Source organism: Rhineura floridana, chromosome 2, assembly GCF_030035675.1.
Source record: "Rhineura floridana isolate rRhiFlo1 chromosome 2, rRhiFlo1.hap2, whole genome shotgun sequence".
NCBI classification, from domain to species: Eukaryota; Metazoa; Chordata; class Lepidosauria; order Squamata; family Rhineuridae; genus Rhineura; species Rhineura floridana.
The window spans coordinates 119,066,852-119,307,859 of NC_084481.1; the positions used below are offsets into that span (position 1 = coordinate 119,066,852).

General features: G+C 41.9%; 3 protein-coding genes across 9 annotated transcripts; 2 read left to right on the forward strand and 1 right to left on the reverse strand.

The window, feature by feature from the left end:
- Positions 1 to 531: 531 nt before the first annotated feature.
- Positions 532 to 134,574, reverse strand: PDE3B (phosphodiesterase 3B). 6 transcript variants are annotated; one of them, XR_009760606.1, is made up of 17 exons: positions 133,338 to 134,571; positions 71,142 to 71,192; positions 59,401 to 59,649; positions 56,536 to 56,675; positions 46,025 to 46,131; positions 43,046 to 43,250; positions 42,392 to 42,468; positions 40,932 to 41,047; positions 37,726 to 37,863; positions 29,948 to 30,059; positions 28,860 to 28,973; positions 27,367 to 27,560; positions 26,286 to 26,489; positions 22,814 to 22,975; positions 7,587 to 7,833; positions 5,094 to 5,374; positions 532 to 1,078 (listed from the first exon to the last, which is right to left on the reverse strand). XR_009760606.1 is itself a non-coding variant. In XM_061610305.1 (17 exons), exons 1-17 carry the CDS (start codon positions 115,729 to 115,731, stop codon positions 5,145 to 5,147), a joined length of 2,475 nt encoding a protein of 824 aa, XP_061466289.1. In that variant the 5' UTR covers positions 115,732 to 115,746; the 3' UTR covers positions 4,309 to 5,144. The 6 variants fall into 6 exon arrangements, 5 of the variants coding, with proteins under 5 accessions (XP_061466289.1, XP_061466286.1, XP_061466285.1 ...); XM_061610305.1 differs by lacking the exons at positions 532 to 1,078; positions 133,338 to 134,571 and adding exons at positions 111,925 to 112,040; positions 115,719 to 115,746 and having other exon boundaries at positions 4,309 to 5,374; XM_061610302.1 differs by lacking the exon at positions 532 to 1,078 and having other exon boundaries at positions 4,309 to 5,374; positions 59,488 to 59,649; positions 133,338 to 134,572.
- Positions 134,575 to 158,800: 24,226 nt separating this feature from the next.
- Positions 158,801 to 172,655, forward strand: PSMA1 (proteasome 20S subunit alpha 1). 2 transcript variants are annotated; one of them, XM_061610306.1, is made up of 10 exons: positions 158,801 to 159,169; positions 161,248 to 161,292; positions 162,241 to 162,342; positions 164,910 to 165,013; positions 166,627 to 166,715; positions 167,635 to 167,705; positions 168,390 to 168,519; positions 169,406 to 169,485; positions 171,416 to 171,520; positions 172,304 to 172,655. In XM_061610306.1, exons 1-10 carry the CDS (start codon positions 158,816 to 158,818, stop codon positions 172,358 to 172,360), a joined length of 1,137 nt encoding a protein of 378 aa, XP_061466290.1. In that variant the 5' UTR covers positions 158,801 to 158,815; the 3' UTR covers positions 172,361 to 172,655. The 2 variants fall into 2 exon arrangements, with proteins under 2 accessions (XP_061466290.1, XP_061466291.1); XM_061610307.1 differs by lacking the exon at positions 158,801 to 159,169 and adding an exon at positions 159,225 to 159,410.
- Positions 172,656 to 185,312: 12,657 nt separating this feature from the next.
- Positions 185,313 to 210,665, forward strand: COPB1 (COPI coat complex subunit beta 1). The gene is made up of 22 exons (XM_061610308.1): positions 185,313 to 185,754; positions 188,367 to 188,516; positions 189,464 to 189,693; positions 192,798 to 192,967; positions 194,551 to 194,665; positions 195,339 to 195,431; positions 195,755 to 195,892; positions 197,173 to 197,292; positions 197,944 to 198,051; positions 198,236 to 198,382; positions 199,073 to 199,218; positions 200,372 to 200,468; positions 200,887 to 201,047; positions 204,182 to 204,302; positions 204,626 to 204,853; positions 204,997 to 205,176; positions 205,959 to 206,103; positions 206,195 to 206,314; positions 206,575 to 206,720; positions 207,275 to 207,364; positions 207,965 to 208,120; positions 210,327 to 210,665. Exons 2-22 carry the CDS (start codon positions 188,426 to 188,428, stop codon positions 210,384 to 210,386), a joined length of 2,862 nt encoding a protein of 953 aa, XP_061466292.1. The 5' UTR covers positions 185,313 to 185,754; positions 188,367 to 188,425; the 3' UTR covers positions 210,387 to 210,665.
- Positions 210,666 to 241,008: the final 30,343 nt, after the last annotated feature.

Below are 241,008 nucleotides of genomic sequence, written 5' to 3' on the forward strand. Positions count from 1 at the left end.
CAGGCCAATTTAGTTAAAGGAACTCTGTCATGCCTTCAGTCAGGACACAGGGTTTAAAACCTCCCCAATCTCCCAATGAGCCTCTAAAAAACTCCTGCCCTCTTCTTCCACCATTCACTTGCAACACCCTCTCACCAGGTCTTCAATCCTCAACCTGCCATCCATCTTGCTGCTCCTATTCCAGTGATGGTAGGAGGGGAAAGCCTCTTTTTGCCTCTGTCCCCAGCAGCTGTCAGTGTTACAGCAGGAGATCAGGTGTTAATGAAGAGAAAACTCCCTCCTAGTACTGGAGCAATGGTAGCAAGGTTAAGCATGCTGGGAGGAGGGGAGTTGTTATTTTTCACTACGCTTCTATCCCTCCCTTCCTCCCAGGAGGAATCCGGGGCAGCAAACAAAGAAAAAAAACCTCAAAAAAACCCTCAAAAACAAAACATTTAAAAAACATTTTAAAGATAAAACTTCTTAAAAATGTATTTTAAAAAATCATTAAAAACAATTCCAAAACATGTAAACTGGGATAAGGTCTCTACTTAAAAGGCTTGTTGAAAGAGGAAGGTCTTTAGTAGGCACCAAAAAGATAACAGAGATGGTGCCTGTCTAATATTTAAGGGGAGGGAGTTCCAAAGGGAAGGTGCCATAGCACTAAAGGTCCATTTCCTATGTTGTGCGGAGCAGACCTTTTGGTAAGATGTTATCTGCAGGAGGCCCTCGCCTTTAGAGCGCAGTAATCAACTGGGTATACAAGGGGTAAGAGATATCCTGGTCCCAAGCTGCATAGGGCTTTGTACGCCAGAATCAGCACCTTGAGTTGGAAACAAATGACGAGGTGGAAGGAAGGGAGGAGTTAAAGGCTTTTTCAGCTCAAATTAAATTCAAGACAGAGAAGAACATGGGGAACTGTGATGATTGCCTTGTATTTAGGGCAAGTATTGTGAGCTGCTGCAGTTCAGAATCCAAACCTTGTTATTATAAGTACTTATATTTTAAAAAGTGAAAGAGTCCCTTTGGCATTTCAAAGTCTTTGGATTTCATAAGTATGGGCTGTTTCAGTCGAATACTCTTTCTTTGCTGGAGATGCCTGGCAAAGAACAAGAAATATAAAAAATAACTGATAATATCCAGAAACATCCAAATAATAATTTGCACAGATTGTGCCCTTGTTTTGTATATCATTTCAGGTTCCTCTTTTCAATTTTTTAAATAACACATAATGATTAAAAAACAAACTTGTATATATATTTTTAGAAACCTCTCTGCTTCCAGATTGAGGGCACTTTTTAGTCAAAACTTTTTAATTGATTAATTTAAAATATAAATTGGCAGAATGATGCAGCCCTAATTTCTTGGATCCCAGGTTCTAGGTGTGTGAAGGTAACAGCTGAAAGGGCTTTGGAATGATAAGTAGATGGTCTAATCCCTACTCCCTATTTCTGTTACCACCTGCTCATGCTAAATCTCTAGCCATGCCTGTGCTCTGTTGCAAGTTTACATAACACTGCAGTATCATATCAATTATGGCTGTTCATACCATAATACTATCAACACATGCTGTTCAACCCATGCTAGCACACTAGGTAAGCTGACATCAATGCAACACCACAATTTATGACAAAGCTATGGACTACTGCACTCTACCCTTCACAGCTATTTGCTTGCAAAGTTACGTTCTATACTATATGAAAACCTATCTTTCATTTATTTTTTCTTTTTCAATTTTGTTTAACAGTCGTTTTGTTTTTACAACAGTGAGACTATGTAACCCTCCAGTCAAGCCAGGAAGATTGTTAACACATTATGCAGGTATTATATTGCTATTTTGGAAAGTGAAATGTAATGTTTAAGGAAAGGATAAATATACCACCCAGATATTAGTAACTTTAAGCTAGCTTTTATTATTTAACCATTTGATGGCAATATTACTGTAGGCTTATGAACATCATAGTGGCAGCAGTGATAGAATTTCGGCACTGATTGCATACTGTGTACTTTAAGTAAGCAAACTTAAAGGCACAATCCACTGATACATTTTCCCATATAATCAGCAACACTGATATAAAATCAGATTCAATTTATTACATGTCTATCATGGGTATATGCAGCAGTAGCACTTGAGTCAAGACATAGCTGCACTTTAGTTTCTTTTATAGTGCACTGTTTATATCATACTGACTACTAAGCTACCACCTATATGATCAAAACATTAATGCCCAGTTAGTATAGATGCAGTGATCACATGTACATCACTTCATTATGCAACACTTGATGACTCACAGCTGAATGTGTGAAATGACCACTTTGAAAAGCATTTTGTTTGTGTCAATGTGAAATGATATGAGGAAGTTTTTCCTATATCGTTTGATCTGTGATGGCTCATTCAGGCAGGTATGTGAGCTTGCCCCATAACAGTTATAAAATAAATGTACTATAAAATAACTGATGCACAGTTGAAACACAAGGTAGAAAAGGAAAGGGCTAAACCTTTATATTTAAGTAAGCTGCTTCCAAATCTCTTCCAGCGGTATAAAGACAGCTAGCTAACCTACATGTGTTTCTGAATTAGAAGTGGGAAAACAATGTTGGAAGTAATTATTCCAAGGGATTTAAGAATGTATCTCTGGTTTAAAAGCTATGGGCTTAAAAAGGGTTAACAATTTAGTTATGCACAGGTAAAATACCATTAGTGGCACCAAGGGGTCATTTGGAATTTAACATGAATCTCAACAGAAAGTATTTTGTTTATTTAAAAGGCATTTATAAATCACTTAACATTTCAACTCTCTCTAAATGCAAATAACAATTACAGCAAAATGCTTGTGGTTACGACAAGTGGGGAGCATAAGGTGGCTGCTTATGGCAAAAACCCAGTGAGTGTGTGTTTTGTGTCTCTGTGAAACACATGGATACACACTCTGACACACATTGTATCCCATAGAAGTTGTCATTAGTGGCTGAAATATTCAGTGTTCAAAGACATGGGTTAGTTTGATCATCACAAAGGCATATCTAGGTGCCGTACTTTATAGAGCTGAACAGATGAAATTTGCTATTCTAAGACGTGGTGACAGCCACCAACTTGGATGGCTTTAACAAGAGGATTAGATAAATTCATGGAGAGTAAGGCTACTAGCCATGATGGCTATATTTCTATCTCCAGTACCAGAGACATTATGCTTCTGAATACCATGCTGGGGAACACTAGTGGGAGAGTGCTATTGTGCTCATCTCTGGTGTGGGTTTCCCATAGGCATCTGGCTGCCTCTTTGGGAACAGAATGCTACACTAGATGGATCTTTGGTCTGATACAGGAGAATTCTTTTTATGTTCTTTTAAAAAAAAATTAGAAAAGTGAAAAAGACTACAGTATAAAGAGATCAACTCTTCTTGTGTTCTTATTTTTTCATAGCAGCCATTTATTTATGTGAAATATAGTAAAGGGGGTGCATCGAGGGAGTCTAATGAGATTGAGTTAAATCACCTTTTGCTCTAGTGACAATAGTGTCCAGACAGGAGTGGAGTCAAGGCAAATTTTGTCACTCTCCAACTGCCTTGTCAATAGACTTTATCTCATAAGACTTAATGAAATGACTGAGAGCAAAATAGATATGGCACCATTTATGTAATTAGCAACTGTATGAACACTTTTTTTTTTAGAATGTTCACAGCAGGCATGGGGGACCCTGGTTGGGCATAGGAGGCTTTTACTCTCATAGCAATCTCAATCTGGATCAAGAGTCCTGTGCCTGCATTTGCTTTGGAAGGCTCTCATTCATGTCAATGGAAGCTTTCTTTCCCATAAAAATAGCAGATAACAGGCTCCCTGATCCAGATTGGGACCATAGTGAGGAGTAAATTGTTAACGCTCCCCAAACCCCACCCAGTCACTAGACCTGATTGGGCCCTCTATCTGCTATTTTTAAAAAACATTAATTGTGTAGATGCCATCATGTTTGTTTTGGGCTTCAGTAAATAAACTAAGTGGGCTGCAATTATGCACACAATTCAGGGAAAAATAACCTTCCTGCTACTGCCCAATGTAGTGTACTTTATGTAAAGTGAAACTGAAAGGGGCATAACACAATATTGGACATGTGATTGGACTTTTATTATTACTGTGCTTTCATTAGTTTTTCAATCTAAAATATATCTGATTACTTCAATCAAGAATATTCATCTTGTATTGGGTGTTGTGTATAAAGTGAGGAAAAAATGGAGTTTGGAACAATTCTTTATAGAAAACACTCTTTTAATACTTCAGAAGTTTACATACAAAGAAAAAGTAGATTTTCTTTAAAATGAACATTTAGCATTAGCACAAATTGCAAATATAAAATCTGTTCTGTCATGTTTCTAAACATGAATCCTGAGTAAAAGTGGAACATATTTAAAACATTATTGACTAAGAGAATAAAACCCCTTCATTATTAAAACTGTGAAATAGCTTTGTGTTCTATTACAGAACAATGAGAAAAAGGCAACAGGTGTATATTTAGCAAACTAGCCTGGATACTCATTGCAAACCTGAACATTTTTTTAAAAATAAAATGGCAGGTTATGCACCACAGTAAAAAGCATCAAATTGATGCACATGGGATTCGCTTTTAACCACAAAACCCAGAACTTAGCTATTCTGGTCATCAAATGGTTAAATCAATCCATTGCAAATCAAACAGATGTGAACTGCAACATTTATACTGATAGATAAGACACAGTGATTTTTAAATTCACATGAAAAATAAAATACAGATTCCAAAACATTTATAAGTATTCAGCCAAATAGCTCCTATAAACAAAATGTTTCTGGTGACTTTGGTAACTAAGGCTGCTGATTTCTTTCTCAAAAATGGAAAATACCACTTTAATATTAAGAAGCTGTTTTCAGCAAGGTAGCAAAACAAGGTATTTGAACACCAAGTTGGGCATAAAAGTTTTGCACCACAAAATACAATATTCAATATATCTTTGAGTAAAGTTTACAAATTCCATGTGGTAAAAGTGCATAGGAGTGGGATACTGTTAGGAGATGTAAAAGTCATTTCACAGGATTCAGATCTTTTGCGGTTCTGTCAACTGTGTCAATCTAAACTCAGCATTACCTGAAAATATACTCTTTCTGGAGCAGTATTTTACATCATTCTGAAGTCTTCTTACTTAAAATGTTTTTTTTCTTCTCCTTGATGTCGTTCCTCTTCTTCATCTGCTTCCTCAATAACCTGAATTTCATCTGTTTGACATAAGGATGTGTTCTCTGATTGTTTATTCTCTTCTGATTTATTTAGTTCTTCTTCAGTTATTTTCTTCCATACTTTATGATTTTCATTCAAATGGTATATTAGTTGACAAAATATTCGTTGCCTGGTTTTTCTTCTCTGTAGTTCTGCAAGGGGCGGGGGGGGGGGAGGGGGACATCATTGATCAAAAACAGACCTAAACTAGTATGAAGCAATTTCTCTTTGTTAGCCAAGTAGTAACATGTGAATTGTGTGTGCTGTTGTATGCAACAGGTGTTATTATATTCTCTGACATGCTACTAGTGAACCAATCTGAATGACTGTGAATACATCTTCATTAGCCATTTTGTCTGATTAGGCAGGGAATAGGGTGTGCTAAGGAAAGGGAGAATGGCCAGTGAGCTCAGAATGGTGATTCAAGACAAGCCTTGTGGGACAGAACCTTGGAGGTAGAAGAAACATGTAGTAGCTACAGGGAACTGAACATGAAAATAAGGGAAAATTGGGTGCAATAAGCAAGGTTTGGGCAATAAATCAATGCTGTTCATGCATGAGGAAAATGGACATGAGAGGACTTTTGTGAGTGCAATGGGGCTTCCCCTTCCTCTTCTCCCACCCGCAGCCCCTATGCACCGCTAAAATGTGGTGTGGAGGGTCAGGGGACCCTCTGAAGCAGACTGGTGGGATGCAAGGTGAAGAGAAGATTGGGAAGCCCCATTGCACTAGCAGAAGTCCACTCACGCAACAATGGATTTTATGAATGAATGAAACTTTATTTTTACCCCGCCCTTTTTCCAAACTGGAACTCAGGGTGGCTTACAAATAAAACTACATGTAGTTAAAAACATACAAAAATAAACAATTAAGATACAATTAAACTATATGCAACCTTAAAACCATGAAACAGGCACTTAAAATACTAAAAAAACAATTTAATATTATACAAATAACAGCATAAAACAATAAACCAACCTTGTAAAGCCCAATCCTAAACACCTTCTATCTCAAAAGCCTGTTGGAATAAAAAAGTCTTTACTTGCCGATGGAAGGATGGCAAGGAGGGGACCATTCGTGCCTCCCTAGGAAGGGAGTTTCAGAACCTAGGAGCAGCCACCAAGAAGGCCCTATCTCACGTCCCCACCAATCTTGCTTGTGAAGGTGTTGGGACTGAGAGAAGGGCCCCTCCTGAAGATCTCAGGGCCCAGGCAGGCTCATATAGGGAGATACGGTCTGACAAATAGCCTGGTCCTAGGCCATATAGGGCTTTATAGGTCAAAACCAGCACTTTGAATTGTGACCAGAAACAGACTGGCAGCCAGTGGAGTTGTTGTAACAAGGGAGTTGTATGGTCCCTGTAACCAGCCCGTTAATACTCTGGGCTGCAGCTCTTTGTACCAGTTTAAGTTTCTGAACAGTCTTCAAAGGCAGCCCCACGTGGAGCGCGTTACAGTAATCTAAACGGGATGTAACTAAGGCATGCATCACCATAGTCAAATCAGGCATTTCCAGGAACGGGCGCAGCTGGCACACCAGTCTTAACTGGGCAAAAGCACTCCTGGCCACTGCCAAGACCTGGGCCTCCAAGTTCAGAGCTGTGTCCAGGAGCACACCCAAACTGTGAACCTGTGTCTTCAGGGGGAGTGTAACCCCATCCAGCACAGGCTGAATCCCTATTCCCTGATCTGCCCTTCGACTGAGCAGGAGCACCTCTGTCTTGTCTGGATTTAGTTTCAATTTGCTTGCCCTCATCCAGTCCATCACTGATGCCAGGCACTGGTTCAGGACCAGGACAGCTTCCTTGGCTTTAGGTGGAAAGGAGAAATAGAGTTGGGTGTCATCCGCATACTGATAGCACTGAACCCCAAACCCCCGGACAACCTCTCCCAGAGGTTTCATGTAGATGTTAAATAACATGGGGGACAAAACTGAACCCTGAGGGACCTCATAGGTCAACGGCCAAGGAGTTGAACAGGAATCCCCCAGCACCACCTTCTGGGTTCGTCCCTCCAGAATGGAATGGAGCCATTGTAACACAGTGCCCCCAAGTCATCCCAGCAAGGCGGTCCAGAAGGATACCATGGTCGATGGTATTGAAAGCCGCTGAGAGGTCCAGTAGAACCAACAGGGACACACTCCCCCTGTCCAGCTCTCTGCGTAGGTCATCCACCAAGGCGACCAAAGCTGTCTCTGTACCATAGCCAGGCCTGAAACCAGACTGAAATGGATTCAGATTTTATCCTTTATAGATACTCATAATGGCGATAGTCCACCATGATATCTCTTATCATACAAGTCAAACAGCTAAATCCAAATCCATTTAAAATTCTGTATGAAAGTTCAAGCAGTATTTAGTCTTACTTGTGCCAAAATCTTCCATCTCCTCCTCTTCACTATCCAACTCTTCTGCATCGTAATCTTCACAGTTTTCCATTTCATCTTCTTTTTCATCAATCCACTGGCCAGGAAGCAAGCCAGCTGCATCATAAGAGTTACAGAGAGGACCAACAATGTGAGTAATAAAAGATTCTTGTAAGTTTGCAAGTTGAGGAGAATGTCTGTCCATAAAAGGGCTTATAGGTAACCCCAGACTTGCTTCTTCATCTCCCTGAAAGTTCATAAATAAAAACACTTAGCAAAGATTGGATATCAGTGTAATATTTGCTAAACAGCCAATATTTCAGTAAGTAGATATATAACAGAAATAAAATTATCATTAGTTCCAAGCTTATTTAGCCTCACAAAGAGTACATATTAACATGCACACTTTCCAAGCAATAGAAAGCTGATTTCTCTCATGCTTAGCATATGGAATAAGTTTTCAAATGAGCAACATGCTACAGTATATGTGCTGACAGCCAGTAATCATTGAATAATCATGAAAACAGACTCTAAGCTATATAACCTTGTGGTATCTTGTTCTTAATAATTCAGTAATTCAATGATTCAAGGGAAACAGCTGCAGCACTGTGGGACTGGCGAAGACCTGCCCTGGGAATGAGTTCTTGAGCATCTGGGTGCTTCCTTGCTTGCTTGCTCCTCTGAATTGCTGTCTGTCAAGACTGTTGAGGTCCCTGGCAAGTGCTGCAAGGACTGGGACCCCCTGCCTGACCCTGAATCCAGAGAGAGGCTGTAGTCAATCTTGCAGCCTCTTGCATCAGCTCCTGGCTGGGTCAGGTGGCATAAAAGCCCAGCTGCCCTTGGGCGATGGGTCTGCCACCGGTGGGGTTGCACACCGAAGGGGGTTGTCCCTTGGAGATCCCCTTAGGGAGGGCAAGGGTGCTGCCCCCTTCTATTTTATAAACACCAATCTAGAGGAGATTGGTAGTGGGGAGGGCATAAGGCGATTGTGTTCTTCCTGTGCAGGGTGAGAGTGTGTGCAGTGAACTGAATAATAGAAGAAAGTCACCAGATGCCTTCAGAGTGAGAGTCTGTAACTGGTAAAAGGTTGGCCCTCCCTGGGTATGAGACGGGAAGGGGAGTAAATGTGCCCTGTATGGAAGATATTGAGTGGGTCTGACTGATCTCAATTCTCGCAGAGGCCTACTGGGACAATTGGTTCAGGTACGTTTTGTTGGTGGGCTCTTGTTGGGTCCATATGAGGTGTTTAGGAGGAGTCTTAGTAAGGAAGGATATGGGTGATGCCACCCCAATTTCAGTGATCCCAGGTAGAGGGAGGTATAGCCATGGGGAGGTGGTGAGCTACTATAGAAGTCAAAGGCAAGCCTATCTACACCTTGTTCCTTGCTCCCACTCCTCCCATGCATGGGTTCCTCATTGCTCATCAGCTGTGCCCACTGGCCTCTATGTGCCAGATTGGTACACAATAAGATCACACTCATCCATGATTTGATCATGGATGAGGGTGCCTATTTGGTGTGCGTTACCAAAATGTTGGTGGGTGAGCTCAGAGGAGTTGATCTGACCCAGCTTTGCCCACTTAGATACTCAGTGCAACACCTGCACAGGCTGCAGGGATGGGGGAGGGATTGCTGGAGTCTACAGAATTTCTCTCTCTGTGACCAGAAAACTACTCTGTGTTTGAGCTGGCACTTGGTGTTGGGCCGAGGAGACAGTAAACTAGGGTTGCTGCTGGTGTACTGTCCACCTGCTGCCCAGCAGTATCTCTGACCAAGCTGGTGGAGGCTGTCTGGGCTGTGGTATTGGAGGAGCCCAGAACAATAGTCCTGGGTGATTTCAGTGTCCATGCTGAGGCTGCCTCTAGTGTTCCAGCTTGGGAATTCATGGCCTCCATGACAACCATGGGGCTGTCTCAAGTTGTCACCAGCCCCTCGACTTGGTTTTTGCTCTAGATGGAGGAAGGGGTGGTCTGGAGATGGGGTAGATGGATGTCACCCCATTGTCATGGTCAGACCACTTCCTGGTGAAGTTTAGATTTATGGCTCTGATCCTACCTTGCAGGGATGGTAGACAGATTAAGATGGTCTGCCCCCAGAGACTAATGGAATCCACCAGATTTCTGAATGTTCTGGGGGAGTTCCCAGTAGATAGAGCAGGTGACCCTGCAGAAGCCCTTGTCATGCTGTGGAACAAAGAGGTGTGTTAGGCTCTTGACATGGTTGCCCCTGAGCACCCTCTCAGGCATTGAGGAGCCCGGTTTGCACCTTGGTACAGCAGTGAAGTAAGGACAATGAACAGGCTAGACGACAGCTACGGCACAAGTGGCAAAAGATGTGCTGTAAAGCTGATCGGACATCATAACCATGCCTACTGTGTGTCAGTGAGGAAAGTGAAGAAGGTCCACTTCTTTGCCACCATCGCATCCCTCAAGTAGCTGTCCAGTGGAGTTTTTCCATATTGTCAGGCGTCTGTTGACATCAACTCCAGGAAATGGAGTTTTAGACCCTTCGGAGGCCCACTGTGAATTGTTTGCAAGGCACTTTGAGGGTAAAGTTGCTTACCTCCATAGCAATCTTGATGTCCAGTTCACATCTACCATAGTCCCTAGTGAGGTGTCCAGTGTAATGTCTGCTGCAATTTCTTGGGATCAGTTTCAGTTGATGCGGCCTGCTGATGTGGACAAGGTGCTTGCAATGATGTGGCCAGCAATGTATCCTCTCAACCCTTGCCCTTCTTGGCTTATTAAAGCTTGCTGAGGGGGTTAGACCGAGTGCATCCACGGTGTGGTCAACACATTGTTGCGGGAGGAAGTGGTTCCAGCTGCCCTGAAAGAGGCTGTGATCCGACAACTCCTGAAAAAGCCTACCCTGGACCCATTGATTTGTGACAACTACCACCCAGTTGCAAATACTCCCTTTTTAGGGAAGGTGATCAAGAGGGTTGTGGCACAGCAATTGCAAGTACTCTTGGGTGAAAGATTATCTTGACCCATTTCAATTGGGGTTCAGGCCTGGTTATGGGACTGAATCAGCCTTGGTCACCCTGATGGATGACGTTTATTGGGAGGACAGGAGGAGTATGACCCGTTATTCTTACTTGATCTCTCAGCAGCTTTTCATACTATTGACCATGGTATCCTTCTGGGCTGACTTGGTGAGATGGATGTTGGAGGCACTGTTTTATAGTGGTTCTGATCCTACCTCCAGGATCATTTTCAAAGCATAGCACTGGGTGATTGTCTTTTGGCCCCATGGCAGGAGCTTTGAAGTGAGGTGTCAGCAGTATGCTGGAGATAACCAGCTCTATTTCTCTGTAACATCTGGTTCCACTTGACTCTGCTGTCACTGCTGGGACCTTGCTACGGTTATCAACCAAGTGTGAAAAAAATGTACCTGCAACAGGCATGTTGATTCACAAGTATTCAAAGAAGGATATTGTTGGCATGAGGCCTAGTAGTTTTCCATCAAGTCTGCAAAACTGTAACTAGGGGGAGTTTTGTCTTAGCCCAGTCTGGGAACGGACTGCCAAGGCCGTTGCTATGGTAACCATCTGATAGACTGGGAAAGTTCTAACAGAGTCTGTAAGTTGTGTCTTCTGATTTATGCCTCTGATCTGTGAGGCTGGTCTTCTGAGTATTGCCTCTGCACTGAGAGGTTGTCTTTTTGTGTTTACCTTTGGAGAGAGATGTACCAGAGGGGGGTGACTGAAGAAACTCTACATGTATTTACTCTTAAGCCTTAAGCCATAATGTCTTAATAAAAGACTTAACATGCTCTAATGCTCTGAAGAAGTTTCTTGCTCAACTTAACTCCAACGTAATGTATGCTGTTTCACGCAACAACGCACACACGCCAACAGGGGTTATGGGCCCAGATCCACAGCGCGTTACACAGGAGTAAGTTGCTGGTCTGAACGGCAGACGGAGTTCCAGAGAGGGCAGCTTGATTGATTGTACCAGACGGAGGTGAGCAACATGGCTGTAAACCTGTCTGGGGGAGGCTTGCCGATGGAACGACTTAAAGAAAAGAATTATGGCAGTTGGAAGCCAAGGATGCGTGCTTTCCTAGTAAAACAAGATTTATGGGAAGCTATTGAAGGTACACCCCCTGCACCCCTTTCAGCGGCTTGGACTAGGAATGATGAGCAAGCTCAAGCTTTTATACTTCTGGCTCTATCAGACTCTCAACTGCTACACGTGAGGGATGTTACAAACGCCAAACAGATGTGGGACCGGTTGGAAGGCATTAATGTGCAACAGACTGCGAGATCTAGATTGTGTTTGGCACGGAAGCTTTATCAAATGCGCTTCACGGGTGAGTGCGACATGTGTGAGCATCTCACGGAATTCAGACGCCTGTTTGCTGAGCTGACAGACCGAGGCGTCGAACACTCTGAACTTCAGAAGACCTATCTGATCCTGGCTTCACTCAATGGGACTTGGAATAATATGGTCATGGCTTTCGAAGCCATGCCTGACGGAGGTTTGAACGTTGCGTTTATTGAGGAAAAGCTGACCCAAGAATGGCAGCGGAGACAGGAGGCGAAAAGAGCCGAGTCGATGGAAGCTGTCAGGAGGCAAGAGGTGAAAAATGCCGTGCCGAAGGATAATAAACAGGAGCAGCAACAGAGGCTGAAGGCTTGTTTTATTTGCGGAGATTGACGGCATCTACAGCGGGAATGTCCAGTCAAGCGCAACTCCAGGGACGGAGGCTTGAAGCAGGGAAGTGTGAACTTTGTTTGTAAACAGAAGTCTCAAGATTTACGACCTATTGACTGGCTCCTTGACAGCGGGGCAAGCCATATATTAATCAAAGACAGAAGTTTGTTTTACGTTTCAGAAGAAGTGCAGGACTTTGTGCACCTGGCAGATGGATCACGGAAATCTGTGGAAGCTAAAGGTCTGGTGAAGTTTGACAAGCTTGGAATAATGTCAGAATGTTTGTTTGTTCCGGAATTGGCTCATAATATTTTATCAGTTAGAAAACTGGTGAGTTGTAATTATTCAATTTTGTTTCACAAAGATCAATGTTTTGTAATGAGGGGAGATCAAGTGTGCATGCAGGGAAGCCTGAATGATTCACAGTTTGTAATAAAGAGCAGTCAAGCAGGGTGTGCTGTGTTAAATGCTGAGGCACAGGTACATCAGGGCTGCGTCCATGAATGGCATCAAAGGCTGGGGCAGGCAAACCTTGACACGATAAAGAAAACCCCTTTGCACAGTGAAAACATGCGTTTAAAGGATTGTGGACAGTTAATGGATTGTGATGCATGTAATAAAGCTAAAATGACTATTGCACCAATAAACCGGGAGGCTGAGAGAACCACAACAGCTCCCTACCAGCTAGTTCATGTTGATTTATCAGGGCCAATAAATGCTTCACGAGGAGGTGCGAAATTCTTCATGGTACTGGTAGATGATTTTTCAAGATTTTGTCATGTTTTTCTGTTAAACCATAAAAGTGAAGCTGAGCAGAAGCTGAAACTGTTCATTACGAGAATCGAAACAACACGGCGTCACGGTGGGGCTATACGCTCGGACCAAGGTGGGGAATTCACGAATAAGGCATTGAGTGACTTTCTGGAGAGTAAGGGAATAAACCAGAATTTCACTGCTCCATTTAGCCCGTTTTCCAATGGAACTGCTGAGAGAAAAAATAGGGTGCTGCAGGAAGCAATGAGAGCCATGCTGATGGATTGCAGTTTAGGGAATTCTTTCTGGGCAGAAGCAATTCTTTATGCGAATTACAATCACAATAGGGTATTACACAGTGCTATTGGAATGTCTCCTTATGAGAAACTTACTGGCAGAAAGCCTAAAATAGAACACATTCAAAAATTCGGGGCAAGGTGCTGGATCCACATTCCACAGGGAAAAAGGAGGGGCAAGCTTGCGCCCAGAGCACAGCGAGGTTTTGTTTTGGGATTTCAGAATGCATATTTCAGAGTTTGGTGTCCAGAAACACAGCAGTTAATTCTGAGCAGAAGCATTAAAGTCTCAGAAAAGCCTTGGGATCAAAGGCAGACAGTTATTCTTACAGGAACAGATGACACACAAACACGAACACAATCACAGACATTTAAGCCAAACCTTGACATTAAAGTGGAAGGCACACAAATTCCTCTCAGGGATGCTTTAACTGAGCTCATTTGTGGGAAACGCAGATCAAAGAAACGAAAAGCTGAGGAAATGGAAGATCCTGGGCACGCGGTGCCAAGCACAAGCACAAGTACAAGCACAAATGGGGGGGCAGAGAGAGCCGAAGCTCTGGTTCCTTTAAGACGCTCTACAAGAGCAAATTTAGGCAAACCTCCTGAAAGATTTACCGTGGGATTAATAACAAGTCCTGGAATGAATAAAGTTGTAGAAATGGATCCTGAGGCACTTTATTTGACATGTGTTCAACCAAAGTTTGAGTGAATAAAGTTTTGAACTGTACTGAGATGTAATTTTGAACTGTACTGAACTGAAAATGTATGATGCAATGTACTGAAATGTATTGCAAGAGGTATTGTAGAAATGTATTACTGTATGACTATGTATTGTGGAGATGTATTGTTGAGATTTTTTTGTAATTGACAGACATGATGGGAAAAAGGGGGGCTTGTTGGCATGAGGCCTAGTAGTTTTCCATCAAGTCTGCAAAACTGTAACTAGGGGGAGTTTTGTCTTAGCCCAGTCTGGGAACGGACTGCCAAGGCCGTTGCTATGGTAACCATCTGATAGACTGGGAAAGTTCTAACAGTCTGTAAGTTGTGTCTTCTGATTTATGCCTCTGATCTGTGAGGCTGGTCTTCTGAGTATTGCCTCTGAACTGAGAGGTTCTCTTCTGTGTTTACCCCCGGGGGGGGGTGACTGAAGAAACTCTACATGTATTTACTCTTAAGCCTTAAGCCATAATGTCTTAATAAAAGACTCTTAACATGCTCTAATGTTCTGAAGAAGTTTCTTGCTCAACTTAACTCCAACGTAATGTATGCTGTTTCACGCAACAACGCACACACGCCAACAGATATCCCATAAGCTTAGTCTTTCAAGGAAACCCCTCCCTTGGTAGGAAGTATTCAGCATTGGTCCTGCACCTTGTCATCCCAGGCAGAATGACTTCTCATCAGTTCAGGTTACTATCCTCCCAGAGTTGATGGAGATTTACAGTCTTTCAGAACAGCTAATAGCTGGCACTGAATGTTGTATACAGCAACACTGGATGGGTCCCTGAATGCTGAATATGCTGTCATTGCCAGCTGAAGATGCTGTTGTCTGCCATGACTTTTGGAAAGACCACAAGCAGTACCTGGAGTCAATGTCGCCGCTGCTGCGGCCTGCGCTCCCTGCTGTGGTTGATGTCTTTCGTTGCCGCCGTTGCTTTTTCGCCGCGGCTGTGCCTCTTCGCCGTTGCTTGGCGTCTCCGGGGGTGGCGTTCTTTTGTGGAGAGAGGGGAGAAGACGTGACACTAATGATCTGGTCTGTGGCTGCGATGGAGGGGCAGGATTCAAGAAGGAGAAGTAAACAAGGCTCTTTGGCTGTCCCCTGTGTGGCGACGACGGTGTCTGCTCCGTAGAGATTACCGGACACATCTCTAACATCTTTAATATCATCAGACGACGAGGCTTTTTCGTTGGTCAAAAAGAGGTTTTGCCGTGGGTGCCTGCCTGTATAGAGCGCGGTATTGTGTGGTGCGTTTGGTTTTGAATGAATGCTGGTGTGTATATGTGATTGTGTTTGATGTGAATGAGTATACGTGTGTTTGTATATGTTTTATTATGTGCTTGGGAAAGAGGCTTTTTCACCAATCAGGGGGACTTGAGGGGGCCCCAATTAGTGTAGTGACGGGCAGAGGGAGGTATGGCGTTGTGAGAAGGACGTGCCAGGTAAGGGGAACGCGGCCCAGACATGTTGTGGCTGTGCCTTGTTCCGGTCTTTCTCACACCTGCAGGGTTGTTGGTTGTCCTCTCAGCCAACTCTCGGATCTCCAGCTGCTGCTTTTAAATGCCAGATCGGTACATAACAAAACCTCCCTCGTCCATGATTTGATTGTGGATGAGGCAGCCAATCTGGCATGTATAACCGAGACCTGGGTGGGTGAGCAGGGAGGAGTTAGTCTTTCCCAGCTTTGCTCACCGGGGTACTTGGTTCAGCATCATGGTAGATCCGAGGGTCGGGGAGGGGGGGTCGCTGTGATCTATAAGAGTTCCATCTCACTCATCAAGTACCATGTCCATGTAGTTACTGGTCTGGAGTGTTTGCACCTTGTGTTGGGTCAGAGGGACAGACTGGGAATCCTGTTGGTGTACCGCCCACCATGCTGCCCAACGGCCTCCCTAACTGAGCTGACGGAGGTGGTCTCGGAGGTCTTGCTGAGATCCCCCAGACTACTGGTACTGGGGGATGTCAACATCCATGCCGAGGCTACTTTATCCGGGGCAGCTCAGGACTTCATGGCTTCCATGACAACCATGGGGCTGTCCCAATATGTTAGTGGCCCAATGCATGTGTCGGGGCATACTCTAGATCTTATTTTTGCTACTGGACATGGAGATGGTGATCTGGATGTGGGGAGTTTTACATCTCTCCCTTTGTCATGGACAGATCACAGCTTGCTGAAGTTTAGACTTACAGTGGCTTTTCCCTCTGCAAGGGTGGGGGACCTACTAAATTGGTCCGCCCCCGGAGACTACTGAATCCTGAAGGTTTTCAAAGGGCTCTGGGGGATTTTCCGGCTGATAAGACTGGCGCTCCTATCGAAGCCCTGGTCAAACTGTGGAATGCGGAGATGACCCGGGCTGTTGACACGATTGCTCCTGCGTACCCTCTCCTGTGTAGAGCTCATGCAGCTCCGTGGTATACTCCAGAGCTGAGAGCGATGAAACAAGATAGGAGGTGGAGGCGAACACCCGACGGATGTAATTATGCGCTGGTAAGTGCTTCTACTAAGCTGTACTTAGGAGCGGTGAGGGCGGCGAAAAAACAACATTTTGCTGCCACTATTAAGTCATCTCTTTCCCGCCCAGCGGAGCTTTTTAGAGTTGTCCGAGGGCTACTTCACTCTGACCCTCAGGACATGGTAGGGTCATCGGTGGCCCACTGTAATGAGTTTGCTGGACACTTCCAGAATAAGATCTTATGCATCCGCCCAAACTTAGACTCCCAGTTTACAGCAGTTGATCCTATTGAGGTGTCCGGAGCACAATCTTGTCATGTTTTATTGGATGAGTTTCAGCTGGTTCAGCTAGAGGATGTGGACAAGGTGCTTGGACAGGTACATGCAACCACTTCGGTACTCGATCCTTGCCCCTCTTGGCTAATAAAAACTAGCAGGGATGGAACAGCTAGTTGGGCCAGGGAAGTGATAAATGCCTCTTTACGGGAGGGAGTGGTCCCTGGCTGTCTGAAAGAGGCGGCAGTGAGACCACTTCTGAAAAAACCTTCCTTGGACCCAGAAAATCTCAACAGCTACAGACCAGTAGCGAATGTTCCATTCCTGGGCAAGATCTTGGAATGAGTGGTTGCTGGCCAGCTCCAGGCGCTATTGGATGAAACCGATTATCTAGATCCATTTCAATCGGGTTTTAGGACCGGTTTCGGCACTGAGACAGCCTTGGTCGCCCTGTATGATGACCTATGTCGGGAGAGGAACGGAGGGAGTGTAACTCTGTTGATTCTCCTTGATCTCTCAGTGGCTTTTGATACCATCGACCATGGTATCCTTCTGGAGAGGCTCGTGGAGTTGGGAGATGGAGGTACTGCTTGGCAGTGGTACCGCTCCTACTTGGCGGGTCGTCTCCAGAAGATAGTGCTTGGGGAACATTGCTCGACACCGTGGGTTCTTCAATGTGGAGTCCCACAGAGGTCAGTTCTGTCCCCCATGCTTTTCAACATCTACATGAAGCCATTGGGTGAGGTCATCAGGAGTTTTGAAGTGCGTTGTCATCAGTACGCTGATGACACGCAGCTCTACTTCTCCTTTTCATCTTCTTCAGGTGAGGCTGTCAATGTGCTGAACCGTTGCCTAGCTGCGATAATGGACTGGATGAGAGCCAACAAGCTGAGGCTCAATCCAGACAAGACCGAGATGCTGTTGGTGGGTGGTTTCTCTGATCAGATGGTGGATATACACCCTGTCCTGGACAGGGTTACACTCCCCCTAAAGGAGCGGGTTCGTAGTCTGGGAGTTTTTTTAGATCCTTCCCTGTCACTTGAGGCTCAAGTAGCCTCGGTGGCACGGAATGCGTTCTACCAACTTCAGCCCAGCTACGCCCCTATCTGAGCAGGGAGGACCTCACATCAGTTGTACATGCTCTGGTAACCTCGCGTTTGGATTACTGCAATGCGCTCTACGTAGGGCTGCCTTTGAAGACAGTTCGGAAGCTACAGCTAGTGCAAAACACGGCGGCCAGATTGATAATGAGGACCAAGCGGTCTGAACACATAACACCTGTTCTGGCTCGCTTGCACTGACTACCAATACGCTTCCAGGCCACATTCAAAGTGTTGGTTTTAACCTATAAAGCCTTATACGGCGCGGGACCACAATACCTGCTGGATTGCCTCTCCCGATACGAATCTGCCCGTACACTGCATTCTACATCAAAGGCCCTCCTCCGAGTTCCGACTCACAGAGAGGCTTGGAGGGTGGTAACAAGAACTAGGGCCTTCTCAGTGGTGGCCCCCGAACTGTGGAATAGTCTTCCCGATGAGGTGCGCTTGGCGCTGACATTGCTATCTTTTTGGCGCCAAGTTAAAACCTTCCTCTTTTCTATGGCATTTTAATCTAACTTTAAATTTGTTTTAAGTCTGCTGTAACTGATTTTAGATTTCTTATTCTTTTATATGTTTCTGTTGTATCATATTATGGAATTTTATTGTATATATTTGCACTCTTTGTTGTACACCGCCCAGAGAGCTATGCTAGTGAGGCGGTATAAAAATCTAACAAATAAATAAAAATAATAAATAAAAAAATAAATCAGGAGAGGCCATGCAAGCCCTGGACCCATGCCTGAACTTGGTTGTGGGCTGGATGAGGACCAATAAACTGGCTCTGACTCCTAGCAAGAAAGAGGTGCTGTGGGTTGGTTGTTCCCGAGTTTGGATAATTGGTCAGTTGCCTGCTTTGGGATCGTAATTCACTCTAAAAGAGCAGGTCCGTAGTCTCAGGGTGCTCCTGGATGGCTAGAGGCCCAGGTGACCTCAGTGGCTAGTACTACCTTTTATTAGCTTCAGCTGGTAAAACAGCTGTGGCCATTTCTGGACTGGGATAGCCTGACCACTGTTGTCCATGCACTGGTAACCTCCAACTTGGATTACTGTAATGTGCTTCATGTGTGTCTGCCCTTGAGGTTAGTCCGGAAGCTGTAGCAGGTGCAAAATGTGGTTATGAGACTGCTCACTGGGGCAGGGTATTATCATGTCCCTTTACTGCTGAAAGAATTGTACTGGCTGCCCATTAGCTACTGGGCTAAGCTCAAGGTTCTAGCTTTGGTGTACAAAGCCCTATACAGCTTGGGATCAGGATACCTGAAAGATCATCTTACCCTTTATATACCCAGTTGATCATTATGCTCTGCAGGTGAGGGCCTCCTGTGGATACCATTGTACCAGGAGGTCTCTTCCGCATAACATAGGAAGCGGACCTTTAGTGTAGTGGCACCTACCCTTTGGAATTCCCTCCCCTTAAATATTAGACAGGTGCCATCTCTATTTTTTTGGTACCTTCTGAAGACCACCCTCTTTCAACAAGCCTTTTTAGTGACCTTATCCCAGTCTATGTTGGTGTTGGCACTCTTTTTAAGATGTTTTTAAAGCTCTTTTTTAAAAGATGTTTTCTTTTAATATATTTTAATGTCTGTTTTTATAGTGTTTTTGTTTGCCATCGTGGGCTCCTACTGGGAGGAAGAGTGAGATATAAATTTTATTTTTATTAATGTGTTAATAATAATAATAATACTGTGCATAACTATTTTAGAGCTATTAGACTGTGACAGAGCTCAGATGACATGAGATGGCACCTTGCATTCAGCAGATTACTAAAGTATCCAAAGAGGGCCAGAGGAAAGCCATTTTTTACCCAGTGAGAAGTGCCTCTGTCTAGTCTTGTTGACATACTTGAGATATAGTAACCAAATAACCCCAATGTCTTTGTGTAGAGTGTGAGAGAACGAAAAGAGTTTAAAGATATATGACCAGAGGATGAGACAAGCACATACGCGTCAAGTGCTATGAAGACAGGCATCTTGATAGGCTGGAGCATTGAGCTGAAAACAACAGAATGAAATTCAACAGGGATAAATGCAAAGTTCTACACCTAGGAAAAAGAAACCAAATGCACAGTTATAAGGTGGGGGATACTTGGCTCAGCAACACAACTTGTGAGAAGGATCTTGGAACTGTCATTGATCACAAGCTGAATATGAGCCAACAATGTGGTCGTCCCAGAGTGCAGGACACGGAATAATAGGCTCAAGTTGCAGGAAGCCAGATTTCAACTGGACATCAGGAAAAACTTCCTAACTGTTAGAGCCGTACGACAATGGAATCAATTACCTAGAGAGGTAGTGGGCTCTCCGACACTGGAGACATTCAAAAGGCAGCTGGACAGCCATCTGTCGGGAATGCTTTGATTTGGATTCCTGCATTGCACAGTGGGTTGGACTTGATAGCCTTATAGGCCCCTTCCAACTCTGCTATTCTATGTTTCTATGATTCTTCAGATATTGTGAAGCCCAGGAAATCTACACAGCTTCTTGTTACCTGAGATTTCTTCACTGAAATGATGTATCCAGACTTCCCTGTTTATAAAATATTGCATTTGCTTCTCTGGGGGTAAAATTGAGCAAGATATTTCAGCTCCAGAATCCTTGAAAGGTCCTGCCCTGATACATAACCACCAAATACAAATACTCAGTCTTGAGTGGCATCCTCTCCATCCTCCTCTACTGATACAATGTGTACATGTAACACCTCCTTTGGCTCTGTAACCGGCGTGCCAGGTTCTCCTGTTGCTGGTAATGTAGCTGAAACTCCTCTTCCTCCTCCTCCTTCTTCGAGGGAGGAGACCTGCTGCTTGCCCTCTGGCTTCCCAGGTAGTATGTCACTCTCTGGATTCAGGATTCTCTTCACCACCATACCGTGGAGGTGGTTTTACCATTGGTCTGAACTGGTACCTATCTCGTGGTGGCTCTTCATATCTTCGATTCTTCTGGTGGGGCTAGCTCCTGCTGCCGCTGTGGCTCTTCATATCTCCTCTGCAGGATTCCTTGAGATCTCTGAGCTGATTGATCCCTTGTCTCTGTCCCTGCACGCCATGTCACTATTTTCTTCTACCTCCAAATCTCTGTCCTTGTCTTCCAACATCAGCTTCTTCAGCAGTCTCCTTCTCTCGAGCTCCGTGAGTTCTTCCCAGCATACCTAAGGTGTTCTGGGTTCAAGCTAACACTGCCTCAAACTGTTCTGCTCTTGTATAGTCATCTGGTAAAGCTTCTAAAGCTATATTCACTGCCAACTTTAATGCTTGTCCTCTCAGCAAACTCTTCACTATGCCATATACAGTGGAATAGGCTCCAGCAGCCAGGCACATTCCCAACCGAAAGGCCACTGCCACTCCCTTTTTTTTTTGCTGTATTGGCCAGAACAGGTTGTAAGTTAGATCCTGGAATATGTCCATGCGTCTTTAAACAGAATGGTGCCACAGCATCACTCCAACTGCCACATTCATTCTCAGCCAAAGCCAAAGATGCTTGCACTAAGGGATTGAGCAATCTATTGTGTATATTTGCTGATGGAATTCAAACTACCCCTCTATAGCAGCCATATTCTTGGAAATCCACATTGCCACATCCTTCCTATCAGGTGTTGGTCCTACAACCCGTCGAACCACCTGTATGGGTAATGCTTGGGGTACCTCCCTATACTCTCCAGGAACAGGTGCTGGTGCTCCTAAACAACTGTTATCTGATAAGTAAATATTGTCTTTTCAGAACTTCATCCTCTTGAACCATGTCATCTCTGTTGACTACAGCTGGCATTTCTTCAGGAGTTATGTGCCTTCAAGTCAATTATGATGTATGGCGGCCCTATGAATCAGCAACCTCCAATAGCATCTGTCATGAACCACCCTGTTCAGATCTTGTAAGTTCAGGTCTGTGGCTTCCCTTATGGAATCAATCCATCTCGTTTGGCCTTCCTCTTTTTCTACTCCCTTCTGTTTTTCCCAGCATTATTGTCTTTTCTAGTGAATCATGTCTTCTCATGATGTATCCAAAGTATGATAACCTCAGTTTCATCATTTTAGCTTCTAGTGATAGTTCTGGTTTAATTTGTTCTAATATCCAATTATTTGTCTTTTAGCTGCCCTCCCCAGTCCTATCCTTCTTCTGATTTCTTGACGACTGTCTCCATTTTGGTTATGACTCTGCCAAGGTATTGATAGTCCTTGACAGGTTCAATGTACTTGTTGTCAACTTTAAAGTTACATAAATCTTCTGTTGTCTTCCTAGAGGGAAGGGAGAAATGTGTTTTGTCTTAAAACCACAAGCTTCCCACCAAACACACTGTAGCCTGGTTCACACATGCTACATCATGTTTAGCCAAAATGTAGTTTATTTGAATATCTGAATCCAGCTCAGCAGACCAACTATGCTATGCTTTCTGGCAACAAACCATGATATGAAGCTACGAAGTTGTATTCAGTGCTGCACAAGTAGCATTCCACTCATGCAGTCACACTTTCCTTTCTCTCCTCTTCCCATGTACCCCAAAAATTTGCTTCAGAGGGTCCCCAACCCTTTAGAACACATTGTGAGGGTGCTGGTGTGCTGCAGAGGAGGGGGGAGTTTTGTTGTACAAGTGGAACAGCTGTGCTGGATACAAACAAATGTTTGCTTTTTGCTTATGAACCCAGCAGACAAACCATGGTTTGTTGGCCACCTAACGCAGACACTCACTAAGCTACAGAGACACAATACAAGAACAGCTGGAAAACAAACAAAAACTTTGGAGAAACAAGCCATGGCTTCTATGAGATTACTTGTGGTTTGTTGAACAACCCATGACTTAGTATTAACATAGTCACTATTTTTGACTCCTCAGCCTGTCTGTGGAATTCCCTGAAAGCATACAGGATTATTAGCACATTTCTGCACACATACATGTATATAGATAGAGACAGATGGAAATAATCAACTAGACTGTACAAACTTTTTTTAAAAAAAAATCGATTTCTCAGGTCTACCTGCTCATAAAATTCATTAACAATGCCCTCTGTCCATTTCAAGTGAAGATCTCTAACTTTTGCTGGACCATTGATATCTGCAAGCTTGATGCATATCTGACACACTAAGAGGCGATCACTCTCATTACTCCATTCTATACCATGACCATTTACATCGTTAACCTGTTTGGAAGAAAAAACATAGTTTTAGTATTTTGGCTTACGAGTTGCCTCAGTCTATTCATTCATTTCATTTAGTTAGGTTCTGTGGACTTAGTTAGGTTCATTGTATAAGAGCATTATTTATTTTATAAATTATGCAGCACAATCCTATTTATAACTGCTCGGAAGTACATTCCATTTCGATGGGGCTTCCTTGCAAGTAAATGTATAAAGTGTATATGCAAGTAAGTGTACACAGAATAGCAGCCTTAGACTGCTGTCCTACACACATTTACCTGGGAATAAGTCTCAATGGCTTGAATCCTGCTCCTTTGTTCACCCAATTTCTGCCAATGTGTCCCTTCTACATTCTCCCCTCCACCACATTCCACCCTATTCCCAAGAGCAGATTTTGGCTGAGGGATGTATAGCAGGTAATAGAGGGAAGGAGAAGGAGGGAAAGCTTCATTTTGAGAATGAAAACTCTGTCCTATTCATTGAAGGAAAGTTAGGATACAAGCCAATGGGGATTTTTTTTGAATAGGCACGCATAGGATTGCACAGTGAGTCCCCAAAGATGTTACCTAATCCCTTACATCAACAAGCAACTTATTAAATATTTTTATCTTTTTCAGCAATAGAGCATTCTAGAAGTACATAGAGCTGGCTAGTTCCTTTCCTGCATGTACCTGCGCTTTTGGAGAGGGAGGGCTATCACCATTCCCATTCAATACCTTCAATTAACATAACATGGTTGTCATATGACAACCATGGATGTAGCAGAACTTTATGTGAGAGTATATGATTTTGCACCTTGGAAATTTCAGCATAACTTTCTTTCTGACTTGCTATTTTTCTAATGAAGCGTGTTGCCATTGTCCATAGGAATTCCATCTCCTTTATCAGAAAAGGCAGACGTAGAGGGTTTACACCTGGTGTTGAGCCAGACAGACTGATTGGGGATGCTGCTAGTATATCAACCACTTTGCTGATCTCTAGCATGGTGTTGGAGGCCCCCAGGACAATAGTCTTCGAGGGTGACTTTAATATGCATGTCAAGGCAGCTACTGGGCCAGCTCAGGACTTCCAGGCCTCTATGACAATCATGGGGCGATCTCAACCACTCGGTCCAACACAGCAGCAAGGGTGCGGTCTGCTCCAAGAGATTTGAGGGATGGTGTGTGTGCGTGCATGCATGCAGAGAACCCCACTGTCATGGTCCGACCAGTTTCAGATAAAGTTTGGATTGGTGGTGGCAGTTATTCCTTGCAGGGGTGGGGGCTGATTTGAGTAATCTGCTGCTGGTGATTGATGAATTCTGATAGATTCTGGAACATTCTGGGCAATTTTCTAGGGGAGAAAGCTAATGATCCTGTCAAAGCCCTAGTCTTACTTTGGACACAGCAGTTGACATGATAGCTCCTGACCAACCTCCCTGATGCTGCAGAGCCCAAAAGGCTTCCTGGTATTCTGGAGCAGTTATAGGCTATAGCAGTTATGGGCTCCTGCTGGAAGGGCGGGATATAAGTCAAATAATAAATAAATATATATATAAATAAGTCAGTTGAAGACTAGAGTGCAAGTCACAAAACTGTTGCTCTCAGATCTACTGCACACTGGTTAGCATACATAACTCTGCCACCCATGTAGCAGTGCGGGTACAAAAAACTACACTTTGTAGTTTGCATTGCACCCCCAAACAACTGGCCATCAGAGCTCTTTTTGGTAGTCTGGTGGTTGCTGACTGGGAAGGACCCCTGGAGGGAAGGACCCTTGAAGCCCTCAAGGATCCGCTGTAACCAACCAGCTGAACATGTTGAGGACAAAGTTACTTAACTGCACAGAGACCTTGACTCCACAGTTGCTGCAACTTTGACTAAGTGACCAGTGCTTGTCACGTGTACGTGATGTGGGATCACTTTTAGTTTGTACAGCCTGATTATGTGAACAAGATGCTAACAGCTGTGTGTGCAACCACATGCTTTCAATACCTGTCCCTCTTGTCTTAATAAATCTAGCAGAGGATTGACTGGTTGGGTCACTTTATTGTTGGAGGGAGTGCTTGCTGCCATCTGGAAAGAGGCAGTGGTATGGCCACTCCTAAAAAGAAGCAGTTTCTGGACCTGTTGGTTTGGACCAACTGTCAGCCAGTCACTAATATCCTCTTTTTAGAGAAGGTGGTGAAGAGGGTTGTGGTGGGGCAACTGCAGGCATTCTTGGATGATACTGATTATCTAGACCCATTCTAATCAGGGTTCAGGCTTGGCCACAGGACAGAATCTGCCCATATAGTTGACCTTTATCAAGAATGGGACAAGGGGCAACCTTGCTCCTCCTCCTCCATCTCTCTGCTTTTAATACAATTGACCTGGTTTCTTCCTGGACTGCCTCCTTCGGATGGGTATCAGGGTCACAATGGTCCAGTAGTTCTGGTCCTACCTACAGGGCCAAGTCCAGACAGTAGCACTGGGAGAGTGCGCTTTGGCAAGTTGAAGGCATTGTGGGTGAGTAGTTCCTACATTCGCCAGTTTCCTGCCCTGGATGGGATTGCAGTCCCACTGAAGAAGGTTCACAGTATGGGGTTACTCCTGGATTCACCTTTTGTCATTGGAGGCCCAGGTGACCTCTGTGGCTAGGAATGTTTTCCACCAGCACCATTGGCCATTCCTGGATCGGGATAGCTTGAGCACAGTAGCCTAGGCATTGGTAACCTCACAACTGAATTACTGCAATGAATTCTATGAGTGGCTTCCCTTGTGATTGGTCCAGAAAGTGCAGTTAGTGCAGAATGCTGCAGCACAATTGCAGACAGGAGTGAGTTCCTCCTAGTATGTTATACTTCTGCTTAAAGATCTCCATTGGCCAGCAATTTGCAACTGGACCAAGTTTAAGGTTATATGGTTAGTATATAAAGTCCTTAATTGCCTGGGAGCAGTTTGTTTGAAGAATCACCTCCATACTGTTGCACTGCTTTGATCTGCAGTTTTACAACTGCCATATAATGTTTGTTCTGTTATCTGTGAGAAATCAATGTTTCATTGGGGCATCTATACTTTGGAATTCCCTGCCTACTAACATTAGGTAGGCACCTTCTCTATACTGTTTCAGATGCCTGCTAAAACACTTCTGTATTTCAGCAAGTGTATCAGGACACATAATTCGGTTATGTATCTTGTTGATTTTTTCTGTATATCATTGATAATTATTTTACTCTACACCACTTAAGAGATTTTTTGATTCAGTGGTTTATAAAATTTCTTAAATAAATAAATCTAACATTACAATGTTATGGTTTATGGTCTATGTGCTGGCATGAATTTGTGTTACAAACCTTGGTATTAAATTCAGCAAGAAAATCAAAATGTTTCTTAAGATCTGTAGCAAGGATTGCTTCAATCACTAAGAACCGAAATCGTTTGAACTGTACATGATCAAGATTAGGAAGAAAGTTATAATCTGGCAGAGATAGGAAGAGACTCCATGCAGAGGCAGCATGATGATTTTCCAGAACTGATCTGTCGTTGTACAGCACAGCCTGCAAAATAATTGAATACACCTCTTTAAAGATTGACATTTTACAAACATTTATGGACCACAATAAGAGTACTTCGGTTTTAACTGAATAATTTGAATATTAATTTTTTAGTTCCTGAACAGAAATACCATTGTAACTGAATCCAGTAAACATTCACTGGGATGAATTTCCTAGGACGTGGGGAAAACCCATGTTCAAATAGCTATGGAAGTTTCCCATTTGGTCATTCACTCCTACCCATGTTGAAAGCACCATCAAAAAGGTAAGGCAGAGAGACATGAACTCACGGCCTGATTCCAGTCTCATCTCAGAGATAACTCAGAGCAAAAATAATGTACAAACAGCCCCACAGAGTGAAAAGAGGATTATTGCTTATAATTAAAAACAGGACAACTAGCCACAATTGCACCTCATGCAGTGGATGGGAGAATGTAATACTTGGCTAACGCTGCTAAGACATAATGAAAGAACGGAGGGACCTCAGGCATCACTGGTACACAACTGACTAAGATGAAATTACTTTATGACATGATAAAGTTACTTTTTGAAATTTGATTTTTTTGTTTCTGTTCCAAATCAGATTGGGACAGGGAGAAAAAAAATGCTGCCAAAACATATGAAGTCTTATTCTGTGGCCATGAAGAAGTGATGCCTTACCAACTGTATATCTATATAAGAATTAACAGTGAAATGCTATACATGTCCACTCTGATGTAAGTTCCACTATGTTCAATGGGACTTACCCTCAAGTGACTATAAGACTGCACAGTCAATGTATCAAACATGCTTAATTGTTGGCAAACATGAATATACTTGACTGCTAAATTTTAAGAATTGAACTGAATACCAGAAACTTTCCAGAAAAAAAAAATCCTACCTGAGAAGCATTTGTAGCTACCAGGAAAGCATTTGTACGACCAGGGTGATCATAGTCATGCATAGCTGCTGCTACATAAAGAGCCATTAATTCTAAGGCTGGAATGTTTAAGGCTAAGCATCCATAGTTTTCATCAACAATAGTACAACTCCTGGAGGAAATAAAGACAACTCGGCCAGCTGAAATGCCACCATCTGTATATAGGAAAAAATTAAATACAAAAGTAATGTTTTAAGAATACAGTAGGGCCCCGCTTTTCAACGGCCCGCTTTTCGGCTTTCTATTAATACGGCGGCTTCCAGTTAGAGTAAGGCCCCACTCATACAGCACTTGTTCTGCTTTTATGGCGTTTTTTGGACGTTGGGCGCAATTCTATTGAATGAGTTCTGCTTTTTGGTGGGTTTTGCTTTTAGGTGGGGGCCTGGAACGTAACCCGCCATATGAGTGGGGCCCTACTGTATTCAGCGATAGCATCTTCAAAAGCATTTACATTATACCCACCAATGAACAGCTTTCATTGTGTTAAGTTTAAGATTTAAAACAATTCTTTGAAAAGTAAAAAAATAAGTTTCTAACAATTATTCCCCAGGAGAAAGAAACCATATATTAAACATTTCTGGATTTTGGACCCTCTGAAAGTGAAGCCTACTAACACTAAACTGCCAGACGAATCATATTGGCGTTATTATTTACAACTTAAAGAGGATAAATTGTAATGAATATTTCTATTTGTCAACTAAAATCAGATAATGATATCCTGAGGATGAAATTATAAGTAGTTTTAAAGTCAGTGTGTCCAAATTCATACAAACAAAATCACTATTAACCATCTTAACACGTGCACTTCAGGAGTTCAAAAATAAGATAGAATTTCTGTGCTTTTATTATATAAAGAACAAATTGTGAGAATTTTTTAAAAACCTGCCTTATTATCTCAATATCTTTTGTGCAAAGTTAAAGCTAAGCAATTTCATTTAAGTTATATTGGCTTAAACGTACAGGAACGTTTTAAGATGTGTATATATTAATTAAAATAGGATCCTGAATGTTCAGGACTATTTCTTTTTTACACTAAAATAATTGAGAAAAGCTCTAATTAAGTTAAATAGTTTAACCTTAGGTACTTTTAGTTTGAGATGTTTCATTTCCTAATTAAATAAAGAAATATTAGCCTAATGTATTTTAGTTGCTAGAAAACATGCTGACTGCTCCAGGAAGATATAGATCTCATTCTGGATAAGAGTTCTAAGTGAAACCATTTTCTTGGCTAGGAAGCAAAGCATATCAGCAATTATTAAATCAATTCTCCTAAAACCAGACACACATTGCTTTTAAATGACATCAGCTGTTAGTTTTATCTTTCAACAATGAAATTTCAAGTAAGAAAAGAAATTTTAGGAGACATTTTTTCCAGTTACCTCAAATATATTAATTTTATTTCATTGGGGTGGGCGGGGGGAACTGTCTGTGGAAGAACAAACAAAATCACATACCAATGTCAGTTCCTGTCACAGAATCAATATGTATTTGCCGAAATCCAGGAACTGGTCTTGTTGTAAGATACCAAACAGCATGAAGAACATCTGTTGCATGTATTCGATTGTGATCTAAAATCAGATTTTTAAAATTGTTCAAATATTATCATAATATGTACGAATAATATCACCTGTCACTTGTTTGCAAGCTGCCCTCTGTAAGCCATTGACGGACCTGCTATTATAGTAAGGTCATGAACTTTCTTACTGTTGTGGCAGAAAGCTTGGGCAGAGAAAGGTGACAAAAAATTGGCTTTTCTGAGAGAAGATAATTCTGTCTGAGAACATTCTACAGGTCCAAGGAAAGCTGTTGTATTGTTGACAGGAAGGGTAGGCAGAGGAAGAAAGACTTGAGGCTGGGAAACTGAATGGACAGAGAGCTCATGAGACTGGAGAATTACAATAAGGAAAAGGGAACCAAGGAGAAAGGGTGTGTGATCAAAGTGGGGATTCAAATCAAGAAATGGGTTGAGAAGGAAAGAGAAGCCCAAAAGACAGAGGGGGGAGAATCCCACACACCATCTTTCACTGAATCTAGACACAGGAGTGGATGTATGCAAGGAGCAGGGAGGCATTCTTTGCAAGGAAGGTGTTCCAATCCTTTGAACAAATGGGTTGCCTTTTCTGTAACTTTACTTCTCTATATAATCCTTTCTGAGATGGGGTGACCAAAACTGTACACAGTTTTCCCCCAGAAGAAGGAAGAATCAAAATTAAAAGATAATCCAAATTATTAAAAATTGAATATTCAACATTCAACCTCCTATTAACTCTACTAATCTCATTAGCATCCCCTTGTATTTGCCAAGCTAGCAAATGCTTTAAACAAACTTCATTTTATCCATTTTTGTTATTATTAGCATTTTAAATATATTTATTATTATTCTATAATGCATGAGAGAAACATTAATAAAAGAAATGCTAGTCATCAATACCATAATATTACATTGTAGCAACAGTTGTTTGAAAACATATGGCTAACTTGATAAACCACACAGTATGGCTTAGAAGAACAAATAAGCTTGGTGTTGTAAGCTATTACTTACAGGGAATGTCTCGATAACCATTTTCTAGAGCCTCAAAGTAGTTCATGAATTGTCGAGTTGGAATTTTGAAAATTTCAAATAAACCAGTGTCTTGAAACAACGTAAATGCAACCTAAACACATGATATAATATTTTAATTCTAAAGAATGTTAATGTACAGTAATGTACACTTCTTTTTTAGATTTTACGTTTTGTCTTTTTTAAAAAAGAAAAATATTTATTTCATAAGCATATTACAATGAATTACAATACATGCAATAATTAAATAATGGATTCAAAATATATTTACTAAGGGTGCAAGCCTCTTGGTAGTTGTTAGAAGTGTGACAAGACCAACTCCCATTTGGTCCTCTTTGCATGGGAAGAGAGATAGAAAGATAGTCCTCCTAGCTGGCTACTCTGCCACTGACGTGTGCTCATCTTTTCTGTCTGTTTTCCTTCCTCTAAACTGATATCTCTCAGGGAGTTATTCTCACCTTTGACTCGCCTTCCTGTTTTTTCTTCTCTGCAGACCATGTTCTCTTCCTCTCCTCTCCTCTCCTCTCGCATGATGGGCAATGTCCAAGCATGCTCATTGCAGCCTCCAACTTAGCTACACTGAAGTAGGGCCTTTCCTATCAAGTATGTATTTCTATTAATAAAGTAGTTATTTCTTATTTTGAAACCACATCTGAGTGATTTAAAGCAAGATAAAAGCTTGCTTTCTCTCAGGTAAAATCACACCCACACAGCAGAAAGCGCTGAGCAAGATACACTACGCTAAACTCTGCTAATTTACTAAAACTCTAGTTGGTCTACTAGCCATTAGCTATGCTGGGGGATTTCAGGATCCAGTGTAGCTGCAGCAGAGGAGGAATGATGTCAGCACCGCCGGGCTCCACTTTCAGAAGTCCCCCCCCGGGCACAGCTGGGGAATTCTTATGCCACCTGGGTGCCGCTGGGGCCCAGCAGACTCAGCCAAGATAGGTACAAGAAGAGTTGGTGGAAGGCCTCAAAAAGGGGCATTCTGGGGATGTGTTGAGGCAAAACTGAGGGGAGGGGAATTTGCACTGTATCCTGAGCCTGTCTGGCTCGGTCCTGCGGCCCTCAGTCCTGGCAGCTGATATGCTGGGAAAAGGGGTGGCAGAAGGAAAAATGCATTTCGTTTCCTTCCGTCAAGCCCTGCTGGCACAGCTACTGTCCTCTCCTCCCAGTTCAGAACAGCGCTTAGATAGATGGCCCCTTCCACTGGCTCTGCTTCCACTGGCCTCTGACGAGTTGGATTGTGCCCTAAAAAGCTTAGGATTTATTATATAAATATATAATGAGGCAAGAATGGCCCCCTCCCTACAGTGCTTTCGTTGGCAGGTAAAGACTTTTTTATTCCGACAGGCCTTTGGAATAGAAGATGTTTAAGGATAGCGTTTAAGAGGGGTGCGGTATTGTTTTACTGCCTTAATTGCACTATTTTTAAACTGTTTTTTGAATCATTTTAAGTGTATGTTTAAATGTTTTAATGTTGTATATAGTTTAATTCAATTTTAAATGCAGGTTTTTGTATGTTTTTATTATATGTATTCGTTTTTATTTGTAAGCTGCCCTGAGTTCCAGCTTTGGAAAAAGGGCGGGGTAAAAATAAAGATAATAATAATAATAATAAAATGGAAAAAGCTGTCGCGTTTTACATTTTGAAGTAAGTAGGTTTGCATCCAAAGAAGCATGCACTAGCACAACAGGCTTTCTCACTTCCTCCTCACAGCATCTCCCTCTGTCTTTCAAAAACTGCTCCTGAGGATAAGGAGAACTCCTGGAACAATATGAGATGTGGTGTAGGGGGCTGAAGCGGCAGGGTGGACTCAGGGGAGATCAGAGGGCCACCTAGTGTAAGCAGACATCTCTGTAATTTCTCCAGTTTAAAACTAATGTGAGCTTATTACAAACTGATTGCTGAGGTTTCCTAACAAAAGAGTTAATTCAAAAATATATTAATTTTGTTAATTTATTTAATTAATTTATAATTACTATATTAATTTAATTTGGTTAATTATTAATTTGAAAACCACATATTTCCTGTTCTTTAAGATAATTTGCATATTTTATTTATTAGGCCTACATACAACTATTTACATTTTAAACATTGTCTAAGTAGAATTCTATTTTTATTCAAATATAATCCAAATAAATGTATTAATAACTTTCATATTTTCAAATAACTTTTAAGTTTTTTACTAGAACCAGAGCTGGTGCCAGGCATGACTGAGCCCTTGGGCACCAGTCTGCCCCGGGCCCATGGTGTCATAGCCCAACAAACCTCCTGATACAGGCGGCACAGGGCTAATAAGCCCGCCCGCACACCCCACCTACTTCTTTTGTTTTGTGAAAGATGTATGCGGAGTGTACACATGCCTACAGTCAACCAAGATCATAGCGGGGGTGTCAGCCCCTTAAGGAAGCCTCCATCACTATCTTGGGTGTTGGCAGGCATGTGAACACAGGATGCACAGCATTCACATTGACAGGAGAGGTATATGAGGCATGTGGGCAGGCTTATTGAGGCCCATGCTGTCTGTATTGGGGGGTGCTTGGGGGCTCCTTCTCTGCGATAGGGTTGGGTTGCTGGACCCGACACTGCTACAGATCATAGAATGGGATTGCCACCCTCCCAACTGAAAGAGGAGCCCTTCTGAGCTGCAGAAGCCTTTGGCCAGGGCCCAACGTGGCCACCTTCTGGTGCTGTCCCTGACTAGAACATGGCACTTAAAAATAGATGGGGAGTTCCATAAGAACATAATTAATCTTTCGTCACTCTTCCTTCTACTATCTCTCTCTCTGTTACAGGTAATCAAGAAAATGTGCTAACAGTGATATGAAAATGTTGGCTCAAGCTTCTTTGATTAAAGACTTCAATTCAAGCACCTCATTGAATCACAGTTATGACCACGGTGATCTCTGGCAAATGTGCCCTAAAAAGTCCCAAACAAGACGTGGCACTACAATAAAACACACTAATGTACAAATGTAGCCTTCTCTCCATGGCATGGTTTTGTCTCTAGTTTCCTGACCTGAGGAGCAGGCAGCAATGCAAGTATGTGGGAAAGGCAGGCTATGTCACAGCCAGGATGGGCCCTCCTGCTACTGTTCTGGAATGGTAACATCTCTTATAACTTCTGCTGCAGTTTGGCCACCTATGAATTCTGATATCTCAGAGATATGTTGGTCTCTGTAAGATAGCCAGTAATAGGATACCTCTTGGATGTATGGATGCAGAGGACTTGTTAGCTAACCACAAGAAGCAACCAGAGCTTTCATTTAATATTTTCTCAGTCTTCATTTAGAAAAAGGGCAAACAAAGGGTTAATATATACTAAAAAGCATAATTGCACCACATATGTAAAGCTACCTACCTCCTTTCATAGACAGGATGTCGGAAAACACATTTGCCAGCGCTTTGCAATATACTGAGTCAGAGCAAACATGCTGCTAGTTACCTTACAAACCATGGTTTGCAAACTGGGAAACAGCCCCGAGTGTGCTCTGTTTGCTCTCCTCTAGTGGTTCCCCACTCCATTCTCTGACCTTAATTATAGTATGGTACTGCATCTACACCAACACTAGCAAAGATCAATGCTAACTAGAGCTCTCTTTATGAATTTTGGAACTGTGTATAATACGTATGCAGTGTTGTGTGTATGTGTGGGGAGAACAGCAGGAATGAGTGTGCTAGGTCTGCCACCCCCTTGTTATTCTTGTCACACTTCACAAGAACAGGAAGCTGAATGTTTACTATACATAGTTCCAGAATGTCTGAAAGGGGCTCTACTTTAACTCCTACTTTCCATTCCTTATTACTTCCTCAAAATACTTAAAAGTGCCAATAATCATACATATGGGGTGAGAAAGCTGCCCTCTAATTCCTTTTGATTAGCCATAGTAATGCCTGTTCCATTAGTTTCCATGCAGACCTGTGATGATTTGCAAGGCTAATTCTTTAAACCATGTGTTAGTTTTGAGCAACTCAATGCTATTATACAGAAATTAGATGGAAGATTACTGGAAGATTACTGCTTCAACTCTAGTTGTCCAACTTATATTGTGGACAGAGTGCATCAGGGCCTCTGAGAGGAATTTTATCAGGGGGTACAAAGTTTCTTTTGGGCCCCTTCCCTTCTCCATTAGTCATTCTGTTTTTATCCACTACGGTTTTATGCCATGAGCTGTAGCCTGTAAGGTCAAAAAGGGTGTGGAAGATGAGAGAGGGGTGGAGTGGAACGCTCTATTAATTTTCTGCATTTAACCCTTATGCTCTTATACTCCCTCCACGATAAATATAAATAAATATAAATAAAATAAAAGAGGATCAGAGATAAGAAAGCACATTTGATTTGAACATCTTTGTTTAAGCTACAATACAGATAAGGAGAAAGAATTCACATTGAAACAAGGTAGATAAACTTAATATTTACTTTAAAAAAAGAGCTTTCCTGGCCTTTTTTTGTGAAATATTTCAAATCACAGCATGAAAATTAATTGTTCTGGCAATGTTTGATTCAATACTTTGCCTGGCCAAATCCACAAGACGTTCCTGAGACATTGTAGACCTTAAATAATTCTTAATTAGCTTAAGTTTGCTAAATGACCTCTCTCCAGAAGCTACTGTTGCTGGAATCGTTAATAGTATTCTTAAGCTAACACAAACATTTGGAAACAGGTCACCAAGTCTGTACTCTGTTAACAAGTTCCACAGATCTAATGGCTTTAACTGCATTTACAAAATTTGCTTTATGTACTGAGGGTAAATGTTGCATTTCTTTTCCAAAATCATCACCATTAAGGTCAGCAGGATATTGCTCTGATAAAGATAAAGCTTTTGTCTCCACATCACTTTCGGACATGGTGAGATATTTCCACAAGAAATTGATTTTTCTGCCAACTGATTAATAGCATTGAAGCGGACAGTTAATTCTGCTATAATATTGTCTACCAAAACGTAGAACACACACTTTCTGAAGTAGGCCCCTTCTGGAGTATCATCTGTGTCATTCATTTCTTCCAAGTTAGCATCAGGTGTGCTGTTGTCATGCGGCCTTGCCCTCTTGCGCCTAACTCCATCACATCTACGGGACAGTTTTATTTCTATATTTAGGTTTGACGCAACCAATTTGGCTTCATTCCACATGCATTTCCAGTTCTTTTGAAGTTTTGTCAGCTCTGTGAGGAGAGTTTCTATGTTTGCTACTTCAACATCCAGTGTGGCATCTCTAGCTGGGATGACCTTGTTGCAAATATCTATGCCAGCTAATATTTTGTACCACACAGCTGACATTAACACATAGGCAAAAGATGTCACATATAATAAAACTTCATGGACTTCACTGCTTGTTTTGGCCGTCAAATTTAGTTCTAGGAGGTCTTCCAGTGCTAATTTAATGCCAGGCAAGTGAGCTACAAAAGGCTTTACACATTCAACATGATCTGACCATCTTGTTTCAGACATACCATGAAGAGAACAACCAATACGGTTTTGTAGTAATTCCCACCGCTTAGCACTGGAACTGAACAGGTGGTACACAGTTTGAATTGTTCCGAAAAAGGTTATTGCTTCAGGTTTGCATTCAGCATTATTTCCACATAAGTTGAGTGTGTGACAACTGCAAGGTGAAAAAATTGCTGTTGAGCATTGTTCTTGTATTTTTGCTTGTGCGCCATTGTATTTTCCGGCCATATTTGCCCCATTATCGTAGCTTTGAGCTCTACAGTCACTGAGAGGAATAGCATGTTCTTTCAATGTATCAGTTATCAACTGAGCAATTTCTTCCCCTCTTTTGTTGCTACAATCTGCAAAGTTGAGAAATCTTTCTTGAATCTCATACTGCGTTTCTTTTAAAAGTACGTATCTCAAAAGAAATGTTGTTTGTTCAATATGGCAAGAATCTGGTGTGGAATCTACTATTATTGCAAAGTATTTTGCAGATTGCCTCTCAAGCAAAATGTGTTGTTTCACAAGATTCGAGCGTTCTGCAATAAATTCATTTTGTGAGTCAGGGGACAGATAATGAACTTGAAGCCGCTCACTCCTTTTCTGTGACTCCTCTACACTTAGCACATGTTCCTGAAGGATGGGGTCCCACCTGGAGAGCAGTTCAATGAGTCCTAAAAAGTTTCCACTGTTTGAATCACCAATTCGATGGGATGAACCAGTAAATGCTAGACCACATTCTCCCAAGAAGTGTACAACATCGATGATGCGCTTTAAAAGGTTGTACCATTTCACAGCTTCAGTTTTGATTGACGCTTCTAAGATGATGTCAACTCTTGACTCAGACAGCAGGCGCCTTTCTAGTTCTCGCCAAGCTAGGTAACATTCTCTGTGACTATTGCCTTTTTCATGTTTTGGGATCCTGTAGGAAAGTTTCCGCCACTTCCCATTAGAATCCCAGCCTTCAGCAGATACCAGTGCAGACTTTGACGCAGAAGTGCTAGTCTTGACTGTCTTGTGCCAAAATAATCGATATGGAAAGCAATATAAAGCTGGTTTCTGTTGACTCCAGACAAGCCAGTCTCTTACATGTAGTTCTCCATTAGTGCTTTGAAATTTCAGTATGCTTTCTGGGAACACTTGATTGCAGGTGTCTTTGGGGAATGTTTTAGGCAGAGGGATGTAACCGTTCGTAACATACTTTTCTATTTCCTTTTGAGATGGAAACTCGGTTGTGATACATCCAATGTCAAGGCCTACATTATGATTACTCCTCTCATCTTCCAAATTCACTTCCACATGCGTCCGTTTCTTTCTGTTTTCCATTTTCATTTTCTGCATCTGCCCCTTCATCAAAATACTGTGCATGATTACCCAAATCAACTGCACCTTGTTTGGGGATGAGGTTTCCAACAGTTTCTTCTTGCTCAAATTCTGTAGGTGAGTTCAACGAAAAATGTTTTGAAGCCGCACTTAATCCAAATTGAAAGAGTGTTTGTTGACCCCTTCTTTCATTTTCCTCTCGTTCTTTCTTGTCTTTGCTTTTCTGGGCTCCTGATTTGTGAGAATACATTTTGGAGAGATGATTTTCTCATCATGATAGGGTTTAAAGGTTCACACTGCTTACCTTATATGAGCCCTCAAACCGCATTTTTCCTTTCATACTAAAGGGGAAGGGTTAATCTAGCGTCCTAATGACCATGCCCTCTTAAGGTCAAAGTATCTCTTCCTCTTGTTACCTTGGCCACCGAGCATGCTCAGTTTCTTCCAGAGTAAGTTTAATAAAAAATGAAAAAAATCCTCAAGTTTGATTATTTGTATTTTCAGAATCCAACAGAAATACAAATATTTGTTTCAACATGTTATGCTTTTTTGCACAAGTTAGGGGGGAAAGAAAAAAAAGCACTATTTGTAGCAGGCTTGCAGAATGGGAGCCAGCAGGAAATGACATAACAAAGGGAGGAAAAGAGAGCTCCCCTCCTTTGGCTCCTGGGCCCCCTTTTTGACCCTGGGCTCAGGTACGATGTACCCCCTGCACTCTCATGGGCCCTGGAGTGCATGAATTATTGTAGAAAATTATAGCAGAAACATCAGCAGTAAAGGAAGTTACCCACTTCTTTCTTAAAGTATTCCAAGCTTCTCTAACCACAAGACATGGCATTTCCCACATAAAATCTATTCAACATTTATATACATGCAAGCTTAGAAAAATAGCATTGTGCAGCTTATCAAACTGTCTGTATACACATACACACAGAGCTTGAAAGGTGTTCATATATAACAAAATGACATAATAACAGAATGCTCCATAGGAGCAACAAACCTGACTGAGGATTCTTCCAGATTTGTCTCCCATTTTTTCAACAAGATCAAATATTTGGAAATTCCAGTTGTTCATCTTCTCCATTAATGAATCATGGTCTTCTGTTACCATTAGTTCTAATGAAGGATCTTCACCTATCTGTGTAAGAAAAGCATTACAATAAATACTAACAAAGGCTTGTGCACAGTAAGAGGAACTGAGGGAACAGCTCTAATAGGCCCAGTAATAGTCTTCATAAAAATGTAGGAAGGAAACCAGGCTGTGAGTCACAAGCCTCTTCTCCCAGGCATTTTAGCATGTGTTTTTAAATTGTTTTCAAATTTTTAAAATTGTGTTTTTAAATTGTTTTTTGTGTTTTAAAATTTGTATATTTGTTTTTAATGTTTTTAATTGCTGTAAATTGCCCAGAGGGCTTCAGCTATGGGGCAGTATATAAATGTAATAAATAAATAAATAAACAAAACAGAGGTTTTTATTATATTAACAAAACATTTCAGCTTCCGCCTTCATCAGCTGCTAACATACAAATGCTGTTACTAAGGTGGCAGTTATAGAGCTTTGAGGATGGAATGCTCAGAGGGGCTTCATTTCCAGAAGCTAAGTAGTGCTGGTACTGTCTTCCAGGTTCAGGCCATGTGGTGCCAATTTTAGGTGATTAACGGAATCCTTATAGGGATCCAGAGCAAGCTTGAGTGAAGTTCTGTTTGTTGCTTTCAAAACTGTCATATTATATTATAGACTGTTGGTGAGAGCTGTGCTTAAGCCTCCTATCACCAATCCAGGGTCTCATCCTTGTCACTCCAAACGCTGTATCACCTGTGTGTACCTCAGGAAGACAGGCACTTTTACAAGCACTAGGACAGGCAGGATATATTACATCAAACAGAACATCACCTGCAGGTCCTGCAATATAGTTTACATCATCGAGTGCAAAAGACCAGGATGTCATATCCAATACGTAGGAAAGACCACAACTGACCTACGCACACGCTTGAGGAACCACAAGTCGGCAATTTTGACAAAAAAAGTGGATCAACCAGTTGCAAAGCATTTTAACATCGAGGGTCACAGCCTGTTGGACTTTTCCATTACAGCGATAGAGATGCCAGCAGATCCAGCAGCATTGACCAAAAGGGAGAACTTTTGGATTTACTCTCTGGACACATTGGCACCACATGGCCTGAACCTGGAGGACAACACCACTACTTAGCTTCTGCAAATGAAGCCCCTCTGAGCATTCCATCCTCAAAGCTCTATAACTGCCACCTTGAGCTCTATAACTGCCACCTTGGTAACAGCATTTGTATGTTGGCAGCTGATGAAGGCAGAAGCTGAAATGTTTTGTTAATATAATAAAAACCTCTGTTTGGTTAATCCCAATTACACACTCTCTCTCTCTCTCTCTCTCTCTCTCTCTCACATACACACACACACACACACACACAATTCCAAGGACTGTGTTCAACTAAGTTCTACTCAGCAGAGATCCACTGAAATTACTGCACCTATGTTAGTCATGTCTATTAAATAAATGCTTTTTTGAACCAGAGATTTTGGACAGTTGCATCAACACAGCAAGTAATCATGTTGTGAGTGTTAAGCGTCAAGTGCTTTCAGATTACATATATTGGGGTGGTATGCAATGCTAGTCCTACTCAGAGCAGACCCACTGAAATTAATGCAGCTGTTAGTCATTAGTAACTTCAATGGGTCTCCTTTGAGTAGGACCAGAATTGCATACCACCCCAATTAATATAATCTCAAAGCACTTAATTCTTAACACCCACAACATGATTACTTGCTGTATTGGAGCAACTGCTCAAGATCTCTGGCTCAAACAAGTATTTAATCTCATATTAGGATACTGACTGTGATCATTTCAGAAACTGTTCCATTACATGATACATAAAACTCCATTAGCTTTGCTTTCCCAGCAGAAGCCCTAAAATATTTCCTACTCTGCCTCATATATTTAAGAAGTTGTTCTAACTGCCAAACTGGGCTCCAGAGTCTGAAGTGCAGCACAAAAATATAGCAACTCTTTGCACAATTTGGCAGCTAACATCTGTTCTTGGCGGTTCAAGAAACCTGTGGATCCAGTATTTTATATTTTCACTTGGTTTCTCTCACACTTCTTTTTCTATACCCTCATGCTCATGTAGAAGAAGTAGACATCAGTGTTAAATGAGGGATAAGTGTCCAACGGTGAACTTTGCATCTGTTAGGAATCCTAGTGAAATGACTAATGTTACAAGACCTAGCACTTCTTTGAAGATATTACTATTTGTGTAAAACAACACAATTAAATATTTTATGGAAAGATAGCTATAGCAAAAGGAACTTTCATTTCTTGACCATACTAACTTCTGGAATGTGTGTACTTCCATTTCCACTTGCCTCTGCTTGAACTGGAAGGTGGTAGGTAGTCTTCCTTTTTCTCTGCCTACACACAATACTCCCTAATGGGCACAAGTTAGAAAAGGAGTGGAAGGCTGTACCACATCAGGCTCAACAGGAACCTCAGAAGCACAGATTTCTTGCCATCCCCATTCTGAGTTTCTGCTGGAGCAGATTATTTGGGGGGGGGATGGGGAAGGGACAAAAAGGAAGTTTTTGCTCCACCAACACAATATCAACAGATTATATAGTACTGCTATGGAAACTGAACATGGATCACTTTGTATTTGGAAAAGAACTAGAGAGGGAACAGGTGACTTCCAGACTATATGGAGCATCAGTGGTATATGTGTGATATCTGGAGGAGCAAAGATCTAGCAATCATTGCTCGTGTAGATTTCTCAATAGGCCTCAACCTTGATTTCATCTGTGCATGTGATTACTTGAGAGAATAAGTCATACCTCCACATGTTGGATATTGGAATTTAGAAAAGTAAGAAGCCAGAATTGATTCTTGTCTTGAGTCTTATAATCTGAGGCAAAGTTGGTTGTACCTGTTACCATTCCATCAAGAAAAAAGTTACACTATGTTTTGAATGGAATATTTGTCATACATTTGTCCCATTTTTTAAATTGATTTTCACATTTTAAAAACTTACTTCTAGACCTATTCAGAATAAAGTCAAACATTACGCCATTGATAATGTTATGAAACAATACAGAACCAAGGCATTCTTTACAATAAAATATTAAACCGCTTATTAAAAGCATGGATCACATCACTATGGTATCACTGCAGTTATGCTTACATCAGGTTGATTATTCTCAATTTGATCCATTTGACGATTGTGTCTTTTTGTGTCATCCTGCTGTTTCTCTATGAGGTGGGTGGAATCTTTTGAAATATCACTATTTCCATCTTCACCTTAAATAATAAAAACAATACTAAGAGTTTAATCAATGTAAATCCAACAACAGAAATTTAACAACAGAAACTACATGATGCTTTGGCACCTACATTACATTACATGACACTATAATGCTGGGCAAAAAACCTTCTAGTCCAGCATTCTGTTTACACAGTGGCCAAGCAGATGCCCATAGAAAGCCCACAAGCTGGACATGAGCACAAAAGGACTCTCCCGTTATGGAAATAAGTCACTGTGAGCCCTGGGCTCATGTGCTCCCTGTCCCCTCTTCTCCTCCAACATGGACAGGAGGAAGAGCTTGGAAACTTTTGAGTTTAGAGTTATGCCAGAACCAGACCATTAGGTGCAAAGTTGGTGTAGAAAGCTGAACATAATGGAGCAGGAACAATAAATTAAGCAGACTTTGGAGGTTTTCATAACACATGGGTAGCAGGTACTGGGGCTACTTGGATTGTGCACTGTTGGGATGAGACGCAGGCCCACTCCCTGCTCATTCGTTGATACAGCTGGCTAGAATGGGAACAGCTTCTAGGAATAAGGATGCATTGCTGGAGCAGAGCACTGGTTTGCAATAGCATCTGGATAGTTTATATTATGCTGCTAAACTTGAACACAATCTTACACCCTATATTTACTTAAATATGGAATTGTTTTAATTGCTTAAGTTTTTACTGTGACATTGCTTTGAGACAGTTCATGAGAAGCAATTCATAGATGGAATCTTGTTAAGTCTCATCTACTCAGCTGAAAGACCAACTTCATCAGGTTGCTCCTTCAACTCTGAGGTACAGCAGTCATTCCATTAGGTTACAGGAGAGGGACAGAATTTCTCCATGTGCTCTGCTGAAAGACCAGCAACTTTATGCTTCTTCACAACTTCAAAACTTTCAATTTCAGCTGCTTGTTACAAAAATTCTGGAAATAAGAAAGACTGCCCAAGTTTATTTTTCTTTTCATCCCTCCCAATCCCTTAGCTTTTTGTTTTGTGCTTTTTAGATTGAAACCTGATGCAGGGACCGTCTTATCAATGGCATTTGCAGACTATTCTGGGAACCTTTTTGTTAAAGAGCAGGATAAAAGTGCTTTAAATAAATATATAAAATAATTATCTTGTCCTAAAGAGGTATAGATCACAAGAGAGAACAAAAATCTAGCAGGAGTTTGACTAGAAGCTGTGGAGAGTTTTTGCATACCATTTTCACATCTGATTTAAGTCGAGAACAAAATTCACTGATTTCAGTAGATTTGGAATATTTCTCTTGAATTGCCTGAGTTAATCTTTGAAAAAGAATTAAAAATGGAAACAAAACATAAATTACACATGTAGTTCATAATCCCACCTGATTTTTGACTTTGATATTCTGCAACAGATTCAGATAATGAGGCTGCAACAGACTTGAATATCTGTCGTCCGCAACTTATGAAAAACAAAACAACAGTCATTTCTAATTTCTATTAACAATTTTTTGAATATTGTTTTTTCTTAAGTCTCATACACACAAACAACAGATAAACCACTGACAGATCACTGGTGTAGCTTCCATTCAGAGTGTCCACAATCATAGAATTTTAGTTGCACCCAAGCAGAAGGCATCAAAAGAAGACAGAGGTCCAAGACTCTTTATATCATGATTTTTTCAAGTGCTAGTGCCCTACAGTATTCACAGATAGTATACAGGTGCAGATGTCTATAAAGGAGGAAAAGTTCCTGCAAGGGCAGTCATGGAATCTCTTATTACAGCCTGCTGCCAATACACAGGACCATCAGTGTGGAAAGATTAAGTATGAGAAAAAGCAGTCAAGAAATGCAAAATATGTCATAAAAAGCACAACTCAAGGATTAAGATAAAAGAGTACTTTAGAAGCAAGTAGGAAATAATGGCCACTCTCAGTCTCCTACTGCAAATATCCAAGAGAGTATATGATGGAATTTTGATTCAAATTTTGGTATTTACATACATTAATATATTGATTAAATAAAAAGAGAACATTACCTACTACAGGTATAATGTGAAGATGTTCTAAGTTGTTGTTGAAAATCTGAAAAACTAAATGGGCATCCCACAGGTTTATGCATATTAACACTTGGCTTAGTAAGGAAATCAGCAGTATCAGGAAACTCTACTGGCGATCTGTGGTACATACTGGACAGAAACCCATTACCAGATGAAGGCAGAGGACTTAGATTTGAGGAAGTTCCTAAAGGGGAATGGGAAAAATAAAATGTTGAAGAATGGCATGTGAAAAACACCCAGTGTAATAAGAGAAGTCATAAACTTTTAAAATATAACTTATGCATACTTAAGAACACAGCCTGAAAATTTTCAGAAAGTCAAAGATGGTTGAAAAAACTGAAAATTTATCATACGTAATAGCCGTTACAAAAAAACAGAATCACATATACACTGGAAATAACTGCTTACAGAATCCAGGTTTCTCCCTCTGTTGGCTACTGCATTACCTAAAAGCTTAGAAAGATGAAAGGCCAATCTAGTCTATCAGTCTGTTCTCACAGGGGTGAACCAGATATCCATGGGAAGCCCACAAGCAGAATATAAGCCCAGTACTCGCCTGCATGTGATTACAGAATCATAGAATAGTAGAGTTGGAAGGGGCCTATAAGGCCATCGAGACCAACCCCCTGCTCAATGCAGGAATCCGAATTAAAGCATACCCAATAGGTGGCTTTCCAGCTGTCTCTTGAACGCCTCCAGTGTTGGAGAGCCCACCATCTCCCTAGGTCATTGGTTATTGTCGTACAGCTCTAACAGTTAGGAAATTTTGTGTGACATTCAGCCAAAATCTGGCTTCCTGTAACTTGTCCATTATTCTGTGTCCTGCACTCTGGGATGATTGAGAAGAGATCCTGGCCCTTCTCTGTATGGCAACCTTTCAAGTACCTGAACAGTGCTATAATATCTCCCCTCAGTCTTCTCTTCTCAAGGCTAAATATGCCCACTTCTTTCAGTCTCTCCTCACAATACTTTGTTTCTAGTCCCCTGATCATCCTCATTGCCCTCCTCTGAACTTGTTCCAGTTTGTCTGCATCCTTCTTAAAATGTGGTATTCAGAACTGTACGCAGTATTCAAGATGACGCCTAACCAGTGCCAGAGGGGAACCAATACTTCACACGGTTTCAAAGCTATACTACTGTGAATGCAGCCTAAAATAGCATTTGCCTTTTCTGCAGCCACATCACATTGTTGGCTCATATTCATCTTGTGATCAACAATAATCCCAAGATCCTTCTCGCGTGTAGTATTGCTGAGCAACTGGTATTCAAAAGCACACTGCCTCTGATGCTGGAGGTAGTACACAGCCATCATAATTAGTAGCCATTGATAGTCTCATCCTCCATAAATTGGGTCCAGTTCCCTCTTAAAGCTATCCAAGTTTGTTATCGTAACTAGATCCTGTGGTAGCAGATTCTGTAGTTTAATTGTGCGCTGTGTGAAGAACTATGAATTTTGTCTGTGACAAATCTTCCAACATTCAACTTCATTAGATAATCCCTGGTTCTAATATTATGATAGAGGGAGAAAAACCTCTCTCTGTCCACATCATGCATAATTTTATACACCTGTATCATGTCCCCCCTTACTTGCCTTTTTTTGCTAAATCTTTCCTCCTAGGGCAGGTGCGAGGAATCTTTGGCTCTCCAGATGTTGCTGAACTACAACTCTCATCATCCTTAGCCACTGGCGATGTTTTCTGGGGTTGATAGAACATCTGGAGGGTCAAACGTTCCCCCCACCTGTCCTAGAGGAATTGCTCCAATCCCTTGATCCCTGTGCTTGACCTTGACTTGTTTGGATTGTGTGGCACCAGCAACCCAGCCTACATTAGTGAGTACTTTGTATGGAATAACTCTTCAGCAATAAGCCCCCCTTTAAAAAAGAAGAGAGAGGTAAATTTGCTTTCCATTCCTGGCTGTGAAGGACAGAGGAAAATCCCATCCTCCTATCCCAAAACAGAGAGCTACCTTGGATTCATCTCTCTATCATAACAATTATGCCTAAGAGGAAATCTTTCACATGCACGATAATGCACCTAAACATTCCAAATGACTGCTGCTTATGGGCAGCATTGCACTCTATTGATCTGTTGAAAGGCAAGCCAATTTCACCTTGTTGTCCCTGGTGGCTTCTTATGATGTGATCAATACTTCTCTGCTAAATCTTAATACCTGTTGTAGTTGTTTTACTGTTCTGTACACCGCTTAGAGATCTTTTTATATATTAAGTGGTATAGAAATAGTCTAAATAAATAAATTTTGATTGCACTTTTGTGCACCTTTTCCAGCTCTATAAAATCCTTTTTAAGGTGAGGTGACCAGAACTATAAACAGTGTTTCAATTTTGGTTGCACCATAGATTTGTAATAGTTTGCTATGCAATTTGAGTCAACCCTACTCCTAGATGGTATGCAATTAGTCACAAGGTTTTCTGTATAACTGCCATTATCTGCCTTATGCATGACAGATATTATACAAGTGGGACCTTCTCGCTCAGAGTTTCAACCAGCCATGCTTGCTATCTTATTACTCCATTCCACTCCTCCTCTCATCCCATGTCCTGTCTCCCTCCCCACTGCTCTACATTCAACATTCTGCTAATTCTTCATTTGTTTATTGGGTGTGTGTGACCCATTAGGAGTTTTTTGCTCTTTTTTTGTACTTCTGCAAACATTGAGTTTTCCCCAAGCATACTGATACCTCCCTCTTATGCATGTGTAGTGGCATTTGGCTACACAAGGATAGGCACTTGGATAATGAATTTGCTATTAGTGTATTTGTAAAAGGTGCAATGTCATATTTGAGCAAGCACCAAAATACATGCTTAACTCTGACATACTTATGAAAATTCTTATCAAAACAATTTTATGTGGTATATGTAGTGGTTATTTTTTTAAAAATATCATATTGCTCCGGAGACACTTCCACAGTCAAATTATAAACACACACTTATCCTACCAGCTCGTCTGGATCCTATATTATGAGCCAAGGTCACTGAAGATGATCTTTGTTTTGGTATTGTCAACAGGTTTGTGTTGAAAGGCCTATTTGCATAGGATCCGTGGCTAATTGAAAACAGAAAAGAAAAAAGTTTGTGTTATTCTACTCAATTAAAAACCACATACGCATACTTTAATCTTTTTAGGAAAATTATAGTTGCAATAATTATTAAAAATGCACCCTATGCACAAAGCTTGGGAGTTGGCACAATGAAGGGGCATTTTTCTTTCTCTCTCTCTCAAGGAGATGTTAGCAACAGGACAATGGATGCAGTGTGGGTTACGGCACTCCATCAAGCCCCACCAGAGCCAGCTAGGATTATAGTCTAAATAGTTCTGTCAGGAGACAAATCTTGTGATTAGGTCATCCCACTGCATATTGAACAAGATCTTGATCAAAGCTATTGGTGCTTTATTCAAATTTAATGCTAAACATTATTCAAGGAAATGAATGCTTTTGTAAGTTCTATATTCAGTGTTTTTCATTTTTGATAGCTGACTATAAACAGGCACTATGTTGCTAAAGTATGCCATCTGCTGTTTGAAAGTTTTAAGATATCATACTATTTAACAGACATGTTATAAAGTCCATGAAGTATTTAGAGCCTGGTATTTTATTTTCTGGGTGAGAAAACACGTCTTTAATACACTTTGTATAAACCCCAAACAACAATTTTTACTTCCTTAATTTTTTTTAGTTATAAAAATATTTATATACTATTCATCATATAATTTATCAGGATGGAATACAACACCATTTACAAGTGCAAAAAGCATAAAGTACTATAAAAACAATACAGAATTATCATAAAAACAATTGGTTCATCTTTAAAAAATACAGACAACTGAACAGGCCTGTCAACATATGTTTATGTATGATCTTAACTAGGTCCATTGGTTAGCCACTTTACTCAGATGTCTACATGTAAAATAACAAATTTGCATACTGAAAAATAAATTAACACATTGTGGAAAACCTCAACACTAAGTGTGATGTTCTAAGCTTACTTAAGATAAAAGATTTATGCTTCCAGTTACTTTTATATAATAATTCATACGTTGTCTGTAACTGACAAATTAAAACAGGTTTGTTTGATATTGCCACTAAACAACACACAGATTGTGACAGTTTTAGTAGTAGAGACTACTACTGCAGGGACATACTCCCTAAAATGAATAAATGGGCCTGGGAGACCACATAATCTTATGTTCAGAAAACAACATAGTTCCAGTAATGGAGAAGAAAAGTCAGAAATAAAAAACAGCATTAATTCCCCCCTAAAATTTGTCAATAATATGCCTTAACCAGTAGGACCAACATGACAATCCCTCAGCATTTCAGCATCTCCCACGGGAAAAAATGTGGGTACAGAGTGGTTTTCTGCCAGAGTTCCTGCAGACAACTGTTTTTCCAACTGAGAGCAGAGTAATGGAGCTGGAGTGCATGCAGCCAAGTGGGTCACTGAACAAACAAAGAAGGGAGTGTTGGTGGTTAAGAACTTGGAAAAACTTACAGGAAATTCAGAAATATAGTACAACAATCCAGGCTGGCAGCTTTGCAACACTGTATTGTGCTACTTGCATGTTCTGGACATGGTATCCAACACAGTGCTTTCTTTCCCTCTCCTCTCACTGTGTGCTCCCTAAATCAGTTCTAGGGGCTCCCCCAACCCTCCAGAGCAGATTTGGGGAGGGTATGCTTTGTTGCACAAGTAAAAATCCTTGCACCAGCAGAAACTAGCTGAATACCCTCCTGGGTCTCTATCAGGATTGTAAAAGTTTTGCAAGAGCTGGTTTCACTGGACATGGAGTATCTGAGTCAATGAGCAGCCAAATATTTAACAGAGAAGATTCAGTCAAGCCAATCTAAATCATTAAAACAAATGGACATAATCAGTGTACCAACACCATGGTTTAACATTATGAAAATAAGCCACAGAAAACCTAGGGCTCACATGTTCCTTCCTCTGTTCTACCTCCACTGCCAGAGGCAGTATGCCTTCAAATACCAGCTGCTGGCAATCACAGATGGGGGAGAGTGCTGTTGCACTCAGGTTCTGCTTGTGAACTTCCAGTGGGCATCCAGGTGGCCACTGTGAGAGCAGGGTGCTAGACTAGATGGGCCAGCAGGATAACATGCACAGAGTGCACCTGCTTCACCAATGACGAACCTCTCTTTGTATTTTAATAAGGTGATTCCACAACACGAATCCTTTATAAGATGTAAACAGTACATCTTATAATCACAGGAAGAGACTGCTGGATCAGGCAAAAGGCCCCTCTAAGTCCAGTATCCTGTTCTCAGAGTAGCCAACCAAACCACACACACATACACACAGACAGCATTTTTTAAACCTAAAAAAACCAGGACTGCAAAACCTTCATACTTCTTTCGTATCTAAAAGATGCACCCACGTATTTATATCTGCCGTTCCAGACTTAAATACAACACGGAGACACACAGCTTTTTTTGAACCTTTTAAATTCTGCTATCCACTTGTTAAGCAATTCTTCATAACAGTGTTTCACAATAACACAAAAATGTTATCAAACGTATCTAGTGGGTTAGGGTCAGATTTTGGTGGATTTGGGGCATGGGTCTGGTTGGATTTTTTTTTTCTTGTTGGCAACACTGGCCCTGACCTTTGTGGCCTTGAGGAGAGAGTCATCTCTCTAAAATGTGTTCAAATGAGTTTTAATTCTTTTTCATATTATATTTTAGATTTTGTAACCTGCCCTGGGACATATTGGTGAAGGGAGGGTAATAAATTAGAATGGTCCGCCCCAGGTGCCTGATGGATCCGAATGGATTCCTAACTGCGCTTGGGGAATTGGAACCTGCTGAAGGTCACCCGGTCGAAACCCTGGTGAAGGAGTGGAATGATGAGATCACCAGGGCATTAGACCGGGTGGCTCCGAAACGTCCTCTCCCCCTGAATAGAACTCAGTTAGCACCGTGGTATACACCACGGTTGCGTACTCTGAGACAGGAGGTGAGACGACTAGAGCGCCGGTGGCGGAAATCCCGCTCCGAAGATGTCCGGACACAGGTTAGAGCAGCAGTAGCTGCCTACCAAGTGGCAATAAAGGCAGGAAAGAAGGCTTTCTTTGCTGCCTCTATTGCGTCTGCGGAGTGCTGTCCCAGGAGGCTGTTCCAGGTGGTCCGAAGCCTGGTCGGTCCAGTTGCTCAGGAACCCTTGGAACAGTCAAGGGCCTCCTGTGACCTACTGGCAAAACACTTTGCCGATAAAATCGAACACTTACGGAGCTCGATCCCATGCGCCGTGGACACAGTAAGTGAACCAGAGTTGGCCAGTTGCATACCGGTAAGTTGGGATCGGTTTCGGCTTCTCCCTTCTGAGGATGTGGACAAGGTGCTTTCGACTGTGAAGCCTACCACTTGCCTAACTGACCCTTGCCCATCTTGGCTCCTTGTGAGCTGCAGAGAGAAACTGGGCATGGGGATTAAAGCGGTGGTAAACGCATCCTTGCAAGAGGGTGTGATGCCATTAGCTTTCAAGGAGGCAATTGTAAAGCCCATCTTAAAGAAGCCCTCCTTGGATCCCCAAGTTTTTAATAACTTTCACCCAATTTCGAACCTACCATTCTTGGGCAAGGTCATTGAGCGAGTGGTGGCCAACCAGTTGACAGCACACTTGGATGAAACGGATTACTTGGATCCATACCAATCGGGTTTCAGAACTGGTCAGGGAACTGAAACAGCCTTGGTCGCTCTGGTAGATGATATGAGGAGGGCATTAGATAGGGGAGAATTCACCTTTCTTGTCCTCCTCGATCTCTCAGTGGCTTTTGATACTGTCGACCACAGTATCCTTTTACATCGCCTGGAGGGATTGGGAATTGGAGGCACTGTATTACAGTGGTTCCGTTCCTTTCTCTCCGATAGGTACCAACAGGTAGCATTGGGGGAGGAGGTTTCAGACCCTTGGCCTCTCAATTGTGGTGTGCTCTATTCTCTCTCCCATGCTATTTAATATTTACATGAAGCCACTGGGGACAATCATTAGGAGATTTGGGCTGCAGTGTCACCAATATGCGGATGACACTCAGCTCTATCTCTCGTTTAAATCTTCACCAGAGTTGGCTGTGGAGACCTTGTCCAAGTGCCTGGAATCCGTGAGTGGATGGATGGGAAGGAACAAGCTGAAGTTGAACCCCGATAAGACCGAGGTGCTACTCGTGGGGGACAAGAGAAGTTTGGGAGATGTTGACCTGAAATTCAATGGGGTGAGTTTACCCCTGAAGGATCAGGTCCGCAGCCTTGGGGTTGTACTTGATTCCAGGCTGTCCATGGAGGCTCAGATTTCGGCAGTGAGCCGGGCAGCCTGGTATCAACTACACCTCATACAAAGACTGCAACCCTACCTTCCCGTTCATCAGCTCCCTCTAGTAGTACACGCCCTGGTCACCTCTCGATTGGATTACTGTAATGCGCTCTACGTGGGGTTACCCTTGAAAACGGCCCGGAAATTACAACTTATACAAAACGCGGCGGCTCGACTACTTACGAATAGTCGCCGCCAGGATCACATCACACCAGTGTTGTTTGATCTACACTGGCTTCCAGTTGCTTTCCGGGCCCAATTCAAGGTGTTGGTATTAACCTTTAAATCCCTATACGGTCTCGGCCCAGTTTATCTAAAGGAGCGCCTTCAACGCCACCAATTATGCCGCCCAACACAATCAGCCACACAGGGCCTTCTCTCAATCCCGCCGACAAAAACAGCTAGATTGGCGGGAACTAGAGAGAGGGCATTCTCAGTGGCGGCCCCCACTTTGTGGAACTCCCTCCCACAAGATCTACAGCACGCCTCTTCCCTAAATGTATTCCATAAAGCCATAAAGACCTGGCTCTTTCAACAGGCCTTTGGGATATCCGGGGAGGGTTAACCATTATGATTGAAATGCCTCTAACCCTGTATTAATATTGTTCTCGCTGCTGTATTGTTTTTACATTGCATTATTGTATTTATTGTATTCTGTTTTAATTGTTACATGTATGTCGCCTAGAGTGGTCAATGGCCAGATAGGCGACACATAAATTAAATTTTATTATTTTACTTATTATTATTATAAATATAAATAAATAACAATGGGAAGCAATTTCATACTGATATTCTAGCACCTCCAGAGGAAAAGGGTGGGGAAACTCCTCAGCTAGGGCCTACTCTCCTGTCTCTACCCAGATTATTCACATCCCTGCCTGTCCTAGGAAGAAAAACTCTATTCCACAGAAACAAACCTGAAATACATTAAGATTCCTCCCCAGATATCTCACCCCTTATGTATCTGAGGGAGGAGGGAACAGACACAGTTAACCAGAAGGTTGACAAGGTTTGAGGGAATCCCTTTGTGTAACTCCTCCAAACAGAGAGAACACACTGGGCCTTCAGATAACCACAATCTGACATATGATCCTTCTCTAGTGTGTATACTACATGTATCCACAGCCCCACGCCCCTGGCATATCAGGGCTGGAGAGGGGTTACATTGCCACCTATAGTGGGTTCTAACTTTAGACATTACAAACTTGAGTGATTAGCAATCTCCCAAAATCTTGATTGGCACCCTTTGCTCCAGCTGACAAAACTCTGGGTAATGGGACCTTACATTAGCCATCAGGGTAGAAACAATGGAAAACTAAACCAATTCAAAAATGTCAGAGAGAGAACCCACAGCATTCCAGACAGTATTGAAGGGGTGTAGGAAAAACAAACAGGTACTGTGGGCTGTTAAAGGGAACATTTTTATTTTACTTGATTTAAGCACCCATAACCAGGAATTGGAATGAGGGCTCAGGCACCATAGGCTGTTCCTTAATTTACAGCAGCTGTTACCACCTGGCCGTAGCCAAGGAGGCATGAGAAAACTTTCAGGTGCATATTCCAGGTCCTCCACTGAAAACTCAAAGCAGAAGCAGCCTCAGGTGTCTTACTGGCTGGTTCCACTTAAACTGGAGAAAAACAGCTGGAGGAGCTCAAAGGAGGAGACCCCACAGAATGGCCACTTGAAGGAGATCTGTGAGGTCTAGCCTGCATTCCCCTGACGAAGGCCTGAAAATCAACAGGCTGAAACGCATTGGGTTTTTACAAATAATAAATTTCTACTTTTCTAGCATCTTGGTTTCTGCCCTGCTTTTTCCCCCCTGGTTTGGATGCTAGCCACTTTCTGTTGTCACATGCACACTGTCTACACACTGCTGAACCCCCTAGCAATTCTCAAGCCTGAAGATGTGGAAAGGTCAAGAGAATGCTGAAATTCAAAGCCTCGCTGATCAATGATGCAGGGAGGTGGGAGCAATCAAGCGATCTCCCAGGGATCTGGTTTACTCAAACACTTGAGTAATGGAGCAGTTGGGGCAACATGATGATCAAATAGAAATAGCGCTCTTGTTTAGCTAGGTTCTTTGCAGGACCTGCCAAGCTCCATGCCTTTCAGGAACTGAATTCAAACGAACTTGCAGGGATTTGGTATGCTCAAACACTTGATTAGCGGAGCAGCTGGGGCAGGCAAGGTCAGCTCAAATGAAATGGCAGTCCCACTCAATATTTACTGTGGGATTCACCAAGCTCTGTGCCTTTCAGGAACTGAGAGAACAGCTCCCTCCAGGGAACTCTGATGAAGGCAAAATTCCCTTTGCAATGACCTGACACTTCCTCCCTGACCACAAGGTGATAACAGGGGGAAGAGAACAAAAAAGACAATAGTCCCGCATACAAACATACACAGGGCAAATGAAGGAGTAATGTACTGATGCAAAAAAATTACACCCAGTATAACAAAAACTTTAGTAACACCAAAGGGGGAGAGGAGGAAGCATAGTAAAAAACACAGACTCAGAAAATAGTTGACAGGAAAGGCACAAGACCAAGAAAAGGCAAATACTTGAGAGAGAACAAGAGGTCCCAACCATCACCAACCGCAGGCAGGGTTGGTCTGGTGAGAGGGATGACTCCTCCACTGGAGAGGAGGCAAAAGGCATTAGTGGACCCTGCCTATTCTTTCTGGTCGGAGACATCATCCCTATCTGCAATGTTCCACCCTCTGTTCTATCTCCACTGCCAGAGGAAGCATTCCTTCAGATACCAGTTGCTGGCAACCTGTTGTGCTCAGGTTCTGCTTGCGAGCTTTCCATGGGTATCCAGCTGGCCGAGAGCAGAGTGCTAAACTAGATGGGCCTTTGGCTTGACCCAGCAAGGCTATTCTTATGTTCCCCCTTCATTCTGCATGAGGGGAGGAAACTGAAACCTTTCACTTTTCATTTTGAATCAATCATTTTCTCATTAAATCCAAAGTCAGAAAACAGTGGTTTATTCTAACTGTAGTTCGTTAAGGAACTAGAATTGGAAACCACTGTTTGAAGTAATCAACAGCATGATCCTGTCCATTATGTTGCATGCACAATTGGCGAAGCTCTCCCTTAACCATATGTACCTTGTAGTGATAAGTTGTGAAAACTGCTTCTCTCTTATTATTTATTACATTTATACCCTGTCTTTCTTTCATCAACAGACCCAAGGCAGCATACATGTGGTTCCCACGCAGTCTCCCCTCCAGGCACTAACTAGACTCAGACCTGCTTAGCTTCAGGAAGGTGCTGGCCTCGTGTGCCTGGAGACCACAGCCTGGGTCTTATCACTGCACTACAGCTTCCTAATCTTATAACTCTTTTCTGAGCAACTGATTAACTCTGCACTCATAGCTCTAAATTTTCATCCCTGTGATCTCCCTCTGCTGTCTTAGAATCATAGAATAGTAGAGTTGGAAGGGGCCTATAAGGCCATCAAGTCCAACCCCCTGCGCAATGCCGGAATCCAAATCAAAGCATTCCCGACAGATGACTGTCCAGCTGCCTCTTGAATGCCTCCAGTGTCGGAGAGCCCACTACCACTAGGTAATTGGTTCCATTGTTGTATGGCTCTAACAGTTAGGAAGTTTTTCCTGATGTCCAGTCAATGTCCAGTGTTCTGGCCAAGCTGATTACTTCTAGTACTTGCTGAGGTCGTTGCCTCACCCAAGAGCAACCCTCAATCTGTTATCACTTCCAGGACTAACATCTCCAAAACAACAGTTGCTCCACCTTATGGCTATTGTAAATAGCTTCATTTTGCACAAACCCACCAACATTATAGGGGGAAACAACTACACCTGGCCATAGCTAGCATGATAGCCAAGTCTAGTTTTTGAATGCTACTTTGTCTTAAACTGGGATGAGATGTAAAACAAGGCCAGCTGAATACTCTATCAGTACATTAACCTTATGATATCTCAGAGAGTGGTTATATTTTCAGCTTCTTAGGAGGTGAGAAGACTGCTATCAAGCACTGCAGCCCTCAAAAACTACTGTTCTTAAATGTCACAAAACAGACCAGGGCAAAGAAAAGAACTTTTGTACAGAACATTTGGTTATCAAGGTTAGAGACAAATTATTTGCTGTCATGTTTGCCAACAGCATAAAAACTTACTGCAGTGTTTTAAAAATTGAACTAGTTACAGTGCTACAATTCACTTACTCCTAGTAAAAAAATATCTTTTTAAAAAAATCTTTAAAAACGCCTTTAAGAACAATTCCTACACAGATGAGGATTGGGATAAGGTTCCTGCTTAAAACGTGTTGAAAGAGAAAGGTCTTCGGCAGGTGCTAAAAACACAACAGAGGTGACTGTCTAATATTTAAGGGGAGTTAATTCCAAAGGGTAGGTGCCAAAACACTTAAAGGTCTGCTTCCTATGTTGTGTGGAACGGACCTCCTGATGAGATGGTATCTGCAGGAGACCCTCACTTGCACACGGCAGTAACTGACTGGGTATATAAGGGGTAGATGATCTTTCAGGTATTCTGGTCCCAAGCTGTATAAGGCATTGTACACCTTGAACCAGCCTTGAACTTAGCCTGATAGCTAATGGGCAGCCAGTGCAATTCTTTCAGCAGCAGGCTGACATGTTGGTGATTTCATGCTCCAGTGAGCAGTTGTGCCACTGCGTTTTGCAACAGGTGTAGCCTCTGGACCAACCTCAAGGGTAACCCCCCATAGAGCACATTATAGTAATCCAGCCTGGAAGTTACAATTGCATGGACAACAGTGGTCAGGCTATCCCGGTTCAGAAATGGCTGCAGGTTTCTTACTAGCTGAAGTTGGTAAAAGACACTCCTAGCCACTGACGTCATCCGGGCCTCAGCAACAAAGATGGATCCAGGAGCACCCCAAGGCTACAAATCTGCTCTTTCAGGGAGAGTATGACCCCATCCAAAGCAGACAATTGACCAATTATCCGGATTCAAGAACCACCTATCCACAGAGCCTCTGTCTTGCTAGGATTCCAGGTCAGTTTACTGGTCCTCATCCAGACTACCACTGAGTCCAAGCACTGGTCCAGGGCTTGCACAGCTTCTCCTGATTCAGATGTTATCAAGAAATAGAGCAGGTATCACCAGCATACTGCTGACACCTCACCCCAAATCTCTTAATGACTGTTCCTTACAGCAACATAAACAGCATTGGGGACAAGATGGTATCCTGCAGCACTCCACAGCACAAATGCCAGGGGGATGAAAGACTATCATCCAATGCTAGTCTCTGAAACTGACCCTGGAAATAGGATCGGAATTACTGTAAAACAGTGCCATTTCACGAAGTCGGTTCAAAAGGGTACCATGGTCAATAGTATCAAAAGGGGCTGAGAGATTAAGTAAGAAGAACAGGATGACATTCCTCCTGTCCTCCTACTGGTAAAGGTCATCCATCAGGGTAACCAAGGTAGAGTCAATCCCATAACCAGGCTTGAACCCAGATTGCAATGGATCAAGATAATCTGTTCTATCCAAAAGTACTTGCAATTACTGTGCAACAACCCACTTGATCACCTTCTCTTCATGTTTATTCTTCAGGCCCAATATGCTAAAACTACAATCCCAGACAAAGAGAAAACCAATAAATCCATGAAGATTGATGAACATAGTCCGTATTTTGTACCTTAACACTTTCAAGAGCAAAACAAAAGAACTTTAGCATGTTCTTGTCAGCCACCTTCACTATATAACGTTCCTGTGTTTCAACCTGAAGGAGGAGGGGAGTGCTTCACTGATCACAGACTCCAAGATCTTCTCTTACTATCACAAAAGTGGTGACTATATAGAGAATGTTACGATTTATCTTTCATCATAATTTTCTTTAAAACTTGAAGTTCAGAATTAGTGGTTGCTATCAAATATTAATTGCATATCAAAGTGCTACACTTTAAATATCCTGGATGAATGAAGTTATACAAGCATACTTCATTAATTTTATACATTTGATTGCCACACCTATACAAAATTAATTCAATTCAAAATATTTTATCTGAAACATCTTCCCTGTCCTTCTCCAGAACTCAATTTTTAATTTCAGCATTTAAGATATACCGTGTAATATAGAAAATACTATGAATTCTATATTGATAATATATTTACCTAGAAGAATTATACTCCTGATGTAATCTTTTGCCATTATTGCGTTCCCATCTAGAAGATAGTTCAATGGGCAGCAAGCCTGAGGCTCCTGAATTCCTCCTTAACTGCGGCGTTGGTAAGCTATTTCGGCTGTTTAGACCCTGTTGAACAAGTTAATAAAAGTTACATTTTTCTTGCAGAAAACAACAACTCTCTTTATTTCTATAGCAATACACATATTTACTCAAAATCTATATTATTAAATTTAAATGATTTTTTTTAAGCTGAATTATATCACTGGCTGAGCTGATTTAACTTTAAACAGCTATATGGAAAAATAATGGTTGAATACTAGGTAAGTGTCAGACTCTTTTCTCCCATTTGTATTGCTACCCTAAGCTCCCTAAAGGAATGGTTTGTTATGATAATAATTCTATAGTGTATTGAATTTGTAGCAGTGAAGCCTCTCACAGTGATTGGCTGAGCTGGTGGGTTACACAAAATTGTTCAGTTTCTCAAGGAAATAAACATTTCCTAACCCAGCATCTAAACGAAAATGAAATGGACTGCCTTCAAGTCGATCCCGATTTATGGCAACCCTATGAATAGGGTTTTCATGGTAAATGGTATTCGGGGGGGGTACCATTGCCTTCCTAAAAGGAATAGAAATGTGTAAATTTGGCTAGGATTAAAATCTCATACAGGAGTAGAAGACTGTAAAATGCTGTCAGTATCTAGGGAAGCTAAGGGACAGAAGCCCATAGGCTAGTGTACAAAGTAGATAATGAGCTGAAAGAGCAATCTGAATGAAGGAAATGAATGTACTGGAATTAAAGGGAAGACCAAAAAAAGCTATTCAGAGAAAGGAGAGCTGGAAGAAGCTACACAGTGCTTAAGATAAGAGTGTTCATATGACATCAGAAAAAGGAGAGGGGATTAGCAGGGCAATAGGTCAAGAGAGAGGATGGTTAAAGGGAGTGAGACATGTTCCATATTAGAACAACTTAACTGCAAAAGAAGTGCTGCCCTGGGCTTCCTTTGGGAGGAAGAGTGGGATATAAATTTAATAATATAAATAATTAAAATTATAATTCCCCTATTCATACGACTGTGCAAAGAATAGATATATGACAACTAGGAAAAGAGTTGGAAAAGTGAGGGCAGGGGAAAAGAAAGATTCTGTTGTTCTTTTCATCCCCCCCCCGCCCCCTGAAATAAAAAGTGGTACTTGGGGAGAAACAATATTTCTTATTAAATATTTTCTTTTTCAGAATAATCCCATTTTATTTTAAAACTGTTTATTGAAATGTTTATATACTTTCAGTGCACACGATTCTAAATTTCTTACTTCCAATATTCAAAGGTAGCAATATTAGTGATAATAGTTTTGCTGCTACATATGACTAAATTACAAAACAAGCAACATTTGGACTAGATGATGGAAACGTACTTTCAAATGTTGCAGAGTACAAAACAACTTTAGGTATTTGGTGCAGAAGAGCAATCAAGGAGTTAGCTAAGTAAGGCCTTAATAGAATATAACCTTTGATTCCTCATACTTCAGAGTCCTGCATCCCCTGAATCGAGTGAATAGAACTAATTGTTTGAAAATGTATACCAAAATTAAGAAACAATTTGTCAAAAAGAAAAACTCCGCTCCCCCATTTGTACAACGCTCCCCTTGTTTGAAGTCTGTGAAGCTTAAAGTAACATTTCAGAATAAGAATATATGGCTCTTTCAAACACTAACAGTGTAATTCTATGCATGTTTACCAAGATATAAGTCCCACTATGGTCAGTGGAGGATACTCAGTAGCATGCTTAGGATTTCAGCTTGATCTTAGCTGAGTAGTATAAATCTAACAAGCAAGATGGCTAATTTGGCAATCTACAGTTAAATGAGCTGGTCAGACAAGAGGTATATTTGTAACGAAATGGAGGCATATATATATATATTATAATTTTGTGTTTATCCTTAAAATACCAAAGAAAAGTTAGGTTTGATAAGAAAATATGTACTATATATTTTGGAAAGTTCTTTGTTTGCTATGCATTTGGACACCAAGATATTGTAACCAATTTTTCCATCATGGTTTCTGAGATTAAGGAGCAGGTTTTCATCTATGTTTGGATACAATTGGACACTATTTTGAATCAAGATGGTGTTCTGAACCTTTCAAAATCACAGTGATTTTAACCACTGCACTTTTTTTTGTTACTTAGAATTCCTGAGCACCACCGGATGCAAGGCTACTAGCTACCTATATTTTAATTCCCCTGTTCCTTACTTTCTTCCCCTCCCCCTAAAATGAGGGAAATAATATTTTTAATAGCTTCAAATTTTCTGGAAATCTTACAGCTCTAGCACAAAGTAACAAGAAAAATGGAAAGATAGAAAAAGAAAGCCCATAATAAATTCAGCTCACTTATTTGGAAATGTGATGTTTTATGCCAAACTGAATGGACAAAAGCAGCACATAAAAAGGTTACATATGAGTGGGCATATATGTGTAGTGGGGATAGGCAGCCATCAGCCCAATAGCCTGATCTGATCTCCATAATAATCAATGATCCAAAGGACATCCCCTTTGCATCTTCCCTATCCAAATAAAGTTTTACTCTCCATCTCTTCAATATGAAGAGCACAAGTATCTGGTTTGGCAGTGGCTGACTGGTGTGCACAAACTAAATTTCAAGTTAGATGATACATGAAATGCACAATGTCTTCTCACCCACTCTAATGGGTTACCTGCACTATGCGTATATAGCTTAATTTTTGCATACTATAATTCATGCTACAACAGGAACGATGCCACATATGGTGAAAATATTGCACTTAGAGGAATTCTAACATGTTATATAGTGATACTATTGAAATATTTTGACCTTGTGCAGTTTACGTTCTCCTCTTTCAGATGAGTCTTCCATTTCTGGACAGGGGTAAAAGCCCGGAAAGGGGGTAAAAAGGTTAACCTTTGACCTGCATGATCCTGAGAAAGCACTTATCAAACTATTGATGCTTCGGAGGGAAGAAATCACATGTGGGGGAAGGACTGGATCACTCAGAAGGTCAGACACCATGGTGCGAGTCTCATTTAGTACAGAGAGATCAATTCCAGTTCCACTGCAAGCATTCTGAAACAGAGAGAACTACTGTTAGTGATTAACAACAAGAGCTTTTTGTTATTGTAAGGTTAATATATCAAAATATTAAAATAAATTGAAACATGGATTTTGGATGTTTTAATGAGGTACACAAAATGAGGTACATTTTGCATGTTTTAATGAGGTAAATTTTCCATTTTCAATGAGATACACATATCAATATTAAAATGAATGGATTTTTAGATGCATAGATATACAAAAAGTAATTTTCATCTAAGCGCTCTGTAATATTAAACCAATTAATACAAATACTTTATGTAATGTCTTTTCTTTACAATTTGGGAGAAAAATAATCTTTGCTGCTAAATTTTCAAATTTGAAATTATATCATTTATTACTTTTCCCAAATATAGGTTGAAGAAATAGTGAATTTCCTGAACAAACAGTTTCATGCAAGATGCACAGGTTTGTTACCTGTTTCTTCACAGTTAACAAATCTTCTCTTGCTGTTGTGCTTTGTTGAATGGATACTACATTTTCTGAGTAAAGTTCAATATTTTATATGTGGGAAAACAAGATATCTAAAAAAATGTAACATGAACATCGACAACTGGGAAGTCTTGGCCCATGAACGTCCCAAATGGAGGCTGGCTATTATCAAAGGTGCTGTGGACTTTGAAGAAGCACAAATACAGGGCGAACGGGACAAACGAGCTAAGCAGAAGGCACGTCAAACAAATCCTCATCACGACCATCTTCCATCTGGAAACCTATGTCCTCACTGTGGGAGGCTCTGTGGATCCAGAATTGGCCTCTTATGGACCCACTGTTAAAGACCTTATCTCGGAAGACAATCTTACTTGGCCACGAGTGATCGCCAATGAATGAATGAATGAATGACACTAAAAACATTCTGAAACATCATAAAAACAGACTTTAAAATATATTACAAGAAAACATCCTCAAAAACATATTAAAACAAAGCATCTTTAAAAACATCTTTTTTAAAAAAAGCTTTAAAAACATATTAAAAAGCAATTCCAACACAGACACAGACTGGGATAAGGCTTGTTGAAAGAGGAAGGTCTTCAGCTGGCGCTGAAAAGATAATAGAGATGGCGCCTGTCTAATATTTAAGGGGAGGGAATTCCAAAGGGTAGGTGCCACTGCACTAAAGGTCCGTTTCCTATGTTGTGCAGAACAGACCTCCTGATAAGATGGTATCTGCAGGAAGCCTCATCTGCAGAGCGCAGTGATTAACTGGGTATATAAGGGGTAAGGCAATCTTTCAGGTATCCTGGTCCCAAGCTCTACACCAAAACTAGCACCTTGAACTTAGCCCGGTAGCTAACAGGTAGCCAGTGCAATTCTTTCAGTGGCAAAGTGACATGTTGGTAATTTCATGCTCCAGTGAGCAGTTGTGCCTGTTTTTATGTTTCTTACAAGCATTTCCCAACATAAAACCAACATCGCCTTAACAATAATTGATTTTGAGTTTCAGTGTTTCAAAATAAAATATCATACAGAACAATTACAGTGTACCATTTGTAATTCATTAATATGAGAGCATTGGTCAGGGGTCTGATTACTTTTGCAAAGCACTGTATTTCATCTGAGAAAGATTCTGTGTGCCAAATTTGGGACAGTGCCAGTCTAACATATCTGCTTGCCACATCAATATAATGCTGCCTTGTAGTGAGCATGACAAATGCCCAGCCTTCCTTTGAACTGGATGGTGATCATCCCAGAAATTGCACTGCAATCCCTACCTGACAATATAGTGCTTAAGTTGAATTTTCTGACAAATTGTGGAACGCTCAGCAGTACTAAAGGCCTCTAGCATGGAAGCAACACATGTGTCAAGAGTATATAAAACGACGTTTAAAATGAGGAGCCATGATGGGTACTGTAAAAATTCTCCTGTCACTTGTGAGAGATTGGTCAAGAAATGGATCGAGTTTCCATCCTTTCTTTTTAGGCATTTGATATATTTACCTTAAGACTAAACAGCAGCTAAATCTAAAAACCTTAATAATACAAAAGGGTTTTCAACCCTAGCGTGCAGAAAAGGACTGAGAACTTCTCTTTCACACACACACATTCTTCCACTGCAAATTGTTTCTTCTTGATGCTTCTCTGAAGTGAAAAAAATGACCATCCAAATTGTATTATATGTGACTGGAATGTAACATGTAGTTCAAAGGTTAGATGGGAAGGCCCAGGGGATAGGGACTTTCAATTTGAGCTTGCAAATAAAGTTCAGGGAACAGTAGGCACTCTTTGAGTCACTTGCCTGGCTTTCTCCCACTGACTTCAGGGAGCGCTACACTCAGAACACACAGGAAGGAAGTTAAAAGGGGATGTTCCACATTACAGATACACTTGCATGTGTACATATACATCCCCCCCCCAAAAAAAACTTCTCTCCATATTCATAGAGCACACACAGGAGATGTAGTTTCTTTTAGCACTGCACTATTTGTCTTTCTCCTTTTCAAATACAGTCTTTATGTCTGGGACGATTTATGTCTGGGAGGAAGAAACAATCCAAGCCTGCAGCTTCCATAGTGGCACTCTGGTGGCTGAGTAAAAGAACGCACCAAAGCAGCCTTTCCCAATCTTTGGGTCCCCAGATGTTGCTGGACCACAGTCCCTATAATTCCTGACCACTGGCCATGCTGGCTGGAACTGATGGGAGTTGTAGTCCAGCCACATCTGGGGACCTAAAGTTGGGAAAGGCTGTACTAAAGAGAAAGAACAGGAGCTGGCAGGACAAACACAATTGTGTTAGCTGAACTTGCATTCTCTCTTTCTCTCCATATCCAGCCCAGTATGCAGCTTTCAGAACTGTTCCATTCCTACTTCTGAACAAGAGAGGGGTAAAGGAGAGGCAGCCCCATCATACACCTTCCAAAAAGAGCTTTGTTAAAGGCAGATCTCTATCTGGAGACAGAGCACAAGATAGTTTCTCTTTCTGGAAAGAACACTGGGTTCAGCCTTTCTAAAGTCTATGTACTGAGTTGACTGGAGTGAAAACAGGTGGTATGGCACACACAAAGCAGCTGGCTTAATTTGCATTCTTTCTCTGTCTCTTCTCCAACCTAATTCCCAATGCAGGAGATAGAAACAGTGAGAAAAAAGCACACAAATCCAGTCAACCTTCAAGGTAGCAAACCATAGGCCATCTCCTTTCCAGGATCAAGAGGGAAAGGCCACATGTAGTTAGGGTAGCCAGAGGAAAAATTGGACAGGGCTCTTGCACCATTAACAGTTGTGTATAAGAGAGAATTTTAGCAGAGCTTTGATCTGGAGTTGTGTCTGCTCCAGTTCCAGGGAGGAAGGGAGAATCAGCTTCATGGTCCACCTCTGGAAAAAACAACACTGTTTCTCTGAAGGCTTGTATGCTAACTTTTTCTCTCTCAAGTGTTCATAACAGAGTTGTCTGGCTTGGTCTCCCAGAGACAATTTTCACTCACCCCAGGCTCCCTGATGAACAGTTATATGCAAGCCTGGTCTAAGGCTCTCCAACTCTCTACATTCCTTTCTTGTCCATGATGTTCTGCTGGATGGAGAAGATGCAGTCAGGACTCAATATTCCCTTTATGTAATGTAGGATCATGCCTACTTGCAGCCCTGCATGATCATGAAACTACAAACTGCTGATTGGCTAACATGACCTATCAAACATAAGCACAGCTTGCCTTAAGGTCTGCTTCCAAGCTAAGCTAGATATTCTCATTAAACACTGTTATTATTCTGCCTCTAAATTATACTCATTTTTAAACAATACACAATGATTATTCTGAAATAGCTGGCCTACTTACTTAATGTCCTGACTTATGACAGGAAGGTGACATTATTTCAATTGTACTTCAGGACTCTATCAGGGTGAATGGCTGCAAGCAAACACTGAATTTAGGAACTCATTAAGATGTAACTTAACCTTATTCTAGGCCTATGTTCCATAAATCATCATTCCCATGGCTGTATCTGAAGAAAAAATTACATGATACACCAGAGTTCTATGGTGGATCTTCCAACTTTTGAAAAAAGACAAACATAGGGGGTTGGAGACAACGAATTGGATCAGGGACATGATGCTGGGAGAAGGGATTGTCCCTGAGAGTAATTTAACTCCTTTAACTTAACGTCTTCTATTCCTAATATAACAAGAGAGCTTTACCATTTTACACTAGACACTGAAGTCTCTCTTTTTCCTTTTCAAACAAGAGTCTTTAGGACTGGGAGGAAAAAAGAGTCCAAGCCTGAGACAATCCCAGATCCGCCACAACAAGACCAGACTTATCTTGCTATACGTTATATACACAAATAACCATTTTTACATAATGCCCAGAGAGAAAAAAATACTTTGATTTCTGGATGAAAGTACTGCCGTATGGCATGGATCTTCTGTAGTCATCTAAAATATAACCTACCAACCTATTTTATGTTAAGCTTGTACAAGTATATGAAGAAAGAACACTCTTGCTCTTTTTATTTGTTTGACTGCAAGTCTACGTGGTTTGCATGACCCTTTCTGAAATTCCGTCTTCTACTCAGCTATTAAGATGCAGGAACCCTATTCTCTTTTGCAACTGTTCACCCTAAGGGAGATGATGATGATGATTAAACAAATTTATAGACCACTTCACAACATAATGCCATCAAAGCAGTGTACAAGATAAAAACTGAATAAAACATAATGAAACACAAAACTACAAACACTAAAAGCAAAATCAATTAAACAAACTCTAAAAACAATAAAACCATCCCTACAAAAACCAAAAACAGCAAAAAAATATCATCACCTATAAAAATGATGTTCCATAAATAACTGGGTAATACCTCACAAAAAGCATTCTTAAACAAAAAATGTCTTCAGAAAGGGGCCTAAACATCATGACACTAGGCGCCTCTCCGATTTTAGCTGGTAACTGATTCCAGAAAGCTGGAGCTGCAATACTCATAGAATCATAGAGCTGGACGGCACCTATAAGGCCATTGAGTCGAACCCCCTGCTCAATGCAGGAATCCAAATTAAAGCATACCTGACAGGTGGCTGTCCAGCTGCCTCTTAAAAGCCTCCAGTGTTGGAGAACCCACCACCTCCCTAGGTCATTAATTCCACTGTCGTACCGCTCTAACAGTTAGGAAGTTTTTCCTGATGTTCAGTCGAAATCTGGCTTCCTGCAACTTGAGCCCATTATTCCATGTCCTGCACTCTGGGATGATAGAGAAGAGATCGTGGTCGTTCTCAATGTGGCAACCATTCAAATACTTGAAGAGTGCTATCATATCTCTCCTCAGTCTTCTCTTCTCAAAGCTAAATATGCTCACTTCTTCCAGTCTCTCCTCATAGGGCTTTGTTTCCAGTCCCCTGATCATCCTTGTTGTCATCCTCTTGAACTGGTTTGTCTGCATCCTTCTTAAAGTGCGGTGTCCAGAAATGGACACAGTACTCAAGATGAGGCCTGACCAGGGCTGAACAGCGGGGAACTAATACTTCACGTGATTTGGAAACTATACTTCTGTATAGGCCCCAGGTACCCAGCCAGCCAGGACTGATTCTTACCACCTGTCCCTCTTTGGAGGGATACATAAGCCGGCTGGCTGAGGTGGCCTGGGAGACCCAGGGCCTGCAGGAGGAAGAGACCATCGCCCAAGGGAAGGAGAGGCTGCTGCTGCTGTGCTGCTGATGTGCTGCTGCTGTGCTGCTGCTGCTGCTGCTGCTGCTGCGGGACCACCACCTCCACCACCCTTCCCTGAGGGACTTCTGCCTGGCAGGACCAGGCCCCAGGTACCCAGCCAGCCAGGACTGATTCTTACCACCTGTCCCTCTCTGGAGGGATACATAAGCCGGCTGGCTGAGGTGGCCTGGGAGACCCAGTGCCTGCAGGAGGAAGAGACCATCGCCCCAAGGGAAGGAGAGGTTGCTGCTCTTGCTGCTTTCTTTCTGGGTGCTTATATGAATGCATGTTGTGAGAGTGTGTATTTTATGTATTTGAGTTTTTTGTATTTTTCTTTTTGTATTTATAGTTTATAATGTGCCTGGGGAAGAGATCTTTCCATCTAGCGGGGAGACATGAGGGGGCCCCAAAAGGGATTGCGAAGAGCTCCAAAAAGACCTCTCCAAACTGAGTGAATGGGCAGAAAAATGGCAAATGCAATTCAATATAAACAAGTGTAAAATTATGCATATTGGAGCAAAAAATCTGAATTTCACATATACGCTCATGGGGTCTGAACTGGCAGTGACCGACCAGGAGAGAGACCTCGGGGTTGTAGTGGACAGCACGATGAAAATGTCGACCCAGTGTGCGGCAGCTGTGAAAAAGGCAAATTCCATGCTAGCAATAATTAGGAAAGGTATTGAAAATAAAACAGCCGATATCATAATGCCGTTGTATAAATCTATGGTGCGGCCACATTTCGAATACTGTGTACAGTTCTGGTCGCCTCATCTCAAAAAGGATATTATAGAGTTGGAAAAGGTTCAGAAGAGGGCAACCAGAATGATCAAGGAGATGGAGCGACTCCCTTACGAGGAAAGGTTGCAGCATTTGGGGCTTTTTAGTTTAGAGAAAAGGCGGGTCAGAGGAGACATGATAGAAGTGTATAAAATTATGCATGGCATTGAGAAAGTGGATAGAGAAAAGTTCTTCTCCCTCTCTCATAATACTAGAACTCGTGGACATTCAAAGAAGCTGAATGTTGGAAGATTCAGGACAGACAAAAGGAAGTACTTCTTTACTCAGCGCATAGTTAAACTATGGAATTTGTTCCCACAAGATGCAGTAATGGCCACCAGCTTGGATGGCTTTAAAAGAAGATTAGACAAATTCATGGAGGACAGGGCTATCAATGGCTACTAGCTGTGATGGCTGTGCTGTGCCACCCTAGTCAGAGGCAGCATGCTTCTGAAAACCAGTTGCCAGAAGCCTCAGGAGGGGAGAGCGTTCTTGCACTCGGGTCCTGCTTGCGGGCTTCCCCCAGGCACCTGGTTGGCCACTGTGAGAACAGGATGCTGGACTAGATGGGCCACTGGCCTGATCCAGCAGGCTCTTCTTATGTTCTTATATAAGTTTTAAAAAATAAATAAAATAAATAAATAAATTAATGCAGCCTCAAATAGTATTTGCCTTTTTGCAGCCACATTGTACTGTTGACTCATATTCAGCTTGTGACTAACAATTCCAAAATCCTCCTCACATGTAGTATTGCTGAACCAAGTATCCTCCATCTTATAATTGTGCATTTGGTTTCTTTTTCCTAGGTGTAGAACTTTGCACTTATCACTATTAAATTTCATTCTGTTGTTTTCAGCCAGTGCTCTAGCCTACCAAGATCCCTTGGATTTTGTTTCTGTCTTTCAGGATGTTAGCTATCCCTCCCAATCTTGTATAATCTGCAAATTTGATAAGCATTCCCTGCACTTCCTCATCCAAGTTATTAATAAAAATGTTGAAGACCACTGGGCCCAGGACCAAGCCCTGCGGTACCCTGTTCATTACCTCCCCCCAGTTTGAGAAGGAACCATTGATAAGCACTCTTTGAGTGCGATTCTGTAGCCAACTGTGATACACCTGATAGTTGTTCCATCCAGCCCACACTTAGCTAGCTTGCTAATCAGAATATCATGGGGCACTTTTTCAAAGGCTTTGCTGAAGTCGAGATATATTATGTCCATAGCATTTCCACAGTTTACCAGGGAGGTTATCCAATTTAAAAAATCAGATAAGATTAGTCTGGCAGTAAAACCCTTGTTTCTAGTACAGACTAAGAGCACTTCTGGGGTATAAGGTCTTCTTATAGCAAGTTGCTAGGCAGGGATATATTGGGTGAGGCTGTCTCTTAGATATCCTGGTCTCAAGTTGTTTAGGGCTTTAAATGCTAAAAGCAAAACCTCAAACTGGACCCAGTCGCATACTGTCATATCTATCAGCAGATGTGTTATAAGGTGTCGATGGGGTACCCCAGTCAACAACCTAGCTGCTGTGTTCTGTACCAGCTGCAGCTTCTGGGTTAAGCCCAAGAGAAGTACCACATAGAGTGTGTTGCAGTAATCCTGTCTTGAGGTTACCAATGCCAAGATCACAGTAGTCAAGCTTTCTCTGTTCAGGAATGGCCATAGCTATCTTACCAATCAAAGCTGGTAAAAAGGCACTCCTAGACACCAAGGACACCTGTGCCTCAAGTGGATCCAGGAGTACCCCACACTATGTACCTATTCCTTCAGAAGGATTGCAACTCCATCCAAAGCAGGTAACTGACCTATCTTTCAGACATGGGAACCACTCACCCACAGGGCCTCTATCTTGCCAGGGTTTAAACTGAGTTTATTGGCCCTCATCCAGCCCACCTATGGCCAGACACTAGGCCAGAACCATCATTGCCACTACCAATTCAGATGTTACAGAGAAAGAGAGCTGTGTGTCATCAGCATACTGATGACACTTTGCTCCAAATCCCCTAATGACTGCTCCCAACGGCTTCACATCGATGTTAGATAGCATTAGGGACAAAACTGTGCCCTGCAGCACCCCATAACACAGATGCCAAGTGGCTGAGGAGCATTCCCCAAATGCCACTCTCTGGAACTGCCCTGCAAATAGGACTGAAATCACTGTAAAACAGTGCCCCTGACATCCATCCCAGAGAGCCAGTCCAGGAGGATACCATGGACAATGGTAACCCACACAAACAATGAAGAACACTGACTCATACAGCAACTCACACTTACAATGAAAGACAAAGACCAAGCACACCCACAACCACCCAAAGTTAAATGGAAGAAACACAAGCCTGTGATGAGGATGGACAGATGTGGGGAGTGAAACACATGTCTTCCAAACTGAAACAGGAAATGAACTGAGGGGGCACACCCAAAAGACAAAGACCAGTCTGTGTTTCCTGTCTCTGGCCATGAGAAGGCAGCATAACCCAACATGTCACATGGTTGCCACCTCTGGAGAATGGAGATGCTTTTCACTGGGGATCTTTGAGAGAAAAGGTTTTTCCCTATTCTGTATCTGGAGAATACAATCTTTTTTGTGATGATACAGCACAAATGGAATTAAATATCATTACTGTGGCTCATTATAGGCCATATGAGACTAAAAGAGAAAGAAAGAAAGAAAGAAAGAAAGAAAGAAAGAAAGAAAGAAAGAAAGAAAGAAAGAAAGAAAGAAAGAAAGAAAAGCTACATTAAATTTCTTTCTGTTTGGTAGTCAAGCAGCAGTTGCTTTGACAGAGGAATTATCATCCCCTTAATATTGGTTCAGGATTCCAGATGCTTGAAATGATTTCTGATACTGGACACTAATTCAAGGTCTTCTATGTGCAGATATATCAGATTTAACAACAAACTATCTATGACAAAGTGTGAATCCTTCAGCTCCAGCTATAAGCTGGCAATGAAAAGGTAGAATTAACAGGCTTAACAATGTAACATAACTGATTTTAAATTACATGATGTTTCCAAAATATTTAATTTCTTTGCATTGAAGTTATATATAAAGACATGCTGTATACAATCTAAACTAGCAAATGGGGGTTTAGAAGGATGAAAGGCATGGAGAATACAGTAGGGCCCCACTCATATGGCGGGTTACATTCCAGACCCCCACCGTAAAGCAAAAACCTGCTGTAAAGCAGAACTCACTTAATAGAATGGTGCGCAATGCCCGAAAACCGCCGTAAAAGTGGAACAAGCGCCATATGAGTGGGGCTTTAGTCTAATTGTGTCTAATTGAGACTGCCGCATTAGCGAAGTGCCATAAAGTGAATCGCCGTAAAGCGGGGCCCTACTGTATACAGATAATGGAAAACAATGTTGCAATCTTTTTAGAGTACTGTACTGTACAATAAATCACAGATTATGTACAATATGTTCTTTTTCTCATTTTAAAACAGGATGAAAAATAACGGACAAAAACATTTAAGGAGGAAAAGGTAATGTGAAAAATGATTTTAATGAGTTTTCCCAATGAAAAAATTAAGAAACATATTGGGTCTTGACAGAAATAAGCTGCAAAGATATGGCAAAGCTAAAAAAAAAAAGGACAAATAAGACAAAGGCTAGGTTCAGACAGAATGAAAGCATGATTTGGCACTACAGGAATGAGTGATGTGTTCATGCTCTCTCATGGTTTATAATCAGTGTTTGGAGAATCACCACCACACCATAGTTTGTTGGTTTAGATGGAACTGCAACCTATGGCTTGATCACACCTAGGAAGTAACTAATTAAGTGGAGCACATGAGGGGAGGAGAGAAAGGGAAGTGCCTTGACTTTCAACCAAAGAAAACAACTCAGGATTAGGAGATTGGATTTTTCTGAATGAAGCGTTATTCCAGAAGTCAGTACAGGAACACAGAATCATACTCCAGGCTTGAATAAGGATACAGAACTGGAGCAAACTAAGCATGTATCAGGATACAACACAGGAATGACTAGGTATATCTCAGGAACACACTAGGTACATGGAGGCAAGAACAGATGAGTTGTTGCAACAAAACTAAACAGGCTTAACAATGCCTTTATAGCAAAGAAGGGGCTGGCAATTACTTCTATGGGTTAATTCTGGTTCTTGGAAGTATTACAAGGCAGGGACTTTTTCTAGGAGCAGAATGAAATTGGCCTAATTACAAGCATCTCTTCTCCAACCTTCTTGATATTGGAGATATGGTTATCTTGGCTCTGACAAGTTGCTTTCACTACACTCTCTCTGGGAGCATCCCAACCATTCGTTATAATTTATCTGTTCTATGACTAGGTCTGGGCTGAGTGTCAGTGAAGACTCTTCACTGGCTGGTTCAGTCAAAGGGGGGTTTTCTGAGCTTTTCTCAACAATTTTATTAGCATGCCTAGAAGTGGGGGAGGGCTTTTCTCCACGCATTCTTCATTCCTTTCATCAATACTGACAGTCCCCTCCCCAACAGAGGGCAACAAGGATGATCAGGGGACTGGAAACAAGGACTTATGCAGACAGACTGAAAAAACTGGGCATGTTTAGCCTTGAGAAAAGAAGACTGAGGGGATTTATGATAGTACGCTTCAAGTACTTGTAAGGTTGTCACAGAGAGGAGAGCCAGGATCTCTTCTCAATCATCCCAGAGTTCAGGACACAGAATAATGGGCTCAAGTTACAGGAAGCCAGAATTCATCTGAACATCAGGAGAAACTTCCTGTTAGAGCGGATGACAATGGAACCAATTACCTAGGGAAGTGGTGGGCTCTCCAACACTGGAGGTATTCAAGAGGCAGCTGGACAGCCACCTGTTGGGTATGCTTTAATTTGGATTCCTAAACTGAGCAGGGGGCTGGTCTCGATGGCCTTATAGGGCCCTTCCAAATCTACTATTATATGATTCTGTGAACATCTGTACCCCACTCTTCATCCTCCCAGTCTTGCCAAAAGTTCTTCTGGGGGCCCATGACAGGAAGTGTGGAGGGAGTATGTTAACCAAAGGTTTGACTGTGTATTATCATATATTCTACTCCTATATTTCAATATACTGACCTGATAGTGAGGTTTATACCACTGCTTTAAGTCCCAGTCCCAAAGGATCATCTGTAAGACAACAAAACAGAAAACTATAAGCAAACAATAATGATTCTTCAAATAGAACATCCATCACCAGCTGTTTGAATTCTTTCAAAACAGCTATGAATTATAAATTAAAAACTTTGAGTAGATTAACTGTACTCACTGCATTCAGTTGCTGTAGTTACACTCCAATCAGTATGAGCAAAAGAGAAATGTCTGTAATTCAGTTAAGTCTGCTTAGCTCAAACAGAAATTGAAAAGTAATTTTTGAATCTGTGAAGTCCCTCTTTGTTAATATGCATTGCTTAATAAATAATTCATGAACCAGTATTAATGTTTTTGTTTTCTGTTTGAGGGCCAAACTAGATGTGATACCTGTATTCATGAGTCTGTCCAGGTTCCATATAAAGTAGGGCTGCCAGATCTCCAGTTTTCGCCTGGAGATTCCGGTTTTTGCAGGTCCTCTCCAGGTCTCTGGGTGAGTCACCTTAATATCCAGACTGTTAGCTTTCATTTTTTAAAAAATTAAGTTTCTAGATGGTCTGGTTCAAGAGATATAACCAAAATGTCAGCCACCCATCCCCAACTTCTGTTAGTACTAGCTGCTCTAATCCCTGCCCTTTCAGGTTTTTAGCCAATAAGTGTAGTCAGGGTTGTGACTGACGATTTGTTGACAGCCCCCCCAGGCAATACCTAAACCCCATTTCAAGTTCTGAGAACAGTTTCCTTTTCCTGTCTGTCTCACATCAGGAATTCAGTAAATATATAGCTTCAGCAGCATATAGAGTACTTTCTCTGTACAGGATTGGGACTGGCTTCTGAATAAACATGCATAGGATTGCACTACAACAGGAGATCACAGCAGGATCTTAGTGGGCATACACAGTAAGCAATTTTAGTTATAATTATAATCTAAGTATACATGTAGGGTTTTTTAATTACTTGAAAAATACAGCATATTATACATTTTATCTTACAATTAATTTTTGAAGAGAAGTTTTAAAAAGTGCTGCAGTGTTATACTTTTGTAATTAAGGAGTCAAACAAATTTAAATTTTACTGGCCTGTTGAAGAGAGCAGTTCATTTGTCTTATTCATAACCTGTTTAGAAAACCTTCCCAATATGAAGCATTTCTGGGAGTGAAGCTACAATGCTAATTCCACATACCTAGGAGTTAACCCCAATGAATTCAGTAGGACTTACTTTTGAGTAGACATGGTTAGGATTGTGCTGAAAATCAATGGGACTTTTGAGTGAACACAGAAAAGGATTATGTTGTAAATCTTTCTCCCTCCCTCTGATTCTTTTTTTAAGTAGTTAGGCAGGACTTACTTAGGTGTCACTGCTTTTATTTGGTGGGAATAATACTTAAAAAAATGTTCTGCAATAGCCAACTGGTTTTGACTATGAATAGGGTTTTCATGAGGCTGAGAGGCAGCGGCTGGCCCAAGGTCACCCAGTGAGCTTCATAGCTATGTGGGGATTCGAACCCTGGTCTCCCAGGTCGTAGTCCAGCACCTTAACCACTACACCACCCTGGTATTTAAAAACATTCAAAATAATAAAACCAACAATGAGTTAAAAACAGATACAAAACATAATACTTCTACATGCCTGGGTAGGCTTGCCTAAACAAAAGTTTTTAGCAGGTGCCAAAATGAGTACAATGAAGCACCTGCCTAATGTCAATAGGCAGGGAGTTCCAAAGCCTGGTACTGCCACACGAAAGGATCGATTTCTTACAAGAGCAGAACAAGTACTATGTGGAACCTATAACATGGAAAGCACACTTTGAACTTGGCCTTGTAGCAAATCGGCAACCAGTGCAGATTTCAGAGCAGAGATATTATGTGCTGATAGGGTCTCACTCATGTGAGAAATAAAGTGTATTTTTACAGTATTTTATTACTATGTTGTATTCTGGATGTTGTTTGGTTCTCGTATTGTTTGTGTGTTTTTGTTTTTTTGAGTTATTATATTTATTGTATTTATATATTGTGCCTGCTTTTACCTTTTATGTACACCGCCCAGAGAGCCTTCGGGCTTAGGGCGGTATATAAATTAAATTAAATAAATAAATAAATAAATGTCAACAATCATGCCGCAGCATTCTGTCCTGACTGAAGCCCCCCAGTCGGGTTGTGCTTCATGGGGATTTCTGTCACCTTGGCTGACTGGCTGCCAGGATATTTTTTAGTTCTGGTTAGGAACCCTGACTGGTTGTGGGATGCTGAGTTTTCAGTCTTTTTCTATTTACATTTCATTCACCTCTGACCTTACTCCCTTACATCCATAGAAGCAACAACAGCTGTTCCATGTGATCAGCTCAACTCCCTTAAACCCGCTGATAATGCACCTTGTTATTTGCATGATGGTTTCTTTCTTGCCCAATAGTGGTAAAAGAGAATTCACATACTGGGAAGTGTGGCTTCAATCGCTGTTGTTCCCAAGCTACTGCCTGTGAAGGTAGACCAAACCATGTATGTTTTCTCTCTCTCAATTATTATTCACTGGGATTGGATTGGCTGTCACAGTGAGTTTATAGCAGTCCACAGAGTAGGCAGGAAGGAGTAGAGAATCTTCTTAACTCTTACTCATTTCTCAAACCTCTCTCTGCAATGAAGGGTCAAGTCTGTAAAGACGTTTGGAGCAGCCACTTTAAAAGGCCAGCAGGGCATTCCAGGCAGGGGTTGCCAACCCTCCTTTGATATTGATATTGTTGTAGAGGATCCTTAGTCAAGCCTTACTAACAGCACAAACCTAACAATATCTACTCAGAAGTAAGTCCTGTTGAGTTCTATGGGGCTTAGTCCCTTAGTAAGTGTGTTTAGAATTGTGGCCTTCAGGGGCACCCATCCTTACTCATGAGTGTTCCCATCTAACATCTCCACAACACTAGGCTGTCTGCCTACAATGGCCTTCTGGTGATGGGCCTGGCCTGAGGGCACTTAAATCCTTCTTGCCGGAAGCAAGTAGGCTAGATTAAATGTTCCTTACCCAGGCTGTCTAAGCAGGTGAGAAGGAATGAACTTGTCACTTCCACTGGACCTGGAAACATCCTCATTTAGCTAAGATTTCTGTCTTAATTTCCAATCAAATTTTTTTTTGTTTTGAGTGTTATGCTCAAAGCAACTGTGGTTGATGCTTAATGTATCATGCTCAATGACATCACTGGGGCAGGCCCCTGAAATCTCAGGGTTTGGGATGCTTCTGACCTAGCAACCCTAATATAAAGAGAGAGAGTGTGTGTGTGTAACTATAAAATGAAGTGCAATGGTGAAAGGAGTGGAACCGTCTTCTCTTTATGTTTATTTATTTATTTGATTTATATCCTGCCCTTCCTCCCAGTAGGAGCCCAGGGCAGAAAACAAAATCACTAAAAACACTCTAAAATATCATAAAAACAGACTTTAAAATATATTAAAATAAAACATCCAACATTATGTTACTTACTTTGAACTTTATTGCATATAGCCATAGACCTTAGCACCAACATTATGTTACTTTGCTCTGTTGCTTCAATTTTTTCTCAGTCTACTGAAGGTCAGTAGCAAGTTAAAGCAGGAGAGAGGCCAGGATTAGCATTCCTCACCTGTGTGCACCATTTCATAGGGGGAAATAAATCTAAATTCCACTTTATATACAGCTGCCCTATCATGTCTAATTTGGCTATAAACTAGTCAAGCCACAACATACAAATTCTGACTGAAGCTCTTTTCTATTTATTTATTTATTAAAAGCAAACTATATCTGTACAAAGCTATTATCAAACTAAAGACTATGTTGTCATTGTTTTACTATTACTATTATTACTATTGCAAATTTTGCTGTTTAAAGTGCCAAACCAAGCTTTCAAGTTCTAGAACACATGGATTCACCCAAAAATCTAATAAATTATATAATAATTATGGAAATTAATATAATTAATATAATTCTTACCAAAAAAAATTAAAATATGTAGATCCCAATTTGGCAAGGGGCAATTGCCGTAGCACAATACTGTATCAAGAAGCTGCTGCATGAGGCAGGGAAATCCCCTGAATCCAGCACTTTCTTAGCATGTGGACAGAATCTAACCATGTGCTCATCAAGTTCCCTCATCTATTTGCCCATGCTGAAGAGCATAGTCTAGAATGTCTTCCGCAATGCTACTTCAAAACAAAGGGAAACCTACCTAAAGCTCTACCTACACAGCTCCTTCCAAATATCTGCTATATGGATTTTATAATTTCAAATGTACATTATTTAAAATTGCGGATTATATTATAAATTACAGTATAAATGGTTAACAAAGACTTCAACATTATTACATTTAGATTTTTAATTATTTTAACATAACAACTGCTATTCTTGGGAGGAGAGAATAAGTCTCACTGTAGACATGCAGGTCCTTCCACAATGATTTAAAGGACTCAATCACCGCCTAGACACCCAGAAGATAATAATAATCAATAAGGACATAAGCGGTCTCTTTTCATCAACAGTAATTACATGCTTTTCTTGAAAGTTGCAGTTAGAGACAGATCACTGGTCTCATGTGGTAGGGCTGTTTCTATGGCTTTATGATCTTAACCTACTTTTGCCATCCAAAAATGAAAAGTGCTACTTATCCTCCATAGTTCCCATATTTTAGATTAAATTACATGTGACACATTGCTATCCTGCATGCTTCTTAACTAAGTGTTTCATGTGTTCTAACCAGAAATATTCTTTTAAAATTTTATAACATTCCACAAGGTGGCACTAAAATCTAAAGTCTTAGAGAAGCAATTATTTACTTGCTATTCAGAAACAAACATGACAGCAGAAAGGCACAAGACAAATAAAGGTGTGTTCACACAAAAGTTTAGAGTGGATTGGATGCATCCTCACCACCACAACATCCTCACCCAAGTGGCAGCTTGCAGTTCCCTGTTATGAAATTAGGATTTTCCTGATCCACATACAATGCAGTACAGAGAAAAAAATCCAACATAAAATTGAATGCTACCCAAGGGTGGATATACTGACAAGCAGGATGTTTTTAGTTAGTTTTTACAAGTGTGGTTGTAGTGTATTGGCCCTCCAGGCTTGCCATACCAGGAACTGCTGAGTCAGCCCCTGTGCTATAGTGCTGATCCTGCCTCCAGGAGAGTTAACCCATTCCTGTCTGCTCCACTCTCCACTGACCAGAAGGACACTTCATGGTAAGTCCAACTTTCCTATTGGAAACCTACCAGCAAATATTTCCTTGTGGGGACCCACAAATTGTCCCTTTCCACTCCAAGCTTACTGATTACCAGGAAAATCAGGTTCCAATAAAGGGTGCCTATGAAGTTGAGGTGCATTACCAAACTTTCCATGGAACCTTACAGTTATTGGTTGCTCAAGGGCATCGCACTAGTCTCCTTGACTTAGACTGGTTTGAGCCATTGGGCATTGCTCTCATGGGGGTCCACCAGATTGGTGAATCATTATGAGATAGCATCCTAAATGATTTCAAAGCTGTTTTCGATAGAGGTCTTGAGAAATATAAGGGGCCTCCTATTTCATTGTCGTTGAATCCTACTGTGGTCCCCATTCATATGAAACCCCATCATGTTCCGTTTGCACTGCAAGCAAAGATTGATGCTGAACTTGATCACCTCATAGAGCAATGCATCTTAGAGCCAGTGACACACCCTACATGGGAGACACCCATTGTCACTCCATTGAAGGCCAATGGTGACATCCGCATTTGTGGTGACTGCAAGTGCACTATCAATAAAGCCCTGCATCAGCATCCATATCCAATCCCAGTGGTGAGTCATCTTTTGGCATCACTTTCACAAGGAAAAGTTTTTGCGAAGTTTAACCTGGCCCAGGCCTATCAGCAACTGTCTGTGGATGATGCTACTGCTGATGCTTAGACTATCAACACTCATTGTGGAGCATTCAGAGTAAAACACCTCCAGTTTGGTGTTATTCTGTGGCCCCTGGAATTTTTCAGAGCTTAATGGAGGACATTCTCAAAGGAGTACCAGGTGCCATACCAGAATTTAATGATGTCTTCGTTACCAGCAACTCCATTGCTGAACTTGCCTCATGCGTACAGGATGTACTGCACCGTTTTGCTGTTGCTGGTCTCTGGGTCAACCATGAGAAATGTGTATTTGGTGTTTCCCAAATTGAATTCCTTCGCTATAGTATTGATGCTGCTGGCATTCGGCCTACCCCGGAAAAATGTAAAGCAATTCATGAAACTCCAGTGCCCCATAATAAACAGGAACTCCAAGCCTTCTTGGTGCACTATGATGAACGGAAACGCTTGATTCTCACGTGTGATGCATCTCCATAAGTTCTTGGAGCTGTCCTGAGCCACCAACTTGAGAACTCTCGCGAGGAGCCTATTGCTTTCTACTCCAGAACAATGTCTTCAACAGAACAGAATTATGCCCAAATTGATAAGGAGGCCCTGGCTATTGTGGCTACCATAAAAAAATTCCATGACTATGTCTATGGTCGACCATTCACTATTGCTACTGACCACAAGCCATTATTGGGATTGTTTGCCCCTAACCAGCAGGTGCCTCAAATATTATATCCGTGCATGTTGTGGTGGGCGATTTTCCTGAACGCGTATGATTACACATTGCAACATCAGCCTGGCAGGAGCATTGCCCATGCTGATGCTTTGAGTCGTCTCCCTCTCCCTTCTGCTGGGGTTGATGAAACCCCTCTGCTTGATGTGCTGTTATTAGAGTTGTTACCAGAACCACTCCTCCATGCTGGGTATATCGCCACTGCATCGTCCAAGGAACCAGTTCTTGCCCATGTTCTCAACTGGGTGTGGAGGGGATGGCCATTAGGGAAGCTTGAGGAGAAATTCAGACCATTTGTATCCAAACAACATGAACTATCAGTGCACAAGGAGTACCTCCTATGCGGAAACAGAGTTGTCATTCCTACTGTGTTGAGACATTGGGTGTTAGAGGCCCTACATGTGGGATACCCTGCTATAGTGCGAATGAAGGCTCTGGGGCGCAGCTATGTATGGTGGCCCAAGATGAACAGCGAGATTGAAGAATGCATCTAGAGATGTGAGAAGTATCAGGTTTCAAAACCAGCTCCACCACATGCCCCAGTACACCCATGGGAATCAACAAAAATGCCATGGTCACAGCTTCTTATCAACTTTGCAGGCGCCTTCCAGCGACAAACTGACCACTGGCTAGATAGGCGGCCTATAAATTAAAGTTTATTATTATTATTATTATTGATTGTTGATTCATACTCCAAATGGTTAGAAGTGGTTCCGGTATTGTCAATGACATCTCGCATTGTTATCAAGACCTTACGCAAGCTTTTCACAACACATGGGTTGCCAAACACCATTGTCTCAAACAATGGGCCCCAGTTCACATCTGCGGAATTCCACACATTCCTGGATAATGGACTTATTCGGCATGTCACTTCAGCCCCTTTTCATCCAGCAACCAATGGCCAGGCCAAGATTATGATCAAACAAAGGATGCATTGAAATGGATTGTGGAAGTTGACTGGGACCGATGCCTTGCTGCCACTGTGACCCAAGCATGGGTCCATTGTCGTACAGGGCTCAAACACCAGACGGTCATGTGTTACGTTGACATGTGAACCAGATGAAAGGACGAAGCCCAGCTCCATCAGTTCTCTCTGAGGGTGCTGGAAATACTCAAGTGGAAAGAGAAATTGAGCCAGTGGCTGCTCAGAAAGAGAAAATGAGCCAGAGGCTGCTCCTGATGCCAGACAAATTGTGCCTGGACCCTGAAGTGGACCAGCATGAACCAGAGCCAAATGGGGAACTAGAGGATGCACTATCAGCTTCAATGCAAAATTGTCATTGATCAATCCGCACCAGGGTTCATCCCAAGTATCTTCAGGACTATGAGAGCTAGGGGGGAAGGGTGTAGTGTACTGACCTTGCAGGTTTGCCATACCAGGAACTGCTGAGTCAGCCCCAGGCTGTGGCAGTTACAGTTCCAAGCCTGCCTTACAAGCAGCACCATGCTGTGGGCCTTGTTCCCTGCATATGATTAGTTATAGCAAAGTTCTAGTTGTTTAGATCCTCTGTGTGGCCTCTTCCTTCATGATACTTTTCAGTGGTGCTATCTATTGCCACATCCCCTACTTCTGTTTCCTTACTGCATGAGCACAGCCTAGCCATTTTGTTTCCATCAGTGTGTGCTTGCATGTGAAACCTACTGTTTATCTTCATTGAGCAATAAAAGGGCTTTCTATCTTGGGAGGAAGGATCTGGAGATCTGTGCTTCTGCCTATCTGGCCATTCTTTGCCCTGGAGACGCAATCCTTAGTGGGCTGCTAGTTCTTCATGTGGCAGGGCCAGTTGCAACACACAAATGTCTGTTTATTTTTGAAACTGCTATTTTGTGCAGAGTCTGAACATCACGTTCAGTTGGAGTTAATGTGCTTGGACATTGTATGATGGTTATGTTCATAGGTTTCCTGTTAAGTCTCATTGATATCACTCGTTCCGATCTTGTGTTATAGCTCCTAATTGCTTTTGCTACATCACTTCTCACTATTAGAGCAACCCCATTTCTTCTTAATTTATCATTTCCTGCATAAAATATTTTGTAGTTGCCTGATTGAAAGTGTCCCATTCCCTTCCATTTTACTTCACACATGCCAAGTATTGTAATATTGATATGCTCCATTTCTTTCTTGACAATTTCTAACTTTCCCTAGTTCATGCTTCTCACATTCCATGTTCCTGTTGTGTATGTTGTAGAACTCTGGACTCTCCTTTCACATCTGTGCACATCAGCCTCTGCGCTTCCTTTCGGCTTTGACCCAGCTGCGTCATTAGTCACAGCGCTACTCGTACTTGTCCTTTGTTCTTCCCCAGTAGCTCGTTGAGTGCCTTCTGACCTGGGGGTCTCATCTTCCAGCACTATCTCATGTTGCATTTTGGATACTCTGTTCATAGGGTTTTCATGGTAAGAGGTATTCAGAGGTGGTTTACCATTGCCTTCCTCTGAGTTTGGATGCATCTTAGTCTGGTGTCTCAGCTTTGACCATTCTGCCTCGGGTGCCCCTGCTAAGAGTCTAGGCTCTTGGTCTAGACCAGCCTTTCCCAACTAGTGGGCCACCAGATGTTATTGGACCACAACTGCCATCAGCCGCAGCCAGCATTGCCAATGGTCAGGAAAGATGGGAATTGTGGTCCAACAACATCTGGTGGCCCACTAGTTGGGAAAGGCTGGTCTAGACTCTTGATGGCATTGCTCTCAGCTTCTTTGATACTCTCAACCCCCTCACCACGTTAAGATGTGTATCCTAGAGGGGAGCTCTTGGTATAATTACTCAAAATTAGGGATGGGGGAGGAATTTGTTTGCTCCACTTTTCACAGTGGAATGATCCAATCTGATGATTCAAAGCTTTTTTTACGGGTTGGGATACAACTTCCAGTCAGATTACATACTTTATAGATTTTCAACACAGTTTTGGTAGGTGAAAAAAATACAGTAGGGCCCCACTCATATGGCAGGTTACATTCCAGGCCCCGCTGAAAAGCATAAACCGCTGGAAAGTGGGGCCCTACTATATTCCAGCTCCCCGCGCTCCAGCTGATCGCCCCACTGGTGCTGCCGTATTAGCAGAATGCTGAAAAGCGGGGCACTACTGTATGTATCTCATGTGAGATGCATCCAAAATGCACATTTTATTAATGAATACATTGGAAGCAGGTATTTTACATTAACAGTAGATACAAAATTCATACAACTTAGTGTGGACTTTTTCTCCAATAAAAAAAAGGAATTGAAAGTAACTCAGTGCTAATCAGAATAAAAGGAGACAGAATTAGGCTGGTCAGTTCATCCCTACTTAAAGGTGACATGTAGATAGATGTGTTACTCAGTAATTATAATTCCTCAAGACTGCTGTCTACATACAGCCAAATACCTGGAAATGGTTCAGATCTCCCATGAAGGAAATCATGTCTGGTAGAACTAATCAGATTTAGATTTTATCATACATTTGTTCTACTGACATAAATCATATTCATGTTCTCAGAGAAGCTTGCACCAAAGGTAGTTTTGAGTATGAGTGTGCATGTAAACTAGATTACAAATGTGGTATAATTTAAGTGCACTAAAACTGTTTAGTTGCATAGTTACAGTGATGCACCCAGTAAAATCACAGAGATGGATATACACTTTTTTCACCGTTGTGGCAACACCTTCAATATAAACATGACTTTATAACATTATCATTGTGGAACCCTAATAATCCTGATAATTATTAGAAGACCTAATAACCTAGTTTTTCATCTTTAAAACTATGTACAGTTTGGGTATTTTATTGATTAAGGAGTGATTTATACTTGCTAGCAGCATCTGTTTGACACTGATTAGGCACTAGCTCAGTAAATAAATACTTCCATAGCAACCCAGCACAAAATTAAACAAACAAAGATACTAACACCATAGCAACTTGAAATCAAAAATCTTTTCCAACATACTTTTGCCCAGATGAAGAGAGACAAGAAGAAGATTGTTTTTATTGTTTTCCATATTTTCAAATATTTCTACTACCTTTTTTAAAAAGTGAAAGCTGGCTAGCTACTCTGAAATATTTGTTTCTCTAGCTTTTATACCTTCCCTCACTGCAAAGGAGAAAAGTACAATTGAAGGTGCATTATTCACCACCATTTCTGAAAAGTCCTAGTGTTGCCTCCAAGTCAGAAAGTATGTTGAGGAATTCCAGAAACTGCCTAAAATTAATTAATTAAAATTAAGACTTGGTGGTGGACTAGCACTTTGCCAACTAGAGCACTACTTCCATTTGTTCTAGAAACACAAGGTGGGAGGGAATCACTAGCAAAGTAAAAGCACTGTTTTCAGATAAAGTTTCCCTGAGATACAGTAAATAAGCTTAAATGTGCCTATGATAGATTTTTTAAATAATAAGTACCTTCATACTCTGTGCACTCTTGGATTTTTATCCTTTTGTTTTCTTTTACGTCTTTGAAGAAAAGGTCAAATGATATGGAATTATAAACAGAATTCAAGGGCTCTAATCTTCTAGGTCACAGATACTGACATTTTATTCTCAAATTACAGGATAGTTCAAATAGCTTAACTCCATATATTACTATCACCACCCATCCAAAGATTAAAGTCACAGGATGGTTCAAATAGCTTGACTCCATATGACCCTGCCAAAGCATGGAAAATGAGAATAGAATCTCAAAGGCTGTTAGTAAACTGCTGAAGTCACATCCACCATACATTTAAAGCACTTCTATGCCCTTTAATAGTTATGGCTTCCCCCAAAGAATCCTGGAAACTGTCTTTTATTAAAGGTGCTGGGAATTGTAGCTCTGTATGGGGTCTCCTAACAACTGTCAGCACCCTCAACAAACTACAGTTCCAGTATGCTTTGGGGAAAGCCATGCCTATTAAAGAGAGCGGCGCGGCGTGGCTTACCATTTTTCCGGCCTTCACCATTGGGGCGCCGCGGCTTTGGGTTGCCTTGCCTTTGCTGCCGTTGGGTCGTGGACCGGGCTGTTGTGCTGCGTTCGAGCAGTCTGGGTGCTGCCGTCGTTGCCGCTTGCGGCTGCTGCGGGGCGTCTTTGTGGGGCGTCGTCGCTGCCGTCGTTGCTGCTCCTTCTCTGGTCCTGTGGCTTCTGGCCGCTGTGGCGCGGCTGTTCTTGGGCCGCTGTCGTCGTGGGTGCTGTTGCCGCTTGGGTTTTTGCCCTGTCGCTGCCCTGCTTGTTCTGCTCCCGCCTTGCTGCGTTGTCGGCCGTCGTCGTTCTCGCTGGTTGTGTGGACGTTGCTTTTGCCATCGCTGTCTCCGCCATTTTCGCCATCATTGTCATCGGAGGTGGAGCGGGTCGTCATCTGTTTTTGGGGGCGTGAATGCTGCATTTGCTGTTCTGGGATGCTGTGTGACTCTGTCCCTTTTGTTTTATCGTCATCTGGCCATCATTGCTGCTCTTGCTGCAGCTCCTTTAAGTGCGGCTCTGTTGCTACTATAGCTTAGCTTCTGAGATTGTAACATCTTGCCTCATTGCTGCCACCTGGAGGCAACTAATATGGTTGCATGTGTATTATGTGTGAATGACTGAGTTGTGATGTATGTGAGTTTTTATTTGGAAGTTTTGTAGTTATCTTAATATTGTTTGATTGTTTTATATGTATGTTTATTGTAGTGCGTGATTGATTCAGTGTGTGTGTGTCTGTGTGTGAATTTTAGTGTGTATTGGTGTGAATGTGCATTGTGTGGGTGACTGTGATTTGGTGAGTGTGTATTGTGTGTTTTATTAGTTTTAATATGTGCCTGGGAGAGAGTATTATACATCGACCGGGGAGACTTTCGGGGGCCCCAATTAGCGTAGTGACGGGTAATGGGAGGTACGGCGTTGTGAGGAGAACGTGCCAGATAAGGGGAACTCGTCCCAGACAAGTAGTGTCTGTGACTTGTTCCGGTTCTCCTCACATCCCCAGGACTGCTGGTTGTCCTATCAGTCAGCCTTCGGATCTCCATGTGCTGTTGTTAAATGCCAGGTCGGTTCACCATAAGATCTCCCTTGTTCATGATTTAATTGTGGAGGAGGCGGCGGATCTGGCGTGCATAACTGAGACCTGGGTGGGCGATCAGGGAGGAGTTGCTCTTTCCCAGCTTTGCCCACCTGGGTATACGGTTCAGCATCATGGTAGAACCGAAGGACGGGGAGGTGGGGTTGCTGTGGTCTATAGGAGTTCTTTCTCACTCACCAAGCAACCCTGTCCAGGTGTCGACTGGTTTGGAGTGTCTCCACCTTGTGCTGGGCCAGAGAGACAGACTGGGAATTTTGTTGGTGTACCGCCCACCCTGCTGCCCAACAAATTCCCTAACTGAGCTGACAGAGGTAGTCTCGGAGGTATTGCTGCGGTCCCCTAGACTATTGGTACTGGGGGACTTCAACATCCATGCCGAGACTACTTTATCTGGGGCGGCTCAGGACTTCATGGCCTCCATGACAACCATGGGGCTGTCTCAGGTTGTTACTGGCCCAACGCATGTGTCGGGACATACTCTTGATTTGATCTTCGCTACTGGACATGGAGATGGTGATCTGGTGGTTGGGGGTTTTTCATCTACCCCATTGTCATGGACAGATCACCGCTTGTTGAAGTTTAGGTTCACGGCGACCCTTTCCCTCTGCAAGGGTGGGGGACCTATTAAATTGGTCCGCCCCCGGAGACTAATGGATCCTGAGGGTTTCCAAAGGGCTCTGGGGGATTTCCCGACTGAGAAGAATGGCGCTCCTGTCGAAGCCCTGGTTGGATTGTGGAATACGGAGATGACCCTGGCGGTTGACACAATCGCTCCCATGCGCCCCCTCCTATGTAGAGCTCATACAGCTCCATGGTATACCGTGGAGCTGAGAGTGATGAAGCAAGAGAGGAGGAGGCTTGAGTGCAGATGGAGGCAAACTCCTGACGAATGCAATTATGCTTTGGTAAGTGCTTCTTCTAAGTGGTATGTAGTAGCGGTGAGGGCAGCAAAAAAGAGATATTTTGCTGCCACAATTAAGACATCTCTCTCCCGCCCGGCGGAGCTCTTTAAAATCGTTCGAGGGCTTTTACATTCTGGCCCTCGGGACATTATAGATTCATCTGTAGCCCGCTGTGATGAGTTCGCGAGGCACTTCCAGGATAAGATCGCATGCATTCGCCGGGACTTAGACTCCAATATTATGACAGTGGGATCTAATGAAGCATCCAGAACACGGTCTTGTCCTTGTTTATTGGATGAGTTTCAGTCTGTACAGCTTGAGGATGTTGACAAGATCCTTGGACTGGTGCGGGCGACCACATCTGTGCTGGACCCTTGCCCCTCTTGGCTGGTGAAAGCTGGCAGGACCGGAACCGCTGGCTGGGCCAAGGAGATAATAAACGCCTCTCTGAGAGAGGGAGTGGTCCCTGACTGCCTGAAAGAGGCGGTTGTGAGACCGCTCCTGAAGAAACCCTCTTTGGACCCAGATAACCTGAACAATTATAGACCTGTGGCGAATGTTCCGTTCCTGGGCAAGGTGCTAGAACGGGTGGTTGCCGGCCAGCTCCAGGGGCTCTTGGATGACACTGATTATCTTGATCCATTTCAATCCGGTTTCAGGCCCGGTTTTGGCACTGAAACAGCCTTGGTCGCCCTGTATGATGACCTTTGTCGGGAGAGGGACAGGGGGAGTGTGACTCTGTTGATTCTCCTTGATCTCTCAGCTGCTTTTGATACCATCGACCATTGTATCCTTCTGGGAAGACTCACGGAGTTGGGGGTACTGCTTGGCAGTGGCTCCGCTCCTACTTGGTGGGTCGCCACCAGAAGGTAGTGCTTGGGGAACATTGCTTGATGCCCTGGACTCTCCATTGTGGAGTCCCGCAGGGATCGGTACTGTCCCCCATGCTTTTCAACATCTACATGAAGCCGCTGGGTGCGGTCATCAGGAGTTTTGGGGTGCGTTGCCATCAGTACGCTGATGACATGCAGCTCTATTTCTCCTTTTCATCCTCTTCAGGTGAGGCTGTTAAAGTGCTAAACTGCTGTCTGGCCGCGATAATGGACTGGATGGGAGCTAACAGACTGAAGCTCAATCCAGACAAGACCGAGACGCTGTTGGTGAGTGCCTTCACTGCCCAGATGGAGGATGTTCATCCTGTTCTTGATGGGGTTACACTCCCCTTGAAGGAACAGGTGCGTAGCTTGGGGGTTCTTTTTGATCCTTCCTTGTCACTTGAGGCCCAGGTGGCCTCGGTGGCACGGAATGCTTTCTACCATCTTTGCCTGGTAGCCCAGCTACGTCCCTATCTGGACAGTGACGACCTCACCTCAGTTGTTCATGCTCTGGTAACTTCTAGACTGGACTACTGAAATGCGCTCTACTACTGCCCTTGAAGACTGTTCGGAAACTACAACTAGTCCAGAATGCAGCGGCCAGATTGCTGACGCGGACCAGAAGGTCCGCTCATATAACACCTGTTCTGGCCCGTCTGCACTGGCTTCCTGTTTGTTTCCAGGCTAGATTCAAAGTGCTGGTTTTGACCTATAAAGCCCTACACGGCATGGGACCGCAATACCTGGTGGACCGCCTCTCCCAATATGAACCTACCCAGACACTGCGCTCAACATCTAAGGCCCTCCTCCGAGTGCCATCCCATCGAGAAGCTCGGAGGGTGGTGACTAGAACCAGGGCCTTTTCTGTGGTGGCCCCCGAACTGTGGAACAGCCTCCCCGATGAGGTGCGCCTGGCGCCGACGCTACTATCTTTTCGGCGCCAGGTGAAACTCTTTTTATACTCCCAGGCATTTTAAAGTGTGTTTTAATAGCATTTTCGTCATTATTTGTATTTTGGATGTTGTTTGGTTCTTTTATTGTTTGTTTTGTTTTCTTGATTTATTGTATTTATTGTATTTATACATTGCTTGTTTTTTAATCTTTTTGTACACCGCCCAGAGAGCCTTCGGGCTTAGGGCGGTATATAAATTAAATTAAATAAATAAAATAAATAAATAAAGTGGTATAAGAGTACTTTAAATGTTTGGTGTGGATGTGACCGGTCTCCTCTTAAGTCTTACAGCCTGAATTATAAATATACAGAACAAAAAAACCCTTTATGCCAATATATTCTCTACACATGCTCCAGAATTCTTGTCAGATGATTTGTTAAGAGAAAGGAGAAGGGATGTGGAATTCTGAAGTGCCAGTTGAGAAAATGTACAAGCAAAATGGAGCTAGGAGGCAAGAAGAAGAAATTAGCCTGCTCAAGCCCATTACAATAAGTATCCTGAGGACGGGGGGGGGTGAGGGGGGAGAGATAGAGAGAGAAAACTCCCCTGCACTATAAAGGGATGTTTCAGGGAGAAAAGAAAAAGGACACTATGACATTCCTCCCCTTTTTATGATGTCAGAGTATAATCCCTATCTCCTCTTACTTGAGAGGAGGAGGGTTACAGTTGTGTTTATCCCTTTAACCAAGTGGGAATAAGCCTGACATCATTATGGCAATAAATAATAGTTTAGGCATTCATATTTCCTTCTGTTTTTCTGTAACGCTTATTTTATCACTTGTGCTATATAGGAGTGTGACTTTGTTAGTTGCATTACCATCCTTTGATAGTCCACTCCTTTCCTGTCTTTTTTCACAGAACTGCCTCCTCCTGACAGTAAAAGAGGATTCTGTTCTGGCTCACCACTGGGCTCACACAGCCCATAATCAATGCTACATCTTCAGCACCTTCTCTGCCTCTGGAGCAGCCGCAAGAGCAAAAACAAAGAGCAGCTCTCCTCCACTCTGCTTTGCTCCCTCTGATGCTCAAATGCCTGTTCAGGGATTGCAGGAATGTCAAGCTGCCAGACATCACCATGCCATATCACTTCCAGCCTGACCTTGTATACATCCAGTTGTTCTGGTCAATACATGGTCAGATGTGAGCTCCAGTCACACCTAACTCCTAAGATACCTTTTCCCTTTTACCACTCTTGAGAACCCTCCTCTTCTGCTATATGTACAAAATGTGGGTGCAACACCAAATATGAGCCTTCTTACCTAAAACCTGAGCCCTTTCGCACTAAAGGAACATAGTAACCTGCTTTATACCAAACCAGACTATTTATCCATTCAACCCAGTATTGTCTGCTCTGGCTGGCAGCAGCTCTTCAGAGCCTCAGGCACAGGGTCTTTACCCATCCTCTGCTACCTTTTAGCAAAACAGAAGGCCTCGGAGGGCTCAGAACGAGAGATACATACTTTTCCTCTTCTTCTCTTCTGGCCTGAACAGGAACATTCCTATTATGGGTTGGAAATATAGTGAAACATTTGGTTGTGGTGCTACATTTCTACTTTCTGTGTATGATCTTGATTCACCTGTAAGCAAACACCTGAGAATGCAAATTGTGTGTGTGTCATATAAAGTATGAGAGGAACTCTAATAATAGCACAGCTCTCCTAGGCTTCTTTCACACTGCACTTTATTTCATTATTCTGACAATTTCTTACCTGGTAATTTGAGCCTTATATTTGATCTTTCACACAACGCACAAGCTAGCTCCAGAATTCTAATGGAATGTAGTGGAAGTTTAGCGCTAATTTCCGTGATAAATGATACCAGAAATAATCCGTTAGCGAGGCTGGGAACCCGGAAGATTGCAGTTTTTCGCTAGCTGCAGCAGCTCATGTGACAGGCATCCCAGCATGCAGTACGTTCCCGCCCTTTAGTCGTGTGTGGGGGGTTGTCTAACAAACATTGTACCGGTATTCTGGCATCAGCACAGATAGCAGCAGCACTTCCCCCACACACCCGTCTTGATACAACTAAAACAATTTAAAAAGTCAGATCCTAAAGGGAGAGGGCTGGCATGGCGATGGGACGAGATCTTAGACCTCCTACACAGTGAGGAACAGTGTGCATAGGAGAGGGATGAAAACAAGCCACGTGAAAGACAGTTGCGTGAAATGCAGGTATATCGGCTGAAAAACCTGCTGTTCCTTAACGCAACAGGTACTACAGTGTGAAAACGATTTTAGAAATCAGAACAGGAAGCACTACCTTTTTAATCGGTTAAACTAACGCAATCAGCCCCATGTGTGAAAGCAGCCTTAGTCTTGGAAAGGCGGGGAAGGGGAGGAGATAGCAGAGGCCAAACTGATCCTCCAATCTCTTAAAATCATGCAGTCCACAGTTCATATATGCTAGGCACAGGCTTCCAGGGGGTGCATCCTGCAGCTAAAGGTAGCTCACATTTATCAGGCATGGAGGACTGGTGGTGTGCTTTGTGTCTAGCCTTTGTAGAAAGAAGGGGCAGGGAAGGAGAAAGGGAAAGAATGCAAGACAATAATATTTACAGGGTTTCACATCTACATAATTTTATTCTGCAAGGGCATTCTCATTGCCTTCCTATAGCACTGGACAAAGTCACAATGGAAACGGAAATTAAAATGCAAACCAAACCAAAAGGAGTAATCTAAACAAAAGAGAAAAGAAGAAAAGGAAAAGAAAGAAATAAAACCTACAGACCTAGCTTGTTTTATTAGGACACCGGACAACGTTCCTCACAATGCTACCACTACAGTGATCAAGAAGAACTCAGCATAAAGGCCATCAAAGACATCTAAGTTCTAGCTCTGTTTCTGAATTGTTCTGTGCAGAAGTGGATTCTCCCAAGTGCATGCTCACCTGCAGAAGACCCCAATGCATTCTATACTGTTGGTGGATATGGTAGCCACATGTCTGCACAGGTTTGGGTTCTTAATCCTCTCTGAGATTCCACTGAGAATCAGGATTAGTGAGATTCTGGGAACTCAAAAGATTGTGACATTTTGATTGGCCTAATAAAGGAGATATTGCTTAATAAAAGTTTTTGGAATTTCTGACAGAGAAAGTCTGCCTCCTAGTGCTCAGAGTAGGAAAGCAAACTGATCCTGAACTGGTTCCAAAGTTGATGAAGTGTATGTAAAGTGATTCTGCCATTACAATTAATAAACTGCAGATTCAAAATTGTTTTAAAAGAGCATTGCAGAAACAGTAGCAATGCTTATGTTTACATATGCTTTTTATTTTTAACAGAGGCAGGTCATCGACTTCTAAGCAAAACAGATGCCAATGATGCAGACTGGGAAAATAGCCAGTGTGGCTTAACTACAACTGCATAGTCAAAAAAGCATTAATAAGTCACCCAACAATACCAAATTATGCACACACTTTAGATCTGGGGCTCCAAACAGGATCTGGGTATTATGACACTATCTGAAGGGATTCAGTAAATAAATATGGAATGGAGATACCCGGGACCAGTTTCAGAAGTCTGAGGGCCCTTGGGCATAGGCAACCAGTCCTTGTCCCTTTCCTCCTCAAATTACACTCCTTCCTCTTAGCCCCAGCCCCTTTAAGTAAAACAAATCTTGACCAATATAGAAACCCCCTGTTGTCAAAGTAAAACAATGCAAGCTTTTGAGTATCACCGGTTGCCTTTTTAACTTTGTGAACAATGTAATTTGTAGGTATAGGTTAATCAGCAATCTTATACTTCCTTACCTGTGAGTAAGTCCCATTGAACTCAGTGGGGCTTACCTCTGAGTAGACATGTCATTTATTGGGATTATATATTTCTCTTATAAATCTAAATTGGGGAGCAAAATACAGATAAGCCCCCTTCTCTGTACCAAAGTCTCAATTGTCCAAAATTATTTTGGGGAAGGGCCACAGTTCAGCAGTAGAGCACCTGCTCTGCATGCAGAAAGCCCTGGGGTCAGTCCCTGGCATCTCCAGGTAGGACTGGGAATGCCCCAATCTGAAACCCTGGAAAACTGTCGCAAGTCAGTGCTGACAATATTGTGCTAGGTCTGGCTGGGTATAAGGCAGCTTCCTGTGCTCCTATGTCCTTGCTTTTTTTAAAAAAAGATTATTAATATTAAAAATAAAATGCAGATAATCTGCCTGGTTTCTCTAATTTGGGAAAGTGGGAGGACTGGAGAGAGAAGTTGGAAAACACAGAAATCAAAGGGGTAAAATGAGGAGGGAGAGGTAAGGCTAGGGGAAAATATGCCCTCCCCCGCAAATGTCTATATAGAGCTGAATGTGTGATGGACTTTGCAGTGCAGGCAGAAGTGACTGGGAAGCATCAGCCACCAGCTCCAAAGTCTCTCTCTCTCTCTCTCTCTCTCTCTCTCTCTCACACACACACACACACACACATACACACACACATATTTCTGTCCTGTTTTTTTGAATATGCCAGCAAAGAAGCATATGGGATGGGAAATGAGATAGGTGTTGTGTTCTAACACTTTACACTACTTAACTTAAGCATATTTGCACAGAAGGAAGCCCCATAAAATCAGTGGGGCTGAAACTCAAAAAAGTGTTTAGGATAGGGTTGATTAGAGGGTGAGGTGAGAGTCAGGCTGTAGCAAGAAAGCTGGATGGGAGGAAATGGACGGGAGATGGACAGAGGGGCCCTTGAGGAAAGGGACCCGTGAGGAAAGAAAGAGAATGAATGGGAAGGAGGACTACAAATGGGATAGAAAGACTGAGGGATAAGAAAAGGAAACATGCCAGGGCTGCTGCAGGTTTTCCCACCTCCACCTCTCTCTCTCTCTCATGCACGCACCCCCCCCCCCGTCAGGCAAAAGAGCTGGCTGTCTCCCAGTACTGCACTCCCTTGAAGGAGCCCTTTTCTATCTTTTTTGCAGAAGTGGCAGCAGCTGCTCCTGCTGCTGCCTTCACTGCAGGTTCTGAGTCCTGCATTCTTCTCCAGCTTCTCACACCGCAGCCACTCCTCCTCTTGCTCTCCTCTCCAAACCATTCTGGCCCCACTCTCTTCTCTTCTCTTCACTCATTCTGGCTCACTTGCACACCAAACAACAGCACCTTCTCCTCCCCTCACCCCCATTTTCTGTGCATGGTGCCTGGGCCGTGAATCACCTCATAGACCAGGCAGCCCAGGAACAGAAGGCAGAGCCCGTGAGGGTGAGAGGCCCCTGTGAGCTCCTGGGCCATCGGCCACTGCCCCACCTGGCTGCTCACTAGCACCGGGTCTGGGGGATACATAACACACACACAGTTTGATCTTCCCTTCTGAACAATCTTTATTTTATGATAAAGATTAAATAACACTTATACACTTTAACTTTCATCAGCATTCGTTTCAAATCATTACTGGTTTCTGCTAGTAGTAGAGTATTGTCTGCATATCTTAAATTGCTATTTCTCGCTCCAGTTTTCACACCTCCTTCATCCTGGTTCAAACCTGCTTTCTGTATGATATGTTCTGGGTATAGATTAAACAAATAGGGTGATAAAATACATCCCTGTTTCACACCATTTCTGATGGGAAAACAATCGGTTTCGCCATATTCTGTCCTTACAGTACGCTCTTGTGCAGAGTATAGGATGCGCACCAGGACAATCAGATGCTGTGGCACCCCCATTTCTTTTAAAGCATTCCATAGTTTTTTATGATCTACACAATCAAAGGCTTCGCTGTAATCTATAAAGCACAGAGTGATTTCCTTCTGAAATTCCTTGGTCCGTTCCATTATCCAATGTACGTTTGTGATATGATCTGTGGTGCCTCTTCCTTTTCTAAATCCAGCTTGGACGTCTGGCATTTCTCGCACCATATATGGTAAGAGCCTTTGCTGTACAATCTTGAATATTACTTTACTTACATGGGATATTAAGGCAATAGTTCAAAAATTACTGCATTCCCTGGGATCCCCTTTCTTTGTAATTGGGATGTATATTGAACGCTTCCAGTCTGTGGGCCATTGTTTAGTTTTCCATATTTCTTGACAATTTTTTGTCAAAATGTGGACAGATTCAGTCTCAGTAGCTTGTAGCAACTCTATTGGTATGCCATCTGTTGCTGGTGATTTGTTTCTTCCAAGTATTTTAAGAGCACTTCCACCTCACATTCTAAAATTTCTGGTTCTTCAAACGGTTCCTCCACGAATGAATCTGCCATCCTTGTATCTCTTTTATATAGTTCTTCAGTGTATTGCTTCTATCTTCCTTTTATTTTATCTCAGTCAGTCAGTGTGCTCTCCAGTCGATTATTATTCAACATTCCTGCTCTTGTTTTAAGTTTTCCTTTCATTTCTCTAATCTTTTGGAATAGGGCTCTTGTTCTACCCTTTTTGTTGTCCTCTTCTATCTCTATACAATAACTATTGTAATAGTTCTCTCTGTCCCTACTTACTAGGCACTGTATTGTTGCATTCAGGGTTGTAACTGTGTTTCTATCTCCTTTTGCTTTTTTCTTCTTCTTACCCATTTTAAGAGTTTCTTCAGTCATCCATTAAGGTCTTTCTCCCTTTTTAACTAGAGGTATTGTCTTTTTGCATTCTTCCCTGATAATGTCTCTAAATTCAATCCATAGTTGTTCTGGTTCTCTGTCAACTAAGTTTAAAGCCTCAAATCTGTACCTTATTCGATCTTTATATTCTTCTGGGATGTTATTTAAATTGTATTTTGGCATTATGATTGCTTTGTTCTTCTTCTTTACCTTTATTTTGATTTTCGTTATTACCAGTTCATGATCTGTACTGCAGTCTGCTCCTGGTCTTATTTTTGCAGAAAGTAAGAAACTTCTCCATCTTCTGCTTCCAATTATATAATCAATTTGATTCCTATATTGACCATTTGTTAATGTCCACGTGAACAGTAGTCTTTTCAGTTGCTCAAAATGTGTGTTTGCAAGAAACAAATTACTGGATTCACAGAATTCAATAAGTCTCTCTCCTGCTTCATTTCTATCTCCTAAACCCCATTTCCCCACAATTCCTAGTTCTTCTCTGTTCCCTTCTTTTGCATTCCAGTCCCTCATGATTATCAGCACATCTTGTTTTGGTGTGTGATCAATTTCTTCCTGTACTTCTGAGTAAAATCCCTCCAGTTCCTCTTCTGCATTTGCTGTTGAAGCGTAGACTTGGATGACAGTTGTGATAATAGGTTTCCCATTTAATCTCATTGATATCACTTGTTCAGATTTTGCGTAATAGCTCCTAATTGCTTTTGCTACATCACTTCTCACTATTAAAGCAACCCTGTTTCTTCTTAATTTATCATTTCCTGCATAAAATATTTTGTAGTTGTCTGACTGAAAATGTCCCATTCCCGTCCATTTTAATTCACTCACGTCAAGTATTGTAATGTTGATGTGTTCCATTTCTTGCATGTTAGAAGACAACTTCTAACTTTCCCTGGTTCATGCTTCTCACATTCCATGTTCCTATTGTGTGCGTCGTACAACTCTGGACTCTCATTTCGCATCTGTGTACATCAGCCTCTGGGCTTCCTTTTGGCTTTGACCCAGTGGCGTCATTAGTCACAGCGCTACTTGTACTTGTCCTTTGTTTTTCCCCAGTAGCTCGGTGAGTGCCATCTGACCTTGGGGTCTCAGCTTCCAGCACTATCTCATGTTGCATTTTGGATACTCTGTTCATAGCGTTTTTGTGGTAAAAGGCATTCAGAGGTGGTTTACCATTGCCTTCCTCTGAGTTTGGATGCATCTTAGTCTGGTGTCTCAGCTTTGACCATTCCGCCTTGGGTGCCCCTGCTAGGAGTCTAGACTTGGTCTAGACTCTGATGGCATTGCTCTCAGCTTCTTCAACACTCTCAAACCCCCTCACCACCTTAAGGTGTACATCCTAGAGGGGGATTTCATCCAGACCCCTTGTAACTGTTTGCAATAAAAACTTGAAACAACAATATTAATGGTGATTAGAAGGGAATTTGTGGGAAGGTACAGATAAAGGACAGGATGAAAAAGTAGGAGGGTGGCAAACAGAATTCATGAAAAGCATTGGGGTGAGCAGAGAACTACAGAAAATTATAGAGTGACAAACAGAAAAATGGAACAGCAATTGGGATGGTAAAGTATAAAGCACATCCCATTCAAGCCAGCAGCAAAAACACTCCACTGATTTTAGAGGACCTGGTTATATCCAAAGTCAATTAAGTCTGCAATTCTATACAACTCTATACATAGGAGTGAGTCCCAGTGAACTTAACAGGGTGAATTTCTGAGCAGAGGTGTACAAAATTGCACTGGAAGGCTGTTTGTCTTTCAATGAAAATATTCTAATTCCTAGTACAATGTTTTTTAAAAACGTGTGACACTCGTGTTTGAAAGAAAGGTAAAAATGCTGAAAAAACTTTTACTATGACATTAGAGATGAAGTACAAAGGCTTATTTCATACATAAAGCCCATATTTTAAGGATAAATTGTTCCATAATAATCTTGAGAGATGTAAAATTTTAAAAACATGAAATCTTTCATGCTCCCGATATTATTTGAACTTTGAGTAGCGCAGTGTTACCTAATACACAACAATTATTCAGACTGCTAAAACATACTTAACAAAAATAAATGAGGTTTGTAGTACCAAAACCTGATATACGGTATTCCTTTGAGAAAATTAGAAACATTTCATTGTGAAGTGAGCCTAGTACAAAAGTAACAGGAACAGAGTTGTCCAAGTTTGAATTAAATACACAAAATCACATTTTAAAAGTTTATTATATGAGTTATTTATAGAATTTATACGATTCAGAGTGTTTTTAGCAGACAAGCAATTAACACATTTTATAAAAATGTTAAATTCAGATAAATACAAAATTGTGAACGTTTGTGAGATTTGCCTCTTTAAATTTTAGGAAATCCTTGTAGTTTAAAATCGGGTGCCACAATCTAACAACACATGAAATCACTCATTTGGTAAAAAATAAAGCTCCATGGTCTGTAGAGTGAAGCATCTGATGACAATATACAACAATAAATAAATAAATAAAAACACAAGACAGAGAATATGACTCCAATCCAGTCAAGCACAGGAGCAACATGGGCAGGAGTATCCCACTGGGTTCAAGGGGTCAAAATTTTCCTTATTCCTCCACACACATACAAAACTGCATCTACAGGCAGCGCAGGGAGGCACCAATGGAAAGGGAATGTTCATGCACATTTCACATACCCCCCAGACCTTTTCCTTTATGTTATCAAATTACTTTTGCACACACATTGGAGGAAAAATAGAAAATGTCACTTCTGTTAACGTTTGACTCTGCTGAACCACTTTTTAAAAGCAAAATTAATTATTTTGACATTTATCATAAAGTGAACACTTGAGATTTCCAGAAATTAACATAAAACTAGGCAAGATCACTGAAAACTGAGCTGTTGGAGGCTTGTGTTTTAGTATGATTTCCAGATTCACCCAGCAGAACATTATGTTTATTATCAGTTCAAAGGCTAACTGGATTTAAAATTGACCTGAAGGCAAGCATTAGAGATAAGCTGTAAATGATTTAAGCCACAGATCTCAACTTAAGCCACATAAAAGTCCAGAAGAGTAGCTAAATTGTAAATCCATACTGGCATAAATGAGTGATGACCAACTTTGTCAGCCTGGTAGACTGGACTCTTCAGCTGTGTCTCCCAACCATGGTGCTATTGGCCTATTAACGCTTATCCCCAGGCAGCTTGACTTGGACAGAACTATAACCAAATTCATAAAGAGGCCCTGGTTGTTGTAGCCATTGCATCATCCAAAGATCCAGTTCTTGTCTGTGTTTTCAACTGGGTGTGAAGTGGATAGCCATTAGGGAAGCTTGAGGAAAACTTCAGACCATTTGTATCCAAGCAACATGATCAATGCACAAGGGTTGCCTCAACTGGATAATCACAGTCATCATTCCCACTGTATTGAGGCATCATGTATTGGAGGCTCTACATGTTGGGCACCCTGGCATAGTGTGAATGAACGCACTTGGACACAACTACATGTAGTGTCCTAAAATGGGCAATGAGACTGAATAACGTGTTAAGAGATGTGGTAAGTCTCACGCTTCAAGATCAGCACTGCCACATGCCCCAGTGCAACAATCAACATGACTAATTCAACAAGAACGCCATAGTCACAGTTGCATATTAACTTTGCATGCCCCTTCTGGGGTAGACCTTCTTGATTGTTGTTGACTCATACTTCAAATGGTTGGAAGTGGTTCCTGGTTTATTAATGACATCCTGTGTTGTTATTAAGGTTTTACACAGGCTTTTCATAATTCACTAGCTGTCAAACACTGTTGTCTCAGACAATGTGGAATTCTGGACATCCCTGGATAATGGACTGATCCAACATTTCACTTCACTCCCTTTTCATCCAGCAATGAATAAATAGATGGTCAGGACAACAAAGAATGCATTGAAATGGATTGATAAGGGTGACTGGGACCTTTGTTTTGCAAGTTTTCTCCTGACACAATACATCATACCATGTTCTGCAACCTGAATGATTACTGAATAGGCAGCTAAAAACTCTGCTTGATTGTATGCACCCTGACCTGAATAAGGACTGATCAAGTGAGTCAAGAGGTGACCGGGTATAAAGTGCAGTTCAAAGACATGTGTTTGGCCCAGACAACCTGTGTATGTCAGAAACTGTGGACCTGGTACTATGTAGATTCCTGCCACCATGACCCAAGCTACTGGGCATATTCCTACTAGACTGAAACACTAGATAACCACATGTTGGTTTGACATGTGGACCAGATGAGAGGATAATTTCCAGTTCTATCATCTCTCTCTGGGAATATTCAACTAGCAAGAGATAATGAGTCAATATTTTAATTAAGTAATTGAACTTGGGACTAAACTGGTAAGCTTTTTAACTGCAAACTCAAGTGCAAATATGTTATGCATATTTCATGCCATATACCTCCTATTTCCTTATAACCCAATCCTACACATACTTATTCAGAAGTAAATCTATTGACACACAAAATTCTGTCCCAAATAGGGACATCATGTAAAGTTCATGTCAATAGCATACTGATATTTATGACATTGATATGAAAAACAGAAGGACTTTGTTTAAAATCATTTTTAATTACAAAGAAGAGAATATAGTATCACCATAAATAATGCACCATTACCATGAACAGGTAAAGAAGCAGATTCTTCCAACAAAATTTGCAGCATATCTGATCTCATTATCTGTGGCCAGCATGCACTTTTTTGACTCATTTATTTTGACACTGTCTCATAAAATTTTCTCATTCTCAGGGCACAGTGTGGAAAGCATGCCTGCCAGTTAAAAGTGGCACATTACTCTGTCTCACATGCTACTTCTGATTTATTTATTTTTCAGTTCTTAAGAGCTTTTGATTTGAGCAGTGTTGCTCCCCAAGCAATTTGCAATTAGACTCTGCAGCAATCGCATTTTTGCAGGGGCACCTATCAAGGAATGAAATAGTTCCTAAATCTGGTTTGATGGATGGGAAGGAGATTGAGGGAAAAAGTCAGGAGGATGGCCAAATGCAGGCTGGTTGACAATTAGCAACCTTGAGATACAGTCCCATGACACCATGAAAATGAACAAAGAAAAGCTTTTACTAAAGTGCATCTGATAAATTAGTCTTTCTGGCTTGTGAATGTTCATTCTACAAATATTTATAATAGATAACTTAAAAAAATAGACTCCATTCTTTCCCAATGTCATGACAGAGAATACTGTTGTATGTATATTTCCAGATTAATTAGGGGCCCAATCCTCCTGGTAGTTAGGCCTAGCCAAGGGGATTCTGGATGTGGTGTAGTTGCAGAAGAGGGTGTCGGCAGGAATCCCCCACTTGACTGAGGCCGGGGAACTCTGCTGCTACCTGGGCGCAGCTGAGGTTTGGCCAGTGTAGCCCAGGCCAGCACAGCTGAGGCCAGTGCAAGGCCCAAAACAGGGGCGTTCCAGGAAGGTGTGGGGGTGGAACCAAGGGGAGGTGGTCTTACGCTACATCCTGGCCTCATTCAGATACTTCTCCTGCGGCCCCCAGTCCTGGCAGATACTATGCTGCAAGAAAGTGTGGCAGAAGGAAACATACATTTCTTTTCCTTTCACCTGAGCTGAATTTTGAGAGAATTTTAGACTCTGCAGCATTGGACTGGATTGATCAGGGGCCATTAATCAGCTCTAGTTACATCATTAAATGTAAATGGCGGCATAGGTGGAGGAGCTGTGTTTAGAGCTCCACCGTTTATCTTTTTTTAACATCTTTTTAACATCCTTAAAGCACTTTAAAAGTGGGCTCACTTGGGGATTGTGGCTCACCTGGACTGTAAAGGTGAGCGAATGTTCTTTTTTGTCCCCCATTGTTGCCAACCACCCCTTTTTTGCACTTTAATCTTGGCGCGGCGACCGAAACTGCGAGGAACCGGGAGACGCAGTTAATTTAGCTCGGGGATGTTAATGGCCTTTACCTTCTTTGCTGCTGATGTTCCTGTGCTCTTCGGTGCAGCTGGTGTTGCTGTGGCGGGCGTACTTTTGCCTTCCGCCCTGGCTTGTGCCGGCTTGTGCTGGTTCTCCCGGTGCCGTGGCTGCTCCGGCTTGGGGCTTTTGCTGCAGCTGGGGCTTTTTTGCTGCCGCCTCCGTCATTTTTGCTGCTGCGGCTGTTGCTGCGTTCCGCTGCCGCCTCCATTGTTTGCTGCTGTTGCTGCCCGTCGCTGCTGTGGCCGGTTGTCTGCGCTGGTTGGGGTCCTGTTTTTTCGGCTTGTCTCCTTCGCCGTGGCTTGTGCTCCTGCCGCTGCTGCTGGTTACGTCCCTCTGGCGATCTTGGAGTGTCCGTCCTGCCTGGACGGGGGAGTGGTAGGCGTCGGAGGAGACGCGGCGGCTTGGGATCGCAGCCTGCTGCTTTGTCTGTCGGGTTCTCCGTCTGTGGTGGAGAGGAGAGGCTCTGACATTGACGGCGCCCTGCATCGCGACGACGCGCCCCATCGCGACGAAGGAACTGGACAGAGAGGGAGAGAAGAGGATGACTGCCGGTTGTGACTGAGAGACGGAGCTGCTGGGCGTGCTGGAGGGCGTTGCCGCTGTGGCTTGTGTTTTTCACTGCGGCTTGGGCTTGCTCTGTGGCCTCGTCGCCGCCGCTGCGGTTGCGGTCGGCGTTCTTGCCCACCTGCTTGCCCTGCCGAGAATATCTGTTGCGTTTTTTACCATCTTAATATCATCTGACGATGAGGTTTTGCTAGGCAGAGAGTTGCTCCGGTGCTCCTATTTGTTGGCATAGTGTGTGGGAGTGTGCTGGTATGTTTGGTTTCGAAAGGATGTGGATGTATATATGTAAGTGTTTTTGATGTGAGTGTGTGTGTGTGTCTGTATAGTTTTATTATGTTCCTAGGAAAGAGGCTCTTTCACCAATCAGGGGGACTTGAGGGGGCCCCAATTAGTGTAATGATGGGCAGAGGGAGGTATGGCGCCGTGCGTAGGACGTGCCAGGTAAGGGGAACGCGGCCCAGACATGTAGTGGCTGTGCCTTGTTCCGGTCTTTCTCACACCCACAGGGTTGTTGGTTGTCCTCTCAGCCAACTCTCGGATCTCCAGTTGCTGCTTTTAAATGCCAGATCGGTACATAACAAAACCTCCCTCGTCCATGACTTGATTGTGGATGAGGCAGCCGATCTGGCATGTATAACCGAGACCTGGGTGGGTGAGCAGGGAGGAGTCAGTCTTTCTCAGCTTTGCCCACCTGGGTACTTGGTTCAGCATCATGGTAGATCCGAGGATCGGGGAGGTGGGGTCGCCGTGGTCTATAAGAGTTCCATCTCACTCATCAAGCACCATGTCCATGTAGTTACTGGTCTGGAGTGTTTGCACCTTGTGCTGGGTCAGAGGGACAGACTGGGAATCTTGTTGGTGTACTGCCCACCTTGCTGCCCAACGGCTTCCCTAACTGAGCTGACGGAGGTGGTCTCGGAGGTGCTGCTGAGGTCCCCCAGATTATTGGTACTGGGGGATGTTAACATTCACGCCGAGGCTACTTTATCCGGGGCGGCTCAGGACTTCATGGCCTCCATGACAACTATGGGGCTGTCCCAATATGTTAGTGGTCCAACGCATGTGTCGGGGCATACTCTAGATATTATTTTTGCGACTGGACATGGAGATGGTGATCTGGATGTAAGGAGTTTTACATCTCTCTCTTTGTCATGGACAGATCACCGCTTGCTGAAGTTTAGACTTACAGCGGCCTTTCCCCTCTGCAAGGGTGGGGGACCTATTAAATTGGTCCGCCCCCGGAGACTAATGAATCCTGATGGTTTTCAGAGGGCTCTGGGGATTTTCCAGCTGAGAAGACTGGCGCTCCTATCGAAGCCCTGGTCAAACTGTGGAATGCGGAGATGACTCGGGCTGTTGACACGATTGCTCCTGCGCGCCCTCTCCTGTGTAGAGCTCATGCAGCTCCGTGGTACACCCCGGAGCTGAGAGCGATGAAACAAAATAGGAGACGGCTTGAGCGGAAGTGGAGGCGAACTCCCGATGGATGCAATTATGCGCTGGTAAGTGCTTCTACTAAGCTGTACCTAGAAGCGGTGAGGGTGGCGAAAAAACAATACTTTGCTGCCACCATCAAGTCATCTCTTTCCCGCCCAGCGGAGCTTTTTAGAGTTGTCCGAGGGCTACTTCATTCCGGCTCTCAGGACATGGTAGAGTCATCGGTAGCCCGCTGTAATGAGTTTGCTGGACACTTCCAGAATAAGATCCTACGCATCCGCTGGGACTTAGACTCCCAGTTTATAGCAGTTGATCCTATTGAGGCGTCCAGAGCGCAGTCTTGTCATGTTTTATTGGATGAGTTTCAGTTGGTTCAGCTCGAGGACGTGGACAAGGTACTTGGACAGGTATGTGCAACCACTTCGGTACTAGATCCTTGCCCCTCTTGGCTTATAAAAGCTAGCAGGGATGGAACAGTTGGCTGGGCCAGGGAAGTGATAAATGCCTCTTTACGAGAGGGAGTGGTCCCTGGTTGTCTGAAGGAGGCGGCAGTAAGACCACTCCTGAAAAAACCTTCCTTGGACCCAGAAAATTTCAACAGCTACAGACCAGTAGCGAATGTTCCATTCCTGGGCAAGATCTTGGAACGAGTGGTTGCTAGCCAACTCCAGGCGCTATTGGATGAAACTGATTATCTGGATCCATTTCAATCGGGTTTCAGGCCCGGTTTCGGCACTGAGACAGCCTTGGTCGCCCTGTATGATGACCTATGTCGGGAGAGGGACAGAGGGAGTGTAACTCTGCTGATTCTCCTTGATCTCTCAGCGGCTTTTGATACCATCGACCATGGTATCCTTCTGGAGAGGCTCGCGGAGTTGGGAATTGGAGGCACTGCTTGGCAGAGGTTCCGCTCCTACTTGGCGGGTCGTCTCCAGAAGGTAGTGCTTGGGGAACATTGCTCGACACCGTGGGATCTCCAATGTGGAGTCCCGCAGGGGTCGGTTCTGTCTCCCATGCTTTTTAACATCTACATGAAGCCGTTGGGTGCCGTCATCAGGAGTTTTGGAGTGCGTTGCCATCAGTACGCTGATGACACGCAGCTCTACTTCTCCTTTTCATCCTCTTCAGGTGAGGCTGTCAATGTGCTGAACCGTTGCCTGGCCACGATAATGGACTGGATGGGAGCTAACAAACTGAGGCTCAATCCAGACAAGACTGAGATGCTGCTTGTGGATGGTTTCTCTGACCAGGTGGTGGATACCTACCCTGTCCTGGATGGGGTTACACTCCCCCTAAAGGAGCGGGTTCGCAGTCTGGGAGTTTTTTTAGATCCTTCCCTGTCACTTGAGGCTCAAGTGGCCTCGGTGGCTCGGAACGCGTTCTACCAACTTCGGTTGGTAGCCCAGCTACGTCCCTACCTGAGCAGAGAGGACCTTACATCAGTTGTACATGCTCTGGTAACCTCGCGATTAGACTACTGCAATGCGCTCTATGTTGGGCTGCCTTTGAAGACAGTTCGGAAGCTACAGTTTGTCCAAAATGCGGCGGCCAGAGTAATAACGAGGACCAAGCGGTCTGAACACATAACACCTGTTCTGGCTCGCTTACATTGGCTGCCAATATGCTTCCGGGCCAGATTCAAAGTGTTGGTTTTAACCTATAAAGCCCTATACGGCGCGGGACCACAATACCTGTCGGAACGCCTCTCCCGATATGATCCTGCCCGGACACTGCGCTCTGCATCGAAGGCCCTCCTCCGAGTCCCGACTCATAGAGAGGCTCGGAGGGTGGTGACGAGAACTAGGGCCTTCTCAGTGGTGGCCCCCGAACTCTGGAATAGTCTCCCCATTGAGGTGCGTACGGCGCCGACGCTGCTGTCTTTTCGGTGCCAGCTTAAGACCTGCCTCTTTTCTATGGCGTTTTAATTTCAATTTTAAAATATTATGTAATCTGATTTTTTGCACTTTATACGTTTTTGTAATATTTATTATGCACTTTTTATGAGATGTATTTTGTATTTCCTGTTGTACACTGCCCAGAGAGCTATTGCTAGTCGGGCGGTATAAAAATTTAATTAATAAATAATAAATAAATAAATAAATAGTTAATTGACAAGACTATTTGCAGAATAAAGTTTAAAGTATCAAAAGGTGTCTGGAACAAGTGGTGAATAAAAACCAGATCTGTGTTACCTAGCCATTTGCTGAATGATTTGGCTTCATAAAGATTAGAAAGTGTTGGAATCAGCAACTATTTTTTTTTTTAAAAAAAGAGCTCACTAAGCCTATAGAAAATGCTACTTAAAGCAAGGGAATGCTGCATTTGGAAAGATGGCAAACTTTTTCAGAAGTTACATTATAATGTACTATACTACTTTCCTGGTTTTTCTTGAAGAAGTTCTAGGCCTCTTCACGCATTACATTTTTAGGTGTACACCAAAGATTTTTTTTTAAGTGTGAAATGTGAATGTAACAAAAGTGATTTAAAATTTTATACAATTGTGGGAGTAGCTCTATAGCTAAAGGCTATTCAATATTATATCATTATAAAGCCTTACACCAGGGGTGGGGAGCCTTTGCTGTTTAACATTTATATGAAACCACTGGGAGAAGTCATCCGGAGATTTGGAGTGCAATGACATCAATATGCTGATGACACTCAACTCTATCTCTCCCTTCCATCTGATGGCAAGGTGGGACTGCTCATCCTAAACCGGTGCCTGGAGGCTGTGAAGGGCTGGATGCAGGCAAACAAACTGAAACTTAATCTAGACAAGACAGAAGTGTTGCTGGCCAAGGGAAAAACTGCCCCAGGGATAGGGTTGCAACCTGTTCTGGATGGGGTTGCACTCCCCTTGAAAGAGCAGGTCCACAGTCTGGGAGTTCTTCTGGATCCTGCCCTGCTGCTGGAATATCAGGTGGCTGCGGTAGCCAGGGGTACTTTTGGCCATCTCAAAATGGTCTACCAGCTGCGTCCTTTCCTGGAAGCAGCTGACTTTGCCATGGTGACACATGCATTGGTGACATCAAGGCTTGATTATTGTAACGCACTCTACATGGGGCTGCCTTTGAAAACAATTTGGAAACTACAGTTGGTCCAAAATGCAGCAGCCAGAACGTTAACTGGAGCACGGCGCAGGGACCATATCACCCCTGTGCTTTATCAATTCCACTGGCTCCCAATTTGTTTCCGAGCCCAATTCAAAGTGCTGGTTTTGACCTTTAAAGCCCTAAATGGCCTTGGACCAGTGTACTTAAGGGACCGCTTACACCCATATGTTCCTAGCCTGAATTTAAGAACATCTACTTCTTGTCTCCTCTGCGTGCCTGGAATGAAAGAAGTTAGATTGTCAGGCACGTGGGAGAGAGTCTTTTCAATTGTGGCTCCCAGACTTTGGAATTCCCTGCCCCAAGAAGCCCGCTTTGCTCCCTCCCTGATGGTCTTCCGGAAACCTGTAAAAACTATTTTGTTCTGGAGAGCCTTTGGTTGGGACTGACGGGTCAGCCTGACACTGTTTTAAGTTTTTTATCTTTTATTTTTATCTTTTAAGTTCTTTTATTCTCACCTTCTTATATGTGTATACACATATACACATGTTTTATGTTTGTATGTGTATGCATAATGCATTTTATGTATGTATGTGCATAATGCATTTTATGTATTTTAATAGTATTTTATACATTTTAATTTACTGTAATTTTTAATGTTTTATTGTATATTTTATTATATGTGTGTGATTTTATTGTAGCCGCCCTGAGTGCCCTATTGGGGTGGGATAGAAATATTTTAAATAAATAAATAAACTTTTCTGAGCTACCACTCCCATCAGCTTCAGCAAGCATGGCCAATGGTCAGGAATTATGGGAGCTGTACCTCCCTAACATCTGGAGGGCAAGGGTTCTCCATCCTTGCTTTATAGTATTATATCATACATTTTGTGATTTTAATCATCACAAAACAGCAGCACCACCGTGTGGTGACCACAGGTTGTGGAATGCCTTTCCTTCTGAGGTGCTTTTGACTTCATCTTTCTGTGCTTTTTGCCAACAAGTCAAGTCACATCTGTTTGCCAAGGTCTTTGTCATGCTCCAGGGAGTGAGCTCAGGCATAGGGTCTCAGTCCAAGAAGGATAAAACCTTTTACCAAAACACTCACTCGAGAGCAGGGCTCAAGGTGCAGTGCAATCTCAACGAGTTTTGAGCCTAGACTGATTCTGTATACAGTACTTGACTTGACTTGTTGAGATTGTTGATGAATACAAAGCTTTTCCATGGGGTAAAATATTAATATATGTGTATTATAGGTTTTTCATAATGTGTGTGTTTTACTTAGTGTGATTACTGTATGTTCTTGGGATTTAATAAAGTTTAATTTAAATAAATTGACCAAATTAGCAAAACGTTTGTTTTGAAAAATCAATTTCATTTAAGGTACTACAGTGCCTTTTAGTTTAACATTATTCACTTGATACGATTTTAGATACAAATAGCATTTGCAAAAATCCCATATATCACAAACCTCCACACTCTCAATTGTCTAAAAATAAAACATTTGTCTTCCAACACTTCTAACTGACAGACGTCTGCATGAGTTGTTTCCTATGTTAATTTACTATCCTTCTAAGTTAACATCCTGTATAAACATAGCAATGAAAAAGGTACTCTTGTTACTAAATTAATATTTTACTTGAATGTTATTCCCAAAAAGCAAAATAAAAAGTGTCACCACTAAGCTTGGCAATTTGCATGTATGCTCACTCAAGGAACAGATCTAGTCAGCCTCCATGGATCATCACACAAGTTTCTGGTACATCTCCAACAGACACCAGTAGTTTCTTAGAAACATTCAGTGCAAAAGTGATTGGGCAAAATCTATTTGTACAAATGAAAGAAGAGTCAGGCTTGATTATAATTTGATGAAAAAATACAAAAACAAACATACTTTAAAAACCCTTTCCTAAGTAGTTAATGATATTAAAAATTCCACAACTCATTTTCTAATATTAATAATACAGAAGAACGGGGTTTTCATTTTCTAAGTTATTTTTTAAAAAGCACAAAGACATTCTCGAAATGTTCTTTTAGTTCCTTATCACCTTTTAATAAACACCCAGCAATAACTGTTGCTGTGCTAAGCCTGGAGAACTCCAACGCATACACACACTTCCTCCAACGACAGGCCATCTAGACTTAATGCTACAGCAGCTCAGGAGCAATTAGGAAAGTCAGCCTCAGTCCAACCTATCAGAGAAACAGCTGTTGTCTGATCCCAGTATTGTTTCAGGGTTAGCCCAGATACTTTCACCAGGGGGTGGTTGGCACCCCTCATTTACAGGAAGGTCAGAAAGGGGGGAGGGTCAACTAAAAACTGGTGCTGCAAGTGTTTACATTATCTTTAATTTCTCTGCTTCTATAAATGATATCAACTTCAACCCAAAAAGATTTTATTCACCATAGTCTGGACATCATTTTTATATAGTTATTAACTGCTTTACACCAAATACCCTTATATTTAAATCTGGTGAAATCTACTGGAATGACCCTTCAGCATAAGGAACCTTAGTAGTTTGGGTAACATACATCAAATGAACACAAAAGCACTACAGTCAAGGAAAAGAAAATCACTCATGGCAAAGTTCTCTTTATAGGAGAGATCTTGAACCTGGATTCATCAGTTCCTAATATTCACACAACTAGACTGCTTTCTAGATTGGGACCTTTAGTTTCTTTCATCATTCTGAACATTGGATCTGCTCATGGAAAAGGTTGCCCCTACTCAGATCAGCTCTTATGAATATAGATCCCTCCCCCGCACTAGCTATTTTACAAAAATCTAGTCTGATATTGGGCAAGTAGTAATATACTGGCAGATCAGGTATAAAGTTTCAAAGTAAAAAGTGCAGTTGATCCCCTTTCACAGTCCGATTCTGTGTCTTCATCATCATCACTGTTTATTTGAATGCTGCCTTTCATAAGAACATGAGAAGAATCCCACTGCATCAGGCCAAAGGACCGTTGCTAACCTGATCCAGGCTCTCTTAGATGAGACTGATTTTCTAGATCCATTTCAATAGGGATTTAAGCCCGGTTTTGGCACAGTGTGGCATAATGGTTAGAGTGTTGGACTATGACCTGGGAGATCAGGGTTTGAATCACTACATAGCCATGAATCTCACTGGGTGACCTTGGGCCAGTCACTGCCTCTCAGCCTCAGAGAACGGTAATGGTAAACCACCTTTGAATACCTCTTACCATGAAAACCCTATTCACAGGGTCACCATAAGTCGGAATTGACTTGAAGGCAGTCCATTTCCATTTTGGCACAGAAACTGCCTTGCTCAATTTGCATGAGGCCTTTGTTGGGAGAGAAACAAGGGGAGTACGACCCTGTTGATTCACCTTGATCTTTTGACGGCTTTCGATACCATTGACCACAGTATTCTTGTGGAGCAGCTGTCCAAGTTGGGCGTGGGTGGTTCCACTTTACAGTGGTCAGATTGTTGACTGGAGTAGGAGGTCTGATCATATAACACCGATCATGGCCCAACTGCACTGGCTGCTTATTAGTTTTCAAGCTCAATTCAAAGTGCTATTTTTGACCTATAAAGCTTTATGCAGCTCAAGACCCCAATACCTTAGGAACCACCTCTCCCCATTTGAACCAACCCAGACCCTGTATTCATCATTTATTATTTATTTATTTATTTTATTACATTTTTAGACCGCCCTATAGCAATCATCTGAGGCCCTTCTTTGTGCACCCCATGTGAGTACAGTACAGAGGATGGCAACATGAGATCAGGCCTTTTCAGTAGTGGCTCCCCGACTGTAGAATGATCTTCCCAGAGAGATCCGCCTGGTGACATTGCTATCAATCTTTAGGCACCAGGTGAAGACATTTTTATTTACCCAGGCAATTGGTGTTCATCTTTTAGTCAGATGGGGTAGGATGTGCCCTTTTTGTGTCATTGTTGGATAAGCACTTTTAGTTAATAAGTCGCTTTGGGACAAGCACTTTTGTAGTAAGCAAAAAATAAATATAAATAAATAATCTAGTCCCCCACTCTGTTCTCACTAGTGGCCAGCTAGATGCCCATCGGAAGCCCACAAGAAGAACCTGTGCACAACAGCACTCTCTCCACCTCCAATTCCCAGTTTCAAAGGCATCTTTCCTCACCTGCAATTTTCAAAGGCATACTTTCTCCAACAGTGGAGGTATACTAAACCATACTCAAGGTGGCTCACAGTCTGAACAGAAAGATTTTTTAAAAAGTAAAGAAACCTCCGAAGTCAGAATACATCAAACAATAAAAAACAGTCCACTGTCTGGCACTAAATATTCCATTCCATCCTGTGTTAAGATCTAAGTTCCAGGCACAACACATGTGTTAGTTTAGTTTTACCCCATCTTGTTTGACATTTTGGGTTTCTTCCTAGATATAATACTAATACTGGATAGTTTAAATAAGCCAGAATCAAACCACGGTTTATGATCCTGTCTTCTTCACTAACCAAAACTTAAACTATTTGTTTGTTTGTTTGATTGATTGACTGACTGACTGATATCCTGCCCTTCCTCCCAGCAGGAGCCCAGGGAGGCAAAGCACCAAAAACACTTCAAAACATCATTAAAACAGACTTTAAAATACATTAAAACAAAACATTTTTAAGAAGCTTTCAAGACATATTTTAAAAAAAGGTTGAAAACATATATTTTTTAAAAAAAACAGGTTTAAAAAACATTAAAAAACAATTCCAACACAGACGCAGACTGGGATAAGGTCGCTACTTAAAAGGCTTGTTGAAAGAGGAAGATCTTCAATAGGTGCCGAAAAGGTAACAGAAATAGTGCCTGTCTAATATTTAAGGGGAGGGAATTCTACAGGGTAGGTGCCACATCACCGAAGGTCCGTTTCCTATGTTGTGCAGAACGGAACTCCTGATAAGATGGTATCTGAAGGAGGCCCTCACCTGCAGAGTGCAGTGATCGACTGGGTATATAAGGGAAAAGATGGTCTTTCAGGTATTCTGGTCCCAAGCTGCATAGGGCTTTGTACACCAAAACGAAAACCTTGAACTTGGCCCGGTAGCAAATGGGCAGCCAGTGCAATTCCTTCAGCAGCGGGGTGACATGTTGGCAATATCCTGCCCCAGTGAGTAGTCTCGCCGCTGCATTTTGCACCAGCTGCAGCTTCCGGACTAACCTCAAGGGCAGCCCAACATAGAGCGCATTACAGTAATCGAGCCTAGAGGTTACCAGTGTGTGGACAACAGCGGTCAAGCTGTCCCAGTCCAGAAACAGCCACAGCCGTCTTAGCAGCCAAAGCCGGTAAAAGGCACTCCTAGCCACTGAGGTCACTTGCACCTCTAGTGACAAAGATGTATCCAGGAGCACCCCCAGACTACGGACCTGCTCTTTCAGAGGGAGTACAGCCCCATCCAAAGCAGGCATCTGACCAATTATCTGAACTCGGGAACCACCAACCCACAGTGCCTCCATCTTGCTAGGATTCACACTCAGTTTATTGGCCCTCATCCAGGCCACCATCGAGTCCAGGCAGCAGTCCAGGGCTTGCATGGCCTCTCCCAATTCAGATGTTACAGAAAAATAGAGCTGGGTATCATCAGCTTACTGCTGACACTTTGCCCCAAATCTCCTGATGACCACTCCCAAGGGCTTCATATAGATGTTAAACAGCATGGGGAACAAGATGGTTCCCTGTGGAACCCTACAGCGCAACTTCCAGCAGGCCAAAAGACAATCACCCAATGCGATTCTCTGAAAACAAGCTTGGAGATAGGATTGAAACCTCTGTAAAATAGTGCCTCCAATACCCATCTCACCAAGTTGGCCCAGAAGAATACCATGGTCAATGGTATCAAAAACCACTGAGAGATCAAGTAAGAGTAAGAGGTCGCACTCTCCCTGTCCTTCTCCCGATAAAGGTTATCCATCAGGGCAACCAAGGCCAATTCATGTTGGAAGTGGAGCAAGAGCAACTCCTGTTTTGTTCTTTTGTTTATATTCCAGAAGGGAGATAAGAGTTAGGGTTCTCCAGATGGCTAGGCTTGATTACCTTTACCTGTGATGCTCTGACTGACTTCCTTCTGTCATTAGACTGATATGCTTACGGAAGCTTATCTGCCCCTTCTCCTTTCGCCCTTTCCTTCTTCTCTTCTTCGACTGTCCAAGAGAGACACCCTTGTCTCTGCTCTCCCCCTCCTGAGCATGAGGGCAACTCCCAAATCTGGGTGTTGCGCCTCCAACTTAGTTAGAACTAGGTATGTTGTAGCTTTTCTTATTTTATTAAGTCTTAAGTCTCAGTGATCTAAATGCAGGGTAAAAACCTGCCACTTAAGTAAACGCACACACTGGCGCGCACACATCTCAGACCGTTGACAATCTCTGCTAATATCTGTACAAATTTTCATAACAATTCAATCCCATAACAGGCCTGAACCCAGACTGGAATGGGTCAAGATAATGTTTCATCCAAGAGTACTTGCAGTTGCTGAGCTACAACTCTCTCAATCACCTTCCCTAAGAAGGGGGTATTTGTGACAGGTCAGTAATTGTTGCAGACCAATGGGTCCAGGGTGGGCTTTTTCAGGAGCAGTCCGATCACCGCCTCTTACAACAGTTACCCGATTTTTGCCATAATGGGATCTGTGGTTAGTTTAAAATGAGAAGCAGATGCTTATCTCCTCTTTGTACTCACGCCAGAAGAAGAGAGAGGAGGGTGCAAGCCCAAGGCTCATTGGTGTAACACAAAACTTTCTGAACTGGCCCTATAGGTCTCCAGATGTCAATGAACTTTTATTTATTACATCCAATGATGAAAGCTGCAATTTATATCTTTTTGTTTTTGTCACTTCATTTTAATATTTTATTAAAAATTAGCTGCCTCGCAGCTCAATTGTGGAATTGAAAGGTAGGATAAAAATGTTTTGATTTATTAATTATCCCACTTTGAGATTCAACCACTGGATATTTTTTGATACTTAATACTTCTGTACCTACAAAAAGAGTGTTATAAGATTTTCAGTTGTAAAGTTAACAGAGATTCAAAATTATGCTACATACAACCCTGTCAGTTCATATAAAAAGATACTTATGTTAAAATTGCATCCCATATATATTTACTACTAGGGAGTAAGCCCCACGGTACACAGTGGTACCGTACTTCTATATAAAGATATATAGGACTGTGTGGTCAGACCATGAATTTGTATTTTAAAACAGCAAATACAGACTTTCCCATTTTCATTTGCCTACAGCAATTTATAATTCTTCTCAACAGATTATAAATTATACCAGTCACAACATTTATTTCTTAATATAGTACTTTAAACAGCTTTTTTTTTTCATTTTTATGGTTTTAACAAAAGGAATCGTTTCAATAATTGATCTAAAAATTGATCAAACTTAAACCATTTAGATAATGAATTAATAACTTCTCAGAATCATGGATTTCATACTTAATGGATGTAAAATGGCACTATCCCTTTATTGTTTATTGCATTAATATTTCCCACATAAGCCTTGTCTTCAAAATAAGATTGTAACAGTAGCATTAGCCTTTTCTTTGTTACAGTCATGTTCAGCTTACTAAACTATCAAAAATAAGAGCACTGTAAGCTAATTGCTGAGTAGAATGACGCAAACAGTTTCCAAGGCAACAGCCCGAATATTGGAGTGCCAGCCCTAGCATTTCCTCATCTGTTTGCACTCACACCAGCAGTCTGACAGTATAGTCACTACATCCTGTTTTAGTCAAGACATTGAAATGCAAATTTAACCCCTGACTACCATTTTAAAAGTTCTTAAAAGATTTTTTCATACCAGTATTTTGATATTCCTATTTAATTTATCATTATGTCACTTTTATAAAAACCTCTGCATGCATATGAAGACATGTCTAGCCACAAGAACAAATGTGAGAGTATGCAAAAGAGAAATCTTTACTAGGAGATAAAGGAAAATAATTACTTTATTCAGATGCCTCTGAACGTTAACACAAACCAGTTTGGCTCCACTATATAAAAGTCTTCTATTGTTTTTTATGGTATTCATAACATGTAGAATACTGGAGACTTTCAGAGTGCCTGAAAACAGAAATAAGACAGGTCTGTAAAGGAGTTAAGTTCCAATGTGAAAGTAGTTCTACAGTTAAACATCAGCATGAACCATTACAGTGGGAAGGAAAAGAAGAGATCTGACTTTAATTACCAGAAACAGACATTTCTCATAAAGCAGGGGTTCCCAAACTGTGGTCCACGGTCCACGAGCTTCATTCAGGTGGTCTGTGGCATGTCCGCATTAAATATTCATATTGATTTTAATTGTATTTTTATTGCATCTTTTATTTCTTATATTGTATTTTACTGTATTAAAATTTAAATTCTATGGAATGTGAATTATAATACAGTAGGGCCCTGCTTTTTGGCATTCTGCTAATACGGTGGCACCAGCAGGGTGATCAGCTGTAGCGCAAAGTGCTCCAGCCGCTGCGCTACGGCTGATTGCTGTCAGCTGGAGTGCGGCAGCTGGAGCTCCCCGCACTACAGCTGATCAGCTGGGGCACGCAATCAGCTGGAGCGCAGCAGCTGGAATACAGTAGGGCCCCACTTTCTGGCAGTTTTCGCTTTTCAGCGGGGGCTGGAATGTAACCTGCCGAATGAGTGGGGCCCTACTGTACACTAAAATAAACATAAGCATCTACCCTGTGGAATTCTCTCCCCTTAAATATTAGAAAGGCGCCATCTCTTATCTTTTCGGCACCTATTGAAGACCTTCCTCTTTCAACAAGCCTTTTAAGTTGAGACCTATCTCTGTCTGCATCTGCGTTGGAATTGCTTTTTAATATATTTTAAATATGTTTTTAAACCTTTTTTTAAAAAAGTTTTTAACCTTTTTAAAAGATGTCTTGAAACTTTTAAAAATGTTTTTAAGGATGTTTTGTTTAATATATTTTAAAGTCTGTTTTTATGATGTTTTAAAGTGTTTTTGTTTGCTGCCCTAGGCTCCTGCTGGGAGGAAGGGTATAAATTAAATAATAAATAAATAATAAAATAAATAATGCCCAAAGTATGGGAAACAAACAGGATGAACTTGAACTCTTAATGCAGGAGGGTATATATAACTTGATAGGTATAACTGAAACTTGGTAGGATGACTCCCATGATTGGAATACAGCAACTGAAGGATATAACTTGTTCAAAAAGAACAGAAAGAATAGAAAGGGAGGTGGTGTTGCACTATGTTAAAAATACATATCCCTGCACAGAAATGCAGGTGGATGAGCTTAGTAGCCCTACCAAGAGTATCTGGATTAAAATTAATGGGACAAGGAATAAAAGGAGCATGGTGATTTCAGTCTACTACCAACCACCCAATCAAGGAGAGGAAAAGGATGAAACTTCTGAAAGGAAAATTGCAAATATTTCGAGAAGGCATGACGTAGTAGTAATGGAGGACCTCAATTATCTCGGTATTTGTTGGGAGACGAATTCTGCCAAACACAGCTCCTCCAAGAAAATCCTAACTTGTGTTGTAGATAACTTTCTTCTACAGAATGTGGAGGAAGGAATTAGAAGATCAGCTATCCTTGACTTGATTCTAACCAATAGAGATGACTTACTGGATGAAATGGAAGTTACAGGAACTCTAAGGGAAAGTGACCATGTTATACTTGAGTTCTTGATTTTAAAGGAAGCAAAAATGGAGAGTAGCCATACACATACCCTGGACTTCAGGAAATCCAATCTGAATAAACTCAGAACAATGATAAGTAAGATTCCATGGCAAGTGACCCTAATGAAAAAAGGAGTCCAAAATGGGTGGGAGTTTCTAAAAAGCAAAATTCTAAAGGCACAATTGCAAACAATTTCTACAAGGAAAAAAGGTGGAAAACAGCAGAAGAATCTAATGTGGCTTCAAAAAAAGCTCAGAGATTACCTGAAAACAAAAAAGGTCACATATAGGAAGTGGAAAGGAAACAGGCCACAAAGGAAGAGTACAGACCGGTATCATGGAATTGCAGGGATGGTGTCTGGAAAGCTAAAACTGAGAATGAGCTGAGGTTAGTGAGCGATTTATTATTTATTTATTATTTAATTTATATTCTGCCCTTCCTCCCAGCAGGAGCCCAGACTGGCAGTTAAAGCAGCAGAGGGATGCCAAAAGCAGTTGGGCAGCAGAGGGATGCCAAAGCAACAAAAAAAGCTTTGTTCAGGTACATCCATAGTAAAAGACAGAGAGAGAAAATGGTGGTACAGCTACTCAGTGAACGTGCAAAAATAATAACAGATGACAAAGAGGCAGAATTGCTGAATTCCTATTTTGGCTCAGTTTTCTCCCCAAAGAAGGGTCTATGTCCCTCCTGGCAAATGTGAAGTTGAAGGGGCGGGACTGCAGCTTGACATTGATAGACAAAGGGTCAAGGAATACCTAATCACTTTGAACGAGTTCAAATCCATAGGGCCCAATGAACTGCATTGTGGATGGTGAATGAACTAGCTGAAAAATTCTCAGAACCACTGTCTATTATCTTTGTGAAATCATGGAGGATGGGTGAAGTGCCAGATGACTGGAGGAGGGCTCCCTTTTTGAATATAGGGCAACACTACAGACCAGTCAGCCTGACATTGATAACTGGGAAAATTCTGGAGCAGATTATAAAGCAGTCAATCTGTAAGCACCTTGAAAACAATGCAGTGATTACAAGAAGCAAACATGGATTTATCAAGAACAAATCCTCCCAGACTAATCTCATTTTTTGATCAGGTAACCTCCCTGGTAGACTGTGGGAATGCTATGGACATAATATACCTCAACTTCAGCAATACTTTTTGACAAAGTACCCCATGATATTCTGATTAGCAAGCTAGGTAAATGTGGGCTGGATGGAACTACTAACAGGTGGGTCCACAGCTGGCTACAGAATCATATTCAAAGAGTGCTTGTCAATGGTTCCTTCTCAAACTGGGGGAGGTCACAAGCAGTGTGCTGCAGGGCTTGGTGCTGGGTCCAGTGCTCTTCAACATTTTTATTATGGACTTGGATTAGGAGACGCAGGGGATGCTTATCAAATTTGCAGATGATACAAAATTGGCAGAGACAGCTAATATGCTGGAGGACAGAAACAAAATTCAAAGTGATCTTGATAGGCTGGAGCATTGGGCTGAAAACGACAGATTCAAATTTAACAAGGAAAAGTGCAAAATTCTATACCTAGGAAAAACAAATGCACAGTTATAAGATGGGGGATACTTCGCTCAGCAATGCTACATGAGAGAAAAATCTTGGATTTTTTTTTTATCACAAGCTTAATATGAGCCAACAGTGTGATGTAGCTGCAAAAAAAGACAAATGCTATTTTAGGATACATTAAGAGAAGCATACTTTGGAGGTCACTGATTCATAGGGTTGCCATAAATTGTAATCGACGTGAAGGCACATAGCAACAACAATTACAAAAAGTAGGGGATGGTTTAGATGTGAACCTGTAAGTCTGCAGAACTAGAAGTAGTAAAGAATCATAGATTCCACCCTGCCTGCACACCCCACCAAAGCAAGACTGTCCCAGTAGACTGCCACTCACTGGTTTTGCTGAAGACCTACATGTAAAGTCCAATGTTTGTAGGCCTGAATATCCCAGTTGTGTTCCAGATTCTTTTCTTCTTTAATTTTTAGGTTGGGTTTTTTCTTGATTCCAAACCTGGCCACATACACCCCTCTTCCAATTCAAAATCAGGGGCAGGCTGGCTGGAGATAAGACTTACTATAATTCTTCATCAATGTTACTTTTATTCCACTTTTCCTCCAAGGATCTCAAGGTGCCATTCACGGTCTCCTTTCTCCATGTTATCCTAATAACAAGCCTGTGAGATAGGTTAGGCTAAGAGTCAATGACTGGCCCAAGGTCACATAGTGAACTTCATGGCTGAGTGGTGATTTTAGCCCTGTTCTTCCACATCCTAGTGCATTTAATATCCCTCCACCTTATTCCACATTCAGAAAAGAAGATATAGACGTGAATAGCCTGAGGGAAGGGATAACCTTTTCCCATAGTTCTGGAAATTTATGGGGAATCTTGTTAATAGTCCTGTTCACACTGCAATTGTGTATACACTTATCAGGGAGTGATCCCCACAGAAATCAATAGGACTTACTTCTGGCTAATGTAATGTTGCTTTAGCATGAGCCCACACTATTTTTATTTATTTAAAACATTTATACAACACTTAATCTTTTGCATTGCTAAGCAGTGTACATAAAAATAAGTGCTACATAAAATAAAGACAAATAAAATAATCCTAAAATCAAATATTACCTTAGAAGTCCTGCTGGAACAAGAAAGTTTGATATTTTATTTATTTAAAACTAGAAATTATGACAGCAATTCTGTACCAAAGTATAATGCTTAATTAGATGTTAAGTATTAATAAAACTGCAACGTTTAAGTGTCTATTGTTTCTTTGCAAAGGAAGAGGATAAGGAGAGAATCAGAACAGAAAGAGGCCATATAACTTTTCTCCCAGCAGAGAAGCAACCATGACAGCAAGAACCCCTTCTGAACCAAAGTAAGACACTTTTCAGTTTAATTAGGTGATAAGTATTTCTGCAGCGGCAATGCTCAAGTGCCCACAGAATCTTTGTAAGGTGGGAGGATGGGGAAAAATCCAAAACTGGCCTCATTGGCCACACCACCATGACTTCCTATCAGCCCTGCCAGGTCCAGGGGACACCAGCCTTGCTCACGAGTTATGTAAGGATCAAGGAGAAATCCCAAATCAGGATTGGTGTCCCTATAGCTAGGTATATATTAGAAATGGTTTGTCAGAGGGGGAGGGATCCAATAAGCATCTATCTGCAGGATTTCAATATGCTGAGAAAGCATGTTTGTTTATTTAGTAAATGTATAAAACTCTTAGGACAAACAACAGAATAAAATTCAAGCTTATCTCACAAGTAGCAGCAGTTTATAACAAGTCAATAAAATCCAACGGGACCATAAAAATCATCTTCAAAACATTTGCCTGTGCAAATTTTAAACAACATACCTTCTTATATACATGGAGTATTTTATTGCTGCATTGTTAGCCAATATGATCCTGGTTCTGAGCAGGAACAACAAAGAAACTACATATCCCGCCCAAAGCCCAGCAATGCAGGTGCACTCGGTTCTGTGAGTTTTTCCCTTTTTATTAAAGTTACAGGACCTTCAAAAGCCTTTCGACTCATTCAACTAACCATGCTTTCTAAGAACTAAATTCCCTAACTCTGACTAAGCACATATTCAAGCCACAGACGTTGACGCAGCAAGAAACCCCCCTTCGCATGCCTCCTTAAGAGGGCTTGGCTTTCGTGCAAAGTCTCTGGCTCCTCCTTCAGCCCGAAGGTTCCTCTTTGCGCCTCAGCAGCCTTCGAGAATGGGGTGAAGGGGGCTGGGGGCTAGCGGGCTGTTCAGGCATGGGAAACCGCTGGGCCCTTGGCTGGGGATCCACAACCTGACAAGGCGCCTCCTCTGACGCGGGCGAAGGGGGAATGTCCATGGTAGCAGTCTCTGACAGCTCATGCTGTGAGTCCGTGGGGGGCACAAGAGGTTGAGCGTTCACTCTCCTCCCTCAACTTGTCACCCCAGTCCTCCAAGTCAGTGTCCCCCTCCTCTAAAGCACCCCCCTTATCCTGGGACACAACACTACAGCTTTGAAGATTACAGTAAACTCCAGTGAATGGATGACAACAGTCTCTTCTGCTGTAGACCAAATGACTCGAAGGTGAATTTCCCATCCCTGTGGGAATGCATCTGTATGACTGCAATGGTTTAGATGGAGGAGCAAAAAGAGAATCTTCTATAGCAGGGGCAGGGAACCCTTTTGGTTCCACAAGCCAGATCTTATCAGGAATTGCCTCGTGGGCCAAATTTGACAGGCGGGCAGGAATGACACCAATCATATGACACCATTATGACCTGTCATTTTTAATGCTTCATTTTTAAGTCCCCAAGAACTGGGATTTAAAGGGAAAGGGGGGAGGATTGTAAAAGCCTCTTTCAAGTTGGAGACTTTAAAGGAAAGCGCAAGAAGACTTGGAAAAGGCTTTAAGACAGCTCCCATGGTCATGTCTGAGCAAACGTGGGTGTAGGAGCTGTCTTAAAGCCTTAGCAAAAGCCTCTTTGAAGAAGCTTGCACATGTGAGCTGCTTCAAAGTGTGGCTTTTGCGCAGGGCTTTGATCCCCACTCAGCTAATCAGTTGATGAGCTGCAATTATTTTACTATTATTAACAGTATTTATAGCCCACTATTCATTGAATAATTTCAACCTCAGAGCAGGGAACAAAGCAATAAAGATAAACAGGAAAAAATATACAAAAATTACAAAATCATATAAATAGGTCCAGTAAACAAATTAACAATTCTGTTAGAAGACAGGCAAGCAAAACTATAATGACAAAAAGTAAAACTTCCAATTTAACCTAAATAAAACCAAGCATTCGAACAGATTAAACTAATGCACTTGGCAACAGCTCTCAACCCATCTGTCAATCCATTTGTCCCTCACTTTGTGCTAGCAGACTCTCACTTTGTAGCATTTAGAAATTTAACACATTTTACCCACACTCTCAAACCTGGAGATTAAATGCTTCTGCGAAAACAGGATTAAACCCTATTCTCCCTCCCATCAGCAAATGTTACTAGTGACATCAGCTGATGGGTGGGTGGCCATGGTTAAGGGCCTTGAGGCCAAATGGAACCACTGAAGGGCCATGACTAGCCCAGAGGCTGAAGGTTGTCCACCCCTGTTCAATAGATTTAGGCATGACTATCTATTCACTTAAGGTATCAGATTTTGTTTTTAAAAGGCTAAGCAGAAAATATTTTCAATTTACTTTCAATCATTACCATTATCATTGAGCTATTAAGAGCTGAAAAGCTAGCAAAAGCTACTTTTTCAATGCAGGTGCCAGTGCACCACGTAACTGAGGCAAGGACAGCATGATTAGCTATTCCAATTTTAAAATTATGCAAGTGCGACTCTGCTGCAAGAAAAAAAATCCTCTTCCCAAAAGTCGGTAAATATACTGTGCCCAATGAGCATGCTCAATCCTCATCAGCTATTTTGGTTTTTCTTTATTTTGATTTTGGGGGTTGGAGTTGGGGTGAACACACAGTTGCCCAATCCCAGTTACATTAAAATCTTCTTAATTTTCCTCTATGGGCAGTTCTCATGTTTATCACTTGCAACATTTTAAGAGACCTTCTCATTGTGAACCAGGAAATGCCCTATCTAGACTATGCTCAGTTTGCACATAACTCTAAGCCAAATTATGGCTTACAGTGAATGAGCAAGTCTGCTGGTGCACATTTAGAAAACTGCCATCACTTTGTTCCTTCCCTGCTCCTGCTGTGCTACTGGGAGCTAAGCCATGGTCTGACTCAGTTTTATATATGAACCCAGGCTCATGGTTTGCCTCCCCAAAACAGACTATGAGTAGTAAACCAAGAACAAACCTTGGTTACAACTCATGGTTTGTATGGAGTGAGACAAACCACAAGTCCTATAACACTAAGCCAAACCATGGCTTAGTTTATCATACCACAGCAGCAGCAGGATAGGGGAAGGAGCTAAGTGATCCTGATATTATAGATGTGCATCAGAATGCTTGCTCATTCATACTATGCACAGTTTGGCTTAGTGTAATTAGTACACGGCCTTAGCAGCAAATAGTGTTAAAAACATTCACTTCTGGCTACTAACTCCAAATTGCAGATTATAGTTGTATATGTATTGTATTTTCCCTCATTCACTATTGCTGTTGGCAATCTGCCCCCTGTATGACAGAGTCTTTTTTAAAAACAAACAAATCTTTCTGGGAAAAAGCAAACTTTAAAGATGGCTAGCATGAAACACCTGGTGCTATCCACCTGCAATGTGGCAGGTTTAATCACCTATATAGCAGTTACCATGTATCAAAAGGTCATAAAACAAGAAAGTTATGGCTGTTTTGGTTTTGTAATGTAAGTCAATGGGATTTCTGGAGAGTTGTAACATCCAGATTGTGATTCAGATTTGGATGTAAATCAGGTTGGATCGAGTCCAAATCTGTCCACTACAGATTGGGCCTGATTTAGTTCAGATTGGGCCTGATTTAGTTCAGACTCCACTCCAATGATTCAGAAAGTGGCCTGATTCAGCTCAGACCTTTGCAGGGGCAATTTACCCATTTGATGTGATGGATGTGCTGTCTCCTATCTTCAACTACAAATCTACAGACATGGCACAGACCACCTGAATGAAGCTCATGGACCACTGGTGGTCCGCAGACCACAGTTTGGGAACCCCTGTGCTAGACACCTTTAAGATTGATTTGCAGGGAGAGATCTAAAAAAGATATGCTTTCTTCCTCCTGTGGTTTTCTGTATGAAAATTTGTATGAAAATTATACACATCATAGTAGCGTCCCAGGTACGAACCTGTAAAATTTCCAAAGGATGCGTGCAAAAGCTAGGAAGGAAGGAAGGAAAACAGTTTGAGGCTTTTTTGTTTTCTGCTCAAACCGGCACCAAAGTCACAAAAATCCCTTCATTCTTGATGGAGTGGATGGCTGACACTTTATTAAGAAAATATATGAAAGTGCATTAGTACTTGTGAATACGGTGTAACAAGAGTGGCTCACCCATGACCCACATAAGCCCCCAAGAGTTTTTGTGCTCCAATACCCTCAAGGTGTGTCTCTTAAAAAAAATTGACTGCTCTTAAATGGTCCCCCACTATGATGCCATGATGCCAAAAGGTTTTTGTAGTCCCAAAAACTGCTATTTTTTTAAATGCAAAGACATTATAAAAGACATTATAAAGACATTATAAAGACATTATAAAACCCCTGCTGTGATTTTGTGATGCCATAAAGTTTGTGGCACCTAACCTCCAAAATGTATGCTTCAAAAAAAATAAACACCCTTTTTATACTTTGGCCACACCCACTTTGACATGTGGGATCCAGAAGGTTGGCCATGGGTCAATGCAGTACTTGGCATGAAAAACGTTAGTCACCTCTGCTATATAGTATACTGAAAATAAAACATGTGAATGTAAACCCTCCCTGCCTGTACATCCCTCATAACACCCATAACCTCTAGGGCCCCACTTATACGGCGGGTTACGTTCTGGACCCCCACCGTAAAGCGAAAACCACCAAAAAGCAGAACTCATTGAATAGAATGGTGCACAACGCCCAAAACCTGCTGTAAAAGCGGAACAAGCGCCATGTGAGTGGGGATTTAGTCTAATTGCGTCTAAGGCAGAGCTTGGAAGTAACTAGTTACAAGTAACGAATTACTTGTAATTCATTACTTTTTTGAGTAACGAGTGGGTAATTCCTTTACATTTTGATTGTAATAGAACTAGGAGTAATTTTACTACTTTTGTGGAGTAATTGTAACGTTTCCAGAATTACTTTTGGGCATTACTTGGGGGTGGGAGCAGGGGAAGTCTTCTGCTCCTCTGATTTGTGGATGAAAATCATGTGCCTCAAACTGGGCTTCTGTGCAGTGCCTCTCCTTCCTCATGCTCTGTGGGTGGGTAGGAGGCGATGAGGGAGGAGGCGGAGAGTGAGACGGGGTGGAGTGGAAATTAAAAAAAAAACAGTTAGTGGTGGTGAAGAATGGAGGGGAAAAGGATCCGGAGGTCAAGATGGTGATGGAGTGGAATAAGGAGATTGCCAGGGCGGTGGACCGGGTGGCTCCAAAACGTCCTCTCCCCCTGAACAGAACTCAGACAGCACCTTGGTATACACCACGACTCCGGGGTCTGAGACAGGAGGTGAGACGACTTGAGCGCCGGTGGCGGAAATCTTGCACTGAAGACGATCGGACACGGGTTAGAGCAGCAATAGCTGCCTACCAGGTGGCAACAAAGGCAGCAAAGAAAAATTTCTTTGCTGCCTCTATTGCGTCGGCAGAGTGTTGTCCCAGGAGATTGTTCCAAGTGGTCCGAAGCCTGGTCGGTCCAGTTGCTCAGGAACCCATGGAACATTCTAAAATCTCCTGTGATACTTTTGCTAAACACTTTGCCGATAAAATCGAACGTCTGAAGAGCACGCTTCCGCTCGCCGTGGAGACAGGAAGTGGGCCAGAGTCGACCAGTTGCATTCTGGTCTGTTGGGATCAGTTTCAGCCTCTTCTCTCTGAGGAAGTGGACAAGGTGCTCTGTACTGTGAAGCCGACCACCTGTCTGGTTGATCCTTGCCCATCATGGCTCATCATGAGCTGTAAAGAGAGACTGGGCGAAGGGATCAAGGCGGTGGTGAATGGTGCAATGCCATCAGCCCTCAAGGAAGCGGTAATAAAGCCCATCTTAAAAAAAACGTCCTTGGATCCCCAAGAGTTAAACAACTTTTGCCCAGTCTCTAATTTACCATTCTTGGGCAAGGTGATTGAGAGGGTGGTGGCTGCGCAATTACAGACACACTTGGAGGAAACAGATTATTTAGATCCATACCAATCGGGTTTTAGGACTGGTCATGGTACAGAAACAGCCTTGGTCGCTCTGGTAGATGATATGCGGAGGGCATTGGATAGGGGTGAATACACCTTCCTTGTCCTCCTGGACCTCTCAGCGGCTTTCGATACCGTTGACCACGGTATCCTTTTAAACCGCCTAGAGGGATTAGGAATAGGAGGCACTGTCTTGCAGTGGTTCCGTTCCTATCTCTCGGATAGGCAGCAACGGGTGGCATTGGGAGATGAGGTTTCAGACCCTTGGCCTCTTCATTGTGGAGTGCCACAGGGTTCTATCCTCTCTCCCATGCTATTCAACATCTATGTGAAACCGCTGGGAGCAGTCAGCAGGAGTTTTGGGTTGCAGTGCCATCAGTACGCAGATGACACTCAGCTCTATCTCTCCTTTAAGTCCTCACCGGAGTTGGCTGTGAATACCATGTCCAAGTGCCTAGAATCCGTAAGTGGATGGATGGGAGAGAATAGGCTGAAGCTGAACCACGACAAGACTGAGGTATTACTTGTGGGAGATAAAAGGAAGTTAGGAATTACTGACCTGATGCTTGATGGGGTAAGTTTACCCCTGAAGGACCAGGTCCGCAGTCTTGGGGTCATACTTGACTCCCAGCTGTCCATGGAGGCTCAGATTACAGCAGTGAGCCGGGCAGCTTGGTATCAATTACATCTGATACGGAGACTGCGTCCCTATCTTCCTGTTCACCTGCTCCCTCAGGTGATACATGCCCTGGTCTCCTCTCGCTTAGACTACTGCAATGCGCTCTATGTGGGGTTACCCTTGAAAACGGTCCGGAAATTACAGCTGGTACAGAACGCGGCAGCACGCTTGATTACACATAGCCGTCGCTGGGATCATATCACCCCAGTGTTATTAGATCTTCACTGGCTACCAGTTGTCTACCGGGCCCAATTCAAGGTGTTGGTGTTGACCTTTAAAACCCTATACGGTTTCGGCCCAGTATATCTGAAGGAACGCCTCCAGAATCACAGATTGTGCCGCCTGACGAGATCAACCTCGCAAGACCTTCTCTCGGTCCCACCGGTGAGAACAGCTAGGCTAGTACGGACCAGAGAGAGGACATTCTCTGTTGCGGCCCCCACCCTCTGGAACTCTCTCCCTTTCGATCTCAGACATGCTCCCTCCCTGTCCAGCTATTGCCGAGCCTTGAAGACCTGGCTGTTCAGGCAGGCCTACAAGATTGGGACAGATTAATTTATGTTCTGAATTAATGAATGGTTTTTTAGCTTAAAATTTGATTTATGTTGATCTATATGTATTGTTTTTATTCTTGTTGTTCGTCGCCTAGAGTGTCCCTAACCCGGACAGATAGGCGGCTGAAAAATAAAATTTATTATTATTATAACATGGATAAAGGAGGAGAAGGAGGCAGCAGCAGAATGGAGATAAAGAACTGTGGAGGTGAAAGATGACGAGTGAGTGAGTGAGTGAGTGAGTGAGTGAGTGAGTGAGTGTGTGTGTGTGTGTGTGTGTGTGTGTGTGTGTGTGTGTGTGTGTGTGTGTGTGTGTGTGAGAGAGAGAGAGAGAGAGAGAGAGAGAGAGAGAGAATACTGTGTTTGCACTTGGCACACAAAGTGGCCTCCACCACCCTCTCTGGCTACTGTGCTGCATTTGCAGTATTTTAACTTTTTTGCATCTCAGGGGAAAATGTGTGCTTGAGTGAGTGTCCCTTAGTTGGTGGCAGGGCAGGGTCCGGGAGGTGGTTAAGTGAGAGAGATTATGCTGGCTGGCTGAGTTGAGGGGGTTGCACTTGGTTTGACGTGCAAAGATCTGAGTAGTGGCCTCTGCCTCCCTCCCCACCACCCTTACCAGCGGAGAGACCACCATTGCTGTCTTATGAATAAAAATAATTATTCTACTACCTCTGTATGTGTTTGTTTATTTTTAATGTTGTTTTAGGCTACTTAGATGTGCAGCAGCCAAGGCCAGCACCTTGTAAGGTTTTTTTTTTTAAGTAACTGAAATGTAACTATAGTGATTACTTTGGAGGAAAAGTAAAGTAATCAGTTACTTTCAGAGCAATTGTAATTGTAACAGTAATTACTACTTTTTTGGGCCATGTAACTGTAACTGTAATTTATTACTTTTTAAAAGTAATCTTCCAAGCTCTGGTCTAGGGAGGTAAGAATGACCCCCTCCTTGCAGTCCTTCCGCCAACAAGCAAAGACCTTCCTATTCCATCAAGCCTTTGGAATTGAAAGCTAAGGATAGGGTGTGAAGGGTGCTGCATTGCTAATGTCTATTATATTATTTTTAAACTAGTTTGAACTCTTTTAGCTATATGTGTGTATGGTTTTAATATTGGAAATAGTTTAATCTTATTTTAATGTAGATTTTGTATGTTTTTAATTATATGTATTTTTTATCTGGAAGCCGCCATGAGTTCCAGTTTTGGAAAAATGGCGTGGTATAAATAAAGACAACAACAACAACAACAACAACAACAACAACAATAATAATAATAGAGACCGCAGCATTAGTGAAACGCCATAAAGCAAAACACCGTAAAGCGGGGCCCTACTGTACTCCAAAACATCAATGAGGACCTAGATTCACTTTGGATGATTCCTACATTTCTCCAAATTAGCCCAATGCAGTTCAAGCCCCAGCTCCTGCTGGGAGGAAGGGCGGAATACAAATTTTAAAAATAAATAATAAATAAATAAGATATAGCCAAATCTAATGCACACATCTGGTATTGTGGCCATATTAGACTGGAGACAAATCTGTTTCTGTAGAAGCTTCTTCTTGGGTTCTCTTTCTGCTTTGCCTCTGTATTTTAAGGAAAATTAACATATGGCTGGAAATGACCTTAGAAGCTTGAACTATTTCCTCATGCCCTTCACCAGTCAAAAGGTCTCCAAGATGTTCTGTCTTCAGTTCCACAACACTGACATCCAAGAGCAAGTGTTGGGCAAGAGCACTTCCAAGTGACCTTAATTTTATCACTAGTTTTTGTCGTTCAGCTGCCACCTGACTCAACTGATTTATCTTATATTCCTCTCCTTTCCCACACCATTATGGGTACCCTATCCCAGAGGAGGGCAGACTTCAGGCTCGCAAGAACTACTTTGATTTTTTTACTAGAACCCCAAGGTCTACCAACCAGAGGCTAGAACAAACTACATTACTTAGAATTAAAGAATACTAAGCCCAGAAATTTGTTTTGAGTATCAGAGCTCACAGTCCTTCCAAACAGGAGTCCATCCTGGTTACTCTAAGCATTCTTCATTTCTAAAGTGTAATTTATGGTGGACACTACTTTGTTCTTTTGGGGAAAAGACCAGAGCTCAGTGCTAAGAATATCTGATTTACATGCAGAAGGTCCAAGGTTATGCAAAAACCAGTTTGTTGGGAAGGAGACGAAGAAGCTTTGAGCAGTTTGACTCTTTCCTTATACTTTCTGGGCCCACTGAACTATAAATCATCCAGCTCACACAATGCAGCAGGCCACCACTGACAGGTTGATCTCATTATTTAAACAACTGGGAGTCAAGATCTTTGCCAATCTATTTCCAATTTACCCAGAAATCACTACCAGATCTACCTTCTGCCCACCCCTAGAAATTCCTCTAAATGTCCATGACTACAATATATTTTCAAGTACAAGGAAGATGGTAGGACACGGAGAAGTATCTGTGACGCTGATCTATGAAGACAAGAGAGTCTTGTGTATGCTCAGCATTCCAGGGTTGAGCCTAGACACCACACTACCCTAAAAACAAGAACGAAGGCTCAGCTTTGAACATAAGATGACCCTTACTAGATCAAGTGAGTTGTACTCACTTTTTCTCTATCTCTAATGATCCAAAATGTGAGTAAGGTAAATTCACATGCTTTATGTATACTCAAACTACTGACTGTTATGTGGAATGGGCAAAGCAGCAAGAAAGTATACTGCAAAGCAATGGAAATTAGAACAGGCCTACAAAAATATGCTATTAGAAGCCGGTAGTACATAACTGTGACTAGATAATCACTGAATATTTTAATATAGCACATGTGTCTTTATGCATGTATTTCCATCTTAAATGCTTCAATTTTATAGGACAGGAAGAGAGATGGGACTTCACTATTCTATACAAGCACCAGTCCTGCTGAATCAAGCCAAAGGCCCATCATCCTATTCTCACAGTGGCCAACTAGATGCTTATGAGAAGTTTGCAAGATAAGGCTCCATCAGGCTACAGAAGAGGGACAGAGATGGGACTACAGGGCCTCTCCATCTGCTCTACTGAAAAACCAGCAACTTTTAGCTTTTCTTCTCCTTTAAATCTTTCCATTCCGGCTGATCATTACAAGAATTCTGTAACTACGAACCAGTGTTTCAGTTTGCTTTTGCCTCCTCCCTCACAATCCATTTTTCTTTTGTGTTGTGTTAGCCTGAGGGCAGAGACTGCCTTATCACTGATATTTGTAAGCCACTCTGGGAACCTATTTTGGCTGAAGAGCATAATAAAAATGCTTTAAATAAATAAATTTGTATCACTGGGTTAGTACCATATTGGGGTTATCTCTAAAGAACATTAGCACACTGCTGAGTCATTGGAGAAGGCAACATTCTGTTTTCATCTTGCTGATTGTAAAAGACACATTAATGGGGAACATTACTGTACAACATTCCTGGCTTATGGGAAACTAATTTATTTCAGCATGGGGAGAAAGAAGTAATTGGTCCATGGATTAAAGTACATTGGCCAGGCTTAACATGCTTGTTACTTGTTACTTGGCATTAATTAAACAGAACATTGGGGAAACAAGATAGCATAAAGTATTTGTAAAGTAGCTTCTACAGTGCCACAATACTTTTGCTTGACACAACAAAGCAGCACTGCTAATCTTCTGGAATTTGTCTTTAGGGTGGGAAGGCAGAGCAATCATAAGTCCTGGCTAGAGAGCAGGAGGCCAAAGTGGAACAGGAGAGCAACCGCCATGCTCCACATCTGCTACTTGCTACTTGCATCAGCCAGAGCAGAAAGTGGAGGTGTTCCCTTCTTTTTTCCCCCCTACATCAGCTCAGAGGATTTGCAAGACTTTGGATCCATCACATCCAAAGCCACCAGTGCCCTGTGCTGAAACATCCCATGTCAGAGCTTTTTGGGAGGTGACCAGTGGCAAAACCAGGAATCTCTGCAGCTGCAGAGCCATCCCCACTAGCGGAGGCAGATGGAGAGTTGAAAATGGAAATGGACCGCCTTCAAGTCGATCCCGACTTACGGCGACCCTATGAATAGGGTTTTCATGGTAAGAGGTATCCAGAGGGGGTTTACCATTGCCTTCCTCTGTGGCTGAGAGGTAGTGACTGGCCCAAGGTCCAGGGGCATCACTACCAGGGTGTGGGGGGTGCGGATCGCACCCGGGTGACACCATGAGGGGGGTGACACCCAGAGCCGCACCCCCTGCACTCCCACTAGTGACACCGCTGCCCCCCGGCACCCAGTCTGGTGCGCGCCAAAAGCAGGTGCCTGCTCGCTGGCAGTGAAGCCTGGACAGGCCTTCCACCATCAGCGTGGAGCACAGTGAGCCCGCGAGAGAGAGAGACCAACCACCCCTGTCCATGCCCCTGGGAGGGCACGCGCCGGAGGTTCACCCCCCCCTCGCACTCCCGCCGCTGCCAAGGTCACCCAGTGAGCTTCATGGCTGTGTGGGGATTCAAACCCTGGCCTCCCAGGTCATAGTCCAACACCTTAACCACTATACTTTATTCCAATTCTCTCCAGTGGCAGGATAAGGGGTTAGGATTGCACTGTAAGTTCTTAGCAAGCAATAATAAATACAGGCTAAAAACAACCATTATGCCTTCTATTCAGACAGCAAGAGATGGACATTTCAAGTTCAAGATGCTGAAACACACAAATTGTTCTAGAGAAGTCAAATAAAGCACTCATATTTAAAATTAGGCCCTCATTAACACCATAATATTTTAAATTAATGTTGTACATCAGTGGTTCCCATATTTTCTCTCCCAATGGCCACTTGAAAATTGTTGAGGGTCTTGGCAGACCACTTAATGATTTTTTTCTGCCTATTGTAGGATGTGTAATGCACTGCGCTAGATGCTTATAATTTTTAATTGCATTTTATTGCTTCTTTTATTACATAGAAATAAATTGTATATCATTCAAATTGTAATAGTTTCAGAAATAAAAAGCAATAAAATACAACTAAAAATTAATATTAATTAAAAATATTTAATAAAAATAAAAATTAATACACACATGCCACAGACCACCCAAATAAAATTTGCAGACCACTAGTGGTCCATGGACCACAGTTTGGGGACCCCTCTTGTACATCATGGTAACTTCCATTTTTAAAAATACTAAGGCCCCAGCTTGTCAAGCTGCCCTCAGGTGTGTTGTCCCTGTCTGATGCCTATGTATGCACTAAATGTTAAGGAAACAAATCATTCTTGGATTAGCTTTCTTAACTGAAATGCAAGTTTGTTGCTAAATGTAACTTTCCCCAAGCTTAGGTTCATGAGACGCCTTTCATGTCTTTTCTGGCTGTGATTAGCTTTCACATCCTGACGGCTCCTGACTGATGAAATTCCCATGACCTGCCAATATTCCCCCTTCCTGATCACACTGGAAAAAGGGAGACTATTTACTGTTATGTTATCTCTCATGTGGCATCAGGGAGATGTTCTTGCTATGAGCAATTATTATGCTGATATTATAAAAATCCACCCTAGGAGTGAATTATTTATAAATGTTTTATTTACTTTCTTTTGGTTACCTCTTATTTTTTTCAACTCTCTTATACAGATCTTAAATAAGCCTTCTAATCTGACACTAAGATGAAATGAATGTCTTGCCTAGCCCAAAGGATCTACCCCACCCATGTGCCTATTTATTTATTATGTGCACTTATAGCCCACCCTTCACCAAATGGCCCCACGATGGGTTACAAAAATGTTGAAATCAAAACAAATGCACTGTACATTAAAAAAATCACAAAATAAAACCACAAAACAATCATGATAAAATAACAGAACATCAGCCCAGAATAGCACTACAGGAAGAGGGGAAACATGCACTCAACTGAAGACCTGAGTAAAGAGGTGCATCTTGACCATTCACTGAAAAGCATATAATGATGGTGCAAGACATACCTCAGAGGGGATGTTATTCTATGATCTAGGGGCTGCCACAGAGAAGTACGTCTCACATGCCATCACCTTTTAAAACACAGAGGATGGTGGTACTGACAACAGGGCCCCCTTTACTGATCTTAACATCCAGGCAAGTCAATGTTGGACGAAGTAACCCTGCAGATATTTGGGGCTTCAAATAGTTTAGGGTTCTTTAAGTCAGGGTTAACACCATAAATTGGGTTCGGTAGCGAACTGGAAACCAGTGCAGATCTTTTAAGACCTGGTCCATACTACTGTCTTAGAAGGAGAGATAAGGAAATCATTTAAGAGGCTCATTGAAAGTTCCCTCTGAGGTAAACAAAAATCACAAGCTGTGGCTTCTTCCTCACCCAGACTTAGGTGTTTAAAAAGGAAGAAGTGGTGGTAGATATTCATGAGCAAAATAACCAAATGTGCTCCAGCCAAATCTGCCTCACAGAATGGGGCAGAAGGATCAGATTTCTGTGACACATGCTTAACCACTTTGCTGTATTTGATGCTACTAACACCTACACATGTGGGTTTTTACAAGATAAGTTAATGGCATCTCAAATAAGTTGTAACAGTGGCAGAATATCACTGAATTGTTAACTTTTTTACTATTTTAAGAAAATATTAATAACCCCATTTCTTATCTCCAGATTATCCAAAGCTTATTACTTACTCCCATTAACATCAGTTTCATACAAAGCACAAAAAGGAGTGTTATATCATAATTACATAATTTACACTTTTCTTATGTGGCAGCAAAAGAAGTACGATTCATGAATGAGATATGCTTCCTGTTTTGACATGGCTGGTGTGACATTAGAAAAAAAGTAACTTGCATTACGGAGACAAACAAGCAATTTCCTCTCTGAAACTTGCACATCTCTTCCATGAAAGTTCTTTTCCAAAGGTTCCACCAGATACATGAGAAGAACTGAAATCCCATTTCACTTCCTTTATTATCAAGAAAATATGCAAAGCTGTTCTTACTGCTGTGCTTCATGTATGTAAACAAATACTTTTAGGGCAAACTTTCAGTATTCAAGAAGCTTACATATAATTTAATGGTATATTCTTAATGGTATTTAATCTTAACGGTCTTAACTTAATGGTATATTCTTGCCCAAATTGATTAAATAATATATGTTGGTTTCCTGGTTGTATGACTTGTGTTTTAGAACTGGCATCACAGAATTGCAAGGCACCACAATTATGCACCAATTATGCAATTTTAAAGAAAGTCTCAAGATCTAATGCTATATTGAGTAATGGACTGAATTTTTTGCATTTCTACTACATGCTCCTCAATCAAAGATTCTAATTTGTGTTTTTTCTAAAACTAAACATTCCCGTGTTGTATTTACGAACCAAACACTTAAATCTTCAAATAAATTAACTCTGATTTAGACTGCAATCCTATATTCTTTTATCTATGAGTAAGCCCCACTGAATTTAATGGGACTTATTCTGAGCAGACATGCATAGGATTAAAAACAGTGTACTGATTTAAAAAACAGAAAATTAGGAAGAGCTATTAAGATTCATCATATGTATATAATATGTTAAATGGATTTTTAAAACATGCTTGAATCTTCATTCAGAGATGAAAGGGGGCATACTTTTTTTAAAAAAATTACTATGTAAAACTAGTTTAGCATAAACTCCAAGCATAATACAGCCATGATTTGAATACTGAGGTAATGGGCTACAGTAAGAGTTACCAATTGATATACAGTAGTTATTAATTCCTTTTGACTAATATGCACTGGCTTTTTAATGCTTAAAACAATCTAAAGAGAAAGGACTAAATGTTAAAAACATGTGGTTGTAAGTCCATTAAGTTTTATTCAAAGTAAACCCGTTGAAATTAATGAACCTAAGTTAGTCATGTCTATTAACTTCAATGGGTGTACTCTGAGTAGGACCAGCATTGACTACCACCTGTGCATTTTCCTCTACTTGAGATATTTTACACTTTAAAAAATGGAAATATAGCCTACTATAAATTTGTTTCTGAAATGCCTACCAATAGTCCTCTGCTCTATAATAAATATAAAGATGAAAGAATTTCAGTTCACTTTTATTAATTTAAAATAAAAATACCATGTATATTTCCTTTATCACAGTAAATATGAACAAGCTTTCAAACTAAAAAGTAACTTTTAAACTGTGTTCTAGAACAGTTTACTCGAGACACACACTACTTAAGATTTTTTTTATCAAAAATGTAATCACATTACAATAAAACAAACTGAGCAGTAATACAGTCCATTTCTAACTTCAACCACATCCATGTGCTTTTTCACATTTTCACACAAAAGTTCAGTATAGAAAAGTTTGGTATTTGAGAACAACCCAACTATACATGTTTATTCAGAAGCCAACCCCAATGAATTCAATAGGACTTACTCCCAAATAAAATTGCATCCTCAAGGTGCAAGTTAATAGACAATCTTCCTGATGGAACATAAGGTGAAGCCAGTTCAATGGAAACTCTTTGAACACTTTCTTAATTTGGTACTGGTCAATTATTGTGTTATGGTCAATTTTGCTAATTATGAGAATGTCCCATAATAGCTGTCAACACTAAATTTTTTCCAGCATCTAGCTTTCCATTTGGAGTACTTGCATTCTGCTGATGTAAAATGTGTTATGACCAAGGTGAATTATGGATCAATAGAACAATTTTGTGCCCACTAATAATCCCTTCAAGTGCAAGTCAAGCTGACAAAGGTGGCTTGATTAAATCACACACAAATACACTACATATTCCAGAAGCTTCCTATGGCACTACAGCCAGTAAGTGCTTTGTGTCCCTTTAGAGTGAATTTCAGCTTTTCAGAGTTCAAATATCCCCAGCTTAACATCTTAAAACTATCCTCTTGTACTGATAAAGGTCTCTCAATTCCTCTACTTTTTGTTTTTCTTGCAATCTTATGAAACCTTTATTAGTCCTTTATGTTATCAAAGCATGACAGGTTGCCTCTCAAATTTTTGTTAACATGCTCCTTTGTTTTTTTAGTAAGTGGAGCTTGTCCAGATTACTGGGTATTGAATAACTAAAATGATAAGCAATGCTGCACAAGAAGCACTGAACAAACTGCCTTTGTTGGCAAAAGAGTTCTGTTTACATGTTTACACTACATTTTCCCATCTATTATGGGGGCTTATATATCACTACCTGGCTAGTTCCAAAAGCTCCACCTTTGTGTGGAAATTCAACTGCCATTCTGGAAGTTTGCAACTCATCAATCTTCATTACTGTATCAGTATCTGGCCCAATAAAATAAATCACTTCACCAGATTTGATTTTATGGTCCTTTGTAACTGAGCGTGAAGCATGCAATTTTCAAAAAGGGGTAAGAAGAAATATACCAGGAAATTCAGCAAATAGCCCTGGAGCACCTGAAAAGCCAACATGAAAGCATGCAGGACTTTTGTTTTTTCTTTCAAGGGCTACCCTTGTGGAAGTTTATATCAGGAAACTGGGGTCTAACGATTCAGTTCTAGAGAGTACACAGTACAGACCAAATCAAACGTACATAACGCTGACTTTTAAGGAAAACCTAACCGTTTGTTGGACACACTCAACACAGAGCGGCCTGAGCGCCTAACGTGACACCAGAGATCTTCTTTTACCGCATCACTGTGGATTGCCGGATGCTCGCGTTCCTTGCTTAGACCAAAGTTTTCTTTTAGAGAAGTTAATTCTTCATCTCCCTCCCAGAGGAAGCCTTACCTGTTCTCTGGAAATGCAAGGCAAAGAGGGTCTCCTGGACATTTTGCAGCTGCCATAATAACTGGTGGAAGTCTCCCCCAAAGATACGCAGCTGGATCTCCTCCTGGGTCGGATCACTGGCACTTTCTCCTCCGCTATGCTGCTCAGCGGCTTCGGGTGAGGATACTGGTGATGCTGCTGCGGTCCCCGGCCGGGCGAGTAGCAAGAAGAGAAGCAGCGCTCCCCGCTCAGCAGCGCCACCAGGCAACCCGCTACCCCGACAAAGCCGGACAGCAACGGTCTCAGGGCCGGGGGCAGGGGGCCCAGACTAGTGAGCGACACGAGCCACACGAGACTGGAGAAAACCAAAACCAGGAGGCTCCTGCCAAGTTTGAGGCTGCGCGGCAAGAGGGTCAGCCCAGCCACAGCGGTCAGCGTAGCCAGCAGCCGCCCCGCCACCATCTGCAGTTCGACCGGCGGGGGCTGGAGGGCGCCCTTCTCAGGCTCCTCTCGGCGGGGCAGCAGGAGCCACTGCAGCGCCACCAAGTCCCCCGCGTAGCAACACACCGGCAGCGCCAGGAGCCACCAGAGGCCGCCGGGCTCGTCCCGGGCCAAGTAGCAGGTGAGGAAGAAAAAGGCGCAGGCGAGGCTAAAGAGGGGGCTGAGACACTGACACAGCCCGAGGAGGAGTAACAGCCCTGCCGCCTCGCGGGAATTCCCAGCCGCCGCCGCCCTTTCACTGTCTCCCCAGTACAGCCAGCACCAGAGGAGCGCTAAAGTAGCACCCAGGGCGCTCAGAGCGAATGAGAGAGCCCCCCGGGAAGCGACTGGGAGCAGCGAAAAGAAGCCCAGCGGCGGGCTCTGCGGCAAGGGGGTCGCGCAGCCCTTCACGTAACCGTTCCTGGGCTCGGGGTGAGCGGCGCTGTCCGGAGGCGGGCTAGCAAGTTTGTTGTGCCTGTGGTGAGGAAGGGAGAAAGAGGCGGCGGCTTCTTTCTCTTCCTTCATGGTGGTCGCGCGGGAGCAGACGGGCAGGGAGAGGGGTCGTCAGCTTCTCTTCCCTCTCGGCTTTGTCTTACTCATCTTTTTCAAAAGAAAGGCACGCGGAGAAGAACAGCAATAACGGGCTCCCCTCCCCGTGCACAAACTGCGGCGGCAGAGAGTCCGGACTCGGAGCATGGTGGGTAAAAGGGGGGGGAAGGGAGGGAGAGAAAGAAAGGTAAAAGTATCTCTTTCTCCCTCCCTCTCTGCGCTCCCTCAGAGAGCTCACTGTCGCCTCCCAGAGCTCAGCGACTGTAAGCGTCCGTTCGCGCGCTTACAGGCGAACCTGGGGGAAGTATTTGAGAAATACCGACGATTAGGAGGATTCAGTGTTTTAACTAATTTTTGTCCCGCCGCCCCTCCGGAGCCTCCGCGTACGTGTCGGAGTAAGTACAGAAGGACAGGCCAAGCACAGAATCCCAAAGGACAGTTGGATCCTAACGGTCGGGAAGGGAATGGGCGGGGGGGGGCGTTGGAGGGAAGAAAATGTTTAACTGCGCCATCCTGTACATATCTACTTAGAGTTAGTAAAGCTGCAGTCCTAACCCCACTTACCCACTGAATTCCATAGGACTTTCTTCTGAGTAGACATGGTTTAGACTACGCTGTTAGTCCCACTGAGTTCGTTGGAGCATACTCCAGGGGAGGGGGTATATGATTGCAGCCTTAGTGTCAGAGCTGTGACAAATTTTCACTGTTGGATGCTGCTATGGGACTGTGTATACCTTGTTGCTGGATTTCCTTCCAGCACCTTTTCTTTTTTTATTATTTGTGACTTATTAATTTATTGTTTTGCCTCTTTCTCTTAGTGTTGGCACTGGGACAAACTGAAGATCTTACTATGAAAAATAATTGATTAAAAATAGATTTTAGATTAGCACCCCATTAAAACATTTTCTTGACGTAACTGGTAAAAGGTCATTTTCACCATCCCATTCCATCTCCAAATCGAATGTAAAGCCCAATAAATGATTGGGATTTAAGAATGTTTAGGTCCACGTAGGTCCGCATAGCAAATCTAGAGTTCACTCACCATAAAAAGATAATTTCCATCAAATTGTAATAATTTTCTACTTTTATGGATGGATAATCATGTTGCACCTTATACAATGCATAAGTTATTTTCTCTTTTTGTGCTACCTGCTCTTTCCCTATTATTATTAATAAAAATAATAAAAATAAAAATAATAAAAAATGTACTACCCATCCACCCTTAACCAGTAGATCTCAGGGCTGGTTACAACAGTTTAGTCTCTTGTAGGGAGACTAATTTGCTTTGAAGCAAATGGTTTATTTTAAGCACCATACTTGTCAGGTCAGGAAACTCTCCTCTCTGAAGATCTGACCATGTCAACCCATGAGTAGGAAGGCTTAAGTCTTCTATAGATAGGGACTCCTGGAAGAACCTCCTGCTAACTGCCACAGGAGACCCTGAGATACCTCACCATGCTAGCTGCAGGATTCTGCATCCTCTGTGGCAGGAGTGGGGAACCTTTGGCCCTCCAGATGTAACTGAACTATGACACCCTTCAGCCCCAGCAAGCCTGGCCAATGTGAGTTGTCATTCAGCAAGGGGAGGGCCAAAGGTTCCCCACACCTGTTCTATGGCAAAACAGCATCAGAGTGCTGGGCTGGGAAGAGAGGGATCTTGCAAAGGGTACCTAGTCCTGACCCTGAAAAGAGACCTCTTCTTCCTCTTGCACACTGCCATTGGTAGCAGGGTCAGAGGTGATCAGGAACCAGGAAGGAATCCTAACAATGGTGACACCCAAGAGAAAGAAGAGGCACTTTTGCAACGTCAGAAAAAGATGCCTTTGGAAGGTATTGATTTGGTTGGGTGGGCCTGATTTGACCTGCAGTTTTGCCACACCTGCTCTGTACCTTGTCTCAGATGCTGAGCAGAAGAATCAGGGTCAGAGAACCAATATGAAAATCAAAAGGAGATTATTAGCCACCTAATTGAGCAGAATGTATTCATTTATTAAGATGTTTATATATTGCCCTTTGCCAAAAGGCCACTGGGCAGTTTATAACATAACACTGCAACAGTACAAGAATAATTATTTCAATGCATTTCATAATAAGCAGCCGTATCAAACAGTTTATAACATTCATTCCATCATAGTTCCTCTCATCCAAAAGCCTGCTAGAAGAGGTGTGTCTTTACTAGTTTGCTAAAAGAATACAGTGGTGCAGCTAGGCACACCTCAGTGAGGGAGAGCTTTCTATATATATGGAGCTGCCAACAAAAGGCCCACCAGCCCCAGTGCTACACAGTTCATCCTGCATGGGAACCACCAGTTAGCCTTCATCCACTGACCTCAGGCAGGTTGGTATGTGACCGGCATTCTTGTTTGTCTCCCAGTTTCTCACCCTGGGAGATTTGTCACTCCCCTGCCTCTCAATTGGGGTCCTTTCACCATCTGTCTGACATTGTCAGGGGACTACTTCACCCACGCCTAGTGGGGACCCAAACCATGGCAAATGGCCTTCAGGCCATGCTTGTGGGCTTCACATAAACAACTGGCTGGCCAGTGTTAGGTACAAGATGCTGGACTGGATTAACCTTTGGGCTGATAGGATTTTCTTGAAGACCATCCGGAAATTGAAACTACATGTGTTTGAAAATTGCACCTAGTGCAAAACGTGGCAGCCAGAGTGCTGTTGGGAACCGCAGGCTGAACATATACAGCTCCCTTTCTAAAACAGCAGCACTGGTTGACAGTTGTTTTCTGAGCCCAATTCAAAGTGTGTAAACTTATGTGTAAACCCTGAACATCCTGGGTCCCCAAAATCTAACAGAATGCCTTGTCACATACCAACCTGCCTGAGACTTCACAATATACTGCTGAAAACCTGCCTAAAACCACTTCAGTGTGCCTGTTCAGAGCTAGGTATGACATTACTTTCACATTGACAAAATTGCCACAATGCCTCCAGATAGAAGTTGTATATGTTTATGAGTACACAGAAGCACACATATACAATTTATCAAGCTGCCAGTCATAATGTACAGCAGGATCCCTGCTTATAACTTTCCTGCAAAATCTTGTTGGGTCTGGTACCATTCCACCTTTTGTGAAAAGTGTTTAGGAGCACCTAATCCTTTTTCTGTTTTTCAAAAATCTTTTATTTTCATTATCACATAAGTACAACAACAGCAATTAAGAAAAGAGATAAAAAAGCCCATGCAAAATAACAAAGGAAAACAAGCAGAGACAGGGAGCACCTAATTCTTAAAGTCATCGCAGCAGTCAAAAATCAGCCATAGCATCTCACCACCAGTCATTTAATGTGCTGAAATAAAGCACTTTCCGCAAAGAATCCATGCTTTAATATTGATTCGGTGTACTGGATCACACCACATTTAGTAAAGCAACTCAGAATTCCTGCCTTTTTAGCAGCCAAGATCTGCCAAAGTGTACACATAACCCTTCTATGTGGTGTCCATAGTATACTGCAAGAAATCCTCTCTTGAACTTGAATTTGTGTGTCTGAGATTGGACATAGTGCCAATTAATCCCATTTATGAAAACAACCCCAAACTTTTGGTATCAGTCATCCAAGTCACTCATCTAGCTAGCACTCATGATATTCAGCTGAAAATGTCTCCAGAAGTGATAGCCATACAAGTGTCTGTTTCAGGAAGGGCACTGTGCCAATCTCTTTATGTAAACTGCCTGGTACACCTAGTTCCCAGGCAGCCATGGTGATCCTAATGAAACACATAGAACATAACTGACAGAAGGCATAAAACCCTTCTGGACCCCTCCTACAAATGCCCATTCCAGAGAGGGCACTCCAGGCTTCTTTCCATTTGTAAAGGCAGTTCAGAATATCTTGTTCCTAGGCTATCTTTGAGTGGCCATTATTGGGAAAGGTCAGCTTTGACTTACATAACCATTCCATGCTTAATCTCACAAGAGAAAGAAAAAAAGCTCAAGCAATGTTCAGAAATATAACACTTTCCATTGGGATTGACTTTAGTTATCTAAAGTTTCCCCAGGAAATAGTTGATATGGCATGGGGGGGGGTATTCATGCTTATCTGCTTTGAGTTTTGTAGCACCACTTGCTCCACCATCTCCATAGTCACTCTGAGTGAGAATGATAACACCCAAGGCAAACTTAGGTGGTTTGCCTCCAGTCCAGACCATTTGCTTTTATGTATATACAGAAGGTATCAGCAACCTCCTCCGGGTGCCTACTCCAAGGGAAGCTCGGACGGTGGCAACAAGGGAGAGGGCCTTCTCAGTGGTGGCCTCCAAATTATGGAATGATCTCCCTGATGAGGTGTGCCTGGTGCCAACACTGTAATCTTTTCGGCGCCAGGTCAAGACTTTCCTCTTCTCCCAGGCATTTTAGCATGTGTTTTAAATTGTTTTTATATTGTTCTAAATTTTAAAATTGTTTTAAATTGTATATTTGTTTTAATGTTTTTTATTGCTGTAAACCGCCCAGAGAGCTTTGGCAATGGGGCGGTATACAAGTGCAATAAATAAATAAATAAACCAGCGAATAAATGCCACTGAGCTTTTCTCACTTTTTGAAATCTACTTGTTTGAGACCCACACACCCAAAGTTCCTCTAGTCCTTTCCTGAATTTAGTAAATATATAGCCCACCTTTTAGAAAGAACTCTCAAAAACATAAAATAATATAATTCAGACAGTCAAAATCAAGACAGTACCATTGAAAACTATTTGAAAATAGCAGGAGCTCAAATATTGAGCATGTAAAATCACTAAAAGACAGACCAGAAAGAAAAAATAAGGTTCACTTGAAGAAAACCAATGAGAAGACCATGCACGCCTTTAATGTAAAGGGATTCCACAATTGATGGGCCCTGCTGAGAAGGATGATGTCTTGTAATGTCTATTTTTCATATTTTAATATCTTGATGAATATAGTTTATATATGTTTTTATTTGCATCTGTCCTGAACATTTGGAATGGGTAGGCTTGAAATGTAAACAAATGTTGCATCCTTAGTAATGCTTGTATCATATTCTCTGTGTTCTCTAGCAATGGCAAATATGCTAACAGTGCAGTGATACACTGACAACTATTCCAGTGCACTGCCTTTGCATATTTACAGAGTAATCTTAGTGAAGGATGTGTATATGAAAGCTGACTCAGATCCACTATAGATGTAGGCTAGTCCAGCACAACTTGTAATCCATCAAGCTGTATAATATCTACCAGCCATGAAAGGTGGCTATTGCAGACTTAGTCTGGCAATGCAGACTTAGTAAAGCCTCTATTTTTGCTGCATGTCTGGAACTGCAAAAGTGTGGGAGTTGTCAAGAACTTTGAAGGCCACCACTAGTGGACTCTTTTTGCCTTGATGGGTCTACAGGCCCATTATAGGCATTTTACCAATGTTCCATGTATATAGAAAAATCAAAAACACTGTTCTTAGAAATGTCCTTATATCAGTGGAATTTTTAATAATGTAGGCATCATGCATGATGTACTGTCTGAACTCAGGAATCTGTCAAAACAATTGCAGAGGAAGGACGTTACATTGCCAGAAGCTGTCTCACTGTTGTCAAGGCAGGATCATATTTCTGCTTCCAAAGCAGATGGTCTCGGAGAAGAGGTCACTAAGATGGTTCTGCCAAGTAAAATGTGTGCTGTACACATGCTGAACTGAATTAACACAAAGCTGTTACAGTCAGTGCATTATTTGGGAGATTGGCAAAGTGTAACTAAATGTGAGTGATGTCACCAGAACTCCCCAAACTAAAATTCACTCTGAAAAATATTCTGAAATACAATAACTTGGCTTATGTATCACATACCAAAGTCCTTTCCTGCACTGTACAATAGAAGTTAATAGTACCATAGACTCCCTATGTCTGTAGCTATATCTTTTACAAATAGCAGCGTCTTATAGAGAATAGATACATTTTAATCATAATCCAAACAGTCTTCTGGATGCCTTCCTCTATTTTTTTAAACATTATTTCTTGAGTGGATGATGATATACCAAAATTCAGCCAAGCTAGATGATTAAATTTCCATACTTATATTTTGTCCACAAGTGTGGTGTAGTGGTTAAGATGCTGGACTACGACCTGGGAGACCAGGGTTTGAATCCCCACACAGCCATGAAACTCTGACCTTGGGCCAGTCACTGCCTCTCAGCCTCAGAGGGAGGCAATGGTAAACCCCTTCTGAATACCGCTTACCATGAAAACCCTATTCGTACGGTTCCCATAAGCCGGAATTTACTGGAAGGCAGTCTATTTCCATTTATGTTTTGTCTATCTAAAGTCCCACCTTAAAACAAAATTGAGATAAAAATCCTGATGTAAAATCCTGATAAAGAAATGTGATATATTCTTTATATAGTACCACTGAAGAAATGTTTATATATAATTCTTTCTTTTGTAAAACCTTTGTCAACCATGACAGTTTTGTTGATCTGTTGTTACTTTTGTACTTGACTTTCTTTAAATAAAAAATAATTTTAAAAATTGGAGAGGAGCAAATTTTGGACCAGTATTCTTCAATAAATTTGCACTGAATGTCATACTGTGAATTCTCAGTTACAGTAAATACAGTTAGATGTTCTAAAAACAGGTGGAATCTTCCAGATTTTGACAAAACTGTTACTGAATGCATCACATCATTCACCAAACTCTGCAACCATACTCTAAATACTCACCCCAAATAATTGTCACAGTGGTGTCAAACATAAGCTTTCTGGGAAGCTAAGCTCTGGAAAGGGCTCAGCTCAAGCCATGGTACTGCCACCAGTGCTATCTTTTGGGTTTTGATTCCTGATTGTGTGAGAAGAAGAGTTGCCCACATTCTTCCACTCACTTTATATTCAGAGAGATTAATTAGAAACCTAAAGAGGCCGATCAGCTTTTGAGGGCCCCTCCAGACATCATTTTATTAAGCATTCATCATGATTTGTGTTCATGAAGTTATGGGGGCAGTTATATGCAACTATGCTTTTAATATCATTTGTGCCTGCAAAACCTTTCGGCCATTCATTCTGCTTCTTTTCCAAAGGGTTCATGTCCTGTAGTTTCTTGCTAAACTTGTATAACCTTTCATGCCATGAATGTCGTGGGGGGGGGGTTGTCCTCCTTTTGTTGTAGTACAGTAGGGCCCCACTCATACAGCAGGTTACGTTCCGGACCCCCGCTGTAAAGCAAAAACCGCTGTAAAGTGGAACCCATTGACTAACATTGACCAAAATGGTGCCCGGCGGCAAAAAAACACCATAAAAGCGGAACAAGTGCTGTAAAAGCGGGGCCTTTCTGCAATTGACAACCGCTGCATTAGTGGAACACTAAAGCGAAGCGCTGTAAAGCGAGGCCCTACTGTATTAGTATTTTAATTTATATACCACTTATATGCCAAAATGGTTTCTAAGCAGTTTACAACTATAAAATCAATTATAAATACATACATAATTAAAAATACACAATAACAATTCAATCAGAACATTAAAACATCCTTAATTAAAATATACAATAGAACAAGCCAGTTTAAAAGCATGACAATTAAAAGTTTAAAAAAAAAAAAAACAGTTAAGAGTTCTCCTCCAGATACCAATAATGCATTAACACTGGGGAAGCATCGCAGAACAAATAAGAAAGGGGAATGATGTGTGGACAGTTCATTATAAATCCACCACTAATGCACTATTACTGCATCAATGACATATTGCAGAATACACACACATGCATACCAACAAAAAAAAAACTAGTCTGGTGGGCCCCCAAGGCTAAATGGAGTGGAGACACAGAAGTGCCCAGAAAAGAGTTCTTTAAAAGTAACATCATCATTGATGTTAAATTTGTATCCCACCCTTTGTCCCAGAAGAGCCCAAGGTGGCAAACAAAAACTTAAAGCACTCTAAAACATCTTAAAAACAAAACATCTTTTAAAACATATATCTTTAAAACATCTTTTTTTAAAAAACAGCTTTAAAAGCTGTTTCATCACAGACTGGGATAAGGTCTCTGCTTAAAAGTCTTGTTAAAAGAGAAAGATCTTCAGTGGGCACCAAAAAGATAATAGAGATGGTGCCTGTCTAATATTTAAGGGGAGGAAATTCCAAAGTGTCAGTGCTACAAGATGGCTGGAGAGGTTTGTCTGGTGCCTACCTTATTGTCCTTTCAGGACCAGGCAGACTTTATTTACCTGAGCTTCTTAGATGCAGTTTTAATCCTGCCCACACTTTTATGCTACTTTTATAATTGTGTGGCTTTTTAGATTATTTATTGTACTTACATTTTGATTGTTTTATTTTTGTAAACCGTCCTAAGGGAGGGCTGGATAGTGATCCATGGGAGAGAGGGAGGGGGAAGAATGGATGACCCATGGGGGGAGGCGGGAGGGGGAGTCCTGGTGACCCATGTGCAGGGAGGGAGATGGGAGCACTGGCAACCCATGGGGGTAAGTAGGTGGGAGCACTAGCAACCTCTGAAGGGAGGGGGGAGCACTAGTGCCCCATGTGTAGGGGAGGGAGGGAGAGCGCTGGTGATCCATGTGGGGGATGCACTGGCGACAGTAGGCGGGGTTGGTGAGCAAAGTAAGCAGGGGCAGAGCCCTTAGTCTATATCAGTCCTCATGGTGTCATGACATCACAGTGGAGGTGGGGTGAGCCAGTGACTATGCAGTGGCTGCAGCCTCAACAGGAGGCTGGGCAATAGGCTGGGCCTTGGAACAGGCTGGCAGGTTTGTCACCCATGAAGGGAGCAGGGAGAGCTTCGGAGGCCCGTAGGGGTGGAGGCCAGGCCTGGGCCTCAGAGGCAGCATCTGGGCTAGGCAGGAGGCTGGAGCACTGGTGGTGGTGGCGGTGGCAGCAGCATGGAGTCTGGATGGCAAATTTGGTGACTCGGGTAGGGGAAGGTTTGGTGACCTGCAGAGGTGGGCGGGGGAAGGTTTGGCTACCTGCAGAGGGGGTGGGGGGGATTGTTAGCAACCCACAAAGGGAGTGGGGGGAGGTTTGATGCCTGTGTGAGGTGGGGGGAGATTTGGCAAGCCATGGGGGTGGGGGAGGTTTGGTGACCTATGGGGGGGCAGGGGGCATAGGCAGCCCATGGGGGGAAGCTTCAGCGAGCTATGGGAGCAGGAAGAAGTTTGGTGGGTTTTGGGAGGGGCTTTGATGACGCATGGGGAGGAAGGGGGCATTGGTAACCTGGGTGAAGGGGGGCTTTGGCAGTGGCAGGCAGGGTTGGTGAGCAAAGCAAGCAGGGGTGGAGCCCCTGGTTATGCATACTTTTCTAAGTAACAATTTTGAGTCTTTGTATAGGGTTGCTTATATCATAACAAGAAGACTGCTCTTTTTATTTTTTTTAATCTCCTGCAAACTATAGAATTTAAATCTGCACTTACTCTTTCTAATTTAAAGGATGACATAGATTCTTCACACTTTTTTCTTTCCATCCCTCCCCCCCCCCCGCCTTAAAACAATTTTCTGGACAGGCCACTTATGATTATAGGAGTTGTTCGAAATGTTGCCCTAGGTCTTAATCCACATAGCGAAAATTGTGTGAGGAGTGAACTGCATACCAAGCATAGACTTTCACTGAAATGCTTTTAAAAGTACATTTCTAAAATATCCATGGCTAAAGAATTTATTGGCCTCACTGATTTGAAATACATTTTTTCACATTGGCCTTGATCCAGCTATAAAGTCAGTTATGACAAATGTTGCAATCCTACACACTTTTATTTGAGAGTAAACTCAATTGAATTCCATGAGACTTATAACCCCCTGATCATTGCTGCTAGAAGGGGAGAAGATGACTATTCATTAGCCTCTTGCTGCTTAACTAATTCCTGATCCACATGAGGATTTCTTTTATTCCATGGCTGCTAAGCTTACTCAGGAGTCTTTGGTAAGGTACCTTGTCAAAAGCTTTTTGAAAGTCTTAAGTATACTATGTCCACTTGATCACCTCTATAAACTTGCTGACATTCTCAAAAGAGTTCTAATAAGTTAGTGAGACAGGACTTTCCCTTGCAGAAGCCATGCTGGCTCTGCTTCAGCAAGGCTTGTTCTTATATGTGCTTGGTTAATTTATCTTTAAAAATATTTTAAAGGGTCTCAGTTTTCCTGGGACTGTAATTTCCGGGAGCCGCCCTGCATCCCTTTTTAAAGGTTGGTGTTATATTAGCCATTTTCTAATCCTCAGGTATAGAGGCAGATCTGAGAGACAAGTTACATATTTTTGTTAGAAGATCAGCAATTTTGCATTTTGCATCTACTTTCATACACCTGTAGTTTTTCAGGATATAAATGCAAATAAAATATGCTAACATACTGCTGATTCAAAAATAATTTCACATGCATTAGACATAATATTTATGCAGGAAAAATATGTACTACATAAACTGTAGTCTGCTATATTTTCTCATTTCCTGCAGTTAGGAACTATAAAGAGCACACATTTGTTTTTTAAAAGTACAATGGCACTAGGATAACCTATTTTAATAGTTTAATTCCTGCAAGACAGATGACATTTTAAAAGACAACTATTAGGGCTAGATTTGAAAAATGAGCTCCACAAAACTGGCCTGGCCTGCTCTCATGCCTTTCACAAAAACACATCTGCTGAAATAAGCAGGTGAGGCTTTTCACAGCAGGGAGATTGCTCAGTGAAAAATGGGCAACACTTTTTCTGAACATTAGTTCAATTTTCATAATACACAGATATCTCAAAGTAATCATTTGAAACCAATACTAAACTTATATGGAAAATACAGTAGTGAAGCTTTAAGATAGTTTGAGAAATGTTTGTTGGTATTTCAGTTGCAAGTATATTCAAATATAGAGTTCTGCACATTTTATTCCATAGCAAGTTTCCAACTGACTGAAGAGTGAATTCCATACATATTAAATTCATTACGTTTCCTTGCATGTGACCTTCTGTGTATGCTTTATCATTAAGTTTAATACCAAAACTTACAGTATTTGTTATTTGAAGTTAAAAGTCTAATCCTATGCATGTTTATTATTGATGTATCTTGTATCTGAACCTGTCTGTCTTCTTGAGTTTAAGGCTGTATAGCCATTACTGGTTGAAAACACAGCTAGGTTGTTCTTTTTTCAATTTGGATCAAAGCTGGTTTGGTAGAAAACACATCAAAATGCAGTATTTCATCAGAAACAGGATATATACAGAACAGATATGGATTGTGGCTAATGTGTGTACACCACTTCCCAAATCAGCAGCGGAAGCACAATTAAAGCACATCCAACACACATTTAAGCACATGGCTTCCCCCAAAGAATCCTGGGAACTGTGGTTCCCAGCACCCTTAACAAACTACAGTTCCCATGATTCTTTGGGGAATTAATGTGTTGGATGTGCTTTAAATATATGGTGTATACATGCTGGTCACTGACCATAACAATAAAGAATATATGGTGTATAGGGTGTTTAAATGTGTGTACACAGCCTAAGATGAAGTAAAACATTTATCTTGCTACCATCAGTGCGGTCCTAAAAAAGGATTAGACAAATTCATCGAGGAAAAGGCTATCAATGGTTACTAGCCATGATGGCTATGCTCTGACTCCATACACAGAGGCAGTATGCTTCCAAATACCAGTTACAGTAGGGCCCCGCTTATACGGCAGGTTTCGTTCCGGACCCCTGTCGTAAAGCCGAAATCGCCGTAAGGCAGAACCCCATTGAGTTTAATGGGGCGCTGTGATGCGTCCTTCCCTGGCTCTCCCTGTCAGGTTCCTACCTGCGCGTGGCTACTGCCTGTCACTAGGCACCACCAGGGACTCCACCAGTCCGGACCGCACTCTCTTATGGTTTACCTATCCGCTCTAGCACAGATCTCAACAGATCCCCCTGCTAGGCAACCACCAGTCACGTCCTAATACTAGTATTCCCAGAGACCCTGAATACTGGTATTGTTATTCTCTTCACCGCTGCCACCATTTGTTACAGTTCCCCTTCAGCCTTGGTCATTACCTTACCCTCCCTTCTGGTCTGTGAAACCCCAGCCAAGGATCAGGCCTTTGGTAAACCAAATTAAGTATTTATTAAAGATAACAAAGCTAACAAGATTAACAAGATTTCTTCTTAAGGCACATAAGCATATGGTTTTACTCAATACTAATCCGAACTCCACCTCCCTCCTTCTTCACGCTCTCCTGGCAAACAACTCTCTCAAACCCCACCAAGCAATCCACTCTTTCTCTTCTCCCCCCCAGATTCCACTCTCACTCTTCCTTTTATACATTCAGCCATTTTAAACACTCAGCCAATCATCTCGCATTCTACTGCCCATTCACACCCCCTCTTTCACTCCACTTACCATGTATCTTCTAAAACAACAACACTTACCATATATAATTAATATAGGAACATCACATTTCCCCCCCCTTAAACAACAGCAGAGTATTATTCCTGTTCCAGGATTTATACGTCGCATTAACAAATAAAAGTCTCTATGGGGAAAATGTCTTTCTTTGTTCCTCTGTCTGGTCACGTCACTGCAGTCCCAGCCACTTGCCTGGAAAGTCCATCGGCCAGTACATTGTCCTTGCCTTTGATGAACTGGAAGTCCACTTGATAGTCCTGTAGGGCCCAGGACCACCTCTGCAGCATAGTGTTATGGTTTTTCATAGTCTGCAACCATAACAAGGCCCGATGATCCGTACTCACTGTGAATCTTCGTCCCCACACGTATGGGCGCAACTTGTTCAGTCCCCACACGACCGCTAGGCACTCCTTCTGGACCGACGAATAGTTTTTCTCCCTCGGCGTCAGCTTGCGACTCAGGTACGCCACTGGATGTCTGGTGCCTTCTCTCTCCTGTAGCAAGACGACTCCCAGCGCCAGGTCCGACGCATCTGTAGCCACGATGAATGGTTTCTCATAGTCTGGTGCTATTAATATGGGTCCTTGGCACAAGGCTTGCTTCAGTAGATCAAAAGCCTTCTGACATTCATCCGTCCATACCACACGCTCAGAACACTTCTTCTTTGTTAATTCATGCAAGGGGGTTGCTATTTCCCCAAAATTTCTCACAAACTTCCTATAAAATCCAGCCACACCCAGAAATGCCCTTACTTGTTTTTTGGTTAAGGGGATCGGCCACACTTGTATTGCCTCCACCTTGCTCCATAAGGGGGTGATTTTCCCACTCCCCACCTTATGTCCTAAATAGATTACTTCCTTTAGTCCAAACTGGCATTTCTTAGCTTTTATTGTGAGGTTTGCTTTTCTTAAGGCCTCCAATACTGTTGTCAGGTGTTGGACATGCTCAGGCACCGACTTGCTAAAAATGGCCACGTCATCGATATAGGCCACTGCAAAATCTGACATGCCTCGCAACACAGTATTGATTAGCCTCTGAAATGAACTTGGTGAGTTCCTTAGTCCCATGGGTAAGGTCACAAACTCATATAACCCATCTGGTGTACTGAAGGCAGTTTTGGCTCTGGATTGCTCGTCTAGTTCCATTTGCCAAAATCCTTTACAGAGATCTAGTGTAGAGATAATGGTTGCTGCCCCCAATAACTCTAACATTGCGTCTACCCTAGGCATAGGATACGCATCTGGGACAGTAATTTTATTGATTAGCCGATAATCAATGCAAAACCTTGTCGTTCCATCTTTTTTCGGAACCAGGACAATACTTGAGGCCCAGGGACTGATGGATTCCCTGATCACTCCTAATTCCAGCATATCTTCCACCTCCTTTTTGATCTCATTCAAAACTTTCCCATTCACACGGTACGGAACAGATCTGATTGGGGCATGATCTCCAGTATCAATGGAATGTATAACTATACTGGTTCGGCCAGGTTTGTTGCTAAAGAGATTCCTATAGGTTTTCAAAATTCTCAGAATCTCTTCTTTTACTTCCTCCTTCACCTCCTCTGACCATTCCACTTGATCTACCCCTCCTTTGTCTTTGCTTTCCTGTACCAAATCTGGAAGTTCAGGCCCACTTCCCTCATGGAATAAGGTAACTTGCAACACCTTTGCATCCCTGGTATGGTAAGGCTTTAACATATTTACATGAACCACTTTGCTTTTGTTTAATTGGTCTGTGGTGATTACATACGTCACTGTGTCAAGCCTTTCTCTGATGGTATATGGTCCTTCCCAGTTAGCCTGTAATTTGTCATGTTTCCTGGGTATGAACGCCATAACCATATCTCCCACATCATACACACGTTCTCTGGCTGTTCTGTCATACCAGTAACTTTGCTTCTCCTGTGCATGACTCAAATTCTCTTTCACTACTTCCATCATTGATGTTAATTTATTGCGGAATTCCAATACAAAATCTACTACAGAAGTTTTGTACTCTCCCAGAGTTCCTTCCCATGAATTTTTTAGCAGTTCCAAAGGTCCCCTCACTTTTCTAGTAAACATTAGTTCAAAGGGTGAGAAGCCTGTTGACTCCTGAGGGACTTCTCTGTATGCAAATAAGAAGCATCCCAACCGTTCATCCCAGTCTTGTGGGTGATCTTGAACATAGCTTCTTATCATGCCCTTCAAAACTCCATTGAATCTCTCAGTTAGCCCATTAGTGGCGGGATGGTAAGTAGTGGTCTTTAGATGTTTTAGACCACAACATTTCCACATACATTGCATCACTTCTCCCATGAATACACTGCCTTGATCTGTCAGCACTTCATGAGGGAAACCCAGCCTCATAAAGATTTTTAATAAAGCCTCTGCCACTACAGGGGCTTCTACAGATCTCAGAGCTTCTGCGTCTGGGTACCTGGTGGCAAAATCCACCACCACCACTAGATATTTCTTGCCATGCCTTGTGGGTTTGGAAAAAGGGCCCACCAAATCTATTCCCACTCTATAAAAGGGTTGTCCAATTATAGGAAGGGGCTTTAAGGGTGCCTTGGTCTTTACTCCACTCTTTCCCACCTTTTGGCATATTCCACAAGATAGACAATGTTGTTTTACATCCTTGGAGATATTTGGCCAATAATAATGTGCAGCCAATCTCCTCTTGGTCTTTTTTATTCTCAGATGTCCTGCACATGGGACATCGTGGGCTACCTCTAGCAATCTGGTTCTGTATTTGCTAGGTACTATCAGTTGCTTCACTGGTTCACATTCATCCTTTCTCTCAGCAGGCATCCACAGTCTATATAAAATCCCATTCTCACACACAACTTGATTCCTCAGTTTGTCAGTGAAAGGAATCTGTTGGGTCAGGGCTTGTTCCTTTATCTGCTTCAAACTTATATCTTTATGCAGCTCTTCCCTGAATTGATCTGCTTCTTCCCCAGAGACCACTTGATACAGTTTGTCTTCTTCAGCAGGCCTGCTAGTGGTTGCTATGGTGACCTGAGGCTGGTTAACAGATTCCACCCTGTTTGTTTCAGCCCCCCTTAATATGGCTTCTTTTTCTCTGCCTATTTGCTGTCTGGTCACTACATAGATCTTTCCTTGGGCGCCCATTACATCCCTTCCCAGTATTACTGGTTCTTGTTGCTGGGCATTAATGCCTACTTTATATCGGCCCTCTCGGCCTCTCCAAGTCATATCCACCAGGGCCACAGGCAAACTTTCTGGTTGACCCCTCACTCCTTGGATAGTCACAGTTTCCTGAGGTAATATTACCTCAGATTTTATTAAATCCGGCCTCAGTAATGTCTGAGCGGCACCAGTATCAAGCAATGCCCAATAATTTGCCCCTTGTACACTCACTTCCTCTCTCAGACTTGAATCAAGGTCTGTTACTTCTGTCCAGTTTATCTGGCAGAACTGAACCTTTTTCGCTGTTTCTAAAGCCTTGGGCTCTGTTTTCACTGTCCTTGTCTGAGCAGGATTACTAATGGGGTTGGCAACCTCACATTGAAAACGTAGGTGCCCCGGTCTACCACATTTGTAGCATAATTTCTCCTCACTTTTAGGGTACACAGATCCACTCTGGGGTGTCCTGTGCCCTTCAGATTTTAATGGAGGACTCACTCACTGTGGTACCACATCCCTTCTGCCCGCACTATATGGTCTGGGTTTAAACTCTCTTGATGTTTTCCCCACCCAGCCAGTTCTATTGGAGGCGAAGTGATCCGCCATCTCTGCGGCCTCCTGCACAGATGTAGGGGAACGGTCTTTGACCAGGAGCCTTATTTCTGGTGGTAACTGATGGTATAATTGATCCAGTATCATGAGGCTTTTCACCTCTTCCACTGACTGAGCTTTGGCACTACTCATCCACTTTCCAAATATATCCATCAACTTTGCAAACTCCACAAAAGACCTCCCTGTCTGTATCTGGCAGTTTCTGAAAAGCTTTCTAAAATAATCAGGCCCCAGTCTGAATCTTTTAAACACTGCTTCTTTGAATTCAGCATAGGTGACGGGCCTGTCTGAGGGGAAATATTGGTATACCTCAGCCAATTCCCCTTTAATCAGGTTTGATAAATACTGCATGTATTTATCTTCAGGTAGCCCCCACAACTGAGCTGCTTTTTCAAAGGTGCTGAGGTAAATTTGAGGATCTTGACCAGGCTCATAGACAGCAAAGTCCTTTGGAGTAATTTTTATTTTTGCTCCATCTCTCTCTTTCCTTATCTCCTCAGAGTGAAATTTCTCTCTATCAAATTTTAACTTTTCTACTTGTAATTCAGCATCCAATGCTCGTTGCTTCTCCCTCTCCTCAAACCCCAATCTCATTCTCTCAATTTCCAACTCCCTCTGTTTTTCCTTCTCTGCACCTTCCATCCTCAATCTCTCAGCTTCCATCCTCAATCTCTCAGCTTCCAACTCCCTCTGCTTGTCTTTTTCCTCAGCCTCCCATCTTAACTTCTCTCTCAAGTACTCTATATAAGCGGGATTGCTTAAATATCCTTCTGGGGTCTCTTCCCTGACAGGTTGTTTTTGCTGGGCAGTTGCAAATCCTATAAGTGCTACCCTCAATTCATCTACCCCTTTACCCTCGTGAGGTAAATTGAATGTTATGCACTTCTCCACCAGCTCCTCTCTTTTCATTTTTATGTATTCAGCCATGGTGTTTGAGTTCACTCACTCTTTGCCACACACTCTTTGCCAGTCACTCTCACAAGTAATCTTGTTTTGTTATTTCTGTTTGCCACACAACTATTAGGGATTGTCTAGTATTCGTATCTCACTGCTACAGCCAACACCTGTGACGTAGTCTCCTTTGTCACCACGTGTCTTTGGGACTCTCTTTGGTTCGTATCTGGATTCTCTGTTGTTCGTATCCCACCGCTACTGCCACCACATGTGATGCGTCCTTCCCTGGCTCTCCCTGTCAGGTTCCTACCTGCGCGTGGCTACTGCCTGTCACTAGGCACCACCAGGGACTCCACCAGTCCGGACCGCACTCTCTTATGGTTTACCTATCCGCTCTAGCACAGATCTCAACAGATCCCCCTGCTAGGCAACCACCAGTCACGTCCTAATACTAGTATTCCCAGAGACTCTGAATACTGGTATTGTTATTCTCTTCACCGCTGCCACCATTTGTTACAGTTCCCCTTCAGCCTTGGTCATTACCTTACCCTCCCTTCTGGTCTGTGAAACCCCAGCCAAGGATCAGGCCTTTGGTAAACCAAATTAAGTATTTATTAAAGATAACAAAGCTAACAAGATTAACAAGATTTCTTCTTAAGGCACATAAGCATATGGTTTTACTCAATACTAATCCGAACTCCACCTCCCTCCTTCTTCACGCTCTCCTGGCAAACAACTCTCTCAAACCCCACCAAGCAATCCACTCTTTCTCTTCTCCCCCCCAGATTCCTCTCTCACCCTTTTATACAGTCAACCATTTTAAACACTCAGCCAATCATCTCGCATTCTACTGCCTATTCACTCCCCCTCTTTCACTCCACTTACCATGTATCTTCTAAAACAACAACACTTACCATATATACATTAATATAGGAACATCACAGGCGCATCGTGCAAAAATGATGCAAAAGCAGCTTTTAAAAAGGGGAGGAAAGCTGCCGCATTAGCGGAATGCCGGTAAGCAGAGCCCTACTGTACTGGAAACTGCAGGAAGGGAACGTGCTCTTGGCACTTAGGCAGGTTTCCCATAGGCAACTAGTTGGCCACTGTGAGAACAGGATGCTGGACTAGATGGGCCATTGGCATGCTCTAGCAGGGTCTTATGTTCTACTCCTGTCTACCTAGCACTAGCAGCGAGACCCATCGAGTTCAATAGGGCTTCCTCTCAGGTAAGTTTGTATAGGATTGCAGGCTAACTCACTTTCTCCTTGAACATAGTCTGCAATCCTATGCACATTTATCTGAGAATAAACATAACTGAACACAGTGGGACTTCTAAGCAAACATCTGCTTCAAGGCTATAATCTTGCAATACTCATTGACTTCAGGGGGACGTATTTCTAAATTAAACTACATAGGATTGGGTTTTATACTTCTCTATAGTTCTTACTATCTGGTTCTGACAGTCTGTAATAAATAGCAGAAGATCCCCAAGGCAGGAGAATATCTTGGCAGCAAGAACGTTTTAAAAGTAAAATAGGACTTTAATGTTATTTGAATTTTAAAATGGTTGCTAAAGAACAACATGAAAAGAACATTATTTACATTTTGATCTTTGTAAAGGTCAAATGCTCTATTACAGAGTTACCAAATGAAAAGTGCTGAGGAAACAAAATTAAGAATGAAAGCAACTCTTTGTTTCACAGCAGCTAGACCATCTGCTGTGCTTCCTTAGGTTACTTTGGTACAGAGGATGCAGTTTGGGTGGTTGTTGCTTGACAACCAAAGGGAAAAATGGATGAGTAAACACAACTAGCAAACAAGATATGGAAGACAGGAAAGATTATTTGTTGAACAAGGCTGCCAACTCTGAAAGCGCACATATGTTAAACAAAGACATAATGAAAATAATAGATTAAATAAATAATAATCGAGGCAGTAGCTCCCATCTAATCCCAGAGCAAGGAACTGCAAGAGTGAAAAAGGACACAAGCCTCACACAGAAGCCAAAGAGACTCCAAACAAATTTTTATTAATGATCAGTTGCCATATCAGAACTATTCCCTTTGATGGCAGTCAAAACATATTGCAGTGAGCTAATAACACCCTTTATTACAACAGCCTCCAAATCAGCAAGAACTCCTTATATAGAGGCCAAACTGCTTACAGAGATGTTCTGCTATTCATGACATGAGTGAAGCTGAGCAAGAAGACTTCTGAAAGTTTGAAAAGCCCCTTTAGTAGGGTGGGCAGACACCCCCTGCATCCTTAAACCTTGTGCAAAAGAAGGAATTTCAGCAGGTGTTCCCCCTTCTTCACAGCTCTTAAAGGGGAAGGAGAGCCCTATTCTCTTTTTCAACAGGCCACCTACCCCAAAGTGAGGGGATAGTACCTTCCAAATGTGAGAGAGCAGTGAAAATATTGTTGTGGTCATTTTTCCCCATACCCCCATCATGAACTGCTGCCAGTTCTCATCAGGACTCAATTCCCAAACCGAGGGCAGTTGATCCTGGCCAAGCACAACCCATGCCTCCCTTACAAGGACTGAATAAACCAACACCAACCCTGCAAGGTAGGTAGACTGCCACCACCCCTTAATCCTGGTTATTCACTCTAAGCCAAGGGGAAACCCAAAGTGCCAGAAATAGACCTGCCAAGAATTCCAAAGACAAGAGCCAAATGTACACTCCTTGTCCTGGACCCTTATACAAAATATCCAAATATATAAAAGTCCATGGCTAACTGGCCAAGGTACTGGACTCAGGGCCAAGTTTCCCTTGCAATGAGCACATACAGATAAATAAGTAACTTTATTAAATAAAATATAAGTACATAAGTATAGCAGCAAAACAATTCCTTAATCCCCACACTCCTAAGGACCAGGTAAAATACAGAGAGATACAATCACAGATAAAAGTAACAAAACTGTGTAGCCTAACCTATACTTACAATAGAGGTAAACTGCAAAATAACTGTATGGTTCTACAGCTCCCCAGAGATGTCTAGCCCGGATAATAGATGGAACCTCCACATCAGGTAACACTGAAGAACAAAGACCCAGACTCTGGATCCTATTCTTATATGAAAAAGCCCAGCAACAGCTAGGAACTAATTATGGATGAAGCAGATTATCTAGATCCATTCCAATCGGGCTTCAGGACTGGACATGGAACTGAAACAGCCTTGGTCGCCCTGGTGGATGATATGAGGATGGCGTTAGATAGGGGAGAATATACCTTCCTCGTCCTCCTGGACCTCTCAGCGGCTTTCGATACCGTCGACCACGGTATCCTTTTAGGACGCCTGGAGGGATTAGGAATAGGGGGCACTGTTTTACGGTGGCTCCGTTCCTATCTCTCAGACAGGCGCCAGCGGGTGGCATTGGGGGATGAGGTTTCAGACCCTTGGCCTCTCACTTGTGGAGTGCCACAGGGTTCTTCCTCTCCCCCATGCTATTCAACATCTATGTAAAGCCGCTGGGGGCCATCATCAGGAGATTTGGGCTGCAGTGCCACCAATATGCGGATGACACTCAGCTCTATCTCTCGTTCAAATCCTCACCAGAGTTGGCTGTGGATACCATGTCCAAGTGCCTGGACTCCGTAAGTGAATGGATGGGAAGGAATAGGCTGAAGCTAAACCCCGACAAGACCGAAGTGTTGCTAGTGGGCGACAAGGGAAGATTGGGAGATATAGACCTGGTGTTCAATGGGGTAAGCTTGCCCCTGAAAGACCAGGTCCGTAGCCTTGGGGTCATTCTTGACTCCCAGCTGTCTATGGAGGCTCAGATTTCGGCTGTGAGCCGGGCAGCTTGGTATCAATTACATCTGATACGAAGGCTACAACCCTACCTTCCAGCCCATCTGCTCCCACGGGTGATACATGCTCTGGTCTCCTCTCGCTTAGACTACTGCAATGCGCTCTACGTGGGGCTACCCTTGAAAACGGTCCGGAAATTACAACTGATACAGAATGCGGCGGCCCGGTTGCTCATGAATAGCCGTCACCGTGATCATATTACTCCGGTGTTAGTAGATCTACACTGGCTACCAGTTGTTTACCGGGCCCAATTCAAGGTGTTGGTGTTGACCTTTAAAGCCCTATACGGTTTCGGCCCAGTTTATCTGAAGGAGCGCCTCCAGCATCACCAATTATGCCGCTTGACGAGATCAGCCACACAAGATCTTCTCTCGGTTCCACCAGTTAAAACAGCGAGACTGGTGTGGACCAGAGAGAGGGCATTTTCGATTGTGGCCCCCACCCTCTGGAATTCCCTTCTTTTCGATATTCGCCATGCCCCCTCCCTAATAGGTTTCCGCCGGGCCTTGAAAACCTGGCTATTCAGGCAGGCCTATGGGATCTCTGGGGCGGGTTAGTTATTAATGTTGTTATTAATTGGTAGAGTGGTGCTTAGATGAATGATGGTCTTATTGATTGTATATTGTATTTTATTGTATTAATGTACGTCGCCTAGAGTGGCCGTTAATTTGGCCAGATAGGCGACTCATAAATAAATTTTTATTATTATTATTTATTATAGCCAACCAGGGGGCTTTCTGATTATGAAACCTTCTGGAGCTTTCATGCCTAATGGTCAGTCACTCACCAACCTTCCTGGGCCAACTAACCTTGAAGTACCAGTCTCAACTGATAAGCAGGTGTTCTTGCTTACAGCTTAATTAACTAGCTTCAGCTGTGAGAAAGGCAATCTCAGGGCCTCTCAGAGGCCTAATTTCAGACAAGATGTTTCCCCCCACAATTCCTTGCCTCAGAACCATTTTAGTTTTTAAGCTTTCAAACCAGGTATTCTTGACACACACACCCCCAAAAAGTGAATATGTGATATGGCAAGAAAGAAAGGTTTGATGCATGTATCTTCCACAGGACCTTGAGAAGGATGTGCAGACTGAAGGGGGGGGAGTGGAAGGAGGAGAGCAATGAGCACTGTCTTCCCCAGGGTCCACATTTTCTCCCATTAGATATGATTCATACTCTGTTATTTGTAAGATAGTAATAATTTATAAGCAAAAGTGATGGAATTGCATGGCATCAGTCCTTAGAGACAATCAATACAGTCCAACAGCACAATTTGTTCACTACATTGGCAAAATATTTAGCATGAGGTATGTCCAAACCCTGCTATGCTACATTGCTTATATTTGTGACGTTATTCCAGTGTAGCAACAGAAGGGATGCGCTAAACCAGTGTAAGTTGCACCAATGTGCAGAACAAAAAATAGAGAGTATTAAGGGCAAGGAAGGGGTGTGACTGTCAGGGCGGTGGGAGGGATGAATAAGGTTACGCAGCATCCTAACTCCTTCATTGACTGGTCGCACCCATCGAACTTAGCGTAATGTGCAGGAACAACAATGCAGGTGTAACTAAAATCTACCCCTATGCAGCATAATTTACACAGAAGATATAGGTTAGGATTGCTCTGCCCCATCATAGCACCATCATGACTACAGGAATAAAATGGAGTTCACTTCTGCTGCCCTCATGGTAAACATGTTTACTTGGGAATAAGCACCATTTTATTGTAGAAAAGGATATGCATTTAACAGTAAAATAATAAAATGTACATCAATAACCATGTACATGTCTCACTAGCTGATTAGGCCTCATCTTGAGTCCTATGTCCAGTTCTAGGCACCGCACTTTAAGAAGGATGCAGACAAACTGGAACAAGTTCAGAGGAAGGCAACAAGGATGATCAGGGGACTGGAAACAAAGCCCTACGAGGAGAGACTGAAAGAACTGGGCATGTTTAGCCTTGAGAAAAGAAGACTGAGGGGAGATATGATAGCACTCTTCAAGTACTTGAAAGGTTATCACACACAGGAGGGCCAGGTTATCTTCTCAATCATCCGAGTGCAGGACACAGAATAATGAACTCAACTTACAGGAAGCCAGATTTTGGCTGAATATCAGGAAAAATGTCCTATCTCTTAAAGCAGTATGACAACGGAACCAATTATCTAGGGATGTGGTAGGCTGTCCAATAATGGAGGCATTCAAGCGGCAGCTGGACAGTAGCCTGTCAGGTATGCTTTAATTTGGATTCTTGCATTGAGCATTAGGCTGGGGGCTGGATTTGTTTGCCTTATAGGCCCCTTCCAACTCTACTATTCTATGATTCTAGCTGACCCTGAGTATATATTTTTAAATAATAATAATAAAAGGATAGTTGATGATCACTCATGACCAAGTAAGATTGTCTTCCAAGATAATTTGGTTGGAAGACGCCTGTGCATGAATTTGTTTTATGTGGGCAGATCGGCGCACAACGATCAACACACAATCTTGACAGAAAAAGGCTTTGATCCAATGGCATGGGTACCACAAAGATTGGAAGTCTTTTATCTGCTGCAGCCTTCATCCGCCTTAAGAACATAAGAACATAAGAACAGCCTGCTGGATCAGGCCAGTGGCCCATCTAGTCCAGCATCCTGTTCTCACAGTGGCCAACCAGGTGCCTGGGGGAAGCCCACAAGCAGGACCCGAGTGCAAGAACACTCTCCCCTCCTGAGGCTTCCGGCAACTGGTTTTCAGAAGCATGCTGCCTCTGACTAGGGTGGCAGAGCACAGCCATCATGGCTAGTAGCTATTGATAGCCCTGTCCTCCATGAATTTGTCTAATCTTTTAAAGCCGTCCAAGCTGGTGGCCATTACTGCATCTTGTGGGAGCAAATTCCATAGTTTAACTATGCGCTGAGTAAAGAAGTACTTCCTTTTGTCTGTCCTGAATCTTCCAACATTCAGCTTCTTTGAATGTCCACGAGTTCTAGTATTATGAGAGAGGGAGAAGAACTTTTCTCTATCCACTTTCTCAATGCCATGCATAATTTTATACACTTCTATCATGTCTCCTCTGACCCGCCTTAGGACTTTCTTGGATCGTTCTTTGGTTCCTCTCCCTTGGCCTTACCGCGATGGGTGACTCTGCTGGGAGTACATGACCCCCGACGGCATCGCTCACAGGGTTCATTAGAACAGGGTTCATTGGAACACGCAAGCCCACCCACCACTACAAGATGACGATCCAGGATACGGTGACAGTATCAGGCCTGTTGGCATGTCCGTGCCAGTCCAAGTGCTGCTGTGGACTTGTTGGCCGCTGCCCCATCATCTATCACTCTCTGGGTCATTTGGATGCTCCCTCAGGCTAAGGGGCCCTGGACTTCAGCCCAGAGGTCCAGCCTAGCTGCACCACTGAATGAGATTTCATGTTTTCAGTTTGCACAGAGTGTTTTATTTGAATAAACATAGTTAGCTAGTGTTCTTGTTTCCTGCCTTGTAAATGGACTAAAAAGAATGGACTATGTCAAATTGTCGGGGGGGGGGAGGAATGCTGCCGGAATGCAACAAAGTACCAGTGTGATATTATAGTGGTTAGGGGGTCGGCCTATGACCTGGAAGTCCGCAGTTCAAATACCCGCACCCACCCATGAAACTCACTCATCCGCTCTTAGCCCAGCCTACCTCCGAGCGTTGCTGTGAGGATAATATAGATGGGAGGGGAAGCCGTACACGACACCTTAAGCTTCTTGGAGGAAAGGGGGGATATAGATGCTACAGACAACAAGGATGGGGAACCTGTGACCGGCCAAATGTTATTGGAATCCAACTCCCGTCACCCCCTACTATTGGTTACACTAGCTGGGACTGATGGGAGTTGGAGTCTATACAAATCTGAAAAGCCACAGCTCCCCATCCCTGCTTTACAACGTTCGGGGAGCTGGGTTTTCCTCACGATGCTCTCCATTCCGCGACTGAACGGAACGCATTCATCGCCAGTTATAACAGTCCAACCCTCTCACATTTACAACCCGGAGAACGGTCTTTCCAGTCAGCAGCATAAAGTGGTAAATATTTAGTGCGCACGCGCTATCTAAACTCTGTTGAGCTAGCCTTTTCCTTTTCTAAGAGGAGGAGCCGACCCGGTAAGGCGCATTTTGATCGAAGGTTTAGAGATCGGCTGAGTTTCCTTAGCAAAGACGGAAGGAAGTATCTCACTCTAGACCTATCGCTTGCCGAACTATTAATCTCTTTTTACAATCCTCGGTGTTCAGCTGCTCGTGGTGGTGTTCAGGAGCAGCCGATATGGTGAGAAAAGTGGGGATCGAGGGTCGCCGGGAGGGAGAATCAGAATGAGCCCGGAGAGAGATTGTGGGTAGGCCGCACCTTTCTTGTCCGAGTTGGTGGGGTGAGTCAGCACATTCGGCTGATGGTGGTGAGTCTGCGGCCCAGATTGTGCTGCTTCTCCCGCCGCGTTTGAGAGGCTTCAGTCTATCAGTATTGTCTCTATCTCACTGGGTGATCTATCCTACGAAACTCACCTTTGTGAGTTTCCAACTCCTGTCTTTCTTTTTTCACACACTTGCCCATCCGTTCTCGTCTCCAAGCCCAGTATACTTCCGCTGAAAGGAGCATCCCCTTCGTAGCATTTTTTCTGATTAAAAAATAAAATAAAAAGATGGCCCATCTTTCCCTAAGATACACAATCCATTGTGGCTATTCCAACATTTCAACCCGAAATTTCTTTAGGTTCTTATTTCCTTAACCAAAAGCGAAACTTTCCTCATCCCTTCGAAATCAGTGGTTTGTCAAATGTGGACTTAACAGTTGGGACAAGCAACTGTTTGCCATCTAGTCCTGTAAGCCAACACAAGAGGAAGCCCATGCTCTATTTACACAAAGATCAAATACTTCACCATTACTCTATGATTCAGCATTTTATTCTACCTAAGACACTTATTTGTCTCTGTGTAATGCGTGGTGGGTGGGGAGGAGCAAGAGAAATGTCCTTCAGCTTAACTTACCTAATTTAAATATAAAATGCCTGATGTGGCCCTCCTAGCCTATTCACAGACACACACTGCTTCATATAATCAAATTTTAATTGCAGATTTTCATTTAGACCATATTTTGTAATTTTCTTGATTCTTACTAAAACAGCATAATAATGTTTTGCCAAATTTATCCAGGTGGGAGTTTAGAGTTTGGTTAAAAAATACAAAGGTGTTCATGCAGGCTGTGGATGCAGTCCTGCAAATAGAAGTAAAACCATTTGACTAAATATTGTATTGAAATTGAAAGCAAGACTTCCCTTGACTTTAAGGAAATAGAATTGTAGCATTAGTCTTCATATTTATGTGGATTTTGTTTCAGTGTGGCATGTTCAGAATTGGGTTGCTGACTACTAATAATTTGTTTAAAGTTCCTTTCCCCAAAATGTTCTTTCTTACTAATAATATGTTTGGGCTAAGTGTCTATGCTACTTACTGGGTTTGTTAGCAATGATCTTGGGCAATTCAAATCTTTTTCTCATACATTACCTTGTTTCTCTCTCTCTTCCTTTGCCCTAGCTTTACACTCAGAGCTTCTTAGTAAACTTTAATAATTATGACACTACCATATTAAAAACAAACAAGCATACCATCTTTATCAGGCTTATCTTAAAAATAAATTATTATTATTATTTACCCGCTCTTCACCCCAAGGTCCCAGGGCAGGTTACAACAATTTAAAAATATGACATTAAAAACAATTTTAAAAACAAACTAAAACCCCAGAATAGGGTGGGTCCTAAAAATACATGTATCTGGTGTCAAAGGCCAGGGTAAAGAGGTGTGTCTTCAGCATTCATGTAAAAATGTACAGTGAAGTTGCCAGATCCACTTCAGTGGGGAGGGAGTTCCATAACTTATTGCCACTGTACTTATTTTTGTGGCTACAAGCTACTGTGATTGTGTTCTACCGCTGCTGTCACAGCCTCTTAATACCAGTTGTTGGGAATCCCAAGTGAAGAGACTGCTATTGCATTAAAGTCTGGCTTGTACACTTCCCAGAGTTCTTATTTTAAAATATTTTTAAAAGAATGCTTTACATCTCTAGCTGTTAATGCTGCTCATGTTAACAGATTCTATTTTGTGCACTTTAGTTTCGCAACCAGTATGACAACGATGTCACCGTTTGGAGCCCCCAGGTATTTTTTTTATTATTTTATGTTCTTAAATCACTGCCACGGTTTGTATCTAATTTGTACCTAAGGAATGCGATAGTGAAGAGTTTCCAATATTAATTAAATCAGTTGCCTAGATTAAACTAAGAAAGCGCTGTCAGTATTGTAGACTGAAATGCCTCTTTTTATTTTTTAAGGGGAAGGTTGTGAATAAGTACTAGTGTTTATATAACAATAGCAATTACTGTTTGTGTGTGTTGATTGTACACCAGCAAAAGGAATCTTTTTCAAATGGCTGATAGTTGCTCAAGCTTTTTATATTCTAATTGGTGTGGAAAGGTCAGCTCAAGGTGTTTAAGGTTGCATGGTCAGAACATAATTGTATCACTGTGCTAGACACTGCCATGTGAACTCATTAATGTCTCTTAAATATAACAAGGCATTTATATTTGGTAGTTGCATTCTGGAATTATAAAGGGTGTATACGTGGAAGGTTGTGATGCTGAGAGAGATTCCAAATGCAAGCCCAGCTGCAGTGATGAATTGCGTTAATTCAGAAGTTTCTAAACCAAGACAGGTCATTACTGTAACTTGGGGTGCATTTCTCTCTCTCATATATGCCTTCCCAGGAGTAATGGTGCCAGAAGGCTGCTTATTCTCAGTCTTCTCATTAGTATCATACACACATTGATGCCAAGGACTTGGGCAGAATTGATAAAACTGTGAAATCTAGTTAATAAGTCTCAAGAGCTGTGGCGAGATACTTCCGTGGACACTGAAGACAATATTAAATGTTAGCATATGAAAGGGGTGATCCGTTGCAAAGAAAGAAAAGAAAAACAACAAGAGGTCTGGTCTGGTTTTAATTTGAAAATTCTATTCACTTTTGTAACATAGTTACTACAGAATGATGAATTTACTTGTGAGGTCAGGACAAGGAGGTAACATCTCAATCTGCGTTTTATTCCGTAGGGCCGAATTCACCAAATAGAATACGCAATGGAAGCTGTCAAGCAAGGCTCTGCAACTGTTGGGCTGAAATCGAAAACTCATGCTGTTCTAGTTGCTTTAAAGGTAAACTTCGGGGGGGGGAATGGGATTAATTTTTTCTTTTAAAAAAGAAAAACACGGGTTGGTATCCAACTAAAGCGTCCTGTTACCACAACGATCTCCACTTCTACAATGGGACTTGCCCCCCATCTCTGTGCTCAGACCTTGCATCCTCCCAAGATTTGCTCTGGAGGGTTGGGGAAACCCCTAGAACAGATTTAGGGGATGTGTGGGGGGAGGAGAAAGGGTGAAAATCCCGTTGCACAAGCGGAAATCCTTGTGCTGATGGGACTGTGACTTAGCAGTGCTTTGGATACAACCCACAATGCCTGCAATTCTTTAATACTCTAAACCAGTGGTGCCCAAGCTTTTTTCCTCCATAGACCACTTGAAAATTGCTTGCTCCCCTTCTCCCCTGTGCGGACTACTTAATGATTTTTATGTTGTAGCAATTGTAATGTAGTGTGCTAGATGCTGTGTGATTTTTAATTGCATTTTTATTATTTTATTATATTACAATTCACATTTCATAGAACTCTGATTGTCATACAATAAAATACAAACCAAGACATAAAAGAAGCAATAAAAATACAATTAAAAATCAATAAGAATGTTTAATGCAGACATGCTGCGGACTACCTGAATGAAGCTCGCAGATCACTGGTGGTCTGCAGACTACAGTTTGGGAACCCCTGCTCTAATAAAATGTCCGTGGGGAGAGGTGCTATTATATGGGGTGAGTGATAGACTGGTTCAAACTGTACGGCTGCGTTGGTGAATTTTTAACTATTGTGAAGTACATTGCTATGTGTTAAGTGCTCTAGAAATAATAGATCATGATGATGCGCTTTTCTTTGCTAAATAAACTACTCACTCTTGATCTGTAAATTTGTCTGGGGATAAAATTGGAAGAGAGTGCTGTAGGAGTTCAGTTATTAAGTTGAAGATACATTGGTTCCCTATAACTGTAAACTTAATTGATGACAGAAGTATGGTAAATATTAATTATGGCTGTAATTTCTAGGCATCATCAAATTGGATCACAATGGCAGGAGCAGCACTGTCCTCTGGCAGTAAATGTAAAAAAGCCAAAGTTACAGGAACCCAAACAAAAATGAATATCAATATAATTATTAACTGTACATACAAACTGTCAATATACATATATAGAATACAAAATTACAAAATGCAAATAAAAGTTTTCAAAGCCGTAGCCACTATTTACAAACAAAGAATTTCTCCAAACAATACAAATGAGATCTCCAGGATTGTATCTTGTTTCATACTTCTTCAGAATGTGAATCATTCATAGATGGAAGCCATAAATCCCCTTTAGTGCCTCAATTTTTCTGTCTTACTTCCAGGAAAATATTATTCCTGTTAATCTTAAAAGCATGATGTAAAATGTTATCATCCATTTTGTAATATTAGTATAGATAGATATAAATACTACACCTCTTTTGCTTCTTCCTCCCCACCTGGAAGTTCTGGAGTTGGGTGGGGATCATTCAGGTAGCTGCACGGTGATCCTGGAGCGCTAAAGCTGGGGAGAGGGCTGGGTGCTTGGCAGCTGCATGCGAGGGTACCAAAAGAGGCTTGGCCATGTAGAGCCAAACCAGTAATCCTTTCCCCACCTGCTGGCCTTTCCTACTCCAGAGCCAAAAAGGCAGGCGGGGGGGGGAATAGACTATTCGACTCCACTACCTGAACCTGCCCTGTGGGCCTTTTGCCAGCAGCATTCAACAGCACACAACTCCACTTGACCTTTCCTGAGGGAAGCGCTGGGTGACCGGGAGCATTGTTACTGCAGTCCAAAGGTGCCCTATATGCCTTTGGCCAGTGGCATCAAACAATACATGCTCCTGGCTGGCTTTTCCTTTGTAAAAATCCAGGGTCAGGAGTGCATATAGAAGGGAGTTTGAACAATCACACACACTCGCTGCGTGGCCTTTTCCTTGGGAAATTTTGGATAGCCAAAAATTGGTAGACCCCCTTGCCATTGTATCTGCAGTACTTAAAAAGTAGCCTCTTCATTTTCATGTCCCCCCCCTTTTTTTTTGGCCAACTGATGGATGTTTCTGGGAAGGGGAGGTAGCTAGGGTGGTACAGTGAACTTTCCTTCCATGAACGGAACAGAGTTCATCTTCATCAAAGAGGATTTTCCCACCTTCCCCATCCTTTGACTGGAAACTATGTTCCTGGGCTCTGGGGAACCCTTGAGAACCATGTGGGAAGAGTTGACAGAAACCGCCCTCTTCTTCGTGTGGTCAGAAAAGCAACTTAGGGGCCATGGTAAGATCACAGAAGGTCCCAGACTCATTTCCCAGAACTTCCAGCTAAATAGATCTTGGATAGCATTCTTGTGAATGCTTCCTGCCTGAGATACTGCTGAGTCCAGTCGGATAGACAGTACTGGGCTATCTAGATCTATTGTCTGACAGTGTAAGGCATCCCCATATGTTCATATGAGGGAATGGATTGATCCATAAATGACTGAAGTTTCCTTTAATACTCTGCACTTAGTCATCACTATCATCATGTTTGTCATTGTAAGTGTTTGTTTGACTCACAGTAGTTTTTTGTGCATTTAGAGAGCACAGTCTGAGCTGGCAGCTCATCAGAAAAAAATCCTCTATGTTGACAACCATATCGGTATTTCAATTGCTGGACTTACTGCTGATGCAAGACTCCTATGGTAAATTTTAAATTTGGTTTATTTTATATGTGTTGTACTGCGGTAACATTACATTTATTTTGTCTTATTTCAAATATGTCTCCTTTTAAGAGTAAATAAAATTTATTTTAAATCCACAACGCTACAATTGAATGTGGAATTACAGCAAATGTATAAGCATATTATGCGGGCCTGTATCTGATTCCCAATTCACTATCTGAAGTGGCAGGAAGTAGGAGAAGCAAGCATCACTATTTACTCATGTTTGCATTCCCATGTTCTGCCACCAGTTCACTAGAACCCAGAGTAACAGAACTTGTTTGCCAAAAGAAAAAAAATACTGTGCAAGGCTGTACTCTGGACTTGGGGAAATCTGTGGTCCTTCAGATATTGTTGGACTACAACTCTCATTACCCCTGACCATTGGGTATGCCAGGATGGGCTGGTGGGAGTTGGAGTCTAACATCATCTAGAGGTCACAGGTTCTCCATATCTGCAGTAGTCGGTCTGTGCACATGGGACTGAGTCCTGTTGGAATTGTTTTCTGAGCAACTTTGATTTGTATTTTAACTGCTGTGCAAAGTACACAGTGATTGTCAAAATGTTATTTACCACACAATAATATATAACGGGCCATGATCAATGATTTTTTAACAAAATCTTGTAAATGGTACTATAGAATTGCTGAGACTGGGGCATTATTAGAGGACATACTGTGACTTTAAAGTTGAGCTGGCCCTTGAACCCAGTTATCTGAGGTCCACATCCCACACTTTTTACTTATTTACATTTGTGTCTCAGATATAACTTTTTTCCAAGCAAACTACACTAAGACTGCAATCCAATGTGTCTACTCAGAAGCAATCTTCATTGGGTTCAATGGGACTTACTCCCAAGTAAGTGTGTATTAGAGTACAACCTAAATCTATTTTTGCCTTCCCCTATTAATGCTTGGCATTTTAGAAAGCACTGTTGATTGTTCAAAGCACACCTCTTGCGCACACTCACTCATACCCAGAAACCCCTCTCGGTGATCTTTACAATGACCTTGTAAGGTGGCCAGTGTTGGAATTTCAGACTGAAGATATGGGGGAAGGAGCTGAAATGGACAGCATAATGGTTTACCGTTCCACTCTATGCGTGTCTTCTCTGAAATAAGTGCTATTGAGTTTAGTGGGGCTTATTCCCAAGAAAGTAGATACAGGATTACAACCTGACAGAACACTATTTATCTTATTGATTGCTTTTCACACATAGAGAAGCGCCCCAAGGTGGCTTGCAGTATAACAAAAGCCCCGTATAAAGCAATAATAAAACACAATACTTAAAGCATGCTCCATCCAATAGCTTCATGGCCAAGATGAGATTTGAACACTGCTAACTGCTGTGTCTGCCAGCTCTCAAGCAATATGATTTTTGATTAGCAGCCACCCCAACCTGATGCCCTCCAGATGTTGCTGGGACTACAGTTCCCATCAGCCCCAGCCAGCATGGCCGATAGTCAGGAATGATGGGAGCTGTTGTCCCAGCAACATCCCAGTAATCATAGGAAATATTTAAGCTATATATAGAATGAAATCATGCATAACAAGTCATCCCCTTGTGTATTTTTTGTTTGTTTTTAAATCATGCAGCAATTTCATGCGTCAGGAGTGTCTGGATTCTAGATTTGTATTTGACAGGCCTCTTCCAGTATCTCGACTAGTATCTCTGATTGGAAGCAGTATCCTTTTTTGTGATGATTATCTTGAGATACACATAGTTGTCAAGATGATCTGTGACTGTTCTGCAATGTTCTTCCTACTAAAAACAAGTGTATTGTTGATTTCCCACGAAAAGCAATATATTAAACTAATGCCAGCCATTAGAGGCCTGTTGCTCTGATATTGAAGACATTGGATCTATTGATACCTGGCAAACTTCAACCACAGAACATAATAAAAACAAAATTATAAAATTAGAGGGTTGTATCCAGCAGTGTTACTCAGCTGATGCTCAGGCTTCTGTTAGCAAACCTGGAAGGGGGAAGCAGGTTTTGGCAATTCTCCCTTCCCCGGAAGTTCCTCCTCCCCCAAATGTCTGTGGGGGGCCTCCAGAACAGATTTAAAGGGGGGGAGTGGGGATGGAAAAGTGCTTCCCTTCCTGTTCTGCTGATGGAAGCCTTAACATCACCTGAGGCACATCACTGGATACAACCCAGAATTTTTGAATATTTCTTCATTCAAAAGGGGAGGAAATCCAGCTGCTAGCTTGGCAGATTCATGTTCACGTTACCTGTGTGTTAAGTGACAACTTGCATGTGTGAAATACCATCAGTGACCAAATACAACCAACTTTTTTCTGTCTCCTGTCATCTCAAACAGTTTCCATATGTTGAATATTCAAGTTGAGTATTTTCCAGGTATTTGATTTAGCTGCAGTCTTCTCTGCATTGTTTTATTGGGTCTGTTTTTGAATTTTGTGCAGGCAGTTTGCTTTCATAGCTTTGTTCTTAAACCCTTTCTGTTCAAGTATTATTTGTATTTGTATTCTGTATATCTGTAAGCCCCTTAGGGCCTCCTTGAGGGCAGAAGAGTGGCTATAAATGTTTTTATAAATGAAAAATACATGCTGTTTGAGACATATTCCTCAGCTTGTCCAAGAAACACAGATACCAACACAACGGTATGGCAGAAGGCCATATGGTGTCGGACTTCTGATTGCAGGCTATGATGTAAGTGCACTGATTGCTTTTCATTATTTTTGTAAGAACAATCTAGTCATCTGTTGCTTATTCTTCAGACAATATGTTATTCTAAATTGGCATGAAAGTTTTCCATACAAGAGCAAACATGCTAGCATATTGGCAACAAACAATGGTTTGTGTCCAATGGCTCTTCTGTGAGCACAAGATCCAGTGGAAGTGTCCCCTAACGGAAGGCAATTTTTGTTAATTCCCCCCTTCCCCCCAAAATCTGTACTGGCTGGAGCTACAACCCTCCCCAAAAGGTTTTTGCGGGATATAGGAGGGAGAGGGAATTGGTCAGTCTTGCCTCTCCTTTCAATTCACGGATGCAACTGCTGCAGCAACAACACAAGGAGCATCAATTGGACTCCACCCTATATGTAGGTCATGAAAGGTCATGTAAGACAAGCACCATGTTATAATTGACCTTTGCATAGGAAACCTGAGACTTGAAAACAGTGGTATTGTGTGTACACATGCATACACACACATTGGCTTGTATTCAACTTACTCAGAATAGACCCATTGAAATTAATGAACCCAAGTTAGTCAAGTCTACTGACTAGCATATCACACATGTACTTTAATTATTGATTTTATATGCATGATGTACTCTTGTGAATTAAAATCTGTATGTTTTAATATAAACAAAATGTCCTTTTGTTTTGCTAGGATATGGGTCCCCATATCTTTCAGACGTGTCCATCTGCAAATTATTTTGATTGCAAAGCAATGTCAATTGGTGCTAGGTCCCAGTCAGCTAGAACTTACTTGGAGCGACACATGACGGAGTTTGCTGATTGTAAGTGGTCAATGTGATGTTCCTATATTAATGTATATATGGTAAGTGTTGGTTGTTTAGAAGATACATGGTAAGTGGAGTGAAAGAGGAGGGGGAGTGAATGGGCAGTAGAATGCTAGATGATTGGCTGAGTGTTTAAAATGGCTGAACGTATAAAAGGAAGAGTGAGAGTGGAATCTGGGAGGAGAAGAGAAAGAGTGGGTTGCTTGGTGGGGTTTGAGAGTTGTTTGCCAGGAGAGAGTGGAGAAGAAGGGGGGTGGAGTTCGGATTAGTATTGAGTAAAACTATATGCTTATGTGCCTTAAGAAGAAATCTTGTTAATCTTGTTAGCTTTGTTATCTTTAATAAATACTTGACTTGGTTTACCAAAGGCCTGATCCTTGGCTGGGGTTTCACAGACCAGAAGGGAGGGTAAGGTAATGACCAAGGCTGAAGGGGAACTGTAACAAATGGTGGCAGCGGTGAAGAGAATAACAATACCAGTATTCAGAGTCTCTGAGAATACTAGTATTAGGACGTGACTGGTGGTTGCCTAGCAGGGGGATCTGTTGAGATCTGTGCTAGAGCGGGGAGAGAAAAAATAAAATAAAGGACAGTCCGGACTGGTGGAGTCCCTGGTGGTGCCTAGAGACAGGCAGTAACCACGAGCAGGTAGGAACCTGACAAGGAGAGCCAGGGAAGGGCGTCACAGTCACCTCTATCTGGTTTGTAGTATGCTATTTTGCATACGCCTTTCTCTCATGTATATTTTGTGTTCTTGGCTTATTGCTGATGTTAGGCTGTCAATCACATGCATGAGGAAGGAGAGAGTGCTTTGAGACATCCCCTTCACTGCAGGGGAAATATAGTGCTTCTGAATTAGTCACAAGTATAATATATTTTACAGGTAATCTGAATGAGTTAGTTAAACATGGACTGCGTGCTTTGAGAGAAACGCTTCCTGCTGAACAGGATCTGACTACTAAGGCAAGTGCTGGAACTTTTCTTATTTTGTGGTCTGTTCTGTGATTATGGAACATTATTAACACTTGGAATGCACAGAAGAGTGATGCATCCTATCATTTGTATAAGTGGGAATTCACAAATGAATAGTCACATATCAGAATAGTGAAGATGATTGAGGTAAATGTTAAAAGCATAAAAAAACCATTAAGATATCAAGCCAGTGTAATGTCAAGGAAGGGTTGAGATGACGGCAAAGGTTAAACTCACGCTGATATACTTCCAGGTCAGCCTGTTTAGGAGCTGGCTATAAGTGGCTTTACAGTGTTCTTAAGAGTGGTAGTCTTTGTTGTACCATTGCATACAGAACTGCTACATTTGTATTTCATCTGCATGTAAACCCTGGGAACTGTGCTTATCTACATGTAAATAGTAGTTGAATAGTTTGAAGTTGAGATCTTATCCCAGTCTGCGTCTGTATCGGAATTGCTTTTTAATATGTTTTTACCCTTTTTTAAAAGATATTTTTAAACCTTTGAAAAATGTTTTTGAAGATGTTTTGTTTTCATATATTTTAAGTCTGTTTTTATGATGTTTTAAAGTGTTTTTAGTGCTTTTGTTTGCTGCTGTAGGCTCCCACTGGGAGGAAAAGCGGGATATCAATAAAAAAATAATTAAAAAATAAATAGCAGGTGATATCCAACTAAGTAGTCTTCAACTTTTTCAGACTTGGGGCCCACTTTTAAATCAGATACACATTTGGGGACACATTTCTTAATTTTTTACCATCTATTTGTAGTTATAGTGCTGCTGTTGCAACCCACCTTAGTTTTGGGTCCCGACCCACCAGTTGAAGACCAATTAACTTAGTCATACTCACAGTAGACCTAATGAAATGAATGGACTAAAGATACTTGCCCAGTGAGTTCAGGTGCTTTACTCTGAATATAACTAATGTTGGATATCACCCAGCACTTTGTCATGGTAGTTTGAAATAGAGTTAGCAAGGAGACACTTGTATACCTAATAACTCCATTAATCTAATTCTGATGATCTGGATGTCTTGAATAGCAATAGGCCTGTGTGAAATTCTGGGTTTCTGGGCCAAAGTAATCAAAAGCATGTTTGAGCAGCTCCAGAAATTCTTGGATCAGATTGGTTTTTCTGGACCTGTACCAGTCCCATTACTGGTGATGACCATATGTGATCTAAGGCTTATGTACCTTATGGAATGTTTCATCCCATATATACCTACCCACTCTCCTGTATCTACTCCTTGATGGTGTTCCACATCTTGGCATTTTACTGATGAGAGAGCTGCAAGAGTATAGGGCCGTACCTTCGTAGTAGTTCATACATTGTGGGATGATTTGCTATTTAACGTCTACTTTGCTTCAGCTCTGCTGGCTTGCGATCATGATTAAAACATGGTTTGGGAAGTGTTCTTGGTCTTTGAAGTAGGCTTTTTTATGTGTGCATGTTCTAAGCTTTTACATCGTGTTTTTAGATTGTTTTTTGTAGTTGTATGCTGTTTTGGGTGCCTTTTTGTGAGAGAAATGGTATATACATATTTAAAATATGTAAATAAGCTCTGGGATACGGAACACTTCTAGAACGTGCTGAAATATTTTTATGGTATGAATCAGCTTGCTTTTTTATCTTAAATGGCAGGATTGTCAAATAAACCTGATAATCTAACTTAGCCTTCCCCAACCTGATGCCCTCCAAATGTTTTGAGCTGTACCCCCCATCAGTCCCAGCTTGCCTTGCCAATGGTGAGGGATTATAGGAGTTATGGTCCAAAATATCTTGAAGGCACCAGGTTAGATGAAGGATGGTCTTATTCCTCCCAACCGCCCTTTTGATAGATGCACAACGTCATACATGATCCATGTTGCAGAAATCAGAAAAGACATTGGTAACTTCCTTAATTTTTTCAATTGTCATTTAACAGAATGTTTCCATTGGGATTGTTGGCAAAGAGATGGAGTTCACTATTTACGATGATGATGATGTAGCTCCTTTCCTAGAAGGCCTTGAAGAGAGACCACAGAGAAAGGTATGCAAATTTAATATAATACAATCACATTTGAAGATTGCCTTATTTTACTCTTTCTATAAGCTATAGTTTTATTACTACCATGCTTTGTACACAAAAAGTTTTTTGGGCTACCTTTTCCCCTGAATTGTAATGAACCTGCACACATCCTGCAATTTTCCACTGAGGCCCTTTTTGAGGTTCCCCCATCTTTGGAGGAATAGTGGCTGGAGACAGGGCCTTTTGGGTTGTGAAACCGCTTCTGTGGAATGCTGTCCCCAGTGCAATTATTTTGGTATCTGTTTTATTGTCCTTTTGGCACTAGACAAAGACATTATTATTTACTTAACAAGCCTGTTCCGCTTTTTAACTTCTGGAGAAATGTGACTCCTCTACAGTGCTGCTGTTTTGTTGTTTAACTTAATTATCCTAAGTACTAATTATATTTTAAATTGTTAATAAGTAATTATGGAATTGGTCCTGCAGGAAGCATCCACTAACAGATGAGGTGAAGCCATTTTTGTTGACCCCTCCTGCAGCCTGTAAACATTTGGAGGCTGCAGAAGGGGGAATCAACAAACTAAATGGGAAATATGAAAGTTGCTAAAGACTTGACAAAAAAGATACATCATATCATTTTGGGGGGAGTTAGCACAGAAATGTGGAAAATGGAACTCATTCACTTGGCCTCTAAAATTCAAAACTAATGAGCTTTTGTGTTTATTTGAAGGATTTTGTTTTGTAACTTGCTTAAAACTGACTTAATTTCTATTTTAATATTTTTGTTGTTTTTATCTTTTCAAGCCTGCTCAACCAGCTGAAGATACAGCAGAAAAGGCTGAAGAACCAATGGAGCACTAAGACGTGTGCATGAACTAGTGTATAGGTTATTTCAGACACAATAATGCCAGAGCGTTAATTTGTATTCTGGTAACTTAACTCTGAGATAAATGCATATTGTAGTGATACATTCTAGTGAATCAGTCTTCAAAATATTTTGCCAGAAATCTTTTGCTGGCAACAAAGAATTAATAACTGACCACTGCTCTTGAGATGTCATTTTCTAGAAACTATGAAATATTGTTTTATATGAAAAAAAAATGTTGCTTTCATGTCGTAAAGGCATTGGTGAAATAAACCTGTTTGTTTCTTGAAACATCTTGCTCTGAGTTTTTTTAAAAATATGTTAAAGCAAAGAAACATTAAGCAAAAATAATTATTTTTGCTGAGGTTCTCTCTACAGTTATTGTTTATATTGGGAGGTGGGGAATTATGAATCTCATCCAGTTATATCACAACATGTCATAGTCATGTTCTGTTATTAACCCTAAAATCAGTCAGAAAATGGTAAGCTTCACTTGGGATCCAGGCTAACTTAACAAGGAAGTTCACAGAATGAAAATTTCCGGTCCATCGTGCTGCATACAAAAAAAGGCTCTTTGGACCTCTGCCTAGCTTTGGGTGATCATTCCATCCTCAGCAGCCATCCACATACCATCCCATGTTGTTCAGGAGAAGCTTTTCAGCAGATGCAGATGACTCGTGGACTGGAGGGGATGGCAAAACTTTTCTTACATGAACTTCCTTAGGTTTACCTTAAGATCCAAGTCATAATTTCTACATTTCTTTCAATTAACCTTCAATTAACCCTTCAAACACATAATTGAGAAAAGAGAGTGGATGAATGAAGGTCAGCCAAAATGAAATCGTATGAGACAAAGCATTCTAGAAGGGGATTCCACAGTGCCCAGTAGCGAAGTCTCAGCAAGGGAAATCTAGATTCCCAATAGCCATATAATTTTGCAAGTAGAGTTTGCTCTCACAATGCAGAACTATATTGATTGAGCTCTTAAACAACTGGAATGTAATCCAGTATTAAGCGTATTCCTGCATAATACAAATATTGCATAAAACAAAAACTGACTTCTATATATTTATTACATTTATATCCCACCTTTCCTCCAAGGAGCTCAATGTGGTACTCCCCCTCCCAATTTTGTCCTCAGAGCAACCCTGTGAGGTAGGTTAGGCTAAGAGACTGACTGACCCAAGGTCACCCAGTGACCTTCATGGGCAAGCAGGAATTTGAACCCTGATCTTCTAGGTCCCAGTCTGACACTCTAACCATTGCACCACACTGGCTCTCCCAAAGTTAGTTGACTGCAGCCAAACAGATGCGTGCACTGTTTTACAGAATATCTTACACGGAATATTTAATACTTGTATTGTTTTTAAGAAAAAGTCATGTGGTTCTTTATTACGGCATATGTTTTCACGGACTACAGGCCACTTCCTCAGATGCTAGATGATGAATCCATCCCATCGGACTGGGGAAAGAGGAGAGTGATGAGACAGGAAGGCCTCTCTATTAGCTTTGCTGAAAGGCCCAAAACTTTTGATGAGTCCTCTTCTTGAAATATTTCCATTTCAGCTGGTTATTATCCTAAAGCTAAGAACAAGTGTCTGAGTTTGCTTTTTTCCTCCACCTTCCCAATCCCCTGTTATTTTGTGTCATGTTATAGATTGTAAGCCTGAAGGCAGGAAGTATTTGTAATCCGTTCTGAGAGCCTTTTTTGGCTGAAGAGGGGGATAAAAATGCTTTAAAATCAGTTTAGTAGGAAGACTAAGTACACTAATACAGGCTAAGTACACATTCACCTGGTCACCAGGGCTGTGGAGTCGGAAGCAATTGTGGGTGGAGTCGGATTCAGTAGAAATGTACCGACTCCGGCTTCAAAATAAATTTTGATTGACAAATTTTTTAAAATATAAATTCAAAATGTCAAAGAAGCTTCCCATGAAGTCAGCTGTAGTTGAGCATTTCACCATAACTCAAGATGGAAAACATTTTGTGTGTCAGTGTATGACACAGGACCCAGATGAAGACAAATGCTGTGATGCCAAGATCAGTGCATATTCAGGCAGCGATAAAAATGCTCCTATGAGAGCTTCCAATTTAAAAAGACATTTACAGCCCTTTCCAGGGCTGTGGAGTTGGAAGCAATTTTGGGTGGAGTCAGAGTCGGACAGTAGAAAAATAGTCGGAGTCGAAGGTTTGGCGTACCGACTACACAGCCCTGCTGGTCACTTGTAAAAATTGTGATGAAGCAGAACAATAGCAAACGAAGAGATTTGGATTAAAGGAATGTGCTTCAGTTTGTTGGTGTCCCATGTGTTGGAACTAACAATCACTGCAATAGACGGAGGAAAGCACCAGCCTCTCACTGGCTGATTGCCCGCCTCTATCTGATCAAGAACACACACAAAAAGATGGAATCTGTTAACAGTTTCACAGATCACCTAATGATTCATTAGTTGTGAAAGTGATCTCCATCTTCTACAAATCCCCTCCATACCATTCTCCTTCCCTTGTGTGTGTTGTATTTTCTTTTTCTGTTCTGCAAACCTGGTGAGAGCCAGGATCTTATTTTTGCTTATGTACAGCAATCCACCCTGCATTGTGTATTAAATTGTAATTGCTGCCATCTGCTTTGGGAATAATAATTTATTATGACATTTCTATCCCATCTTTCCTTCACGAAGCTCAAGGTGGCGTACAAACATAGTTTTCCACACACAAAACCTGTGACATAGGTTAGGCTGAGAGCCAATGATTGACCCAAGGCCACCCAATGAGCTTCACAGCTAAGTGAGGATTTGAACCTGATCTCCCAGGACCCAGTTTAACACTCTAACTATGGCACTGCACTGGTATGTGTCTGGAACATGGAATAAAAATGTAATATGTGTGGGCAGGCCAGTTAATAAATTATTTTACCAGCCAGCCTGCTTCCACATACCTACATTCATTTGTTCAGTCATTTATTTGCAAGGTTGGTGGTCACAGCTTTCCTGGAGCTACCATTTAATGGCAGGCCTAATGGCTGCATTGCATCTTGACATTCCTAAATTGAAATCTCATTTATAATTTTAATGCACAACTTTACCTTATACAGGAGCCTCATGGCATTTTCCTTTTAACCAACAGGCTTCTAATATTGCAATCACATGACAGCAAAGGTGCTCCCTTTTGTAATAGGCAGAACAAACTATAGACTATAGTCACTACACAAGGCATCAAACTGCACTGTTCTCTTGCTTTTCTAACTTGAATTAAACATGCACAGCACAGCTTCTTCCCTAAAAGTTTTAAACAGGCGCAGAACAGGCTTTGATTAAGTTTTCATTTTCAGGAGACTAACAGCTCAATTCTAAATATGAGCATGGAAGTAAGAGATTCACTAATTTCAATGAGAGTTCTTTATAACTATAGATTAGGTCTGCACCACTTATCCTGGAAATAAACTCTTTTGAACTCAGTAGCATTTGGACAAAACCAAGCATATATGAACCATTTATTGTCATGTTCACATGGTTATTAACATGGAACTTGTGCAGGCCACCTGGGCTCTAACAACGTATTTGCTCATTGCTGCTTTCTCAATAATAAGGATTTTACCTGCGTAGTTGTGTTCCAGGTATTTTATTTCTTTTCTTTTTTTTATCATTAATTTTTATTCAAATTTTCAAAAACAAAACAAAACAAAAATACAAATTAAACAATAAAATAAAATGTTGACTTCCGATTTGTCGCAGATCAGTTATAGGTCTACAATATATAACAAACCTGTCTCTTAAATTATATTACAAAATCACTTTCCTCCTGTAGTTATCTTAATTAATCATCAAATCTCATAAACATCACTTTATTCTTTCCACAAAAAGTCAAAGAGAGGTTTCAACTCCTTGAGAAATATATCTATCGATTTTTCTCCAAATAAGCATATCAATTAATCCATCTCATCAAATCTATTAGGTCCAATAATTTCAATAGCCATTCTTCCATTATCAGTGTTAATTCCATCTTCCATCCTTGCACCCATAATAATCCTGTTAGGTCCAGTAATTTCAGTAGCCATTCTTCCGTTATCAGTATCCCATAATAATCTTGCTGTCATAGCCATAGTCATATAATAAGAGTCTAATGGGAATTTCCTTCATCACAAATAATTCCTTGCCATCAATTCTGAATGTGTTGCTGAAATATTGTTGTAAAATCATATCTCTATTCTTCTTTTTTACGAAATGCACTGGCACATCTCTTGAGAGTTTTTCCATTGTCACATATCTGTAATTAATTCTATAGATTTTTTCTATGTCAAGCTCCATCACATCATTCCAGTCCAGAAGTTTATCCAAGACATTGATAACTTTATCTCTGATATCTTCATTAATTTCTTCAAGGACAACGCTGAATTCCAAACAGTAAACTTTATCTCTAATATCCATAAACTCCAAATCTTTTTCCAGTTCCACATTTGTTCCAATCTCCAGGGCTTGCATCTTCCCTTTAATTTTTCTTTTTTCATCTTCTGATGCTTGTCCAGTTGTATCTCTGATCTCATCAACCTCCCCTCTCACAAAATCCCCTATTTCTATAAGCTCCTGCTTTATTTTGCCAAATTCAATTTTCATCTCCTGTCTGCCCTGTCTCAGGGTTTGTTTCGTTATCTCAATCTCATCCATTATTTTCTGAAACATATTTACTTCCAGGATCTCAGCCACTTTCTTGATTGCCATTCTTAAAACCACGAAGAAAAAGAAAACCACTTCTTATTCCAGCAACAAAGGGGTTAATATTCCAAGCTTGATGACATCACAGTGTAGACAGCACAGCCCGCCTTATCTCTTATATGTTCAGGAATGCAAAACAAATTTAGTTCACAGCATCAAAACAGTTAGTGGCATCGAGAACAAGCAGATTCATCAAAATGAAATAAAATAGTCCCAGACATATAATACTAAGAAATTCATAAATCAGATTTATTTATTTTTTCTCTTCGGAATAGAAATCCCTCATCCGTTTGTATCTTTAAAATGCACAATTCCAGGCCAGCTTTTTGCAATAAAAACAAAGATAAGCTATTTCGATTTCTTTCCTCCTTAATTTCGTGAATGAAAGAGAAGAGTTATAACTCACCCAGGGATTCTTTATAGCTGATTCATTGACAAATCTCTTTTTGCTGTAACAATTTAAGCCAGATGATAAAAATAGAAAGAGGGGTGCTTGCCTGTTAATCCGTTTTTCTTTAAAGAAAAGATAAACGTCTCGCTTAATCAGTTAGAGCTTGTTTGAAAGTCCGTCCGGTGCTGCTGGCTGAACCTTCTTTCACAAACTAATGAAATCCAGTCCCCCCAACAAACACAAGCTTCTGTGGTTAATCTCTAGGTTTCTCCCTTCCCGGGAGAAAGTCTTTACCAGTCAAAAAAAAAAATTCTGACTGATTTTAAAACTGAAAAAGCTTATTCTGAGACGAGAGCTCATCTCAAAGGCAGGCACAGGCGAGGCAACCCTTCCCAGAAGTCCAGGTAGTTGTGTTCCAGGTATTTTATTTCTAATTGTTGTGATTTTTTTTTAGTTTTACTGGGCAGGGCATTATTTTAATGCTAATACTGATTAATGTTCATCAATTTTAGTGTTGTGTTTTTCTGGGCCCCATTATGGAATGGGGTCATATTTCAGTGATACAGCATCTACTTTGCATGCAGGAAGGTCCCAGGTTCAACCTCCAGCTATGGCTAGGAGAGAGATCTGTCTGAAGCCCTAGAGAGGACTGTTGCCAGTCAATGTAGGTAAATGGTAATGCTGAGCTATATTCAGTATATTCCTTACAGAGCTTGGAAGTAACTCGTTATTTTTAACGAGTTACTTTTAATTCGTTACAATTTTAAATAACGAGTGGGTAATTCCATTACATTTGACAAGTAACGGAACGAATCCAGAGCTTGGAAAAGTTACTTTTTTGAACTACAACTCCCATCAGCCCCAGCCAGCATGGCCACTGGATTGGGCTGATGGGAGTTGTAGTTCAAAAAAGTAACTTTTCCAAGCTCTGGTAATTTCCCTACTTTTCAGCTGCAACTTTAACGTTTCCACGTTAGGTTGGACGTTACTTGGGGGCGGGAACAAGGGGAAGTCAGCTCCTGGCTGTGATTGGTTAACACAAGACATGTGCCTCACACTGATTGGACCTCTGCACAGACTGTCTCTTCCCTCGTGATCTGTGTTAGGAGGCACGAGGGAAGAGATGAATAGGCAGGGGGAGCCTGCTAGCGTCTGACTCTGAGAGGAAAAAATGGACGCCGGAGGAAAAAGCCAGGGCAAGGACAACAACGGAGGAGAAAGAAGGCTGCAGCAGAATGGCGAAGAGCTGTGGAGGTGAGTGACTATGATTTGTGTGTGTGTGTGCCCCGGTGTGTGTGTTTTCGGCTGGAGTCTCTGGTTTTGGGGGGGGGCTCCGGCTCTCTGGCTACCACCCCTTACTCTCTGGACTCTCCGCTTCAATTTAAAAAAAAATTAAGTTTCTAGGTGGTCTAATTCCCGAGATATACACCAAAACGTAAACCCCCCCGCACAACTTTTTTTTAAACAGATCATGCTCTAGCTACAACTCCCATCAGCCCAATCCAGTGGCCATGCTGGCTGGGGCTGATGGGAGTTGTAGTTTAAAGTAACTTTTCAAAGCTCTGGCTGCAACCCCACCCTTTCATGATTGTGAGTAAAGTGCAGACTTGTGTTTGTGTTGTAAATCTCTCTCCCTCCAACCCTATTTTTAAAGAAATTAGGCAGGGTTTATCACAGTTTTTATTATGTAGGAAACTAATACTCATTTTTTAAAAAAATGAATGAAGTTTATTTATTTATTTTTATTATTTTATTTATATCCCACCCTTCCTCCCAGTAGGAGCGCAGGGCAGCAAACAAAAGCACTAAAAACACTTTAAAAATCATAAAAACAGACTTTAAAATATATTAAAACAAAACATCTTTAAAAACATTTTTAAAAGCTTTAAAAACATTTTTTTTAAGAAAAAGTTTAAAAACATATTAAAAAACAATTTCAACACAGACGCAGACTGGGATAAGCTCTCAACTTAAAGGACTTGTTAAAAGAACAAGTTCCTTATCACTTGAGGCTGCAGTTTTCCCTGGTTGAGTAAGCCCCATTGAATACATTGGGACTTGCTTCTGAGTAAACAAACATAGGATTGCACTATAAATATCTTTACAGGTTATATAAATAAACATATTTGATAGTCATGCTTATATAAATATTTTCATAGAATCATAGAATAGTAGAGTTGGAAGGGGTCTATAAGGCCATCAAGTCCAACCCCCTGCTCAATGCAGGAATCCAAATCAAAGCATTCCCGACAGATGGCTGTCCAGCTGAATGCCTCCAGTGTCGGAGAGCCCACTACCTCTCTAGTAATTAGTTCCATTGTTGTATGGCTCTAACAGTTAGGAAGCTTTTCCTGATGTCCAGTCGAAATCTGGCTTCTTGCAACTTGAGCCCATTATTCTGTGTCCTGCACTCTGGGATCATTGAGAAGAGATCCCGGCCCTCCTCTGTGTGGCAACCTTTCAAGTACTTGAAGAGTGCTATCATATCTCCCCTCAGTCTTCTCTTCTCCAGGTTAAATATGCCCAGTTCCTTCAGTCTCTCCTCATAGGGCGTTGTTTACAGTCCCCTGATCATCCTTGTTGCCCTCTTTTGAACCTGTTCCAGTTTGTCTGCATCCTTCTTGAAGTGCAGAGACCAGAACTGGACACAGCACTCAAGATGAGGCCTAACCAGTGCTGAATAGAGGGGAACTAAGACTTCACATGATTTGGAAACTATACTTCTGTTAATGCAGCCTGATATAGCATTTGCCTTTTTTGCAGCCACATCACACTGTTGGCTCATATTCAGCTTGTGATCAACAACAATTCCAAGATCCTTCTTGCATGTCGTACTGCTGAGCTAAGTATCCCCCATCTTATAACTGTGCATTTGGTTTCTTTTTCCTAAGTGTAGAACTTTTACTTCCACCCAGTTTTGTCATGCTGTGTCCCTATAAGTATCCAATTGCATACTATGGTTGTACAATACTTCCTTTACATTTTAAGTATGCCTTGGGGTAGTCATGGTTCTCCATTGTTTTCATCCTGAGGGGCAGATAGGCTGAGAAATGGTGAGTAGCCCATGGTCACCCACTACACTTTATAGCTTATTTTCATTTTGAAAAATTAATTAAAACAATTTACATGCAGGCAAAATTTATTAAGCGGATTCACACAATATGTGTAAAGCACATCCAACTCGCATTTAAAGCGCAGGACTTCCCCTAAAGAATTCTGGGAAGTGTCATTTCCCCCTCACAGTTATAGTTCTCACCACTCTTAACAAACTGCAGTTCCCATGATTCTGTGGTGGGATTCATGTGCTTCAAATGGGTGTTGAATGTGCTTTAAAGGAATGGTGTGGATCTGCCCTAGGTATGATGTTCATTCAAGAGTGAATTGAAAAGAACAATTTTAAAAGATACTTCTTACTCTTACTCATTTTTCAGACCTCTTTCTGAAGTAAAGGGTCAAATCTGTAAAAACATTTGGAGCAGCCACATTAAAAGATAAGGGCAGGGTATTCCAGGCAGGGGGTTGCCAACCCTGCTTGGATATGGATGTCTTTGCAGAAGAACCCTAGTCAAGGTTTACCAACAGCACAGTCCAAACTATATCTACTTAGAAGTCAGTCCTGTTGAGTTCTATGGGGCTTAATCCCTTAGTAAGTGTGTTTAGAATTGCAGCCTTCAGGAGCCTCCATCTTTACTCCCCAAAGCTCCCATCTAACATCTCCACAATACTAGGCTCCTTTGTCTCTGCTGTGGCCTTCTGGTGACTGCCCTAGCCTGAAGGCACTTAACCCTTCTTGCTGAAAGCAAGTAGGCTAGATTAAATGTTCCCTACCCAGGCTCATATATATAAAAGATAAACGGCATTTTGTCAAAAGTATTTTTGTCTACATTTTATACCTCATCCTTGGTTTTCCAAGCTTGGCATGGAATGCTTCTCATACAGAATTAATTTGAAATGCTGCATATTTATTATCATAATCATCATATTCAAAATAAAAAATATATGTACCGCCTTCAAGTTGATTCCAACTTATGGTGACCCTATGAATAGGGTTTTCATGAGGCTGAGAGGCAGTGACTGGCCCAAGGTCACTCAGTGAGCTTCATGGCTATGTGGGGATTTGAACCCTAGTCTCATTTTGTTCTCACAACAACCCTGTGAGATAGTAGGTTAGACTGGCCCAGGCAGGGTTATTCAGTGAGCAAATAGGATCTCTTTTAATTGTGCTATCGACCTGCTTACTTCCACTCTGACTGGGGGATCTTGCAGCATGGGGAAGAGATGGGGGCACATCACAGCTGAAGTTCACCCATATAGGAGCATTATCTCTTGTTTATTACAGAGATGCCTGTTGCAGGTTTTGCTGCTGAGAGCAGCAGTCAGTTAGTGCGGCCACTTGAGTCACAGCTTGTTGATCCTGAGGAGGCAAAACTAGAAAGTGAGGTTCAGAAAGGAGGCCCTGTGCACGAGGAGGAGGAGGGCATGAAGCAGTGCCAGTTGCCCACAGCCACATCTGCAGAACAGCAAGTACCATGGTTTGGCTTTGAGAAAGCTTGTACATTTGTGAGCCAGAGTGGGAAAAATGTTGTTGTACGATGCAATTACTGCCTTCCAAGGATCAAAAATCTGAGATCAGCTGTTTCCCCCTCATCCAATGTGAAGAAACATTTTGAGGTAAGCCTTTGTCATGCTGGTCCTCAAAGAGTGTCCATTGTCTATTTATGTTTAAATTGTGAAGTTCCTCTTCCATTTTTTCTTGGATTCATGCTTTGTTCTTCTTCCTCAGAGGGCACACCCTGAGAAGCTGAGAGCAATTGAAGAAGCAATAAAGGCAAGGAGACGTGGCCTTCCTGAACCAATGCATGACACTCCTCCTCCCAAAATGCTGAAGCAGCAGCAGACAACCCTTGAGAGGTGGGGATCTGGCAGGGATCTGCTTCTTCTGGCAGCCTGTGTACACCCTCGCTTCAAACTAGATTGGCTGGAATCGTGTCAGGCCACCACCCATACCAACAAGTAAGAACATTAGGGAAGCCCTTTGGGTGGATTACTCCAAGGGAAATGTTGTCTCAAGGGAGGCATCAGAGGGCTTAAGGTGGTAGGCAGGGGCTGGGCCTTTTCTTCCTGGGGCTCCTCATCACAACCTTGGGTTGCTGCAGGTAATCCTTAAGGGTCTGCTGTGCTGCCCCATGAGTGTGGTGACTTGGTCACCTTCCTACCTTCCATGTCATCATCCACAGGCTCAGGCTGGACCCTGAACCAGGGGACATGACAAGCATCAGGAAATGAAGAGCAGATGATGGTTTCCTAACATATATGTGTTAACATATCCTCTCTCTTTCTTAGATACACAATGGAAGCCTTGTTGAAAGCTGAAATAAAGATGGGTGTACTTAATGAGGACAGTGATCAGTCTTCAGATAAAGACCAGGAAGGAGATGACTTAGAAGATGACTTCTTTAACTTTCTGCCCCAGGGCAAGAAGTCAGCAGTGGACACTGCTGAGGAGGAACTGGTGAGGTACCTGAGGTCTCCCAGCAGGGAAGTGTCATCACTCCATGGCTTTCCACGTGTGCTGCGGTGTTTTTTGCAGCACAACACAGGCATGCCTTCAAGCGCCGCAGTAGAACGCCTGTTCAGTACTGGTGGCAACGTAATGACTGTAAAAAGACATTCCTTGTCTGACATGCTCTTTGAGCATCTTGTTCTTTTGAGACATAACAGAAACATATTATAAAAGCATTTCAAGTGTAAAATTTGATTTCAAGAGTTGGGGTATCTTCATTGCTTGGGGGGATGTGAGATTCTGTTATGCCATTATGTTAATCTTAAGGATAATTTTTTTTATTCTACTACCCCCTGTGTGTGTGTGTTTATTTTTAATATTGTTTTAGGCTTCTTAGATGTGCAGCAGCCAAGGCCAGCACCTTGTAGGAGTTTTTTAAAAAAAGTAACTGAAATGTAATTGTAGTGATTACTTTTGAGAAAAAGTAATCAGTTACTTTCAGAGCAATTGTAATTGTAACGGTAATTACTACTTTTTTGGGCCAAGTAATTGTAACTGTAATGTATTGCTTTTTAAAAGTAATCTTCCAAGCTCTGATTCCTTATATTCGATGTAAGCAGCTTCCTACGGATTATATATTGTGTAGCACAGTGGGGAGAAGAGCCTGGCTGGGAGTCCAGAGTCTGTGAGTTCAAATCCTCGCTCATGTCTCCTGGATGTCAAGGGCCAGCTAAAGATCACCCACACAGTGAGTGGCTCAGGGGTTACGTGCCCTGCCACCTGTGCAGCCGTGGGCAAGCTGCATAGTCCCAAGGAGCCCAGTTGTCCCCCAGCTGGCAGTTGTGGACAAGGAAGGGGCTGGCTTGTGCAGCTGTGGCAAGCAGCTGAGCAGGCCCTAGCCAACTGGGGAGGACTAGCCTCAGAGGGAGGCAATGGTAAACCCCCTCTGGATACCGCTTACCATGAAAAGCCTATTCATAGGGTAGCCTTAAGTCAGGATTGACTTGAAGGCAGTCCATTTCCATAGCATTGGCAGCCACCTCCAGAGGGTAAGGTTTGACCTGAACACCTGACTTACAAATATTTTTAAATAGATATAATCCCATTAAATTATTACTTTGAAGTAGACATAGAAGCAGGTGCTTCAGTGAAATACTACAAGATACTGTTTGGTAATTAAGGGTCTGTATGTGCCTGAAATAAGCTGGATTTGTGTAAAAGGGGGGGCTTTTTTAGCTTGAGGGCATCATTCCCTTCTGTTCAACCTCCCATGGAGCCATATGTCAGTGATGGGTAGGGCCAGAGGCAAAAGTGGGTGGTACAATGAATGTGAATTTTATATCTGTCCAGTATGCTGGTTTCTATACATCAGTGATGGGGAACATGTAGCCCTCCAGATGTTGCTACACTATAACTCCCATCATCTCTGACTGTTGGCAATTTTGGCTGGGGATGATGGGAATTGTAGCCTGTCAACATCTGGAGGGCCACAGGCTCCCTATTAGGGTTGCCAGGTCCATGGGCTGAGACTGATCCTGTATCTTTAGGAGAAGAGAAAGTCAGCCAAGTGCAGGTGTTCTTGCAACCCTGTAATGGGAAAAAACCACAAGGTGGAATTCTCCCTTCCCCCTGCACAACTTTTAAAGATACTGAAGACCTCTTGGTTGCCAGGCCCGGCCTCCAAGAGGTCTTTTGTATCTTTAATAATTGTGCAGGGGGGAGGGAGAATTCCACCTTGTGGTTTTTTCCCATTACAGGGTTGCAAGAACACCTGCACTTGGCTGACTTTCTCTTCTCCTAAAGATACAGGATCAGTCCCAGGCCAAGAACCTGGCAAGCCTACTCCCTATCCCAAATATATGGCTTTTTTTGAGACAGTACTCACCAGTACAGAGTGCTGGACCATCTTTTTTTTCCCCACTCCCCATTGCAACCATTTTATGCTGGACAAAATAGTGTTTGTCTCAAGGTATGAGTATGGGCTGGCGCCTCTTTTTTTTAAAAAAATAGTAAAGTGGCACTTCTGGTGCCCTTCATGATAGTTCTGCCATGCCCCCTCACAGCCATGTCCCTTTTCCACTTTCTCTCATCTCTCTTGCTCTCTGTGCTATCCCCAAGGCCACACTCTACTTCAACAGACATTCCTAGAAACTAATCAGCATGAAAGGGGAGGCTGTGTGGTAGCTACTGAGAAGAGTCTTCTCAGTGGGTTACTCACCTCCTTTCACTCTGATTGTCTCCCATCAGCATGAGAGGACAACAACACTTCTCAGTGGCTAACCCACTCCCTTTTCATGCTGATTGGCTCCTACACAGGGAACTGGCTGGGACCCTGCTCCCTAAAAAGTAAAGGGTCTAGGACACTCTACCCGGGATAACTACACCCGCGCGCACACACACACACACAAAGGTCTGGAGAGGCCCATTCGATGCACGGGAGTGAGGATCCCTACCCTTCGTATAAAAATTACCCCATGATTTATTTCAAGTAGAGGAAGCGACTGCTGCCCTAGTTTTCAGCAGTGGGGTTGATGCAACAAACACTGATGTTACTGTGAAAGCCAAGGCCGCGGCGGAGAGCGGAAGAAGCACGCGTTTCGGCGAACAGCGGAGGCGTGTCCCGTTAGGGCCGCCGTACGATCGATGTGGCCTGTGCGCGGGGTGCTTCCACGTCAGCTGGAGCAGGCAGCGGCGCCAGGAGGAGCTGGAAGACGGGGAGCCCCGCTAGGTGTATTGAGGAGACGGTGGCCGTTTTCCGAATTCGGAACGGGGACCCCCTTAGCAGAGGTAACTGCGCCTGAAGCCCACTTTTGCGCGATCCGGAGGCATGGAAGAGAGTAACAAGGCAGGGAAGGGAGCGGGGCCCAAGAGATGCTTGTGGGGTGGTGAGCGTGGGGGAAGGCAGCGAGTGCCCTCGGGGCTTCGTGATCCGGGTTGTAGTGAAATGTAGAAGGGCCCTCCACGTGATTTCCACCCTCCTAATGAAATATTTTTCCTTACTGGAGGCACAGGCTGCAGCTTCCTTAACGGGGCCTAATAGCAATCAATCAAGTATCCTCTCGTAGCCGCTCTTTCAATGCATGTTGATTGGGATTGTGCTCTGCATTTGGAAGTTTTGAGGACAAAACCGGGTGGGGTGGGATCTCTCTCGGGATTGAGAGAATGCAGAGTGCCGTGTTGGGACGGTTGTGTAGAATTGCTCTTCTGGGCTTAAAAGCACATGTGTTCAATTTCTTTCCAGGTACCTTAGCCTGAAAAAGAAAAGAAGGGGAAATAAATTGAAAGTTTGATTTTAACTTAAAAAAAACTTGTCCAAAAATACTAATTGATTGGCCCCAGCGTGCTGAGGGTTAGCCCCATAGAGAAGAGCCTTGTCTGACCAGAACAAGGATCTGTGTAGTCCAGCGTCCTGTTTCCTATGGTGGCCGACTAGATGCCTCTGGGAAGGCCACAAACAGGACATGGCTGTTTCCCGTTGTTGCTGTCCATTAACTGGTGTCCAGTGGCACACCAACTCTGACCATGGAGATTCCTTTTGGTTGTCATGGGTAATAACTGTTAATTGACTTATCCTTGTTAATGTATGTGCTTTGTTTTTGAACTGAGTACCACAGAAGAGGGTCTGTGAAACTTAGTTAAAAAATTAAGGGAAAATGTCTAAAATAAAGTTAAAAAAAGAAATGCTTTATCTGACCTAATAGCTTCACTTATAAGAGTGAAGTCCTTAAATTAATTGGCCATTGTATAGATAAGTACTTTCTTTTTTAAGTCCTGAGTCTATTACCAATCAGTTTCATTGGATAACTGTGTTATGGGAGAGACAAAAAAACCAAAATCAATCAGTTCTTTCTACACCATGCATAACTTTATAGATCTCTATCAGGTCCTGTCCCACCCAATTCATTTCTTTTGTTTTTAAGTTAAGGACCCCAAACACTTTAGCCTCTGCTTCTTAAAGGGAAGATGCTCTAGTCCCCTAATAATCTTGCTTTCCCTTTTCTTCACCTTTTCCACCTCTATGATGTCCTTTGGGGTGGGGTGATCAAAAATACATAGTATTCCAGATGTGGCCACACTGTGGGTTTATATCAGGGTAATGTACTGGCCTCTTCGTTATCATTCCCTTTCCTAATAATTCCCAGCATAGAATTGTCCTTTACTAGTGTGTGCACAGAATCAATGTTTTCATTAGCGGTTCTCCATGATCCCAATGTCTTTTTCCCAGTCATTTGTATACTGTTTTATTGTATATGTGAATCTAGATAATTTTTATCCTAATGTATAACACCTTAAACTTGCTTACATTAAATCTCATTTGCCGTTTTGTGCAAATGCCTGCACTTCATTTGGAGAGATTCTTTTGGCACTCCTCATGATCAGTTTGAGTTTTCACCATCTTGAATAATTTGCTGACAACTGCAGACTTAGCCACTTTTCCTGCAAATCTTGCTCTTTGGACCATTTATGAACAAGTTAAATGGCACCCGTCCCAAGACAGATCCTTGAGGGTTCCTATACTACATTTCCTTGTGAACAATCCATTCCTGCCCTATGCTTCCTGTTTTTTCAGCAGTTTACCCATCCGTAAGGGGACCGTTTCTCCTATCTATGACTGCTAAGATTATAGTAAGGGACTTTGTCAAAAGTTAGAATTTCCTCCTGAGTATAACTTAGGGCTTGGTATTTGACTTGTCAAAAAAGATTTGGTCTATGAGTGATGTCTCATTGGACGTGAACCCAACAGAGGTTAAGCCTGTATTTTATTCTAGTATCGAAATTAATAGAACTTGAAGTATTTAACTTTTATGCCATTCCTGCTTATTTTAGTGAACGTACAGCCAACTATGTTTTTTTAGGACCTTATTGTGTATGTATTCTTAAAATGAAGGTTTGTAGTAATTATATAGTAAAGCTCATGGGGCATCTAAATAACAATTCATAACTGGATATCTATACTGCTACTGCTGTGTTCAAACCACATTTGCTACTCATATGTCCTGCTTTATAACACTGACGGTGTAATCCTGTATATGCTTATTTAAATACTTAATACTGAATAGACATAGGGGACTGCAGCTTTGGTACATGTAAACATTTTGTTAAGGTTAGTACCACTCTTCCAGCCGTGTAAATAAGCTGACAAAAGTTACTAGCCTCAGCTGTATGAAATTTCTGGATAACTGTGGCTACCAGGAGAGTTGTTAAACACAAGGCTACGCTGTTCCCCTTGAATTTGGCTGTATATGTTTGTACGTCTGTTGCATCCTTTTCAATACAGGACATTGTTCTACAGAGTTCAGTACAATACATAATTTTGATGGAAAACTTTGGGGGCTACTCTTGGGCTACATGTAGAAGCATAGTTATAAATTAGTTTTATTAATGGATTTATTTTCTAGAGTTCGCGACGCATCTTTAAAAAGCTCTTGCATTGCGAGAGCTTTGGTAAGGAGACACAATGACAGCTGCAGAGAATGTATGTTATACGTTAATTATCGTTCCAATGGACTCAGAGCCACCATCTGAAATAAGCTTGAAGAACGACTTAGGTAAGTAATGCTTTCTGGACTACTTTTTGGTAGTTAGGTGTGTATTTATTTCAAATATTTAAGTTACATATGGTGCCATAGTGGCAGTGAGAATTGTGTACAAAAAGAAATAAAAATTATAAAATGATAATCCTTTAAACATTAAAAAGCTGTGAAACAGTCTTCAAATACTAAAACCAACTAAACTAACTAAAGTATATAGCGGTGGCTTAATCAGTTAACAGGCCACACGTCGATGAGAGGAGAAGATCCTTCAGGTCCACTGCACAAAAGATGGGAGGCAGAGTAGGCATTTTACAGAGCAGACAGTGATGAATGACAGGTTAAACCTCAATGCCTTCTGCACTCTTTTGGAGCTGTACTTCAAAAAGGAGTTGCAGAAAAAGTGCAAGCATTGCTGAGCAGGTGTTGCTACTTTTGCATGTGTTCTACAGTATGCAGCTCTTGCGCATTACAGCCATAGAGGAGCCACCGTTTGGAAATTTTCCAAGCATCCACTTGTGTGGTGAATGTCTAAGAATTTGCCATAAATGGAATTGTCTTCACTGACAAACAGCTCAGTAACATGAGGCATGTGGAAACCCAACAGTTTTTACCCAACAATGCTTCCACTTTCCTGTCACCTGCATGTTCTTTTGGTTGGATTATATAGCACACCATCCTGCCAGATGTTTTGGATTTCAACTCCAAATCAACCCTAGCCAAAATAGGCCATGCTGATGGGAGCTTTGGTCCAAAGCATCTGGAGAGTACCAGGTTGGTGAAGGCTGCAGTTCACTGTGTCAAAGTGTGGAAGCCTTTCAAACAGTCTCCCATGTAGTGATTATCATGTCACAAAATGTAGCCAGAATGATGGTATGCAATACAACAAAAATTAAGAATTGTTGTGCTAACATATTGGGTGCTTAACTTTCATGTTAACTTACACAACTTCTTTTGTCTAACAGAAAAAGGAGATGTGAAGTCTAAGACAGAGGCCTTGAAGAAAGTAATCATAATGATTTTAAATGGTGAAAAGCTACCAGGACTTTTGATGACTATTATTCGTTTTGTGCTGCCTCTTCAAGACCACACCATCAAAAAACTGCTTTTAGTATTTTGGGAGATTGTTCCCAAGACCACTCCAGATGGTAGACTGTTGCAAGAAATGATCCTTGTTTGTGATGCCTACAGAAAGGTTAATCTTCTATTTATTGTATTTGTGGCATAGAACCATAATATCTGATTGACATAATGTGTGATCAGCCACAATTTCACCAGAATATACAGTTTTATACTTCTAATTTCCTCTGTTTTGAATAGGCCATTATTAGGTGAGTTTGCTGACCAGCTGCAGAATTGCTTCTAGTATTTTGTTTCACTAGAATCGTATGCCAGCGTAGGGCTTACTTCTGTGTTTCAGAATTTATTCAGGATGTCCCACTGAAAGCAGCAAGCTGCCAACTTAGTTTCTTGTCTGCTCACATTATTCTTGTGACATATAATTGATTTGATCATAAACTTGAAATACAAGCCCACCTCTATAATAGATTCTTACATTTTTATCATGGTTGGAACTGCCAAAATTGAGAAACAAATTACTATGAGTAGAATTAAATTAACACCAATTAAGCAGTCAGACTTGCATTTCTTGGCTTATTAAACTGAAATTTGCATAAACCTTGTGCCCACCTGCTCCATCCTTGCACATTCTCTCTTCTCTTGCCTTCTCGGCACACTGCAGTTGAAGACTTCCTAGATGAACGTACTTTCCTGTTACATCTGAACTGGGAAACTATAGTTCAGAGCATGGTTTGAATCTGGTTTGTTCTGATTGCGGTAATTATAGTTTGCGAATTCAGATGTAATCAGACACCATGATTAATTCATCCTGGAAGTTTTCAGTTGCAGCACACCAAGGAGATGTCAGAAAAATCTGGCTTTGTAACAGAAGTTTATTTATTTATATTTTTTATTATTTAATTTATATCCCACCCTTCCTCCCAGCAGAAGCCCAGGGCAGCAAACAAAAGCAGTAAAAACACTTTAAAACATCACAACAACAGACCTTAAAATACATTAAAAAAAACTTTAAAAACATTATTTAAAAAAGCTGTAAAAACATCTTAAATAAAAAGGGTTAAAAAACATTGTTTGGGGGGAAATGTTTTTTAAAAAATATTAAAAGCAATTCCAACACAGATGCAGACTGGGATAGGTCTTAACTTAAAAGGCTTGTTGAAAGAGGAAAGTCTTCAATAGGCGCCAAAAAGATAACAGAGATGGTGCCTGCCTAATATTTAAAGGGAGGGAATTCCACATGGTAGGTGCCATCACACTAAAGGTCCGTTTCCTATGTTGTGCAGAACGGACCTCCTGATAAGATGGTATCTGCAGGAGGCCCTCGCCTACAAAGCTCAGTGATTGACTGGGTATATAAGGGGTAAGACAGTCTTTCAGGTATCCTGATCCCAAGCTGTATAGGGCTTTGTACACCAGAACTAGAACCTTGAACTTGGCCCAGTAGCAAATGGGCAGCCAGTGCAATTATTTCAGCAGTGAGATGACATGTTGGCAATACCCTGCCCCAGTGAGCAGTCTCGCCGCTGCAGTTTGCACCAGCTGCAACTTCCAGACCAGCCTCATGAGTAGCCCTACATAGAGCGCATTACAGTAATCCAGCCTGGAGGTTACCAGTGCGTGGACAACAGTGGTCAGGCTATCCCAGTCCAGAAACGGCCGCAGCTGTCTTAGCTGCAGCTGATAAAAGGCACTCCTAGCCACTGAGGTTACCTGGGCCTCTAGGGACAAAGATGTATCCAGGAGCACCCCCAGACTACGAACATGCTCTTTCAGAGGGAGTACGACCCCATCCAAAGTAGGCAACCGACCAATCATCCGAACTCAGGAACCACCAACCCACAGTGCCTCCATCTTGCTAGGATTCAGCCTCTGTTTATTGGCCCTCATCCAGCCCACCACCAAGTCCAGGCAGCGGTCCATGGCTTGCACGGCCTCTCCCGATTCAGATGTTATGGAGAAATAGAGCTGCATATCATCAGCATATTGCTGACACCTCACCCCAAATCTGATGACTCCTCCCAAGGGCTTCATATAGATGTTAAACACCATGGGGGACAAGATGGTACCCTGTGGCACCCCACAGCACAGCTGCCAGGGGGCCGAAAGACAGTCACCCAATGCTATTCTCTGAGAGCGACCTTGGAGATAGGATCAGAACCACTGTAAAACAGTACCTCCAATACCCATCTCACCAAGTCGGCCCAGAAGGATACCATGGCCAATGGTATCAAAAGCCACTGAGAGATCAAGTAAGAATAACAGGGTTGCACTCCCCCTGTCCTTCTCCTGATAAAGGTTATCCATCAGGGCGACCAAGGCCGATTCAGTCCCATAACCAGGCCTGAACCCAGACTGGGATGGGTCAAGATAATCTGTTTCATCCAAGAGTACTTGCAGTTGCTGTGCCACAACCCTCTCAATCACCTTCCCTAAGAAGGGGGTATTTGTAACCGGTCGGTAGTTGTCACAAACCAATGGGTCCAGGATGGGCTTTTTCAGGAGTGGTCAGATCACTGCCTCTTCTTCCCATCTTAGCATCTGCTCAGATCTCTATAAAAATGTCCTTATCAGATGCCCAGTTTGAGAACCCTGGCTGTAGAAATATCTATTCTGTGCTATGTGCAGTTGAATTGCTGTGTTCTTTATTCTTCAACTTTATTTTTAATGGGTCAGTATGTTTTAATTACCCACTAGTGCTCCATCTTTGGATAACAGGTGCCTTATAACATTTCAGAAAAGTTAATATACCCTGGGTCTGTGTGGTGTGCAGAGCAATTCTTGTTCTATAGCTAATACTGCTCAAGTGTTTTTTGCTGCACATAGCCACTTAATGGAAGTACTTTGGAGAATATAATTTTAGAGTTCTTTTTTTTAATCCTAAATATTGTTGAAAGTCCAATAAATCTTTGTCAAAGTTTTTTAAGAACTGAAAAAACAGCTTTCTGTGAACTATAAACAAGCTATTATCCTCAGAATGGAAATGCAGTGGCTTTTATCCAAAGATCCTGTAAGTGTGTAAGTAGAAGACATTTTTGTCCTGTTCTGTTTATTTAAAGCTACTCTTTGGACCAAGATGTGGCTTTATAGGAAAAGTGAGTGTCAAATTTCTATTATATTAGCTTTTGTTCACATTAGGGAGGTTTAGATGATGTAAGAAGACTGGAATGTAATTGTACTTGGTTTCCAAATACACAAAACATCTTGATTTTGTTGTGTCAGGATCTTCAGCATCCAAACGAGTTCATCAGAGGCTCCACTCTTCGTTTCCTTTGCAAGCTTAAAGAAGCAGAACTACTGGAACCATTAATGCCAGCTATTCGTGCATGTCTGGAACATCGCCATAGCTATGTGCGCAGAAATGCAGTCCTTGCAATCTATACTATTTACAGGTAAATTCTGCAAATTTACCAGATGCGCTAGCTGCCAGGTCAGGAACATACCAACACTATATCTTTTTTTTAAAAAATCCAAGTGACAATCTAAAATTATGCTTTTCATTTTAATGCTTCATATATCTCCCTGTTTAATGTATGAACCCTATTTGCAGTGTTTAAGCAAAGGACCTTTAGAAATATAGCTACATTTTCCTTGTTTCTCTTTAGCATTTCATGATTATCCATCCCAAGCATTTCAGTTTTTAATCAATTATTTATTTATATTTTCTAAAGAAAATTTAGTAATTATATAATGATCAAATTATAAAATCAAACATTGCTCATCATTAGTAAAAACTCAAAATCTTATTTCAGTTTATAAAATGGGTAACAAAATAATTCACAATTTTTATCTGTTGTGGTTCTTATATTGTGGATTGGGCACCCCACTTCAGTTGCTACTTTTAGCACATAAATGTTTATAAATATTTTTGAGTTTGGTTTATATTGTTATTGCTAACCTAGCACATGCTGCATTGGAATGTTACTTATCAAAGGCCTTTTTTCATTTTCATGTGTAAGAGTTAAATCAAATATGGAAAGTAGTCTAATTCATCTGATCTTTATGGGTGAGACTGTGTGTTGTGTCAGTGAATGCAATGCAACTTCTCCTTCCTCTCCTTCCCCCCTGCAGTTTCCTTCACTCCCCATTAGCTTTGTAGTGTTCCCCGACCTTCCCAAGTGGATTTGGGGGGGCACACAGGGAGGAGAGGAAGGGAGCGTCATGTTTACACAAGTAAAAGTCCATTGTGCAAGCTTGACACTCCAACTGGATATCATTCATTGACCTTAGAATTGAGCTGGCCAAATCTGTACTGATACCCCTCTACAAGTACACAGAAATCTGCAGACCTTGAGCTGCTTTGGTCACTGTGAAGAACAGATAATTACCACTTTCTGATAGCTTTTTATTCTATTTGTGATGGTTGTGAGCCGATGTATTACTCAGATTAATGGAGAAATGACATTGAGCCGTTGTGACAAGTTAACATTGAACTTCATTTTGAGAATTGCTTATTTTAAATGTACTTTTTGGCTTGAGCTGATGTAAACTAGGCTAAAATTAAATTGCAAGACTTAACTCAAGTGTTTATAGCTTATTAAATAAACTGAGACCACAATCCATAAAACCTCTTTATAGGTAGCTTTTTCTTTGCAGCACTGTATTGGAAAGTACTTTTTAAATGTTTCAGAGTGGCTTGCCAAGCAGTGCACAAGGAAAAGTTTGACGTTATCATGATCACTAGGAGTTTGCAGCGTAGCCTCCTGAATTTTAGCCTGGATATTGTTAAAATGTTACAGATTCACCTTCTTTATGGTCCTCTACATTTACAGACTTAAAGGAAAGTAAATAGTTGTAATCCTGCAAAAATGGCATTAGATAAAATAATGGAGGGGAAATTGTCTATTTTGGGTTATCTTGCTGATGTTAGAATACAAAGACTGAGTGCAGAACAATGATTCTTTAACTTTTATTCAAAAGGCTACAACATCTACATTTTGTATTAATATAACCTTTGTCTGTGTTCTTTTAAAAGAAACTTTGAGCATCTTATACCTGATGCTCCTGAACTGATCCATGATTTTCTGGTGAATGAGAAAGATGCAAGCTGCAAAAGAAATGCCTTCATGATGCTTATTCATGCTGATCAGGTGAAAATAATGTCCCCCAGATCACTCTTAGTTTTGATTTATGCTTTAACCCTTGCTTTGCATTAACTTACATCTTATCACATCCCTGCTTGACCTTCACTCATCCAGCTCCACCAACCCAAGCCATCTGACTGTCTGCTGCTCCTTCAGACAACTCCACGCTTTCTCCCTTTATGCCCCTTATGGTTGGAACTGTCTCCCAGAATGACTCTGATGCCATCTCTCTTTCTTCCGTCAAATTCCTCTTAAACACACACATTTTCTGTACTATCCCCTAGTCCCCTTACCCTACTGCCAGTAAGCCTAAGTATGTGCAACTGCAAGAATCACATATTCTTCCTTGTTTATCCAACTCCATTTCCTCCTCCCTTTTGTCTATTTCTAGATTGTAAATCCCTCGGGGCAGGGACCTATCCTTATTTTTCTAATGTGGCACATACATGGATGGGATTATATAAATAAAAATAAACTATTGTAAATGTGAGTGTCCCTGGTAAACTGAAAGGTGGGATATAAAATGTAACATGAATAAGTCACTTGAAAGTTGCTTTGGATTCACTTTTGTGAAGGAAAACGACTAACACATTTAATTAATAAATAAATGCTACTTTAAATTATAAATGAGAAATGGCAAAATTCATACTTGGAAATATTTTTGTGTTTGTTTCTAAAGGATCGAGCTTTGGATTACTTGAGCACCTGCATCGACCAAGTCCAGACATTTGGTGACATTCTACAACTCGTAATTGTGGAACTAATCTATAAGGTATAAGAATTGGCTTTTGGGGGCTGTTGCAAGGAGGAGAGGCCAGAAAAGCCATGTTCCACAAGCAGAGTTCTGCTTGCATTTTGTCAGATCCAAACTGTTGCATTTTTTAGAATATGATGTCATTTGCATGAGACTGCCATATTGGTTATATTCTTCATTTTGTTATTAGTAATGTTTGTAGGGTTCCCAACATTTATTCAACTTTTTTCGTGTGTTTTGCATAAGGGAACTAAGCAGCTGAGGATTTTTTAAAAAATGAAATGTCTGTTTCTCCTTCAGTGAGTGAACATTATTTCTGCATCTCTTATTTCCAAATCTAGGTTTGTCATGCTAATCCATCAGAAAGAGCCCGATTCATTCGTTGTATCTACAATTTACTGCAGTCATCAAGCCCTGCAGTAAAATATGAAGCAGCAGGGACACTAGTTACACTTTCTAGTGCACCAACTGCAATCAAGGTACTGCAATGAATTGTGACATGCTAAAAGTGTTTTCTTAACTCTCCCTGATGTCAGTATCATATGGTATTCAGGTTTTTTAAGGCCTGTAACGGTATATAAAGGTTAAAAGCATCACACTGAAGTACATCTTTGTTTCTTGATTATTGGCACATGGATATGAACGTTGAATGAACCATTGTCCAATTTATAATTTCAAATAAAACATTCTGAGGCTTCTGTGGAGATCAGAGGCTCAGTAATCATTTAATGCAGTTTAATGATATTGCTCTTAAGTCAGGACTGAACTACATAATGGGTCCAGGTAGAAGGAAGCCAGTTTAAACTATGTGTTGTCCAGAGGTGCCATAGTAACAGAACACTTAAGTATCTTAATCTTCAAGTGAAGTACAGCATCTTATTTTGCAAATGGGTGCAAAATTGTGCTGCATTTTGCACATGTAATATACAATTGTGCTCTGAGTGTACATACCATATTTCAGCCATACCTCAGTGTTGATGGAAACTGCTGTGTTGCAGCTGTCCATGCAAACTACCAGAGTATGCCAAACAGACAAATTAAATCAAAGGTCTCCTTTCTCTTGGGCAACTAAGACCATTATTATTATTATTATTATTATTATTATTATTATTTACATTTATAGACCACTTACTATCTAAAAGACCTTAAAGCGGTTTACAATTTACAATAAAAAAAATATCAAATTAATTTACAAAGCAAAATACATAAACAATATCCTTATACATAAACACAGTATAAAAGTCAGAATTCACAAGGTAAGCCCGTAAGCCGCCCTCCCCGCTCTATAAAAGTGTCAGAAAACTGAAATTATGTTGACCATGGAGGAGGGCGACATGCAGGTAAAAGGTTATCACTCCTCTGGTGCGGCTTGCCGCCATGTCTCTTGCCTCTGCTTCCTCCTGGGGGGGAGAGGGGAGCACCCGCCAGCTGCGAGGCTCCAGGACTCAAGCCTCAGCAGGCCTGTGTGTCCATTGTTCTGAAAGTGCTGGTAGAGGTGAAGAGAGAACCTTAGAAAATACACTTTAGAGAAACCATAGCATTCTTCTGCAAGCCATTTAAGTGTCTTCTGCTCTATGCTAATAGGTTTAAGTGCTGGCAAATGTTTTACAAGCTTGCCAATCTTCCTAAGTGTGTAACGTTTCCTGTTGGTTTGAAAATGCTTGTATTCTTTCCCCTGATCTGTTTTCTCAACTTGTATGCTTTTCCTATATCACAAATGGGAATGTTCAATGCATTTTCATTTTTTTTTTAACTTAAGGCAGCCGCTCAGTGCTATATTGACCTGATTATTAAAGAAAGCGACAACAATGTGAAGCTCATTGTCTTGGATCGCTTGATTGAACTCAAAGATCACCCAGCCCATGAAAGAGTACTACAGGTAGGCAATAAAGTACCAAGATTTACATCAGTAAAATCAAATGTTCATAGTGCATTGTGTAGAAATGATTGTTTTTGAAAGTGTAGGATTTTGTTTATATTATTGTATCTACAATTGTTAAAGCATGCAAAGTATCTTGATTGGTTGATGTGTGCAACAAATGGGTTTTTGATGTGCTGATTAGAATTAAAAGCTGCCTTAGGAAGAGGCTGCTTAATCTTTTCCCCAATAATTGTTTTTTCTGCTCAAAATCCTGTACCTCCACCCCCCCTCCCCACCCCTGCTGCATTTTCCTTTCTTGGGGGGGGGGTCTGCATTTGTGAACACATGGAGGGGTGAGGGAAGTAACTGAAATAGGAAATACTGATTATAAAACAGTCCAGCAAGGGACACCTTAGGTAGCCCTTCTGTGCCTTAAAATCATAGCTTCAATGAAAATCGTAGCTTTTCATTATAAAAACAAAAACATTTGCTTTCTTGATTGCATTTGCAGGTAGCATCCTTCACAATTGTGTACAAGTCTGCCCTTTTTGCTTTCAAAACTGTTTAGAAATTCTTAATACTGCACAAATTAATTGTGCAAAATTGCATGAAAGTGCAATTTTTTAACTGATAATTCCATGTCTACAAATGAAGTGTATTTTATTTCAGGATTTGGTAATGGATATACTAAGAGTTCTGAGTACTCCAGATTTGGAAGTGCGCAAAAAGACCTTGCAGTTGGCTCTTGATCTTGTATCTTCCAGAAACGTAGAAGAGGTAAAACAGGCGAGATTCTTTTTTTTCCACAGTTAAATCCTAAACCTGCGTACTCAAAAATAAGCCCGTCTGAATTCAGTTGAGCTTACTCTTGAAAAACTGTGCTTAGGATTTTAGCCTTAATCATATTTTATCTTGTCTGTCTTAAAAATCCATAATCATTTTGTGTTTTGTTTCTGTCTAGCTGGTGATCGTTTTGAAGAAAGAAGTAATTAAAACAAATAATGTGACAGAACATGAAGACACTGATAAATACAGACAGTTGCTTGTTCGGACATTACATTCTTGTAGCGTCCGGTTCCCTGATATGGCTGCAAATGTCATTCCTGTGGTATGCAACTCATTCAACTTTTCCCCCCATTCCGCAATTCTTGTTACACTTAACGTGCAATAACTTTTAGTTTAACTTACACTAGCCCTATAAACCTTATGCAGGGCTAATTATTTTAGCCCACATTTTTTTTCTGCTTTGTAACTTTGTTCGTTTCCTGTTTGTTTTTCAGTATAAATTACTTAAAATAATTTAATACTAATTCTCATAATTTTATTTTCAGTTAGTTACATTATTATAGGTTTTCTTTTTAACGGGAGTAGTAGTTTGACGAATAAAATTTATTGTTGCCAGAAGGTATCTAGACAAACTTATGCATTTTTAAACAAGAAATTGGCATGTGTCACTATGAATTACAAATGCTCAAGAACAACTTTATTCAGTCAGAATGCGCTAAATCCACTAGGATTCTTTTTGTGCCCAAGTTTTACTGAAATTAATGTGATTTGGGCCAGAGTTACTACCATCTCTATGTTTGGGTTGCTCTTACATTATTGGCCCCTATGCATGAGAACCTGCTGTTGAATTGTGCCCTAAATGCCACCTTGTTCATTGTATCATGACTGGCAGAAAAGGTTGATCCTGAAGCACTTTTAAACTGGTGCAGTCAATCCATATCCTTCTAGTTCTTGTATTAGCCACTAGGATGCTGATCTTTCTAATTGTATGGCATGTTTACCCTTGTCCTAGTTGATGGAGTTCCTAAGTGATTACAATGAAGCTGCAGCTGCTGATGTGTTGGAGTTTGTGCGAGAAGCCATCCAGCGTTTCGATAATCTCAGACCGCTTATTGTAGAGAAGATGCTGGACGTGTTCCATTCTATTAAATCTGTCAAGTAAGTTTAATGTATACCTGACGTAGGCAACGCTTAACTACTTGGATTTAAAGATATTGTGTTCATTATACCATCAGAGTTGTTAAAATGGGGAGCTAGTTGACGAAAATGAACTGGGTGCAGATGTCTGGACAAAACCTAACAATAAGAATTACTTTTATTATTTAAGGGGTTTTTTTTTGCCTCTGAACAGATGTGAAAATAAATTTCATTTCTGTTGCATTGAGTAAAACTTAGTGATCTAAATCACATTTGTATGAGATGTGTCGCCTTTATGTTTATCATAGAATAGTATTAATAGTGGAGTTTAAATCTGAAGTAATTGGGCAGTTAATCTGTTCCTGTGAAAAGATCACTGAAGCAGCAAGTGGCTGTTCTTAAATTACGAACATACTATGATTCAGGGCATAATGTTCATTCGTAGGGTATTCTGTGTAACCAGGGGCAATCTTGATGAAGACTTGGTATCTGTGCAGTACATTTTTAACATCTGTCCAACATTTGTAGTGCAGATACTCAGTAATCCTGCTTCTCCAATTTTCAAAAGCAGCTTGAGCTGCTGGGAAGGAAACCCAGATATGTTCATTTATCTGGTATGTGCTGTCTCTGGTTGGGGAAGCAATATTGAAAGGTCACTCAGGCTGCCATCCTATCCACACTTTGCATTGGAGTGAGTCCCACAAAGCTTACTCTAAGTGAATATGCATGGGATTATGCTGATAGTTCATCTTCTGGCCCTTGCAATTAATTGTTGACAAACTATTTGCATGTCTGTTCTTTACTCACTTTCTCTCCACTGATACCAGCCCTGCCACTGCAGGGCTTTTCTCCTTTAAAATCCTCCTCCTGCATTCCTTCTGTTCCTGCAACACCTTTTCTGCCCCTAGGAAAGAGATCTATAGTGGTGACTGAGAGAGCGATTGGGGTAGGAGAGTGTTCTTCCCTCATGTGTTTACCTGTGGGCAATTGATACTTCTGCTGAACAGATCAGTTGACAATTGAGCCTATGCCAAGTAAAAATGAATAATTTTGATAGGCTAGTTAGTTCCTTTTGAACCAGAATGGCTGTTGTGCCCATGAAATGTGTAAGGCTGCCGTATGAATCGATTATCAGTATAAAATTACAAGGCTGATTTTTTGTTGTGCTTTACAGAATTTATCGTGGAGCACTTTGGATCCTTGGAGAATACTGTAGCACAAAGGAAGATATACAGAGTGTCATGACAGAAGTCCGTAGATCACTGGGAGAGGTATGTGTCTGTATTGTTAATCAAAATCTGTTTTTCTGTTTTTGTACATTTCAGAGAAAAATAAACTTTTGAAAGACTCTTACAGGATTTTGAAATGGGTTGCAGTTGCTGATTTCTTGCGAATGTTTTCATTGGAGGAATACATAAAAACAATATCATGCTAATGCCAACTAGTAATTTCTGCTAAATAAATGAATCACAGCTTCATTATATTGAAGTTATAATTGATAGCCTCATTAACAGATGATAGAACAAGGGGTGTGGTTTATGATAAGAGATAAATTATATGAGCCTGCTTATAGAAGGAGACTTTGTTTTCTGTGAGCCATCTGAAACAATATAGCAAAAGTCAAGAATTGTTTTCAGGCTGAAGTTTATGCAGTTACGTTTTTTAACAATCTCCTTGCTAATCTTTCAGATCCCAATAGTAGAATCTGAAATCAAGAAAGAAACTGGTGAGCTGAAGCCTGAGGAGGAAATCACTGTGGGTCCTGTCCAAAAACTGGTTACTGAAATGGGAACATATGCTACACAGAGTGCCCTTAGTAGTTCCAGGACTGCCAAAAAGGAAGAAGACAGGTGATTTGGCTCTTGCCTTTGTTAGCAGTGGGTGATATCCAATTGGTACCATTGTGTGAGTTCAAGGGCTTTTGATCCTGGAAGAGGTAGGGAGGTGATATTTCCTGATTCACCCAGCAGCCCCTGAAAATTTGTTTGGGGGAGGGCCTGGAAGCTGCTGTGGGAAGGCGAAATTGGGGAAAATCTCCCCTCCTCTTCTGGGAGCATTTGTATCACCTGGCAAAATAGCACTGGGAGCAGTATACCACCCAGTATTTATATAAACGTATTCTTGGGGGGGGGAGCCAATGTTTGTACAAGTCTGCCAGTGCCATTCAGTTGATTTAGTCAAAAATGTATACCTTACTTTTCTACTCCAGAAAGAGGCTTGCAAAATATGAAAATAAGTATAAAAATAGTGATCCATCATTAAAACACAATAGCCAGACTAAAACAGCTTTAAAAAGCAGGAAGACAAAGAGCCACAGTGACTGTGATTGTATTGTACCTGATATTCTTTCTGCTCCTTTGTTAAGCATGTAATCTCTCTGATCTTACTACCTTTCCAGTAATGGCACTTGCTTGTACAGACTGCAGCAGTTATTACCTGTGAATACTGGACAGAAGAGGGTGCTCTGTCCTTACTGACATTTGGTCAGAAGAGAGTATATTGTTTCAAGTTTTTAAGGAACAATATTCTTTACAGAATTCCTGGGAGCCTTTTAGTCTCTTAGCAAGCAAGGAGAAGTTGAAAAGCATACCACTGGCAGCAGGCATTGAGTTCGGATGGGATATCTACAAGTTGGCAGTGAGTCCTGCTGAGTCATTGGAGAACAGAATCTGGTTGCAGTGGCACAGGGCATGTACACAGTGCTTCGACAAAACAAAGAGTTGTTTGCAGCTTGAGCAAAGCTGCTTACCAAAAAAACCCCAAGTCCCTACAGTCCCAGTAATATGGGGTGGAATGTTCTTGTTTTGTAGAAATTCATTGTTTCATAAAATTAATTAGTAACTTAATAAATGGGTATAATGCCAGTCAACCTGTGCAACTGGAAAAACTACAGTACCAATCAAACTTAAATCAAAGACGTAATTTAGGTTCTCTTCCACGGATGACTGTCCCTAGGAAGTGCATGCTTTTCTGCGCACTGCTCTTGAGGCATGATAAAATTACCATGTTAGCAGTTTTCAACATTTTTATTTCCCCTCATTAAAATCTAAACAATGCTTGCAAAAAGACACTCGGGCAAAGCAAATTTCTCACTTCCTCAACCCCACTGGACCCCCTGAAAAGCTTCTGAGTGATAGGAGACCCCCAAGAAAAACCTGAAAAGTGGGATGGGAGACAGCAAGAGGAAGAGATGGGGGGGAAATGGAAGATGGGAAATGGAAGATAAGGCCCGGAAATGGCTCTGCACTTATATGCCTATTCTTAAAGACTGTTGAGCTCCTTGTACATCTCTGATACCTTCAAATACCAGTACTTCTTGCAAGAGCACACCTTGCCAGTGAATCCTTTGTATATAGCTTTCTTTCCAGCTAGTTTTCTTCTGTTCAGAGTTCTTTGGAGACCTCCTGAGCTTTCAGTTGAAACAAAATTCCAGGCAACCTTGGGACATAAATAAAAGAGTAGTACTTTACATAAAAGTGCACCACTGATTCTGGTGTTGGATACAAATTAAAATGTTTTCCTCTTTGATTCGACTTTGATTTGATCCTAGAAGGAGGGGATATAAATGCCCAAATAAATATGTGAATAAATGTTATTATATCTTACATTTTTAATTGGATATTATTTCTACTATGTACTGTCTCCATATCAGAGGCAGTATGCCTCCAAATACCATTTGCTTGGGAACATGAGCGGGCATGTGCTGCTCCACTCATGTCCTGTTTTGTGGGCTTCCTGTTGGCCATTAAGAGAACAGAATGCTGGACTAGATTATCCTTTGGTCTGATACAGCAGGGCTCTTTTTACTGTGTTTTGCTTTACATAAGTTGCAGCTTGATGTTCCTGTGCAATGCTAAAATGTATTCTTTCTCAGTGGTAAATGAAACTTTTATGACATATCCTTATTTTACTTCTCTGTGGAGTATTTAATGGTAAAAATAATATGGGCTGCAAGCTGGAATAATGCCCAATATATTAGATGTTCTGTCCTGTTGTCGTTGTTGAATTTTGGAGGGAGAAGGAACAGAGAATTTACTTCATTAGCACAATCATGAGACTTTCTGTTTTTAGTTACTGTAGGACCCTGCTTTACAGCGCTTTCTCTTTACGGCGCTTCGCTAATGCGGCGGTCTCAATTAGATGCAATTAGACTAAAGCCCCACTCATATGGCGCTTGTTCCGTTTTTATGGCGGTTTTCAGGCATTGCGTGCCATTCTATTCAATGAGTTCCGCTTTACAGCGGGGTTCTGGAACATAATCCGCCGTATGAGTGGGGTCCTGCTGTATTGAAGACTGTCAAACTGGGCAATGGCATTTTACCAACATTTATGGATTCCAAGAGCTACTGTGATAACCACACGACAGCTCCATCATCAGTGAAAAGCAGTGAACACGCCACACATTGAAATCCTCTTAGATCAGGGAGCTATGGGATATAATAGAAAAGATGCTAATGTTAACAAAAGTTCCCAGAAATTCATGTATTCATGCACATGGCTCCCCTCCTTTGAGTACACATGTATGCTTTGAGGGTTTATTATGGGTAGCATGATAGATGATTTGTTTAAACTAGGAGTAGCCACTGTGGTGCCCTCCAGATGTTGCTGGACTACGTCTCCTATCCTACCTGATCATTGGTCATGCTGGCAGGGGCTGATGGGAGTTGTAGTCCAACATAATCTGGAAGGTATTGTGTTGGTTTCCTCTGGTTTATATTGCTCTATATAAAAATGTGTTGTAAACATTTAAATATATATAGATGACAGGCCCACAAGAAACTTTGCTTTAAATGTAGGCCATCTTTTCCGTTTTTCTCACATAGCCTCATTTATAAATATTCAGTTACAAGAAGATGAGTTCTTTCTTTTTGAAGTCTCTCCATTATCGCTAAGCAAGACGAGCCTAAAATAGATTCATCTGGGGGTGCCAGATGTTGTTTTCCTAAATTTCAAGATTGCTTCCCCCCCCTTTTTTTTTTTATAGACCTCCACTGAGAGGATTTTTGTTGGATGGGGATTTCTATGTTGCAGCCTCCCTTGCCACAACTCTGACCAAGATTGCTTTACGCTATGTGGCTCTGGTTCAAGAAAAAAAGAAACAAAATGTAAGTTACATTTCTTCGAATTATTCTTAAGTGATTTCTGCCTTGTGAAAGGACCGCTCACGCTAATTACTTGAAGTTGATAACTTTTGGACAATCACTCTGCACACAAGTCGTCTTCAGAATTTTGCAGTTTGTTTGTGTTAAGATGTGTTGTTTAGTTTCAAGCTGACAAATTGCTGTTGCACATAATTTTCTCAGCTCCAGATGTAATGTGTGTATCATATTTTAATTGGGTTTTGTGTGTTATTTTTACGAATTTTGAGTTTGCAGAATTCAAAAGAAAATGCAAACCTTAGCATTCTCCCCTTTCCCTCCTCATTCAGTCCTTTGTAGCCGAGGCAATGTTACTCATGGCCACGATTCTCCATTTGGGCAAGTCATCTCTTCCCAAGAAACCGATTACAGATGACGATGTGGATCGGATTTCTCTCTGCCTGAAGGTGCTGTCAGAATGCTCCCCTCTAATGAATGATATATTCAACAAGGAGTGTAGGCAGTCTCTTTCTCACATGTTGTCTGCCAAACTGGAAGAGGAGAAACTCTCTCAGAAGGTGAGAGCCCATAATCACTCTGTGTAATTGTGATGTTTATAGGGCTTGACAAAGCCAAGTAACAGTCCCTGAGGGATGACTAAATGATTTACTTTGTTGTGGGTATGCATATCATAACGAGTTCTTGTTCTTTCTTACCACAGAAAGAGTCTGAGAAGAGGAATGTGACGGTTCAGCCAGATGATCCCATTTCTTTTATGCAACTTACTGCTAAAAATGAAATGAGCTCAAAGGAAGATCAGTTTCAGCTGAGTCTTTTAGCTGCTATGGGGAACACACAAAGAAAAGAAGCTGCAGATCCACTGGCTTCCAAGCTCAACAAGGTGGTGTAAAATATCAGTGTACCCAGACAGTCCCTGGGACTGAAACTAAGGAAGTACTTTCTCTTTCCATAGTTTTTTTTTAAATAGTTGCAATTGACATAATGCTGACATTTTTTCAAGGCCACTTTTCTATGCAGCAAACTAATTAGGCAGCTAACACTTCACAGTCACCTTTGCATTGGATTGTAATATGGGAAAGCATATTGAAAAGTCTAGTAAATGTGAGCAGCATTGTTAAAGCAAAGGGATATTTGTTATCTTTTAAAACAAGCAAAGGAAAGCCTTGGGGAAAACTCTGCAAATAGGGAGTGTTGCTGCCGATGAAGAGCAATGAAACTTACAGGATAAGTTTATTTATTTATTATTTTATTTATACCCCACCCTTCCTTCCAGCAGGAGCCCAGGGCAGCAAACAGAAACACTAAAAACATTATAAGTTGTTTTACCAGGCAAAACAAGGAAATTAGATTAATCTATTAGAGCTGTATTGTGTACAAAAGGATACAGACACTGGAGAGGATAATTGTGGTTTCGGATTAATCAGAATGCTTTGGAATATGAAAGAGCTTAAGACTCCTTTTTGACCTAAGTGGAAGAAATAATCACAGAGAATAAAACAATTTTCGCTAGTGATTCTTCATTTTCAACTATTTATTCCAGCTTTTTGATAAAATATTAACAGCACAATCGTATACGTGTCTGCTCAGAAGTGAGTCCCACTGAGTTTCAAAGGGGCCTACTCCTATGGAAGTGCAACCTAAATCTCTATTTATGTTTGACAGGTGACTCAGTTGACGGGCTTCTCAGATCCAGTCTATGCAGAGGCATATGTTCATGTCAACCAGTATGATATTGTATTGGATGTGCTGGTGGTAAACCAGACCAGTGATACTTTGCAGAATTGCACACTAGAATTAGCTACGTTAGGTAAATTATTCCATATCTAACAATTATATAAGTTTGTTTACTTCTAATTGGACTTTCTCTAAATGACATCTATGTATCCTCTTTTAAACAGGTGATTTGAAGCTTGTTGAAAAACCATCTCCCCTGACACTTGCTCCACATGATTTTGCCAATATTAAGGCTAATGTGAAAGTTGCTTCCACAGAGAATGGAATTATTTTTGGTAACATTGGTAAGCAATATTATATACAATAATTAAGAAATCTTAAAAGTATGGTGCTTTAACTCCATATGATAAGAATTAAATATATGAATGTGCTTTTCAATGTTAGCATTATTTTTAATATGCAGTATTTAAGACATTAGGGAAAATGCTATTTTTCAAAGATGCCTCTACTCTGAATTAGAAGGCGTATAAGTTTCATTTAACTTTAAATCTCTTGCACATGACACAACATTGGCCATTCTGCTGATTTGTTTGTCTTTTTTTAGTGTATGATGTTTCTGGAGCAGCCAGTGACAGAAACTGTGTTGTCCTCAGTGACATCCATATTGACATCATGGATTACATCCAACCTGCTGCTTGTACTGATGCAGAGTTCCGTCAGATGTGGGCAGAATTTGAATGGGAAAACAAAGTGAGCTCCTACATTTTAAATTAGTATTTACTAAGAAATCATACAGCTCTGTTCGTGTGTGTTATCTATGGTTTTTTAACCTTCAGAAGCAGCTTTCTAGACCAGATGCACTATTGGTGTGTGCATGTGTGTAAACCTAAGTATACAACCTTATGCAGCCCTTTGCATTTGAAGGAGTGTACTGCTTTCAGAAAAATGATCATTCTGGCTTGGACGTACCACTGTGATTTCTGTTGGGCTGAATTTTCTTTAAAAGAATTTACAGATTTTTAATATTTTTTTTTAGTTGTACAGGACCCTTCAAATATACTGGAAATGTCTGATTAACAGTATTTTGTCACGCTAAATATGAATGGGGTATATGATCTCATTCTTCTAAACGTTGCTTCTTGGGGTAGAGCAACCCCTGTTTTCATGCTGTCTTAACAGCCTTCCACAAAGATGCAGTGATGTATCTTATCAGCCTTGACTGGGTTTACCTTCTGTAGACCTGTAACAAAAATGTTAAAAAAACTTGGTAAGATAATTGTCCTTGTATTTCTTTATTTTTGAAGGTTACAGTGAATACAAATATAGTAGATCTGAACGAATATTTACTACATATATTAAAGTCAACTAATATGAAGTGCCTTACTCCAGAAAAGGTAAGGTCTTCCGCTGATAAATTATAATTGATCTCAAGTCACAAATAAAACCACTTTCATTGAACTTAAATCTCTTCTGATGCCCAGATACATTGGCTTGGAGCCTAACTTCCCTTCCATAAATGAATCAGGTTGCATTCATGGAGTGGGGCTTTCCCACCTCTCCCTCACATCAGTAGCTCCCTACATCTCCCTGATAGTTTGCTTTTGAGCATAGGGAGACTCTTGGGATATGTTGCAAAGTGCTCTAAATGAAAGGGGATTCAGCAAAAATGGAAGAACAACTTAGGATCCAAGCCGTTATGTGATTCACCATGTCTTTTAGATTTAGGAGTTGGTTAATCTCTTGCTGGAGATTTAATAAATCCATTAGTTGCATTATTTTAGCTCCAGGCTGAGTTCATGTATTTATTATTATTAACATTATAATTATCATCATCTGCCTTGAGTCCCTTCTGGGAAGTGTGTGTGTGTCTAAGTAAAATAAATATATAGTTAAAATACTATGTAGTGTGGAAAAGATAAAGCAATACACAAAAGGCCTGCTCAGCTGTGAGTTAATTTTCCAATAGTAAAAAAGAAATTTTATTGGCTTTCTAGGCACTTTCTGGTTACTGTGGCTTCATGGCTGCCAATCTCTATGCACGGTCCATATTCGGAGAAGATGCACTTGCAAATGTTAGCATTGAAAAGCCAATTCATCTTGGGCCTGATGCTCCAGTCACAGGACACATAAGAATTCGTGCAAAAAGTCAGGTAATTTTTTGTATATATCCTTCAAATTGTGAATTTTCAAGCCAATTTTGCAGAGTTTGTTTGAAGTTTCCAAATTAATACTATCTGATAAGTAATCTGGCTAATGTCTTTCTGTGTTAGGACAGCTAGTTAAAGTGGGGCTCTGATCTAAGTATATCATCCTGGCTGAAAGTTCCAGGTGAATTTCCAAGTAAATTTTTGTTTAGGATTGAGATATAAATCTGTTAGCAGAAAAACACCTGAAAAAGTAGCTTGTAAAGCATATAGGGAAGGATCCAAAGAGCTATAAATGATGCTTTTGCATGGGCCTAAGACATATTTTTTGTTCTAAATGGGATTTGGGTTTTGAACACCCTGAAACTAAAAAAAACTCTCTGGATGAGATGAAAAACACAAGATTGCACCCAAAACTTATGTAAGCAGAAGGCAACTTATGCAATAAGACTTTCCCACCACTTCTCCCCATGAACTCCACCCCAAAGAAAGAAACCTCTGCTGCAGAGTGGTGAAAGAAGGGAGGATTAAGAAAAAACTGGATAATCTGCGGCAGAATGCAGGGATGGGAATTCTGTGGCATTCCATCTGTTGCTGTTCTTGTTTTTTAGAAATGTTAGCATTTTGTTAGTTTGATTTTTTTTTTTGTAAATTGTATTGTTCTTATTTGTATTTTGTATTTGTATTTTTATTTGTGTGTAAGCCGCCTTGGGGGCCTATCTGGCCGAAAGGCGGCCTAGAAATGAAATGTAATATAACATAACATTGTTGGACGCCAGTTCCTTTCAGCCCCAGTCAGGGTAGCCAGTGGTGAGGATGGGTGGAAGCTGTAATCCAGCACAGAAAGCTGCCTTATACTGAGTCAGACCCATTGGTCCATCAAGGTCAATACTGTCTACCCTGACTGGCAGTGGCTTTCCAAGAGTTCAGGAAGGGCTCTCCCCCAGCCTTACCTGGGGATTGAACCTGGGATCTGCTGCATCCAAAGCAGGTGCATTGCCACTGTGCTGTGGCCTTTCTCTACAGCATTCTGGAGGGCACAGGTTCCTCATCCCTGCCATAATGTATATAAGGGTGTTGAAAACAATAATTGAAAGCTGGCTACTCACACTGCATGCTAAAAACTTGGCATTAATTTACAATAACCTTATGTGCAAAATATGAGCTAGAATGAGCTGGAACAGGTTCAGAGGAGGGCAACAAGGATGATCAGGGGACTGGAAACAAAGCCTTATGAGGAGAGACTGAAAGAACTGGGCATGTTTAGCCTGGAGAAGAGAAGACTGAGGGGAGATATGATAGTACGCTTCAAGTACATGAAAGGTTGCCACATAGAGGAGGGCTGGAATCTCTTCTCGATCATCCCAGAGTGCAGGACACAGAATAATGGGCTCAAGTTTCAGGAAGCCAGATTTCAACTGGACATCAGGAAAAACTTCCTAACTGTTAGAGCTATACAACAATGGAACCAATTACCTAGAGAGGTAGTGGGCTCTCCGACACTGGAGGGATTCAAGAGGCAGCTGGACAGCCATCTGTCAGGAATACTTTGATTTGGATTCCTGCATTGAGCAGGGGGTTGGACTTGATGGCCTTATAGGCCCCTTCCAACTCTACTATTCTATGATTCTATGAATGGAGTGGAAACCTCTTTTTCAGGGCAGAAGGCTGTCTTCCCTTACCACCTCATGACCAGAATACAAGCTTGTATCAGTATTACAAAGCTCTGTCCATCCCTCTCTTCGTGGCATTACGCCTTAAAGATAGGAGAGGCCTGCAAAAAATTGTGGTGCTTATTTGAAAGGAAATGAAAATGCGGGTATTTGCTCTTGATGAAAATATGATGCTCCAGTTATTATTTATTCTCTGCTAAGCTTGCATTTGACTTCCCCCTCTTCCAAGTAATGCTTCTTAATGTGACAGTCACAGCTGCAGGCTTGGCCACATTTAACCTGGAGATTCAAAAGATTAGCAAAGTAGCCAGTGCTAATTTAGGTTTCTCTCTGTATCAAGAGTTTCTTGCAATTTTACTATTTCAGCATCCTATTATAAAACAGACGCAACCTTAAAAATCTTGCTTTGAGCTGTGATAACAGCTGTTATGGGATGGATGTATAAATGGAGAGAAAATTATTTCTGTTGCACCTAAATAGGTAAACATGTAAATGAATTATTAATCTAAAATGCAATGATTCTCTGATATCTTTTGCAGGGAATGGCTCTAAGTCTTGGTGACAAAATCAATCTCTCTCAGAAGAAAACTAATTTATAAACTGAAGATTCTTCTGATTATTTACAGTTAAATGCTTGGAATTTTGCTTGTTGGATTCAGAACACCTTGTATTCTTCTATGTTCTTTGGTTGTAGAAGCTGATCTTCTTGTGCTGAATGCATTCCAGCAAATAATTTGTAGATTTTACTTATCGCTCCAAGATCATTGTTGATAAAACTCTAAATCTACATTTTTTCCTCAATGTCCTTCAAAGTCATGTTGTCTAGTCTCCTCTATGTACTATTTCAAATAAAATAAAATAATCTTTTCCCGTTTTCATATCGCTAGTTTATCTATTGTAGTGTGTGATTTAGTTTGCATTGTTTATCTCAGGAGTTAAGTATCTTTTCTTTTTAACCTGAGAGCCGCATTCCCTCCAGAGGCCACATGCGAATGGTGGGCATGGCCAAGATAAGGTGCTCACTTGACCTCCCTCCGGCTGAGTCATCACAGCATATGTGGACAGAGGGTGGGAGGGGCATGCAGCAGAGCAGAACCAATCTGGTGCTCCTGTTGGCACATCTGCACTGCGCCAACCTTGCCACACCCCTCCCCCCCTCTGTGCTGGCATGTTGCAGTGACTGAGTTGGATGGAGGTCAGATGAGAGCACAATCCCACCATGCCATCCACTACTGCTGATACCTTTCAGAGGCTTAAGAGGTCCACACTGTGGTGGGCTTTCATAGTCAAAAATCTGCTGTTACCGAATGCATGAAGTGAACTGAGAAGGACCGCGTGACATGGGGAAAAGACTGATAGCAAGATGGTTCCATAGTTAAGGGTGGTTCCTTCCTTCCTGGGACATGTTAGTTTACTGATGCAACATCAGGATGTGATCTGTATTTGTTGGGTGCTGATAACAGAGAGACAATAGTTCAAGCCAAGGTGAGCAGCATGGGAACAGTCAGGACAGGCCTTGGTAGCTCATCATCAACTGTCCTCCTCTCCCATCACTTCTCTCCTTAACTTCTGTTGAAAAGATGGTGGCAGCCGGCTCCCCAGTCATTTGCTAACCAGCCAACCTCCCTCCCTCCCCACACATTTGCCATCCTGCTGCAGCTGGGTCTTTCTCTGCGGGGGCCTCCTTTGAAGCACAGGCAGCTGCCTATTTGCCTTTACTGTATTGCCTTCATTGCCATCCTGCTCTGACAGTGGCCTTTCAGAGCCATTTCCCTGCCACTACTGGAAGAATCTGAGACTAAAGGTGTCCTCAGCCACTCCGGCTGTGTGTGTTTTCTTTGCCCATATGCTACCCAGCTATAAGCACTCGGGAAGTTTGTCCTCAGATTGTGAAGCAGAGCTGTAGGCCATTCAAAGAGTGCTATTTTACTAAGGGTAGATATTGGTGTTAAAGGCAAATCAAGCCTTAGAGTTTAGGCTATGCTGGTCCTCCGCTCTATGGATGATTACTGCCAGTGCTGTCAGCATGACCAAATGTACAGTGTCCCATGTTGTGCCTGCTCCTCCCACCCTGAGACTTCTGATTAGAGCTGATGCAGCAGCACTGAGCCAGGTTCCCTAATAACACCTGTTACAAAGCAAAGCCCCAGACCTCTGTTTATCTTCAGGAAGCACCTCTCCTCCTGGTGGATGAAAATGAGCAAAGCATGTATGCACCTAGCTTAGTACACAAAAGAATGTTTTCCCCTTGACTCCATCTTGTTTGATAGTAACCAAGGAGGGCTCTCAAGGGCTACACTTTTCCAAGGGTTAGCAGTGCGTTAAGTCCTGCATACCTATTAAACCTAAGACATCCTAGGTACCTAACTGACTGGTCATTTGCATCCTCCCACCACTGCCTGCGTTCCAAGAACAAAATATGGAAATGGCAAGTTTTGAACATGCTTTTGTTTTGGCACGGAGGTCTGCCTGTTCCTTGCCAGAACAGAACCCATGCCCTTGGAGTGCTGAAAGATGCTTTGTGTTGACAAGTGTCACTGGAACTAATCATAGGAATGTACTGAGGGCAAGCTATATTGCTGATCTTTTACTTTTAATGCAGCTTATGTCACTCTCGCTTGATCTTTCCTCAACGTTTTTATTTTAAAATTTTATATACTGCTTTAATATAAAATAAATCTTTAAGAGGTTTCTATAAAATACATTTTAAAAAACCAATATAAATTCATATAAAAATACAATTGAGTGAGACTTTTGGAAAGCTAAACAAAAAACAATAAAACTCTATACCATAAATAAGATACACACAACTCATTTCCAGATTTCTAATTTAAGTGCTTTGCAGACTCCGAATTGTTTCACCCTCATGTTTACCCAGTTTAGGACCATGCCATAGATTTGTAAAGAAACAGGAATGATGAGGTTGAGCCTGGCTGGCAGGGACCTGCAGCCTTGAAAGCAGGGAAGGAAACTATCTCAGGTAGCTTTTAGTTCTGAAATGCCTTTGGCTTCAAATCCAGGGGGGAGAGTACATCTCTAATTGTCCACAAGGATATGTATGTTAGGACCCACCCTTTTGTCTTGACTAATCCATCCTTTTATAACAATCAACAGATACTACACCAAAATCTTAAGTACAGAACAAAATACAAAGAAAAATATAACATAGGTAACAGCTCCATTATGTGCAAACTGACACATTATCTCAGGCAAGCCTCTGGGACAAATCCTTGCAGCTCCAGGAGGTTCATTGCGTCCTTATTTTTCACCTCTACCAATGTGCACATGAGATTTTATCTCCTAGCAAATATTTAACACAAAATTAAACTAACCGTCCTGGTAGTTTGGCCAGTTAAGGGCCAATCATTTGCTGAGAGGTCCAACATAAAAATTATGAAACAGAAGGACATGTTCCACAGGTTACAACAACTGAATGTTACAAGGGCATACCCTTGAGAACAGAGGAGCCCCAACATAAACTACTACAAAGCATTTGGGATGGTAGCACATTAAATCTGGCCAGAGTAAAAGCCCTACAACACTTAGCTATATGCTGATTCCTCAAAAGAGCATCTGACTGAAAAGGAACATCATAAATACCCAAAGAACAAGGTAAACAGGTTGTACGTGAGCGAGCCAAAAGGTTCTGAAAGGAAATAACCCAGAGTCTTTCCTTTACCAGGATTAATGTCAAACCAAATCTTGCTTGAAGAAGTCCAGTGCAGCAAGCTTTGGGTGGCAACAGACTTTGTCCAAGCACTACAATACCTAATGTAACTGGTTTTACATCAGTTAAAATATTCTCTTTGTAAATACGTTGTAAGGCACCCCAGGGCTTCCTGGTGAAGGGTGAGTAAGAAATCTAATAAAAATCATCATCGTGATTGTTCTTCAAAGCATGCTAATCTGCAAACTATAACAGACTAGCAGCTTTGTACCCAACATTGCTCAGGAATTCTAGCAATCCAAAAAAATTGTGCAGCTTTGAAACTGGTGGTTAAAATCACGGCAGTTTTGGTTCAAAATGATGTCCAATTGCATACAAACATAGACAAAAACTTGTTTCTTGTTCACAGGAACAATAATGCAAACTTTGATTCTGATATATCAAGAGGTTCCAAATGCACAGCAAACAAACCACTTTAAAAAAAATGGCTTATATCCAAGTAGCACTAAATCCCTCATTCCCTTAGCACAAGGATTTATGCTTGTGCTATGGAACTATCCCCCCCACACACACCCATATCTCTTCTGGAGGATCCCACAACTCTCTGGAGCAGATTTGGGGAGGGTGCGGGTGGAGGAGGGGGAAAGTTCTCTACCACAAGTGAAAATCCTTGCCCTAATTGAACGAGAGCATTGGATACTGCCCATAGTAGATTTGTTTGATGTAGTGTAGTGGCTAAGAGACTGAGGCTGCTATTCTGTACCTACATACCTGGGAGTAGGGATGGAATGATCCGTCAGTTTTTGTTCTCTTGCTTTCTAATTTTTCTAATCTTAAATTCGGTTCTCCACATTTCTGCAGTAATTTACTATATTTTTTGTAAAAAAAATCCTCCTGAAAATTCTTCAGCATTTTAGTCTGAATTTCTCCTAATAAATACATTTTTGCACGTAGTTTTGACTAACATACTCATTTTTGCAGGCAGTTTATCCTAATGCACTGCATTTTTGTATGTTATTCTTCTCAATATATTCATTATGTGCACACTTTCTCCAAATATATACATTTTTGCAAACACTGTTTGGTTGGAGAACTGCATCATAAAACTTGGATAAGTGCAGATTTTGAAGGATGGCTGTTCTGGTTCTCATATTGTTTCAGAGAGTGCAAATTTGATAAATTTGCCTTTAAATACAACCTGAATCAAATCTCTCCGCTGTCCCTGTCTGGGAGTAATTTTCACTGAACTAAATGGAACTTACTTATGAGCAGACATGTATAGGATTGCACTATGAGCATGTATAAGTTCACAGTTCAAATTGTACCTCTGCTGTGAAGTCACTAGCTGGCTTTTAGGTGACCTGCATTCCCTTGGCCTCAGACCATCTGTGATATGAGGATTGTAATACTGGCATCTTACAGGGTCCTTGCAAGAATGACAACAAGGACAGGGAACCTGTGGTCCTCCCAGATGGTGTTGGGTTCCATCTTACATCACCCCCAGCCCTCATAGCCAAAGGTGACGGATGATGGGCCTTGTAGTCCAACAGCATTTGCAGGGCCACAGGTTGTTATAGAGCACTTTGAAGCACTCAGGATATAAATGCTAGGCATTTCTGTACTTTAGGTATTTCATAACTTTAATTCTAAGCGTATGTTCCTTAAAGATTCTTTGTGAGAAGCCTTATCTGTTTCCCCTTGGAATCCATGGATTTTGTGTAAACATCAGGCCCTTCCAAGAGTTTATCAAATCACTTCAACTTATTAATCACAAACTGACACACACGTTCATGCAAGTTATATACATACAAGGAATAATGGGTGTATCTCAAGCTATGGTGGTAGAGATAACTGCACCTGGCATTTTATGCCACCTCCTTCATATGTGACAACTTAAAATTTTCTTGTTACCCTTATTAACAGTATTCACACTTAGGAATGTTCATGAGTTCTTAAAAAAAATAAAAATGCAAATGTTGCCATAGGAACATTGTCACTTTTGGAAAGGATAATTATGATGTGTCGGCATACCAAGTACATCTGTTCTATCAGCATGTTGGCATGAGGAGCAGATGAAGACATTAATCTGTGAGTCATTAAGGTCCACTTATTTATAGAAAAGAATGCATCAACAGTATGATATTTATTTGTAATTTAAAGGAGAAATTAAGACTTGCATCTGAACTAATCAGTGTATTGCCACTTGAAGATGTGAATAACCCAGCCATGCCAAGTGCTTCTGTTACAGAAAGGGATCTCCTTGTTATCAAATAACATCTTCCACAATATGCTGGTGGCAATTGTGTGAAATAGTGGGGATGGAAGAGTAGATATGCTGCTCAGGTGGTGTCCAGGTTGATGCTCTCTGTTTTCAAATCAAATAATTGGCTGCACCAGTGCTTCTTAAATGTTGTTCTATTGAGAACAACTTTTCTGGTTTCCTTGTTCTATGTGAACTACACAGAAATAATGGAAAGATTCTTGTTTATTATTTACAAGCATTTCTTGTTGTTAGTGTTGTTATGTGCCTCCAAATCGACTATGACTTATGGCGACCCTATGAATCAGCGACCTCGAAGAGCATCTGTCATGAACCACCCTGTTGATAGGTTTCCTGTTTAATCTCATTGATATAACTCACTCAGACATTGCATTGTAGCTCCTAATTGCTCTTGCTGCATCACTTCTCACTATTAAATCAACCCCATTTCTTCTTATTTTCTCATTTCCTGCATAAAATATTTTGTAGTTGCCTGGTTGAAAATGTCCCATTCCCATCCATTTTAATTCACTCACACCAAGTACTGTAATGTTGATGCGTGCCATTTCTTGCTTGACAATTTCTGACTTTCCCTGGTTCATGCTTCTCACATTCCATGTTCCTATTGTGTGCATCATACAACTCCGGACTCTCCTTTTGCATCTGTGCACATCATCTTCTGGGCTTCCTTTTGGCTTTGACCCAGCTGCGTCATTAGTCACAGCGCTACTCGTACTTGTCCTTTGTTCTTCCCCAGTAGCTCGTTGAGTGCCTTCTGACCTGGGGGGTCTCATCTTCCAGCACTATCTCGTGTTGCATTTTGGATACTCTGTTCACAGGGTTTTCGTGGTAAGAGATATTCAGCAGTGGTTTACCATTGCCTTCCTCTGAGTTTGGATGCATCTTAGTCTGGTGTTTCAGCTTTGACCCTTCCGCCTTGGGTGCCCCTACTAGGAGTTTAGCCTCTTGGTCTAGATGCCTGATGGCATTGTTCTCAGCTTCTTCAACACTCTTAACCCCCCTCTCCATGTTAAGGAGGGGGCATTTATAAACTGCCTAATATCTAAAAATGTCAAAGTGCATTCCATAGTATAAAGACAATAGCAGAAAATGCCCCCTTTTGGTTCAACACGCTATGATATTCTGTAGGGTGTGGTACCAAGAGAAGAATTGCTTCAGATGATCTAAGTTCTCACGTAGGCCTCTACAGGGGCAAGCAGTCTTTCAGGTGACCTGGATTGTCAGGTAATACATGGGTAATCCATTGTTAACTGCTTTGCACTCTGGAACCCAATTACTTCTCTTTGATTCTGCTCCTCACACAATGTGTCTTCTCTTTTCTCTTCTTCAACATAGTTCAAGAAGGTGTGGGCTCTCTTACAGTCTTCCTGCAAAATCATCTTCAGAAGTGCTTCTTTGGGGTGCCCCTGCAAAATGAGGTGTGACTGGTGGCTTCTAGATAATGTAAATGGTTTTACATTTTGTTAACTTGCTCTAAGAGCAACAGTTATAGGATGGCATGATGTTAATTAATTTGTTAATATATTTCACCCAAGTGGCCCCAATTATTTTACTAAGGATGTCCAAGAATGGATTTTCTTTTTTTAGTTAGACTATAAGATGACCCACAATACAAAGTCCACTGTGTTCTCAGCCTGCTTCATTATGAAAAGCCCTGCTGGCTGAAACCAAAGGTCCATCTAGTCCAGAAACTTGTTTCCAATAACAACTAATCAGATGACTTTGGGAAGCTCACAAGCAGGGTATGAGCCCACCCTCTTTGTCCTCATTGTGGTTGATTATATTCCATTATAGTACATTTGATCATACACAGGGTGGAGATCTGCAGGTGTAACCCTAACAAAAATATGGGCACTTTTAAAAGAGCTCCCATTTTTAAATGGTTGATTCCAACAAAGAACCTTACTAGTATCAAAACACATGTTATTTTTTCTCTCTGCCGCTTCTGCTTCTAAATGGCATGCACATTCATTAAAGGAGCTCTCGCTCCCTCTTTTCCTAATGCTCTCATTCATTAATGAATACTATGGTTTTCTTAATTGTGTTTGTGCTGTCCTGGATCATTATAGGGTCACTCAATTGAATTCTTCCCATGAGTATACACTAGCTATTGTAGCTAATTTCACAGCATGGTCATTACTGGAGGAAGCAGAAGTTGCAGTTTCTTAGAATAATGTCACTTAATTTAGATTAATTTTCAGCTATCAAAGAAGAGATCCCAAACAAGCGTCTACAATACTGTGCTGATTTTCATCCATTATGCTAAGAGGAAGGGAGTGAAATTATTTGTGTATGCTTTCCTACCCAAACATCTTCATGGGGAAATTATTCATGCTGATTTATTTAAATGTAGTGCGTTCTGCATTAGCTCAGAGATTCTCAACAACATCAACTTAAATCATAGATGGGGAATCTATGACCGTCCAGATGTTATTGGACTACAACTCCCATCATTCCTGACTATTGGCCATGCTGTCTGGGGCTGATGGGAAGTGGAGTCCAACAATATCTGGAGGGCCATACTCCTAATACTGACTTAAATCATGCTTCCCACATCGCCAGAATTAGGATGGGGGATGCGAGTTGGGGGGATATATGAGGGTGAGGAGCCATACAGATGCAGATAGTCCCACATGCTTTGCATTTGTTGAAGGGAAGTTTTGCTGTGTCCTCTTATGCACCCTGTCTCTCCACACCTCTCTGCTAATTGTTATTATTATCTCTATTTTTGCTTATAAAGAAAGACAGCTCCTATACTATGGTGGTGGTTGTAGCAACCAGAGCCCAACTGAAGTACTCTGCCATTTACAAAGGGCTCCAGCCTCTGGCCCACCAGCATCTACACTGTTGTTGTTGTTATGTGCCTCCAAGTCGACCACGACTTATGGCGACCCTATGAATCAGTGACCTCCAAGAGCATCTGTCATGAACCACCCTGTTCAGGTCTTCTAAGTTCAGGTATGTGGCTTCCTTTATGGAATCAATCCATCTCTTGTTTGGCCTTCCTCTTTTTCTACTTGTGTTTTTCCAAGCATTATTATCTTTTCTAATGAATCATGTCTTCACATTATGTGTCCAAAGTATGATAACCTCAGTTTCATCATTTTAGCTTCTAGTGATAGTTCTGGTTTAATTTGTTCTAACACCCAATTATTTGTCATTTTTACAGTCCATGGTATCCGCAAAGCTCTTCTCCAACACCACATTTCAAATGAGCTGATTTTTCTCTTATCAGCATTTTTCACTGTCCAACTTTCACATCCATACATAGAGATTGGAAATACCATGGTCTGAATAACCCTGACTTTAGTGTTCAGTGATACATCTTTACATTTGAGGACCTTTTCTAGTTCTCTCACAGCTGCCCTCCCCAGTCCTAGCCTTCTTCTGATTTCTTGACTATTGTCTCCATTTTGGTTAATGATTGTGCCGAGATATTGATAATCCTTGACAAGTTCAATGTCCTCATAGTCAACTGTAAAGTTGCATAAATCTTCTGTTGTCATTATTTTAGTCTTTTTGACGTTCAGCTGTAGTCCTGCTTTTGTGCTTTCCTCTTTAACTTTCATCAGCATTCGTTTCAAATCATTACTGGTTTCTGCTAGTAGTATGGTATCGTCTGCATATCTTAAATTATTGATATTTCTCCCTCCAATTTTCACACCTTCTTCTTGGTCCAATCCTGCTTTCCGTATGATATGTTCTGCGTATAGATTAAATAAATAGGGTGATAAAATACACCCCTGTCTCACACCCTTTCCGATGGGGAACCAATCGGTTTCTCCATATTCTGTCCTTACAGCAGCCTCTTGTGCAGAGTATAGGTTGCGCATCAAGACAATCAGATGCTGTGGCACCCTCATTTCTTTTAAAGCATTCCATAGTTTTTCATGATCTACATAGTCAAAGGCTTTGCTGTAATCTATAAAGCACAGGGTGATTTTCTTCTGAAATTCCTTGGTCCATTCCATTATCCAACGTATGTTTGCGATATGATCTCTGGTACCTCTTCCCTTTCTAAATCCAGCTTGGACATCTGGCATTTCTCGCTCCATATATGGCAAGAGCCTTTGTTGTAGAATCTTGAGCATTACTTGACTTGCATGGGATATTAAGGCAATAGTTCGATCATTACTGCATTCCTTGGGATCCCCTTTCTTTGGAATTGGGATGTATACGGAACGCTTCCAGTCTGTGGGCCATTGTTTAGTTTTCCATATCTCTTGTCAGATTGTAGTCAAAATTTGGACTGATTCAGTCTCAGTAGCTTGTAGCAACTCTATGGGTATGCCATCTATTCCTGGTGATTTGTTTCTTCCAAGTATTTTAAGAGCAGCTTTCACCTCGCATTCTAAAATTTCTGGTTCTTCATCATATGGTTCCTCTATGAATGAATCTGTCATCCTGGCATCTCTTTTATAGAGTTCTTCAGTGTATTGCTTCCATCTTCCTTTTATTTCATCTCGGTCAGTCAGTGTGTTCCCCTGTTGATTATTCAACATCCCTACTCTTGGTTTAAATTTCCCTTTCATTTCTCTAATCTTTTGGAACAGGGCTCTTGTTCTACCCTTTTTGTTGTCCTCTTCTATTTCTATACAGTAAGCGGCGGTAATGCAGCCAAAGCTCTGCTCACGGCCGGAGTTCGATTCCAATGGAAGGAGGAAGTCAAAACTCCAGTAAAAAGGGGTCGAGGTCCACTCAGCCTTCCATCCATCCGTGGTCGGTAAAATGAGTACCCGGCATATGCTGGGGGGTAAAGAAAGGCCGGGGAAGGAACTGGCAATCCCACCATATATGGTCTGCCTAGTAAACATCGCAAGACGTCACCCTAAGAGTCGGAAACAACTCGCACTATAAGTGCAGGGACACCTTTACCTTTACCTTTAACTATTGTAATAGTTCTCTTTGTACCTACGTACTAGTTGTTGTATTGTTGCATTTAGGGTTCTGACTGTGTTTCTATCTCCTTTTGCTTTTGCTTTCCTTCTCTCTTTAACCATTTGAAGTGTTTCTTCAGTCATCCATTGGGGTCTTTCTCTCTTTTTAACTAGAGGTATTGTCTTTTTGCATTCTTCTCTGATAACGTCTCTGACTTCATTCCATAGTTCTTCTGGTTCTCTGTCAACTAAATTTAAAGCCTCAAACCTGTTCCTTATTTGATCTTTATATGCTTCTGGGATGTTATTTACATTGTATTTTGGCGTTATGATTGCTTTGTTGGTCTTCTTTAGGTTTACTCTGATTTTCAATATGACCAGTTCATGATCTGTACCGCAGTCTGCTCCTGGTCTTGTTTTTGCAGAAAATATGGAACTTCTCCACCTTCTGCTACCAATTCTAATCAATTTGATTCCTATATTGATCATTTGGTGATGTCCACGTGTATAGTCATCTTTTCAGTTGTTCAAAAAATGTGTTCGCAAGAAACAGATTATTGGCTTCACAGAATTCAATAAGTCTTTCTCCTGTTTCGTTTCTGTCTCTTAGGCCCCATTTCCTCACAATTCCTAATTCTTCTCTGTTCCCTACTTTTGCATTCCAATCCCCCATGATTATCAGCACATTTTGTTTTGGTGTGTGATCAATTTCTTCCTGTACTTCTGCATAAAATCTCTCCAATTCCTCTTCTTCTGTGTTTGCCGTCAGAGCATAGACTTGGATGATGGTTATGTTGATAGGTTTCCCATTTAATCTCATTGATATAACTCACTCAGACATTGCATTATAGCTCCTAATTGCTCTTGCTGCATCACTTCTCACTATTAAAGCAACCCCGTTTCTTCTTCTTAATTTTCTCATTTTGTAGTTGCCTGATTGAAAATGTCCCATTCCTGTCCATTTTAATTCACTCACACCAAGTACTGTAATGTTGATGCGTTCCATTTCTTGCTTGACAATTTCTAACTTTCCCTGGTTCATGCTTCTCACATTCCATGTTTCCATTGTGTGCGTAGTACAACTCCTGACTCTCCTTTCGCATAGGTGCGCATCATCTTCTGGGCTTCCTTTTGGCTTTGACCCAGCTGCGTCATTAGTCACAGCGCTACTCGTACTTGTCCTTTGTTCTTCCCCAGTAGCTCGTTGAGTGCCTTCTGACCTGGGGGTCTCATCATCCAGCGCTATCTCGTGTTGCATTTTGGATACTCTGTTCATAGGGTTTTTGTGGTAAGAGATATTCAGCGGTGGTTTACCATTGCCTTCCTCTGAGTTTGGATGCATCTTAGTCTGGTGTTTCAGCTTTGACCATTCCGCCTTGGGTGCCCCTACTAGGAGTCTAGCCTCTTGGTCGAGACTCCTTATGGCATTGCTCTCAGCTTCTTAAACACACTCAAACCCCCTCACCATGTTAAGGTGTGCATCCGAAGAGGAGGAGCATCTACACTACCTATCCCCATTAGAACTGCTGATGTAGTCTGTATGCTCACCAGATGTCAGGGGTTCCTAAGAAATGCTCAGACATCTAGGTGAGACACTCTACTGAGACAGCTAATGGTCACAGCTTTTTAATTTCAGTAGTGGAAGGTTTGCCTCTGAGTCATAACATATAATGGGTATTTAAGACCAAAAGGTCCCTGCTCAGTCATTTCTCTGCTTCATCTTTTGATGGCAACATTAAAAAAGAGAAAAGGGAGGGGTTTCCTATTGTTTGACAATATCAAACTATAGGTACGGGATTTTCACTTCCTTTCTGATCATTGGACATTCTCTTTTTGCAAATTCAGGAATGAGGGGTTTTGTGTTGAAACTGGGCCTTTTTTCACTGTAAAGCACCCCCCTACAATTGGGTGATTTTCTAAGGGGACATCCAAGTGGCAAGGGTGGGGCGGGGCTGCAGCTCAGTGTTAGAGCACCTACTTTGCATGCAGAAAGTCCCAGGTTCAATCCCTAGATGAGCTTGATGGACTAATGGTCTCACTCAGTATGAGGCAGCCTCTTATATTCCTTTGTTGCCAAGGCAACTGGGCAGTGCCCCATCTTCCCATACTGTGCTGCAAAGGAAGTTTAATTGCCTCTTGAAGTGCAGTGTAGGAAGGCAGGAACATCACTTCTAACGGCTGCCTCAGCAACACGAAGACACATTCTCTGTATTGACATGCTGTGCTGTGAAAAGCTATGGAAACAAGTCTGTATTGCTGAGGTGAATGAGTGATAGACCCTGTTTTCCTTGCAAAGCCATTGTTTTGTTTTGTTGCGGTCCTCTTGAAAATTCACCATTTTTTTTCTTTTTAAAAGTTGTTTCAGCGTTGCTTACAAATAGGTATTATTAAAATAAAAATCCTGGGGCTTCCTAAAACTGAGACAGGCATGTAACACCCACGCAAAGCTGTCTTAGGATGAGGTTTCTCCCACCCGCACTCCAAACCCCAATAGCCTCAGAGAAATGGAGATGGCTTACTTTTGTGTGGAACGCATGTGCTCTGACACTGAGCTATGGATCAAAACCATACATATGTTTACTAAGGCCTTCTAGGAAACAATAGCACAATACAAATCCTCTGGCAGAAGCTCCTAAGTATCAGCTGGATAATCGGTAGAAGCAATCAGGCCAAACAATAACAACAACACCTTGCACATGGATTCCCAGTGGCACATGATGTTAAAGTACAGGCAGATTGAGATCTTTCAAGTATTTGTGTCCCAAGCCATTAAGTCAGGACTTTTAAACTGGATCTAGAAGTGAACAGGGGGGGAAAGTAGAAGAAAAAGTGGTAAGATGTGATCCAAACAAGTGGTACCAGTTAAAATTCCGGCAGCTGTGTTCTGAAATGTGAAGATTCTGAACTGACTTCAAAGGCAGCCCCATGCATAACATACTGCAGTAACCCAACCAAGAAGCTAATAGAGGAGGGGTGGTGAAAAGTCCACTGCCCCTCTTTTCAAGTGTGTGTGTGTGCGCGCACGCACACACACACACTTCATACAAAACCATCTGAGAGAAGCAGTAAGAGGGGAATTTTCCCCATCTGCTTACCGTCAAGAGAACCTCTGAAATAGTCATGGCTTTTCTTGACCACCATCAGCTGTGGAGTGAGTTCTAACAGCCCCGCGAAGAACTAGGCTGTTCAGCCTTGGGGTTCATGCAGGGACCCTGTGCAGAAGAGGAACAGGTGCAGCTGTCTCTGCACATGTACTGCACATGTGTGACGTTCTCATCTGTCAAGTAGCTTCCATACAGGAGTGCAAAGAAGAAAATGATAGAGACCCTACACAGGAAAAGCTGGCCCCACTGGTCACCGCTGCTGCTGCTGTAGGCCTTGCTTATGGTCTACAGGACACAGGGTGAGGAACAACATCAATGTACATGCATTTAAATAGCACAGTGGTGTACAGCATAAAAACATAATACTACAATAACATCAATAAAAACATCAGTAAAGACTGGTTGGTTTTTAAAAAGCCACATTCCAAAGGCTTCTCTAAACAGCACACTTTTCAAACAATGTCTGAAAGAAGGCAGGGATAACTTCGGCTGGATCTCTACTGGCAAGGAGTTCCACAGGGTAGGGCCCATCACACTAGAGGCTCAGTCCCTGGTAAAGGGTAACCAAACCTCAAGGGCACTAAGTGCCCCATCAGATGTTCTCAGTGATTAAGGTGAAGCATAAGGAATCAGGTGGTCCTTAAGGCACTTTTGGCCCAAGTTGTTTTGGACTTTGTGAATGAATAGAAGAATCTTGAGCCTGGCCCGGTAGCAAACTGGCAAGGAGTGCAGCTCTCTCAGCAAAGGAATAACATGTTGCCACTATCTTGCTCCTGTGAGCACTCTGGCCACTGCATTCTGCACTAGTTGCAGCTGCTGGACCAGACTCAATGGCAGCCCCATGTAAAGTGCATTATAGCAATCAAATATTGAAAACTGATTACTGTACATTTCTCCTGCACAAAGTCCCATGGGATGAATGCTCATGGGTATCCCATTGGTTTCAACTGGGCTTCCACAGGATAAGTCCTTTAAGACTTATTTTATTTAACTATATATATATATATAGCGTTTAATCAACAAAAAACTCTAAGTGATTTACATAGAACAATCGAAAATATTCATAAAAAATACTGATGAAAGCAAACATCGAAACAAACTTCTGAATTTTCCCAGAAAAAAAATTGCTTCTGTGGTTACTCAGCTTTCTGAGACCTCCCCCGAGAATGACTCAGAAGTCCAGATTGTAAAAAGTATTTCATTTGATTAGATTAAGTTCCCAATATAAACCTTAACAACATTAAGTATTGGCTTTACATTTATAGGGATCCTGACTCACTAGATGAGTTTCCTTAAATACAAAAAAAGGACACACAGTATAAGGGAGTATGGGAAACACAACGTTAAAGTAGTGATGGCTGACAATGATCAAGGGCAAAATCATGGCTAAGGCTGCTTTCTAGAAGCAGTTTGTTTTAGAAGAGCCCCATAGATGTTGGTTGTGTCTTTTGGCAGCTACACAAAACAGACCCAATCAAATTCTGTGAACCTAATTTTTCAATTGTTTTCTAAGATGGTATTATTGTTTTTAGGATTGTTAGCTGCCCTGAGCATTTTTTTTAAAGGCAAAGGCAGGAGATAAATCCTTTAAATCAAAAAGTGAGCAAGCATGTAGTGCAGAGAGCAAACAAATGTGTGTGCATGTACACACACACACACACTAGAGTGACACCCCATCTTGCTGAGATATAAGATGAAAGGGGGATAAGATGAAAGAGGTGCGCCTGGCGCCAACACTGTTATCTTTTCGGTGCCAGGTCAAGACTTTCCTCTTCTCCCAGGCATTTTAGCATGTGTTTTTAAATTGTTTTTATATTGTTTTGAATTTTAAAATTGTGTTTTAAATTGTTTTTAAAATACGTTTTTTAAATTGTGTATTTGTTTTAATGTTTTTGATTGCTGTAAACTGCCCAGAGAGCTTCGGCTATGGGGCGGTATACAAGTGCAATAAATAAATTAAATTAAATTAAATTAAATCTCAAGCACTCCTGCTGCTTATATTAATACTGGTAACAGAAGGGGGAGCCTAGGAGAGCCTGCTTATGCCTTTCCTTGCACAACTGTCTTATAAGGTAGATCAGTTGTGACCCAAACTATCCAGTAATTGCTGCCACCACCCTACCCTTTTAGTACTTAGGGCTTCCAGATGGAAGGGGATTCTGGGCCTCTCAAGTAAACACTCACTGCCACTCAGCTTACCAAGGGCACAGTGCCTATTCCTAGCCCTGTCTCTCCCAGAGATCATAGCCCACTTTTCTCTGTCAACCCCAAACTTATGCCTCTGTGGCATGCACTAAGTGGCTTAAGCTCATGAGGTTACACTAACCCTGTGAGGCTGACAACAACTGTTAAATTATATAACATTTATTAGGAATAAAGGAGGCAGGAGAGAGATGAAAGGGATAAAGCAGAACATTGAAAATAAAAGGAACTTTTTAGCTGAAATCTATCTTGGTCTACTTGCTTACAGACAGACGTCTGGTCTCCTCATGAATAACACAGCATAGATTGCCAGTTGCTGGTTCGCTGATGGTTGGTGAGGTATAGGGGACTGTCTTTACAGTCCCTTTTTATGGGCTTCTTAACCCCCCCCCCGTGGTCTTTGATTGGTAGCTGTCATCTCCTAGCCAATGATGCCCCACCTCATGTTTCCCAGGTAGCCCATTCACACATTTTGAGACTTGGGGAAATGGCTATCTTAATGTTAATTATAACCAGGATTTCTCTATGTGGGTGCCAGACAGAACCTATCCTGTGCTTCTGTATTTGGGAACATGGCATGAAGGACATGCTTGGCTCTTCAGGCAAAATGGAAGGAATGAGATCAAAGCTTTTCTCCACACTTCTATCAGTTGTATGGTTGTTAGGATCTTGCCTTATTCTTTATTGTTTTCATAGTAATTTAGGATTTGGGAACAGTAATGTAGTGGCAAATTCAGAAGTGCAGGTTCTCAACCATGCCACCTCCCTGAGGTGTTTTTTTTTTTGCTGTGGAGTTGAGAATGAGATCCTTGATAATGCCTGGGAACCAATAAGCATAAAAGAGGAGAGTGTTAGCTACCAAGAAGAGTCTTCTCAGTGTTTGACTCACCTCCTTTCACTCTGATTGGTTCCATTCAGCAGGAAAGGACAAGGAAGCATGTTAGAAGACTCTTCTCAGTGGCTAACACACTCCCCTTTCATGCTGGTTGGCTTGTAGGATCCTGGAGACATAGGGACCCTGCTGGAACCCTGTTACCAAAAAACTAAAGGGTGTAAGACCCCCCAAGACCCTCCACAACTACACCCCTGTTTGTGAACTGAGAATCGGGGCAGGGGTTTGCTCATGAAACTAAATAAGTGAGCAAGCATGTATAAGTATGTGGTGGACAGATTAAGATGGTCTGTCCCCGGAGACTAATGGAGTCCACTGGATTCTTGAATGCCCTGGGGGAGTTCCCAGTAGATAGAGCAGGTGACCCTGTTGAAGCCCTTGTCACACTGTGGAACAGTGAGGCGCGTTGGGCTCTTGACACGGTTGCCCCCAAGCACCCTTTCCAGCATTGTGGAGCCTGGCTTCCACCTTGGTACACCAGTTAAGGGCAATGAAACAGGCTGGATGACAGCTAGAGCGCAAGTGGTGAAAGACGTGCTGTGAGGCTGATTGGGCATGAGTAAAACATCATAACCATGCCTACTGTGCAGCTGTGAGTGCAATGAAGAAGGCCCACTTCTCTGCCTCCATCACATCCTCAAGTAGCTGTCCAGTGGAGCCTTTCCGTATTGTCAGAGGTCTGTTGACATCAACTCCAGGAAATTGAGTTTTAGACCCTTTGGAGGCCCACCGTGAATTGTTTGTAAGGCACTTTGAGGGTAAAGTTGCTCACCTCTGTAGCAATCTTGATGCCCCATCCACATGTCTGTAGTCCCCAATGAGGTGTCCAGTGCAATGTCTGCTGCAACTTCTTGGGAACAGTTTCAGTTGATGCGGCCTGATGATGTAGACAAGGTACTTAGGATGATGCGGCCAGCAATGTGTCCTTTCGACCCTTGCCCTTCTTAGCTTATTAAAGCGTGCCGAGGGGGTTTGACCGAGTGGATCCAGGGTGTGGTCAATGCATCATTGCGGGAGGGAGTAGTTCCAGCCACCTTGAAAGAGGCGGTGATCCGATCTCTCCTGAAAAAGCCCACCCTGGACCCATTGGTTTGTGACAACTACCGACCAGTTGCAAATACCCCCTTTTTAGGGAAGGTGATTGAGAGGGTTGTGGAGCAGCAATTGCAAGTACTCTTGGATGAAACAGATTATCTTGACCTGTTCCAGTCTGGCCTCAGGCCTGGTTATGGGACTGAATCAGCCTTGGTCACCCTGATGGATGACCTTTATTGGGAGAAGGACAGGGGGAATGCGACCCTGTTATTCTTACTTGATCTCTTAGCAGCTTTTGATACCATTGACCATGGTATCCTTCTGAGCCTACTTGGTGAGATGGGTATTGGAGGCACTGTTTTACAGTGGTTCGGATCCTATCTCCAGGGTTATTTTCAGGGAATAGCATTGGGTGATTGTCTTTCGCCCCCCTGGCAGTTGTGCTGTGGGATGCTACAGGGTACCATTTTGTCCCCCATGCTATTTAACATCTATATGAAGCCCTTAGGAGCGGTCATCAGGAGCTTTGGGGTGAGGTGTCAGCAGTTCGCTGATACCCAGCTCTATTTTAACATTTTAAAATTTAAATTTTAATTTTAATCTATTTTTGTCTTAATCTTGTTTTATATATCTTTTATAGTCTATTGTACCCATGCTCATTTGTATGTTAACTTGTTTTTATATTGTTGTACACCGCCCTGAGAGCTTGATGCTATAGGGCGGTTTAAAAATGTAATAAAATAATAAATAAATAAATAAATAATTTCTCCATAACATCTGAATCGGGAGAGGCCGTGCAAGCGCTGGACCACTGCCTGGACTCGATGGTGGGTTGGATGAGGGCCAATAAACTGAGTCTGAAACCTAGCAAGAGAGAGGCGCTGTGGGTTGGTGGTTCCCAAGTTCAGATAATTGGTCAGTTGCCTGCTTTGGATGGGGTTGTACTCCCTCTGAAAGAGCAGGTCCGTAATCTGAGGGTTCTCCTGGATCCATCTGTTGCAGATGCTGTCAAGTTTCTGTGCTAGGTTAGTGCCCTGGAATCATAGAGCTGGGAAGGATCAGGCAGAAACTTTTTCTCAGTGGAGGTTCACATGTTCAAAAATTGGCTGAACTAATGGCAAATGTTCTTACTACTGGCTGTGAGGTCAGGGCCAGATAAATTATTTCTCTCCCCCCACCCCCCATTCACTTCACCATTCACTGAAAATGGATGTGGTTGCAATGCATGAGATTCGGTATAATGGAAGCAAGTTATCATTTTACACCAAAGCAAGAATGGCAAAAAAGTCTCATACTATGCTTAGGACTTTCTCAGAAACTTCAATGATGCATGGATCACAGGTGTGGGCTGAAGGGCTCTCTTATCTTCCAAAGAAGCAGATCCTTCGGATTTCCAGAGGAGGAGAGAAAAATCCTCCACACAGGATCAACTTTCTGACTGTCCAGATGAAATCCAGCTGAAAAGGAAAAGAAGGGAGCAACAGCAGAAAACATGAAGCAAGAAGGAAGCTGAATCCTTAAACCGATGCTGAGAAATTGCCCAATACGTTTCAATAAGAATCTTCCATGGGAGCACGGTAAATTTCTAACGTATATCGAATAGACATGAAAAGGAGTGCAAAATGTGAAGACAAATCAACGGAGATCTACTTTTAAATCAGAAGACGTACTTGATATGGTGGCAAGTTAAGATAGCACCCAGCCACTCTCCTTTGCACATGCGCACCATCCCTTTTCTTTGCTGCACAAGGCCACCACACAGTGCCTTCTTGGCAGAGCTTGGAAAAGTTACTTTTTTGAACTACAACTCCCATCAGACCAATCCAGTGGCCATGCTGGCTGGGGCTGATGGGAGTTGTAGTTCAAAAAAGTAACTTTTCCAAGCTCTGCTTCTGGGAGATCTCTTGGGATGATGCATCCAGAATGTCATTGTGGAACTTCTCAAGCATGTATGTGTGCAATGCAGATGTGTGTATAGGGTCATGCTCAAGGCATTATTATTTTCCTCTTCCCATCCTGCTGCCAAAGAATTGGGTCCATGCATGGTGCAGTCATGGCACTTCAAGGGATTGCAGTGTTTTGGTACCGATCAAACTGTGCCACTCAGTTAAATGTGTCCCAATTTTACAGCCTGAAGCACAGGCTTCATCCTGCCTCTTGGCAGGGCTATCCTTGGCAATGTATCCTGTGTTTTCCTATACTTGTATTAGCCATCTGAAGATGAACTCCATTTGGATTTAATTTTGCAGGGACAAGAACTCAAGTATACTCTCCAAATGAAGAGAAATGATCAATTAAAGCAATTATACTAACATATGCCATCTAGTGCTATTTCTGTAACAACACGACTCAGGAGACATTCTGCCAATTGTGGGGGAGAGATTCAGAAATGGAAGGAGAGATTAATCATGCTGAAAATATTGTTTCTGACGAGGAAGCGAGGTCTGGAACTGTGATGCTCTGCAGGCAATTGGAAGCTGCCGATACTGTGGGGCTTCATGGGGACCGGAGGGTGTTCATATGATTGAATGAGGTGGAGCTGAAGCAGCACCCAGTTTTTAGATCTATGACACTCCTGGTGTCACCCAGGCTCATTCAGTGGTAGCCCTTGTTCCTCACATTCTAGTGCAGCTTCTGTTTGCCTGCATTGCTATTAGTTCTTTCTCCTCCTTCCCTGAACAATGAAATTGTCCAGCAGAGCTTTACAGGGTCACTTCCTTTCAAGAAGAAAGCCCTGGAGACTTACACTATCCCTTTCTGTTTATTTACAACAGGGGTGAGGAGCCTCAGGGCCAAGGGCCAAATGTGGCCCTCCAGGGCCTCTCTATCTGGCCCTCAGGCCTCTCTCCAGGCTATACCTTCTACCCAGGGCACACCCCTCATTGGCCCTGCTCCACACTTTCCTTGAGCCTGGCTGGAAAGTGTCCTTGAACTCTGATCATGCTTCTTGCTTGCCTGGATGGAGAGATGTGAGGTGCAGATGTAAATGTAAATGTACTGCCTTCAAGTACATTCTGACTTATGGGGACCCTATGAATAGGGTTTTCATGAGGCTGAGAGGCAGTGACTGGCCCAAGGTCACCCAGTACGCTTCATGGCTGTGTGGGGATTTGAACCCTGGTCTCCCAGGTCGTAGTCCAACACCTTAACCACTACACCACATAGCCTACAGAACAACAGTCAAGAGTCACATCCACAACACCATCCACGTTGCCTCTGGCTCCACCTTCCGCTGACATGCGATTCCCAGAAGGTTGCTCACTAGGAAATGTGGCCCTCAGGCTGAAACAGGTTTCCCACCCCTGATTTACAAGTATATAGGTTGAACAGGTAGCAGTCAGTCAGACACTGCTAGTCCCTAGGCAACATCAATCTCAAAATAATAGCTGCAGCTTTGAAACTTTAAAACTGATTCTTGAGTTAGCCAACTCCCAAAACTTAGAACTGCTTTCTCTGGTCAAATTCAGACTTCACAAATCAGTCCTTTTTCAGTTCCTGCCATAATAGGTGGATGTTGTAGTAATCTGGTCAATATGGGATTAAAGTTAGATGCTCTTATTCGCATGGACTGCTGGAACAAGAGTCACACTGAAGACTTTTTCTTTCTAGGGCCTTTCAGTTTCTGTCCAGTGTTCTCCCAAAACAGCCTGTTTTGTTGAGCTTTCAGATAAATTGAGTAGTAGCAGTCATTTTATATTATATTGTATTGTATTGTATTGTATTGTATTGTATTGTATTGTATTGTATTGTATTGTATTGTATTGTATTGTATTGTATTGTATTGTATTGTATTAAGCTCTTTTTTAAAAACCCTGTTGTTCCTGAACATCTTATTCTAGGTGATTAGAATAGCCACTGCCCATCGCAGCCCAGTTAGGAACATAGGAAGCTGCCTTGTATTGGTCAGACCATTGGTCCATGTAGCTCAGTGTTGTTTACCATGACCATCAGTGGCTCTCCAGGGTTTCAGACAAGGTCTCTCCCTGCCCTACCTGGAGATGCTGGGGATTGACTGAGACCTTTTGCATGCAAGGCAGATGCTCTACCACTGAACTATGACCCTTCCCCAGGGCATCAGAGAAATCAACATAGAGAGTGCCTCTATGTGACATTCACTCCACACCTTGTTAGACTGCAGCCTCTTCCATCTCTCCACTTTGCCCTTACTATCAGCCATTACTACTTTTCTAGAGGAATAGTTAGTAGTTCATTATCGCCCACCAACCACGTGCTCGTGACATCCTCACAAGTCCCTTGGCTAGACTGCAGGCAGAAGGTCCAGAATACTGGCATCAGCACAGTGTGGAGAAAGGTACATTATATAAATTTAATAAATAAATAATACTAGGAACCCCAGTGACTGGGCACTTCACACTTTCTGCAGCCCCCCCCCCGAACATTGACAACTCTTTCTGCAATAAATTTCTCATTGGCGTACATGAAACAGCAGCCATCAAAGAATTCCTATATTACTAAAAGGGATAAGAGAAGAAAAATAATAAACAATGACTGCGTTCAGAAATGAGTTAGTAAATAGCACTGCTTTGTTTGATATTGGTCATACACAACTTTTAGCCTAGCTGCATTCATATTAGTAATGGAAAAATCTATCCCTATGCTTGAATATTTTTTAAATGTTGATGCCAAGAATAAGAGCCACAAGAACTGTAATGACTAAAAGAAGCAGTAAATTCCTTATTAAGATATATCAATGGTCTTTTGTGGGGCACACCATATTTTACAGTTCACTGCGTCACCTGATTTTCATGGATTTATCTGTAGCAGGTCTAATTTTAGAAGGAAGTGTTAAAGCAGCTGACATTTTTCAGTGTCGTTTTTCATTTCTCTTAAGCAAAGTCACCATTACATAACAAGAAAGATTGACAGACTTGTCCACCCTCCACCTTTGGGTAAAATGCACTCTGTTCTACCCACAGTCTAAGTCTAGCCACAGCTTTTTCACATCCTGCTGCAGGCCTAGAGACTACTATGGATGTTCCAACATGTTTGTGACATGCTCACAAGCATGTCTAGTTTTCACATTGGCAACTAGTTTGGGTAATTGTTGCCACCCATTTCTTTATTTCAGTTGCACATGGGTTCCTGGGGGATGGTCCCCCAAGAAATCAGAAATAATTCTGATGTGATCACATGCCCACCTTCCTCATTTAGACCATGCTGCTTTCCAACCTAACCCTTCTCTGTCTATGTATCATGTGCAACATGCTTTGAAGAGTTATACAACTTCCAAACAGCACATTTTACGCAGCCCAGGAAAAAATAAGGCGCATGGGCAGTAACTATTCAGCCTTGAGATGGGCTGTTGCTTTTGTGACCTGCTTGTGATCTTCTCAGAGGCATCTGGCTGGCCGCTATTGGAAACAGAGTACTGGATTACGTGGCCTGATCCAGCAGTTCTCTTTGTACAATCTTGGGTTCAAATATGTCCTGCCAACCTGAGGCATAACTGGAGTTGGCTACTGGTGCCTCCTGAGCTCCAACCTCCCAGGAAACGCCTGCTAAAGGAAGAAAAGGCTGGTGTGGCTTACAGATTTGCTCAGAATGACTAGGCTGAACATTTTTGTAAACCTCTGTCTCCCTCCCTTCCTCAAACTGCTTGGAGGGCCTGTTTTCTTCTGGTTCTTCCTAACGTGCACCCCTTGTGTACCTGTCCTTGAACCTGTCCAGAATTCTAATTTGAAGAGAGACAGAAAACTGCATATCCATTAAAGAGTTCTCAAAAGAAACTTACTATAAATAAATGTACATGGCTAGTGGGGGGGGGAGAAAGATGAAAAGGGAGCAAGAGAGAAATGAAGAAAATAAATCAGCAATCCTGTGTGTCAGTTAGTGTCCCATCCTGTCCCATCTTTGCTTTCTGGGGGTTACTCTGGGCAGATCTCTGGCAGGTGTGAGTTTTGTCCACTGGGCCACCAGTTGTTGAGGAGATCGGCTTTTGCCAGCAAGACAGGACTTCCACCGGCAAGGGTTTTTTACACTGGCATGGGTTCTCCTCTGATGGCAAGAGGAGGGGGGCTTGGATGTGCTGCATCCTAACATTGGGGTTGGATTGCACTTTTAGATCCTGCCTGACTATAATAAAGAAAATGCAGTTTCATAAAGAACTATCTCTGGAATTTTATAAAGAATAGAAAGGAAGTAAGTCAACATGTGTTTTTCTAAGTAACCCTAAATCACTGATAGGATCTACTGCTGCAACAGCTGGGATGGTCACTAGTACACATTTTTACAAAACACATTCCTGATGATGAATAGATTTCCCATTATTGTTGTAACATCACAGATGATAATTGATTTATTTGTTATGCTGCTGATATTGGTGTGTAAAAACCCAGTTGTACAGCAGTTATGACTAGCTGCACATTCTGTGCTTTGCATTCTGTTGTAGTTAACAGTCCTCTTAGTCTACTTGTCTAAGTTAGATTCTGTATGACTCCCATTGAAGCAACTGGAATTTTAATGGAGTAATGATAGTGGGGTAGGGAAAGAGGACTTAGAGCGTTCTGGCATCTTAAAGATTAACTGGTTTGTTGTAGCAAGAGCTTTCATAAGGAACAGCCTGCTTTATCACAAGCATGACAACGCATGAGGAAGGCTGGATGGTAAACCCCGGAGGGGTACATTTGGTCTCCGGGCCTGAGATCGCCAACCTTGTTGTAGGGAGCAGGAGTGTAGTTGTCCAGGGACGTGAGGAGTCTTAAATCTCTTTTTTGGGAGCAGGGTCCCTATGTACAAACCAATCAGCATGAAAGGGGAGTTTATTAACCACTGGGAAGAGTCTTCTCACTTGACTTAGCTAACAACATGCTTCCTTGGCCTTTCATGCTGAGTAGAGCCAATCAGAGTGAAAGGAGGTGGGTTAGTTACTGAGAAGATTCTTCTCAATAGCCAACACGTGCCTCCTCTTTCATGCTGATTGGAATGAATCAGCCATCACACGCCTCCTCTTTCATGCTGATCTGCATGAATCTCACTTACTTGGGTAAGTGAGAAATGAACTTCATGGAAAAGTACCTTGGTCTCCCAAATCCTAGTCTCATACTTGGCTTTTTTTTCCAAATCTTTAAAATCAATATATTTCTGGCAACATATAGTCCCCAGAAAGAGAGATTTATTTTTTTGGGGGGGAGCCTATATACCCAGGAGTTTTATTCTGGTTCTATAATTTTGTAATTGCAAAATCCTGGGGGCATGGCTGTAAGGGAGTGTGGCTGTGAGTACCAGGAAGGGACCCTGCACTTCTGAATGTGCCACTATACTACTGGTAGAGGGTCTCAATCTGTGGACAGGAAGAGGACAGAATGCCACTATGGTACCTTGCCAGAGAAGAGGTACCTTTTCTCAGTTGTGCTTTAGCTCCACCACTCTGTTTTATTTTATTTTATTTAGCTTGGTATTTATAGGCCACATTTTGGGTTTAGCCCCCCCCAAGGTGCCTCACAAAATATTAAAATATAAAATTTCATTATAACAGATTACAATCCATGAAAGAACAATCTGAAAATATTGTGACAGCAGCGGTGACACAATATCAGCAGAATAAAACAGTATACAACTGAAAAGAGAATATGATAGTTCAAGAAAGAACCAAGGCTGACTCCTGTTCTGTTTTGTTTTGAATCTTACAATGCCCACTGTAATAAATGGGGAATGGTGCTACATTCTCTGAGGGAGGGAAAACCTAAGCTGGCATCCTGGATTCTTGGATGCCAACAGGGGTAAAAGACTATGAGACAAAGGACAATATTGGCAGTCTAAAAGGGGAGCCCCTGCAAGCTTGGGCCGAAGCCAAAGCATCACAGCCCAGAGGCCCCCCCAAATTATGACCCAGAGAGTGGCAGATGATGGAGGCTGTGACAAACAGGCTGGGCATCAGCCCCTAGGCTGGCTTGAACTTACTGTGGCTGATGCTGGTCTTCCTACTATTAAAAAACATGCTATAGGCAGGGCATAGGCATCCAGGCATGCCCATAGTTACAGATGCTCCTTTTAAAAAAAATCCTTATATATTTATTGCTTTAGAAAGCACATTATCCTTTCCCACAACAAAGTGGTGTTTCTCCCTAATTCAAAAGTATGTAGCATCAGGGCAGGAGGAGCAAACACTATTTCATTCCTGTAGTTACAACGGTGCTCCCATTTAAGTCAGTTTAAAATGTGACACTGCATGTGCTCGGAGTATTTCTTTTTTAAAACCAGGTTTGGCAAACTATCTGGGTTTGTTTGTTGCTCTAACATACCAGGAATGCAGATGCAGTTGTAAAGCATGGAATGGTGAGGGGTGTGTGTGGGGAGAAGAGTAATGTTAACTGGGTGTCTCACAACTGAAGTAATACACATGGCCATCTAAAAGGGTTCCCCATACGGCCATTGAGTCCAGGGGTTAAAATGGCCTAGTTGCACCACTGTCCCTGGATCAACTCTCAGACCTCCCTCCATGCAACTCCCCACTCCAGTGTGCAATGGTCACTCTGTTTTAAAGGGAACATTAAGCTTGCCCAGACATGCTAGAAATCTTGTACCTGCATGAGGAGCTCTGAATGAGGAACAAGGCTTTTTGAATAAAGTATGGGAGAGATCAGGGCAAGTCACTGAGGAATGTGGCAGCTGTACTGTGTGCCCAGGCACTTTCCTGAGGTGAGGGGATCTGTTGAGATAACAAGAGAAGAGGAGCAGAGGAGGCTAAAGTATTTCCTTCCCTCCCCCACATGTATGAGACTTCTGATATGCTGTCAATAAGCAACCCAGCAGGTATAAGACACATTTGCCAGGAGTCAAGCCAGTGGAAAGGCCAAAAACTCCAGTCAGGGAATGGACATGGTGAGGTCTGGATATTGTTCTGCCATGTCCAAATCCCCATCAGCCACCAGACACACCCTCAGAACCTGGCAGAATTCACACCTCCGAAAGGGCAATTCAACCCCATAGGAGGAAATGGAAGGGCTAAAAATGAAGTTGCCCAGGCACCTCTCTAACTCTCGCCACACCCACAGTGGCTTAGGAGAACTTGGGATATGGTGCAACTCAACAGCCAATCACCCCCCCACACCGGCTGAGTTTAAACCTCACATGCGTAAATCAAAACGCAGATAGCAGTTCATGCAGCACAGGGTTATGTCACGCATGGTTCCAACTGTGCACCATGGTGAAAGGGCACTTTGCACTCACAGGGCAACACTTGTGCAAAAACACAGGACTTCAAGCAAAGTTTGCCTCCACTTCTCATGGGGAAAGAAACAGAACTTTGCTAACATTTCTCCAGCTTCAAAAGCCAAGTGGGAAGAACAGCCATCTCAGCAGCAAATACATCTGCGGCCCAGACTGCTGTGCCTCAGGACAGTGCAGAAAGAGAAGCCCGGCCCACCACCCTGCACTCTTTTGGGGCACTACTTAACACACATTCGCCATGTGTCTTGTTGATTCATTTGCCGTATCAGGCAGAGAACACACTCTTCCCCCAAGGGGGATCCTCAGCAGCTCCCTGGCACCAGCGCCTGTCAGACCACAATTCCTACCAGCTCCTGCTGCAAACCATCGTTGTCAGACGTGATGGGGATTGCGATCCAGCCAGAGCTAAAAGACTAACTCATAGCAGTACCACTCATGTATAAAGCACAGGGACATCACAGGGCATGGAAGCTCACAGCAGTGAGAAGGTGAGAGGTGGAAATCAAGGCAGGGGAGCCAATAGATGGGGAGGAAATGGACAAAGCTGTGGTGGAGTGCAATGGTGAGGGCATGGTGGAGGCAAGCAGCACCATTCATTGCCGGGGTGCCTGCCCAGGACCACCCTTGTCCATGGGCAGCTTCCCATGTATTGTGACATTATGGAGCATGGCATAGCCCACCACCACTTTGGAGACCTACTCAGCAGAACAAGTCCCCCCCCCTTTGATGCAGGCGTCAGACATGCATCTTCAGCAGCCAGAAATCCCACTTGATCACCAACCTGGTGGTATGATGTGCTCTACTAAGACATGGCACATCCACAGGATATCGCATCAGAATAAAGGCACCCAGAACAGAAGTATTCAGAAGGTATGTGCAATCAGCTGTTTGGAGGAATGTAGAATCTGTGGCTCTCAAGCCAACTTTCCAACGTGTAGCAAACTGGAGGCCTCAAGGACCTGGGAGTCATGAACACTCCTTGCCATCATGTCATTCACCACCTATGTTGATCACATATTGATGATGGTGCTTGCAGTAGAGGTGGGGCCTGCTCTTGGTTGCAAGGATGGATACAAATGTACCATTGATAATTCATCCCCATAACTGAGGGGAAGCCTGGTTCTGGTGAGCTTTGCCTCAGACGTAGAAAAGCAGATGAACTCCTGGTAGTGCCCCGCCCTGGCCAATGCAACACCCATTGGAAATCCACTGAAGCCAGGTAACACAAGCCAGAAGGACCTTATGGAGCATGGGGATGTTGCAGTTAGCATGGAGTGGGCCCTACAGGCAAGGCCAAGCATCTAACAGAGTGGCTTCCTTGTCCAGTTGGAAGGTCTGAAGACACTCCACATCAGACAGAGTGAGGGCCTGCAGACACGGGGAAATGACCATGCACCTCTTCTGCCAGTAGCATTCATGTTGGTCCAGAATGGGGATGTACAATGGACACTGGTGTGGTCTGAGAGGCAACAGACAGAGGTAAGCCCAGAGTAGACAGAGATTGTGCATTGTAAGACCCTGTGGAGGGAGGCACAGATCTTTCATGTCCTGATGCAGGTAGCTTCATCCCTGCATGAGCTGAGTCCAAGAAGGGACATATGTTCTTCGAGCTCTGCCACTCCCCTTCAGACTCTTCCATGTTGGACAGTTCCCTTTCTCAACTGGGCATTAGAAAAGCTGCCCAGGCCCTTTGCTGGAGCTGCTAGTTGTGACTGCCCATGAGAGGAGTGGTAGATTCCCCCACTGCTCTTCCTGAACAACTGAATGGAGGGGTGTCATTGTCAGGCATGTATAGAAGTGTCTCAGTGGATCTACTGTTTTTTTCTAGGGCAAGGAAGGTACATTCCAGAGTCACCCTTATCAGCCTTTAATGCAGTCCTGCTGCTGTCTTGAGACTTAGTGGGAGGGGCACAGATTCCTAAGCGGTAGGTGGCGTGATGGACCATGTGAGGTAGAAACCCCGTGGTGAGGCTGCTTGGCCCCAGTAGCATTGTTTGGCCAGATCCAGGGTGCCATGCTATCCCCAAAAGAGTCTCTCAGACCTAGAAGCCGGTCCAGAGGACCGCAATCAGTTTGAGCCTGACTAAAGATGCGAAGGCCCAGTAAAAAAAACAGAAAAATTGAAGAAAAAAACCCCTGGAAAAAAACCAGAAAAATCACCACCACCCCATTTTTCCAGGCCTTCACATCTCTAAACCTAACCAGCACCTTGAGAAGAAGGCTTTTTTTGGATTAGCTAGTAGTGGCTGAACGCAAGATTTTTTTTTTGCTATCATGGTTGGGGACCAGCTGAGGAGTGCAGGAGAAAGTGGTTTGTGTGCACAGATGAGAGGATCATTACCCTTAGCTTCCACTGTTGCAAGTCAGATTTGATCCACAAGTGATAAAATGAGACCTACTGTACCTTGACAAAATGAGCCTGGGACCTCATCTGCCAAAGCTGCTCAGGCATCTCTTTCGTAACTCAGTTGTGAAAATTTTGGTGCTGGTAGATTTTGCGCCTATGGTGGAGGTGAGGGATGTGGAGGTGAGGAGGGGAATGAGTAGGAAGCTGTGGTGGAGGAGGAAGTGGAAAAGTCCATCTGCTTATGTCCAGTGCAGAAGCTGCTGGTGTTTGTGGCGGATCTGTGAAGCCAGGTGGAGTGTGGAAGGCATGGATTGTTTTTTCTTAATGGTTTGGGGGAGGGGAATCCTAAATCTCCTAAGCCTCAGTTCTTTGCACTGTATATTTTAAAGTTTTTTTGTTATATTATTTTTATTATTACATACATATCTCACACTTTCCTTCAAGAAGCTCAACGTGGCATACATTGGTCACTATCCTCCCATTGCATCCCCCCTAACAACCCTGTGAGGTAGGTTAGGCTGAGAGGCAGTGACTGGCTCAAGGTCACCCATTGAGCGTCAGGGTCAAGTGAGGATATGAACTCTGGTTTTCCAGGTCATAGTCAATACTCTAACCACTTCACCACATTGCTTCTCTGAACTATGAAAGCCACAATCCAACAACAAAACTTTGTTCTATGTCTTCAAGTTGATTATGCCTAATGGCGACCCTATAAATCTTATACACACACACACACTCAAGCTTGCTCTGGATCCCTATAAGGATTCCTTTAATCGCCTAAAAATATATACACGTAATTGTGATTAACAAAACTGAGGTTTTTATTATATTACCAAAAGGTTTTGGGTTCCGCCTTCATCAGCTGCTAACATACAAATGCTGTTTCCAAGGTGGCAGTTATAGAGCTTTGAATATATATATTCATAGTAATATATTTTCATGGTAAGAGGTATTCAGAGGTGGTTTACCATTGCACCCTTAAATCCTTTGCTCTCGAGGGGCATGAACACATCTTCTTGGGTGCCTGTGTGGCCAAGGTATGCAAACTTGCTCTCTGCACAGGGCATTGTTAAAGGAATTGTTGCTGGGTGTACATTTTTTCTTTCGGATGGCTTGCACATGGAAGCCTCTCTACTACACACAAGCCCTGCCATTTGGATTGAGGCAAAGGCAGTTCAAACACACAAACAAGCAAACCACAGGGAGTGAAGACAGCCTTGCAAATGCATTTACACAAGTTAGTAGCCTAGAAAATTCTTACTAGCCTGCCCAACCACCAGTAAATGCATGCATTAAAAAGCAAATTAAAATTAAAAACTGCTCCTTATTATTCATGCCCTGCTGTAGCAGAATTCTTACGGAAAAAAATAATAAAGATACAGAAAACCAGACATCACAGTGTACAGGGAGAAAGAATTTGTTAAGAAGCTTTGCAGAAGGACTGGTGGTTTGTAAGAACTCTAAAAATTATTGTGTAATGTGCTCCTAGGTTCTACTGTTTCTATTCCACTTCCCTAGAATTTCATACTTCTAGTCAGTGTTCCAATCTGAATTTGTGTTCTTGGTTCACTGATTAAATTTTATGTGCCTGTCCATTCGTACCCACTGGGTGCCCAAAAAAGTAGGA

Excerpts from the sequence above, each read along its gene's own strand:
- PSMA1 (XM_061610306.1), top strand. The coding sequence starts at position 158,816 with ATGGGAGGGGAAGCCGTACACGACACCTTAAGCTTCTTGGAGGAAAGG. Across the intron at positions 165,014-166,626 it reads GCTGATGCAAGACTCCTATG|CAATTTCATGCGTCAGGAGT; the intron begins GTAAATTTTAAA and ends TAAATCATGCAG. Across the intron at positions 171,521-172,303 it reads AAGAGAGACCACAGAGAAAG|CCTGCTCAACCAGCTGAAGA; the intron begins GTATGCAAATTT and ends TATCTTTTCAAG.
- PDE3B (XM_061610301.1), bottom strand. The coding sequence starts at position 134,321 with ATGAAGGAAGAGAAAGAAGCCGCCGCCTCTTTCTCCCTTCCTCACCAC. Across the intron at positions 37,864-40,931 it reads TTGAGAATAATCAACCTGAT|ATAGGTGAAGATCCTTCATT; the intron begins GTAAGCATAACT and ends TTTCTTACACAG. Across the intron at positions 22,976-26,285 it reads TTGCTGAATTTAATACCAAG|GTTAACGATGTAAATGGTCA; the intron begins GTTTGTAACACA and ends TCTTCCAAACAG.
- COPB1 (XM_061610308.1), top strand. The coding sequence starts at position 188,426 with ATGACAGCTGCAGAGAATGTATGTTATACGTTAATTATCGTTCCAATG. Across the intron at positions 206,315-206,574 it reads AATTATTTTTGGTAACATTG|TGTATGATGTTTCTGGAGCA; the intron begins GTAAGCAATATT and ends GTCTTTTTTTAG. Across the intron at positions 208,121-210,326 it reads GAATTCGTGCAAAAAGTCAG|GGAATGGCTCTAAGTCTTGG; the intron begins GTAATTTTTTGT and ends TATCTTTTGCAG.